This window comes from Emydura macquarii, unplaced genomic scaffold (assembly GCF_026122565.2).
Source record: "Emydura macquarii macquarii isolate MOO-44397 ecotype Brisbane River unplaced genomic scaffold, CSIRO-AGI_Emac_v2 contig_1363, whole genome shotgun sequence".
NCBI classification, from domain to species: Eukaryota; Metazoa; Chordata; order Testudines; family Chelidae; genus Emydura; species Emydura macquarii.
The window spans coordinates 10,902,022-11,190,379 of NW_027131500.1; the positions used below are offsets into that span (position 1 = coordinate 10,902,022).

General features: G+C 41.2%; 2 protein-coding genes and 2 long non-coding RNA genes across 16 annotated transcripts in view; 2 read left to right on the plus strand and 2 right to left on the minus strand.

Annotated features, from left to right (window-relative positions):
- Positions 1-21,299: 21,299 nt before the first annotated feature.
- LOC137155465 (uncharacterized) lies at positions 21,300-30,497 on the minus strand. 2 transcript variants are annotated; one of them, XR_010920480.1, is made up of 4 exons: positions 30,234-30,497; positions 25,691-25,894; positions 24,287-24,515; positions 21,300-23,055 (listed from the first exon to the last, which is right to left on the minus strand). It is a non-coding gene; the product is annotated as an uncharacterized lncRNA (long non-coding RNA). The 2 variants fall into 2 exon arrangements; XR_010920479.1 differs by lacking the exon at positions 21,300-23,055 and having other exon boundaries at positions 23,269-24,515.
- Positions 30,498-34,798: 4,301 nt separating this feature from the next.
- Positions 34,799-162,612, plus strand: NEK1 (NIMA related kinase 1). Of its 9 annotated transcripts, none has more exons than XM_067551746.1 (35): positions 34,799-34,906; positions 38,557-38,705; positions 38,797-38,893; positions 42,958-43,055; positions 44,580-44,663; positions 45,941-46,008; positions 46,139-46,225; positions 47,569-47,623; positions 49,181-49,381; positions 51,216-51,276; positions 57,422-57,579; positions 61,722-61,781; positions 62,027-62,086; positions 62,216-62,263; positions 62,389-62,463; positions 74,975-75,153; positions 75,234-75,365; positions 80,344-80,446; positions 84,256-84,339; positions 84,892-84,975; positions 86,859-86,936; positions 88,949-89,044; positions 89,429-89,602; positions 92,340-92,405; positions 92,494-92,728; positions 100,239-100,391; positions 107,047-107,235; positions 107,700-107,826; positions 108,570-108,670; positions 111,581-111,798; positions 129,636-129,790; positions 143,430-143,641; positions 146,533-146,666; positions 146,938-147,070; positions 148,535-148,671. In XM_067551746.1, the coding sequence occupies exons 2-35, from the start codon at positions 38,589-38,591 to the stop codon at positions 148,615-148,617; spliced, it is 4,005 nt and encodes a 1,334-aa protein (XP_067407847.1). In that variant the 5' UTR covers positions 34,799-34,906; positions 38,557-38,588; the 3' UTR covers positions 148,618-148,671. The 9 variants fall into 9 exon arrangements, with proteins under 9 accessions (XP_067407847.1, XP_067407849.1, XP_067407846.1 ...); XM_067551748.1 differs by lacking the exons at positions 34,799-34,906; positions 148,535-148,671 and adding exons at positions 38,252-38,447; positions 161,324-162,612; XM_067551745.1 differs by lacking the exon at positions 34,799-34,906 and adding an exon at positions 38,252-38,447.
- Positions 149,342-157,896, minus strand: LOC137155467 (uncharacterized). The gene is made up of 3 exons (XR_010920481.1): positions 157,877-157,896; positions 156,652-156,767; positions 149,342-149,355 (listed from the first exon to the last, which is right to left on the minus strand). It is a non-coding gene; the product is annotated as an uncharacterized lncRNA (long non-coding RNA).
- Positions 162,613-191,270: 28,658 nt separating the features above from the next.
- Positions 191,271-288,358, plus strand: part of SH3RF1 (SH3 domain containing ring finger 1) — a 152,873-nt gene continuing 55,785 nt past the window's right edge. For 3 of the 4 annotated variants that reach the window (XM_067551754.1, XM_067551755.1, XM_067551757.1), the window contains exons 1-2: positions 191,271-191,494; positions 193,681-194,181. In XM_067551754.1, the coding sequence (XP_067407855.1) occupies positions 193,795-194,181 (387 nt within the window). In that variant the 5' untranslated portion in view covers positions 191,271-191,494; positions 193,681-193,794. Of the gene's footprint in view, positions 191,495-193,680; positions 194,182-242,492; positions 242,612-288,358 lie in introns of those variants that run through there. The other variant, XM_067551756.1, reaches the window with a different exon arrangement.

A 288,358-nucleotide genomic window follows, 5' to 3' on the forward strand; every position in this document is an offset into this window, starting at 1 on the left:
ACAATGTAGGATCTCTTAAGCAAAGAAGAATTTTCTATTTATGGCTAATTTTCCATCATCCCTATTTCCTAGGGCTTCCTACTTCAGTCTCAAGTCTCCTGTAACCATTCCACTCTGAAGAAACATCGTTGTAACCCAAATGGGCTCCTTTTGGACTGATGCCTACCCAATATTCAGCTCTAAACAAGCACAAGTAATGACATTGGCATAAACAACACTCAATGTTAAGATACTCAGGGTTGGGAGATAAATGAAAAAGTAAGCTTCCTTAGCCACTAAGGCAGTTCAGTGTGGAGCAACTATGTTATATAGTCTACTGTAATTCTAATATCCTACCTGAGTCAGAGCTCACAGTATAAAGCCAGGTCTAACACAGATTTTAAGAGTCGTAAAACAGTGAGACCCATTTATTTAAGTAATTTCAGGGTGTGTCTACACTGCTGCAGTGGCAGGCATCGATGCAGTGGCATCGATTGAGCGGGTCTGTGTAGACCTGCTCAGTCAATGGGAGAGTGCTCTTCCGTCAACTCAATTGGTCTACTTCCCCAAAAGATGGAAAGCAGCGTCAAAGGGAGACACTCTCCCAGTCACGTAACATCATGAAGACGCCGCGCTGTGTAGACGTAAATATGTTGACGTGAGATACGCTAGTTATGTTATGTAATTAGTGTATCTCATGTTGACTCAGTGCGGCCTGAGACTTAAGTCATAAATAAGTTGCAATTAATGAAAGACTTTTATTAAGAGGTTGGAAAATAAAAATAGACACTAAGAACCGGTTCTACTGTAATATAAAAATCAATCAACATGGACTTCATTTTTAACCACACATTCATAATCAAATAGGGTGGCAAAGTTCGACATTGAGGAGTCAGCAAGTTGCAGTGGATCACCTTTTTGCACGCTATATAATATGGCAACATTGGAGAGAGATGGATATATAAGATTTGCTCATGTTTACTTCATATTCACTCAGGCTGATGTTAACTAATCTGTACTTTCTGTTTTGCCAAGGCCTATCTTGGGGAAAAATGCCTTGATATCTGTCTTCCCTGCTTTTACTCAAATGATACATACTTGCATTAGTTCCAAATCATCCAACTATCTCACTATGTCACACTATCACACAACGTAGTTACCATAGTAATCGCAGATGGTGAGCTATATTTTGATATGCTTTACATTCAACGGTTTTGCTCAAAAGGAGGGATAAGTATTTTTGTATGCCAAAGATTAATGTAGCATATAAAACTATCATAGCAAATAAACAACAAAAATATATCTGCATAGTGGCTCATTGGCACTGCCAGAGTGTAGGAGAACTGGGTTTAGAAGCAGTTTCAGAACTCCTATTTCATTCCCTGCGATGGTGAAAATGAAGCACGGAAATTAATGTGTATATCCACTCAGATATATATATATATATATATATATATATATATATGCTGCATATGCACGTGTGTGGTAGGGTACATACTGGGAAACTTTGGGATTCATGTAGAATTCACAGTAAAATGGCAAGAAAGTGAGAAGAGAAGCTGCAAAAAGGAAAACAGAAGAAAATTATAGTAGTGCTGTCTCCAGCCATCCTCAGACACTTCAGTTTTTACACTGTACATCTGGATACCTCAAGAGAACATATTCCAGATGCCAGTTAAAAAGTTGGTCTTTATATTTAAATATAAAGATTATCTGTTGAAAAAAGGATACACTAAAATTATTACAAATGTATATAATCTGTTAAAGATTTCATCTCCATAAACTGTAGTTGGTATCCATCAGACATGCCTTGTTCCATAGTAAAACTATGTTGTGTGTCCATCCTTTTCCTGATGAATATCAGAATGAAAAAACAATATCACATGTTCTAATATCAAGTTATTTTGGATGTCAAGATGTTTCACTGCTTCTTTTATGCCCCTAAAATCAAACACTGAATTATACCCTCTCACATATGACAACATCAGGGTGGCATAGCAAAAAATGAGTTATTTCCCTAGCAGCTGCATGTTTAATTGCAGGTTAGAGACCACAAGATTGTGATATTAGCATAACAATATTGATCTAATTAAACACAAAACTGTTATACAAAGAGACCAATTAATTTGTTGTTGGTCGTCTCTGAATGAACACGTGCAACAATACACACCCCATAACGCATTACTCTTGTGCTTGTGGAAATCACGCATTTATTTTCTAAGGGTACAGTATGAAGCTTGTCTTAGAGCTAGTCTACACTTAAAACTCACAGCGGCACAAATGTATCAGTACAGCTGTGCCGCTGTAAGAGTGCTTGTGTTATGCTGATGGGACAGAGCTCGCTCGCCAACATAATAAAACCACCTAAACGAGCAGAGGTAGCTATGTCAGGGCTGTCCAAAAAAGTACTTGTGCTGACAAAACTTATTGCACTTGGGGGTGTTATTTTCACACCCCAGAGCAACAAAAGTTTTTCCAGCGTGAAGTGCTTGTGTAGACAAGGCCTTAGGCAATGCAACGGCTTGCTCACTACTTGAATTGCAGAGAAGCACAGCAGCATTTTCTTCCCGCTTGGAAGGCCCCTCCTGCTTGCAACACCTTCAAACTGAGGCACAGTCTACATCTCAATATTAGACTGACCTAGCTACATTGCTCAGGGCTGTAAAAAATGTCACACCCAATGTGCCGTAGTTAGGGCAACCTAACCCCCCCACTGTAGACACATCTAAGTCAGCAGAATTCTTAGGATGACTTAGCTACCGCCTCTTGGAGATGTTGATTAACTACACTGATGGAAAACTCCTTTGTGTAGATGTAGGAAAAATCTACACTTACAGCACTACAACAGCACTGTGTCACTGTATTCTCTGTAGTGTAGACAAGGTCTTAGGTTGTAACAGCACTATCCTAAAATTAGTGGAACTAATAAGTAGTATTGTAGTATCAATGTAGCTAGTCCATGTCCTGGCCTCAGATGGATTCTGCACAGACACTGTCAGAAGGATCTGCTGTTGCCAGGTGAGCTCCCTTTGTGAAGGAAGGAGCTAAATATATGTAATTAGAGTCAGGAATCTAAGAATTTTATTTTTGTAATATATATTGGGGGGGGGGGGGTACAATGAGCTCATCATTAAGTGTTATGATGAAATATCAAACACAATGACATGGACTTGTTAGATCAGACAATGTGCGACATCTGCAGTTTTCAACACTTCACTGGAGTGTACTGAACTGTTTTCAATGCCTACCTAATAAGCTACTGAGCATTAGTTATTTAATGCATCATTATTCTGTTCCCCAGTTTATCAATAGACTTTGACCATCTGCCCTAAGAAGGGCTTTCCTATCATACTGAGCTGGAAAAAGACTGAGGCCTGCCTCTTCATCTATTGCATTTTTCCTTTTCAATTCCCTGTATCCATTGCAATAGCAGCTGCATGTGGCCCCTCAATTCGACTCACAAGAAAGGAAATAACTTCATGCCTGTTAACTGTTAACTAGCAGAAGCTCTTTTGTAACAACTAGTTCAACAGTCTACATTTTGGATTCAGCAGATGCTTTTAAGTCTCCTTTGAATTTCTTGGCTTTCTGATAGTCTCATTTAGAACGTAAGTTGTGCACAGGAACTTTTTATTTAAATGTTGTATTTCTGTTTTTGGGAAAGTTCAACACAGCTTTCATGATAAATGATAATGTGCATTTACCTTAGATCCACGGGGAAATAGCTAGTGTTTGGACTATTTTTAACTACTAATTTTTATTTTTCAGTATTGCCAACTCATGAATTTATTAAGGCAAGTTTGGCCCAGATGCAGGCAGTCTGGGGTTTACATGAATAGCTCCACTGTCACACAATTTTCAGACTTGCCAATAGGAAAAAAAACCCTCCTAAGACTGCCTTTTCCACTTTCTTACCTAATTTATGTAAGTTCTTATTTTGCCCTCTTCGCTGAGCATATTACAGTAGTACATTAAGCAACATATACCACCTATGACAGATGTTAGGCCTGTCTTCCTCCTCCCAGGGGAGAATTATGTACACAGTGCAGTGGTTTGGTTTTTTTCACGGGGAGGAGGAGCTGTTCATACACACATGCTGTCTGTTTATGTTAGAGAAGTCAGATCTGCAGTTTGGAGCAGAAGGCCATGAGGCACATGAGGGTTCTTAGTTCTTGTGGAAGCTTATTTTTGGGAAGTATAGCCAATCACAGCTGTTGCAGGAAACAAGCAGAGCTCTCCACTCCTCCTCAGAGGCTGACTGAAGTTCTTAGGTAAGGAGCAGAGGTGGGGGTGAGAGAAGACTGAGCACTCAGTACTATTTGCAGAAAGTGAGAGGGCAGAGGATGAAGCAGAAAGAGCCCAGTAGCTTGGGTTAGTTCGGTACTCCCTTCATGTGAAAAACTGGTCGGCTCCTCTCTGTTCCTGCCCTCCCAAGGCTTGTAAAGGAAGAGAAGAGGACTGTCACATTTATTGTGTATTAGATAAACCTATGGATACTCAGGGATGGAAACTGACTCCTCAAATTTAGTCCTGGTAACCAGGAGACAAAAGGGAACCAGTGTGTCAGCAGTAGATTCTAGGAGAAGGTGAGCTTATGTTTTTCTTCCCTTGAATAAATTATCACCGCTTCTTTCACTCAAAGCCATTAAGCAAAATAATTCACTATTTAGCAGAGGCTCAGATCTTGCCAGATCAGGAAAGAGACAATATAAGGGATGATAATGTGAAAAGACAGTTCAGGAAATGAACTTCACTTTACAATTCATTAGTCTTTATTTATTGATAAATAGCAAGTAAATGCAGGGGAAAGTGGGAGAGAAGGTTGGGAAGGGAAATATACTGCTTTAGAATTCATTACTGTTTATGTATTGATAAGAAGGGAATAAGGGGAAGGTGAAGGATGAGGAACTGGAATGGTGGGTGAGGTGGAAGCGGGGGAATTGGTTCACTGGGGGATAGGTAGGGATGCGAAGTGAAAGCACAGCGCAGATGAGCAACGCACATTACTGTTGTGTCTCGTTGCAAAAGCGCTTTTTCAGTGCTTCCTTGAGGCGCAGCGCTCCATGATTGACTCTCAGTGTTGCAGTGGCATCTGGCTGCTCAAAATTTGCCTCCATAACCCAACCTAATGGGAACTTCTCCGTCTTTGTCTCACAGACATTATGGAGCACACAGCAGGCAGAGATAACTATTGGGATTTTTTTCACTGAGGTGTAACCTAGTGAGCAGACTTCGCTAGCGTGCCTTTTAAACATCCAAATGCACATTCCACCACCATTCTGCACTTGCTGAGCTTATTATTAAAACACTCCTCCTCCCTGTCCAGGTGTGCATTGTAGGGCTTCATTAGCTAGGGGAGCAAGGGGTAAGCAGAATCACCCAGGATCACTATTTATTTTTTGGTCAGAGAAGGAAGTGCCCGCCTGCAGCTTTTTTTTTTTTAAAACAGACCTGAGTTCCTGAAGATTCACACATCATGCGCCTTTCCAGACCACCCCACACTGATGTCATTGAAGTGTCCCCTATGATCCACAAGGGCCTGCAACACCATTAAGAAGTATCCCTTTCAATTTATGTACTCTATGGCAAGGTGGTCCGGGGCTGAGATAGGGATGTATGTGCCATCTATCGTCCCCTGCCCCCGTTTGGAACCCCATTGCGGAAAAGCCTTCTGCTATGACCTCCATGTTTCCCAAAGTCACTACCCTTCTTAGCAGAAGTCTATTAATGGCCCGGCACTCTTGAATCACAGCTGCTCCCATGGTGGATTTACTGACTCCAAATTGATTCCCAACTGACCAGTAGCAGTCTGCCATTGCTAGCTTTCACAGAGTGATGGCCACTCTCTTCTCCGCTGTCAGAGCAGGTCTCAAGCGATAGTATTAATGTATTTCAGGGCTGTGGAGAGCTCTCCGCAAAGTTCAAAGAAGTGGCCTTTCGCATTCGAAAGTTCTACAACCTCTGCTCATCATCCCACACCTTCATAATGATGCAATACCATCAGTCACTGCTTGCTTCCCGGGACCAAAAGCCGTGCTCCACCAACTGCAGATGGTGTGTGACAGCCTGCAGCTGTCTCATTCTCAATTCTCATAGAAATGTCTCATTCTATGGCTTGTAGCAAGGCAGCCTCTGTAACATTAATTTTCAGCAGTGTGGCTCCTGTCTCGTCCCTGAAAATACTGCAGAATAAGTTGTGAGGTGTTTATGATGCTCAAAATAATGCAGAGCTGAGCAGGCTCCATTCCTCTCAGGCAATGCTGTGCGCGTGGCAGAGAGTGAACGGTTTGAAAAAATGGCACAAAAGGAGATTGTTTATTTATTTGGACTGGGACAAGAAGGGAGGGGGGTGGAGTACATTGCATCATGGGAGGATGACAGCCTTCCCAAAAGCCTCTGCAGCTAGTTGCACCGTGTGATAGCTACCCACAGTATACTGCTCTGATTGTCAACACAAGCACTGCTAGGGGGGACGCAATCCCCCGATGCAATGAGCATGGTGTGATCACACTCCCCTGACTTCTAAAATTCGGCAGGTGAAAATCTATTTAAAATAAATTAACTTCACTCCGCAGTGTAGACAGACCCTAAACATATTATGTCATAGTAATATCTAACAACCTACCTTGCAACCTCATCAAAAAGCTACATCAAGTTTGACATCTATTAATCCGTTAAATCATGCTGAGTGGCATTAATTATGCTACCATCCTTTAATTCTTCACTGATTGCATCATGTATCAGCCTGACATCAGTCCCATATAAAATAATGAAAAGGCTAAGAGGCCTAGTTATCCAGATCATTCCATTTACCGTTTTTAAATATTAGCAAATTAGCTTTTTTCCCCTAATCTTCTGGAATTCCATCAGTATTCCAAGATGTGTTTAAAATAAACACTTGAAAGAGCGTCTCTGCCAGTTTTTTTTTTTAAATACTCTTGTGTACATATTACTCAAGTCCTATTGATTTAAAAATGGTTAACATCCTCCCTAGTTATTGATGGAGTTAGTGGTAGAGTGAAAACAAGAACTAGATGCTTACCTCAAAGTCCTAATATTCAGTGTAAGGACCATGCTGCTTCTCTTCTATCACCCATCCTCAAAAGTTTTAGGATACCGTACTAGTAAAATATAGATTTTCTTGCTTTGATGCTTCAAATTATATTTTATTCAGTGGAATAATATATAGTGCAGTTATAGTCAGAAAACTGGTTATATAAATAAGTCATTCATTCATTGGAGGTTTATTTAGTGCTATATCTGCATATGTTGTCAGTAAAATAAGTTTTTAGGTTTATTTGTTGGCATTTCAGAGTCAATACAGGTATCAGAAAGTAAACTGGAATCTCTTTTCTTTTGCACATCAACAAGACTGTTAAAGCCCTGCTCCTGCAAAGACTTACACAGATGCTTAACCTTAAGCACATAAGTAGTCCTAATGATCTCAATGTGACTACTTCACATGCTTAAAACTAAGCACTTTAAGAATCTGCAGGGTCAGGATCTAAGTTTGAATTGCAGAATTTATCTACTGGTGATGATTCACCAAAAAGGATAGTAGTACAAGTAAGTAAAGATAAAGTACAACTTGACCTTCAGATTTAAGATGAGTTTCCAGGACTGGTAATCAGAAAAAAATCTTGACTTGCACATGGAGCAAGTTCAATACAGAAATCACACCCAAACATGGAACCCCACAATGCCATTTGTACAGTCATTTTTCAAATGCACTTAATTTCAGTATAATGTACTGTATTTGAATTTAAACGTTGTGCTTCTAGAGGAAGAACAATGGATTACCAACGGTTTGTTTTCAGTTTCTCCTGCTGAACCTACAGAGGTGCCAATTCCTTCCCTAACAATTTACAAAGACAAAGATTTAGGGAAATTACACTTCTACAGTTATATGGACTGAAGACAATGTCATACTGATAGCTAAGAATGCTCACTATTTTAGTCATATTAAAATATGCCCTGTTTGAAGGGGCACTGTTGTCACAAGTCAGTTTCCCACAAGCTGTTTTATCTCCACTTTCCCTTAGAATGGACCTGAACATAATTGTTATGATTTATTCAACAGTTCTACTTGAAATTCTTAAACAGGCATTACTTGTCAAATACATGATCTTGACATTCCCTGTACTAGTCTAATCAAGTAGAACATTTCAGAAAAACTGTGTCCACACACAGAAACAATTGTTTCACTGGCATTCCAAATACACTGAACCGGCTTTAAACAAATGAACATCTCTGCCTGTACCAATACAGTGCTTGTGCAGATGGGAAATGCAGATGTTGCAGCTTAACCTATACATTTGGATTTCCCAGCAAAACAACATAATGATCCCGCTCACTGCTCTCTGCATTCTGGGAGCATTGTTTTTGTAACCTTCCTACACTAGTACCATGAAGGCCCTAGTAGAGCAGAAATGGTTTTCTGGACTCTGCTCTGCCCAGTTACTCCAACCCCATCTCCTGTTCTGGGGAGGAACTTTCCTGTTCTTAACTGTCCAGTCCCTCCCATATTCTGACTATAGGCACTTCTTGGCTGGTGTTGCCACAACCATAAAAAGAGAAATACAAGACACAAACGCTTAAGTAAAATGTTGTATATTTTTCAGGTTCTAATAAATAACTTAATAAAAATATTCACACTAGTTTTCGTAAACATGCACCATCGGACCCCTCCTGAAAAGAGCTCCTAAAAACACAACAGAAAAATGGTTAACAAGCATAAAACATTAACAGCAATAATCTAATCTTCTTTCATATTGTTTGTGTAAGTAGCAATGACTACCACTTTATATCTAGGTTTGATAGCCAGCACATTGCCACAGCAGTGAGCTGGTGAATGTCCTTCAGGCCTCTGGCAAAAGAACAAAGGGGACACTCAGATAGGATGTGCTTCATCATTTGTGACTGGTGACCACTGTCGCATGCAGGTGTTTGCCTCATTTTCCTTTTAAAGAGGGTTTGTCCACATCTCCTATGAGATGTCCTGATGCAATTCAATCTGCACCAGACTGACATAAATCAAAACCCGATGGTTCCTCAGCAGGGTCAATGACGAGCTGTTCATTTGGGTGGTTGCAACACTTCATGTGGCTCTCCATTGAGCCTCAGCATCAAAGTTGAATGCAAGGGTCTTGATGCAGTTCCACAGAGGTTGTGGGATTTTAATCTTGTCTTTGGCTGGTTCTGTAAGTCATTGTGCAACAGGATCCTCATATTTGCATTAACATGGTTCAGAAAGCAAGATGTCTGATAGCTCTTCTAATCTGTGGAGGCTGGATGTGTAATAGGACTGGGAGCCAGTCGACTGGGGTCGATTTGAGCGTCCCCAACACCATGCACATGGTATTATTGAGCTCAGTATCAAGGAGTTTAGTAAGACTGCTGTGAGACCACATTTTCATACAGTATTCAGCCGCAGAGTGTACCAAAGCTGACACGTAAGATGGACCCGCCAAGCAGGAGTCAGATACAGCATCCTGACAGAAACCCAAACATCCTCCACCTTCCCCACCACTTGGGTTCCGCATGCACCTTATTAATGAGTCCCCCACTTCTTCGATATATGCCACATAAGTTTAGCCCTCCAACAAGGGTACCACTTATTTTGATGAGTAACCAAACTATGTGTCCCCTGTCTCCAGTGTACCCTAACACTCTCCAAGAGGTTTCCCGGGCAAACAATCCCCATAGAACTGGAGAGAGATGTCTCCCTCTCCAGGAGGTGATCAATTCATTCATCACCATTCACCTTGATAGTTCTTGAGTTTCAATCTGGGCCAACAGACAGATCAATACCAGGTGCACTTGGCTACTCAGAGAGGTAACAGAGACAAAAAATATAATGGATTCACACCTGGAATAGTCAGACAGGATGGGTTTCTTGAAGGAGACACATAGTATGAAAAAAACAAAAGACTAGAATGATAGTTAACTGATGAGCAAGGGCAGGTCAGACTTCAGTTTTGCTCTAAGATGATTTAAATTCTTATCCTGTACATCTTTTACTGTAACTTAAGACAGCCTTATCTTATTGTGAAGTCTAAAGCCAAGATATGACCAGATAAAAGCATTTACATTTCTTTAATCATTTTCCTCTATGCTTTTGCACCTTTTAAATAAAATAATTTGTTTTTAAAAAGAACTGTTGAGTTGGCTTGAACAATTCCCAGACATCCACCTCTGGGAAGAAAATATTCCAGGCATCCTCACACAAAAGGGCAAAATAAGGGACATCTGTGGACCCCAGCACCTACCCCAGTTTGGTCTAGAAGTAGATCGTGGGATCCACCTCAAGAAATGGAGAGTTAGAATCATAGAATATTAGAGTTGGAAGGGACCTCAGGAGGTCATCTAGTCCAACCCCCTGCTCAAAGCAGAACTAACCTCAGCTATAGTTGCAAAAGGCAAAACAGGTAACACCCCAGTGTGCAACCTAGAGATCAAGGGGAAGCAAGTGGCTCAGTATAGATTTAAAAGGTCACACCCTGCACATTAAACATACAGCTATATGTACAATATGGTTGGTTCCCAGTTGTACATTAGATATTAAATATAAAATGCTGCAAAGATATGCACCTTCTACCACGTTATTCACAGGAAATTCACCTGCTTCAATATTGAGCCTGCAATTGGGGGGAAGGGTGCCACAATGTGCAAATGAAAACCCAGTTAGAAGGAATGCACTGGTTTACACAAAACAAACTGCTTGCATTGACTCGATAAACCAATTCAGGTACCACTGGTACTAGAAATGCTCTGATATAATGCCCAACTTTGAAACAATTTAATTTAAACAATTCAATTTAAAATCAATTCCCATTTATAGCTTACTACTTTAATCAAACAATCCCCAAACCTCAGATGCTGTTTCTCATTCTATTGGCCCAATCCTGCAAGGTTTTTAGCACCCTTAACTGTTTTCAACACCCTCTGAAGTCAATGGGTGGTTAAAACAGAACCTCCCAAGATCAGGTCATATATCATTAAAACTATTTACTATTCCTTCCTTTTAGTCTCAATTTCCTGTTACTCCCTAAAAAATTCTCTTACTGCTTCTGCTTCAGACTTTCCTTCCCTCTGCTTAACACACATGCTATGTGCCATTCTGCCTTTCAATTATCATTTCCTTTTCTCAGTTTCATGATAACCTTTGGGAGTCAGTGAATGTTCCAGTACATTTGTTTAGATCAACTGGGTAAGCCACAGAACAATGACATCCAATAGTTTCTAACATAGCTGAGGAATTTTGTGTTGATGTTTCATCATATTCACCACTTCTACATTTCTCTGGTGCCACCATGTTAGCAGGACCCCAACAGAGAGATCAAGCGATCACTAATTATATTACAGATGTGCCCAGAGGCCCCATTATGATTCAGAGCCCTCTTTATTAGTCAATGTGCTAGCAAACAGCAAGACATGAAATATGTCCTGAAGAGCCCCTGGTCATTTTATTTTTGCTCTCTCACCCACTACCTCCCACCTATTCTGCTTCACAAAATTGTTTGATTACACTAACGATATGATTACATATGTGTTTAACAGATTTTTTATTCCTGGTTCAAGATCTGCCTCTCACAAAAGTTTTACTGTGCCATTACTAGTGAGACTGCTGCACTGAAATAGGTATTTTTACATTTAGCCTAGATGCCATGTTGTTGACAACTAAATACACTGAGGCCTAGGCACTTTCACATCTTTCATTTAAATAAAATTTACCCTGACACCTGCTTGCTACAGTAATTGCTTATCACTGTCAATCTCAAAGCACATTTAGGTATCAGTCACCTAACCGAACAAAACTATTTATGCAATATTCAAATGTTAATTAAACTGGGAACTTCAAGTTTTTTCAGTCACTGTGATTCTTATGGTTTAGTATCAGCTCAGTTCTGGTGTTTATATACATTAGAACACACAAAACCATACTCAGATGAATAAAACTACATAATCTGTCTTTAATTTTCCCTTCCTTTACAAATATCCAAACAAAACTTTATACCTCTTCCAAATCATCTGTCACATTCAAAGAAAGACTTATTAACTACACCATTCAACTACCCAGGACAACAGATTTGGGGATGCTTTGTAATTATTTATGACTATTGATATTGGCCTGGTTATTGGGATGTTTTCTGTATGACTATGGCTATGTCTAGACTGATGGCGGCAAGTCGACTTATCCGGATCAACTGAACGGAAGTGGAGACCTGCTAAATCGACCCGGAAATCAACGCTATTAATCCATCTCTGCCAGGTGCAGTAATACTGTCGATGGGAGGGCGTTTCTTGTCGGCGCAGCGAACTGATAACACTAAGTAGAAGTTAGTAAGTCGACAAAGTAGCTAGCGTATCTCCTGTCAACTGCCGCCAAAATTTGGCAGCAAGTGTAGACATAGTTTACATCAGTTTAATACAACAGGAGACTAAAAGCAGGCATAAGGCAAAGAATGGCTCAAGATAGCCACCACTCTGCAAATACTTGAGTATTAAAGGGACAATGCCCGGACTACTAACTTCAAAGCTTTTGCCTCCTGTCTAGGTAACCTGCAAAACTGGTTTGAACCAGGACTGGAAAAGTCCTAGAATGGAAAAGAACAAAATGCTGATCTGATGGGAGTTTCTAAAGAAGTAAGGCCTGCCTAGGTTACAATGAGGCCATGGTCAGCCTTTAGGTAAGACAGACGTGGAGGCAGACTGATTTAAAATCCTTAATCTCTTTAAAAAAATGCTTAGCAGTAGAAACAAAGCTAACAGTACTGTTGTGATAGGAAGGCAGTCTGATCACTGTACAACACTGGAAGCAAAGAACTATAAGTGTTTGAACTGAGTCAGACCTGAGGGATAAGCACAGCTGATATACAGAGTACAGGTATCCCAGGACCAGCGTGGATACCAATATATATCTCATTTTTAAAAATAAAATTATTTTGATTTAAATTCAATTTTTTAAATCCAATTATTGAGCAATCCATCCCATCATCAAGTCCCAGTTTCTGGCAGTCAGAGGTTTAGGGACACCCACAGCATGGGGTTGCATCCCTGACCATCTTGGCTAATCGCCACTGATTGACCTATCCTCCATGAACTTATCCAGTTCTTTTTTGAACCCACTTATACTTTTGTCACTTCTCTGTTTATTCCTTTTTCCAAATCATTTATGAATATGTTGAACACTACTGGTCCCAGTACAGACCCTTGGGAGACCCTGCTATTTACCTCTCCCCACTATGAAAACTGATAATTTATTCCTACCTTTTGTTTTCCATCTTTTAACTAGTTATATCCATGAGGGATCTGCCTTCTCATCCCATGACTGCTTACTTTGCAACCTTGTTGAAGGCTTTCTGAAAGTCCAAGCATGTTATATCTACTGGATCATCCTCATCCACACACTTCTTGCCCCTCTCAAAGAATTCTAGTAGACTGGTGAAGCGTGACTTCCCATTAACAAAAGCCTTGTTGCCTCTTCCCCACATATCATGTTCACCTACAAGTCTGATAATTCTGTTCTTTACTAGTTTCAAAAACTTCACTGGTACTGAAGTTAGGCATCCTGGACAATAATTGCCAAGATTCCCTCTGGAGACTTTAAAAAAAAAAAAAAAAAAAAAAAAATCAGTGTTACAGTAGCTATCATCTATTCAACTGATAGAGGCTGATGTAAGCAATAATACCACAATTAGCAGTTCTGTAATTTTATATTGGAGTTCCTTCGGAATTTTTGAGTGAATACCACCTGATCCTGGTGATTTATTACAGTTTAATTCATCAAAATGTTCCAAAACCACTTCTAGTGACACCTCAATCTGGGACAGTTCCTCAGATGTGTGGGAATCTCCGTGTCATCCTCTGCAACAAAGACTTATAGAAAGAACCCATTTATCTTCTCTGCAACAGCTTTGTCTTCCCTGAATGCTCTTTTAGCACCTCGATCATCTGGTGGCCCCACTGATTAGCAACAAATTTGTTTTAAGTATATCAGAAGCAGGAATCCTGCCAGTTATTGCATCTTTTGCTAGCTGCTTTTCAAATTTTTTTGCCCTCCCTACTTATACTTTTACACTTGACTTGCCAGAGTTTATGCTCCTTTCTATTTTCCTCAGTAGGATTTGACTTCAAATTTTTAAAAGGATGCCTTTTTGCTTCTAACTACCTCGTTTACTCTGTTTAGCCATGGTGGCATTTTTTTTGGTCCTCACTGCTTTTTTAAATTTGGGATATGCATTTAGTATGAATCTTCATTATGATGTTTTAAAATAGATTCCATGCAGTTTGCAGGTTTTCACTCTTAACTGTTTCTTTTCATTCCCCTTTAACTAGCGTCCTCCTTTTTGAGTAGTTCTCCGTTCTCCTTTCTGATGCTAAATGCTACAGTGGTAGGTTTCTTTGGTATTTTCTCCCCTTTCAGGGATGTTAAATTTAATGATGGTTGCTATTACCGAGTGGTTAAGCTATATTCACCTCTTGGACCAGATCTTGTGCTGATTTATATGGAAGTGGAGACTCGGCTAGGGGATTACCTCCTCAAAAGGGCCAAAAACCAGGGAATCCCTACCTTAGACAGGCTGTATGAAATGGTTTGGCTGAAAACGTTTTTACCGTTTGTGTTCATGTGACCTGAAAACAAGATTGGTGGATAAGCTGCCAGGAGACCATTGAAGACTGATGAATATGGGGATAGCAGGTTTGGTTCTGAGAGGAAACACAAGGGAGAATGGTACATGGATGGCACTCAGGCATAACATGTGAGTGTCTCCCACATGAGACTGGTAAAATCCATCCAGGGGAGAGGGACCTAGCTCAGCAGGAAGGAGCCCACTTCAGAGGTACCATAGGAAGAGTGGGGAGAAGTGGTGTCACATCTACCAGACCAGGTGATATCACTTGGAATTGCCCAATCCATCCAATAATGAGGTGCAGGCTACTTCTCTAGAACCACACTCAAGTTTATAGTTAACTGTGTTTCTTCCCTCCACCTGCTGAGTGAGTTACACAGCCATTTCTCCTGAGGCACACAATGTACAGGCTGCAGAGATCACTCAGACACCTATACACATTAGTATACCCTAATAGGCACAGAAACACTAGATCCCCGAAATGGGGGCAGAAGGTGGAAGTTAAAGGGAAGATATTCCAGGAAGCACTATTCTAGGCAGGATAAGAGATAAGCATCTGACACAAACTATTAAAATCAGAATAAAAGAATGAGGGACTCGGACTATGCCCATTTTTCCTGAATTTTCTAATGAGGGGTGGGAGAAGGGAAGAGCCCACAAACACCACATAGTAGGACATGTAGTTACTGATTAGTGGAGCTGTTATTTGTTTCATACCTATGCAAAGAAGAACATGGATAATTAAATATTTAGACCTGAAGAAGAGTTGTGTCTTAGCTCAAAAGATTGTCTCTTTCACCAAGAGAAGTTGGTTCAATAAAGATATTACCTCACCCACTTTGTCTTCCTAGAAAGATAACTAGATTATGCAATCAGTTTTCACTAGAAAGTCTTGTATTGCTGATTTCTGTACACAGGATCAAAGGCACCTCTCTTTTTTAGACCATTGCCATGCCTATCATTCAAAACCTACAGATGAAAGGTCAGGCAGTAGCAAAGTTTTACTGGTGATCTGAGTCAACAAATAGGGCTCTCTATAGAGTGAGATGGCCTACACTGGCCACAGGAGAATGAGAGCCCTGCTTATGCTAATATCCATTATAATAAATTCAATAGCAAAGATTCCTAGGAATGTTCAATACCTGTGTCCTCCACATAAAGGTATATAGCAGAAAGAAAGCCAAATTGACAAAGGGAAACAGGCCCTTTCTTGGAAAGTAAAAAGGTAAGTTTAAAAAAAAAAAAAAACAAGAGGGTTCACATAAATTGCACAACAGTGCTCAAATTAATATTCACTCAGATTATTGACTAACTTAATTTCAGCTCTTTATTTTGCCTCCATGCAGCCTATCTACTAACTTTTATAAATACCTCAGCACAACTGAAAACAACAAATTGGGTATTATTGATAAAAACAACTGGAAGTTAAGAGTGGCAGCTGTGATGCATACATCTCTTCCCCCTCATTCCAGCACACTGCCTCCAAAGCATACAAGGGAACTCCCTCGGAAAGAAACTTTCAGGTGAAAAGGGGGCTAAAGTAGACAGTATTTACAACACCTCTGAGATTATAAACATGAACATTTTCATTGTAATTATATTCACACACTTCAGTAAAACAGATGAATTATTGATATTTGCTGAAAATCTGGAAAATGTCAGGATTCTAAGGGTATGTCTACAGTGCAATCGGAGGGGCACTGCAATATCTGTAGACATACACAAGCTAGCTTTAATCCATCCGCAGTGAAGCCACCACAGCACGGGCTTCAGTCTGGACTGTATAAGGATCCTGGGTACATAATCACATTCCTATCTCACCCTGAAATCCACGTTGCTTTGGCTTCACTCTTATTGATTCCCATGCTAGCTTTAATCTAGCTAGTGTGGGTAGCAGTCACAACTCCAATAGCTGAGTAGACATATCCTAAAAGTTAAGATTGTTACCAGTTAAAATTAATGTTCTTAACACCACATTTGCTTGGTAACAAATGCAGTAATTGATGTTGTCAAGCAATTTCAGTTATGACCTGTAGATCTTACATCATAAATTTGTAACAGTAAACACACTGAATTTTCCATCCCCCGCCCCAAAAAAATCTAAACAGAAAATTACCAACCAGTTGTAATTGACCAATCAAGGAGATGTTTGGATTAAACAGACATCCCTTACACTCAGTTAAATGTAGAAAGGAACAGTAGAAAGAGCTGTAATAATTTAGAAGCTCACCCAAGATGGTCAGCGTCAATCAGAAAAAAATGGGACATCATACATGGAAGGGAAATAAAGCATCCTTCTTTCCTCCTACCAGCACAACCAGTTGCATTGTTACTCCAGTCAGATGAGCCAGGAACACTTACTGTTCCCCCTGGCCCTTACCAGATACCAAGAAAATGCTCCTTTAAGATCTAACTCTGCTACCTTTACTCACACTGAACACCATCAGCAATTTCAGTGCAACTGTTTGCAAAGTTAGGTGCTACTAAATGTATAAAGGGTGGCAGAATTGGGTTTGTAATTATCTCAGAGTCACAAGCACAAAGAATGTAGGACTCATCAGTCTGATTAAAACAAGTAAATGATCTGGTATACAGTGGTAATGCTGTGCTACTGTAATGTTAGGAATCATATGATTTGGAGCACAACTTTCAGTGCATGCTGCATGGTTCATTTGTTTTGCCTGACATTTGAGGAGAATTAAGGGAGGCTAGAGTATTCCCTAGTCACCCTAGTAGTGTGTTGGGGAGTTATTTGTATTCATAGTTTCTGTTTCTTGAAAGGGTGAGTTGACTGAAATCTGTATTTGATTTTATAGTTTTAAATAATTGGCAGGGCACACAGAGTTTGGGTATAGATGCTTTTTATAGTTCAAACCAACAGAAAAAAATGGTATCTTGAAAGTTCTACAGATATATGAGCCAGTGAAAAGTCTTATGTCTCAAGACGCTCAAAAGATCAAGTAGATTATGTTAATCATACATAGAGTAGCCTCATTAAAAAAAACAAACAAACCCCACACAGAGGTTATGGACAACATCCACTAAGGAAAGGACAATAGCTGTAATAATATATACCAGGGTGGACTGATTTAAATCACCAAGTGGAAAGCCGTGATTTAAATCACTGATTTTAATAAACTTTTCCATTGGTACATCAGTTATTTTCTAAATAAAAGTACACTCAGTGGTTGATATAACCATTAGAACACGTTGATTTACAACTAAATAGAAACCTTACACTAGATTTAGTACATTTTTGCTATATAGGAGAGTACATTATAAAACTACATACATCTATTTAAGCAATTTTATAACTTAATGTTTTCAGATGCTTATTAATCGTACATTTTTAGTACATTAGAAAGCATTGAATGATACATCGCTTATTAACTTTTTGCTCATTACTTGTCTCAAGCTGCATTAGAGTGGTAACTAGAATTTAATAAAACAGCAGATTTATTTATTGTTTAAAAGTTTTAAGAAATTATAGTAAGTTTAGGCCTTAACATATATTGTATTAAATTTAGATTTAATTTTAAACAGGTTTATTTTTTAAAAGAAATATAAATTATAATTTAACAATTAAAAAGTCCAATTCTTTTTTGTTGTTTTTAATAGAAAAAATAATTGATTTTTATTCACCCTGTTAAGTATTGCCACCAATAACAGGAAACTGCCTCCTGTCATTTGCATTTAATAACAAAAAGCATCAAGACAAGTTATATCAGTTTTAGACTATTTATATTCATCGTGTGGTGAAAAGGGAATACAGCTATGTTCCCCATATTATTTGACTTACATGTTGCCTGATGTATTTATAGAACAAGTTAACATTACAAAAATTTCAAACAACTTTCAGCATAGAAGAGGAGACAAAATACAATGGAGTTCTTTAAAAGTCAATTAAAAATAAATATATAAAACCATTACCCAGTTTCATTAAATTCTACTTAAAGGATAAGAGATTAATGCCTCCTGCAGAAAAAAGAATGCACAATAAGGCTGCATTTGAATACAGACACTCTAGATTGGAAAATCATTATATATGGAAGTTCAGCAATAAAACGGAAAAAGGAAAAAGAGCTGGAAGTTTACCTTTGCGGTATACTACACACAATTAAATATCCATAAAGCATGAAATACAATCTGGTATTTTTCATTTATGTTATAATCTTAAACAGAAGCTAGTACACACACCAAAATTATAGATTCCATATTCCACTGTCTTAAGATAACATTTCTCTCAGACATTAAATTTACTGAACTTGAGTTTAAAAAAAAAGAGTTAAGGCACAATAAAAAGTGAAAAAACTGTTGAATGGTACATACCAATACTGATTGGGATTTTTACCTCTTTATTGAACTTGCTTGTCCTCTTGAAATCAGTTACCATTAAATATTCATCTCTGACAGCACTTTTTATGCATTCACTCAGCAGTTAAAATACTGAAAATGGCACTAGTCTACTTATGATAACAACTGAACTCGTGCTCCAAATCATATGACTCCTAATATTACAGTAGCACAGTAGTGCCACTGTAGTTAAGGATCAGTTATATTTTGAAAATTTTCAGAAGTGCTGAAGTGACTTAGGAGCCAAAGGCCCATTTTCAAGTGACTTTGGCATTTAGGATTGTAAATCTCACTGAAAGTCAGTAGGACTTGATCTTTACACACACACAAACTGTACCACTTTTACTATACCAGTACACTTAAAGCACCACAACACCATTAACAGAATCAGCATAAGAGTGATTATACCTGTATACCAGGAAGAGGAATTAGCTGTACTGGTATAAGACAGTTATACTACAACTGCATCCACATAGAGATTATACCAACACAAAAATACATGGTTAGACCAATCCATACGTTTCTTTGGAAATTCTACCCTGTCTTACTTATTTGATATGGGAGTCAGTATCTTTGCAGAGTCAAAATAAACATGGTTAAAATTCAGCACACACATTCTCAGCTTGAAAATATTTGTAAACCAGAAAGTTTACACCTAACTTAGCTATTTAAGTCTAGCTAGCGGGAAAAAAATGTATTCTCTCATAGCACCATGAAGCTCTAACTTACAAAATTAAGTTCCTTTGAATCCCTCATGAATAAATATGCATGAAATCTCACTAATCATAAATGTGTTTCTGTTTTATGCTCTTCAAAAATAGGATATGGTAAAATCACAAAGCAACAGTTCCACTGGCAAAGCCAGATTAGAGATACACACAGGCATAATCCTATGGCCTGAAATGTATCCTAAAAGGTATACTACCAATGAAAAAAGCCCTTGGAATTTTAATACAGTGTGTAAAATCTATCTAGAAATTTGAAAACTTCTATCGGCTAGATGGAAGTCTATTCACTATCAGCTTTAAGAAACAGATAAGGTGAGTGAGGTGATATCTTTTAATAAATCAAATTCTGTTTGTTTAAGAAATGGCACAAGAGCCAACAGCACTTATCCTTTTTACTTCTTTAGTTTCATAAGTACCATTAATTATGGTGGAAAATTTTTGGAAATAAAGTTAATTGGTTAATTTGTACCCTCCTTGGCAGCTGGAAGCCTATGCAGCAGTAACAAAATAAACAATGGCTATTTAGAAACAATGTATATTTTGATAGTGACACAACATTTTTTTTTAAAGCTAAATAATCTGGTGGGAATTAAATTATAGTAAAATTTTAAACAATCATAGATTTGGAAGGGACCTCAGGAAGTCTTCTAGTCCAACATGTTAATGTAATATGCCTTTTAAAAAGTTATATTAGTGCACACCAACAACCCTACATGCAAATCCTGATGTAACAAGTAATGGCTAAATTCACCTAAGCAAAATTTATCTGCTAGATATATATATTTGTAACGCTAAAAAAATGTTTAGTGATTTTTAAAGCAACCATAGGAAATTCAGTCAGTTTTCAAAAAAGTAACCAGAGATCCTGATTTTAAACAAAACCTAGATCTTTCACTTTTTAGTGTTAATGAAGTATGAATTAAAAAATTGTAACATGCTTGACTTCTGACTGAGGCAACCTCCTGTTCAAGAGGCATTTTGCTTTCCCCACCGTAAGGCTGAACCAGGTAGATGGCAAGTATTGTCTTCAGACATCTTGTGGCTACCTAGGGGAGCTCTAAAAATTGATAAGGAGAATGTGGCAGGAGGTCCTGTGCATGATCACCCTTTAAAGAGAGAACTTCAAGGGTTGCAATCCAAGAGGTAAAATGACTATTTTAAAGAGAAAGAATGAAAGCAGCCCAAAGAGATCATGGAATGGAATTCAACGGAATGTTGTTAGAAACAACCAATTAAAAGGCTTTTGCGAGAAGACTACTTCCCCAAAGGCGATTCTTTAAAAATGTGCACAAAAAAAAATTTGTTTCTCGGGTTCTTGGATTTTTGGTATTAAAACAACCATTACAAAATTCCACTTACCCATATGCCTGTAGAATACAAGTGTTTGTTATTTTGGTAAGAGAAATAAAATACTGGGAAAATACTTGTCAATCAATCATGGGGAAAAATCTGTGCATGAATTGGCAAGTTTTCATGACAATTTTGCAAAGTTTTGTTTCACATCATATCCAGAATTTGTCTTTTTGTTTGGGGGAAAAGTGTACATCAGCCTATTCCCCAATATAGAAGAGACCTCAACTGAAAAATCTGTGGGACACAGAGTTATTAAATATTCCATTTTCACCATTTGATTTTCCGATTGTAAAAATTCAGTATGTTGACTTTCTTTTAAAAGATTATAACTAAAATAAATGCTAAGAGGCCTTCTGCAAAGCAAGCAGCAGAAGCAATAAATTTAAGAAAAAAGGACACATCAGTGAAAAAGAGGGAGACTTCTAGAAAGAAAACAGATTTGTTAGTTCATTTTCACTCACTGGTTCTGTGAAGTTAGTGGGAAACAAAAGGGAAGTCAGTTGACATTTAACATATTAAGCATTTTTTTTTCCAAACACGGATCTGCTATGAACAAGAAGCCAAAGACAAGACAATCAGACTGAAATAGCTTATTTAAAATGTGCTTTACACTTTATTGGATAATTTAAAGGATGCTTAAAATGATCTCTACTTTATTTTCACTGTTCATGCTATTTACTTTTTACATTTCTCTCAGCTTGGAGAACAAATATTTCAATGTTTCCTGTATTTTCAAAAGATTATTAATTGTTTCCATGAGAAATTATTAAAATAGTTCATGAAAACATTTCTAATGGTTTTCACTTTTAAAAAAAACCAAAATTTGGGCAAGTGAAATCCCAAAGTGCATAATTGGGGTTAAGAGTTGTGTCACCAAGAAATAAGTTTTAAACAAAGAAACTCATGTTTCTTGTATGTTTCACACAAACAGTCCAAGTGATTTCTACTTTATGGGTTACATGATATTTTAAGAAATTCTGCATGTTAGTCCACAGCAAAAGTCCATATCTTTAGAAACAGTTTAACTATATGCTATTTTTCAGATTTATAATATTTAAGCAGTGTGAAATGAATGAAACCTCAACTCCAGTGGAAAAGTTAGTAGAGCAATACTCTCTGATCCTCAGCTAGAATTACTGCATCTGTTGATTGAATACTACAATTTTGTTTTGTGCATGTAACTTCATGTCACATGTAACTTCAACAAATGTGGGAAGCTGAATAAAATAAGAGAAATCTTGTGGAATAAGGGAACACATTTAAAATTGCTTTGTTAGGCAACAGCCTCTAACATTACATTTTGGGCACAGGATAGTTTAAATTTAAGTAGACAAGGCCTAACAAAACTGTTGACATTCTGGGCATGCTGTTAAAGCCACATAGTTAATAAGGAACTTGAGGAGGGCTAAGGATAAGTGTTTGGGGCACTGAAATGAAAATGATGGCTACATTTATTGGCTGGGCTATGATATTAGCTATTTGGTGATATTTTAATTAATGGTACACTTAAATGCTGTTAGAGCACCTTGAGTTCAGGTATAACCATTGTTTGTGTTTTTTAATCAAATGTATAAATAATAAAATCCATCTTTACATCACCCCCATTTTAGACTATAACACTCAAAAGACAACAGGAGCTATAAATTAAAAAAAACAATTTTAGAAATTATATCAAAATACAAAAATATGAAATAGACAGTAATGCATAACTAACATTGAGGGAGCATATGTTCCTGACCTGAAGCATGAAACCATTTATATTTTACTTTTTTATTCAATTTTATTATTTCTTAGGGAATTGAATTACCTGTGCTGTCAGGAAATCCCATCCTGTCAGCATAGGTAGAATTTACACTCAGCTACAGCAGGATAGCAGGACAAGCCATAAATTTCAGATCGAGTCAGGTGTTCAACAGGACAACTACAAAAGACATTTCACTTGACCAGAATGGTAGAGGAGACCTTTTTGGTAGCTTCAGTATGGATGAACCTTCCAGTTTTCTAGTCTCCTAGAAAGTCAAAAAAGTATCTTATGGCTCATATAAAAAACAAAAAAACAAGCAAACAACAAAGAACAAACCCAACACCTCACTTTTTCCACACTATCACTAACATTAAAGGTCACAGTGCTTTTCCCGCTAGCATATTTCCAGCTTCCGCTCAAGTCTTCTACATGAGAGTAAAAGATTTAAGTAGTTCGCGATCAACCCAACGACACTAGATATTAGATACATTTTTATTTATGCCAACTAACCTCTCATCAGCGCTACCACTGTCTTGTCCAATCTAGAGTGTCAAAAACCAGATTAAAAATATTATCTTTCATAAAAAAATTGGAGGCAGGTTTTAACATTTGACCCAGAAAATTCTCAGCTTACATTTTGCATGTACTGCTTGTACATAAAGATGTGATACATTTAGAAAATAATATTTCAAAGGATTTGTGTCAGAATATTGTCTTTATACATGGGTTTCACAATTTAGTTCATGAAGTTAAGACGTTACATAATTTTCAAAAAATACAATAAAAACCCTTTTCAGTGACTTATATAATTAATATGTATTCAAGAAAGTAACAATTAAATTCAACGGAATGTGTAACTGTAACAAAAGGTCTGCAATCAAGAATATTAAATCTAATATAAAATATTAACTTACAGATGGATATGTACAGCCACAGAGTGTGGCAAAGAAATTTAACTTCAAAATAGATAAAAGACACACTATGCAAAACGACAGTGTCTCTCCATGCTTACAGGAATTCAGGCTGAATCACGTAATTGAGCAGTCACTGTTCACATGGGTTAAGCCCAAAATTTAAGTTACAATTTAACAAACCCCGAAAGTAAAAGGTTTCCAGTGTTATTTTTAACTACTTTTGTTTAAATGCAAATGTTCCTTAGGAGGGCCATGAACTAATACACATTACCATTTTGTTAGTGCATGAAAATCAGAAAATGAAACTGATCATGTCACTGTCCATGTAAATAAAAAAACTACATAAACAGTAAAAAGATAAATTACTAAAATTTAGAGTTTAAAAATCTAATACATTAAAACACATACAGGGATTTATATATGATTTTTATACTGTCAATATCCTTTGAAGATCTTCCTAAAAGATTTTACTCTTTTGTACACTTCAGAGCCTAGACTTACTTGCATTTAACAACAATTAAGAAGATTCTCATTAATAGGGCATTAGACTGGAAGCTTAATCAAAAGACAACAACTCCCTACCTTAATAAAAACCATAGAAGGAAGTATATAATCCACTGGATTTTACATTGGTTTAAATGCAGAATTAGAGTTTGGGATCTTGCAAACAAGATCTGGAGAACTCAATATAATCCTCAACCACTTTCTGCCACCCTCTTGGGTTGTCACTCTGATCTGATTCTCTCAGTCCCAATCCAAATCTCTTGCAGCAATCCTTGCTGGCTCTTGCTCAATTGCTCCCAGCTCTGACCTAAGAGAAAAAACAAGCCATTTAAAAATATATTTAATTCTTACTCCTGTGATCCTCTACCAACATTAATCTACTATGACACAAACAACACTTCTCTTTACAAGCAACAATGTGTAGCAGAGAACGATTCTGTGTACCGAGGCCAACAGGACAAGTAAACTAATGTCCACTGTGGATATTATGGAACTGTGGAATTAACTTTAAAAAAAAATTAAATGGCCTGAATAAAGTAATCAAAGGTAAAAGTAGGGAAATGTGGACACCTTTTAAAAAAATATTTAAATATTTCATACAGTATCCAGAACCACTGGATGAACCCATGGTAAATGATTCCATCCTCAGGGTTGTAAGTAAACAGCTTTTCATTTTAATTCTGCATTTGATCTCTCCTTTTGACCCCTATCTTATTAAAAAAGAAGCTGCTTCCCATCTGAAATTTTATATATATTTTCTCTAGATAGAAAAGAATTTATGTGGCAAAAATTAGATTAATCTGAAAACATTGGAGATACAGGATTTATAACATTTCCCAGAATACCATATTCTCAAAAATAGCTTGGTCTTGATTAACTAACTAGATTGAGTCTTTCAGTGTCTCACTAGAACACACTTTACAATCCTTTAGTCATTCTTGTGACTCTTCTCTGACTCTCACCAATTTTTCAACATCCCTCTTGAACTGTGGACACCAGAATTGGACAGTATTCCAGTAGCAGCTGCACCAGTGCCAAATACAGAGGTAATATAACCTATTATGCATAACATTCAGTATAAAGATTGAATGGGCATGGGCACCACCCTCTTGCACCCTCCAAAACAGGAGTGAGGCATGGGTGCATAAGAAGAAGCATTCACAGCATTCATCTGTAGATAAATACCATTTTGTATCTGTAGATGAAGGATTTCATCTTGCCTCTATCATAAGCACTAAGGGCTAGACCTACAAAGGGATTTAGGCTTTCCAACACTAAACATTGCAGCACCCAATGTTTCTGAGTGTAGGAAGGCTGAGTAGATTTAAAAAAATGTAATTAAGACCTTGAATCTTGGGTGGGTGGGTCTTTTCCTATCCTACCTCATTCCCAAGGCTCTGTTCTTTCCTCTTGATTCTTGAAACAGTTGCTACCCAAAAGCACTCATGTTTCTGTACTGGCCATGGATATTTTGGTACTCACACCTCTTCCACTAGGAGGGACTGGTGGTGTCTGTCTTTATCCACTACTTCTGTTCTCCAATTCAGCAGCTCCATTCATAAAAACAGTCATGCCACTTGCTGAGTCACCATTACTTTCTGGATAGTGGAAGTAAAATCAGCTAAGCTTCTTAGGCAGAAGAATCCTCACGTGCAATGCAGCCTCCCCCATATTCATGGCAATTCACTTGGCAGGATAAAAAAAACTGGAAGTCATAAGACTCAAAATGGAAAATAAAGAAATCCATGAATGCCATGTGCCCTATAACAATCTTAATTCTCTACCAATCATATAAAGAAAGGGTGCATGGCAGCTGGAGGCAGAAGAGCCCCACAGTCCACTAGGCTTCAGCTTCCTTTAAAGAAAAGCCCACAAGCTGCAGAGGCCTTGGGAGGCTGAGTGAGGAGTAAAGGCAGGCCAAGCACTAGAAAGTTCAAGGGGAAAAGATGAAGACTGGAAGGACAGATAAGGGTGGGAATTATCTTCAGACAATGTAGGCTCTAGAGAGAAATAGAGAATGGTACAGCTCACAATGTCCTGTTTCTTTCCATTCATAGAGGGCTATATTTAGTAGGCATGTATCATGCATAGCGGAATGGGATTCCAATCACCTACAAATAAATTGGAGCAATCCTCCAACACTCTCCTCTTTCAGTCCCTAGCAAGTATTAACCTGTCAGTGACCAACTGAAAGCATCACCTCCTATTAACCTGACAATTTTATCTTATTAGTGCCAGAATATATACCCAAGCCAACTATCTACATTCCTTCCCATCGTCCAGTTAGCATACATTCTCTATCATCACAGCCAAGTTCAAAGAACTTATAAAAGAAAAACACATTTACATTAAGTATCCACATCAATATATTAAAATATTTGTTTGAGAAAGAGTTCCAAAACAAGTGCTAAGATAAATATTTACTTAAAGAGTTTTCAATTTACAAATATAACTTTGTAATAATGTTTTTAAGATGGAAAGCTTGAAAGCCAGGAAGATTGTTCCACAAACAACTTTAACCCTGACCCCCCTTCTCCTTTGCTGATTCACCACAAATCTCTATTCCCAAACTTTTTCCTAATCACTAAAAACCACCTATCAGCTGAAGGCTCTCCTCTAGTTCACACAAACATGTTTCACCTCCTATCCATATGTAGTGCAGATACAATACACTCTCCCATTTACTATTCTAACTATAACAAAGAGCATACAAATTTAATTAATCCATTCTATATACAAATTAAAATTCTACTGCTTCTAGCTTCATGGGCTTGCAAGACCCTACTCTATAGGAATAGGCTTGACACGCACCATTACCTCGTTCACAATATGGAAGTTAGCTGGTACCATCACATCTGCAAAATCACCTAAATATGATGAGTAATGCAAGTAGTATTATTTGTAGTCAGATAGTGCTACAGCATCCTAACCACTGTCAACACACATGCATAGAAAGACAGTCCTAGCTCCAGTCTAAGGCCCCAATCCTGCAAATACACCAGTGGGACTACTCTCATGCTTAATTAAGCAGTATTTGCAGGATCAGAGCCTAAGACAATATATGAAGCATGGTAGACAATTACAATCATATAAATGTATATAAATTCGATTTGTGTTATTAAATTAATATACATCAGTTACAACTGACTACACCATAAGCTATTCATTATCCATTGGCCAATCTCGTGTAGGCATTGAGGGATGAGTTCAAGGATAACATTCTATGCACAGGAAGCAGCACAGGCTAAAGTACAAAAATGACTGTGGGAGAATGCCTACCTTGCTTACATTTGTGTCTATCACTGAAAGAGGAGAGGGGATGAAGGGCAACACAACAGGTCAAGGGAAGAGTTCAGAGGAACAAAGTTGTGAATGGCTTACATTGTGTGGACAGTAAATTTGAACTTGATATGGGAAAAAGGGATCAAATGGAGACAAGATCATTCAAATCCCTCCACTAGGCTTTTACAGCAATAGATAGCTGACTTGAGAATCAGATATTTTGCTATAGATATATGTCTGTTTTTTGGCAATGAAGACATAGCTGAAGATGACTCCAAGGTTATGGGCTGGGTATATCACCACCAATGCCCAATCAGTTAACAGTGAGAGAATAGGGGTATTCTGGAAAGCTTGGCAAGAAAGATAAAGGAGTTCACTTAACTGGTTACAAGTGAAAATGAAACAAAGTGTTTCTAAAGCCATTGCAATACCCATGATATGTGTCTAATCCCCATTAGGTAGAAATATATTAAACTTTATATTGTGGTCACACTTAGAGGCAAACCAGTCTGGGCCCCGTCATCCTAGGTGCTGCACAAACATAAAAATGCGCATCTTCTTACCCCAAGATCTTACAATCTAAACCATGAAACATCAGAGTTAAGGTCCACAAACAACCTTAACTGCAGCATTTTTAAGATTTCTATGTTTATAACAACGTTTTCAATTAACTGATAGCTGTAGCTTGTACGGTTTTTTTTTTTGGAGGGGGGGAGGAGAGGATACATGGGAATTTTATATTTGAAACTCTATATTTATTAATTTCCCATTATTACATGAAGATGCATTTTTTAATCTTTACAGTATAACACCAGTGACATGCCTTGAAAAGATACAATAGCCATACCATTTCTGAATTTCGAGTCTTAGCATGAATTTACCACTCACTTAAAATCACTATCTATAAGTATTCATTCATGTTGCCATAGGTTACAGGCCCTGATCCCATCATAAACATCTGGTAAAGGAGAGATAAGCATTTTTTCCAATGGAGGGGTGCCCACCAGAGCATTTCATAAGGCCTGTGGTCTCCTTCAACACAGTATACCAATGGCCGATTCATTAGTGTTTTGTCGTCATGTTTACATCATTTTAGTTTAGTTATGTTCTTTCCTGTTTTATATAATTCTGATACACATTTTATGCACTGATTTCTTTGTTTTTAAATAGACAATACTGTAAAAAGAAACAACTATCTATCTAAACTCATACAAAACAATCTGTTTGGCCCACATAAGATTATGCTTAAGTTAATGTGGCCCTCCTGTGTAATAAGGCTGGGCATCACAATGCAACTGAAAACAAAAAGTACTAATGCAATTTGAATATGGTACCTCAATATAATGACTTAGTTTCCCTGCCCAAAGTTTGCCCCATAAACTTCAGAGATCTCACAACGTGAAATGTGGGTACAGACAAAACATTTTTCAGAAGGCTCCCATCTTTTCTTTATATTATTATCTTCGATACTTTTAAATTATGTCTGAAGTTTCTTTTCTAAAACAAATTGGTACCAGAAACTTCAAAAATTGTTTTCTTGATATTTTACCTAATTAACAAATTCAGAAGAGTGACAACAACTTTACGATATGACACTGTTACTGTACTTCTGTATTGGCTACGAAAAATGAAGCTTTATGCAGTTGTATTTATCAGTGTTTAAAAATCAATCAAAATGTGGTTTTAATACAGCTCATCTGAAAATGGAAAAAAAACCAAAAAAACATTTGTTTGCTTTCCGCCATGTTCTAATATTTGGGGTTGGCTTGGTGACTTCGAACTAGTACTTTGCAAAAGAACATAAGAGACCCGATGTCAATTCCAGGTACCAATCTTTCTAACATATCTCCTCTAGTTACAGTACTTAAGGTGCCACAATGATATGCTCCAATCTTCCTTGTGCTACAGCCATCTTGCCAGGCCATGAGGTGATGTGAAGTGAGCAAACACAAGCAAATAGGATTATTCATTGGTGAAACAGGGAGCATGTGCACCAAAGGGACAAATATTGTAGTAGCCGACTATACAGTAATATTCAAGATGGTGAGTTTCTAAGGAGAAAGACCTTGCTCTATGCTTGGAGAGACACTAGCAAAGAGTTCCATTTCTGAAGCAATGATGTTAAACATCTGCAAGAGAAAAATCAGGAATTCAGCTACCTCCCTCATATGTCCTTAGGAGGCCGCCAATGTGTATGCCGTCCCCTCGTGTACTCCGAAAATACAAACACTCTCTCAGACAGAAATCGTCGTCACTGTTTTAATTACCATGGCACTGGCAGGACTACAGAGGAACACGGACCTTCGGCGTCTCCCCCACTGCACGCATGGCAGCCAAAGAACCTACCTATCTACCTCAGGATCCAGGCATTGACAGGGGCTCTGCGGAGAGGGACACATGCACAGGAGACAGGCGCAGAGGAGCCGGCTGGCCGGAGACCCGTGGGAATAGGCACAACATCATACAGGCGCCATAATCCCCCAGGCTCGGGTAACACTGATGCCTCCCTCGCCCCTAAACCCAAGAATTACCCCCCCCAGCCCAATCCGACCCCCCACTCTCCCGCCTCCCTCTGCTCCCCCACGCCTGAGCGCTGATTCCGGTCCAGACTCTCCCCATCTATCTCGCAGCCCACAGGGACTGGCCGGGGGCTGCGGGGCCCGGGCTGCACCCCCCCGACCCCGTCACGTAGCGCCGCCGCTGGCCACAGTCCCGCGCCCCTTCGCCGCCGGACCCGCTATACCTGGGCAGGTGGCGCCGCCTGCTCCCTGGGGAGGCGCTCGTTCATCCTCCTGCTCCGAGTCCGGGCCCGGGGCGAGGCAAAGCGGAGACGCCTCGGGGCGGGGTAGAGACGAGACGAGACGAGAGGGCAGGGCACCCCAGGCCGCCAGCACCAGGCCCCACCCCCGCACTACTCTGCTCGTGAGCGGGCGGCGCTTCCTCGCGACACGCACAGACGCAGTGATAAGGACAACCTGCCGCTTCCGCCCCGCCGCAGCCCACTTCCGGTGTGTAGGGCCGCTGGAATGGAGGCCCCGCCCGGCCTGCCCCTTTCCCGCCGAGCCAGGCCCCGCCCCGCCCCGCCCCGCCGGGAATAGGGCGAACCGAGGCAGCTCCTGGTAGTTCTCGCGTGGCAGCGCGCGCGCCTCTTAGGTTGCGGGCGGGGGCACGGGCAGCGCAGGGTGAGTGACCCGCCGCCCTTAGGCTGGGGCTCAGAGCGGTTGCTGCGATGTCCGGCGCGCAGGGGCCATTCACCTGGCTGCGGTGCGGCAGCAAGCTCCGCTCCTCGGCTGTGGATGGAAGTTGGGTTAGGGATAATACGAGTTATACCTGAGCTAACACTACGCGGAAGTTGAGCCGTCACAGCTATACTGCACGGGGCTATAACTTAGTTGCTCCAAAAGCACAAGCCTCTCCTGTCTTAGCTACAAGAGAATCCCTGCTCGCGGGTGCCAGCCAGCACTGGACTGACCTGACCTGCTGACGCCGACCACACTTGTGTAATTTCCACATTCTTCAATTTGCTATGAATTCTGAGCTTGTGTTGTTTTGTAGAGTGCCACGAATGCTGCTGAATTAATATTAAATAATGATGCTTTCACTGATTGGATATTTTCCTTTCTCATGTTCTCCAACTGTTGTCTCTTCCTCCTACTATATGGTTTTCCCATGGGTCTTTTCAGTTTTTAAACTTCCTATGTGATACCTAGATTCTGCAAGAGGGCTCTGCCATTGTCCTAGCGCACTCACCAGCCCCAGTTTATTGTATATTTGTTTGCCATCGAAAATGTGAGCTACATTAACTATGAGATCTGCAACTGTTTTTGAAAAATCTATAAATATTCAAGAAGTGCATTCCACATATTCATATAAATATTTGTATTTATTACAAATGTTAAACATGCCTGGCTACTGCTTAGCTTCAATGTTAACAGAACTAGACCATCCCTAACTCAGCCTTTTAGTCAAAAGAAACTGGGTAGGTGGTAGCATAAGGTATATAAATGGAGTTACCGAGGACCTGATCCTCCAAACATTTAGGCAATAGGCATGACAAAGCACCGTGGCAAAGTAGTAAAGGTAAGCACATATCTAAGTGTTTGCAGGATCAGGTCTTTACTGACTGAATGGATTTAAGACAATTGCTGGCAGTGCCTGCATGAACAGTAATTATGAGGTGCATGAGATATTCAGAGATAAGCATTGTACAAAAGTGATTCAATTACGAACAGTTCTACCATGGTATTTATTCCTTTATAATTCCCCAATTTTGATATGTTAAAACAACCAAATGATGGTTTTATATCCAGAGTCTAATATCTTCTGTCCCTTGAACAGTCAGGTGTGTTTACTTAGATCATGCTCTTATGATCATGTAGCACTGCCCTCTGCTGGGTGGAATTAGACATGCTTACATTTTTGTGGTTGTCTCAGACCTTCTCTCAACATTACAGGGGAAAAAAAAGTTCTCTGGTCCATTTTCCCTGCCAGGGTAGAGTTGTTTCTTATAGTAAGTACTACAGAAGATAATCTCTGTTACTATTATGGATACCAACAAACCAAGACAAAGTTTAATTTTTGTCTAAGCAAAACAGTTGCACTGATTTAACTAAGTAATTTTAGAAACTCCTTGTGGATGCTCTTAAGTCATTCCTTACTGAACACTTAAACTTATTTAAGTGCCCATTCAAGTGGGAGTTGCACCAATTTATCCTAAGACAGTGCAATTAACTTGTTCAGACAAGGCATCAGGGTTTGAGGTACCCAAAGATAGCTGAAGGGGATATCTGGGCTGAGTAGTAAACTCTTCCATTCTATCATATTGGTCAGCAAGTTACCACAGGTCCTCAGTCAGTCACATGCATCACTTGAGCTCATGTCTAAGAATGACCCTGCTGCTAAAAGATTTCTTTTTAGTCCAAAACTCCATTTAGAGGTCTGTGCTGGAGAAACAGAAGCCTGAGATGTTTACTCACTATGCAAAATGTAGGAAGTTTAGCTGACAAACCTTGGTGTTAATGAAAACAAAATATGCAAATATTAAAACTTTGAAATTGCTAGAGACTAAACTTGTTTATGTAACCTGGAGTCTCCTAACACTTGACAGGTATTCAACTATCTTTTCAGTAGAGAAAATAATCCAAGGGTACTTCAGTTAGCAGTATAGCAGCACAAAGACCACCTAATAAAAAAATCAGGGCCCCATTGGGAGAGCTTCTGTACAAACAATCATTGAAAAGACAGTCCCTGCACCAAACAATTTACCATCTAGATTATGACAGGACCAAAAAGGACAAACGAGGTGGGAAGAGAGGTTCAGGACTAGTGAACAGTAAAATATGCATATTTTAGCAAAAATTAGCAATAGTCATAGGTGACTATCTGGCTTGCCATTGTCAACTGGCAGCATCTTGAAGGCATCATGGCAGAGATTAAATCCTCAAGAGATAATTTCTGGAGCTGTTCCTTTCTATAAGGTTCAATACTAGGCATGTTTGGATGAGCTCTTCATCTTTTTGAGCTAGATACACTGGGCACTATGCAGTTTGCTGTGTGTCTCAGCTGAAATTTAAAAACCCAAGGTTTTCTTTGCTCAGAATGGGCATTAACAATCCCATGGCATTTTTCATAATAGTAAGGGTTTTCTCTTTTGTCAGAGGTCAAAACTTACCCATCTCCTCCAACAGAACACTTATATTGGCTCTTACCACAGACGAAGCTGCAGCTCAGTGGTGCTATATCTATTGTTTCTGATACATTTTAAGATTCTTTGAGATAAATGTAAATTATAAGTAAGTTTTACTTAGCTCATAGATAGAAGCACTGGGGGAAAGGAGTCACCTGTAGTCCCTCCATATACAGTAATATCTATGTACATGTAGATTTACTGGGGATGACTCTAAATGATGGGAAAAGGAATAATAGGACTTGCCAATATATAAAGAGGTATCAACAAGCCGGATATTTATGGAAAAGAATAGAATAAGATTTAAAAAAAAAGGGACATCATGAATATTAAAGCAGTTGTCTTTTATATGTTAACGGTGGTTAGTAGATTAAAAGTGTAAGTAACCCAAACTTTGTCCTCCTCCTAAATCATTTCTGCAGCAGACACAAAGGAATAGAATGAGCTCCATCTCAAATGTTTTTGTTATGGTCAGGTTGGGGAACCTTTGGGAGTTTTGCTGAGACTTTATTTTGACCATTGTGAGAACTGTATAGGGAAAAGAGTTACTCTGTAACCATCTGGAAAAAGACCTATCAGCGGCTTGAGATAACATCAACAACTGCCATGCTTTTTGTTTTGTAAAATATAAACTGTTAATGACAGTTTTTTGAATGTTTACTTTTTCTTTAAACATAAATAATTATTTTATTCCCATTAGCCCATTGCCATTTGCTATTTCTTCATCTGTTTTATCAACAGGTACAAAATGTTCTTTGATCTTAGGGTTAACACTCATATCTATAGTATCAGATACACATACACACATAAAATCCACAATGAATCTTACTCCGTCTAATAGATCGCTACATAAGCTTAGTATAAAATAAAACTTTATTAATACTACACGGAATACTACTCAGAAGCTCATGCGCACACATACAAGCATAACTCAGCATGCATATATGCATTAACACCCACATGCATAAGCCCATATGCAAAAACGTGTTTATATGCTAAGAGTAATAATAATATAAGGCAGCTAGCAGTTATCTGCATACATATACAAGAAGATGCATATACATGCACCAATCCCTACATTTTCAGACATCCAACACCTACGGATGCACATCCATGTCACACATGAAAATGTATGCAGAAGCAGCGAAACATGGCTGGCAACTCAGAAACAAGCATGGGGAGAGACATGGATACATATGGCCACACAGACATAGCGATATGCAGAGACATATCCATACGCCCTAATATGCATGGGTAGTCTGACGTCCATTCACAGGCACACATCCATGTATGGAAATGTATACAGACACATGCTCATTCATGAACATAGGTGAACAGACACACGGAAAGGCGTGCATGCACACACATACTCGGACGCAGTGTGCACGGGTGCGCATACGCTGCATGGACGCCGGTCACGCACGCACGCCCATTAACAGACACACACGACCAACGATGCAGCAGCACAGATGCACCGGAAAGAATCCGGAAATACCTCACTCGTCTTCCCCAGGAGCCCCGCCCCTGGACGTGCGGAACCCGCCTCTCGGCTCTTTGGTGTCACGTGCTCCGCGTTACCAGGGTGAAGAAGCCACAATCGCTGCTGCCCAGGTAGCTGGAAGGGGAGGCTCAGACAAACTCGCTAGGCCCGCATCATCCAATGGGAACCGGCGTTGGGACGCGCTCACAAATGACAGCGCGAGCGAGAGGCGGGTGTGTCTGTAGCTAGGGTGGGTTGAGCTGCACGGAGCGGGGATGGCTGCTGATAGCAGCAGCAGTAGCAGCAGCAGCCGCAGAGGGTGGTGAGTTGGGGATGGGGCCCGGCCTGGCCGTTGACAAGTCGGTGGGGGAGGGCGCAGGGAACAGCTCGTCTCCCGCTGCCGGAGAGGCCGCAGGGGATTGGTTGGCGGCAAGCGCCCGCCCGCTCGCCCGCCCGCCCGGTGGATGGGTGGGTGTCTCCGGTCTCCCCGGTGTGGCTTTGCGCGTTGCTTAGGGAGGCTGGGCTGGTGCCGCTGGGAGCCGGGGGCGGGCCCGGGCCCGCGCGGTTTATCTGTAGTCCCAGGGGAGGGAGCGGTTCTTGGCTTCTGCTACCTCGCGGGGAGGCCAAAAGGCTGCGGCTCCCTGCCCTGCCCTGCCCTGCCCTGCGCTGCGGGCGGCCCTTGGTCCGTAGGTGACCCTGTCCCGGCTCTGCGCCTGTCTCCCCGCATCGGCTGCCGGGGACGGGTGTAGCCCAAGGTCACTGGAGTTTGGTTCTGTCTCTGGGTCTTAAGCCCTCACTTGCTGCTGCTGGCCCGCGACTCGAGGACCCCGGGCCTGGTGTCGCCTGGCCCCTCCCTACTCACGTGCCGCTGCCTGTTTTCATCTCACCTCTGCCGTACGCCGTGGTGCCATCTCTGACCCCTTCGCCCACAAATAGTTTTATCCGTGAGCGGTGGGCTTCCATGATGCCTCTTGTGCACCCCAATGTCTTTCCTGCACAGGTCGGCAAAGCCATCATCCTCTGTTCAGATCTCTCCTTCAGAGGCTCATTCACCATGTCTACAAGCAACTGAGCATCTAGGACAACAAACTGTGGTCTTTGTCCGGACTGTGCTTAGTCTCAGCTTCTCCCCTCCCAAAGGCTCCTTAGTCATTGAAGGATAGTTTATATAGCTCACAGCAATAAAGCTCTAAGTATGGCTAATAGCTCCAAATTAACTTAAATAAAAACAAAGTTTATCAAACTTAGATGATGATCTACTGAAAGTAATAAATGGCAAAGCTTCATAATGCAATTGAAGATCACCTTAGTCCTAGCTGGGTTGGTAGAAAGATGCTTTGCTGCAAATAGTGTCTAAGGCTATAACTACTGCTACCACTGCGCTGCTGTAAGGTTCCCCCATGTAGCTGCTCTATGCGGATGGAAGATGCTTTTGTTGGTGAAATTAGGTTGTTCAGGGTGTTGGTTTTTTTTTTTTTAACACCTCTGACAGAAAAGTGCTAGCGTAGACAAAGCCTCTTAAAAAGAAAATTTTGAGTTTGAACTAGTTCCTCTGTCTATCATGCCTTTTTCTTTTGCTCAGCCCTAGTCGGGTCTCCTTTCTCTTAATCTTACCACACTTAATTGGTAGAGCTCCATTACCTCCCTTTGCTAACTGGCTAGTTTGTCTGACTATCTTGAGTTTGATCAAATATTCTTCCTACCCTTCTGAGTTATTTTAGCTTATCTCCTTTCTGTCTCCATTTCTTAGCCTGAGATTGTTTCAAACTGGGTTCTTTTTCTCTTTATATGTTGTATATTCTTTAGCTATCACAAGCTGAGTCATGCTTACAGAAGTCAGTAGGTTTGCATATGCAATTTGGCCTGCAGAATCTTTATTACCCGTGATGATATGGGGGAGAGAGTCACAACTGACAATTGATTGGAGCCTAAAGTTGAGTCTGCAGGCCTAGCAGTTAGTAGATTATTTCTTTACTTGTGAACTGTGCACATTTGATATAATTACCAAGAAACAATAAACACACAAAACTATGTTCTTTTTTAAAAACATAGTGCAGTTCTGAAGAGTGACAGAAAAAAATTGTGATTTGTTTGTACCAATATTTGATCGTAACTTTTGGGAAATATCATGTACTATTAGGTAGGACACACAACTTGGGAGTTTAGGTGACCTGAGTGCTGTTCCTAGCTCTGATACTAACTTGCTTTGTGACCTTGGGTTAGTTATTTAACCTCTTGACACATCATTCTTCTCACCTTTAAAAATTAGTCTAATTATAACCTTTTCAGTAAAGCATTTTGAGATCTGCAGATAAACAGTAGTAAGTACTGTTTTGATTTAAAAAAAATCATGGATTCTAATGCACCAACTTTTCACTCTGTCTTGAATACTGTTAACATACAAGTTCTAGGTGAACTTGGTGAAATACTTTAGGTGGCACTGTTATGTACTATGTGTACATTTGTTTTGTCTCAGAGATTTAGTGTTATAAGTGAGGCTTTTGGTAAAGACTTTTGTCTGTTGAAGTAAAAACAGAACTACCATTGACTTCAGTGGAGCTGGGATTTCACCCTCAGTCTTGAAATTAAAAATGTGAAGTCATTTTTTTTTTTGACGAAGCAATATATGTAAGAAACTTATGTTCAAATTTTTTCAGTACATTGATAATGATAGAAGACGCTTCTTATTGACTGTTCATTTGCACAGTAAGATAGGGCTACATAGTGAATTAGACCTGGGTCTTGTGGATTTGTGCCTTAATTTTGACCAAATTCAGTTTGCATTTACTGTGCTGTAACTAAGCGCAAGTTGTGTCCTTGCAGAGTGGACAGTAAGGGTAGTGAGACATGAGTGTGCCGTGAATGAAGCAGCACTCTATTCTGAGAACAGTGAAGATAATATTAAACAGCTAACTCGTTCATTGAACAGTGGGGATGATGATAAATATGGAACAGCTGCCTCATTTATTGCATGGCACCCAGTTTATATGCTGAACAAGGCAGCTCTCTGGAAAATTGTATAGTAATAGAGTATGTTGTAATGCATGTATGCATAGGGGCAGAGTTGAGAATATGTTGACAGTTTTGACTTTGAGTGCTTCACTTTTCCACATAAACATTCTTTTAATATATACTTGTATAACACTTTTTTTGTCTGAGTGTTGATTGAGGGAAATAGTCTTGGTCTCAAAGGATTTTACTGTCCAAATAGAAAGACAAAACAGGACAAACATGCACCAGGAGGCCGTAAGATGTGTATGTATAGCAAAGTGGTGTAGGTTTGAAAAGTGCATAAATGTCACACCTCTTCTTAAGGAGGAGAAGTGATTGAAAACTTCACACAAGTCTTCTGGAAGATTTTGATGGAAGTGAAGACAGACTAAACTTCAAGCCCAGGTGCCATTTTTTAGCTATATCGTTTGTGCCTAATTTACAAGATAGGCATTCTGGTGCTTTTAAATAAAATGTATTTAAGTATTCCCATTCTTTTCCTGAAGTAGTCTTCCGAAATAATATTGAGGAGGAGGTAAAGGAAGCTAACTGCTGTAGATCTCAATGATGCTTACCTGCTAGCTGAGCAGAAAATATAGGATTGTGTACTGACTCTACTTGGAGACTGAATGCACTCACTTTATCTGGTATTTTCTGACTGTCTATCTGCATTCCATCTAGATAAAAGAGCTGAACTGTGCATGGCAATATAGCCCCTCTTTTGGAGCATTAAAGCAGTGTGTGAGAGAAGTTGAGATTTGGATTCACTGAATTGCAGAAGACCAATGAAGTTTCTTATGGTATTGAAGAGACAAGTGAATTAGAAAGTAAATTGAAATGGATAACTTGATCTGGCAGCCACTGAACTTTATTATCCAGTTAACAGAGTCCTCTTTATTTTTTGCCCAGCCCTTGTGGAAGGATGCCTTAGAAAAAGAACCATGGAGAAGTATGTTAAGGTGCAAAAGATTGGCGAGGGATCCTTTGGAAAAGCAATTCTGGTCAAAGCTAAAGAAAATAGCAGACAGTATGTTATTAAGGAGATAAACATCTCTAAGGTGAGTGATAGTATTCATTACTGGTATGTTCTTTTTGTATTATTGCTCTCAAAAACGGCGTCTAGGTTTTTTTTTTTTTCCTTTTTTTAAGATGTCCAATAAAGAGAGAGAGGAATCAAGGAGAGAAGTTGCTGTGTTGGCAAACATGAAACATCCAAATATTGTCCTGTATCGGGAATCATTTGAAGGTAAGATTAAAAACTATAAAATGGAACCTGAACTAGTGAATATGCGGTAATATTAAAATACAAGTGATGATCTATGTATTTTTTCTAAATGATACATTATTTGAAAAATGAATCTTCCCAATATCTTTCCATCCTCTCCTTTACTTTCTATTTCAGTTCCTTCTGGCCTGTATCTTTTGTAATCCACTCTTACCCAAAAATAACCAAACCAAAACAATAACATCTAGCACACATGTTTTTCAGCTCCTTCCCTTATGTGTCTAAATATTTTTGAATGAGGTTTAATGTAAATGAAAAGTCTGTGAGTCCTACTGGGAAAGTCCAACCAGATTTTTTTCTTCAAATATGTATGTCTATCCTAAGCTTTACATGCTTGTACACAAGCTAAATTCAGATATGACTAACTGAATCTGATCAACTTCTGTTTACAAGAAATCCATCAATCCTCAGGACAGTAAGATTATCCCATACCATCACTAAAAAGCTTGAAATATAAATGGACCTTGTAGCTTGCCCTGATGGTTTTGATTGATTGGGGATGGGAATGATTTCCCAAGCCAAGGAGCCTAATGGAAGACACAATTCACTGTGCCTGCAAGTAAGGATCTACTTATCAATGGCCCAATATTCTATCTAGATCTTGGATACCTCATGTTGGGATCTGAAATTATGAACATCAACTAGCTTGGAAAGATTAAATATGCTCCAAAATAGCATATCACAGCCACAGTGAGTATCCCAAGAATAAGCAGACCAGATATGGTAGCCAAACATGCTATTGTGAAACAGTATTTGAAAGCAGCTGGGAACCTGAACATAACACACTTGCACATCTGGGGTTTCCCTATGGTTTACACAGACTAATCCGGCATTCCTTGTGATGATTTGTTGGCTTTCTATGTTCCTTTATTTTGTAACTGTAAAAGAACAATTCTATGCAATGATAACTTCATAGAAACATAGGGCTGGAAGGTACCTTGAGATGTCATCTAGTCCTGCCCCATGTGGGGCTGTTCTTAAAAACCTGCAATGATGGTAATTCCACAACTTCCTTTGGAAGTCAATTCTAGTGCTTAACTATCCTTGTAGTTAGAAAATTTTTCTTAATATTTGATCTAAATATTCTTTTCTGCAGTTTTAAGCTGATTGCTTCTTGTCCTGCCTCCAGTGCACATGGAGAACAGTTGATCACTATCTTCATTGTGACCGCCCTGGGCATATTTGAAGACTGTTCTCAGTTCCTCCTCTGTCTTCCTTTCTCAAGACTAAACATGCTCAGACATCCTGGGTCAGTTTTTCTAAACCCTTTGTCACTTTTGTTGCTGTGCTCTGGACTCTCTCCAGTGTGTGCACATCTTTCTTAAAATGTGGTGCCTGGAACTAGACACAGCGCTGCAGATAAGGCCTCATCAGTGCCAAGTAGAGTGGGACAATTTCCTTTCATTGCACGACCTTCCTGTTAACATACCTGTGATAGATCTCTGCGTACCTAGTTCTGTATCATCTTGTTACCCCTGCCTCTAGCAAGAAGGAGTTTTTGCCTGTGGTGGCTGGTGTTGGCTCGCTAACACTACCCGCCTGTCAGGCACTCAAGCACTCCTCTCCTGGTTATTTGCCTGGTTATTTGCCTGTCTTTGCCTTCAGGTTAACAAGAAATGCACCCGAGTCCCCTTGAAGCATTCCCCTGTTATATCCTGCTCGACACTGGCTGCTCACAGAAATCCCAGATCCCCTACTCCCAAAGGAACAGTTGTGCTCCAGTTTTACCTTAAATCATCATTTTGATGCAATGCACAGCACTAACTAACATTTACAATAGAACAAAATAAGGTTAACTGAAGAAAGAATAGAGGTTCCACTAGGGACAAGAGAGTGATTGTTACAATACAAAACAAAAGTATAAAAATGGGAGCTAGAGCCTACACTTATTAATAGTTACCTTTACTATATAATAGGTTATCCCCTCTCAAATTTCAGTCTGTTCCAGAGCTGTCTGCTTGATAGGATCCACAATCCAACTTTTCATGAAAGACCCCCTGCTCAGCAAGATGTCTCCTTGTGTGAATAGATTTAGTGCCTCTCCCCACTCTGTGTTATACTGAAGCAGCCTTTTGTCTTTATTCATAGGCAGGGTGATCTCGTCTTTTTATAATGTTTCTTTTTTTAACCTCCAAGTGGTTTTGATTGTTTTGCAGTTGTTTGATGGTTTTCCATTGTTATGTGGTGGGGCAGTGTTAGAAAACTGAGATGTGCATTACATCACTGTCTAACCAAGGAGAAGTGACAACTTTTTTCCTGCATGAATAGGCCATCACCAAGTAATATAACTTTCTGGTGACTACTTTTAACATTAAGGCCATAAATGCATAAACTTCACTATAATTATGTTATTCCTTAAATATTACCTGTACGCACCTCCCACCATGATTATGAACATCAGTAATTTGCCAGTTTTCAATAGTGACTTTACCCTTTATGAACAAATACCCTGTAAGTAATGCATTTGATGTATTGAGTTATCAGGTCTGAGGTGAGAGCAGTTTGCAAAGAACAGGGGACCCTTTGTCAAGGGGACTTCGTTACTGGACCCAGAATATTAGCCTTTTTCACAGTTGCATCACATTGTTGGCTCAAATTGTGATCTGCTATAATCTCAGATCCTTTTCTTCAGTCCTACTGTCTACCCAGTTATTCTCCATTTTGTAGTTGTGCATTTGACTTTTCTTAAGTGTAATACTTTGCACTTGTCTTTATTGAATCTCATTTAGAAGGGTAACTCAGGGTACACTGTTTATAAAATAACATTTCTGCAGTCTTTTATAGCAGTACTAAGAAAACAGACTGTGTATTCATCCATGAAGTAGATTACCTAATTCACAGATCACAAGACATTGTGCTATACCTTTCTAGTTGAACTACCTTGATTACACATATTGAATTGATTTGAGGGAAACTACTTATTTAAGGGATGACTCTGCAAAGTGATGGTAACTCCCATTTCCTTCCCAGATCGGACCATAAATGATTATAATAGTTCATATTGAGCCTAGCCTTCTGACAGGTGACTATACATTCAAATGAACTTTAAATAAATTGAAATGAAATCCGATATCGCTTCAACTTCTTCCACCTTGGAATGTTTTTATAATTTTTTGGCTACTTATACTGGGAAATAATTGCTAACACATATTTGTTTGACCTTTGAAGAAGTATGGTGAAACATGGTTTTGTAAAGTGAAAATTGTAAATTCTAGAATGCTTGTCCTGAACAGTATTTGATTATGTGCCTATGTCCTTGCATTACTGAAGTTTTATGGGTTTCATCTGTTTGTGGGTATGATTGTTATTTGAAATAGTGTAATGACACATTTTGGCTAAGCACTTATGAAGTGCTAGAAAACTTTGTATTTGCTTGTAATTTCTGGTCTAATAACTTCCTGCTTCATTAATCTATTTTTGGTACAGTAACTTAAATACTGCATCAGTGTCGTAATCATGACATTTTATCATAAGTCATAATTCTGTAGTTTTACAGTATATGTATTTATGTAAAGTATTGCATTAACAGGTCTCAAGCTTCTTGAAGAATTATCCCTGTAAATAAATATTGTTTTATCCATCAGTGAAGTGGAACCAGACTCTAGTATGGGTTGTGTCATTATAGTAGTAATGTAGTTTAAAATAAAAAATGGAAACTGCAAGAGGAGTTAAGATAGGCAGATGTGAAGACCTAAATTAGAACTTGGCCAAGATGTTACCTCTAAGTAAGGATAAGTGAGTGCTGGGAGAAGACACCTCTATTTGCCCAGTGGCCCCTAACACCATAGTGGGGTATTTGTTTATGTGATATTGAGGGAAGAATGCCACGTACTGAACCATCAATGCCAAAAATGGATTGACAAATAAATAATTGATAACTAAATCTGCAGTGAAGGAAATAGTCTTTGCACTTATCTGTGTCTTTGCAATGACATATATGAGGAGAAACTTCTTATTACATTTTTCAGAAAGCTTTTATCTATGCTATTTGTCATGAAACATTGAAATGTGTCTTGTTTTTACAGAAAACGGCTGTCTTTACATAGTGATGGATTACTGTGAAGGAGGGGACCTGTTTAGACGAATAAACGCTCAGAAAGGCATCTTGTTCTCAGAGGATCAGGTAGCGGGAATTTTGGGCTGTAATTTACATTATATAATTTTTTAGCACAAGAACATTTAATTGAGTAGTTTTGGATCAGCTTGGTGTGAATATGGTTATTTTTATGTAGATGAAAGCCTGACATATAGCTATAGAGTGTTAAGAAACTTCATACTAGTTGAAACATACGTGAGATTTGTTAATGGAACTACATCAACGGTGAATCACATAGTAAACCTGTTGTATTTTATTGCTCAAGATTTCCTCTTATATATCTTGATGATTTTTTTTTTTTTTTTTTTTTTACTGGTATTACGTTCAGGTAACTTGTTGGGCTTCTAATATGCATTGTATTATTTTGATGAAATCAAGGATACAAAACCAAACTTTAAGGCTTATATAATATTAAATCCATTAACTCAACAGCTCCTCTTCAAAATGGAAAATTTCAGTCTTACCTTGGAAATGTATTTTTTCATGGCACGTTTTATGAAGTAATAGTTTGGGACATTAGTCGATGAATTGTGAAGTCTCTCAGGATTTTGTCTTCATGCTAAAAATAAGCAGAAAGAGGAATGCATCATGATACATCAAGATTGTGTTAAAAATTCAGATATTCATGATTCTGTAGCTCCAGAGCTCATAATCTGCTACTATACTTGCATATTTGCACACAGTAGCTAGTCTTACAAGATATATGGAGAGATGCTTGCACATCCAGAGATGAGAATCTGGCAGTACTCTTGGCTTGCAAGGGTTGGGAATATATTGGGCTTTTGCTGACAGTATAGGGAGAGGCAGAGATGGAAAAGAAAATCACGTGGAAGAGAGAAACACATTTTAACTTCTCTTCTAAATCCTTAGTTTTAAGCATCTCTGCTAGTAGTAGGTCCTAATGTAAAGGTGAAAGTTAGACTTCGGTATTGTGCTGTAGTTCTGGTATATGTGTATTGGTAATTTGAAAAGATTAAATGCTTTACTACAGTACTATTACACACACACACACATTCACACACAAGTTACTCTGTAGGTAAACCTGGAAAAGCCATGAAATGAGAACTGTCAAATTCCTTTTGGCTTGCTTAGAGTCATTCTACTAAATTTTGCTGTTTGTCGCTTCTGAGTTAAGATGAGATCTCTTTTTTCACAGAAGTGAAAAATAGCATAATATAAAATAGATAAAAGTACAGATGCTCGTAGGGGAGTTGTAGCATTTTTATGTTTTAATTTATTAATTGACTATAAGAAGATACTTTCTATTTTTTGTTTGCCAATGAGATGCTGCTGCTGTAACTGAGTATTCCCCCTAAAAAGTAGAATTTTAAGGATGCAAGGCCATATTCTAAAAATTTTATAACAAATTGTATGTATACACACAGTTTTATCATAACTTTTAAAGATAGTAAACTGTCTATATCAGTAAAACTTGAATAAGACTAATCCTTGTCTTATTTTTAACAGACTTGAAAACTCGTATGCATGTGCATGCAAAATGGGTGTATAGATAGAAATAGGACATTAACTTTACCTTTCTTTTATGTTTAGATCATGGATTGGTTTGTACAGATTTGTTTAGCACTAAAACATGTACATGACAGAAAAATTTTGCATCGAGATATAAAGTCACAGGTATGCTGAATGGCAACTTTAAGTTGAATTATACTTGATTATACACTTTTTTTTTTTTTTTTTTTTAAGTTTAGCTTCCAACTGGGGAGGAGAATAACTCAGTCTTATATAAAACTACCAATCTCCCATTGACTTCAGTGAGTCTTGAATCGGGCCCTGTAGTCTGCTGCACAAGGTGTGCTGCACAAGTGTACATGTTACCTAGCCAACAATGCTACCTAGATGAGACACAAGCTAGCTATTAAAAATTATAGCTAGTTTGTGTTCCATCTATTTTTAAAAATACATCTGTAAAAAACTCCTGTGGTTATTCAGAACAGTTTGGCTAAATCCCTACGTACATAACGTAAAAAGAAATTTAACCATATTAAAGATCAGTTTTTGCTCTGGAATTTTATATTAAATACTGCTGACAAATTCTCAATGCACCTGCTCGATGAAGATTTTGAGTTTGGATTTTAGCTTTCAGTTAATTGTGAGAAATATTTCCAATCAAGAAAAGAAGACTGATGCTTGGGTTTTTGGTGTTCTTCTGCTCTACAAATATAACTGCAGTGGGGCATAGTTACTGCATGGCTTCTACTTGTTGTATAAATGGGACCTTAATACAGTTTCATAATTGTTAGATACATAGACTCTCCAAAATGAAGACTGAACCATCTTTAAAGTCTAGTCTACTGTGGGTTACCAAACTACCACCAACAGAGTGTGTGTACATGATTTGTTGTTCCTCCTTTCTCCCTGCCAGTTTATGCTGGTAAATACTGAAATTTTACCAGATTCCTGCTTTCTGAATGATTCAGAGCAGAATACCTGTATATTTCTAGAAGTGCCTGCATACAAGAACAAAGCAAGCAGAGGAGAGAAAGCATCACAACGATAAAATATTGGTCTTGAAAAGATTGACATTTTCTTGTGTCCTGACTTGTTTGTATTTGCAGAGTACAGTAAATAGAACTAAAATGTCTTGACTCTCTCTGGTGAGATAGTGAGGTAGATGCTTAATATTAGGCCTTCCTTGGCACTCATACTGTCCTCTTACCCCCAGATCAGGTAACATTTATACAAGCATGTCAATAGTTTTTGTTGTTGGTGTTTGTTTGTTTGTTTGTTTGTTTGTTTTTTTGTTTTTTTTAAATCTTCTACGCCAGTGGATTGCAAACCATTAGAACAGTGTAAAGTTTCAGTGTTCCCATGTGTAACTTTTTTTGTATAATTAAACACTTTTGTTCTTGCATTTCAATTCTAACTGACTTTTTTTTCCCTCCTGTATTTAGAATATATTTTTAACCAAAGATGGAACAATACAACTGGGAGATTTTGGAATAGCTAGAGTTCTTAACAGGTAACACTGATTCAGCAAAGCTCTATATTCATTAATTTGAGTAGCTTGATTAGCAAAAATGGACACTACATGACTGTAACTTACATAAGTTAGTTAATATTCATCTTTAGTTTTCCTTTTTTTATTCTAGTACTGTAGAGCTGGCTCGAACTTGCATAGGAACACCATACTATTTGTCACCTGAAATCTGTCAGAACAAACCTTACAACAATAAAAGGTACTGAAAATATTTGAATAAATATTTGACTTTTTAAATGTTGATTTATTTTCTTTACAAATTTAGAGCTGTTCTTTTCATGCAATAGTAAAGAGTTCAGTCTTGCTCTCCAACATGCTGTGCACTTTACTACATAGGTCAGAAAAATCTATTAAGAGTGAATGCGCAAGCACAATAATTGACTTGATTAAACACATGAGGATCAATACTATAGCTCACTGCTAGGTACCGGCTTGGGTCAGATGTAGTGCTATCTGGTAACATAGAAGCAACTTTCTCATGCCACCACTGTTGGAGGCAGAAGCTGGTCCCATCATCTCCAACCTAATCTAGTGTTCATTAGCCAGACAACCTCTATGTCTATCTAAAGCTGTTTAGGCAGGTGTGGTGATGGAGGCTTTTGGGAGGAGGGATATGCCTGCGATTTTCTCTCCCTCCTCTTTCTCCCCCCCACATAGAATACTCCCCGCATGAGAGCTGGGATTTAGTTCCTATCAGCTACATACAGCAGCTTCACTCCAGCCTCAGATGTAATCCGTAATGTCCCAGCCAGACTCTGCCACCCACTAGAAAGTGAGGACAGGGTTAATCAGTACTAAAACTGACTAAATAGTAACTGCTCAAATGAAATTTAAAAAAAACTCCAAGCCCCCAATAGTTGGTTGGGTTTTTTAAAATCTATTTAAATGCTTTAGAAACTTGCAAGTTGTGCAGGACATAAAATCCATGGTACTTGTATCTTTTACAAACAGATTTCTTCCACCATTCACTTATCAGATATAAATCAGATACCATGGAGATAAGTGTGGTAGTGATCCTATATAGAGAGAATCTGGAACCAAAATATCTGGTGCTATCTTCATTTGGAAGAGATGTGTAGGAAGCTAGTACATCTTGCAAAATGTAGACATGTTTAATTTCTATCCTTACTGATTTCAAAAACATACTTCTAGAGCAGTGATACTCGGACCTCAATGTTTCAGAAGCCAAATTAGCAATCAACATTACCCAGATGAGTCACAGTAGTGTGAATTTATTGTTTCATTTACTATAGTATTATATTCTATTTAGTTTATATAATTCTCACAGCAAATAAGTTAACTTAGTGCAAATTGATAACTTAATTGGTTAATAACAGTAAAAGCATCCTGATTGGTTAATAGCTTAGGTTGGTTAATAACTAAATCACACAGCGTTTTAATATCATGTGCTGCAAAGAGCTGCAGGAGACACTAAAGAGCTACTTGCGGCTTGTGAGATGTAGTCTGAGTATCATTGTTCTGTGGAATTTTTTATTTTTTAGAGATAAAAACTAATTTTTCAGGTCTGTTCTCTTTGTTTAGTGACATATGGGCTCTTGGTTGTGTTCTCTATGAAATGTGCACACTTAAACATGCAGTAAGTAGAAACTTTACAATACTTCGTAAAATATTCAGAGTAATAATTCCAAACATAGTTTTTTCATTATTTTGTCCATTGCCAAATTTCAGAATGATTAACTTGTATTTGAGCTGATGCAGGGCTTGGTATGTTTTTTCTTTTAAAATTAACTTTACTGTTCTAACCACGTCTCTCCCACATTGTTACTGATCTTTGTTGGCCAACTTCCCTTACTCTTTTTTGACTTCTGTCCTGCATATCTGTTTAGCAACACATTTTTATGCTTCTTTTCAGCAAACTGTTTTAGCTACAAAAGTAGCAAATATGACAGCAAAGGTGCATTAAGCAACATATAGAGTTCCTTTCCTAGCAGTATTAAGAACTTTACGTTTAATTAGTCAGTCAGTGGTGAATTCAGTCTGTATCTTTGGCACAGTAGCATTAATGAGCTTCCTTTGTAGCACACAGAAATGGTAAAAAGGACAGGCAAGTGTCTTCAGTTTCTAGATTTTTATTATACCTTAGAGGTTTGACAGCATCTTCTTGCAGACTATCCTTTTCCTATTAGTATATTTTGCTCTTTTCCTTCCATTCCTATCCCACCTCATCCCCTTGTTTTAGATAAATTTCAAATTAGTATGTATGATTTGTTTAAAGGTATTGTTATATTTTAAAACATCACACTTCTATCTGAAAATGTTTATCAAAAATTACTGTAAGAAAAAGATGAGAAGAAAAATATATTTTCCATTTAGCTTTTGTAGTCTCTCTCCCTGTTTTCCATGTCTAATCAATCAGTTTTCCCTGTTTGGTGGATCACTGACATGGCAGCAGTGGGAAGAAAAACATTTTTAAAAATGGGAAAATCTAATAGTAAAATGACAAAAATTGAAAAGAGGCTTCAGAGGTAGATGTGCTACTGGAAAGTATTTATATATAATTTAACTTGAAATCCAGTCTTCTGTCCCTTTTAACAGCTGATGGTCATAGTTCGCTTTCTATGGCCTACGTATAATCAATATTGTTGATTAGAGGATTAAGAGTGAATTCCAGAAAGGGGCCAGATTACTTACACCTCATGTTGAAATCTCAGCATTTCTCAGGATTTGGCTCTAAATGAACACAGACCTTTTACTATCCTTTTGCTCTTAAAGGTGGCTTTTCTATAAAAGGATTGACAACCTGGTGGTCTAAAATGAAGGAGGCTAGCAACCTGTATGGCATATTACTCCAAAACATTGTTTTGCATTACCATTAACTGTTGCCCAGCTCTGGGAACAATTTTTATTGGTTAACTGTAGGTACAGAGTCAGCAAGAAGCACAAAACACTCTTTTTTAGAATCCAAAAAAAGTCTTATTTTTCAGTGTGGTAAAGTTGTATAAAATTAATTTAGTTAGCATCAGATTACTTGATACAGAGCAAGTTTGAGATCTAAAAGACGTTCTGATAATGGCCCTTCAATATTTAAAGAGAAGTAATTTTTATTTTGATATTTATATAAAGTCCTTTGTAACTATGCCAGCATGACAGTTTCTACATATTAATATATACAAATTTCTCTCTGTAATTATAGTTTGAAGCTGGTAACATGAAGAACCTGGTACTGAAGATAATCTCTGGATCTTTTCCTCCTGTTTCTCTGCATTATTCCTATGATCTACGTAATCTGCTTTCGCAGTTATTTAAAAGGAATCCTAGGGATAGACCATCAGTCAACTCCATATTGGAGAAAATCTTTATAGCCAAACGGGTGGAAAAATTTCTTACGCCGCAGGTATGGAAATGACTTAAAATAGCTTTACAATTCTATTCCTTCTATTTATTGTGTATATTCAACCATGTGCACTTTTTATTATAAGAAGCAAATTTAGAATATGGATAAACTAGTCATGAGAACTTCCAAAAAATATTACAATACAAAGCAAACTACTTATATTTCTTTTTGAAGTTTTGTATCTGGTTTGAGGACAAATAGTTACTTCTGTATTTAACAACCAGTCACACTTACTATACCAGTAAAATGAATTACCAACAAATTTCATTTCTAGATGTTAAGTGTTGTTTCTATTCCTGAATTCCAGTAATTCAGTTTTCTTATTTAAGTGCATAATGTCCTGTGTGTTTGTACAGTTAAACTTTTGAGTTAGTCTTAGCCACATCTTCAGATAAATCAATCCATAAGGTGGAACTGACAATGAATTCAGTAACCTACTAATGCCATTTCCTTAATACTTTTTCTTAAATTTACATACCATTCCAAATTAACTGCTTCTGAGACTATTTAAGAGTGAACCAGGTGTTGTGGTGTTTTTGTTTTTTGTTTTAAAAAAAAGCATCTCAGGAATGTTTAAATGGACATAGGAGTAAGTCTGAGGAAATTGTTCACAATGACTCTGCCCCATGTGAAATTCCATGATCAGTTCTGGTGATAGTATTATATAAAATAACAATTTAAAGATGAGCAAGAATATCAGCTGGCAAACAATACTGATTTAATTTGTTTATTTTTCAAGTAAACCGAGGTTAGAGAAATGATACAAGTATACTCCATAATTAAATTGAAATTCCAAATGAACTTTAAACTTGCATTCTTACAGGAGTTGAAAATTCTCTTGGAATTTCTTTAGAGTGAATACAGGGAGTAGACTTCCAATGGGAACAAATATTGTAAATAAAGAGGTTTCTTAAAGGTCAGGTACTCACCTGTCCAGTGTTAACCCCATCCTAAAGGTTACCCTGTTTGTTCCTCTGATCTGACTTTACTTCCAGAGGCCAGCATAGGTTTGGAATTTTCAATGCTGTCTGAATAGCTATGAGTTAACTAGCAGTAACTTAGCATATGCTAAAGGCAGTATTTTCTCCTGGGTCCAGTGGGGTGACTGGGAGATGGGATTCTTCCACTGATTCATCGAGACGTGTCCAAATCAATTGAAGGAAAATCAAATTTTTAAAAAAAGTGTTTGCAAACTTATACCAGTACTAGTAATTAGTAATACCAAAAAATCTGTATGTATAAATTTTCTGTTTGTCAGTGTATTTGTGCATTTGAGCTCTTTGTGTAATCAGTTTTGTTTCCCATGTATAGTTAGTTTTTTCCCTTCTTGAAAAGAAAAGACCTGTATAAATAACAGGGAAGCAGACAAATCCCCCATAATATTTTTAAAGAAATAAATATTTAAAAAATCTGGTCCTCCTCCTATTTAGACATATTATATCTAAAACTTGAAATTATTAGAAAATAATCAGTTTAAAAATAAAGATATCCGTATCACATTAACTTTTGTGCCTTGACTCACCTATCTTTAGAATGGGTAATACGTGCTTTGCAATTCTCATGAGAGAAAACAGAAGGTTTTTAAAAATGCCTTGAGATCTTCTGAAAATACTTTAGGAGACATGATTGCAACTTCATTTTAACTTCAGTGGGATTTCTCACATGCATTTCCCCGTGTATTCCCTAAGTTTTTTTTTTTTTCTTTTTTTCTAAGGCAGCTTTATTCCTATTGTTTTCATTTATGTAAGGATAGTGAAAATTTGAAATACTTTAATCTTTTGCAGATGCATGCATAAAAATTCTAGCTGTTAAAATAACTTTGTTCTTTGTTTAGCTTATTGCAGACGAATTCAGTCACAAAATATTCCACAAGTTTGTTGCCCATGCTGCACCAGGTAAATATGCAGAAGTGCTCTGCAGTTCTCTTCAATTGCAATAGGATAAATTGTATATGGATATGGGATTTTTTTTTTGACTTGATATCAAAACAAAGATGGAAATAACTATATATTCTTTTAGGAAAGCATGTATTTGTAACCCAGAAATGATACACAATTAAACTATAAATGAGCCTCTAACATTTAAAGTTTACATTTTACTCTTGCCACATTTTTTTGAAAATTAAGCAGATTGTTAATAGTGGTCATCAGTCAAGGGATTAATCAATATTTCTGCTGCACAGGTTCTCTTCTCATTCATAAGAAATGTATAATGCCTTTCACTTGTGAATTCTGGAGGCTGTCCAGTGTTGTTGCTGGAGGCTCCAGGTCTGAGCCCTTTAATTCAGTATATCAGAGGTTCTGCCTCTAACGGCAGAACAAGTTGCTGGTTCAGTTTCTCCCAACTACTTTTGTCATACAACTTAATTTTTTGTTTTCATGCAGTAGTGACTTGACTTCAGCTTACAGTTCCCCTCCCACTCTTGCCAGAAGAGGAATATCTGCAGCATTGAGGGTCTAACCCTCTATTAGAGCACCATTTGAGTAGGCTCCCTTTGCTCCCCTCCCCCATTAGTGATGGAGAAGCACCAGTAAGCATCAAGCCAAGTCCAACAGATGCATTAGATAGCTTTCACAGACGCCTCAGAGGGCAAGCTATGCCCTGCTGCTGCAAGCAGCCAACCCTTGATTAGCCAGGGCATGAGGATTTAAAATCAAACCAGCATGCTGGGGCCTCAGATCCTCTACCCAAAGTCATGATCTCGCTGTGGGGAAGGCTTGACTAAGAGCCTGAGGATTCCCAAGGAGATGAGAACCTCTTGCAGCTTACTCAGAGGCAAGTTTTGTAAACTCTAAGACGCCAGGTCCCACAAAGATAGAAGTGAGTGTTCATTGTGAAGTAATTGATATAGTTGATGAGCAAGCACTGTAAAAATTAGAGTTAAAATATTTTTGCCTTTACCATTCCACCTGAGTTTGCTGGGGCTCTCTTCCTGTAAGAGATCACTCACAGTTATCTGTATTGGACTCATTGCCACTCTCCCACACTGCAGCATGTCTGTGCATGAAGAGAAGCCTGTTACTCCTGTGATTCCTCAACTTAAGCAACAGTGTAATAGAAATTGTGCATGTCTGGTTTTCAGACCAGGAAACCTCACTCTGAGTCCCTTTCCCTTGCAGAGTTTGAAAGGTGAGAAGGGGTTTCTCTCTCCTCTCTCTCTCTCACCCTCCCTCTTCATAGACTGGTTCCACATTAAAGCATAAGTTGCTCCTTAGGCAGTCTGTTCCCAGAACAGAGGTACATAAAGACTTCATTACCCAGACAGTTGTTCCATCATGGATTACAAGGAGGTAATCATATAGCCGTTTTGGACATTGAAAGGATTTCTAAGCAAAGCTCTGAGTGGTACTAAGTCTCTCCTAAATACTTAAATTGTGGCTATCCAGCCTGGGGGAGAAAATAGGCCTCCTTTCAGGTTCCTGGGGCCATCTAATGGGATGTTTCCCCAATCAAGGTGTTTGTCCTAGTACCCCATTTAGTTAAGTGATCCCCAGACCAGGATGAATAATATGCTACTATCCTCTTGTAAACAACCAAGGGAAATACCACACATACCACCAAAAACAAAGCACACATGAAGACCCAAAATGCATGAATCTCCCAGGACATGGAGCTAGGAGTTTACAGAGAGCTCAGTAATATTAAAAAATAAGTCTTTCTCTTCAAGCAAATATAGAGATTTTCCAATACTCTTCCTTTGAGGATATCATAAGATCTGTATGGGGATTTCTGGTTAAAACTAACTGTTAAACTAAAATGTTCTAGAAAAACATAAGGAAATTTAACAAGTTGTGGAATCCTAAGGTTGGTTCAACAGTAGTCCCACCATTGATGTAGTCACACCTTCAGAAGTGGACTTCCTTCCATATACCTTATAGACTAAGAGTGAGGACACTACATAGACATTCCTACATCTTGACTGTAGCCATTTAATCCAAAAGTGTTCCATCCTTAGTAAGGAAAACCTAGTTAGTGGCAAGCAGGTTAGTGGCAAGCTCATTGCCTAGAGGTATGATCCTTGTTTTGAGTGTAAGAGGTCTTGAGTTCATGTTCTGGTCCAATCCTTGCACCAGTATGCAAAAAATTCTTTTTTGGCAATCTTTCCTGGATCTCTGTGTGATTTGTGATGAACAATAGTTCCTAAATCAGTGGGTACAAGAAAGATATGTTTACAACTATGAATAGAAAACAATTATTCCGAAACTTGTGCATCCAAAATTACAGGGTGAGGCTGTTTGGGACAATGTTATAGAAATTAGAAGCTGGAGATGCAGAGAGGCTTAACCCTCACTTTTGAATCCCACATAGGAATCTGTTGATGACTATCAACAGTGAGGGTATTCAAGATAGGACTATTATACTAGCAGAGGGGAAAAATCTGGAGCAGATGCTCTCAAGGAAGACACATATATTCCCTCTCTCCCCTTCAAACTAACAGTCCTCAGACAAGAGGAACACCTGTGTATGAGAGTTTGATTACTGTATAAGACTTTTTTTAATCTACACCAGTGTTTCTCAATTGGGGTTCCACGGGAACACTGTTGGGGTTCCACGAGCAGCTGTTCTCCGCGCTGCCGAGAGCAGCTGTTTTCTGTGCCGCCGAAAAAGGGACGATGTCCCGGATTTGTCGGCGGAGGGTATCTAGTGCAAGTGTAATTTAAGTGAAATTTAATTGAGAAATGCTGACGTTTAGTGTTAAGAGTTTGGGGGGTTCCGCAATTATTTATGGAGTTCAAAAGGGTTCCATGGCCAAATTTAATTGAGAAACACTGATCTACACTCTGCACCCAGAGTCTTAAATGGATAGTAGCAGTCACAGCAAGTCTCAGGTTCTAAGTTCTAGCTATACTCATTTATGGGCAACATCACAATTTGTGCCCTGTCCAGAGAAACAGATCTACTTATGACTTGCCAGCTGCTGGAAAAGATTTAAAACTGCAGGTTTTTCAAAATCAAGAAGTTTTTAAGCTCACCACAGAAAATTCTTTACCCAGAGTTCAAAATATAGCTTTGACCATAATTTTAGCACCATGGTAAAGATTTGCATATATCCAAAATGTCTTCATATCAGTCATTTTCTGGCAGTGGTCATCTATAGCCAGTTGTCTTCAGCAACTAGTTTGCTGGTGTCATGCATTGGTTTCCTCCCTGAATGAAATTTCACATAATCTGCTTCCTATAAATTAGTTCTGAGGATATGGAACAGCTTAACTGGATATAATGCAGTATTAGGTGTCATTTGCAGATCACATCTAAATGTCCTGTTGTGGGCAGGTAAGTTCAAGCAATATATTAAAAACTAGGCCAGTTTTTACTATAGACCCTTGTATGCTTACAGAAGCAAGCCTTGCAAGGTGGGAGCATATTTGGCACACAAAATAACTGAAGGGTTATGGTGCCTCACTCAGAAAAAGAAAAACATCCAGCTCTCTCAAGCTCACACTTCATGAAGTACAATCTTCCAAAATCTCAAAATGTACATCCTTTTAGTTCACTTAGTGATGTGACTGGAAGAAAACATAAGGATGGCCATATAGGATCACAGCAGTAGTCCATTGAATTCATTGTTTCTGATATCAGCTGCTTCAGAGGAAGGTGCAAGAAATGCATTAGTGGACAGTTATGGAATAGTGTGCCACAGTGGAAGTTTGTTCCTGCCTCTTGTTAGAGGCTGGCTTATGCTCTGAACCATGAATATTTATATCCCTCCCAAAACCAGTGAGTTGAGCGGAGGTCAGAATTCCTCTGAGGCAATGGAAATAATGTGCCAGGCAAATGTATTGCCTTCCAAGACAATCCACATAGAAAGGTTAAATCATCCCCGACAGGTCCAGAAGACCAGCTTTTTGTACTTGATAGACAGCCAAGGAACCTCCATTGCGTCTGCAGAAAGATAAGACTTCTTGAAGCAGAGACTCCTTCATTTGCACCTGGACTACATATGGCTAACAGCCTGGCCCTTTAAAGAGAAGTGTAGTTCAGCAGGGACTCTGTGTTCTCATTCATATATTTTGGTAACGAGACAGAACTCAACCAGGAAACTTCATTCATTGAGCTGGTCTAATTTTATTTTTCATTTGAAGGGCAGCAATAAGCTCTTTGGGGTGTAGACTGTCAAATTTGTACAGCACAGTCATGGCCCTGGCCTGTTACTGTTTTTACTAAATAATAATGTTTTGGTGATCTTAGCTGCACTAGTTTCTCCAGGGTGGCCAATTGGAGTCATACAACCAAGTACCCTGACAAAGCAAGTACCAACCCTAGCAGCTTTTTATACAGGTGCCTTGGACTCCCCATCTGAGTATTAGCAGATGTCAAAATTTATCAGGCTAGCCAGATTAGATAAATCTGCACCTGGCTTTGCTAGTTACCATTATCCCAAAAGGACAGGGTTTGAAATTTGGTTCCTTTATGTATTAACAGCATTTGTCATGAGGATGAGGTGGTTGTTCTTATGGCTCCAGAAACCTTTCTGTGCAAGGTTTTTCTTTACAAAATTCTAGTTCTCCCATCATTTGGTTCCAATCTTAATTGGGAAGTTTACACAAATGGTCATTCCTAGAGCTCAAAAGATATCTCCAACATGTACACATTGTTTGTATCCTGTTCATCCTGTTCCATCCAAAATGCCAGTGGCATAAGCTTTCAAAGTTGCTGCACGCAAGATGTTAAAATACTGCACTAGTTGGCATGTCAGGCATCTGGGTGACCATTCATGGAGGGAATCAAGGCTCCTTCTACATGATTCTAGTGGTATTGTGGGAAGAGACTCTTCCAAGGAAGACTTGCAAAGTAGGTGTCCTCTCCTTTGTGAAGGTATCACTTGGTACTAAGGTGCTACTGAGTTGGTTCATAAGTAATTCCTTAAATTGTGAGACTTTTGCTTTATATGGGAAAACTTCTATTTCTCGTTATTCTATTGTAATAATTCAAATTCTGCTTTTCCTTCTCTCTCAACTATTATGAATCACATCTATTTGACAGTTGTTATGATATGAGGGGAGAAGCTGTTTACAGAATGAGAATTTTCTTGCATGATGATTTTCATTCTGTTGGTATCCTCTGTCCTCATTTTGCCCACCCTAGCAGTCTGATAAATGACAGGACTACAAGGACAGTAATTCCACAGGTGAGAAGCACTCAGTTTGTTATGAATGAGAAAAGAAATGGAAAGCAGAAAGAAATTTCTTCTTGGGCTATAAGAAATTTCAGGTTTCCTAATCTTGGGAGAGTTTAAGGGGCACTTTTGACTCTGAAGAGCTTCAAATAACATCATCTTCTCTTTTTTCTGCCAAATACAGTTTAAGAGCTGTTTTGGCTGAGTCTCTGATACAGCTCTAGTAAACCACGTGTTTGTCTGGAGAAAGAGATGATGTTATCTGGAGCTCTTCAACCTCAACTCTCTCGTGTGTGTGTGTGTGTGTGCTTAAAAAAAAAAAAAGACATACAACACATTTTTAAATCAAAGTATGTATCTCAACCAAAGCATATTTTGACTAATGGTAAAATAGTAAATCTTATAAAATATATTCCAATATTGGTATTGTATGCAAGCCCAATTATAGCAGAGAGCAATGCAAGTGATTATCCTATGGGCTTCATACAGTTGCATCTAGTTTATTAAAACACACCTTTTAAGACTATTGAAACAACTTAAATGACCGGAGGGGGAGGGAAAGACTATGCAAAGACACTGTATGCAAAGACACCACTGAGCACTTTTGTGTTCTAGTTCGTGACTTTAGGATATGTGAAATTTCTCTTGCTTGTGCCTGTGGAGTGGGATGGTAGCTTTCACTTTTTGGAGAGGAAATATCTCAACTAGGAGGAAGATGCCATTTTGATAGTTGTCTAATGAAAGTGGGGAAGGTTTGGAATGCACTTGCGCCGCTTCCTCAAATGAATGCAGTCTGAGTCTTCTGTCTTGATAACAGATCAGGTAACTTGAGACAAAGCAATGCAATGGTACCCAAAGAAGCTCACCTGTGTAATTTTAAATTATGAGACAAACAAGTCATACTTCTGTCCTTTCTTGTCTAGTAAAAAGACCCGCTCAAGGACAAATCTTTGCTTCAGCTGCACCAGCTCAGAAAATTACCAAACCTGCTGCAAAATATGGAGTGCCTTTAATGATCAAGAAATCTGGTGATGCATCTAAAAAATTTCATGAGAAGAAGCCATTAGCTAAATGCAGACAGGTGAGGGCACAGAAGTAGTAATAAAGGTACCTCTTTCCAGAAGTTTGTTTTAATTAACTAATTTGATTTTTCCTTACTTGAAGTCTTAAAATATAGTCTCCTAATATCCTATTAATGTTTCTTTTTATTACATCTTTTGTATTGACACACATCTACATAGAAAATAGTTTCATTTTCATAAACCAAATACATGCCTTGCTTTGTTTATTTCTTCAGTTTTGTAAGAAGCAATTGCTGAACTTTGGAGACTCTCAGTTGTTTGGTTTGGAATGCTACTTAAGTTGGCTGCAGCTTGTATGGCTTCAGTGACCTAGTTTTATGGCAATCAGTCTTGGGAATACGGTAACTTACAAGTAAAGTTTGCAGAGCCCATTGACTATTTAATAGTCACTATTCAAAGTATTCTCTGTCCCTCTATTTCTCCATCTGTAAAATGGGGATAATGATACTGACCTTCTTTGTATGGCACTTTGAGATCTACTGATGGAAAAGCACTATATAAAAGCTAGCTATTTATTACTTATTAGATACTTCTCTGGTTAATCCACTTGATCTTCAAATCTTTTTTTCTATTAGTAAGTTTACTTGTTCTGTATTCAACACTGTTAAACTCATTAAACATTAAACAAACTCATTAAACAGTGTGATCAGTAGATAGCATGTCTAAGCAAATTTCCTATGTTAATACATAAAACATGCCCCTTAATGCAGCGCAGTCTTCAGAGAATGCAGAAGTTGAAATAAAGTGAGGAGGAATTTACCTGTAAATAAGTAGAGTCTCTTCTAAAGCAACTGCATGTATCTGGAGGGGTGTAACAAAATCCTGGCATTAGGAATCTCGTTAGTTTGGCCTTTCAGCTGATTTTTTTTTTTTTTTTTTTTTAAAGTTCCATGTATTTTGAAGGGGGTACCACTAGACTCTGGACTAAACTAAACTATTTGAAATTTTAATTGAATTTCTGATCTTAATTTTTTAAGATCTTTTAATTTTTTTAATCTGGATTTTAAAAGAAGAGGAAGGATAAAAAAGTGTTTGGAGAAGAAAACAAGCAATAGGGTGTGGAATGGGGCTGGGATGATACAGCTGTTTAGTCTTCACACTGTCCTTGAATATGGACATTGATAGGTGCTGTTAAGTAGCTTTTCTCCAAGAGTTAACTTATTCAAGTTTCACTTTAAAATAAAACAAAAAGCAAAATATTATACTTGTGCACAAAAGTGAAGAAATTCAAAGCAATGGCACCTGCAGTAAGTATAACTGTGCCACATTGTTCCTGGTTCAATTCTTTCAGTGATTGACTCTGACCTTGTATAAGGCAAGAGGCAAAGAATGTTTTAAACATCTGCCTGCCTGAACAGGGGTGGCCAAGGAAACAAGATTATACCAAAGACTATGACCTTTTTCCAACAGACGGAGGAGCACCTAATATCTCTAAATATAATGGTCCAGTGATTCAAATGGAGGACTAGGATAACAATCCTTGAATCTAGTTGCTTCCCATTATATAACGTCACAACTCAGTAGCTCTTAATCAGTCCTGCATCAGCAGCTGTAATTCTGTGTTACTGGAAGGAGACTACAAAGAAGCTGCAGTGGGCACACTGAAGTCAGTGGGAGTTGCACATTTGCAGTTGATCTAATCAGATCCTAAAAAAATGAGGGAATAAATTAAAATATTACGAGTGTAATGCCCCCTTAGAGGCCATTGGTTTTACAAATTGACGTCTTGCAGCACGACTACCATCCTTAAACAATTTGCATGTGCCAACTAGGCAGAAAGACCCAGGAATCATGAATCTACTGGTATGATTGCTGAAGGAACTAGAACAGAAAAGCTGCTGTTTGGAAAAATCTGAAACACTTTAACTTTAAGAAACAATCCACATCAAGAATGTAGTTATTGACATGGAATCATTTTTATGGGTACCAGAACATTGATTAGTGTGCAATGCAGAACCCTCATGCTCTGCAGCTATTTCAGGGTATCGTGACCAAGGAATTTTGCTTCCAGGAGAGGCCTTTAGTAGCACTCTGGCTTCCTGACTACACACACAATTCATTGTCAACTCACCCCAATGGATGGAGTTAGATTTCTCAAAGCAGCAAAGAGAATCAAACCTTGAAAAGTATGTAAGTGCTTAATAGGAAGCCTCAGCCTAGTATTTCAGGCTGTCAGAGTAATCTTTCCACGCCATGGACCTTAATGTTCTTCTGTGTGGGGCTGGGGGGGGGGGGGAGGAGGAGGGAGTGGTTTTCATGAATAGCTATCATTTTACATATGGGGAGGATTGGAATTAGGAGCCTACCAATGAAGAGTTGAGGAAATGACAACTTCAACATTTTATATTCTGTAAGGCTTCATACCCAAAGGAAATTTCATCTTGAGTTCACAGGTACTCACCTTTTCCAAATAAAAGAAACAGATGCATACTCCTGAAACATGGTTTCACCAGATATTTTGAGAGAATATAACATTATATTCAAGGCTCTATTTTTTTTCTAGAGAACGGTAGACTGAATTCTAGATCTGTTTTATAGCGTTGTTTCTGGATTATGTACTACGCTGGGAACTGCAGAACCTTCATTTTTTTAAAATTAAAAAAAAAAAAGTTTTAGTGAACTAAATCTGAAAATGAATAATAGAATAGTAGCCTTTTATTTCATTTTTAGAAATGCTACACATTTTTTGTTTTTGATAGCTTTTAAAACATATTATACACTGACAGTGGAAGGGGAATTTAAAGGTTTTCTAGAGGTTTTTGACACCCTAGGAGGTGTTGGGGATGGTTTGGGACTGCAGAATAAAATAATTAGTTGCAGGTTTCTGCTAAAATAAGCAGCAGTGAAATAGTTAATATTTTTAAATGGTCAAACCTTGAGCTTTGAGTCAACACATTGTTGAGATGAATGTGGCAGTTCACACCTCAAGCTTTCGTCATATTGTACTTATTAGGAACACAACACTTTATTGGCTTACACTTGTCTCATGTATCTTGTCTTCTCAACCAAGAAAAATAATTTTTTGTTAAATGAAGCCTTAGATCCTGGAGCCAACTATTCAGTAAATAGCAGATTCTGCTGCAAAATATGTGATTGGGAGCTATAAGAAATAAAACTTCGTTCCCAAATTATAACACTTAGCTCTAAATGTTGTCAGAGACGCATGCATGGCTCAGGCACTGCCTGCCCTAGGGTACGTTTCACCATTTATGTTTTCCTTGATAGAAATGTTATGTATTAACCAATGAAGTCTGCAAAATGGCAACTTGGATCCAATGTGCTCATGCATAACTAAGTATTACAAACTAGACTTCTAAACACCTGCCTCCAATACCCTTTGCTGGCGGGTATTTGGAATGCTGTGCCTCAATAGTATTTTTGTATCTTCCCATTCACTGTTTGAATCACAGTAGTATTTATAGCATCAAGCCTGATAGTTGCCTCTGTGCTGTACAAACAGTGAAAGATTATCCTATTTCTGTTGTATTCTTCCTTCTCTGTATGTGAGAGAACTGTCTTCACTAATGTATTTCTTATATTGAATGACACATCTGAACTGATCCTTAATACAGTGGTATGAAGGCAAACAGACATACTCAGAGTTGTACAGGATTATACTTGGTGAATCAACTGTGGAAACTTCTCTGTGTTCATATACATGCATTCCAGTTATCAATGTTGTTACATGAGAATACATTTAATTAACTACAGTTTGAAAGATCTCTATAGTTGGAAACTTCAAGGCCAACTTGTTTTTCCTAGCGATCACCATGATTGATATCTCTAGGGGACCTTCAACCTGTTAATGAGGAGGGCATAGAGGATCAGTGGGCATTGATATTCTCAATGATATTCAGAGAAGGGAAATTAATTGGAAAGACAAAATTTAACTTTTAAAATTACTTGCACCTTTGTTTTGACTAGATAGAACTCATTGTCAAGAGCCAAATGAAGAATTACAACACTGTTACCATAGATCTAAATATCATCTTCTTTCTGAATAATAGGTGAAGCAGCATTGTCAACTATTGTTGCATTTTAAATTATTGTTCTCACTTCCTGATTTCACTTTCCTATTATTTTTGGATCTAGAAAGTAGCAAACACTGATCTATCTAATTTGCAGTTTTACCTTTATCTAGGCCCATCCAACTCCAATGAAGAAAATGAATCCAGGAGAAGAAAGGAGGAAAATGTTTGAGGTATAAAGACACCCATCTGCCTGTTTTTCCAAGCTACATCCAAAAACAAAACCAGAACAGAAAGCTTTTTAAAATGAAAAATAAAACCTCCAAACCTTTCCTCATTTCTTTCCTCCAAACACCTTCTAACTTCTTAATTTTTACCTTCCTGCGCATAACTCTGCCACTGGAATACTAACCTTCTTGACATACATTTGTTGAAAGTAGTGTTGACTGATAAATTGTAAATATATACTTATTTTCAGGAAGCTGGAAAAAAGAAAAGATTAGAATTACTTGAGAAGGAAAAACGACAAAGAGACCAGGTAGACAAAATACTTGGGCTTCTTTTCTATTTACAATGATTGTTTAATTAATAAAATGGTCCCTTGTGCAGTATGTCATAAATTACCTCGGAATATATAGTCTAATATACCAATTGTTCAAATTTTCAGATCAGTTTACTGAAGGCTGAGCAGATGAGAAGACTGGAAAAGGAAAGGGTAAGATATGTTTGATTTTTCTTTTCAACAGTAAAATTGTGGGTTTTTTTTTTTTTTTTTTTTTTTTTTTTTAAAGAAAATTGAATCCTTGAACTTGTTTTCCCTTCATTTTTTGTCTTCTCCAGATGGAACGGATAAACAGAGCCAGGGAACAAGGCTGGAGGAATGTGCTTAGTTCAGGTGGAAGTGGTGAAGTTAAGGTTGGCAGCAGCTGCTGAAATATAGCACAATCTGTTCTTTCCTTTTTGTTCATCTTTCATGGCATGTTCTTTTCTCCTAAACAAATAGAGACCTATCTACATGTGGAGCTGTCCTCAGTACTAATCTGTGGATAGTCTTAGAGGTACTGAGTAATGGCCCCCTTTACATATGCAACTTCTTGGATTTTGAGTACACATTCTGATTTCTAACATCTGTCAGATTTTTGCGTCTTCCTTCATTCTGCTAATAAGTTCAGCCTTCATACACCCTATTTGTTTCTTTCCTTCTCCCATTCCTGTCCGTGGTCCCCTTTTTTATAATGAAACCTATGTGTGGAACAACCTCCTCATTCATATCTCTCCATAAATTTTTCTGTTTAGGTATTTTTATGGACCCCAGCAATATAATGTCTGAGCCCTTCCCCTGTGAGAGATTTGTATTGTTCCTTTCTTCCTTTCGAGCCCATAGGAGAAATAGCTTAGCTAATTTATCAATAGCAAGTGTTTGTGTGAACAGCTTGCTAAGAGAAAGTTGAGGTTGAAGAGAGTTTTTGCATTAGTTCTGAAAGAGGTTAGGTCTGCTGTATTAATTATTAATTATATAGGGACTTAAAGATGCTCAATTAATTTAGTTTTTGGGGTTTGGTGTTCAGAGACTGTAGCTTGCAAATACAGTATTAAAAATTCTTAACTTTTTATGAGGTACGGGAAAGAAAGAAACAGTAAAGCATTTGAAATTTCAAGAATTAAATAGGGCTTTTATTTTAATTTTTTGATACTGGAGTATGATGTTTTCTCTCTTTTTAAGATGGTATTAAAGATGGCAAAACTAATTCTGGTGTAAAAGAAGAAGTTGGTGGAGATGAGTTGGAGCTGCTGCTGTTACTGCTTTTAAAATAAAACAAAATCCGACTTTAGGTGGTGGTTGGGAGCTGATAGAGTGGCCAATTTAGTTTATTAATTTTTTAACAGTTCTTCAGTCTTGCAAGAGTGAATTATGTAGTCTGGATCCAATGTTAGTTCTGTTTTGCATACTTGTGGGGCTCTCCTATTGGGTGATAGTTGCCTCGTTGCCTGGGAACATAACTGTTGTGGGAGGTCAGACTCACTCTCTGACTGTATGTCTCAGTGCGTAGATCTAAGCAGAAGAGTGGTATTTATGGCAACTTACATTGCTAAGCAAATGGAGGGTTGTATTTTGCACTAGTTACAGCTTTTTCAGGACAGGAGGTTTTACTGCTAGGTATGAGACAAATATATGGATCACAGTGACCACGTTTTGTGTGTGTTGGTTTTTATAGAACAACAAGAATGTGAGGAAACTGCATGGGCACAACTGGGTCACACATGTCTGTTTACTTACTATACACAAACATGCAAGTCCTAGCTATATACATGCTGCTACTCTGATTGCTGGCCTCTTTCAAAATCTAAAAAATAGTGAGCACTGCTAGAGGGCTTACAAACTATTTCAAGAAATACTATTCTTTCTTTTACACTACATATTCTCTACCCCCTTAAATGTAAAAGGACATACAGTTACAAATGAAATATCAAAACTGTTGTTAAAATATACAACATGCTACAAATTAAGTTTGAGATGTGGTTTACAGTTTCTTTCTAGATAACATCTCATGGACATCACAACAGGTTGAAAAACAGACTTTGTGGTGCAACTGACTGAGAAACATTTTCCTGCTTTGTAATGCTAAGGTCACTGTTAGTAGAAACAGGGACATGAGGCTCATTGGTACCATCACGAGTTACTGTCTATGGTTTTATTGTAGGCTTGGTACTTGCAATAGGCATCACTGGTGTAGGACATACTGAAAGCTGATTGACATGTTTGTTGGCACTTCTATCCAATAAGACAGAGGACCAGTCTGTTATGTAATCGCCCTGGGTTTCCATGAATTAGCTCAGTAGTCTCTTAATAAGACAGTTTTTCATATGAAAACTTTGCATCTGGGGTGCACAATTTGGCTTTTGTTTCTTAAGAATATCTCTTTGTAGATTGAGTTTAATAAGTCTAAGTGAAACTTCAAATGACATTCTAAAAACAGCGTTGGCATCTGATTTGTAGTGGCATACACTTTCTTTCTAGAAACCAAAAGAAGATTTGCAATCTTGTGTTGTAAACTACTTTTGTCCAGAGCCATAGCATATATCACTTGCTTGAGTATCTGGATAAATCTTTCTGCTAATCCATTTGGGGAAGGACAGGGGATGCTGTGACAACACTCTTTTTGATGAACAATTTAAAATTTGTGTGTGAACTCACTTGCATTGTCAATTTCTATTTGTTCAGCAACTTTTGCCCTTGAAAATAATAATTTTTTAACACTGCCATATGTGCACTGAATTAGATGAATTCGTATCACATACTTCAAGCCATTTAGAATGGGCATCTGCTACAGTCAAAAACATATGTACCATAATCCAGCATAGTGCAATTGGGTTCATTATCATGGAATATTTGGCCATACCTAAAAAAATTGCGAAGGGAGTATGTTTTACGCATATGCTGACAACCTTAAATTTGTGTTGCCAATTCCCCTTTTGCCAGATCCTCTTTGTGTGTTAGTGTGTGATAGCCACATGCAACACCTGGCAAGGATTTTCATTTTTACAATTCGCCGACGGCCTTCATGTAATTCTTGGAGTAAGAGTGATCTGGGCTTCCTATGGGAATAACCATACCGGTGCCACACATTAAGCAACCTTGAACTTAAATGTTCTTTTCAAGCAAAGATATCTGGGAACAGTATTGTGTGCATAAGTCTATCCTCTTTAGCTAGCACTGGATCATTGTTAGTTTTTGTGTTTTACTGTGGCATTTGTCACTGGCTAGGGTTCAATTTGTGCCTTATGGAACATATGGATTCTTTGGTTCCGCTCAGTATCCTTACCTGTACTTTCAGTAGCAAGTGTGACATGCAATCTGCATTCATATGGGGGTTGGTACCCTTGAACTCACTATAACTGTGTGAGAGCCCAAAAATATTTCCCATCTCTGTAAGGATACCACTGCCATCACTAGTGTTTCCTATTGGGAGGGGTTTAAAATTGAAATTAGTGGTTGACAGAACTGTAATTGGTTACTCAAACAGATATTGTTAAACTTAACTCCCCACTCTAAACTCAGAGCTTTTTTTAATCAATTTTGAGCATTGCTATGTTCTGAAATAGAGATCAAGAAGCAAAATCAAGAGGCCTTTCAAATATGATCTTCCATTACATGTGAAATTAATGCTCCTATTTCATATGGGAAAGCAGCACAAGCTAATTCTATAGGCAGAAATGCATTGTGTATAAGGATCCTTTCTGATTCTATAAGCTTTTTGGCCTCTCCAAAAAGCCTGGTGCATTGTATGGGCTAACACCATTTCATTCAATTGCGTAAGAGTTCATTTAGAGGATGTAACACTGCTGATGTGTTTTGGGCAAAAACCTTAGGTAATGACTGACCATCCCCCAAAAGGAACTCAAATGTGACACATTTTGTGGTTGGGGTGACTTGAGGACAGTTTTAACATGGTTGGCATAAATCACAAGAACATCATTGAGTTATATGATGACAGTAAGTAATTGAGTCTTTTCCTTGTTTGCTGTAGGACCATATTTGGACAACTTTGCAAATGCCTTTTTGGAGTTTCGCAAGGTGTGCTTCGTCATTAGCTCCTTTGACTGATATATCATCCAAGTAACAATGAGTCCCAGGAAAAACCTGTAATTCCTGGGCTATGGCTCCCAGCCCACTAGATGCTGTCTCAACCAAAAATGTGAATTGAAATAATCCTTTTAATTTTGAGGTGGTATTTATCACTGTCTTCAATTTCCATTTGTTGTAGGTAGGGTAGGACAAAGGCTTACCACCAGCAAACAATGCAAATATATGGATACTTTACTTTGAAATCATCACAGATACTGATAACCCTGTTTTTCCTCATTACTGGCACTATAGAGGTGCTCCATTAACTCATTATTCTTGGATAAAATTCTAGAGTACTGTAAGTGCCATAGTTTCACTTCTATTTTTGTCTGTATCTCAAAAGGTACTGGATGTGCTTTGCAAAATTTAGGAATTGCTCTCTTTTTTAAGCACAATTTTTGTTTTCATATGTGTTAAGGTTCTGAAACGATCCTGAGGACATCAGCTGTCTTCTCCAAAAGTTCAATTAATTTTTGATTTGTGCTGGAGTTTTGGTTGGTTGAACTTATAGGAATTCTATGCATTGCTAGTCTAGCTGAATCTCAGCCATTCTCTGCCAAATAGTGCATGATCCCTCACTTATATCATTGAGTTTCACATAGGTTACAGTATCTTTGCTGTAATAACAATAACCCAGCTGAGCAGGGTTTCCAAAAAACATTTTTTTGTTTTTCAAGTATTGCACATATACATCCTACTCCTGGGGTGTGAGCACCCCAAACATGCAATTCGGAACATTTTCACTATCTGTGTCCAGCAGGGGTTGCACATGTGCTCTTCATGCCCCTTTACTTTCCCCCACCTTCCTGCAACATAAAGTACATGGTGGCCACTTTGTTCCTTCAGACCACCTTAACCAGAACAGTTGAAATAACACTAGTGTCACTTGCTTACTTTAGCCTGAGCTGCACTTGAAAGTTAGGTTGACAGAGCTATGGTGATCTGGAGTGTGAAATTCACACCTTTGAGCACTGAAGCTATGCTGATCGGTCCCCCTGGTGTAGATGCAACTAGGCCAATGGAAGAATTAAAAAAAGAAAGAAATGTAAAAAGGCTTGAGAGGCAGCAAACTGGCTGAAACTATAGTAATGAACAAAATTACAGACACACTGATAAAAACAAGATGTTGGGGAAGAGTTAGCATAGCTTTTGTAAAGGGAAATCATGTCTCACTAATCTATTAGAATTATTTGAGAGCGTCAATAAGCATGTGGCCAAGGGTGATCATGGAGGATATGTCTAGCAATGGCTATTAGCCAAGATGATCAGGGACTCAACCCCATGCTGCAGGTATCGCTAAACCTCCAAATGCCAGAACTTGGGACTGGATAACAGGGAATGGATTACTTGAAGTAGCCTTGTTCTGTTAAAATTATAGAAGATTAGGGTTGGAAGAGATCTCAGGTGGTCATCTAGTCCAACCCCCTGCTCAAAACAGGACCAACCCCAACTAAACCGTCCCAGCCAGGAGTTTGTCAAGCTGGGACATAAATACTTCTAAGGATGGAGATTCCACCACCTCCTTAGGTAACCAGTGCTTCACCACCCTCCTAGTGAAAAAGCTTTTCCTAATATCCAACCTAGACCTTCCCCAATGCAACTTGAGACCATTGCTCCTTGTTATATCATATACTATCACTGAGAACAGCCTACCTCCATCCTCTTTGGAACCCCCCTTCAGGTAGTTGAAGGCTGCTATCAAATCCCCCCCTCTTCTCTTCTGCAGACTAAATCAACCCAGTTCCCTTAGCCTCTCCTCAAACTCATGTGCTGCAGCCCCCTAATCATTTTCGTTGCCCTCCGCTGGACTCTCTCCAATTTGTCCACATCCTTTCTGTAGTGGGGGACCCAAAACTGGACACAATACTCCAGATGTGGCTTCACAAGTGCCGAATAGAGGGGAATAATCACTTCCCTCAATCTGCTGGCAGTGCTCCTACTAATGCAGAACAATATGTTGTTACCCTTCTTCACAACAACAAGGGCACACTGACTCATATCCAGCTTCTTGTCCACTGTCCTTTTCTGCAGAACTACTGCCTAGCCAGTTGGTCCCTAGTCTGTAGCAGTGCATGGGATTCTTCCATCCTAAGTTCAGGACTCTGCACTTGTCCTTGTTGAACCTCATCAGATTTCTTTTGGCCCAATCCTCCAATTTGTGTAGGTCACTGTGTAGCCTGTCCCTACCATGCAGCATATCTACCACTCCCTCCATCTTAGTGTCTTCCATGAACTTGCTGAACATGCAATCCACCCCATCTTCCAGATAATTAATGAAGATGTTGAACAAAACTGGTCCCAGGACAGACCCCTGGAGCATTCCGCTTGTTACTGGCTGCCAACTAGACATCGGGTCATTGATCACTACCTGTTGAGCCCGATAATCTAGCCAGCTTGCTATCCAATTTATAGTCAATTCATCCAATCCATACTTCTTTAACTTGCTGGCAAGAATACTGTGGGGGACAGTATCAAAAGCTTTAGTAAAGTCAAGGTATATGTTTTTATCTTCTGAACAATTTGGCAATGGCCGCTGTTGGAAGATAGGCTATTGCACTAGATGGACCATTGGTCTGACCCACTGTGGCTGTTTTTATGTTCTGAAGGAATCAGTGAAGCCACTCTGTGTCCAAGCTTCAGTGCCACATCTACGTAGATAGTGGAAAGATAACTGTGCTAAGGCTGACACACAGGAATTAGCATCACTGGTTACGTTGGCACAGGTACATCAATCATGGTCTGTTCCTGTACCGTCTTGCTTGAAGCTTTGCTTTTGGGTGCTGTCAGTTTCATCTTCAGTAGCACTTTCAAAACAATTAGAGGAGGCTCCAGATCCCTCAGCATGGATACCCTTAACGAGAGGCTTCACAGCTCTGAAAGGATTGTTTGTGTCTTCCTTATCTTAAGATCACCCCAGAGCCTGAGTTTCCATTATTAGAGACTTGTCCTATTTCCGTGCCATCAAAATCTCTTTACTCAAATCCCTTTGAGAAAGATCTAAAACTTTCAGTATAAGTATTTGTCTCCAACAATGTGATAGTGGGACTGAGAACAGAAGCGTTATCCAGATATTCAAGTCTCCAGCTGTTGTCTTCTGACTCCAGCTCCTCCTTTGGAGGAGAGCAGGTCAGCAAAATAAAATCTGACAAGACCGTACAAATGATCCTCATTATTCTTGGTTTCCTCTGAATTCAGTGAATGTCTTAGCCATTTGGTCAATACATTTGGCCATTCTGGCCATCAATATCCACAGTATTCAGGACAAGTTTCCCCCCTATATATGGGGAATCTTCATAAATCACCTACTCCAAGTGAGTCATAGTTCTCATATTTGGCTTATGGAAACAGAAAAACATCGGAACTCTAGTGGTAAGAAAACTGTGGTTCATCAAGAAGATTCATCTGAACTTCCACATGGTTCTAAGTTTCTCACCTGATGACACTTTTATCTTCTGTACCTGGACAATTTAAAAACTTTTAAAAAAAATATTGAAATATATAACACAAGTGCTGTGAGCCCCATTGGAAACAATACAGGAGAAGGCATATAAACTGCTTTGATATTTTACAACTGACATATCTCAGTAGAGTTGTTCTTCCTATAAATCAGAGAATTTTAGATCTGGCAAAGGGCTACTCCTGCCACAATTGCAACTACTTCAGAACATGCTGCTGGTAGCTATCAAGTATTGACTGAAGACTTTGAGTGCTTTTCTACTCATCTTACTCCATCTTCACTTGTCTTTGCTACCAAAGACAAATTGAAACAAACAGGAAAGTGAACTCCCAAAGAAAGAGAACCAGTGAGACTAAATAGTCTGACAATTTTTTCTTCCAAAGCTATCTCCTTGAAGGGGAACAGTCTTGCGGATGAGGATAGATAGATGTATGAAGCTCTATTAATTGCTAAAACCTTTCAGGCTGCACTGGATGCAGCTGATGTAGATGGATGTTCAATGGCTACAGCTATTGTTATGAAACATGCATCATCATTGTTGGTATCAGGGTTGCTTGGTTAAGGAAGTTCAGTCAGTCATTGAAGATTGTCTGTTTGATGAACAAAATCTGTTCAGTGCTAAAACTGATGAGTCTCTTTATTGAAAGACTCGAGATCCATTTAGATCACTAGGTAGATATACACCTGCCTTTTTAAAAGGAAGCAATTTCTTCCTCTCTCTCTCTTTCTCTCCCTATATCTGGGGAAGGGGGGACAACACTATATATTCCTTATCTTTGTATCAATAGATCTTCTGACCAATCCAAGAAGATATTAGGATATCAAAGAAGACAATTAGTTCCACCATCCTCTTTGGTAATCTTGCAATCAGGACAGACACAGCAGCATTAGATTTGATGCAATGGTTGAGGATCTTGGCAGGAGACAGCGGAGAGAAGCGGGGGGGGGGGGGGGAGGTGATTTGATCAAAATGTTGGTCTAGGAAAATAATCTTTCTGAAGACGTTGTGAATGAATATGAGAGAGGCAAGATTGCATTGGTCAAGGACAGAGTAAAGGATGTTGCTGTAATTGAAACATGAGATTAGAGGTTAGATGAGCATTTTAGGTGTGTAGATGGATAGGAAAGGCAGAAAAAGTCAAAGATTTTGACACAGCCTGGATGAGAGAACCTAGAGAGAGTTTTGAGTCAAAGATGAAGCTCAGGTAATAGGCATGAGTGATAGGCAGGAATGTGGTGTCGCTGTCCACAGTGATTAAAAAAAGGAGTTGGTAGGAAAGGTTTGGAGGGGGAGGGGAGATTAACAGCTCTGTTTTAGGCATGTTGAGTTTGAGCTGACTCCTAGACATTCACAAGGAGATTTTGGCTTGACTGAGATTTTAGTTTGTATAGGACACAGTTCTAGAGTACAGTGAGAGATCAGTGAGTTGGCTTAGAGAGGGTATCACTATGCCTCTGTGGGTTATGGCTGAAGAGGCCAAATTCAGGACACACTGCTGAGAAATAGGGCAGACTCACCCAAAACTTGTGATTATTATATTCTTTGATTTATATCAAGCCAGTAACAAAAGTAAACTTCTTTCTCACCAAACTGGTTAACAAGAAATAAAAAATGCAGTTTCCTTAGACATTCCAGTCTTTCACCTCCCAGACACTAGACTTTATGATAAGTGGTGTGACAGGGTCAGACCAGATGGCTACCAGAGAGTGCTAGAAGGCTAATGTATCAGCCCCAGGATGAGCAAGTTCCATTTCCCCTGGTAGATGAGCAGGGGTTACTCCAGGTTAATGAATGCACCTGGAGCCAATCAGGGCTCTGCCTAGGACTTGTTAAAAGCCTTCACTTCAAAGAAAGGGTATGGGTGGTTGTGTGGGAGTGAGGTGAGCTACCAGAGGGTTTCCGCAGGCAAGATGCTATCAAGAGCCAGGAGGGTGTTGGAGAAGGAGCAGAATGCTGGTAGGAGAGAACCCGACAGGTACAAAGACTGGGGGAGGGTAAACCCTGCCCGAAGAGGGCGAAAGACCTTTCACAGGCCTGGAAGCCTGAGAGAAGAGACCCTGCCGGAAGGGGAAGATTGAACTGGACATTTGGTTTGGCACTACCACACCCAGTGGGGTTGTCAGAGATCAAGAACCTCCCCTGGCAAGGAGGGCCAGGAAGGAGGTCCTGTCCAAGCAGGGTGTGGACATTAAGTCAATGGGCACTGGGAAGTAACCCGGGGAAGCTAGCAGCTTTCCTGAAGCCCCAGCATGAGGCTGCTACTTGTAGCGTCCCTCCCACCCCACCGGCCATTCACTTGAGGGGCAAGAGCCCCAGCGAAGGGGCAAGGGCCTACGAGAACCAGAGACAGGACTGGGAGCCAGCAGGAAGCAGCCATCTTAGAGAACCTCTATTACCCACAACTACCCCTAGAAGCTGGAAGAAGACTAAGGGGTGAAGCAGTTCCCTGACCTACTGCTAGAAAAAAGCACTGGACCCACCAAGGTAGAGGAAGAGCTTTGTCACAGTGGTTATTGAAAACAAATTTAATCAAACAAAGAGTTCTTCTGTTCTCAAAAGCTCAGCCACATAGCTCAATATATCAAGTTAGGTCAATATATATCTCAGATCTTACACAGTAAACACGCTGTTGCCAATCCCTTAGTGGCTAAAATATAAAGCTTTATTTTTAAGAGAAAAGAGAGTTAAAATGGTTAATAAATCATATACATACAATCGTTACAAAGTTCTTATCAGGCTTGTAGCAGTGAGGAAATAAACTGCTAGTTTGCAAAAGTCTTTCTGGAAATTACCCAAACAGCTTGCGTGTCATCAGTCCTTGTTTAGTGTTTCCTTGATAGAAGTCCAGAATCAGGAAATGAAGACAAAATGGAAATGTTTCCAGGGTCTTTTATACCCTCTCCCATGTGGATGGAATTTTACTGTCCCAAATGGAGCCCACAGCACTGTTTGTGGAAAAGTACAGGCACAAGATGGAGTGTTCATAAGATGCTCATGATCACGTGAGCAAATTGCATGCCTGTACATGGTTTGATGGTTCACAGGAGCAGCAATTGACCATATTCTTTCTAAAATGTCCACAGGTGGGGACGAGCTTCTTCTTATGGCCCATTGTGAGATTCAGTTGCCTTTGATGGGCCATCAACATGAAGCTGTCTGGCTTCAATGTAGATTTTACCTGGTGGGTGTTACCCCAGGAACAAAGGCATTGGGATATAGGTCTATATATAGCCAGTATTTACAATTTCAGATACAGTGATGATACATGGGTATAAAAAGGATAAACCTACTTAGCAAATCATAACGTTTCCTTTAACACCTTACAAGGTATGTTTTGTACAAGATTTGTTGCAGTTGTATAACAGTGATAGCAACAATAATATACATGGTTATACATAACTAGCAGTTTATTTCCTCACTGCTACAAGCCTGATAAGAACTTTGTAATGATTGTATGTATATGATTTATTAACCATTTTAACTCTCTTTTCTCTTAAAAATAATCATACAGCATCACAGAGGGTAGCTGGCATTTGTGTTTGCAAGTAAGGTTTCCCAGAGATCAGGTGTAAAGGAGAAGAGAAGGGAATCAAGGAGATTTCTTTGTTGAACCAACAGAGAAAGTTGGGGGTTGGGGTGAGGCTCAGAAAGAAACATTAAAGGAGCAATTAGAGAAATAGGAGGAGAAGCAGGAGAGGACAGTCACGGAAACCAAGGGAGGACAAGATTTTAAGACGAACATAGTCAACTGTCAGAGGTGGCTGGAGGGTCAAAGATGAGGATGGAATATTGGTTCTAACCATTAGCTAGGAGAGCTCCATTAGAGACTTTGGCAAGCAGAGTTTCAGTTGAGTGCAAGGGATAGAAGCTGTATTTGAGAGGGTCTAGGATGGAATTGAACGAGAGGAACTCCTGACAGTGATTGTAGGCAGCATGTTATGATCTTAAAGATGAAAGGGAGAAGAAAGATGGAGCAATATTTGGTGAGGCAATTGGGGTCATGGGTGGGCTTTTTTAAGGTTGGAAAGACTAAAGCATGCTTATAGTTGAGGGAGAAAGAGCTGGAGGAGAGCAAGAAGTTGAAGAGAGTAAAAATTGGGAAGCACGTGAGGCATGAGAGAGATGGGTAGGGGTCACTCTGTCAAGTGGAGGACTTACAAGAGGAGAGCAGATGATTAACTTAAGCATCTGTGAAGGGAGAAGATGGTGAGATTTGTAGGAGGGGAAGGCAAGGCAAGCCAAACTGAGGAGCGAGGATTAGTAGCAGTATTGTCACATGGTACTGGCAGCAGTAGTTTCCTACATTTGGTTCTTGAGTACATATTTAAGTAATTTAGAAACAGTGAATTAACATTCTTTCAGTGAAATACTACTGTTTTATTGATAATTTCAATATAAATTCAGTGTAGAAATGTTATTGGTGTGATGCTTCTCATCAGGGAGACGTGCCAATGTATTGTAAATGAATTATTGAAAACTGCTGCAAGTTTTACATGACCTGTAAATGTAAAGGGGTGGAGGACAGGTGACCGTCCCACGTGTTGCCTCTAGGGATCACACTGCCTCCCCAGCCTCGGCTCTCCTTCAGGTCACTGCCATGCTGCACAGAGGCGGCGACCTGGAGCAGCCACCCTCAGCTGGTGTGGAAGGTTGGCTGCATCCTGTCCTCTCCACTGCCTGTCAATCCTCTCCACTGACTGCCTGGGCCCAACTGCTAGGGGGAGTGGCTGAACATGCTGGAAAGGTGCTGTGGGGCAGGCGCAGCGGAAGAAGGACAGAGTGTCTCTCCCTCCCCATGGCAGGCTGAGCAGAAATCTGGGGAGGCACTTGGGGGTCATGCAGGGTCATGTGTTGCCTATGCAACAAACTTTCAGAATATGCAAGAGGGTTCAACCAGTACTGAAGGTGTTAGTGAAAAACTGGATTTAAGAAAAAGGCATACGAGAAGCTAGTTTTTACCAATCTTACTTTTATAATATCATCATTGCCCCTGTTTTCCATGATTCAGTTCCTTCACTCTGATAAACTACTTAGTCTTTGGTGATGTATTTTATTGATTTTTTTTTTTTAAATGGGATTATTTCCTTTTATAATAGAGGGTCAGCGATTATTGTAATGTGATAGATATAGCACACACAATTTAACTGCTAACAGGGTAATAAATAAAATATTAATGTTACATGAGTTATAAGAGTTTAAATTTTTCTCCTAAACGGTGTTGAAACAGGTGCATTCTGTGCATATTAAACTTTCTGAAGAAATCATGATTTGTTATGATGTTTTATGACCCTGCAAAGGCTTATTAGGACAAGAATGTGAGAGTTCTTTCTTTAATTCCCAGGCACCATTTTTTGGTGGTGGAGGAGGTCTTGTGCCTTCCCCTGTGCCTGCCAGAGGACAGTATGAACACTACCATGCTATCTTTGACCAGATGCAACAGCAAAAGGAAAATATTAAAGTAGGTGAGGAGAGAGAAACCAGATGGAGAGCAGAAATACAAAGTCGGGAACTTGTTGAAAGGTACAGCTACCTTCCATTAGAGTTGCATGTGCTCTGCTTTAATGAAAGTAATGAAAGTTACTGTACATATTTATCTACAGAGGAGTTCCACCTGGAGTACGTCCAGGATTTCCTAATGGGCCTGATGGTCATCTCCATTTACCAGATGCTGATGCAATTAGAAAAAAAATCAAAAGATTGAAGGAGGTGTCTAAACAAGCCCATACAAACAGGTTGGACTGTGATAATCCATGAATCCGTCCCTATGTGTTAGATTTTTGTCCTATGTCGTGTTTAGCTTAATCCTAGACACTTTCCAAAACCATCTTTATCCGTTGAGACTGTTTTGTCTGTTCATGTGCTGGTTTCTCAGACTGCATAACCCTTATAGAAGGTGCCTTAGTTCTCACTGAAGATGGATAGTGTTATGTATCTTAACCTACTTGTAGCAGATCCTACCATTACTTCCAGTGCTAACAGGTGAAATCATTAGTAAATCTAGCTACTATATAGGTTGACTCTTTGCTTTGGTAGACTCAGGTTGCTAATGGTTGTAAATAATTAATCTGATAACTAATTACTAGCAACCCTAAGAGTGCTGTGCTTTTGGTTTAAAGACCTAAAATATAAACTACTAATGAAATGACAGCCTGGACTAACCCACAAGCTTCTTTTTCTCTTTTCATAGTCCATAGTTCCCTACTATCTTTCCTGGGATATTCCGTCCTTTTCCCAACTCCTCCTGTTACCTGACCTGTAGCTGTTTGAGTCACTAGTGTGGAAGTGTGCTTACAAAGATCACCACTAGCCTGCTTCTGCTAAGCTATCTCCAGTTCCTGTGCTTAAGGCATGTTGCTCAGGAGAAGACTTTGCCGGAGCAGGCAGGAGATGAGTAGCTTTCCAACACTGCTGACCAGAAATGGGATGATCAGTTAATACTGTATAGCTTAAAAGAGGGTATGTCATTGTATGGTAATGTTGTTGGATTGCAGAAGAGTATTTTGTCATTACTATTTAAATTGTGTGGGGTTTTTTTTCTTTCAATAAGTATAGACACTTTTTAAAGCAAAAGCCCACTCCCAAGTTGAGCTGCTTTTATGCTACCCTGCTTTTTCTCAGGTGATCTGCTTGGTATGACCTCAAAGGCCTCTATACCAGTCGGTAGTAACTGTGACTGTGCCTTTTTAGTAAGAATAGTGCTCAGGCATCGTTCATTAACCTTGTTTCCCTTGCCAAAGCAGATAGGGCAAATCCTCTCCCATATCTTTACCGAAACAGCTGCTGCAGGAAGAAAGGGCTGAAAAATGTGTTCCTCAGAACATAATTCCTCAGAGATAAAACTGAGGAGAGGCAACAGGTGGCGATGGGAGGAGTAGCAGAGGGCAAAGGTTGGGCTGGAGAAGGAGTCAGTCTTTAGATACATTTTTCAATACAATATGAGAAAATTAGTTATGTGATTGCATACCTCAAACAATCATAATACTTATGTCTAAGGAAACAAAGTTAAGATTGCATGTGCAAGCTTAACTTTCCTCTTCTCACTTTTCAGTCCTAAAATGTATAACATTAATATATTATAAAATCTTTGTTTCATGAAGTTTTACCATTTTGTGTACTAGCATATAGTCTCTGAATTCTGGAAGACAAATAAGAATATCGTTGTACTGTGACTGCATAGGTTCTTACAGATTGTCTGGCACACTATCACCACCTTGTTGACTGGAAGAAGGGTGCTATTCTGCCTCTGTTCAAGAATAATAAAGCTAAATATAGCAACTACAGAGAAAATATGCTGCTGTTGATCCCAGGGAAGGTCTTTACTTCTGTCTTTAATGTTTCAAATCAACAATGCACTTCATGGCAAAAGCTTGGAATACTCAGTGTGGCGTTAGACCTGGTTGTTCCATTGTTGACCAAGTCTTTACTTTGATGCAGCTTTTTGAGAAGATGGTTGAATTTAATTTCTGTGCAACACTTTTTTAGACTTCAGCCAGGCCTTTGATTCATTGCATTGAGCAAGTTTATGGGATCTGATGAGATGACTTGGTGTGCCTGGGAAGATAGTGTCATTGATGAAAGAGGCCCATAATGGAATGGAAATCTGCCTTTCAGTGAGTAGCAGATACATGGCATGGTTTCCTATCTCCACAAGAGTTTGGCAAGGCTGTGTTCTGTCACCATCATTGTTCAATATCTACAGTGACTGAACTTGAGGAAGTTATCGATGGCATTGAGCTGAAGAGCATTTTTGTGCACTTTGTGAAGGTGTAAAGTGGGGAGCTTTCCTGCCACACGCAGTTCCTTTTCTACCACTAGTGGTACTTGTTGGAGCTACTCCCCCCTCCCACCCCCCCCCAATACATTTTTTTCTTCAGCAATTACTTAGCAGTTTTTCAGTATTTCGTTACCTCCTTCAGGATGCCTAAGGGGAAGAAGAGACCTTTTTCCTCTCTCCTTGGTCTCTGGTGATCTTGCCAGCCATGGCTGACCACAGAAAATCCCTGGGCTTTAAGAACTGCCTATCCTGTGAAGGTGGAATTGACACCAGGTGTCTGTTCTGCCTTGATGGGCATGTTGTGGAGTGCTGTGAAATTTGTAGGTCCTTCTCAAATCAGACCCAGTGCTTGAGAGAGGCATAACAGAGGGTGATTTATCATCGAGCAGTTAATGACCCCGGACTCTAGGTGTCTAGGCTTTTTGAAGTCCAGAGGTCTTCAACCTCTGCCCTGGTGTCTGTCTAAGACTCTTGCAGGCTGGTGCCTTCCTCATCCAGAAAGCATAGAGACAGGTTGCATGTCTTCTAAGGAGAAAAGGTGAAAATCACTCTCTCCAGATCTGATTTCAAGGTCTAAAACCACCAGGCTGTAAGTCATTAAAAGTGCTTCAAAACGTTAAAAAAAAAAAAAAAAAATTTCTTGAGCATTGGAGCCTGTACAAGCAGAACGGAACTGCACATACTGGAAGATCTAGCAACTACCTCCATTGTCATTTTAGTGTCCTTGGTACCAGCCAGCAGCCATAGTACTGGACAGAAACTCTACCCTGGTACCAGCCATGCTACAGTCCATTGTGCTAATCTGCAGGCATTCGTCATCTAGTACTACTTTGCTAGGCCTGGCATTGCTATGCCTTTTAGAACTGCACCCTCCTCTGATGCCACTGAAGTTCCTGGATTCAGTAACCTTGTTGCCCCTGTCTTCGGTCTGAGTGCCCCCTGTGTCTATGGGAGGAGCACGCCCTTTTTCAGAAGGGGGTTCCTTCTGTCTTTTGACTCACAGGGAAATTGCCAACCTTCCCCAGGCAGGTAGATGTTGGGGCTCTGTGGTATCAGTTAGTTACATTGATCTTGTCCTCCTGTGTGATTCTGTGGTTGTTGCCAAAACCCAGTATTGACCAAGATTGTTTGTTGGTTGCATTTGATCAGGGCATATAGGGCATGTAGACCTCTTGGGGACCTCAGCATTATCTGGGACTGACCACCCCAGCTCACTCATGATGCAGCTCGTCACCCGTGGGCCACCGTGGATTGTCCCTGCCACACTCCTCACACCAAATTCAGGAGCATGCCACTACAGTACAGCAGGTTATTGCTGAGGAACAGACAGAACCAGTCACAACCTCATTATCATCAGCTGATGCCATGGTTTCTGACAAGTTGACCTATACCCCTGTGGACAACAAACTGTTTCAGGACCACATGCAACAGATAACAATGGCCTTGCATGTACCCACTGAAGAGGTGCAGGATGCACCCCACAAGCTCTTTGCTATTCTCAGCTCATTGGTACCAGAATGTACATTGATATTAATCAATGAGGGACTACTAGAATCTGCTAAAGCCTTTTGGCATCAGCATCCAATGGGACTGATAGACAGTACCAGATCCCAGCTACCACATATGAACAGTTCTAGTCCCACCTGATTCTGGGATCTCTGCTGGTAACGGCAGCCAGTGAAAACTTTTTCCAGGGCTTCAAGAAGTTAACCCAGAAAGACAAAGAAGCCAAGTGCCTCAATCTCGTGGGCTGTAAGTCTTACTCCACTTCGAGCTTCCAGATGAGGATCTCAAATTACAAAGCAGTTCTGGTGAAATATGGTCATGAAAACTGATGTTCCTTACAATGTTTTATTGACAGACTTTCTCAGAACTATTGGGATGATTTCCAGATCATTCTGGCAGAAGTTTATTTGGTGGCCAAAACTGCTGTGCAGTTGGCCTTGAATGCAGCGCACTCAGCTTCCGAAGCAGTCACAATGCGCTGGCCGACTTCAGAAGGCATATCTAAAGAGTTACAGATAATTGAGGACCTGCCCTATGAGCATTGTTGTCTCTTTCATGAAAAGATTGAAGATGTAATGAGATCCCTAAAAGACTCTAGAGTAGCTCTCGAGTCTCAGAATAAGGCGTTTTAAATCTCAGCCCTGTCAATATCAGCCCTTTTTCCAGTACAGAACACCCAAGCCTCAGGGATGCATACAGTGGCACTTGAGAGAGAAATCTCTTGGGGGTAGGGAGTGGCAACCTCTCTGTTACATCTCCTGGCATGGTACTGGCCAGGTAGCATATTTGACTTGGTGCTTGTTAATACAAAGTGAACAGTAGTTAACCAACTTTTGCATGGTATAGACCACATCTTAGTACAGAGATTGTCTTGTACACCGTTTCCTTTCCCAGTCAGACTTGCATGGACCCCCTCCAATTTGCAGCTGCAGAACATCCCTAGGCAACTACAACAATTGTGCTTATACATAAAAGTATTGTATCTTTGGCTGTCTTTTAATGAAGTTTAGCAGCTGGAAATAAGGAGCAGTAAATGCCAAGTGACCAGCCTGCTGTCTGCAGACTATCTTCAAGTATTCTGTGAAATGGTAGTGATCCATGCACCACAATTTGATAACCTCTCAGAAATAACTTCAGGCTTTAGTAGAAATAACTACACTAGTAAAGTTTTAAGATCCCCACTATGTGGATGGAAAATATTGTAGGCTGTAATTGCTTTTTCAGCAGTGGGGACAAACGAGGTGAGCTTCTTGGCAACTTCCTTTTGTGAAATGTCTGTCTGTGTTTGTGTTTTGGTTGGTAAAAGGAGCTATTAGATGGTGTCCTCACAGAATGTTGACTTTCTTTGTTCTCAATTATTGAGTGTGAATACATTAATTTTGAATGGGGCACTCAGAAATTTTTAATTGGCATATTTTTCAATTACTCAGGCAAAGAGGATGGGTAGCAGCAGAAAGAGCGAAACAAGTTGAAGAATTCTGGCAACGAAAGAGGGAAGCTATGCAAAACAAAGCTCGTGCTGAAGGACATATGGTATGGGATTTGGTCTTTGTTTATTTTACAGTATTGATAACTGTAAGTTAGATGAATATGTCCTTTTCAGAAGAGAGACGTGTTTTATTTTCCAACTTTTTATGTTTTGGTTTTATGATTTTATATAGTCAGATGACAAGTTTTTAAAAAGTTCTTTAACTTTTGCTGATTATCTTATAGTAAAAGTTGCATACTGATGGAGTTCTTAAAATTTTATTTTGAAGTTTGTAAATTTAAGTAGGTAAGAGCTGGAAAATAATTTTTACATTGATAGGTACATTTAAAATTAATTATGGAGAACTTTATGCATTGTTCAGCAGCTTGCAGTTAGGATAGTTTGTACACTATAATGTCTCAGCTACGTTCACTTGATTTACAATAATTTATTTGCATATTAAGTTATTTTTCAATTAAATGCATGGGAAGAATTTATACTGGATATACTTTAAACATATGTATAAACTCTCAATATCAAAGTTGAAATCAACAAATTAGTTTCAACCTTTACTGGAGGTTAAAACTTTTGAACAGTGGCACAACATGTGGATGAGTTTTATCTTTGTGTCCAGCTAGTTGTTTCAATTATAAACGTAATATTCCTTTGAAAAGTTTTTTACAATACTGCAGCTTCATGAAATAACTTTTTATTTACTTGGGACTTTTTCATTGTTCTGTTGAACTATATTTACTTTTGAATAGGCAGTGGATTTGTGTTTTCTAACATCAGTCCACACCATAAATGCAACCAAGTCAAGTTCTGTGGCCTGCGTTGTGCAAGAGGTCAGACTAGATGATCATAATGGTCCCTTCTGACCTTATAGTCTATGTTGTAGCTGAGTTCCTTTACTCAGGTATGACTGACTCTCAGAGTACTGTTTGTTGGCCACTTCTTGTTTTCAGGGCTAATTTTGCTGCCAACAACCAAATTCCTGATGTCTCTTATTTGTTTCAATTTTGATTATTACTGCACTCCCCTTTACTGATGTAAAGTAGTGATGTATCCTTAAGAGGTTTCTGTTAGTGTCTTTTGTCTTAAGGTGGCATGAATACAAATTACACCTTCCAAAACCATCACTCAGATCAACAAATGACCTTCATGCCACAAATGGTCTACATTTGTTTAGGAAAAAGCTGACCATTCAGGAATGAGTTCAGTTTTTGGTATCCATTCAGTCCTTGACCTTGGTTGCAATTAATGTAGTACAATAGAGAAGAAATAAACAAGATTGCCTAATTGTGTGAAATTTAATGATGTGAACACTGGCTTTTTAGGAGTTGGGCTATGACTCTCAAATGGCTTCACATAAGATACTAAATCCCAGATCTCAATAAATGTAGCTGACCTTGATTAACATTTAGCTAATAGTCTTAGAGGCTCAGTAACTTAATTGACAGACCCCTCAACCATCCCGTCTGTGAGCAATGTATTTCTGACCCAGACTACTAATGAATTTGCACTGCTATCTGGTATTATAAAATCCAAATCCTTGTAATACTGTGTTCTAAAAACCATATTCTGAGAGGAACTAAACTATGAAACAGTGAGGCAAGTATTATTATGTGTATAACTACATACCTATATTCTTAAAGCTTTTACTTTCAACTTTTTTCTTAGAGACACCTCTGATCGAAAACATCATGGTACTAAAGCCACCAGACATAATTTTAAGCTAATTTAAATATACACATGAAAAGCAGACTTTATGAATTTTGTAGTGACCATGAGTCTTTTTGTAAAGCCGATAGGTACCATGTGTTACCCAGCTTGGGAATTTAAATCTTCTCTCTCCTGCTCTTTTCCTCCTCCTACCCCACCCTCCCACAGCTGTGATGATATTTGGAAGACTCTCCATTCAGCTCAGCTATTGTAGTTTGAAAGGGTTAATGATTAGAAACATTACAATTTAAGGGACTCTGAACAGTCATAAATTGAGATCAAAATTCCATCTGGTCCTGGCAGCTTTCCAGTTCTTATGTAACCCAGACTTGTTTCTTGTGCTGTGCTGTACTGTGCTGTCCTCCTCTAGTGATTGGATCACACAAGTTTATAAGCCTTTGCTATAGCTTTTGAACTACTTTAAATCCAAAGGTCTCAGATCTATTCTCCCCACTCCCCCACCCCCTCCAAAAATTTATCAGGGATATCACATTACAAGAAGCGGCTTCTGTAGGCATTTGAGCTGGATGGACTTCTAAAGTTTCTTCAGCCAGTGAAAGCATGTAATTTATGCCCAGTGTGGCGCTTTATTCCTTTCTAGCGGCTGGACCACATGGAGATTTACTAGTCAGTTACTGATCTTGAGATAACAGACATGGGTTGTTTAGCTGGAGCAGTAGAGGCTTGTGCTTTTAGATCCAGGGGTCCCAGATTTGGTTCCCCCTGCTGATGACCAACCCAAGAGCATCTCATTACATGCACTTCCATTTTATTTTAAGTTTTTGTTTTGACTAATGGGACAGTATTGAGTGAACTGGCTGTCCGTAGAGCCCTGCACGAATACAAAATTGGTATCCACATCCGATCTGCAAACATGGTCTGCGGATATCTGCAGATTTCAGGATTCTAGTTGTCCATCCAAATTAGAATTACAGTTCGGGTTTTTTCAAATTTCAAGCAGAAGGAAAAGGGACTGCTTCCTCACTGTTGAAAAATGTGAACTTTTAAAGTTTAAGACAACTGCACGAATAGCTTTATTATATTCCGAAGTCCCTTGTGCTTTTAATTATTGGTTTCCTTAGTTTTTATATTGTGTGTGTTTTATTTGTTAAATTTACTATCATGAAACACTTCCTCATACAAGTGTCTGACTTTGGTGTGGTGTGAATAAAGGGTCGCTAGTCTGGGGCTTCAGTTCCTGTAGAACTGGTAATTAAATTAGAGTTTTTAACAATGGAAGCAATGTGTTCCCTGATTTGACTGTGCGGTCCAGGCAATACTGTAGTATTTGTCACATTTACCACTTCAAAACATTTACCTCTTTCACAATTGTGACTCCTTTCTGATTTAAAATAGGACTTCATATTTGCTGCAGCCAACATTCACAGTGGTAGGATTGATTAGAAAAAAAGTGTGTGTTTATTTATGCTCTTTGTGTTTTTCTTTAACAAATGTCATGAAACTGAAAATTAAATTAAATTAAACTAAACATCTTTTTCTAATCCAATTAAAAATAAATACTTGGATTTTTATTTATTTGGTATGAAAACACTTTGCAAGTGCAGGGAAAAATAAAATATGCTTCTAGTGGCCAATTTACAATGCAAATCTATTTAAAATATTTTTTTAAAAAATCTAGTAACTGCTATGATGAGTACTTAAACAGTGTATTATAAACAGTTTTAACTTTAGATATTATTAAAAATAGCTCATGGAAATGTTGTTGCTTTACATATAAAGCTAAAATAAATATAATTAGATATTCTAGGCCTAGCTGAAGAATGCATTATTATTAAGTGCCAGCTATGTGCTGCAGATCATGCAAAAGACAAGTAGAGAGCCCATCCCCAGAGAATTTATAATATAAAAAATTTAGCTAGAGAAGACTAGACACAAAGGGAGACCAGAAGAGGGAGCTAAATATATATAAAAATCTAATTTATTAGAATGCTCTGAGGCTTTCTCTTTGGTTACTCAGTGTTTTTTATTATTGTCAAAATGTTTCTTGTAAAGAAGATTTTTATCAGAGAAGTTTGTAAAAGCTGAAAGTCATCTGTTTACTATAAGAAATTTAATGCAGTTATTGTTGGTTAAAGTAGATAATGTTCTGGCCCCAGACATTCTTAAACTTAATACATTAAATGGTGAACAGGGTACACTGCAAAACCTGGCAGCTATCTATGGAGGCAGGCCCATTTCTGCAAGAGGAAGGAAATCCAGAAACAAGGAGGAAGAGGTATGCTTCCTGCATGTTTGCCACCTTCATCACAAAATAGCATCCCTCTGCCTAGTTTTCCTGCATGGTTTAATGTATAACAAAAATGCAAGGATTTCATAGATCCCCAGGAAATATTAATGTATATAGTCCTAGAGTTTGTTGCTCAATAGTCTTATAATAATAGTTGTCTACATCAGTCTTCTCTCAGAAAATATTCATTTATATTTTCTTTTAAATAAATATGCACACCCCAAACAAAAACAAACCCCCAACCTCTACCTCCATCCTATTTGTAATAAATACAATCACTTCTAGTTACCCAGATCTTATCAATCTTAACCTTAAGCCTACCAAATTTAATGTCGTGGAACACCTAGTTATGGTTTTCATTAATTTCATTAGAGGAGAAATCAATTGAATTTCTTCTAGAAATTAATAAATGCTCATTTAGCAATAACAGTAGTTTTTTTCCTTTATTTGGCCTTTTTGTGGAACCATATGAATTTACATACAAATGCAGAACTCACTCAATTTCCTTTTATTTGAAACTTTGCTTCCTTTTTCTTATAGGAATACTTGCTAAGATTAAGACAAATCCGGCTTCAAAACTTCAATGAGCGCCAGCAGATTAAAGCTAAACTTCGTGGAGAAAAGGTTAGATGAAAATAACTCTAAAGGCTTTGGGGAGATAGCAGTGAAAAGCTCTACAATGTTGCTCATGAGATTTCATTTTATGCAGGCATAACTCACTTTTTTTAAACATTCACCTTTTAGGCTGACACTTTCCATGTTTAGCCTTTATCTAAAGGTGAATCTTTTTTCATTAAGTATGAGCAGAATCCATATACCCTTTTGTGTGGAATAAGTATGAGAAACTTTCATGTTTTTAAAAACAAATGAAAAAAACTGGAACCGCAATCTCTTAAACAGGTTTGTACAAAAAACTGCTGAAGTTTGAAACAATACAGTGGATGTGCTCTTATTTTCATTCTAATCTGGCCTTGCCTTCTTGCTGTATCCTTAATTTGTATATATTTTTTTTCTTTAATCCAGTCTAAGGCATTGAAATGCTATTAACAGATTTAAAATGGAAATTGATTTGGATCAGTTTAAATTGCCAAAAAAACTCCCATGATATAGGAGTACAAGCAAGGAACTTAAAGGTGTCCCAAGGGCCAAGAGGTGCGGAGTACATCTTCAGAATTTTTAAGCTGCTCTTATGCATGTATATTTATGCAGGTCTGAAAATGTTTAATTTGCTCTTCAGTCTTTTACTAACTAGTGAATGGTAAAGCTACAAATACGAAGCCTGCCAATACCAATAAAGGACTATTTGCATTTGTTGCCTATTTAGAATTGGGTACTCTTTCCATGGAGTTTTAAAAGCTCCAAGTATTTTTAAAGGAAATGTGATGTGAAAGAACCCTGCCAATGCAGTGTAAGATTGTACTGTTAAGCACACAAGTCATGAAATATATAAGGTAAGATTGAATGCTCAGTCTGAACTCTGATCCCTTGTGTATATGCATTAGAGTATAGTCCTCACTTATGCTAATATGGGCTCTTCATCAAGTAACTGTTCATATGGTTTCTACTTCTGATGTGCTTGGGCCTCAAGCATATGAGATCTGATTCTTTTGGCCAAGAGTGTTTTTTGAGACCACAGCTGCACCCTGGATGCCCTCATGTCACTTTCCCACCTAAGGGCAAAGGAGGCCTAGTTGTCCCTAAGTTTCTTCTTCTTTTCCGTATCACTTAAACAGAACTCTTGTGGTACAATCCTATTTCTCTCCCACGCTAGTAGTATTTAGTTGTTTGTTAGCTAGCTAGTCTTTTAGCTGCCAACTGTCTCATAGTTTTTTTTTTTTCCTTTGTTAGTAGGCTTGGAGCTCACCCCCTGTTACCGGGACTCTAACTATTATAGCAGAAGCTAAATCCCTGAGGTTTAACATATACGTTTTCTGTAATGCTTGTGCGCCACTTATTGATGGGTGCTCTGGTGCTTGTTTTGCTTAGACAAAGGACATATCTTAAACTTTGCCCCATCTGTTGCCTTTTATGTTAGACTGTATTTAATATGTGTGATTGTATAACTAGAGATAGTTTTGTAATGCATATCGGCAGGGTTAAAGTTGTGCATTCATTCTTAACTTTCCGATTTCCTGAGTGCTAAGCTTTGCAACCTTAATATTGTGTTACTGCTGGAGTTTACTTAAGATTGGAGTTACTGCTCTTAATAGAAACGTGCTGAATATATTTACAACATAACTGGATTGAAGGTATTTCAAACGTAATACACTTTTAAATTTTTTTTTCTTTTGGTTGTTAAAAATTCCACCCTTTAAATTTAAAGGCTGGATTTGTTCTAGTTCAACCACAGGTTACTGACATTGATGCAGGAATTACTGAGTGAAATTCTGTGGCCTGTGTTATGTAACTAATCAGAGAAGCTGATCAGAGTGGTCCCTTCTGGCCTTCAGATCTGTAAATCTGAGCTAACAAGGACTTGCTCACTTTTAAGGACTCTTACTTTGTAGAATGAAGCTGGCAGTTCTGATGGACAAGAAGCAAATGAAGAAGCAGAATTGAGACGCAAAAAAATTGAGGCACTGAAGGTAAATGGAACAAAGAGGTTTAGAGTAAATTCTTTACAATCAACTTCTTAATATTCTCCTATCTGGGGTTGAATTAAGCTGTAGAATAGGAATACAGAAGTACAGTTTTAAAATTGTACATTTGTCATCTGCAGTAGATACACTGCATTACCATATGTGGTATTTCCCATTGTAAGGATAGAAAAAACATTAAATATTGCAGTGCATGATTCTGTATTTTAATGATAACCACTGTGTATAGGAAGAGGAGTTTTAATTTTCTTAGCAAAACTTACGTTCCCTAGAAGTATTTACTTAGAACCATTCTTCATTTAACTTCAGGCTGTTTCAGAGAAGACTGATAGACATATAAAAATAAGATAGTCTGACTTAATTTGAGTTTAAACTAATCATTTAACTTAATTCTTCCAATACAGACAATACGTTTATTTACACTTTTGTGGAAGATAAAATTGTAAATACTTTGAATTGAATTGCAATTGCAAAACTATTAAATTGATATGTTACTTTACTACTAAAGCTTATTTTTAGTCACTTACAGTATGACATGTTAATTTAAAAAAAAAAAAAAAAAAAAAAAAAAAAAAAGCTACATTCTGAGTGAAGCTGTTAGTGTTTGTTCCAAAGATAATTTGGTGTGGGCTTGATGAGGAGTGCTTTGATGTGGAAAAGAAGGAAGACTGAGTACACCGTGACTAATCAGTCTATTATTTTTGGGAGGGAAGAAATTAATTGAACATTGGAAAGAGAGACTGTAGAGCTGATATTGTATACTTTGTCTTCAGGCCTGGTATAAATGCAATCATGAATGAGGCCTGTGGTAAAGTCAGGCCAGATGTCCACAAAAGGGTATACCAGTATGTGAGCCCAAGAATGCCAAAAGCCCTTTTTCCTGCAAGTGGAGGAGAGATTACTGCAGGGCAATTAGAGACACCTGGACCCAATGAAGGGCCACTGCAGGTGTACTTAAACCCTGCCTTCCTTAAAGGGAGTGGGCAGGGGAGCAAAGGAGGAGGAAGCTGCCAGAAGGTTTGTGGCAGCTGGAGGAGAAACTTCCCATGGGCTAGGAGACAGTGCTTCTCTGCAGCCAGAAGAGCAGAGAAGGAGAAAACCCTTGGCCCCAGCCGGCAGGAGGGAGCCACAGCAAGGTACCTCCCTGGACCCTGGGGGCAAGCTGAGGGGAAGGGACAAAAGACTGGTTCAGTCTGGGGACGGAGTTACCGCAGGCCCCACTGATAGAGGAGACTGCTGCCAATAGGTGAGACCAAGGGGGGGTTGCTATGCCACAGGCCTCATGGCTTAATTTCAAAACTATGTTTCTCTAGCAAAGTTTTTAGCTTTCTGTTCTACAGCAGGTCTGCAGAGTTCAGAGCTTTTACTCTGAATTCTGCTCCACACTCTCTTATAATAATAACTATCTACATCACACTAATACTAAGCATGTGTCCAATTAAGTTGATGGAAAAAGGTGCAAGGTGAAAATAAATGTGGCTGTTCTGTTATGATTAAAGCAACTAATTTTGCTCTCTTTTGTATATGTATTATATACAGAAATGCAAAATGCTTCATTTAATGTTCATTTTAACATAGTTATAGTTTTCTGTAGAAATCATGGCCTTGAACTTGTGTATTGAAAATTTCATCTTAATGCTGCTTTAGTTCAAGGTTTTAATTTTAATTTTGTTTGCATAGAAAAAGTGTACAAGTATATTTAGAAACCCTTTAACATTAGAATCTCTTTTTAAAAAATATCTTTGGGGCAGGACGGAATGTCTTGAAAAGACTTAGAACTTATGTGGTTCACCAACTTTTATGTGGAACTATTTTGTATTACTGGGCGTTTTCTGAGTATGACATTAGTTCTCATATTTGACCTGCAAAGTAGCACATGTTCAGAATTGACGAACTGAGGATTTGGGATATTTCATTTGAAGCGATCTGCAGAATGAAGAAGTTGGAGAACTACTGCTTATGATATTGGATTGAAGTCTATTCTTTTTTCTTATGTGCAGGCCCAAGCAAATGCGCGAGCTGCAGTTCTAAAAGAGCAACTAGAGCGAAAGAGAAAGGAAGCATATGAAAGAGAGAAGAAAGCTTGGGAAGAACATGTAAGAAAAAAGAGCTTTCTTACACAGTATTGGGAGTGGTCATTCCAAATAAAACCCAGACTTGGTCTCTTAGCCAGAGTACAGTGTTAACTTTTTTTTTCTTTATATGACTAAAATATAAAGTGGTGGTCTTTCATAATAAATTAATAAAGAATCTAACACAAGCCTTTAAAGAAGGAAGGTATTTTTCACTTACATTTAGTTCCTAAAAAACAAAATTAATAATGCTAGACAATTCAAGGGAAGAAATAGTTTTCTGTCATAGGATTAAATGAAACTGGTAACCTCACTTTGGGTTTAAGTAGATTCATGATGCATTCATAACTTGTGCTATTTTTGTTGGTTTATGTTAAAATAGAATGGCTTTATTTATTTTTTACACAGTTGGCAGCCAAAGGGATAAAAAATCATATTTTGCCTTTTAATATGGCAACAGCTGAGATTAGTCCTATGCCTGGGCAACAAGAACCTGGAGGACCTCCTGCCAAAACACAGCTTCCATTGAAGCCCAGTACACCAGTTATCTCCATGACTTCAGCTTTGAAGAAAGTGGGTGTGGTAGGTATTTTGCTAAAATTAACAAAAATTGAAGACACAAATCTGTTGAACTGGTGCAAGATTTTAGAAGATTTATTAATCCAAGACTGTTTGGAGTCTATAAACATTAAGAACTCCACGTATTTTTAATGAGAACTGGATACCTTAGAAATTGATTGTGGAGGTTAACTAGATAGGTCTGTAATTTATAGCAGTATTAATTCAGAGATAATTAATTTATAATTAATATTGTACAGCTTCATTTACTATCAGTCACTAAAATCCAGGATATCACCAGGTGAGTCAATACATACATTTCCATATTGAAGTCAATGAGGCCGGTATTTTGCCCATTGTCTGGAGTCTTCCAGGGATATCATTGGGAAGCTGGGGCATCAATTCTTTTTTTCCCCCTTCTCTCTGCCTCCCCCAGACAATTTGGTGGTGGTTGCAAAACAGTTTTTGAACTTACAACTGTTTTGTATTACTTGTTTCTCAGAGCTTTAAATAGTGTACTAACTACGTCCGAGGTTTCGGATGATTGCACGTTGTGTTTTCACCGTTATTTTTGTTGTCTGATACAATAGCCAAGATTTTTGTATTGGACTCTTTTTCTGCATTCTACTGCCTTGATCCTTCACACACTTACATATGTGCTTAACTTTATTATTGTGAGAGTCCCATTTGATTTCAGTGGGACTATGCACAGGAGCAAAGTTAAGGACATATGCAAGTGTTTGCAGAATTGGGACTTTGGATAGTAGCTTTAGTGATTGGGACACACTACCCTGCAGGGTTTTGGTTTTTGTTTTGTTTTTTTCCAGACATAAAATAATAGAATTATGTAAGAATACATTTTTCCTCAGTATGGATACTTGTAGTTATCATATCACTTCTTACGTTCAACTATCCATCTTGCATTAATATATTGATTCTTTTAACTTTTCCTTTGATTTTTCCCATTTTTTTCACTTGAAACATTTAGTTGTGCATCTTTGTCTTGGATCTACTTATCCAAACAAATTTAAACTCAATCTTTCATATTTCTTTAAATTTTTCACTTTGTGCTACGTTGAAAGCTGTAACTTTTGTAGCCAATTCGAGTCCCTGATTTCCGGTTGTTTTTATAGTATGATCTCTTCCATGTTTGGGTATTGAAGATGAACAGACAGACTTCCTAAAATGAAGCTTATCTTGAATTGCTGGTGGAAGGCCTGGAACAAAGGTTTAAATAATAATTGTGGCTACATTTCAGTGATTGTGGTAGCTTAAAGTTTCATCAAACTTGTCAATGATTTGCTTTTCCACTTCAAAAGATAATTTTATTCACTGGCACATTTGTTCCTGAAAAATACCCCAAAAAACCCAAAAAAACTCAAATCACAACCCCAAAACACCCTGGTTTAATTTTCTAATGTTTGTGATAACCCTAAATCTTTTGCCCTGCTGCTTAACAACTGTTGACAAGACTTATATTTTACCTTACAAGAATTATGTTTTCATTATATCATTCAGTTGCTTATTTCCTTCCACTTCTTTCAACTTTTAAGCATGTTAGCTCAGATAAATTCATGAATGATGATTGGTAATGCTTATCACTCACTTGAAATATTAATGAACCATTGTCACATTTACTATAGCTAGAAACAATCATCTAGTGAAATCAATATTCTGAAAAATGAATTTCCCTAGTTTCTATAGAACCTTATTGTCAGCTGTGCTCCACTTACCTTTCAGGATTTTCTGTATTCTAGCAAACCATGCTCTTTAGTGGTACACAACATCACTCATTATGCTCTCCAACATCCATTGTCAGCTGATTCCATGCACTAGTGCTCACCTTTTTCTACCCACTTTTTTTTTTTTTTCCATTTAGAGAATTGTGTAACTTTCTTGTTCCTGGTAGCCATAACCTGAACTTCAATATTATCACTTGCCTTTCAATTTATTCTAAAAAGTTTTTATTTCACAGATTGAAATTGGTACTTAATGTTTCTAATACCAAAACCTTTGAAATACTTAAGCTCCTTATACATTTTTCTGAGTGTCATAAAAGTTAAAAAATACTTGATAAAAACCTCAATGTAGCCATAAATAAGGGGCCAGTATAATCTGTTTTTATATAATTATCAACGTAATGGCATCTGTACTTTTTTGAAACCATTACGGATCCATTTTTTTCTCATGATTCTAGATCTGGGTAACTATTTTTGATATATTGATTACTTTGTGCTCAATATTGAGAAGATGTTGTTTCTCATTCTTCTCTCTACTTCAATCTCACCACTCTCTAGTCACTCAATTTTTATTTGCAAAGAAAGTTTTGTGTCTTCCTATCCCTTTTCATTTTATATAGTACCTTGACTCTGTCCTTGCCCTTTTTCTGTTTTTTCAGGAGTTACTCAGTTTTAACTTCAGGCATGGATGTGAGTTTTCATAAATAATCCCCTACTTTATCTCCACTGGTTTATGTTCTGATCCTTCTTTTTCCCGTCTGCTTATACAGATTCTTAGCTTTTTAACTATTAACTTCCAGTTACTGAATGTTTCAAAGACAAAATTTGCCCTTGAAATTCTCTGTGGGAAGCTACGTAATAGAAGTATTATACAAGAATGAAAAGAGTGATAGAAGAGTTAGCAATGGAAAGAATTTTAGAAAGGTTTACTTCTTCCTTCTCCCAGTACAGACTATTAATATTCTAAATATATTTTTTGACTTGTTCTCTTTTATTAAATTTAATGCTTCCTGGATATAAAGGATGAAAATACAACTGCTGTCCAGGAAACCTCAGAGGAAACAAAAAAGACAGATCTTGCTGTGCAAGTAAGTCAAATCACATTTAGTTTTTATTCAGTTTTCCTGTTCTTTTCTCTTCAGAATTTAACTATAGTATTCTTTTGCCCTTTTACAGAATAAACGAGAAATACTAAGACGATTGAATCAAAACCTTAAAGCACAGGAAGATGTGAAAGGAATAAAGGAGCCTAAAGACACCTGTGAGATAGTTTTGGCTGAAGATAGTAAGGAACAGCAGGAAGAAGAATATCCACTTCTAATAGATCGCAAGAAATGGGAGGTGGCAGCAGCTGAGTTGGTGGTTCCTCTAGCACAGCTAACAATGGAGGAATCATTCTTGGGGACAGAGAGTAAGCAAGCTTTCTTCTTTGACTACCTGAGCAGTTCCATCACTGATATCTAAGTATCAATCTGTTGTGTATGGTATCAATTCACCAGAATGAAAGTGCTTCTAATTATAACCCTTTCATTACCTAAACAGTTACTCTGCCTCTCAGCTCACACTCTTCGAAGACTTCGTAGATGTCTGTGTTCTCTTTTGGTTAAGAATTAACATACAAGTCAGTGATTGAGGCCAACTCAATAAACTTAAAGGGGTTTAATTGTTCTGTTGTTAGAACAAATAGTTAACTGAGCTCTAGAGTTTGTATAAAGTTATGCTAACTAATTCCCATTGCAGACTATCAGTACAAGAATCCTTCTACACATTCATTTATCACACAAGAAAGAAAAATAATGAAGGCATTTAAAACTAAAAAAGTGAAATAAAACTTCAACATTAAAATTTCCCTAGAGACCTTTCCATTTTAGATGGTATTAAAACCCTTGTTAGGGAAAAGGAGAATCGTTTATCAGATGATTCGTTGTTGCTGAGATCTGAACCTGTTTCTTTTTAAGACAAGATTTACAGAATATCAAAGATACTGTAGAGATGCAGTTACTGTCTTTGTCACTTACCTTTTAGTTACTGGAAAAATATCAGGCAAAACACACTATATATTTTCTTATTAACTGCGTTTTTACATATCTGGCTAAAATATTATTTTTAGTTTGTCTCCTTAGTCACATTCTTCTTTGAAGGCAGTGAGGGATGTATTAATAGACACCTTCAGTTTATACTTCAGATTTTCAGTATTCTTCTTCGAGTACTTCCTCATGTCCATTCTCAATTTAGGTATGTGTGCTCGTCACATGCACTGGACCCAGAAAACTTTTTCCCTTAGTGGTATCCGTACAAGCTGGCTCTGGCACCCCCTGCAGCGGTGCGCACATGCGCCCACGTATAGGCACCCCGACTCCCACTCCATCTCAGTTCCTTCTTGCTGCTAGTGAAGGTGCTGGAACGTTCTTGCCTTCGCAAGTTCTTCTAGTCTCCCTACTGGTTTATTCATCGTTTTTATTATATATAGTTAATAGTTTAGTTACAGTTAGTTCTAGTTTGTTCGTGGTTAGAATCCCAGGGTCAGGGCATGCCCCGTTCACTGTGGTTTAAACCCTGCACTTCGTGTAAGAAGCCTATGCCGGGAGCAACCCTCACGGAAGTTGTCTAAAGTGTCTGGGGGAAGCCCATGTCAGTGAGAGGTATAAGATCTGTAAAAGTTTTCACCCATGAACCAAGAAAGACCAGGATATCTGTCTCAGGGACATTCTGATGGAGTCAGCTCTTAGACCGGTCTCAGAGCCTGACAGGTCGGACTCGGCACCAAGCGCAATGGCCTTGGTACACAGTGCCCCTCCGGTGCCCATTTCATCCGCCTGGCACCAACCTGTCTCACCAACCGTTTCTGAAGAAGAGGTCCAAGAAGATCTGCATAGAACAGGGATGCTCTACTGTGGAGAAGGCTAAGAGGGACCTGGCGAGGCCTGCATTGGGCTGCCAACCCTGCCCGCCTTAAAAGGGTCCCTTGCCTCAGTGAGCATCAACCCTGGCACCAGGCCCTCCACTGACTCCGGGTAGTGATAGAGGCCCTCGTCGCTTAGTGGTGCCATCAACTCCAGAGGCATTCCAAGCTATGAAGGACCTCCTGGCACTGCTGGTACCACAGATGCTGAGGGATGGCAGAGTGCCTCACCGAAATCCGGCAGCAGCGTCTGGGGGCAGTCTATTGAGGGACAGATGTGCTCATCAGTCCTCATCATTAAGGCACCACTCTTCGGTGCACAGGCAGTCCCCGGAGTCCAGGCCATGCTGTCCAGGTCAGGATACCGCTAAATCGGGCTCCCGTCACCATTCCCCAGAAGACCGGCACTGAGCGGAGCACCACTATGGAGCAGGGTGACACAGGTCACCAGACTCACGGCGTGTTTCCCCAGCACCATGACCCTGCTCACCTAGCCCATACAGGAAGCCCAAGGACAAGCCCATCATACCCAGTGTTTGGGATCCTCATGCCGCTCTCCATTGCCAGCACGTGAACAACACATCTTACACGGCACTATGAGTTATTCGGAGACAGCACCACCATGGCCGTCAGATATCAGTACCTCATCCTCGGCAGCGATGAAGTTGTCCAGACTACACAAGCCCCGGCTCCAATGCCCGGTTTCCCCACAGTACCACCAATGAGTGTGTGGCCGCAAGGCCAATGGCCTGGACCGTGGCTGTACAGTGCGGGTTTCCCGCTGCGATTCTGCAGGCCAATTCTGGTGAGAAGAACCTCAGTGCCGCAGTTCTCCATCCCTCAGAGCGCGGCGCCGCACTTGGACACGGACTCAGACCATGAAGGGTTGCATGACTCAGGCCCTGGGGGTTCCACCCCACCCAGAACAAAGGCCCTTCCCCCAGCTCAGATACCAGCCTCTTCCTAATCATTACCGGATGAGGCAGTCGTGGGACCCTCATCTGCGGTGCTGATGGATGATTTTAAGGCTCACCGGGACTTATTGAAAACGGTCACCTCCAACTTGGGCCTCAAGATAGAGGAGCTGGATGAGGCAGTTGACAAGCTGTTTGGAATTTTGGCCTCGGCAGCTCCTAGTAGAGTGGCCTTCTGAGTCCATAAGGGGTTGTTAAACTGGCCGAGGCCCTGTGGCAAATCCCGGCCTCCTTGCCCCCCATATTGAAGAGGGCAGAAAGGAAATACTATGTTCCGGCAAAGAGGTTTGAATACCTTTATAACCACCGCACACTGGGATGACTCCAAGAGACTCAACTTGTTCAGTCAAATTTATTCTACGGCTAGCCTGCAGCAACGAGTGGCAAACCAACATGCACTACTAGGTAGATACCATTTTAATATCTGGCAAAAACAAGAAGAGTCCTGTAGCAACTTAAAGACTAATACATTGCTGCGGGCATAAGCTTTCGTGGGGCTACAACCCACTTCGTCAGATGTTGGTGCTACAGGACTCGTTGTTTTTGCTGTATACAGACGAACACGGCTATCCCTCTGGAACTTAATATCTGGCAGTTGCTGAACAAGTTGGCAGACTCATTATCCCCCTCCTCCAAACAGGAGTTCGAGGCCATCTTAGAAGAGGGGATATCGGTGGCCAAGGCATCTCTGCAAGCAGCTTCCAATGTGGTGGACTCTGCAGCCAAGACAGTGGCCTCGGCAATATTAATGAGGCGGGTGTCATGGCTCTAGTCCTTGGATCTCCCATCAGAGGCCCAGAAATCTATCCAGGACCTCCCCTTCGATGGCACAGCCCTCTTTGCCGAGCAGACAGATGCCAGACTTCATGGCATGAAGGACTCGAGGGCTACTTTGCGGTCCCTCACCTCTATACACCTTCTTCCTATAGGAGGCATTTCAAGCCCCACCATGAACAGTGATCTGGGGACAACCCCCATAGAGACTTCTATAAGAGGAAAAACAAGGCTTACAAGAGGCACCAGGGCTGTTTGTTATCTGCTGGCCCTCAACAGGTTCTAGCTGCCATAACCAGGGCAGAAAGCAGGCCTTTTGAAGGTGCGCCTGAGCGTGACCTACCAGTTCTTTCCATGGATCCAATCCCCCTTTTGTTTCCTTCTCATTTAGCTCATTTCCTCCCAGCCTAGGCTGCAGTAACATCAGACAGATCAGTGCTCAGCATGGTGGCCATTGGTTATGCCCTCCCGGTTTGCCTTGCTCCTGCCTTTCCATTTTCCTTCTGTGTCCCTCTTCAGGGACCCCTCTCACGAGCAACTCCTCGAACAGGAGGTGGTAGTACTCCTGCAGGTGGGTGCAGTGGAAGAGATTCCCAGAGACTTGCGGTGTCGAGGTTTTTACTCCCGTTGCTTCTTGATCCCAAAGGCAAAGGGAGGACTGAAGCCCATTCTGGACTTAAGGCACCTGAACAAGTACCTCAGAAAGCTAAAATTTCACATGGTCTCCCTAGCCACCATCATTCCATCTCTGGATTGAGGTGACTGGTACGCTGCTCTCAATTTAAAGGATGCCTTCTTTCACATTGGTCACAGGAGGTTCCTGATATTTATGGTAGGAGACCGCCACTACCAGTTTGAGGTGTTCCCCTTTGACTTTTTTGACTGTGCCAAGAGTTTTCACCAAGTGCATGTCGGTGGTAGTGGCCTACCTCAGGAAGAGGGGGGGCCAGATCCCCTGCCCTATGCGTTAGAGGCCATGCATTTCTGGGACTTTTGCATCAGTCACAATATTCACCCGATAGTCATTCACCTCCCAGGGGTCAACAACTCTTTGGTGGACCATCTCAGCAGGTCCTTCTGCTCTCACCACAAGTGGTCCCTCCATCTGGAGATGACAGCTTGCATCCCCCAAAGCTGGGGCAATCCCTGAGTGGATCTCTTTGTCATCAGGGCCAACAGGAAGTGCCATCACTTCTGTTCCCGTCAGGGTCTCAGTGCACACTTCATCACTGATGTTTTTCTCCTCCATCGGTCAGAGGGACTCCTATACGCCTTCCCGCTGATACCAGTGATCCACAAAAGTCCTCCTGAAGATGAAGAGAGACAAGGCATAGGTCGTTCTTGTGGTATCAGTGTGGCCCAGCTAGCATTGGTTCGGGATGCTGGTAAAGCTGACTGGACCTAGGCATTGAATCCTGCCGCTGCACCCAGACCTTATGTCCCAAGATCAAGGTCACTTGTTCCAACCGGAACTGACTTCCCTCCACCTGACGGCTTGGATATTCTGTGGCTGAACCAGGAGGAGCAGGCCTGCTCAACCCAAGTTCAGCACATGCTCCTGGAGAGCAGGAAGCCATCAACCAGATCGGCCTATAGAGCTAAGTGGAAGCGCTTTATCTGCTGGGCAACTGAACGTGGCATGTCCCTGACAGAGGCTTCAATTCCCAACAATCTTGGAGTATCTGCTCCACCTGAAGCAAGAAGGATTGGCCTTCTTGTCAATTAAGGTCCATGTGGCAGCCATATTTGCTTTCCACCCATTGGTGGAGGTAGAACAGTCCTCTCACATGAAATGATGACTAGGTTCCTCACATGTCTGGGAAGGCTTTTCCTGTCGATAAGGGAGCTTTCTCCTCAATGGGACTTGAACTTGGTTCTTTCCAGACTCACCAGACTGCCCTTCGAACCTATGGCCTCATGCTCCCTTACGTACCTGTCCTGGAAGGTCACCTTCCTGATCACTATCACGTCTTCCAGGCGAGTGTTGGACATCAGGGTATTAACACTGGCACTACCCTACACGGTGTCTTACAAGGACAAGGTCCAGCTTCGGCCGCACCCTATGGTGCGTCTCCCATTTTCACCTGAATCAGGAAATTTTCCTGCCTGTTTTTTGCCCCAAACCTCACAGCTCCAGTGAATAGAGGCGTCTGCACTCTCTCTGAGGAGGGCCCTCGCTTTTTACATCAACAAGACTAAACCCTTCCGTCGCTCTACACAGCTCTTCGTGATGGTTGCGGACCAGATGAAGGGTCTGCTGGTTTCCTTGCAGTATCTTTCAAAGTGGATCATGGCCTGCATTTGGGCCTGTTACGAACAGGCTGGAGTCGCACCTCCGGTGTCCTTGACAGCCCTCTCAACGAGAGCGCAGGCATCATCTGTGGCCTTCCAAGCACATGTCCCCATACTGGACATCTGCAGGGCAGGTACCTGGTCATCGGTACATACCTTCACATCCCACTATGCCTTGACACAGCAAGCTCAGGATGATGCTGGCTTCGGTAGAGTGGTACTTCAAAGGTCACATCCATGAACTCATGCTTGTCTCCGGAGACACCACTGGTGAGCTATCTAAATTGGGAATGGACATGAGCAAGCACTAAGAAGAAAGAATGGTTACTTACCTTGTAACTGCTGGTGTTTAACATGTCTTGCTCATGTCCATTCCACATCCGCCCTCCTTCCCCTCAGTCGGAGTTCTAGCAAGAAGGAACTGAGAGGCAGGGGGAGCCGGCAGTGGCTATATGGGGTGCCAGAGCTGGCTTGTATAGGTACCACTAAAGGAAGAAATTTTCCAGCACTGGTGCATGTGGCGAGAACACACCTAAATTGGGAATGGACATGAGAAACCATCTCAAAGAACAGTTACGAGGTAAGTAACCATTCTTTCAACCCAGTGGAGCTGATAATGTCATCTGTTTAGATCAGGAAAATACTGTAGTGGTAAATTCTTGGGTCCCAGTATATGATGGAGAAGTATATTCCCTCCCATTGTGCCTTCTAAAACAAGCTACCGAGTACACCCAAAAAAACCAATCTCATCCCATTAAAACGGACCATCTGGTGGTCTCAGTACAGGCACTTATTTTCACTTTAACATCAATTAGCCTGTTGCTATAGCATTTTTTGACTTTACTCCTTGAAGTTCCCTAATTATAGATTTCATTTTATATAATTTATTTGACTCTAATCATTTTTATAAAACAGTTGTATACTAGTCACTATGGCCTCTTTGTTAACTTTTAGCCCTGCCCCTTTGGACAGGCTAAAATTCTAACCCAGAGTTTCCATCTCCCCAGAATTAAACTATCATTTTTCTAATTGATGTATACCATCTCGAAAGGGCTAGAAGATATAATAGAAGAGGTTTTTCAACTTAGATTTATTACTTTTATTTTAGTTTTTTATATTGTATCCTTTCTCAGGTTAAGCTTAATAGAATTTCTGATATTATTGATCAAGCCTAATATTCTTAAATTCTTTCTTCTCCATGTCTGGTGGTCTTTAAAATGGGAATTCCCTTTCTCCATAGCAACTGGAGGAAGACCTACACTTCAGGCTTTAAGCTCAAGTGCAGGACTGCTGTTCACAAAGAATATTGCAGAATATTCTGCTTCTAACCATGCATAAAATGGGAGGCTCAAAGTCTCCCTTTGCAGCAGAACCTTTTGAAGGATTTTTTTTTTAATTGAACTGTTTTATCTAATTTTCTTTGTTGGCTTGGGTGCTTTTCTCCTAAAAATTATTTTCAAATATCTATATGTTTGGGGAGTTTGAGAGCTTCTGAGACAGCTCCTTCTTTTGCTCCCCCTATTCCTTCCTTCAGAAATGGCAGACAGATAGCAAAGTGAACTAAAAGAGTAAGAAATATTCCTATTGTCCCTTCCTTCCCTAAAGGCAGGTTCTTTGGGGCAGAGATGAAGTTCTTGGTATGAAGTCCAGGTCTGCACAAGCCATTTCAAAAGGCTGTGGAAAACTCCCCTCTCTATATGGCTTACCCTCAGTGCCTCAGCTAATAACAAACAAGCAAAAAGTCTTCTCCTTTTTCTAACTAAAACATTTTGGTGGGTCTGCTGTTATGAGTAAGTGGAAATTACAGGGGAAACTTCTGAAGCTAGTAACCAGAGTGAAATTCTTCAGACTTTCAGATTTAAGCAGGAATCTATCTTTCTCTTGTATTCTAAGAAAAAAGCAAGGCTCAGTTGTTTCTTGATTGTATAGGATTTTGTACAAAGATGATAAACATATTTGTTCTTCATGATTCCCAACAGGGCAGACTGTGGGGGAGGTAATTAAACTAGATGTTGGTGAGCCCCAGAGGAAAGTTTGGGGTAAAAGCCCGACTGATTCAGTGCTGAAGGTACTGGAAGAAGCGGAGTTACAGCTTCAAACTGAATTACTGGAAGAAATAACTATCACCAATGGTAAGCAGGAATTGGGGGTTATCTGACCTGCAGGATTAAAAATGACCTTGCATAGGGCTTATGAGAATAATACTAAAGGGTAGGGCAGACCGACCGAGTCTCCAGTTCGTTCTCTATGCCATATAGTCTGGATCAGAACTTTGTGTCCTCCTCTCTGATGCACTTCTAAAAGATACTTGTAAATAGTTTTAGCAATTTTTATAGCAGTTTTACCAGCTTTATTTTCTTCTTAGTTTTAATAGTAACAGTTTTAGCAATTTTTATTTTAGATAAACTTCAGGGTTCTGATCCCTTCCTCCCCACCTCATACCCTTGTACGAGTACTGGACTATGCCCAGAACTTTGTGCTTCAAACACTGTGCCTTTTGCCCATGATCCTTCTCAGTCAGTGATGTCTACCAATGCTGTCTCTACTGCCTGGTAGAAGCTCACATTTGCGGTCAGGTGCAGTATTTGCTAGTCCTTTCCCAGCTGCACCAGAGAAGGCCAGGAACTTCATCTCCGGGAACATTTCATGGAACTTGCCATGAGACCACACTCTGACCTAGTACTCCCATAAGCATGGGACTAAGTCTTTCTCCAAATCAAAGAAGATGGATGCTCCTCTCTCCAGCAGCTTGGCCCTTAGGGACAGGATACGTTCCAACTTGCGCAGGCATTAGAAAAGGACACACAAACAATTGCATCCAGTGTTCCAGGCAGTACTGATGGTTCACTGGCATCTCTGGCACCCCATAAGACACGGGACTCTCCAGTACCAGTGCTGGGGTCTTTTCTGGTAAGGATGTCTGGAAAAGAGAGTGCCTCTCATACACCAAGGAGATCCAGACCCATGGCTGCACCTCAGGACGTCTTCAATTTGCCTTATCTGAAGTCTTCCCCTCTATCTGGCCCCTTCACTTCTAGAGAGATCATATCACCACTTTGGGATGTGGCTATGACACAAGGTCCTTCACCTTCCGCACCTGTGCTCTACACTCTTCCATTGGCTCCAACTGTACTGCTATTAGAACCAGTGTTTCTCTTTTGACGAGTTGGAGCTAGGAGAAGAACCACTCTTACCATTCCACTCCATTGCGGATACCAATACATCCATGGCAACAACTGCCTCCTCAGCACTCCAGAGCCACTGGTATCCCATGCTATGGAGACATACAAAACTTCTGGCAGATCTGGCCTATTGGCCATATTGGGAAACTTGGGCACCATGTCCCTCCCTTGGAACCAGCCCAATCTGTGAGAAATCAATCACCTGCTTCCTCGTTGAAGGATCCTTCCACCAGGCCCATGCATCTGTTGGAGGAGGAAGAGCTTTATAGCCTGGTCCCAGTGATTCCACCAAAACCAGCAAAATTCCCTTCCTCTTCACTAGACAAGGCAGTGACTGCATCATCCTTCTTTCCCCACCAGAGGCTTCAGACAATTCCAGGATCTTTTGTGGAGAGTTGAGGGGAACTCCAAATTCTATTAGAAGAGATCCAAGACTCCCAGCATAAGCTTCTGGATGTTCTTCGCATCTCAGGACCGGCAAGAATAGTGTTACTGATTAACGAAGCTATACTGGAGCCAGCCAGGACAGTGTGGCACACCCCTGTCATGTGCATGACTGCCCCTAAAGGAGCAAAGAAGCACTATTATGTTCTGACCAAAGGATTTGAATTCCTTTTCTTTCATCCAGCTCCAAATTCCTTAGTAGTCCAGGCTGCTGCAGGCAGGGCTAAGCAGCAACACGTTTGATCTACACCTGTTCATAAGGAAATGAAATGTGTAGATCTTCTAGGGTGAAAAGTCTTTTCTTCCTCCAGTTTACAATTCAGGATTGCGAATTATCAGGCATTACTGGCCGAGTATGACTTCCTGAATTACAGTAAATTTGAGGAATTTGCTGATAACCTCCCACAACAAGATCGGGCTCTTTTTTAGGCTATTGTTGACGAAGGGAAGCTTATGGATAGAACTACCTTCCAATCTGCAGTAGACACAGTGAATACCTCCTCCAGGCCCGTAGCTATGGCTATAGTCTTGTATGGAGAGTCTTGGCTCCATTTTCGTTTTTGTAGTGTGGTTCGGAAGACCATTGAGGACCTCCCTTTCGATGGAGCCCATCTTTTTAACCAGAAGACAGACAAATCATATATGCTAAAGGTCTCCAAGGCTACTTTTCACTTGTTGGGCATCAACACTCCGGTCCCCAAATGAAAATTACACTGCCGGTCATCCACCCAGCACTACAGGTCTCCTCATTTCTATCCACAGAGACCTTATGAAGCCCCACAAAAACCTCAGAAGACGTAGAGGTCTTGTTTCCCTGGGCCCCCTTGCAGGCTTCAGCATCCCAGACCCAACCTCAAACAAAGAGGTATTTTTGATGCAAGCCTGAGACTTTCCACTCACTGAGCCTACCACCTCATGACCCTCCTACTCTCCTTGGAGGTAATTTAGCACTCTTTTTCCACTTTTGGAGTGTGATAACAGACAAATGGGTGTTGAATGTCATCTGCTGTGGCTATACAAACGAGTTTGTAACTCTACCTCCTCCAAAATTCCCCTCCCCTTTCCCTTTGGGGGACCAATCTCACTACAATATACTCCTACAAGAGGTATACTTCTTATTGCAATGGGGAGCAATAGAACATGTTCCTCCCAAATATCAAGGAACAGGGTTCTACTCAACTTACATTCTGATACCCAAGAAGAAAGGCAGGTGGAGATCAATCCTCAATTTACGGTGCCTCAGTCACTTCAAATGCAAACTCAAGTTTCACATGGTCACACTGACAGTGATAATGCCACATGAGAAAGGCATGTGGTTTGCAGCTTTCAATATGAAGGATCCTTACTTCCAGGTAGATATTCATCCCTCCCACAGATATTTCTTAAGATTGACAGTGGGCACCAGCCATTTCCAATACAGGGTGCTCCCTTTCACAATAGCTGCCACTTCCTGAGTCTTCACTAAAGTATTTTCCATAGTAGCGGCTCATATCAGGCTTTATGGCCTCCTCATGTTTCCATATCTTAATGACAGGCCCCTAGCTGCCATATCCAGCCATGTAGCTCATGTGTCAATCTCTGTTACTCAGCCTCCTTTCTTCCTCAGGAGTCAGTGTCAACCCTGAAAAATCTATTCTCAACCTCACACAATCTCCACTCTTCATCAGGGCTACTATAAGCTCAGTCACTGCACAAGCTTTCTTGCCCATGGACAGATTTCAGTCAGTGAGCAGTATCATATGCTTTATTATGAGCAATTCTTATGTACCGACCAGGACTTGCCTGTCCCTCCTTGGCCACATGGCTTCGTGTACCTACATGAGTCCCTTCTCATGACTCCATCTCTGCTTCCTTCAGACATGGCTCCAATCTGTTTTACTCACTACATCACTACTTTATGGATTTCATGCTGATAGTCACTGCCAAGATAGTATCATGGCTCCGGTGGTGGACAGACCCACATCACATACATGTGGGAGTTCCTTTTCTTCTCTTCTCCACAAATAAGACAGTCATCACAGATACGTTCCTGGTAGGCTGGGCAGCTCATGTGGATGACCACATGACACAAGGAACGTGGATACACTGAGAACCCAAGATGCACATAAATGTCCTGGAACTATGAGCTGGAAGAATGGCATGCAGATTCTTTCTTCTATTCATTTGCTCCCATCATGGTGGACAACGCCACCACTGTTTTCAATATTTTCTATAACTGACCAGAAGGAATGAGATCAGCCACTCTGACTGTCTCTGCGCATAATTGATCACCAGATCCTTCTGTCCCCAGCCTATCTTCCTGGGATGCTGAATGTACTTGTGGACTCACCCAGCAGACATTTTGCGATTGACCTTGAGTGGTAACGTCACAATTCAGTGGTACATGACCTCTTCACATGATGGGGGACTCTTACTAGAGACCCGTTTGTTTCACAGACAAACAGCAAATCTACCACGTACTGCTTCAAGGGATCCCTCGGCCATTGCTGCCAGGGTGATGTGCTTCTACTCTCCTGGTCAGACCAGCTCAATTGCACCTTCCCTGCACTACCACTCCTTGAGTGAATAAGATTTAACAAGACAGTGATGGTCATTCTGGTTGCCCTCTATTGATACAGACAATTACGGTTTCCCAATCTCCTCTGGGTGTCATCCCATCCGCTAATTCCTATCTTGAAGTTCCCTGATCTGCTGACCCAGTACAACAGCGAGATCAGGCATCCGAATCCATGTGTTCCACCTCAAGCCATGATATTTGGATGGGCATCTGTTTTAGAATGGTCATGCTCTTTGGCTGTACAGGACATTTTCTCCAGCATCAGGAAGGACTCCACTAGGCAATGTTACTGAACCAAGTAGAGATGCTTCTCATCTTGGGCACAATAGAAAGGAGTTTTACCAGAAACAACGGGAATTCCCCTCATCCTAGACTACATTGTGTCCTTAAAGTCATCAGCCTTGCCTTCAGCTGTTTGAGAATCCACTTGGCAGCGATTAGCACATTCCACCTTCCAGTGGAGGGTTACTCTGTGTTTACACACTTGCTAACTGCTAGATTTTGGAAAGGCCTCCTCAAAACCTTCCCACCCTTCCATGCGATCATGCTTCAATGGGACCTTAATCAGGTTCTCTCCGTTTTAATGAAGCCCCCCTTTGAACCATTATCATCGTGTTCCAAGTCCTTCTTTTTCATGAAAGTTGCCTTCTTTGTTGCTATCACTTTTGCAAGAAGGCTCGGTGAACTCGGAGCTGTGATGGTGGACCCGCCATTCACCGTATTCCGCAAGGATAAGGTCTCCCTACGTCTACACCCAAATTTTAACCAAAGATGGTTTCTCAATTTCACAGCAATCAATCCATTCATTTACCTGTATTCATTTTCCTGTCCTCCTTCCTCCTCTGCTTCGGGTCTGTCAGATTTGCAGTGGAAAAGAAACAGGAGACACGGTTGGTTCACGCCATCCTTTATTGCCTCAGACAGAAGCACAAGGCAAGCCAGTGTACATGTGCGGGCCATGGACACTACTTTCAAATTATACAACTCTGGGCGCATGGTGCACATGTGTAACCCTTGGTGGAATACAAATAAGGACCACACATCTCTAAGAACTTCCAGTTACAGGTAAGTAACTGCCTCTTTTATTTTTCAGGTAGGGGCTTAATTAACAAGCGAGTAAGTTCACTATTCAGCAGAAGTCTTTTCCGCAACTATTGCTCAATACAGACCACCTGCTTTTGTGCTGAGTTACCCCTTCCTAGCAATAGAAATTTATTCTGTCCCTGTTTGTTCCTTCCTATTCCATCTTCTGCCTCATTCCCAGTTGCATGTATTGTGTTAAATACAAAGAAATAAAATTAAATGTGGCAAAGAAACAGGATGGTAAAAAGGAGTGTGAAAGGGTGGGAACTTAATTTTGTCAATTTTGTTAAGTCAATTTGAAGTTGCCTCAAAATGATATTAGAATAGCTGGACCTGTGGGTTTTTTGTTATTTAAATGAATCACCTCCATTGGACAAATAAGGTACTGTTTTAGCATTATGACCTTGTCTGTGTTAATAATGCAAGATTAGAAGTCTGACAAAGTGGAATAGTTTTCCAGCCAAGGACAAAAAAATAGGAGTCAATCTTGGCACACTTGTGTTTTAGTCATAGGTGAGGAGCTCAATACATTTATCTATCACTCCTGGTCACGTCTAAAGTTGCTATCTCTGATAGGATTAATATCTTTCTCCTGTGTTCTTGAGCCTCTTGCTTTTTATTTTTATTTTACTCCAGTGCTTCTGGTGTTAGATGCCAGATGCTGATGGTTTTTTAACATCTAACATAGTTTCTTTCCTTGTGATTCTTCACTAAGACAATAGACTATGCTGTCCCAGCAGAGAGAGACAAATCAGTGTTGCTGCACTGGGATTTTCAATTCTAAATATAATCCCATGTTCTAAAATGAACTGAGTGTGTCTAACTTTTTGGAATGGTAAATTGGTGTACTGAGGTAGTAAAAGTTTACTAAACCTTAAGAATTAGGATTTGACAACAATTAACTGTCCTTTTGTAGTAGTGCTGGGTAAATCATTAAATACCAGTAGTAATTCTTGCCTAACTAAGCTAGCAGAAAGTTCATTCAACTTAATATCTAAAGCACATAAATCATATCATGTTACATAAAAATAATTTGCAATAATGTCCGTTTTTTGTGTCTTTTGTGATCTCTTTTCATCCTTTCAGGGATATGTGAATTGTATGTATGTTGCCAGGCTTTGTACTCTTACAGTTCCCTTGATTAGGTAAAAAGATTTTTGGCAAAACTTGTGATACAGCAAAATAGTATTTTATATTAGTCCTAAGCATACAGATTTAAAAGATGCAAGACATTTATTCCATTTATGGGCAAATATGGTGTTTTGATTTCCCTGCAATTATGAAAATCGTCATAAATAAATAAATCTATTGCTATTTTTAAAGGATAGTAGATTCACCTTTCCTCTTTATGATTTTTTTACAAGGTTTGTAAACATGGTGGTTTCCTCACTCTTAGTATGGATAGTTCCCTATGTTTAAAAGGCTTATCAGCGCTACAGTTTATACTTTGTTACTTTATACCAAAATAGATAATTCACTTTTTAAAATTGTACAATAAATTTGTATTATTTGATACTATAGAAGTTACTGAAGAAAGTTCTCAACCCTTAACAATGAAAGAGAACAATGAAGTAGAAATTGCTTCTCATTTTGGAGAGAAATCTTCAGCTCCAGTTGTTGGTATCAGAGACTCTGAAAGGACAATACCAGAGGAGCCACAAACCTTCGATGCTACTACCCAAGTGCTTTCCAGGCCTGTTGTGTTGGATGGTATGATTTTTCATTAATTCTTAATATAAACATTGTCTTCATCAGTAAGGAATTAAAAATAATATAACTGATTATTCCTTTTTTAAATATAACAATTGCCAGAAGTTTGATGTATACATTAGTACATTACCCTTCTAGTATATTAAATGCCAAAATTCCGCATGCAATGTTAAATTGAGAAACTATGGATAGAATTAAGGAAATGCAGAATTTTGTCTGGAGGTTATTCCCATATTCCCAGTTGTGGATTGGGCACTCTGGCACTGCAGAGCTTTGGGAACCTACTGGAAAGCAGTGCCGTTTGGGGTTACAAAAATCCCTCTTGTTAAAGCCCCAAAGTCACTGAACTTCCAAAGATGTAAATGTAACCTTTTAAGATACAACTTTTTCTGAGGTTTTTTTCTTTTGTTTGAGTGGCTGTCTGTGATGCTCTACAGTTGTGATCATGCTTTGATTTACTTTAGAGCTGGATGATTTGGAAGAAGAATTGTTGGAAGAAACTGAGGAAAATAAAAAGTACAAAAGTGACCAACTTCCCATCACTGTTAATGATGTGTGGGTTAAAGAAAGAGAGGCAACAGTGGAGAATGAGTGAGTAACAATTTTCAGTTTTTTTCCCCCCTGGGCACTGTATCTAGAGCCATTCAAAACAATATCTAGGTTTTGATGGACTAGTGCTTTAGTTATTTCACTTGGTTAAAATGTTGTTGTACTTAGCTTTAGCTCTGATGTTTCTGATTGTCTTGTTAACTTGGGGTATATCTACATGGGGGTTAAAAAACCCATGACTGGCCCAGATCAGCTGTGGCCCTGGGGCTGAAAAATTGCTGTGTAGACGTTCGGGCTCTGAGAGCCTGGGAGCATGGAGGTTTCCAGAACTTGCGTCCAAACATCTACACAGCAATTTTTAGAGTATGTCTTCACTCACGGCGGCATATTCAGTGCTGCAGGATTGATTCTTCAGGATCAATTGAGTGGAAGTGGAGACCCGCTCAATCGATCCGGAAGTCAACTGAATAAATGCACCCCCACACAAAGATGAACACTGTGTTGATGGGAGGGCATTTCCCGTCAGCGCAGCATAGTGGGGACACCACGCTAATTAGAATTTAGGAAGTCGAAGGGAGATACGCACACTACTCTACGTAATCTCCTGTCGACTGCTGCCATATTTCACCGCAAATGTAGACCAGGCCTTTGCCCCAAAAGCCTGAAACAGCTGACTGCCAGCTGCCACCATGTCATGGGGCTTTTATTTTTGTGTAGACATACTCTTGATGGCTGGCTGATTTTCTCTGTAGATTGACTGCATTAATGGTGATTTTATATGGTAGGCCACAGGAAGATATTACCTGTCTGAAAAATGATGATGATGAAGCAGCTTTGGAGAAGGAAATGCCACATAATGAACAACCACATGATGAAGCTCCTATAGGTCAGTGAGCAGACTACTACATTTAATTTATTTTTAATTAATAGCATTGGTTATATATGGGTATATCTTTTAAACCCAAAAGATCAATCTGTTCTGTCTTATTGCCCCACTCTTTCATTCTGTAATTCTAGAAAGTTCCTAAAGGGATTCTGCTGATAGATTAAGAGAGCCAAATCTTGGACCTCTCAATCAACAAACTTTTTCTGCCCAAAAAAGTGGCATTGTTTTTCTTTTGAGAAAGTACTTGCCTAATTTGATCACTGTACATTAGAAATTAGTAAAAGCACTGTTGACCTGAAGTTAGAAATATATATATTTATCTCTAGCTTGGTTAACTACTGATAATTTTGGGTATTACTGGCTGATTATAACCTTCCTTCTCTGTAGTTGCTAGAAGAATTTCTTCTACAAGAGTTCACCGGTGGTCTGTGGAGTACTTCCGGGTGATCCACAGAGTTATTTCTGTTGGTGAAGTGGCTGTCAGTCTGAGAATGATAGCACTGTTAACGGTAGTACAGTCCAGAACTCTTTTAGGGTTTGCATTGTCTTTGTCCAACTAGTTTGGAAAATCTTACGCACTTTTCTGTCTCTTTTTGGCATTTGCTGCAAGTCAACTTCATTACATGTTTTCTTTGGTGTAAATCATATTTGCAGATCACACAAAAATTGGAATGGTAACAAATAAACAGGACAAAAGAGTCCAAATGCAAATTTGGAGAAAGAAAGTAGAGCAGGAGGGATGTATAGACAACTAGGGGATATTCAATACCATGAAATGTAAAGACTCAATACAAAGAAGAAACAAATTTCATAGATACCAAAAGGGCGAAAGGGGAATGTAAGCAATCTGCTATACCTATAGCATTAGAGCAGATTTTTATAGCTGGTCTTCTTAATTGTCCTAATATTTTTTTCCTATAAGCAAACAAAAGAGATGCCACAGGGAAAATGATCACTTTACAGCCTTTCGCTGAAGCAGTTGTTCACATTTTGAAAAATTTTGAGAGAAACTGCGGTACCTGATTCATACATACAAACCTATCCATTGGTTGAACTGAACACAAAGGGTATTATGAAATTCAGAGGTCTGCAGTGTAGTAGAATTTTTTTACAGACATTTACAGCTACTTCTGATATATTCAGTTAAAAATCCCACGGATTTAGGAGTCCACTTCCATTGACTTCAATAAGAGTTCAGCGTAAGCTAGAATTGAGATTCCAAGATTGGGCCTTTTAAGAATTAGAGTTAATTTGTCTTTTTTTTTTTTTTTTTTTTTTTTTTGGCTAATGCCTCAATCAAATGAAGTTTGACCTTGTGCAATCAATTCATCCATGCTTCTCTGAGGTGGATTCCGATATATCCCCACCATGACAGCAGAGGCAGCTGTACCACAGGTTAATTTTCCTCCATGGGAGGGCACTCCATAATTCCCTGCTCTGGGCATCCATCAAGGGAGAACAGGTTGAATTTGCAGACAAGGCTTCACAAGTCACATTATCAGAGGCTGTATCACTTTGATGCTTTAAGCACACCCTCCCCACCTGGTTAATGCCATCCATTCTTGAGGCATGACTATCTGGATCTGGATTTCTAGTGTTAAGGTGGTGTGTATGTATCTTGTTCCGCTGTGCTTTGACATTCTGCTAAAGGGAGAATCCTCTGCCCTGGGTTACTCCAGCAGAAACTGGTGAACTTTTGGGGAGAATGGAGATCTCTGTTGTATTCAAAACTATAAAACAAACTCAAAACAAGTCTCTTTAGGATTTTTAATGAGGTAGTTAACGTAGATTTGAAAATATTTTGTTTATATTTCCTCAACTAGTAAGCTCCTTAGGAAAGTGGCCTGGGTTTTTAGTGTTTTCTATGAAGCACCATGCACACTTAAGGCACTATAAAATAAGAAATAGTCATAATTAAAAAAAATCTTTGTGGATCCAGGATAGAGGAAGTTTCAAGGAAATTCTTTGTCCCTATGAAATTTAGGGCTGCAACTTATATGGTGCATGCACCCACACAATATTGTATTTTAATCGCTAGTTCAAAATGCCCCATAATGAGTCTTTGCCTTTACAATATATTGCATGGAAGACTAGAACAGGACAAAGAAGAAATAAAACTGTCAGAGTGAGTGGACTGTGCTGCAGTAGTTAAGATTATTAAACAAATATATTCCCACCATCCACATATTATAGGGATCATTGAGTAACCCTGACATAAAATGGATATTTCAGAACATGTACAGTATTTTACATGGTGGTTTATATACTTAGATTTATATTGCAAGAAAATACTGTCAACTAATTATCCTACATTTCATCAGACTATGTCTTTGACTTTTTGTGCTTTTGGTTTTTAACATAAAATGTAGAAGATTTTATATTGTAATTTACAAATGAAGTGTGGTTGATCAAAACTTTCTTGCAGTAACTCCCTATAGGAGCTTCTCTGTAATAAACTATAAGCAGTATACTCTACACAAATGTACCTTACACTAATGAAAATGAACCACTGTGCTGTAAGATACAGCTAACCAGTGTGAAACCAATTAAAAACATGGCAGCAGAATCAGTAGACTAAGTCGGTTGGCCAGACACACACAGTTTTAGAAGTTGAATATTGATTGATAAAATTTTCATACTGCAACTTAATATTTTCAGTCTGTTTTTAAAGACCTTGATAAATAAAGGAGAGGAGAAACTGGACTTGAATTTCCTAGCATAAACATTTTTGACCATTCATATTAAAAACCATTATTCAAGCAAGTGAATCTAAAACTCAGAGATTAGCTGATATAGCTCTGTTTTCTGATATAATTAAACTATCCTGATTAAACTTTTTTGCCATTTGCTTAAGGGCTTGGAGTTTTTATATACATGGATTTGTAAGATTATTTTTTCTCATCACCCCAGATACTTGTTTCAGTGACTCTATGCAACCTGAACCCTTTTTCCAGAAGTTGGCACAGCCACAAGCCATACCAACAGCCTCACCGGTTCTATCAGCTCAGTCTTCACTGGAAGAACCTTTTCCACCTCGTTCACGCTCTGTATCTCCAGCAAAAAGTAAAGGCAAAAGTTCATTGTTGATTGGGCTTTCTACTGGGCTGTTTGATGCAAACAATCCAAAGGCAAGTATACAGTAATGTTAAGATTTAGTTAAATAAAAGGTATATTTCCCAGAACTTTTCTACACTAGAAAGTTTTGCTGGGGGAAAAATTCTGCCATTTTGCAGCTACAGACATAGCTATTTCAGAAGAGAGCATTCATATTTGACTACCTTAGCTGATGTAATCTGACTTCGCAGCACCAGATTGCAACATCTGAATATGTGTGTTACTATGGATAGGCATCATAGTGTCCTCCACACCACTGTCCAGTACATCACCTTTTGGGAAAATTTTTCAGTGTATTTTTTTCAGGAAATTGCGGGAGGTAAGGACCAAGTTCCCTCTTGTCCATCCCATGATCTACTTATTCATGTAGATTTTCAGTCTCTCAGCTATGTCGCTCTGAGAAGCTGACCAGGTCACTGGACCGCTCTTTTGTATTTGTGGAACCACACCTACTGCCACAGCAGTTGGCTGTGTAGCTGGGATATTGAGACTACTGAGGAGGAGTGGATTATATAGACAGTGAAACTGGTGAGCTACTGCAGGTATTACTTACCAGCTGCACATGGCGGAGGAGTGGTTGTGGCCCTGTGAAACAAGCACTGAGTGGTGGGATCGAATCATGATGCAAACTGGGAATGACCAGTAGTGGCTGCAGAACTTTTGGAAGTGGAAGGCCAGGTTCTTGGAGTTGTGTACCAAGCCTCATCGCAGCCCTGCAGTGCAGACGCACCAAAATGGGAGCTTCTGACAGTGGAGAAATAGGTGGCAGTCACTCTCTGGAAGCTTGTACCCTTGGATTGCTGTTGGTCAGTGAGAAATCAGTATGGTGTTGGAAAACCTATGATAGGAGTGGTTGTTGTCTGGGTGTGCAAGGCCATTTAAGTGTGTCCTGCTGCACAAGATTATGACTCTGGTCAATGTGCAGGAAATAATACATTGATGCCCTGAATCTGTGCCCTGCCTTCCCACCCACACTCTTGTTTCTAAGTAATGAAAGAGAGAGGGATATTTTTCCATGGTGTTGCAAGTGTTGGTGAATCGCCGTGGATGTTGTACTTGCATAAGGTTGGGTGGTCAGGGGAGCTACATGAAGCTCAAACCTTTAGGAATACATGTCACAGATGTCTAGAGGGAGAGCTCAATTACTGTTGAGAGGATCCAAATGCTAAATTCCCATATGCTTTAAAATTCCAGAGTCTGAACAGTGTCCAGGTACTGCTCCTGGCTTGTGGTGTCTAGGAACACTATTGGGATGCAGTTTTCTGTCCATCACCTTGTGATGATGACCTGCTTCCCCTCTGGTGGACAGCTGACACATATGTACTGTACTTAGTGACTCTATCTGCTACACTTGCTGCTACTGTCCAGTATTCACTCCTTGTCTGATAGTTAAAAGGTTTTAGCCTTTTCTCCCCAGGGACTGGAAACCCAGAGGTACACTCTAGCATGTGGTAATTATTACATAATGTCGCTTCAAGAAGCAGCATTCAGGCATCTGAATAACTTAATAGTACATATCAGGCTCAGGCTTAGGGTTAGTAAAAATAAATTCTTATTTATTACACTAAGAACAAACATAATCTAACATGGAACTGGAAGTATTAAAAAATAGTTTTATACACAAAAACTGTTCATCTTATCCTGTCTATGCAAGTCTATCTTGAGCATTTTATTTATTTACAAATATACATATGTAATGTGCCAGGACTTGTCCATGTCACCTGTCAGCACCGGGCCTTGCTGCTGAGTTACTGGGTTGACTTTGGAAGTCCTTTACCTTCTCTGAAGAATGTCTCCCCTTCGAAGCCCACCATGATCTGCCTATATGGGAAGTGTCTGGAGCTAGGGACACCAAGCTGAGCTCTCTGGGTTTCCTTTGTTCTTTGAGTAATGTCCCTGTGGGTGCTCCATTTTAGGTGTCGATGTGTCCCAGCACCATCAAAAGAAGATTTTTTCGCAGCCATTTCTGTCCAGGTCACATATGCGCAGTGGCTGTCTCATGGCACCGTTGGCACCTCAATCACTGCACGCGTGACCCAACCTCCTCAGTTCCTTCTCAACTGTCTCTGGCCTGAGATGGAGCTCCTCAGTGCTACCACTGACAGAATCAGAAAAACATTTTTTTTAGTTACAGAGAGAGTTTACCAATAGTGGTTTATTCAGAATAAGTTAGTTTTAGAGTAGCTTAAGTCTCAGTAAAGAAAAAAAAATTGTTTTAATTTTTGTTAAAGAGTTTTTCTAGATAGTTTCCCTTCTACAAAGGAGAAATTATTCAAGTTCCCCAGGCTTTAAAAGATGTGGATTCTGTCAAGACATGATTCCCCATCTCAGATGTCCTTCCCTGAGGGACCTGACACAAACACTGGCCAAGTCGCACAGAAGTGCATACACTGCACAAACTTAAATGCAAGAGAGCTAGGTGAGATAGAGACCTCCACCTCAAGCTCATTTTGATAGGATTCAGGGATCTTTCTATCTCCGAACTGGGACAGAAAACCACTGGAGAGTCCAGCAAAAAAAAAAAAAAAAAAAAAAAAAAAAGAGACAAGGCTTAGTTCTCCATAAAATTGAGGAAAAGAGCCCTGCCCCCTGCCAGATAAAGATGCACCTAAAAAGAAGCAGTCTCTGGACAAGTTGCTACCCTTGGTGCCAACTGCCTCACGGGTGAGCACTTTCGATGCTCTGAGTTCTTCCAGTACTGGCTGTACTGGGACCTCAGCTCAGTCCCAACAGAACTGAGATGCAAGTCCAACTCTGCCTCCATGGCTCTGGCAAAAATGATACCAAGACCCACCATAGGCACCTATGCCTCCACCATCGGCTCTTTTCCTCAATTTTATGGAGAACTGTCACCCCGTGGTGAATTGAGATCAACACCACTATCACCCAAGCCTGAACCATGTGTTGCAGACCCAGTAGAGGAAACCGATGAAGAGACACAGCAAGACATGATACCGCTGTACAATTCTTCTTTGTCACCTGACAAAGCCAGAATGACACACAGTGGATTACTTCAGGCAATTCCAGGAACTTTTTAAAAGGGTGGCACAAAGCCAAGAGATATCTTTGGAAGAAGTCTCAGAACCAACACAAGCTCCTCGAAATACTACAGATGACCTCCATCACAAAGATAGTGTTGCCAGTAAATGAGGTCATGTGGCCACTGTTCTACTAACCTATAAAAGGGAGGATAGAAGGGAGACAGAAAATACTAAGGGCATGGAATTTTTATTTATCCACCCTTCTCCAAACTCTGTGGTGATCAATGCCGCAAACCAAAAGAGCAAACAGACTTATTACAAATCTACACCACAGGATAAAGAATGCAAGGGACTTGATTTGTTTGGCCTCAAGGTTTATTAGTCTGCAGCTTGCAGTTTAGGATAGCTAACTACAACACGCTTCTGGCAAGATAGGACTATGATGATTACAGCAAACCAAGCAGCTTCGCTAATGACCTACCAGAAGAAAAACAGGAACAATTCAAGCCAGATATAACCGAGGGACAGCTAGTAGCTCGAATATTGCTACAAGCATCCCTTGATGTTGCAGACAAAGCAGCGCGAACAACAGCAACAGCTGTCGTCATGCGCAGGGGATCCTGGCTGCAGTCATCGGACATCGGACCTGCAAGCAAATGTGGAGGATTTACCATTTGACGGGGAAAACTATTTTCCAGGAAAACTGACGAGGTGCTTCACTCCATGAAGGATTCCAGAGCAACTTTGGGAACCTTTAGCATATGCACACCTGCTTTCAAGCATAAAAGATATCAGCCATACCAGTGCAGGGGATCCTCAGTTGATAGATACAAACAAAGGCAGAGACCTCCCAAGGAGGACACCAATTCAGACCCAGACATCGTCCTCACAACCACCTTGCAAAACAGTCATTTTGAGGTCTTGGACTAGGGTCTGAGACACCTTCCCACCATTTCAGCGCCAACGACCATAAACCTGTGAATTTTTGGACACCAATTACGCCCTTTTTACAATGCCTGGGTGTTGATCACTATAGACAGGCACTAAAGATCATTCAAACAGGCTGCTCCATCCCCTTTATATCCATACCACCCACCCAATCTCCCTTCCCGTCCCTCTTCAGGGACCCCTCTCACAAGCACCTCCTGCAACAAGAGATACACTGTCTCAGTTTGGTGCAGTAGAATTTGTCCTACCATAGTACAAGGGAAGGGTTTCTACACCTACTATTTCTTAACAGAAAAAAGTGGAGGTTGGAGGCCCTTTCTGGATCTCAGAAAGCTCAACAGATTCGTTCCAGTCCAAAAGTTCAAGATGGTCACGATAGCCACAGTAATCCCAGTGCAGGAACAGGGGGATTGGTTCTCAGCCCTCAACTGGCAAGATGTATATTTCCCTATAGCAATTCATCCAGCACATAGGCAATTCCTTAGTATTCTGTTCCCACTGTTAATCAATACAGGGCACTACCATTCGGCCTCTCTACTGCGCTGCGGGTTTACTCCAAAACCTTCACAGTCATGGCAGTGCAGTTATGCAGGCAGGGGATAATAATATTCCCATATCTCGACAACTGCCTGTTGAGAAGCCCTACATGATTAGAGGCCTTACACAATACCCAGAGGACCATCCATCTTTTTCTAAGTCTAGGATTGCAAATAAACTAGCAGGAATCAACCATAATGCTGGTACAACAACTGGAATTCATAGGGGCACACCTCAACTCCATAGCGACCAAAGCATTGTTACCAGTATACAGAATCCACACAGTAACAAATCTCATATCAGTATCTATACTCAGCCCATATGTCATAACACGTACCCTCCTTCAGCTGTTGGGACATATGGTGGCCACTATGTTTGTAGTTCAACATGCGTGATTACACATGCGCTGCCTACAAGGATAGCTGCATACCGAACAAACACAGCCTCAATAGACTCCTGATATTACACATAACGTGCTGCCACCCCTCCTCCCCCCTCCCCTGGGCGTGCCCCCAGTCAACTACTCTCTAACCTGGTAGACAAAACCAGAAAACATCTGCAATGGAATACCATTCCAACGGGAATAATCACCAGTGATAATCACAGCTGATGCCTTACTAATTGGGTGGGGTGCCCGTATGCAACACCACACCATCCAAGGGCAATGGTCTCCTACAGATGCTCATCTGCACTTCAGTCTAGTTGAGTTACAGACAGTTTGCAATGCATGCTTACACTTTCTTCCAGTGATAGTAAACAGGATAGTGCTAACGGTCATCATTGCTTGCATGTTCTACATAAATTGGCAGGGTGGTGCCTGGTTTCACTCACTCTGTAGAGAAGCCATAAGGCTGTGGAACTGGTGCATAGGGCACAACATAAACATCTCTGCTTCATACCTCCTTGGCTGTCTAAACCCAACAGCAGACATGTTGAGCAAAAAAATTTTCCAACAGCAAGAATGGGAATTAAATGATACAGTGCTACAGTCTATATTCCAACAATAGCGAACTCTATCAATAGGTTGACAACAGCAAGGAACTGAAAATGCCCACATTTTTGTTCCAGAACGGGGTTAGGACCCCAATCCTTAGGAGACGCCTTCCTCCTCAAATGGGAGGGAACACTACTATATGCGTTTCCACCAATCCCATTACTATCACTAGTACACAAGATACACCATATAGGGGCCTCAGTCATACTGATTGCGCCAGCATGGTCCAGACAACCATCTTACCCCTACCTGATGAGTGTGTCAATCTGCACCCCACAACAGCTGCTTCTTCAGAGGGGCTTTGTCACAAGACAAGGGCAGGACTCCCCATCTCAATCTGGACAGGCTTCACCTGACAGCTCGGTTCCTACGTGGTTCCACCAACAGAAACAGAGCTGTTAAAAACAGGTTAAACAGGTATTAGTCAACAGCAGGAAGCCATCCATGTGTAAAACCTACACTCAAAAATGGAAGAAGTTCTGTACATGGTGCCAATCAAAATACACTCATGCACTTTCAACACTTCTTCTGCTAGTTCTGGACTACACATTAGAACTAAAAACCTCAGGACTTTCCATGAGTTCTAGTAAGGTACACCTTGCAGCTGGCAACACGTTTCATCACTACATCAAAGGGCTGTTACTATTTTGCATCCCATTACCAAACATTTCCTTACTGGGTTACAGAATACATACCTGGAAGTCCCATGACCCCACACGAACATGGGTTTTAATCATGGTATTAAAAGCTCTCACAGGACCCCTGTTCGAGCCTTTAGCAACCTGCTCACTCTTACACCTGTCAATGAAAGTAGCATCCTTAGTCGCGATCACCTCTGCTAGAAGCATAGGCAAAATAGGAGTCCTCATGGCGCTCTCTCCATACACCATATTTTTTAGGGATAAAATCATACTAAGACCTCCCCCTAAACTTCTGCTGAATGTAACATCGGCCTTTCATATAAACCAACCGATCCATCTCCCCCCATTCTACCCCAAACCCTATGGAATGAACAGGAGGCCAGGTGGCACACGTTAGATGTTAGAAGAGCGATGGCATTCTCTTCGGGGAGAACCAAACCATTCTGTAAATTCCCGAGGGTATTCATCTCTATCACAGAATGATCCAAGGGATCCCCAATATCCACTCAAGATTCTACAAATGGATCTCTAGCTGTGTCCACCTATGCTACAAGCATAGCAAAATAAAATCCACATTAGTGATTAGAACCCACTCCACTAGGGCGATGGCAACGTCAGTCACCTTCCTGAACAATGTACCACTTACGGACATCTGTAGAGCTGTGACCTGGGCTTCTGAACGTACATTCATAAGACATTATACAATTACATAAAGCTCGGGCACTGACACACTGCTAGGTTTTACAGTTTTAACATCAGTTACTTGAACCACCCACAGGACAGCACTCGAAGAAGAAAAGGTTACTCACCCTGTGTAGTAACAGATTCTTCAAGGTGTGTCCCCCTGTGGGTGCTCCACTATTCCTCCTCCCTCCCCCTCTACTTTGGAGTTTGTAGCGAGAACTCTACAGTGGAGAAGAAACTGAGGGGGTCGAGTCGTGTGCGCAGTGGTTGAGGCACCAATGGCGCCGAGAGACAGTCACTGTGCATGTAGGACCTGGACAGGCAGTGCTGGGAAAAATCTCCGATTGACAGCACTGGGATGCACCGACACCTAAAGTGGAGCACTCACAGGGATACACATCTCGAATAACCTCAGTTACTGCACAGGGTGAGTAACCTTCTCTTTTCTTCAGTTAACCCACTTCTCCTGTAAATCTGACCAGACTTCTTGTCTGGCCCTCCGACTCCTGGTTCTCTGTGACTGTCCTGTCACAATTCCCAGATCTCCATCTCTTGAGATGCACTGTCCAGTTGTCACCCTGACCAACCTGTCCAGAGTCTCCAGTCTCAGCAGTTCCTTCACACACCCCCTTCTGCTGAGACCTCATGGCCCAACTAAGTAGCTGACTTCTTAGACTTCACCATAGTTTGCTTCCCTTAGACACCCCTTCACAGAACTCCAGTTCTTATTGACACCCTGGATTCATAGATTAACTCTTTAGGAGCACGTGGTAGGTTTAGCATATAACATGCATACATACACAATCTGTATATAGGATTTTAAGACACCATTGCTCTTTACTTGAGAGAAAGCACAAGAAAATACAGATAATCTAGAAAACAACAAAACTTCTGAATATATGTCCTCTCACTCTAGCTTGCCTTTTCCCTGGGGAGCCATCTGAGTTCAGGTAGGCAGGGTTCTTCCCTACCTGATCAGGCTCCTGCAGCAGCGTCCCTCAGGTTGAGCTGCTGAAAATGGTTAAAGACCCTCAAGTAGAGCAGCTCCTTCTCTTTCATATCTTCCAGTCTCCCATGTTAGGTGACTTCCTGGTCTGCCCCCTCAGATGATCAATCCTTACCAGGTGACGTCTCCACTGACAAACTGTTCTTCTAGGTGGGAGCTAGCCTGTTGTGTAGAATGTTTGTTTGTATTTGACTAGAGGACTGTCCTGATTTAACAACCTTCTATTGTCAGCCCTGTATCACTGCCATTTGGAATGACGATGTGGGTGAGGGAATATCTTTTATAGGACCAACTTATGTTGGTGAGAGAGAGAGAGACAAGCTTTCAAATTGCACAGAGCTCTTCAGATCTGGAAAAAATACTCGAGCGTCACAGCTAAAATGCAAGGCAGAGCACATTGTTTAGCATAAGTAGTTAGCACATATTTTAAGGGAACATGCAAGGTGGAGTAGCCTGTTCACACCTCTGCAGTCATAGGACAAAAAATAGGGGGGGTCAGTGGGTTATAGATTATTGTAATAAACCATAAATCCAGTGTCTCTGATCATTCCATGATATTTGGTGTCTAGCAGAGTTATGAATTTCAACTCCCAGGCTCATCTTTTGAAAGTATTCAGGTTTCCTTTGAGGAAGAGGGCTGAGAGGTCAGATATAGAGTGATTGCTTTGTGAAAAGTATTCACCCACATATAAGGTGTTTTTGACTTTGCATGTGTGAGTTCATTCGAGAGCGTAGTGATTGTCTGGTTTCATCCACATATTTAGAGCACTGGATGAGGTATACCATGTGTTGTGATATGTGGTATGTGTAGGATCTAGGGTCTTGAAAGGTGTGTTGGTCATTGTAGCAGTGGAGATGTGGCTGCAGGTTTTGCATCTGTTTTTCTGTCATGGTCGGGTGCTGCTTTGACTTGGTGTACCCTGTTCTGTGGGGAGCTTGCTTCTGATGAGCTTGGCAAGGTTTGGGGGATTGTTTGAAGGCCAGATGTGGGGGTTCAGGAAAGATTTTTTTCAGGATGTAATCCCCACCGAGTATGGGTTGTAGCTGTTGTTTGATAGCCTGTATGGGCTGTAGCGTGGGGTGACAGGTGACACCTAAGGGTGTGTGATTGGAGGGTGTTTTATTTCTGTAGTGAACCAGGTTCTCTCGGGGTATTTGGGTGGCCTGTTCCATGATGCGATCTTCATCTCTGGTGGAGTCCTTGTTTGGCAAAAGCGGTTTTGAGTATTGAGGTGTATATCCTGGACATTCTCCTCTGAGCATATTTGGTGACATCTGAGTGCCTGGCTGTAGATAACTGATTTCTTGCAGGAGTGAAGGGGGGTGGTTACTGGATCTATGAAGGTAGGTGTGATCATCCGTGGGTTTCTTTTATATGGTTTTCTGTAGGGTTCCATTGATGAAGCTTATTGTGGTGTCCAGGAAGTTGATGCTAGTGTCGGGGTGTCCCAGAGAGAGTTTAATGGATAGTTGTTGGTTGTCGAAGTTGTGATGGAAATCTATGGAGTTTAAGCAGTCCTGTCCAGAGGATGAAAATATCATTTGTTTTGTGGTGCATTTGTCCAGAAATTCTTTAAGGTGGTCCATGATGAGGTTACCCATGACTGTTACCTGTGGTACGAAGTGTTTGTTCTTGAATGTAAAATTATTATGGATAAGGATGAGATAGAGGAGTCTGACAAAGTGTTTGGAGTCGATATCTGAGGGTTGTCCATTGTCTAGAGTGGTCCACTAGAATATGTATTTAGCATAAGTAGTTAGCAATCTATTCCACCTTGCATTTAACTGTGACACTTGGGGTACCTTTCCCAGACCTAAAGAAGAGCTTAGTGGCTCGAAAACTTTTCTCACCAACAGAAGTTGGTTCAATAAAAGATATTACCTCACCCACCTTGTGTCTCTCATATCCTCGGACCAATACGGCTACAAATGCAGTGCATACCCTTTGGAATGTCAGCTCAACGTGGAGGTAAAAGGACAATGGAAAAGGCCAAGAGCTGCACATTTGAATGAATTTGGCAGCTTGATGAAGATATATACATGGAGTTCACAATCTGACCCACAATCCATAAATTGTACAGACAGATTCCCCAGAACGTCACAACAGTACTTGTTGATAAACTGCAAACAAGAACGTTTTTTCCACAGGCAGAGGTGATCCTGGCAGATACGTAGTTCATGGTGGTGCCAAAGGCCCAGAAAAGGCAGCTATTCAAAAAGGCTTATAGTTGCCGGGGCCGTATGCTGTTGGCTTCTTCACAGCAGTGGCCTCCTCTCCCCCCGGGGAAGTGTGGGAAGGTGTTCTACTCTGGCTGGAAAAACAAGGCTGCTCTGCCAAGAAATATTTGGGAAAAGATCGAATAAAACTTGCTTGAAATCTTCAGTGAAATTTGTCCAGGAAGGCCAAAAAATTGTACAGGCCAGGATACCAGCAACTTTGCAAGCCATGGAGGGTTGTGATTGCTAGGTGTACAACAGACCTGACCTGACCAGACCAAGCCAAACCCCCTCTCAGCTAACTACATGCTGTTTCTGTCTTTTTCCACGGCATGCAAGTGATGATTTAAACCTGTATCCAGTCAGTTAGAATGCATGTTTTGCAAATCTGAATGCATGTTTTGCAAAACTGAATACCCAGTTATTGGTTTGCTGGCAAGTACTATTTTCTGTTTTCATTGTATGTATTTGATTTTATTTGTAAGCAGGTGAGCATTGTCCACATATGTACTTTGAATGCTCAGGTATTGGTCTATGTACAACTTACAGTTGCTGAAATTTTTTTCCTGTTTGCAGTGAGTTTAATTTCATTTGATTACGCTGACTGTGAAAGAATGTACTTCGAGATCATCAGGACTATTTGCAAGAGTATTTATTTGGGGATGCTTTTTCGTTGCTTTTTCCTGTTTTCAATCTGTTGGTTTCGCCTAGTACTGCCAGTTCATGCTCTTAAAATAAACCAGTTACTTTAAAACATAATTCCTTTGTTACCTGCCTGCATGTTAGTCAGCCCCCATTTGGGGGGGAATGTTGGGTGCCCAAGAAAAAGTGATTGGTTGGTTTGTTTTTTAAAGAGCTGCATAAATGGGAGTAATAAATGCTGCTTTCCTGAGTCCTCTTCCTCAATGATGAGTTTTCTGTCTGGATGTCAGAGGTCCTGGCTCTTAGTTGACAGTATATTGTCCACATCCCCTGTGCATCATTCACTGTACCTTCCTCAGTGAGCTCCTTGCCATTCTGAAGTTCTGGGGAGCCTCCCTCTGGAGTTCGAGTGTCTGTCCGTAACAGGAATCTCTGCTCAGCATGGCATTGAGCTCCACATAATAGCAGCAACAGACTTTTTGTTGCCCTTTGTCTCCTGGTAAGCCTGCTGCAGCTCCTTCTCATTTGTATAACAGCATGTACATCTTTATTCTTGTGGGAATTCAGCAGCTGTGACTGCACATCTACTTCTCCCTGGAGGCCAAGGAAATCTAGGACCTCTTTCCTGGACCTGGTGGTAGCTCACGACTTAGCTGGAGTTTTACCTGGAGCCATACTTAAATGCTTGCAAAGATGGGGTAGCAGAAAAAGAGTGTTTCCAAAACACAATGGATATTTTTAAATGGATGGGGTGGAGGGTATGCTTCTAGTCATTATGACTCCAGGGTGGCAGGCTTATTCAATCAGGGTGCTCGCTGCTGTGGAAACAGTTGCACTGAGGACTTGTTTCTAGAGTAATGTGTCTACAGCATCCACACAGGCATTGTGTTGATAGAACAATACTGGTAGAGGCAGGTCTGCCAATTGGGGGGAGGTGGAACATAGGGGTATTTGCCCAGGGGCCTGGAGATTTTAAAAGGAGCCCAGGCCATGGGTGGTGGGGTGAAAGCTTTCCCTCAGGGAGGCTAGCTCCCCGTCCCATCTCTTCTGCCCATTGCCCCCGCCCGGAGTCCACCTCCGCTTCATCCTAAATCCTGCCCCGTTCACCATCATTTCTCTACCCACCAGCCCATCTCTCCACTTGGCTCTCCTCCTCTCTTCCACACCTCCTTTCGCTGCTTGACCTCCCTGCAGCCGCATGCCCTCTCCCCACTCAGCTCCCCACCATTGCTCACCACATGCGTCCCTCTTCTCCTCCCCTAGTGCTGCTCAGTGCATTCCTCCTCATCTGGGGGAGGGGGTAGTGTGGAAGAGAGGAGGGGTACTGAGTGATGGGTGGGGTGAGGGACACAAAGAGGGCTGTGTCTCGGGCAGACTGTGTGGGGGGCCACAGGCAAAAGGGACAGGGCTGTTCTGCCATGGGGTTGGGAATTCCTGTCAACGGGCCTGGGTAGAGGGTTTTGTCACTTGGGGGAACTGCTTTAACTTCACCAGCCAGAGTATAGGGTTTTATCAGGAGGATTCGAAATAGTTGATATGTTGCAGGGCTGTGTTCTTAGAGTGCTTGCTCATGTCGATTCTGTTGTAGGTGTGTGCTTGCCCTCATGCACGGTTACCGGAATGTTTTTCCCCTTAGCAGTACCCTTAGGGCCGGCTTTGGTGCCCCCTGTGCCCATGTCACGGTACATAAGGTGCCATCAGCCCTATGCCCCCTCAGTTCCTTCTTTCCGCCACTGACAGTTACTGGAACTGCGTTCATTGCTTGCTTAATCCTCAAGTGCCTCTTAGCGTTTTAGTTTTAAGTGTTCTTAAGTAGTTGTTAAGTAGAAATAGTTTAGTGTATTATAGATAAGTAGTTGTAAATAGTTTAGTTTAGATTTAGTCCCATTAGAGACCTCTGCCCAGCAGCAGAACATGTCCCGATCTCCAGGCTTCAAGCCCTGTAAGACTCATGGCAAGCCCTTCCCACTTAGCGACCCTCACAATAGTTATTTGACGTGCTTCAGGAAATTGCATCGGAAGGACAAGTGCCGTATCTGCAAGGCGTTCAGGCCAGCGATTCAGAAGGAGCAGGAAATTCATCTAAAGACCCTACTGATGGAGGCTGCCTTAAGACCAGCCTCGGAGCCGTCCCACTCATTCTCGGTGCCAAGTACCATGTTGATGCAGAGTGCCCCTCTGGCACCAGAGCTTCCACGGCACCGATCTTCTGCTTTGCCATCAACGAAAAAGTAGAAGAAACAGCACCCAGAGAGGGGTCGCTCCCCCACACCTAAGAAGGCTAAGGAAGCGGAGTTGAGTGCAGGGCCTTAGCCATCAGGCCGAGCAGACTCCTCAGGGGCAGAGGTTGCTGCCTAGAACCCTCAGTCCCCCAAGGGAGCCGCCTCCAACTCCGGAGAGTGAAAAAGGCCCTTCGCAGCCGTCGTGGTGCCGTTGACTCTGGAGGCATTTCAAGCAGCAAGAGACTTAATGGTGCTGCCTTTGCCTCTGACCCCTTTGCCCTGGATGGGGCAGGAGAAGACAGCATTGGTGTTGAAAGGGAAGCCCCTCAATGACTGCCCAGCTCTCCGGAGCCTTGCAATGCCTCTCCACGAGCCAGATCACTGAGGAGATGGTCCCCTCCATCCAGGCACTGATCTCCAAGGATTCGTTCCCCGTCACTGGTCAGATCACTGGAGAGAGAATGCCGTCAGCGGGGGCATTGTGTCATCGTCTCAGCAACGTTCCTGGTCACCGGCACAGACTCAGCTGGGCAGCGCCGGTCTTGCTCAAGGTCCAGTAGACGATTGCCACCGAGGAGTCAGCACCAGTTGTGTTCCCCGGTGCCGTCAAGTTCGCTCATGCGCTCATGACGCAGAACCCAGTCACCGGTCCCAAGACGCTCCCCCAGAGATGATCAGCGCCATCACTGATCTTCAGTACTGAGGTACTCGCCTGTGGTGCGGCACTGCTCCCACTCCTCCTCCCAACGGAGGGCTTCTGTGGCTTGGCACTGGTCTGGGGAACGCCACTGCCGGTCACAGTATCCTGCTCCCCATCATGGGGGTGGCAGTTGCCGGAGCACCAGAAGTCTCGGGAGGCTAGATACTGATACCGCTCTCCTTGGCACCACTCGGCAGGAAAGTGGTCAGGACTGGGCCGTTATTGGTCGTCAGGGAGCGAGTCCGATTCCGTAGGGGAGGATAAAACATCAGCACCCTACCCTAGCCAGCCACATTGACCTGGGGGTCAGGACCAGGGTCCCTACCTGGCTGCTCCAGGATGGCCTCAAGGACAGTGGCTGACTCAATGGCCCTTTTGGAATTTATGGGGGTTCCCTGTGGCCACAGGACCTTATTCCCTCCAATCCTCAGGGAAACAGTCTGCGGCCTCGACACCTCTGGCCAAGAGTCACAGCTCGGTCTCTGATGCAGAGTCAGACCCGCTGGAGAGGATATCTATTGCAGTCTCCCAACAGCCAAGGGGGATGCCACCACTCAAACTTTTGGGGTCATGCCCCCCCCCATCTGGTACACACCATCCCAGCCGCAATCAGTAGCTGGGACCAGGATTGGGGCCAAAGCCACGGTTGAGGACTGGGAGCTGGGGCCAGAGCTGTGGCTGGGGACAGGGTGAGGGCTAGAGCTGCAGCCGGGAGTTGGGCCTGGAGTGAGAGATGGGAGTGGAGTGGGGATGGGTGGCGCTTCCTCCCCATCTCGTGGGGGTTGGCCCAGGCCCTGCTGTGCCCCCCAAAGGTTCCTCCACCTCCCTAGGGGGACACACCCCACACTTGGGGGACCTCTGCTCTAGGGGCATGCTCTGCTCCCTAGGCCTGTATACGCCCCCAACCTCTGGAAAGCATTTCAGGCCCCAGCAGCCTCCATGGTTTTCTGGGCCACCCAGGTACAAAACCTATAGGAGAAAAGGCAATGGCTACAAATACCATCTATCCTTGCCTTCTACTTCAGCTTCCCCATTAGGCTCAAGTCAGTACCCCGGTGAGAACAGGCAGTCCTTTGAAGATACTTCTGAGAACAAATTACCAGTCTCAGATCAGGATCCATCCCCCCCCTTTTTTTCTGGACTGCCATCGCCCTTCTATCCTGCATGGTCTTCCATAACATTAGACTATTGGATACACCCTTCAGTGATGTACACCCTTCAGTTTGTATCTATTCCTCTGTCCCACCCACAAACCTGCCCATCTTCCGGGATCCTTCTCATGAGCAGCTTCTCATCCAGGAAGTGCAAGCCCTCCTACAGGTGAGGACTGTAGAGGAAGTCCCTAAAGACTTGAGAGGGAAGGGGTTCTACTTCCGATACTTCCTAATCCCAAAAGCCAAAGGCTCAGGTCCAGCACAACATTGGCATAGTATGAGCTATCTTTCGGGTGTTGGGTCTGTTGTTAAATGAACCAGAGTATAGAGGTGTAGAGAGTAGAATTTATCGGGGAAATACTCAACTCTTCTCAGGCCAGAGTCTACTTACTGGAGGCCAGGTTCTGAACTATTTCAGATCTGGTCGCTCAAGTGTCAGCTCACCTGCTTACGACCACCCGGGTGTGCCTCCAGTTGCTAGGATACATGGCAGCATGTACCTATGTGGTGCAGTACGTGCGGCTACACTTCAGATCCCTACAGATATGGCTGGCATCAGTCTACTCCCTGAACAGACACCATATGGACTCAGTACTCACGATTCCATCGCCAGTTTTAGCTTCTCTGACTTTGTGGTCAGACCTGTGTTCTGTGATGTAAAGTATACCTTTCATGGCCCTGTATCCAACAGTGACCTTGGCATCAGATGTGTCAGACCTGGGGTGGGGAGCCCAATCACCAGTCTCAGGACCCAGGGTCTTTACTCCCAGGAAGAACTTTCCCTGTGCATAAGCATCAGGGAACTCGGGGCGATTCACCTGACCTGCAAGGTGTTTCTCTCTCAGCTCTCAGACAAGGTCATGTAGATCTTGACAGACAACATCACCTTGATGTTTTACATCAGCAAGCAAGGGGGGGGAGCTCAATCCTCAGACACAGGACTGTGTCAAGAGGCCCTCCAACTGTGAGATTTCGATGTGAAGCACGCCATTCACTTAGAGGCCTCATACTTCCCAGGAAACTGGAATGTGTTGGTGGATCACCTCAGCAAGTCCTTTTCCTTTTGCCATAAGTGGTCTCTTCACCTGGCAGTTGTAAGAGTTAACTTCCGGAGGTGAGGGACTCCCAGGTAGACCTGTTCGCCATCAGGCAGAACAGGAAATGCCATTGTTTCTGTTCAATGCAAGGGCTCAGTAAGGGCTCTCTTTCCAATGCTTTCCTGCTATCGTGGACAGATGATCTGCTGTACACCTGCCCACCGATCCCCTTAGTTTACAAGATCCTCCTAAAGATGAAGAGGGACAAGGTGACAATTGTCATGATAGTCCTGGTGTGGCCCCGTGAGCATTAGTTTGGCATGCTGCTTGAATTTGCAGTGGCAGGCCCATAGCACTTCGATTGCACCTGGAGTTTATTTCACAAGACCATGGTCAGTTGCTTCACCTGACTCTTACCTCACCTCCCTATACCTGACGGCATGGTTGCTGCATGTTCAGTTCCAGCAAGTCTTGTTAGATAGCAGAAAACCTTCTGCGAGGGCTACCTACTTGGTTAAGTGGAAACTTTTGCTTGTTGGGCCACTGAAAGGAATCTTTCTCCAGCTTAGTCTTCCCTGTAGTTCATCTTAGATGATCTGTTCTACTTAAAACATCAAGGTTTGGCTCTATCATCAGTCAAGGTTCATTTGGCAGCCATCTCGACCTTCCACCCTCCGGTACAGGGCAGCTTAGTCTTCTCCCACAAGAAGATGGGCAGATTCCTCAAGAGCTTGGGAAGACTCTACCTGCAAGTTCGTGACCCAATTGCCTCATAGGACTTGAACCTGGTTCTGTCAAAGCTTTGGTCTCCCTTTGAGCAGTTGGCATCCTGCTCCTTACTGCTTTTCTCTTGGAAGGTCGGCTCTTGGTGGCAATCACTTCAACTGGAAGGGTCTCAGAGATCAAGCTCTGAGGTCAGAACCCCTTTATATATGGTGTTTCTCAAGGACGAGGTTCGACTGCACCCCCACCCAGCCTTCCTACCAAAGGCAGTGTCACAATTCCATAACAATCAGGACATTTTCCTGCCAGTCTTTTTCCCAGAGCAGGCAAAGGTTCCACCTCTGGCCATCATGACTGCTAATTCCATGAGAGCCCAGTCTTCATCAGCAGAGTTTTTCACGCAGATACCAATCCAGGATATCTGCAGGGCTGCAGTATGATTGTCCATACCTTCACGCCCCACTACACTATCACCCAACAGGTCCGTGACGGTGCCAGTTTCGGGAGAGCAGTGTTGCAATCAAGACGTCCATGAACTCTGAACCCACCACTGGGGGTACTGCTTGTGAATCACCTAAAATTGAATGGATGAAAGATGTGTTGGTCCTGTCCATTCCATGACCCAAGCTCCTTACCCCTCTGCCAAAGTTACTGGCAAGAAAGGAATTGAGAGGGTGAGGGGCCAGTGGCGATCCTTTTACCGGCACATATGCATGCGACCCCAGAGAGTGCTAGAGCCTGCCCTTTGGATACCACTAAGGGAAAAATATCCAGCGACTGTGCATGTGGCATGCACACACCTAACATGGAATGGACACGAACAACACATCTCGAAGAACAACAATTACGAAAGATTAGTAACCGTTTTTTAAGTTTTCCATTTTAATTCTCCAAGGTGGTTTTAATAACTTAGTTGAGAAATTTATTTTGTAGAGTTGGTTTTATGCTAATAGTGATCTGATAATGACCTTTTTAGGAAATATCTGTACCTGACCTAATGTATGTGTTTGTCCAATGTAATTCATTTTTACCTCAGTACAGTTACCCTCCTTTTTTAAAAAAGATAAATAGCAAGAGAATGAACAGTTTTATGTAAAATAAAAATATGAATCAGTTTGTGTGTTCTGAGTTTCATCAGACCTTCTCAACATTTAAAGTAAAAGGAACACTTCCCGTTTTAGTGGAAAGGCAAAACTTGCGTTCTCATATGTTGCAAATTTAATTTACTAATTGTGTAGAGTTTTTCTATATTTTATGTAGGGTATCAAAACAATTATTCATACTTTGATTTGATCTTTAATTTCCAGTTCTGTTTCTTGTTTGTTACTGAATATCCTAATGTGAAGTCTTTTATGATCTTTTCAGATGTTGAGAACATGTTCACTCCCAGATCTTTCCAAGTTGTACAGAACACTAGTTGACGTTCCCAGTGTAGCAGACGTACAACATCAAGACAATCTTGAAATAGATGATATGGAAGATGATCAAGTCAAAGAAGGGCATTCTGATTCTGAAGACATGTGAGCATAAAATTTTTACAAAGTATTGCAAAAAATATGGAGAGATAAGGACCTCTTCAGTTAACCAAAAGACACTAGAAAATAACTGTTAAAATAGAAGTATAGGTGGGTGAGGTAATATCTTTTCTTCGAGTGCTTGCTCATGTAGATTCCACATTAGGGTTTGTGCATGCATCTGTGCATGGCTATTGGAGATTTTTTGCCTTAGTGGTATCCATAGGGCCAACTCTGCCACCCTCTGGAGCCCCGTGCTCATGCACTGGTATATGAGGCGCCACCAGCCCTGAACCCCCCTCAGTTCCTTCTTTCCACCCAGGACGGTTGTTGGAATGGCTTTCTGTCTTGCGTTCACAAGTGCCTAGTAGTTCTTTTCATAGATAGTTAATAGTTCTTGTAAATAGGGGAAGAGAGAGAGAGTGATCCTTTCAGGGATGTTCACCCAGGGATGGGACATGCTCCGGTCCCTGTGTTCAAACCGTGTTCTGTTTGCCATAAACCCTTCCCACTCAGTGATCCTCATAAGTTGTTTAAAGTGTTTAGGGAAAAACACATGGGGGATAAGTGCAAGATTTGCAAAGTCTTCAGGCTAAGAAAGACAGGGACATTCTCCTGAAAGCCCTGTTAATGGAGGCGGCACTCAGACCGGCCTCAGAACCCACCCGCTCAGACTCGGCGCCAAGTACTTCAGCAGTCAGTGCAGAGTGCCTGGTTGGCAGAGAGCCCTCCTCAACTCTAAGAAGTTAGGGTCGGGCAAAGGATCTGCATTGAGTCAATTGCCTGCTGCAGAGTGGCTAGAGCCAGCCTTTCTTCCCAGGGCTGTTTGAGGGAGCCCCACCTGCGTCCTGGGAGTGGAAGGGGGCCCCTCCACCTAACGGTGCCATCGACGCCGAGGCCTTTCAAGCAGTCAGGGACTTGATGGCTTTTCCAGTGCCTCTCACTTTGCTGGCCTTACCCTCGGCACCAGAGCCAGTAAAGGCCCCCCATCTCTGGGGGTAAACCCTCAATGGGGCCACCACAGTGGTCAGTTGACCAGCGCTGTTCCCCATCTCCGCACTGGTCCACAACACATTGGCCAAGATTTCTGGTGCCACAATGAAGGTCTCTGCCGTCTTGAGCCTGGAACTGCGCTCTCAGTCTCCGAGCTGGATGACACATTTACCAGCTACATATCGTCGGTCTCCCCGGTACCAGTCATTGCCCTCGCAGCACCAGTCACTGGTAGCATGACGATGATCGCCGGACCCCTGGCACTGATCCCTGGCACCACATGGCCTCACGCCTCGTCACACACTGCCATCTTAGCACCACTCCCTTCCAACACGGTACCGCTTGGGAATCCTGTCGCTGATCACCATCTCCCCAGCACCTCTCCCCAGTTATGCACTACAGCTGACAGGAGGAGCCATGGTCAGCTCCACCATGATCCCCGAGGGAGAAACTGTCCTCTTTGTAGTCAGAGGGAGAGTCAAGTCACCAGCCTCAGAAACACAGATCGATGGGCATACCACTTTTCAGTTCTGGCCTGGCAGTGGGGGCCTGGCCTCAAGGACAATGGCCTGTCCAGTGGCCGTACTGGAACCCATGGGGGATCCTGGTGCCACCAGGATCCTACTCACTCCAGTCTTCCCCAGCCGGGTCCAGAAAATAATCAGTAGCACTGACCCACCTGGTGCAGGACCTGGACAATAGTGGTACCAAACCACAGGACCCAGAGGTAGAGACTCCTCTTCTTGAAGAGGAGGAGGCACCACTCCCTCCCTCAGCATTACCATTGTTGTCCACATCCCTGGACAGGGTGGTGGCCGGCCTGGCTCTTCCAATACCACCAGATGATTTTTCAGGCCCATCAAGAACTCCTTAAAAAGATTGTGTCCAACCTGTGCTTGGAGGCTGAGACACTCATAGAGCCTACAGACAGCCTCTTTGACATCCTGGCAGTCACAGCACTGGCTGAAGTCACATTGCCAGTACACAAAGAGGTGCTGGAGTTTGTCAAAGCTATTTGGTAGACCCCATCCTCCTTGCTGCCACTATCTAAAAGGGCCGAGAAGAAATATTATGTTCTGGCCAGAGGATATGAATACCCGTTCTCCCACCCATCCCCTGGATCCCAGGTGACGGCTGTGGTGAATGAGTGGGACATTCAGGGACAGGCAAGTTTGATGCCTAAGAACAAGGACACTAAGAAGTTGGACTTGTTTGGCAGAAAGATTTATTCCACAGCCAGTCTTTGACTCAGAATCTCCAATCAGCAGGTTCTGCTGGGGAGATACAATTATAACGTTTGGGACTCCATAGCCAAATTCAAGGATTCTCTGCCACAGGACACCAGGCAGGCATTTGTGTGTATCTTGGAGGAGGGCAAGACAGTGGCTAGAGCCTCTCTCCAAACTGTGCTGCTGATTCTGCAGCCAGGTCAATAGCCTCAGTAGTACCCATGCAGCGGTGTTCCTGGCCGCAATCTTCGGGATTGTATCAGAAGGTACAGCAATCTATGCAGGATCTCCCATTTGAGGGGAACGCCCTATTTTCAGGGCAGACTGATATCAGACTTCATGGCCTGAAAGACTCCACAGCCACTTTACAATCCCTTGGCCTGTATACACTGCAGACATCTAGGAGACAGCTCCGGCCACCACAGTCACCACCTAGATATTTGGATCAGCTGCGGCAAGGAACCTATAAGAGAAGGGACAGAGATAAGGGGTTTAAGCATCACTGTCCCACTTCTTCCTACTCTGCCATCCAGTCGGGCCCTGCCACGCCATCAGGGTGGCCTGCAGCAGGTGTTTTGAGCCCAAGGACAGTGTCTAGGTCTGGTCTTAGGATCCATCCCCCTCTTTTATTCTTGAACCGATTGTTCCCCTTCCTTTCTGTATGGGCCCAAATTACATCGGACTGTTAGGTCCTCAACACCATATCAGATAGTTACATCCTGCAGTTTTCTTCAGTCGTCGTCGTCGTCGTCCCCCCCCCCCCCCCCAAATCCCTCTTCAGGGACCCTGCTTATGAGCAACTTCTCATTTAAGAGATGGAAACCTTCCTACAGGTAGGGGCTATGGAGGAAGTTCCTCAAGACATGAGAAGGAAAGGGTTTTACTCCCGATGCTTTCTTATACCGAAGGCCAAAGAAGGTCTCGGACCCATCCTGGACCTGCATCGCCTCAACAGGTATCTCAAGAAGTTGAAGTTCCACATGGTCTCCCTAGCCTCCATCATCCCTTCTCTGGATCCATGGGACTGGTATGCCGATGTTGACTTAAAGGACGCATATTTCCATTTTCCAAGGCCACAGGAGATTTCTCTGGTTTGTGGTTGGCCAACAACAGTACTAATTGATGGCGCTTCCCTTTGGCCTCTCTTCCACCCCATGATTTTCACAAAACGTATGGCTTACCAGAGGCGTCAAGGGGTGCAAATTTACCCATATCTTGACAAATGGCTCATCAAGGGCAAGTCACAGTCTCAGGTCCAGCACAGCCTCAGTCTCATGAGATCCACCTGTCAAAATCTGGGCCTGCTCATGAAGGAGCAAAAATTAACTCTGTCCCCTGTTCAATGGATAGAGTTCATAGGAGTGCTCCACACAGGCCAACGCCTTTTTTCCAGAGTCCCAGTTCCAAGTCACATTGGATCTCATTAGAGACGTTCAGTCTTACATGATCATGACGGCTCGGTCATGCTTCAGACTGCTGGGACACATGGCAGCTTGCACATACATGATCCAGCATGCTCATCTATGTCTTCGACCCCTAGTCATGGGTAGAGTCATTCTACATTCCCAGCAGGCACAGTCTGGCCCTTGTGGTCACAGTTCCACTGCACACCTGGTCATCCCTAACTTGGTGGACGAACCCTCACCTTTCTTGCCCCGCCCCCTCCCCTCAGTGAAGCTGGTCTCTGTTGCTTCCGATTTGGGATGGGGAGCTCGCTTCAACAACCTCAGGGACTCTGGATGCAGGGAGATTGCTCCCTCCACATAAATGTCAGGGAGCTCTGGGCGGTACACCTGGCTTGTCAGGTGTTCCTTCCCTGCCTGGCTGGCCAAGTAGTCCAGATTCTGATGGGCAATACCGTCGCAATGTTTTACATCAACAAGCAAGACTGTGCTTGGTCATCACCCTTGTGCCAAGAGGCTATCTGCTTATGGGACTTCTGCATGCAGAATGCCATCCACATTGTAGCTTCACATCACTCAGGCACCAGGAATGCACCAACAGAACTCCTTAGCAGATCCTTTTGGTCTCGTCACGAGTGGTCACTGCCCCCAGAGGTTAACAGGACTTTCCAAAGGTGTGGGACTCCCCAAGTGGGATCCGTTCATGTCCAGACAGAACAGAAAGTGACACAAGTTCTGCTCCGTCCGCGGCCTTGCCAGAGACTCTCCATCCAATGCCTTCCTGCTCTCCTGGGCGGGATGCTGCTTTTATGCCTTTTCCCCGGTTCCACTGTTGCACAGGATCCCGTTGAAGATGAAGCGGAACAAGGTGATCATGATACTGATAGCCCCAGCATGGCCACAACAGCATTGGTTCGGCTCCCTGTTGGAACTGTCAACAGCAATTCTGCTAGCACTGCCACTTCGGCCAGACCTTCTGTCCCAGGACCATGCCTATTTGTTGCATCTGGACCTGACAGCGTGGCTGCTGCATGGCTGAATGCAGAGGAGCAGGTTTGCTCAGCACAAGTTCAGGAGGTTCTCATGGGCAGCAGAAAGCCTTCTACCAGACCAACATACCTGGCCAAGTGGAAGAAGATTTCCTGTTGGGCCCGGACTGGAACCTTTCTCCTCACCAAAGCTCAGTTCAGTCCGTACTGGATTGCCTATTACAACTCAAGCATCAAGGCCTAGCTCTTTGGTCACTTAAGGGTCACTTGGTAGCTATTTCGGCTTTCCATCCTCCAGTCCCGAGTAGATCAGGTTTCTCCCATGATATGATGATCAGGTTCTTAAAAGGCCTTGAGACTTTTATACAAGTCAGATATCCTATTCTTTGTTGAAACCTGAATCTAGTCCTTTCAAGGTTCCCTACCTCCCCCTTTGAGCCATTAGCATCCTGCTCTCTGCTTCTCCTCTCTTGGAAGGTTTCCTTCCTGGTGGCGATCACCTCAGCACAAAGAGTTTCCGAGATCAGAGCTCTCACCTTGGAACCACCTTACACAGTGTTTTAAAAAGACGAAAATCCAGATGCAACCCTACCCAGCTTTCTTACCAAAGGTGGTGTCACAGTTCCACAATAACCAGGATATATTCCTGCCTTTGTTCTTCCTCAAACCACACAGATCCAGTGAGGAGTGTAGGTTGCACACTCTAGAAGTTAGACGGGCCTTGGCCTTCTACATCGAAAGGATTAAAACCTTTCGAAGGTCAATGCAGCTTTTCATCACAGTGGCAAAAAGGATTAAAGGTCTCCTGGTCTCCTTCCAGAGAATCTCCTTGTGGATAACTGCTTGCATCAAGTTATGTTAACAGCAAGCAAAAGTGTCTGCGCCAGTGATTGTAACAGCTCACTTAACCAGGGCGCAAGCCACATTGGCAGCCTTCCTGGCTCAGATGTCGATCCAAGACCTCTGCAGAGCTGCTACAGGGTCTTCATTTCATACTTTCACATCGCATTATACTATCACCTAACAGGCCTGGGATGACACCAGCTTTCGTAGAGCAGTCCTTGAAGCAGCACATCCATGATCTCTGAGCCCACCTCCCAGGGATACTGCTTGTGAGTCACCTAACATGGAATTGACATGAGCAAGCACTCGAAGAGGAAAAACCGGTTACTAACCTTTTATAGATGTGTTGCGCATGTCCATTCTATGACTTTGCCCTCCATCCCCACTGTCAGAATTGACAGCAAGAAGGAACTGAGGGGCACTGGGCCGGTGGCACCTCTCATACCACTGCGTGAGCGCAGGGCTCCAGAGGGCGCCAGAGCGACCCCTACAGATACCACTTAGGCAAAAATTCTCTGACAGCCATGCAGGAGGGCACGTTATACCCTGATATGGAATGTACACGAGCAACACATCTCGAAGAGCAACAGTTATGAAAGGTTAGTAACCGTTTTTTATTGGATCAACTTTTGTTGGTCAGAGAACCAAGCTTCTGAGCTACACAGAGCTCTTCCTCAGGTCTGGAAACGTTACTTTGAGTGTCACAGCTAAATACAAGGTTGAACAAATAGTTTAGCATAAGTAGTTAACATATATTCTAATGGACCATTCAAAGACCACTTCACCTTGAATGGTCCCTTAACATAAGCAGTTAGCTCATATTCTCTCTCTCATCCAGGTTCTCATCATCTTGTGTTTTGATTATTGTAACATCGTTTAGTGTGACTTGAATAAATGCAATCTTGCTGCACTCATGTGCATCCAGAATAGTGCTGCAAAGATTGTTATCCTTCCCCATTGCTTCTACTCTTTCACACCTTCTCTTTGCATCAGTCCCTTGGCTCTCCCCCTTCTCTGTTGCATATGAACGTAAGACTGGCCATACTGCATCAGGTCAGTGGTCCATCTAGCCCAATGTTGTGTCTTCCGACTGTGGCCACTGCTAGATGCTTTGGAGGGAATGAACAGAACAGGGCAATCATTGAGTGATCCATCCCCTGTTGCCAGTCCCAGCTTCTGGTAGTCAGAGGCTTAGGGACGGAATACTCACAACATGGAGTTGTCCCTAGCCATCTTGGCTAATAGCCATTGATGGAGTTACCTTTCATGAACTTAACTAATTGTTTCTGAACCCAGTTACAGTTTTGGCCTTCACAACGTTTCCAGGCAACGAGTTCCACAGGTTGACTCTGTGTTCTGGGAAGTACTTCTTTTTGTTTGTTTTTAAACCTGCTGCCTATTAATTTAATTGAGTGACCCCCTGTGAAGGGATAAATAGCACTTGTTTGAGTGGAGTCCCTGTGGGTGCTGTGCTTTAGGTGATGTGCCTCTGCTCCTCTAGTCAGATAATTTTGACAGTAGTATCTGGCTGGGCCGCACGTGCACTCTCCCTGTCTCTTGCTTGCAGCAACAGTTAATTAGTACTGTGTGGCCTCCTCTCCTTTCAGTTCCTTCTCAATCACCCTTGGTCAGAATCAGAGCTCTGGCAGTGTCTTCATTGATTTACCTCAGAAGTGATTGTTACAGCCTTTTGTAGATAATAGATTACTGTTATTTGTATGGCTAGATTAGTTAACTAAGACTTTCTACCCATTTAAAAAAATAAAAAGTTTTCTTTCTTCCCTTTGAAATGCCAAGTTCTCCTGGATTTAAATGTTGCCTCTTTCGCTGTGAGGCAATTCCCATTTCTGATGGCCATTCACAATGCATCAGGTGCTTGAGAGAGACCATGTACCACAAAAGTGCACCCATTGCGTTAGCCTGAAGTCCCGTACAAGAAAAACAAGTGACCTCAAACTTAAACTTATTCTCATGGAGAAGTCCCTTCAGCCTGCCTCAGACCCAGGACCACAACCTGGTGACCAACCACCAAAGATGCCTTCTGACAGATTCCTCTCCTCAGTCTCATGGAACTGTTTAAAAGGATAGTTGACACACTACAAATCCCTCTTGAAGAGGTTACGAAATCAGCATAAGCTGTTGGACATACTCCATACATCGATATCCTCCAAAATTGCCTTGCCCATAAACAAGGCCATTCTGGAACCTGCCACAACCATCTGGCAAAACCCTGTCACAATCCCACCTATGAGTAAGAGGGCGAACAAAAAAATTACGTCCCTTTGAAGGGGTTAGAATTTTTATTTTCCCAACCCCAACCAAACTCTTGTGTTGGATGTGGTTAACGAAAGAGGCAGGAAACGTTATTCCAGGACTACACCTTATGATAAGGAATGGAAAAAAGCTGCATCCACTTGGCCACAAGGCCTACTCATCAGTGACGTTACAGTTTAGATTGTCAATTATGAAGCTCTTGTAGCAAAATGTGACCACATGACATATTTGAAGTTAGAAGACTTTATTGACCTACCAGAGGAAAAGAGAGAGCAATTTACATCACTCATTATTGAAGGCCATCTTATAGCTCAAACAGCCCTTCAGGCATCACTGGATTCTGCTGACACAGCGGCAAGGACCATCGCAACTGCCATAGTAATGCACTGGGCCTCCTGGCTGCACCTGTCCAGGTTTTCAAGGGAGGTGCAATCTAAAGTAGAGGACCTTCCTTTCAAGGGTCTAAAGCTGTTAGCCAGTAAGACTGACAAGTCACTTCACTCCTTAATGGACTCGAGAGCCAATCTTAGCTCTCTAGGCATCTATACAACTTCAACAAAATGCAAACAAGGCAAGTATTACACATCACAACATCCTAGACAAGCTCTGTGTACACACAACCAGAGACAGTATGATCCTCCAAGATATAGGCAAAGACCACCAAAGCAAATATCAAACTCTTCGCAGCTCTCCGTCTTTCAGCAACCAACCTCTAAACACCAAATTTGAAGATTTGGTCAAGGGTTTGACAGACCATTGTTGCTAAGGCCATGCTTCACGAACCATCCTTTCACAGACTGCCTACTACCATTCTATCCGGTCTGACATACTATCACTTCAGACAAATGGGTACTGGAGATGATCAAGAATAACTATTCTATTCAGTTCCTCTCCATCCCCATTACCCACCCTCTCTTCCTGTCCCTCTTCAGGAACCCCTCTCACTAATCATTCCTTAGACAGGAAATGGAACACCTCCCGCAGTTAGATGCGGTGGAACCAGTGCTGGTACACCATAGAGGGGAGGGCTCCTATTCCCTTTATTACTTAACACAGAAGAAGTCTGGGGGATGGAGACTCATTCTCGATCTCAGGAAACTAAACAAATTAATCAAAACACAGCGTTTCAGGATGGTTACTTTAGCAGCAGTAATTCCTGCACTGGAATGGGGGGAATTGGTTTGCAGCCCTCAACCTACAAGATGCATATTTTCATATCATTATCTCACTAATCAGACATACTTCCACAAATGGAGGAGATTCCACATGTGGTGCCTAAACAAACAAATCGATGCCACCAATTCTACCCTGCCCGTAGTACTGGAATATATACTTTATCTTAAGAAATCGGGCCTCACGATGAGTTCATTATGAGTATACCTGGCAGCAATTACAACGGAGTTTGTCTTTGCTCAACCAACTACTAAAAGATTCCTACAGGGAGTTCGTAAACTCTACCCAGAGCCCCAACTCCCCTGTGGGACCTCACAGTAGTGCTTCAATCTCTGACGAGTGCACTATTCAAACTGCCGGATTACATGCTCACTACTACACATTTACATGAAAGTAGCCTTTCTAGTAGCCATCACGTCTGCGAGGCATGTCAGAGAAATAGGGGCCCTGGTGGCAGACCTACTATATATGATTTTTCTCAAGAACAGAGTTTCTCTGAGACCCCATCCCAAATTCTTGCATAAAGGCCCTTCATTCCAATTTAACTAAGCCATCCATCTTCCCACATTCTTCCCTAAACCTCATAAGAACAGGCAGGAGGTGACATTGTACACCCTGGACATCAAGAAGGGCATTAGCCTTTTATCTAGAACGGACCAAAACATTTAGGAAAACTCCTAAGCTGTTTCTCTCCTCCATGGAACTTTCCAAGAGCAAACCCATCTCTAAGCAGAAACTTTCCAAATGGATTTCAGGCTGCATTCAACTCTGCTACTGTCAACAGTAGCAACAACCCCTTCCACGGCTCAGAACGCACTCTACAAGAGCAGTAGCCATATCAGTAGCCTTCTTTAACGATGTGCCTATTACTAACATGTAAAGCAGCCAGTTGGACATCCTCCTACACATTCATACAACACCACGTCACTGACCAGGACTCAACCTCTGACACTTGACTGGCACACCATCTTATCATCCATTCAGACCTAACTCCGAAGCCCCTCCTTTTCCCTGAAGGGTACTACTCTTCAGTCACCTAAAGTGGAGCACAGGGATACCATTCGATGAACCTCAGTTACTGCCCAAGGTGAGTAATCCTCTGTTCTTCAAGATGTGGGTCCCTGTGGGTGCTCCACTACTCTCCCTCCTCTACTTCAGAGTTCTAATTAGCAGTAGAGAAAAAAGTGGGGAGGGGGGGCGGCTGCACAGCATTAATTAACTGCTGCCGCAGGCGCGAGATGGGAAGAGCGCATGGGCAGCCCAGCCAAATACTGCTGTCAAAATTCTCCAATTGGAGACGCAGGTGCATGCAATCATCTAGGGACCCACATCTTGAAGAATCTCACTTACTACACAAGGTGAGAAACCCTCTCTTCTTTATTCACTTTCTCAGCATCATATCATGTTTTTATATACCTCTATAATATCCCCCTTTAGTCATCTCTTTTCCAAGATGAACAGTTCCAGTTTTTTACTCTCTCCTGCTGTTCCATACCTCAAATAATTTTGTTGCCCTTTTCTGTACCTTTCCAGTTCTAGTATATCTTTTTTGAGATGGGTGGACCAAAACTGCACAAAGTATTCAAGGTGTGGGCATACCATGGATTATGGCATATTTTCTGTTTTATCTATCCCTTTCCTAATGGTTCCTAACATTCTGTTAGCTTTTTTCCCACTCCTGCTGCACATTGACCAGATGTTTTCAGAGAACTACAACAATGACTCCAAGATCTTTCTTGAGTGGTAACAGTTAATTTAGACCCCATCATTCTGTATAGTTGGGATTATGTTTTCCAATATGCATTACTTTGCATGTCTATTTTTTTAGTCACCCAGTTTTGTGAGATCCTTTTGTAATTCTTCACAGTCTGCTTTGGATTTAACTAAGTAATTTAGTATCATCTGCAAATTTTGTCACTTCACTATTTAATCCTTCTCCCAGATCATTTATGAATATGCTGAACAGCACTAGTCCTAGTCCAGGTTCTTGGGGGCCCTGCTATTTACCTTTCTCCACTATGAAAACTGACCATTTATTCCTACCCTTTGTTTCCTTTCTCATAACCAATTACTGATCCATGAGAGGACCTTCTTTCTTATCCCATGACTGCTTATTTTTCTTGATAGCCTATCGTGAGGGACCTTGTCAAGGACTACCAGAAAGTCCAAGTACCTTGTAGCCACTGGATCACTCTTGTCCACATGTTTAACACAGTCAAAGAATTCTGATAGATTGTTGAGGCATGATTTCCCTTTACAAAAGTCGTGTTGACGGTTTCCCAACAATCATATTCAGCTATTTGTCTGATAATTCTGTTCTTTATAATAGTTTCAACCAATTTGCCTGGTACTAAAGTTAGGCTTACTGGCCTGTAATTGCCAGGGTCGCTTCTGGAGTCTAACTTAAAAATCAGCATTACATTAGGTATCTTTCAGTCATCTGGTACAGAGGCTGATTTAAGTGATATTGAGTAGTTTTGCAATATCGTATTTGAGTTCCTTCAAAACTCTTGCATGAAAAACATCTGGTCCTGATGACTTTTATTACTGTTTAATTTATGTATTTGTTCCAAAACCACCTCTATCAACCCCTCAATTTGCAACAGTTCTTCAAATTTGTCACCCAGAAAGATATGGGATGCTCCCTCACATCCTGTGCAGTGAAGACTGATGCAAAGAACTCATTTAGCTTCTCCGCAATGGCCTTCTTATTCTTGTGCTCCTTTAATGGCCCCACTGATAGTTTTTGTAAGGACATCAGAAGCAGGAAGCCTGCCAAACAAACAGCCAGTTTTTTAATTTTTTTTTTTTTTGCTAGTTATTCAAATTCTTTTTTGGCTTGTCTAATTATACTTTTACATTTGACTTACCAGAGTTTGTTTGTTTTCCATTTTTCTCAATAGGACTTGACTTCCAATTGTTGAGGATGTCTTTTTGTCTTTAACTGCCTGATTAGTTATACAGGGTTTGTCTTCACTTAGAAAGCCTTTCACAGTCTATCTCCACTCTGCCTATTCTTTTTCTTTCACTATCAAGATGTTGACTCTTGCCTCTGATTGACTCACTTTGTTAAATTTTCAAATAAGCACCTTTATGCTTTCTCGTATGCTGCCCTTCATGCTTGGATGTAAATGTCTGTGAAGTTACCCATAATTCCTCCTTTGCCGTGGTTCCTACCAAAAACTTAACACTTTAGGCTGCTGGTGTGCTGAGACCACTGCCTATCATGCTGACCAGTATTGTCTATTTCTTTGTACTCCCCCGTTTGTCTCCGTCTGTTGTCTGTCTTATACTTGGATTGTAAACTGTTTGGGGGTAGGGACTATCTTTTTTTGTTCTGGTTTTGTAGAGTAAAATTGTAAAGTAAAATTGTAGAGTAAAATTGTTTCAATTAAACTTAAGTTTGAACAGAAATGAACGTGGCAAAGAATAAAGTACCACCAGAGGCTGAAGACTTGTGGAGAAATATTTTGCTAAGTCTCTTAAAATCTAAAAATAGCTCAGTAAGTTAATGTCATCAGCTACTGCTAAATTTAAATACTCTTATATATATATATATATATATATTACAGTATAAATGTGTTCTTGAAAGACTGAGGTGTTTTGTACTCCTATTATATAGATATAAAAAACAGAGGTTATCCTGTTCCTGCTTATCAAGCACCTTACCATCTTGGCTAATCATGTTTCACAAATTAAGTTGTTCTACTATAGTGAAGGTTCACTCAGGATAAGTGTAACTCTGTATTCTGGCTTTTTCCTCAGTGAGAGACAGTTGGTTTGCACTTCTATTTCTGAAAATGTCAGAGGCTTGTCCACAGGCCAGTTTCTCACTCTAGAGTCTAGAGAATATACAGCAATCCTGTTTTATCCATTGCTATCTTAATTTGGGAGCAACGGTGACTGAAAACTTCCCCCTCCCCTCTCTTCTCTTGCTTAGTGGAACAAAACTTAAGGGCTTTATTCATGAGGCAAAACTAACGCTTAGCTGTTTCCCTCTCTCCCCCATACACTTGATTGTGATGGGGCAGGCCAAATGGAGCAAGCCAAAGACTAGCAGTGCTACATCTGCAAGATGATCCTCTCAGGTGTCACAGAATGGGAGTTCTGCCAAAAAAAAGTCCCAGTCCCATGTTCTCTCTAAGGGCAGGCTCTTGCTATTCATTGTATTCAAGCTATAAAGGAGAAAGAGCACATCAGTCTAAATGAATGCAAGATGTTTTCTTTAAGCAAAAATGGGAATGTATCATTTGCTAATGTCATAGTCTGACTGCTACACAAGTACATTGTTTGGAGTGACCTTTCTACGTAAGGCCATGTCTACACTAGCACTTATATCAGCAAAACTTTTGTCGCTCAGGCATGTACAAAAAACACACCCCTGAGTGACATAAGTTTTGCCGGCATAAGCGCTCATGTGCACAGCGCTATATCGGCGGGAGACGCTCTCCCATCAACATAGCTACCACCACTTGTTGAGCAAGTTTTAATTATGTTAACAGGAGAGCTCTCTCCTATCAGCATAACACGGCTACATGAGCACTCTTCCAGTGGCACAGCTTTTTCGGTACAGCTTTGCTGCTGTAAGCTTGTAAGTGTAGACATGCTCTAAGATGAGGAGGGGAGATATTGCCCCCTTTCCAAGAATATGCCTAAAAATTTTGGTTCAGATTTAGAAGAACTTTGAGAACTGTCTGGAGGGTGTTACCTTTATATATTGTGTATATTTCTCTTATCCCAGTATGTTTGGTGAGGCAGATACAGACTTGCAGGAGCTTCAGGCTTCGATGGAACAGTTACTTAGAGAGCAGCCTAGTGAGGAATTCAGTGAAGAGGAGGAGTCTACCTTAAAGGCACATACTGCAGCACGCGTAATAAATGGTACAGAGTTGGATGATGAGGATGACAACAACCACAGCAGTGAAAGTGTACTTAATGAAGAATGGCAGTCAGGTATCAACTCTGGTTATCTGTAATTTCTCTTTCTGATGTTAGTGATACAAATACAGAATTCAGTAACAATTCTATAAAGGGTTTTGGTGTACAGTCTGTATAAAAGACATTTTGCAATCAAATGAAGCTTAATTCTGTATAATTTGGAAAATTCTAATTCTAATTAAATCTTATTTAGGGTCACAGTATATAACCAGTGCTGAAGGGAAATATTCGTTCTTCAGTGGACAATGATTACCAATGAGTATGAAGTAACTTTGTTACTTACAACTGTTATCTTCAGGAAAATCCAAGACTATATACTGGTGCATGTCGTCTTTTTCCACCTACAGTGCATGATCCTGTCACATAGGTGTGACTGGAATAGCAGCTGGTGTGACTGGAGTAAATGAGAAACTGCATTAGGATTAAGCTTATTTAACACACACACAGAAGGGATGTGAAGATTTTCAATTTTGCCATTGCTAGAAATACCTATTAATGTAGTGGAACTGAAAATATGATTTAGTTAGTTTCAGAAAATCCCATTACCTTGCTGCTTTTAGGGTGTGATGTTAGCAGCACAAAATGCTGTACTAAAGTCTTAGTCTTACATTTAGGTTCTAAAATTCTAATTAAATGAAGAGTATTTTAGTACTGGTTAAAAAAGGCAAATATGAAAATTTAGAAAGTGGTCAGGATAAAAGAAGGAATTTTAGTGAGTTCTACCTGGTGTGGGAATATAGTATAATTGTGTAAGTGTAAAACCAGTAACTATATATTCAAGAAATGAGGTGGTATAGATATCCCCATCATTCTTGGATTGATGTAGGCTACTTCTGTAGAGTATTTCTCAACAAACCAAAGATATATAGATGTCTAGTAGTATAATACTTCAATTCATAATGGTACCTTTTTATGAGCTCTCAAAGGTTTTTATAGGAATTAAATAAGCCTCACAAACTTCTTCTTTTCCCCTCCTGCTTCCCACTTGTCCCTTTAGATATCCCCATTTTACAGTTAACAGTGTTGCTCACCCTTGAATTTTTATCAGAAGTCTTACACTATTGTTGTTTTCTTAATGCCCCAGCTTCTGGAGTCATGTTATTTCATGATGATCCTAGCTTTCATTTTTAATAAAAAAAGTTTTTTAGACCTTAACTGAGAAAAGCTTGAAAATACAACCCCTACAGGCTCAAAATCCAGATGACAAATAAAAAGAACCTATAATCAATGTAGTACTTTAAAGATGTCATGATTTGAAGTAAACTCATGATTTTTGAACACTTGGGGTTGACAATACTGGAGCTTGGCACAGTCATGGAGAGCGTTAGTGGTAGAACAGGCAATTAGAATGTGGGACTGGAAATAGAGATTTCTGGATTTTAACTACTAGACAATGCTACCTACTTTGCAAAATTTGGTAATGTAAGCTTTATGCCAGTACTTCTGGGTTTCTATTGGCAATTTTAAAAAGTGTGGAGTAATAGATATGTGCTCCCTTCACTAAATTAGAAACACATCTCCTCTCCAGGTACATGTCCCATGTTGTACAGATCTGAGCTGTTGTCAGAAGTTAACCCAGGGTTTGTGTGCATGTGCATTGTTTTAGGGGAGACTTACAAAGGACAGTTAGGCATCCATCTTTGAAAATCATCCCTTAATGATAAAGATAGTATATGTTTTGTCAAAATCAGTGGATGGGTACACTGTATTAAGTTATATAAAAATGCTGCTTACCATGTGCAGAACAATGCAGAAACTGAAGTTAAAGACACTTATTCTGTTCCTATGTTTAAAAAGGTCTGTGAATTGTTGGTTTCTAACCAGGTAGCATGTGGTTTTCTGTAAAAGAGGTATCCTTTTGGTGTCCTTAATGTAAAACAATACCTCAATAAATACAAGTGAGCTCCAAGCCTTAATAGCTCATCTCACAAATTCTCTTAGGTCGTCTCAACTCAGAAAATAAATTGTGTTTTTAAAATGTGTTTGCTAACAGGATTTTAATAAGAATGTCTACCTTGTGCAGGCCAGACAAATAATACTTTAGAAAAACATTTTGGCTGGTTGTGGTTAGTCCTTAGCTCCCACCTGTGTTGACCAAAACCAGCTAATATGTTTATTAACATGACTTGCCTTGTCTTCACTATATGCGAAGTCTAGCTGTTTTTCTTCCTTAGACCCCAAGGCTCTTGTGGGCTAGTTTTGCCACTGAAGCAGAATGTGCAGTGGGAACATGGGAGTTACCTACATTAGGACTGGGTCTTCCCAAAAGTCACCTAGATTTTATTGTGGTTGTAGAATGATGTATCTTAGCACAGAAGGAAGCTAAACAGATCATTCTTTATATTTAAATCTTTATCTGCTGATAGAAGATTAAATGCCAGAGCAAGGATTCATTTTGTAGGCTTCTGCAACCTGCCATGGAGTTTTAGACCCATCTTTGAGACTTGTGGAGTGATTACATGGAACTTTACCCAGCAATTCTGTTTCAGTGCCAAGATTAAATCAGATGCCTGTTTTGGGACAGCTGTTTTATTCATTTATGTGAACTGTTACTACTGGTTAATCTACAGAGTGGGGGGTGTGGAGAAGACACTTAGGTTACATTCCAGCATCAGGGACACTCCGACTGTATTGGTTCCATAGAGCCACATTCACACACCTTCTTTCCTTACAGTTTCTTCAGCTCATCCAAAGGAGCAAGGATCTGTTACAGCTTTTAATTAGTGTCTCAGTGTAGCTGTGAATGTGTGGTAGCATGTGGCACACTTTTGAGGTGAACTGCCTTCAGTTTGGTTAAGAGATCTGTGTTGACTTCAAAAGTTCAGGTACATGGAAGTAATATATTCAGAACTCAAATAGGATTAAACTTTTTGAATTGTTTCTCCTGTTGTATTTTCTTTTTCTAGACAACAGTGATGGAGATATTGCCAGTGAATGTGAAGCATTTGATAGTGTCTTCAGCCATTTGGAAGAGTTGAGATATAACCTGGAGCGGGAAATAGGCTTTGATAAATTCATTGAAGTTTATGATAAAATAAAGGTTTGTGGAGTGCTCTAAGTGGAAAAATAGATCAATCTACCTTGAGTTGGTCATTGTTGCAGTATCAAAATTGTGTTGGATGATTAGAATTTATGAACATTCCTCTAACTCTGTATTCTGTTTAGCATACTAATGTTAATACAGAAAATTTAATTGTGACCTAAAATGTTAAAATTGTGTTAATCCATGATTCTTTTTATAAATTTTGTAAATTTTCACTTTGTTCATTTAAAATTTTAAATTGGACTATTTCCATTGCCTTCTCTCATAGGCAATACATGAAGATGAAGATGAGAATATTGATATTTGTTCAACAATAGTTCAGAATATTCTGGGAAATGAATATAAACATCTGTATGCCAAGATTCTTCATTTAGTGATGGCAGATGGAGCCTATCAGGAAGGTAATCTACTTAACACTTTTACTGCAGTTGCATGCTATTTCTATGTTATAGTCTCTTACCTGGACAAAGTCATTTGTAATAGTCTCTGACATTAATAATGTATTTTCTAAAACAAACAGTCTAATTCATTGTTACATTAATTACTTGGATTAAAAACTACCAGTTTTTGCAAAGGATGCTGAAAAAAAATAATACTTAATGAATTGTAGTTCAGGAAATTCCAGTAGTTGCATGTGTGTATTCCACTCAAGTGTGTGTGCATCATAGCCAGAGAGTTTTCTGCAGAAGTACTGTCAGGACGGCACATGTATCTGTGTCTCCACAGGGCCACTCCCAAGGCTGTATAAGGTGGTGCTGCCCTGGCCCCCATCAGTTTCTTCTCACTACCTTTGGCCCGAGTGGGAGCTCGCTATGCGGTTTACCTCACATATTTTTTTTCTACATAGAAAGCTAACTGGGCTTAACTACCTTATCTGTAAATAGGTAGGTAGCAGTACCTGTTACATTTTTTATTTTAATTTTACTTTTAAAGTTCATTTTTAATAGTTAGTTTTGGTGCAGCGCACTAGTGGCATGCAGCACTCACTGGGCTTTAAGCACTACCCATTCCGTGGGGTGTCTATCCCAAATAATGACCCCCTACAGACTGCCTTTTGTGCCTCAGCAAGGGGTGCAGTTTCTGCTGGGGTTTTTTTTCTATAAAAGAAAGCAGGTTCCCAGAGCCCTGCGACTCAAAGACCACCCAATAGGACCCATCAATGAGGTCTTCCTTAGCCTTGGGCCGTAGAGTGAGCACCCTGCCATTCACATGCAGTCTGCAAATGTGGCTGTGGTTATTGCTTACACAGCCCTGGACTTGGATTCTTCTCCATGGAGAAAGAGAAGTCTGTCTTTCTCCCAGAAATCTTCAGGTACTCCAGGGCCATCAACCAGTACCACAGCAGGAGGCTGTCAGTTCTGTGCCATCAAATCCAATATCAACAGATGCTGTTTTGGCACAGACAACAGTACAAACAACCCCATTGCTTGTGAGGCAGCAAAGGATTTGCCAGACTGTCTTTGGTGCAGGCGTCCTTTTGGGATTACCTGTGATTGTGGGTCCTTCTGTCTCCTCAACTCTCCTGTAGAAACTTAGTGGTACAGATGCCAGCACCAGCTAAGAAGCATAGTAAGGGCTCAGCACCTTCTCTGCTACCCTCTTCATTAGCAGTGCACAGAGTTGGCACTGATATGGTCTTCGGCTCCATTTTCAGTCTGATTCTGTCTTGGGATTGACAGCTTTAGTACCAGAACTGTTGTCAGCTTGCAAATCAAACCTATCTAATACCATGGCACCAACTACAAGGTCTCTACCAGCACTGATTCACAAAGCTGGTTTCCCAGTTCTTTAGTGCCCCACTCCATGCTTTATATGCTCCCTCAGTGACTATTTTGGAATCTGTGAGGTGTTTCCTGCTCCCCTAGGTCTCCATCAATGGTCCAGTCTAGGGGAAGATTGCCAGAGTGTACAGCAAAGCAGCTTCCAGAGCTACCTATGTTGGAAGTAAAAAAATACAGTGTTCCTCCAGAGCAGTCAGTGCTGCAGGAGGAACTGTTGCCCGATGAACCAATTTTTACCACAGGAGGATGATCCATCCACTCTGTTTTAACCTTTTTTCCTCTGTGAACTCCATGATCCCAGACTCTTCTTTTCTGGATCCAGATGATTTTAAGTCTTACCAGGAACTTCTAAGAAGAATGGCAGTGGCTTTGGTTATAAAAGTTGAGCTTGTACAAGAGATCACTTACAAGCTTTTAGACATTCTCCAGGCTGCTACCCCAGAAAGAGTAGCCCTCCCTATTAAGGCTTTTGCCAGTGCTGTAAAAGCCTCATTATTGCATATAGCAGCTTCCTTAGTTCCTACAACTAAGAGCATTAGCAAACATAATCCTGTACCTATGCAAGGCTTCATTATTATCATCCCACCCTGAACTCTTTAGTAGTGACAGCCACCAATGAAAGATCACATATGAGGAGATTTAAATCAGCTCCCAAAGAAAGAGCCCAAAAGATTTGATTGGTTGGGGAAAACAGTTTATTCCATCTTTTCTGTCCCGATGCACATAGCAAACCAGCAGGTGCGGTTAGCTAAATATGACTTAATAAACTGGGATGCATTGTCTGAATTTACTGATCCTCCCTGAAAATACAAGGGAGGAATTTAGGGTTTTCCTGGTAGAAGGTCATTTGATGGCCAAAATGTTGCTTCAGTCTGCGCTTGATGTATTAGATGCTTCTAGGATGTCTGCAGTAAGAATGAGGAGAACTTTGTCGTTACCAAATTCGGGTATAGCCTGGGATACCTAGCAAACTATAGAGGACTTCCCCTATTTTTCCAACAAAACTGATGTAACTTTACATTCCAAGACTTTTCTGCTACTCATAGCTCATTGGGAATCTATATCCTAGATCCCTGCAAAAACTTGATTATAGGCAGCCTTTCTGTGCACCAAGGCAGCATGATTTTTCAAGGAGGAAGCACAAGTCACAGAGAAGGAGGCCTCCAATTCCAAATCAGTCAGCTGTGGGGATGCAGCCCGTTTGACTTTTTTCCTTTGAGGACAGCAACCTACCTGCCATATCATCCCCATTTGCAGACAGATTGTCCCACTGCCTTCGTGATTAGGATGCCAGAACAATGGACAAGTGGGTCCTAAGCACTGTGAGAATGGGATATTCCAACTCTTTTCCCACCAAACTACCTGTTCCTTTTCAGGGACCCATTTCATGAGTCAGTGCTCCTTGAAGATGTTCAGACTGCTCACTCTAGGGGGCCACAGAAGAAGTTCCCCTTCTATCTTCGAGTGATTGCTCATATGCATTCCAATGTAGGTGTGTGCGCGCCCCGTGCACAGATTCCCGGAACTTTTTCCCTAGCAAGCCCCGCATGGCCAGCTCAGGCGCCCCCTGGAGTGCCGCGCTCATATCGCGGTATAAAGGGCGCTGCTGGCTCCGCGGGTCCCCAGTTCCTTCTTTCCGCCTGTGACGGTTGCTGGAACTATCGCCTCTTGCTGCATGCAAGTAGCTCATTCCCTAGTTATTTACTGGTTTCAAGTTTGTTGTTATAGTTGTTATATCGTTAGTTTAGTTGAAGTTGTAGTGTTAAGTTAGAACCCCGGACGGGGTTCCTTCTACGGGAGTCATGCCGGGCTCCACTGGCTTTAAGAACTGTGTCTTGTGCACTAAAGCCTTTCCTATCAGTGACCCGCATGACCGCTGTCTCCGGTGCCTTGGAGAAGAACACCGTCGAGACAAGTGCAGAATATGCAAGTCCTTTAAGCCTCGCGCCCAAAAGGAGAGGGACGCAAGGCTAAAGGCAATCCTCATGGAGTCGGCGCTCCGTCCAGCTTCTGAGCCGTCCCGGTCTCTGTCGGCACCGAGTGTGTCGTCGGTGCGGAGCGCCCCCCCCACCGGCACCGCTTTTGGCACCGCAGTGGGTCTCGAAGGGGCCGAAGAAGTCGGCACGGCCCCTGGCCGCACCGGAGATCTCCCCCCGGCACTCGCAGGGCGGCGGGAGTACGGAGACGCCCCAGCCAAGGGCCGTGGAGTCTACTCCGGCACCGGGGTCTCCGCGCGAGTTGCCTCCCCCGACTCCTGGGGGTGGGGGAGTGCACCCGCAAGGGCCGTCGACGCCGGAGGCGTTTACTGCGGCATGAGCCCTCATGGCCATGCCTATGCCTCCGTCCCCCCTCGGCTGAGGGAGAAGGGACCAGCGTCTCGAGGCAAACCCGCGCTGGGTGGTCTCGGTGGTTGGAGACGTTCCCAATCCAAGTCTCCTTCCAGACGGTCACGGAGGGTGGAGAGCGTCGGCTCCCCTCCGAGCTCCGACTCTAGGTCGTCGAGCGACTCGGCACCGCGGCACCGTGGGCGGTCCCGAGTCCATCGCCGGAGCCGTGGGTCCAGCTCCAACGTCAGCAGGGACCGGAATTCGGGCTCACACTCTTCGGTGCGGAGCCCGTCCCGGCACCGCTCCAGGTCGCCGTCGGTCGTCTCGAAAGGTCCAGAGACTCCGATGGCCCCGGCACCGATGGGCCAGGCACCGATGGGCCAGGCACCGACATCGGGGCGACTGGACTCCCCTCAGCGTCACCATCGTCGGCACCGCTCTCGGTCCCGAGGGGGTAAGCGGCATCGCAAGTCCTCTCGCCGCAGGGGCAGGTCTGGTACATTGTCATCGTCGTCCCCGACCTCCTCGTATCGCCGGCACCGCAGACGTCGGCACTGGTCCTCGTCGTCCTCGTCGGACCGCTCCACGCGCCGGCGACATAAGCGACGCACGGGGGGCTCCAGCGACAAGAAGGCGGTGCGGCTGCATCAGCCTTCCCTGCAGGCCTCCGGGTGGACCCAGGGGCCTTGGCAGTGGCCGTATTGGGGACCTTGGAATGCCCCTATGCCCCAGGGCTCGGTGTCACTACAATCGGTGGTGGCCCCCCCCAGTACCCCCGGCCCCTAAGGCTCAAGAGCAGGGTTCGGAGGATTCGGACCCAGGGGAGGGACCCTCCACTGCACCCCTACCTTTCTCTTCCTCATCATCGCCTGATGAGGCAGCAGCCAGGGACCGTAAGGGGCCCCTGTTTGATTTCAGGGCCCATCAAGACCTCCTAAAGAGGGCTGCTGAGAACTTGGGCATGGAGTTTAAGCTCATGTCCGAGGAGGAGGACCCCCTCTTTGGGCCCTCGAGCTCTGTGGGACCCTCACGGGCGACCTTGCCAGTACATGACAATGTCATGAAGATCGCAAGGAAACTCTGGCAGACCCCCTCCTCCCTGCCCTCCACTTCCAAGGGGGTGGAACGGAAATATTATGTCCCCAAGGAACCATTTGAGTTCCTCTACAACCACCGCGCGCCAAGCTCCCTGGTGGTCGATGCGGCCAACCAGAGGGACCGTCAGGGGAACCAGGGTAGCACTCCTAAGGATAAGGAGGGCCGTAAGCTGGACTTATTTGGGAGGAAGATCTACTCTACTGCGGCGCTGCAGTTTAGAGTAGCGAACCACCAGGCCCTCTTTGGGAAATACAATAAGAACCTGTGGGCCTCAATGCAGAGGTTTGCCTCCCAGCTGCCCCCTGACCAGGAGGCAGATTTCTCCACTATCCTCCAGGAGGGGGCCGTGGTGGCTACCGCTGCGCTACAATCGGCTAGCGACGCGGCGGACACCGCCAGTAGGGCAATGGCCTCGGCGGTCGTGATGCGCCGCTGTTCGTGGCTTCAGGCTTCTGGCCTCACCCAAGAGGTTCAGCAGGCCATTCAGGACTTGCCGTTTGATGGCCTGGGTCTGTTTTCGGAGAAGACAGACGACAAACTCCACGCACTCAAGGACTCTCGGGCCACCCTGAAGTCACTTGGGTTGTATACCCCCCAGGCCTCCAGAGAGCAGTCCAGACCTCAGGCCCAGAGGCAACCACCACCCCTGCCCAGGCCGGCTCCTCGACCCACCCAGCAGAGGAGGGGTCGTGGCGCTACCGCGGTCCCAGCAGAGGAGGCCGCCAGGGGTCCTCTGCGGGGGCCAGCAGGGGCCTGCAAAAGGGGGTAATTCTAATAAACGTTTTTGACCCAGAGCAGGAGGGTGGTACTCTTCCTTCTATCTGGGATCTTGGCCGGCCGTTTGCGGATAGGCTTCGCCCTTTCCTTATAGAATGGGAAGCCATTACTACGGACCGGTGGGTCCTGGAGGTGATTGCCAAGGGGTACACCCTCCAGCTCACAGCCTCCCCCCCCCCCCCAACACCCCTCCGAGGCTGTCCCCCATTGGGGATCCGGCCTCGGTCCAACTCCTAGTGCAGGAGATCGAGTCACTCCTCGTGCTGGGGGCGGTGGAGGGAAGTCCCAGTGTCCGAGGAGGGCCGGGGATTTCATTCTAAATATTTCTTAATCCCCAAGGCGAAGGGAGGCCTTAGGCCCATTCTGGACCTACGTCGCCTAAATAAGTATATTAGGCATGTTAAGTTTCGTATGGTCCCCCTCGCCTCAATTATTCCGGTCCTTGACCCAGGGGATTGGTATGCCGCCCTTGCCTTGAAGGATGCATACTTCCACATCTCAATATTACCGGCCCATAGGCGGTTTTTGAGATTTGTGGTAGCGGGACGCCATTATCAGTTTCGGTCCCTACCCTTTGGGCTCTCCTCAGCACCTAGGGTGTTTACTAAATGTATGGCCGTGGTGGTGGCCCACCTGCGCCGTAGAGGTGTTCAAATCTTCCCCTACTTGGATGACTGGTTGATCAGGGGGAAGTCGAGTTCACATGTGCGACATAGTCTGCTCCTCACACACGAATTGTGTACTAGACTGGGGTTGCTTATTAATGAGCAAAAGTCCACACTTACTCCGGTGCAATGTATAGAGTTTATTGGAGCCAGGCTGGATGCAGTACAAGCCAGAGCCTTCTTCCTCCCTCAAGCGAGGTTTGAGGCGATGGCAGCCATCATATCTGATCTTCACCTGTCCCCCATGACGACAGCCAGGCACTGCCTGCAGCTGTTGGGACATATGGCGGCTTCTACATATGTAGTAAGACTGGCACAATTGAAGCTTAGACCTCTCCAGACGTGGTTAGCTTCGGTGTACGTACCGCATAGGCATTCTCTAACTAGAATGGTCCTGGTTCCCCCACAGGTGCTGTCGTCCCTTGATTGGTGGAGGGACCCGAGGGAAGTGATAATGGGCGTCCCCTTCAGAGAGTTTACCCCATCTGTGACGCTCATCACAGACGCATCCGATCGGGGATAGGGAGCCCACATTTCTCACGACCAGGGCACCCAGGGGCTTTGGTCACCGGAGGAGAGAGCTCTGCACATCAACGTACATGAGCTCAGAGCGGTCCGATTGGCCTGCAAGGCCTTCCTCCAATTCCTGAGGGGCAGGGTAGTCCAAGTCCTCACGGACAATACGGCAGCCATGTTCTATGTGAACAGGCAGGGAGGGGCACGCTCCTCGGCACTCTGCCAGGAAGCTATTCGCCTCTGGGACTTCGCGGTGAGACACGGGTTTCATTTATCTGCCTCTCACCTCCCGGGGGTACGAAACAGCGAGGCGGACCGCCTCAGCAGATCTTTTTCTCCCCGCCACGAATGGTCCTTACACCAGGGCGTAGTGGCTTTCATCTTCCAACGGTGGGGTACTCCCCGTCTGGACCTGTTCGCTACAGCGGAGAACAGGAAATGCCCAAGGTTTTGCTCGCTCAGGGGTCGCGAGCCGGGCTCTCTGTCCGATGCCTTTTTGGTTCCCTGGACAGGGGATTTAATGTATGCATTCCCCCCCGTCCTGCTCCTGCCCCAAGTTCTCCTCAAGATGAAGAGGGACAGGGCGAACATCATCCTGATTGCCCCAGCGTGGCCGAGACAGCACTGGTACAGCATGCTGCTCGACCTCTCCATCACCGAACTGATTCCGCTACCCAGACGGTGCGACCTGATCTCCCAGGACCATGGGAGATTGTTACACCCCGACCTGGACTCCCTCCACCTCACCGCCTGGAGACTCTGTGGCTGACGGAGGGAGAGAGAGCCTGTTCCATGCAAGTTCAACAGGTCCTCCTGGGCAGCAGGAAGCCGTCCACGCAACTAACATATAAAGCTAAGTGGCGGAGGTTTTCGGGGTGGGCAGAAGAGAGAGGGCTACACCCAAGCCTATCCCCTATACAGGCTATCTTGGAGTATTTGCTGCAGCTTAAACTGCAGGGCCTGGCTTTGGCCTCCCTCAAGGTACACCTAGCGGCCATCTCAGCCTTCCACCAACCCATGGAGGGCCGCTCCCTATTCTCTCACCCCATGTTGGTGAGGTTCCTTAAAGGGGTGGAGAGGACTTTCCCTCAGGTGCGGGACCCGGTGCCACCCTGGGACCTCAACTTAGTCCTCAACGGGCTGATGGGCCACCCCTTCGAGCCCTTAGCTACATGCTCACTTCTCCTTTTATCATGGAAGGTAGCCTTCCTGGTGGCTATCACCTCGGCCAGAAGGGTCTCCAAACTGAGGGCGTTAACCTCGGAGCCCCCCTACACGGTTTTTTATAAGGATAAGGTCCGGCTGAGGCCTCACCCGGCTTTTATGCCTAAGGTGGTGTCTCAGTTCCACTGTAACCAGGACATTTTCCTTCCTGTGTTCTTTCCAAAACCCCATGGATCGGAGGAGGAAAGGAGAGGACATTCGCTGGATGTCAGGCGAGCCTTGGCCTTCTATCTCGAGAGGACCAAGCCTTTCCGGAAGTCGACACAGCTCTTCGTAGCTGTGGCGGATAGGATGAAGGGCTCACCTGTCTCCACCCAGCGCATCTCCAAGTGGATTACTGCCTGCATTAAAGCATGCTATGAGCAGGCAGGGGTACCCCTCCCAGGTGCGGTAAGAGCACACTCCACTAGGGCCCAGGACTCTTCCGCAGCCTTTCTGGAGCAGGTTCCCCTGCAGGACATCTGCAGGGCAGCGACCTGGTCGTCAGTCCATACGTTCACGTCGCATTACGCCATCGTGGAACAAGCGAGGGAGGATGCAGGGTTCGGCAGAGCCGTGCTGTCAAGAGCAGGTCACCAATAACTCCTACCCTCCTCCAAGGTACGGCTACGCAATCACCTACATTGGAATGCATATGAGCAATCACTCGAAGATAGAAAACAAGGTTACTTACCAGTAACTGTTGTTCTTCAAGATGTGTTGCTCATATCCATTCCAAACCCACCCCCGTCCCCACTGTCGGACTTGGCAGAAAGAAGGGACTGGGGACCCGCGGAGCCAGCAGCGCCCTTTATACCGCGATATGAGCGCGGCACTCCAGGGGGCGCCTGAGCTGGCCATGCGGGGCTTGCTAGGGAAAAAAGTTCCGGGAATCTGTGCACGGGGCGCGCGCACACCTACATTGGAATGGATATGAGCAACACATCTCGAAGAACAACAGTTACTGGTAAGTAACCTTGTTTTCAACACAGGGGAAAGGGGTTTTATTCTCAATATTTTCTGATCCCCACGTCCAAGGAGAGGGGGACCAAGCCCATACTGGATCTTTGAAATCTCAACAAATTCATCAAGTCCTTAAGATTTTGCATAGTTTGCCTAGGTCCCTAGTTTCCCATTGACTGGTTTGCTGCCCTTGATCTTCAGGATGCCTACTTCAATGTGACAGTACTGCCAAATCACAGGAAGTTTCTAAGATACATTGTAGTAGACCAGCATTATCAGTACTTTCAGTTGTCCTGTTGTCATCACCATGTGTATTCACTAAGTGCATGGTGGTTGTGGCAGCCTACTTGAGGAGGAAGGGATTTCACATCTTCCCTTACATAGACAATTGGTTAGTGTGAGGCAGATCCAAACATCAAGTTCTCTACCATTTCCAGTTTGTCATCTATCTCTTTGATTGTCTAGGACTCATGTTGAAAAAAGGGAATTCCACATTACTCCTGACACAGAAAATCAAGTTCTTTGGGGCCATATTCAATTCTGTGTATTTGATGCATTTTCTCCCACAAATCAGATTTCAGACCATTTACATCCTACCACCACAGGCTGAGTATATTTAAAGCCACTAGGCCACATGGCCTCTTGTACTTACGTGATCCTGCATGCAAAACTTTGTCTGTGCATCCTTCAAGGCTGGCTGAGGTTAGCCTATCAATCGAATACCCTCTAGACAAATTGATCTGGGTTCCTCCTGCAATCCTACATTCCCTAAAATGGTGGATAGATCAGAATACATATATGGGGGTGTACCTTTTTCTTGCCCCTTCTGGACCAAGACTGTCATTACCACTGACTCTCTCATAGGATGGGGTTCACACCTAGGGATATTGTGAACCCACACATTAAGGGTAAAGTGAGGAACTGCTCCTCAACATTGGGATCTCAACGTTGTATTAGTGGCTCTGAAAGGTCCTCAGTTTGGCCCTTTAGGAACCTGCTCTTGGCCTCACCTGTGTCAAAAGACCTACTTTCTCATCACCATTATGTCAGCCAGAATGGGGCATCCTCAGGCTCTGATGGCAGGACTGTCTATATATGCTGTTCTTTAAAGATAAAGTAACTGTGAGGCTTGTAAATCCTACTCTTCGGCCACACTGCAGTTTCAAGTTATAAACCACCAGGCGTTTATGTTGAAATATGATAATTTAAACAACAAAAATTCTCTTATTCAAAACCTTCCAAAGGAGCATCAGGAGCAATTTTAGGCTATCATACAGGAAGATCAATTTTTGGCAAAAACGTTATTACAGACAGGCCTCCTTAGATGCAGCCTATACTGCAACATAATCCATATCCATTGCGATTGTGATGCAATGAGAATATTGGCGGCAGCTGTCAAGCTGTCCTTTTGACAGCCATCAACTATTTGCTCAGTCTGCCACTAACTTCCTTCACACTCTGAAAGACTCAAGGGCCATGCTCAAATCCCTTGATCTATTCACTTGTCAACAAAAGAAGGGTTAGCAGATCTCAGACTTCACAGAGGTCTCTTCTAGATCATTTTTGTAACTTCTGTAGGCTACTCATTAAGAAACTAGATATTCGAAGAAGCCAGCTTCTGCCATAGCTATTTCGTCCCACCATTCAGGTCTTCCAAGCACCAGTTTTGATGGCTTGGGCAGAAGTCTCAACTGTTCAGTTGACAGGTCTTACTGTTATACTATCCTACCCTCAATCCCACTTTAGATACCATTCAATTTCAAGCTGCATAGGAGATCATAACATCGGACAAATAGGTGTTGGAAACCATATCATCTGGTTACACCATTCATTTCAATTCCGTCCTTTCCCCACAACCCCTGTTCCTTTTCAGATACCTATCTCAGATGAATTGCTGACACAACAGATTGCCTCTCTTCTGTGTTTAGGGGCCATAGAACCAGTTCCTGTGCAGCACAAGGGAACAGAATTCTACTCAAAGTACATTCTGGTTCCAAAAAGGAACAGAGAATGGAGGCCAGTGCTAGACCTCTGACATCTGAACAATTTATGTGAAACAGAAAAAATTCAGGATCATGACCTTTGTAGCCATAATTTCCTCTAACTTGTAAAGGTTGGTTTATGACTCTTGGCCTACAAAAACACATTTTCATGTGGCAATCCAACCTTCTTACAAGAGGTTTCTTCAATTCCTTTTCAATTATGACAAAAACTGGGTGATTCTTTTTTGGTCTCTCTTGGGCCTCAAGGATAGGTTACGGCAGTCATAGCCATGCACCTTCATAGTGTAGGCATAATCGTCTTCTCTTATCTAGATTATTAGTTGATGATTAGTTGATAGATCTTATCAGGGAATATATCGGCAGTACAGGCAATATAGTCCCTATTATGCAGGCTAGGCCTTCAGCTCAATCTCGAGAAGTCCATTTTGACATCCCTTCAGCATCTAAATGTTATTGAAGGTTTTCTGCATGCACTGGCAGACTGGGCTTATTTCTCTTCTGACAGGTTTCTCACCCTAAAGAATCTCATCTCAAGAATTCAGTGCATTCCCCAACTGTTGGTAAGAAACTGTCTTCAACTGCTTCGGGCACATGGTAGCTTGCATTTTTGTATTTCAGCATGCCAGGTTATGTCTTCGATGTCTCTACTGATGGTTTTGGATGGCATACAGACTGAACAAGCACAGCCTGGACAAGCTTGTGACTGTTCCCCAGTGGGTTCTGCAGTCACTCAACTGATAAGAAGACCCTGTCAATATCAATGCAGGAGTCCCATTTATCCAAAAGCCCCCTACTGTCATGATAACATCAGACGCATGACTCTTGGGATAGGGGGGCACAGCTGGGACTCCAGAATTCCAGGCAAATGGTCACTGCAAGAAAAGCTCTTCCACATCAACCTTCTGCAGTTGAGAGCAGTTAGAAATGTTTGTTTTCTCTTTCTCCCTCTAATCAGAGCCAAGTCAATTAAGACAATGACAGACAACATGGTCTGCATGTATTATATCTATTGTCAGGAAGGCTCACATTTCCCCTCTGCACCAAAGTGATGAAACTCTGGAATTGGTGTGTAGCTAAACATATAGTCATCTCAGCTTCTGACCTCCTCAGAATACAAAACATAATGGCAGATGACCTCAGCAGACATTTTTCCATAAATTACAAATGGGAGCTGTATGCCTTGAGTCCTCAACAGACTATTCTTAGCTTGGGGATTCCCAGAGGTTGATCTTTTTGCCTCAGCAGCCAATATGAAGTGCAACACATTCTGTTCCAGGGGAGGTTTTGATCGTTAATCTCTTGGAGATGCCAGTCTCATTTCATGGACAGGGAGCCCTTTTTATGGATATCCACCGTTGCCATTGCATCTATATGTTCTCAACAAGATCAAGCAAGACTAAGCCAGAGACATTTGGTTGCTCCATCTTGGCCAAGACAGGTTTGATATCCCTATTCCATCCAACTTGGTTCTTGTCTATCTGTTGTCTCAGGATGCTGTTCGGATGCTTCACCCCAATTTGAAGGTTCTGCAGCTCCAAACATGGGTCCTAAGTGGTTCTCAGGGTTAGAGATTTCCTGTTCATCAGAAGTGCAACAGATGATATTAAATAGTAAAAAGGAATCTACAAGACATACTTATCTCCAGAAATGGGAACGTTATCTTTGGTGTAATCATTGACAGCTTTCACCTGCCTTTTCTTCTCTTTCCAGAGTCGTTTGATTAGCTGTTGGAACTGAAAAGATCCGAATTTTTTGTGAGTTCCATCATGGTTCACTTTTCACTCTCCAGTAGAAAGGTTTTTGATCTTCACCCATCCTACCACGGTGAGATTTCTAGTGAATCGTATCCCACCAACCAGAGATCCTGTTCTAATCTGGGATTTGGGCCTTGTTCTTAATTGCCTCATGAAACACTCCTTCAGGTTACTAGCTATGTGTTCCTTGTCACATCTATCTGTGAAGACAGCATTCTTGGTGGTCATCACCTGGCCCTTATGGTCAGGGAGCTGGGGAGCACTAATGGTAGTCCCTCTATTCACAGTGTTCTCTACTAAATGGTGTTACATTGATCCCCATCTAAAATTTTTATCTAAGGTTTCTTCTTAATTTCATATTAATCAGACCACTCATCTTCAAGTTATTTTCCCAAAGCCACATCAGACTTGACAGGAAACTACTTTCCATACTCTAGATGTGAGGAAGCTGTTAGCCTTTTACCTGGATAGAACCAGACTCTTTAGAAAATCTCCGAGGCTTTTTGTGTTGATTGGAAACAGTTCTCAACAATCCCCAGTCTCCATGCAAAGACTCTCAAGATGGATCTGTCGTTATATTACCTGGTATGAATTGGCTGATGATCAACCTTCCCCCTAGAATGATAGCTCATTCTACAAGATGACATTCTACATCTATAGTTTCTCAGATATGTTCAAGTTGATGAAATCTGCAGGGCTGAAACCTGGATGTGTGCACATACTTTCGCTCCAACCATTATGGTTTTGGTTAATGCTTCTAGCTCAGACACTGCAGTAGGCAATGCAGTTCTCTCTTCAGTACTACTCTTCCTCAAAGCTCCCTCCTCCTTAGGAAGGTACTGCACAGGAGTCACCAGAAGTGGAGCACCCATAGGGATGCTATTTGAAGGAGAGGTTACTCACCTTGTGCAGTAACTGGAGTTCTTTGACATGTGTCCCCCTATTAGTGCTCCACTACTTCCCCCTTCCCCTTTGCTTCAGGGCATCCTTTGTGAGGCTTTGTGGTAGAGAAAGAACTGAGGGTGGTTTTGCCACGCACCCCTTTATATTCTCGGTGCTCGGGCATGAGGATGTGAAGGGCACATGCATTAGCCGAATGGATACTGCTACCAAAAGTCTCGGATCAAAAGTGCAAGGCCATGTGCACACTTGAAGTGGAGCACCCATATGGACATATATATCTAGAAGAACTTCAGTTACTACATGGTGAGTAACTTCTCCTTTCTTAGTGGTGAAAGGATTTCACTGTGATTGTATGTATCTTATATATTATACATATACAACATACATTTGTATATGATTAAGTTGAGCAGGCCAATTATAGTGAAATTTATAAAGAAATTTACTAATCCAGTAAAGATGTAATATTATTCTTCACTTTGAGCTTGTATACATAGTGCTTTCAATTCTGTTTTGAAGTCAGTTAACAGATTTTTAAAAAGTTTTTCCATTTCTATCTTGTTTTGTAATAGAATTTTTATGGTATATGGTTGGTTGCTTACTTAACTATTTACCTTATTAAGTTTAACTAACTCTACTAAATTTGTCTTTTTTCCCCTGTCTACAGATAATGATGAATAATCCTGCCTCAGGAAATTCCTTAATGCTGTATGTAGGTATTTTGATTCTGCAAAGCAGAATTGCAAGTTGCAGTAGAAAAATGTAACAATAACCGAATAAAGGGCAGAAAAGTGGGAGACGTAAGAAAAGCATGCTGATTGCATGAAGAAGATGGAAAAACATGCCTATTTTTCAGATGAGACGTTTATGTATTCCCTTTGATACGTTCCCTCACTTTTAAAGTTACCTGTTGCAGAAATTACACTTTATCTTAAAAATTTTAACCAAAGTAGAGGGAGGATGGCTCAGAAGATGTTGTTTTTGTTTTTTAAATCAAGCAAGAGATTGATCATGTAAAAGAGGCCTTGCCATATTAACTGTTGGCTGTTAGGTGTAAGCAGTTAAAAGGATTGATTACCCATGTTTTGACAATACCTGCTTCTTGCTCTTCACTTACAATCTTTAGTAACAGGGATAAACACAGGTTAGTTTTAGTGTATTTCATTTTTCAGTTGACCAGTTAGACTATATTTAAATAATCACATTGTGTCAATGGCCCAAGTTTGAGTACCTCACATTTTTTAGAATAAAACTGGTAGCATGTTGAAGTTTCAACTGGTCACTTTTTAGCCAGTGTCACTTAATTTGCAAAAACGATTAAGATAGTTCAAGACAAACTGGTCTTTGTCACATCATTGAAAAAGTTAAATTTTTTTCAAAGGGGTAATGGAATTCATTTGGAACTGGAGAGTTTCTGCCATTATCTTTCTATTAGAGACATTAATACTTTGAATTTTGCCACCTTCTCTAACTTTAAAGCTGTGCAGAATTTAAGGCTGTTCTTCCCCCCCATCCCCCTTGCTGCTGTTACTGTGATAGCTCTAGTAGCCACACAGGGAAAAACAAAATGGGATAGCCTTAAATGCTGTTACTCTTGTCATTTTGACACTGATGTTTTGTCGTGTGCTCTCCCAGGAAAATATATATTTAGATTTTTCTCTGGCTCTGTTCCTCTGTCATAGAGAGCACCCTATTGGCAAAATAAAGTGTTGTATTTTCCCCAGAGACCGTGGCTGGAAAGTGTTACTAGTCTGTGTGAACAACAGGTCAAGTATTACAGATCAAATGAAACTTATAATTTTCACTTGCTCTGTTGGAAAGAGAGAGATTTTCAACCCATGAGTAATAGCAATCTCAGTTGGAAAAATTTAAAAGTTAAATATTTTAGCACTAAGTGGAAATTAGTATGTATATTATTTCTAATCTGCATAAATAAATGATTTTTGTATAACTTTATTTTTATGGTATTATTACTATTAAAAATTCCTTTCTTGCCCATTGCGGGGGGTGGTGTGGGGGAAGCAATGTTAAATTATTTTTGCTTCTGTGGGGTTTTTTTGTTTGTTTCTTTACATGTTTTAGAACAAGAGTATCAAATTAATTTGAGAAAGAGGGCCTAAATCTATTGTTCTCTGGCCTGAGTTATAAATTTAGGAATCCACAATGGGATTCTCACTGATGGCATTGGGAGATTTGTACAAAGATCAGAGGTAAATGTCCCTGATATGTTACCTAAACTTTCAGTCATTTTCTATATGTTCAGTAACTTAGTATTGTCTTATTCAGTAGGAAAATTGAGTTTACCTTTAGGAGCTGTGTTCTTCCTGCGTTGCTTCCGTTCTTTCCCCATCCTTTCTCTTTCTCCTCCTCTTCACTACGTCTCCTTCTTTATACCTTCTGCATTTCATTTTTCTGCAACAACTCTGTTCTTCCCTCCAAACTTTACTTTCTTCCTCTTCCCCATTTTACCTGCTGAAATGATCAGCCTGTGAAGTAGTTTAGCCTGACAGTTCAAGTGCTTTTAGAGATAACACTACAAAGAGATTAATTGGGAATGCGGGAAATCACATCTTTTAGATTAATTGTTTCAAGCTATCTGCAGATTCAGGTGCACACCACTACACTGGTTGTAGATCACATTTTCAAAGTTATCTTTGCAATTGTGTAGAAACAAGATTTAAAAAAAAAAATGTATAGCTGTCAAGTGATTAATGCAAAACAAATTAACTAGATTATAAAAGTCTTGATTAATTGTAGTTTTAATCACACTATTAAATGATAATAAGATACCAAATTAAATCTATTTAATTTATGAATATTTGTGGGTGTTTTTCTAGATTTTCAAATATATTGATTTCAATTACAACACAGAATACAAAGTGTACAGTACTCACTTTATATTTTTATTACAAATATTTGCACTGTAAAAAAGGTAAACAAAATAAATAGTACTTTTCAGTTCACCTCATACAAGTGTACTGTAGTGCAATTACTTTATCGTGAAAGTACAATTTACAAATGAATTTTCTTTACATAACTGCACTCAAAAACAAAACAATGTAAAACTTTAGAGCCTACAAGATCACCCAGTCCTACTTCTTATTCAGACAATCGCTAAGACAAACAAGTTTGTTTACATTTATGGGAGATGATAATGTCTGCTTCTTATTTACGTCACCTGAAAGTGAGAACAGGCATTCGCATGACACTGTTGTAGCTGGTGTTGCAAGGGATGCAAACATTTGTATGTCCCTTCATGCTTTGACCAGCATTCCAGAGGACATGCTTCCATGCTGAATTTAAATAGGCATTCTATTATTGTTTAACAATGCAATTAAAACTGTTATTAATCACAACTATTTTTTTAATCTTGAGATTAATTGCGATTATTTTTTAAAAATTGTGTGACAGTCCCAGTCCTTAAATAAAATAATAATCCCAGATTCTGCAGAATCAGAATATGCCATGCAAACCACAAGTATACATTAAATTGGCTGTTGGATGCTTTTGTTCTAAAATCTTGAACTTCCACACAATTCCTGTGATGAAATCCTGCCCGAGTGAAGTCAACAGGAATTTAAATTTGCTTTAAATATGCTTTACTTCTAACACCCTATCTACACAAGGCATGGCTTGCTTCCTGTAAAAGTAGGAAGTAAGTTTGGCCATACTGAGGGGACCACATGCTTTTAAGATGATGTACTGTTTTCCAATTAACTGTTTGAAAAATATGCATGAATTCTGCAGAAACTTGAAAAAGAGAATAATCTTAAGGTTTTCCAACCAATTCTGAGTTGCCCTAAATCCTTCAAGAGCTAATTTAAGGTTTCATGACACAGCAAATAAAAATATTATTGAATTGTGGAAAAATTAATCATTCCACATTTTTAAAAATATTAATTTCTAAATGTACACTATAACAGCATCAAGACCAGTGTCTGCAGATTTATCAGTCTCTGTAGATAATGATTTTTTTTCAAGTCAATTGTTGAAATACTTGGTTTGCAATTAACATAAAACTCTAGCCAATTATAAGAGGAGATTGTCCATAGCATATGTAGTATTTTGAATGCAAGTTTATGGAAATTCATTTAAAGAAACACTGTTTAGGCTCAGAACTTAATATGTCTTAAAATGATTTAAATAAAAAGATAATGTACGTTCTGAGAACCTAATTCTGCAATGACCTATAGTAGAAAAATATTTAAAATTAGCCTACGCTGGTTCTGTGCACTCAAAATTCCTGTTTACTGCAAAATGAGTTTTGAGCTTCTTCCTTCAATTTCTTTACTCCTTCCCCCCTCAATAGGCCAAACTGAGCAAACTGAAAGCCCAGAGGGGCTCCGTATGCAAAGAAAGTCTTAAGAGTTGCATAAAGATAGTTCTGCCGTGACTGCTACCAGCGTGAGGAACACCAGTCTACCAGGCAAAGGCATTCTAATTCAGGACACAGCGTCAGAGCCTCTGATCCCTGCCACACCAACAGATTCCATCAGCGATATCTCCCTCAGGATGGGTTAGTCCCCTTCTTGAATCAACTCTCAGGATTCAGTAAACCAGATTGTCTTCTCCAAAAAAGGCATTTCAGGGGTAAATCCAAAAACCTGCCCACACCTCAAAAGGGAAAAGTCTGAGGATCCCATGACAGGTATGTAATAATAATTCAGGAAAGAATTTGGCATATTTCTTCCTCTCTTTCTTCAGAGGGGAAGGTGTGGGACTCTTAAGGATCTCCCCTTGCACTTTCTGTCCAATTATGTTTTAATTTAAGAGCATTCAGAGCCCCTTACATGGATTAAGTTTCAAAAGATATTAGATAAAAGTAGCTAGTGACCCAAAGCGTTGGGGATGACACCACTTTCTCCCCAAATGACCAACTCTCTACCTCCAAAAATTCCAAAAAATATCCCCACCAAACTTGCTCTAGATGCTCATCTCTTACAAAACTCTAGCTCCTCCACCAAAGAAAAGGAATTATTGGTTTTGGATCATTTTAAATTCAAGTTAAGAGGCAGGAGAGGGATTCCTTCCCACCCCAGGACTAAATCCCAACTGATCTAATGCAGGACAATATCACAGAACATCTGTAAAGTTGCCATCTGAGGATATTTTTTAATATATTTTTGATACTTTTTTTATATTAAGGGCTACAGGCTTGACCTTTATCCCTCTGCAAAATCATCTTTATCATGTTTTTGGATGGGGGTTCAGAATGGGAGATTTTTACCTGGTTTCTCTCAAAACATGATCTCTGCCTCATTCTGTTCCACCCAAAGCAAGTCCTCCAGTTGTTTATGCAATTGCCTCTTCAGGAACCATGTATGTAGCTAATAGTGAAATGAGATGTAGACATCAATCATTTATATTTAACCTCTTAGTAAAAATGTTGTTTTCCATACACCTATGACCTAATTGTACCATAGCCCCATGGATAACTTTAAACTGACTTCACTAATGATAGGAAGAGAGGCACAGCCGTAGACTCTTAGAAGAGTGAAAAGGAAATAATCAAGTTACAAATTCTCCATTTCTACCTTTTAAGAAAATACTACTGTAATGGAATTTAAAAACAAAACGAAAAAAAATCCTGATTTCATAATCACATGGTGCATAAAGAATTGTTACATTCATAATTGTGATGCTATAAACCAAAAAGGGATGCTTTACTTCTTCTGTATGAGGTTGGACAAAACCTGTGGGAGTCTGAACAGTATTATTTTGTACATTTTACAGTTTTATAATGTCTATCAGCCCAAATAATCTTAATTTACAACCTCTTTACAAACTATACATGGGCGGTACCACTACATCGAACGGTTGTCTCCAAGTGTTGTGCTTTAACATTGTTCAATAGCCTGGGAGGTGAAAATTTGGGCCAACGACTTTGAGAAATCGCTGCCCCCCCTCACCCCCCCCCAAAAAAAAAAAAAAAAAAAAAAGGTAATATCTTCATTGCCTATGCAGAGGAGTTAGAACCTATGTCATAAAACCTTATCTAAAAGACTTCCACATTCAGTGAACTGCAGGAAATTCCTTTATCACTAAAGAATGAGAGGGCTGATTCTTTCCTGTTAAGATTTCACCGAGTGTTTCCAAAAAGCCTAGGTATTTCAAACCAGAGGTTGAGATCATTATGCTAGTCTCTCTAATTTTTGAAATAATGTGAATTAAAAGATGATTTGTTCCATTTATACAAACATATGCACTGTCTTCCTTCTGTGACTCAATAGAAAACAATTACAATGACAATTTAGGGAGAAAAAAAATCTTTGGGTAGTTAACTCAGTTGTCCGTCTCTACAGTGAAATCTGCAGTATCCTTTCCCTGTAAGTAGGTCTTGCTGTTGAACATACACGCAGGTAGAAAATGCAAGTTCATTGCTTTTGCAGTGGCTTGCACAGGCGCTACTATTAGAAATAAGATATTGTTGGATCTTACACCAGGTTGTCCGAAGTATGTTCTAATAGCTATGCTTTTCTGTCTACAACAAGCACTATATTTTTTCCAAATAAAACTGGGTGATATCTCTTAACTCCACACACTCTCTAGTTTCGGATATCTAAGCTTCTTCCTGTACAGTGACTCCAAGATCCTGCCTTTTTTATTCATACCTAAAAACTTGTCCAGGGTATCATCTTTCACTTTGACTTCTACAGCTGCATCATCTCTAGCTTTCCTAACACCGACTTTGTCCCCAATTCAGGTCCTTTTAAAACATTGCTGCTAAAATATCTTCCTGGTGTATTTTGTTACCTTTTTTGAGGCCTTCCACTGGGTCCCCCTTTCACTACCTCAAATTCAAGTTTCTTGTTTTCACCATTCAAGCTCTTCGTAACTCTTCTCCTCCCTACTTATCTTCTTTTATACCTTTAGATTTTTCTGCCTTCTCTGCTTTGCCAGTACTTGATAGAATGATTTTCCACTTCTCCCACAAGTAACCTAGCACTTTCTCCCATGCTACCTGTTGTGTGGGAACACACTCATCAAACTAGTTTGTAAAGCCACTATTCTGTCATAATGCTAAACTTGAATCCTTATTTGTATGATGCTCTGTCAGTTTGTTTTGAAATTAATACTGTTGCATGCAGCCACCCATTCTTACTCTCATTTTGCAATTTGGTTGTATTCTGTGTTTGCTGACACACAGAATCAGGTAGTGCAGGGAAAATTTGTCCATGGTTTAATTTTGCATTTCCCTCTAGATTAATAGAGAACAAATGCTCTCCTAGCCCTGAACTCTGCAGCTCCTCACCTTATGATTTCCTGTGATGAGGTCTTACCGTTAATGAATCCTCCAAAGCCATTCCTAAAATCAACATGGATTTATTTAGGGGGGAGTTTATAAAATTTTTAAGCATTTCTGAAACTATACGAAATGCTTTAGTGAGATCGACTACATGGTTTCATTGTTTCTAGTGCCTTTCTGAAATCAAACGTTCTGCATGTACCTTAAGTGGGAGGGGTTAAGGCCACTCAGCAGCATTTGTTAACAATATAACTTTAGTTAATTATTGCAAATCTGAACTTTGAAGTATAATGCACACTAACTTCAGAATAATTGCTGATCACCAACCTCTTTTTATATAATGAAAAAACTATTTGTAGATGGCCTAGCATCTCCTACTACTCTCATATGGGTTATTCCCCTCCTTCCTGCAGTTTCCTGTGATGATTCAAAGCTGCAGCTCAGCCTGTTAGCCATGCTTTCTTCTCCTGCTACCTGCCAGATCTTCTACCTTTGCAGTAGCAAAGTCAAGTGGTGGTTTACTTTGTTCCTGCCTTCCTCTTTTAGATGTTATTTTTAACCTTTTTGGGGGCAGTTAGTATTTTGCTTGTGTTCAGGCTTCTTTGCCTCCTGCTGGTCAGGGATCTGATCAGCATGGTGCTAACAGACACCTGAACTCTCTGCTGCCTCACCTCCCTGCCAAGCTCCTCACCCCCTTTTAGGCATGACAGCACTGGGAAAAATCCAAAAGGTGCTCTGTGTATGAAGCAGCATATTCAAGGTCAGCAGACACTATTTAAAAAAAACTCAAAAAACCCAAGCTGTACCCAGTTCTCCCTATCTCTGCTAGGGCACAGGGCTCTGAGTCGGACAGGCAGGCTGGTAGCCCCTACACCCTCCTCCCGCCAACTAGCCACAATTTCATTGAAGAAAAACCTGACAAGGAGAGACAGAGCAGTACAAGGCAGGGGGCCAAGGACAAGGACTGTGTCACCCAGGTGACCCTGGCATCAGTCCTGATGCAACAAAGGACCATAAAGATAAGCCCCTTTCCAAGATGCTAGTCTCCCTGGAAGTCTTAATGTGGCTCCTGGGCTGCCTGAGGCGAGAAGCAAAGCTACACAGTTCCCCTTACTTGCACGAGGAATGGGGGAATTCTCATGATACTGTGGCTCAAATCCTACAAAGCCAGAGAGTCTGGATCCCAAAAGAGCAAAAGCAAATGCATCCTTCACAAGGCAGTGATTACTATTGTCAATGAACAAGTGGGGTGAAAATCAGGGATTAAACCCCTTCACTTTTGCCGTCTGTCCCTGAGTTACAAGGGTTTATTTCCTACAGAGTGTCTCTCACAGTACTTTGTACCATGCTCATCACCACCCCCACCTTGCAGCACGTCTGCACATGCGGATAAGCCTGTGCCACTACAGCCTAATGAAAATTGAGCCTGTCAGGCTTGCAGCCCAAGAACCCTTGTCCCTTGCTCTGCCAGGGAAAGGCGGTAAAATTTGAGGCAGAAGCAGCAGAATGGAAATCGTGCCTTTTGATGATTATCCATAAACTCTTGGTCTGCCCCTAAACATCATGGAACTATGGGATGCTGCCAGGAGATCATGTAAATATGTATGAACAAGGGAAGAGGAAAGTGGGGGGGAGAGGGGAATACTACTTCTTTAAACTGTCTAAATAATTAAAGCAGAACCTAAAATGTTCATACAGGGATGGGGGTAAGACCACTTAATCATAATTGCTCAATTGAACTTGTCATGATTTCCAAGAACCAAAAACCACATCTAGTAAATGAAATAATTTTAATAAAATTACTATAATTTTGATCAACTAGATTATTTAGCTGTAGGTGATTTGTGGCTTAAACATCAGCTTAAATCATGTTTCATGATAATTAATTAACCATTCTTGCTTTTAGACCCCTCCTCTCATGTTAGAAATGCATTTTCTTGGGTTTTTTTTTTTTTTTTTTTTTTAAAGGATAATATTGAAACACTCGGACTAGTATAGATAGTTACTGTAGGCTTCCTTCATAAAAGCTTAACGGTTAGCAGATAGTGTCAGAAGTCAAGACTAAAACAAAGGAATCTTCTGCAGTTGAGGGAGTTATATTCCCAAAGCAGAAGTGTCTAAAATATTTAGTGATTAGCGAGGACACAAAGCATCCTACTTAACTGTTCCTCAGATACTTTTAAACACATTCATTCACATACTAAATAATGTGCCTCCAAGGCATTTTAAATAAATCCAACTACATTGATGTCATTTCCTGCTAAACTAGCTATGCCCTTATGGTTGGGGTCCAGGTTAAAGGCCAATTATTCATTTCCAGTACATTCTTAAAAGTAGCATAGTTGAACATTCATGGGAACAAAATGCTAACAAAAACTAAAACTTGCTTGTCTCTGTTAAACAGCTGGGTTACAGAAAAGGAAGTTAAAATACTGTCTGTGAATTGTATCATGATATTCAACACTCCAGCAGAAGTTTTCATATGTGCCACTACACAGCAGTAGCTGTAGTTCCCACGAAACAGTACCCATGGAGTCAATCGATACAGACCATGCCCTGTGATCAGGTACAACCTTATATAATTATGAACTACACCATATGACAGGAGGCAGGGGAAAAAAGCAGTCTTTTCCCAGCCCCCCTGTTTTGTCACTTTACATCTCTGTTATTGCACTGATAAGTGCCAGTCTCCACCTCCACTGCCCCAAAGTATTTAATCAACACAAAGCTGGGCAATGGGCTGAACACTGGACAGGAAAGCAAAGATGCTTTTTGCAACAGAAAAATATGCACCTAATCCATCCAGGTGTGCAAAAATAGCACACAAGTTAACATTTATTTAACACTGTCACAGCGTCCGGAACAGGTCGCAGCTGAGAGTGCCAATCTCAGGTCAGACTGTCAGAAAACAGGGCAGACGCACCCAAACTGGAGGCATATTCTATAATTAGATTTAACCAAACCAGCAACAAATGCGTGCTCCTGGATCACTACACTAGCTTACTATGGAGCCACAGCCAATCCCCTTAGGCACAGCGGCCAATATTACCATTCAGACAAACTGGACTTAAAACTGGACAGGATGCAAAGTTATTAAAAGCAGAAATCATCACAAATTTGGCTACTCCCAGCCCCAAAGGGCCAGTCACTTACCTCTGGTCAAGGTATACTTCAGATCTCACCAAAGACAATGCTGAAGCCAATTCCTTAGTAAACTAAACTAAAGCTTTATTAGTTAAGAAAAAGAAATAAGTTATTCAGAAGTTAAAGCAGCTAAAATACATTACAAATGAATCAAAACTGATAAGTCCAACATGGCAGCAGAGTAATTTGCTGGTTTCTAATTGCCTCTCAGAGTTACTTAAAATGGCTGTACGGATCTCGGTCCAATTGCCCAGAATTCCACTCTGTCAGAATTCATCAGTCCAGAGATGCAGGATCATTCCCTTGGATTGGTGTTTATAGATCCTGCTCACAAAAGCAAGCTGACAAGCATCTTGACCCTGGTGGGTGCTTCCTTTGATTAGGAAATGCAGACTGGCACTGTGAACCCCACTGAATAAAATAAAGGCTCTTGCTTTGATTTGAGCAACCTTCTTCACTCACATTTCCAAGGTTCAAATCATGAATATGTAAACAATGTGATAGCCAGAAACAATTCTTCATTAGTTTTCATGTAGTTTTACACCTCAAGTAAATTCACATCTAAACACTAACACATTTCAGCTTAAGGCTAATTAAGTACAGGATAGCAATCATAGGAAACAGATAGGTGAAACAATAACAGTATCATTTCACTAGCTTTCATGCATTTAAAGCAAATGTAATTACTGGGCCCATGCCAAGTAAATGTAATGTGATAACATTCCCTTTGTTCTATTCTAACAAGTGAATTGATTTGAGCACAATATGACCTTCTAGCATTTCTTTGATATACAAACACCAGTGAATTGTCCTGTTGCTCTGGTTTGAGCAGGTCTGTCTGTGTCAGAGAGCTGATAACCTGTTTAGACAGCAACGCAAACACATACAACTTTCTATACACTAAACCTGAAAATAGTACAATTTGTAGGTAATGGGTCCATTTCTTGCTCTATCACACACTCATTGTTATGGTAGTTCGCACTGCTCAGTAAACCTCTTTGTCATAATGTTTACTCATTTGTATAATGGTATAATAACTGTTTGTATGATGGAGTTTAGAATCTGAAAAGTACCAAAATCCTTTTTGAAAATGAGATTTAGGCTTCTACATCAGTTGGATGTTGTGATGCTAAACACAGCAACACCTAAATAGCACTTAAAAATCTGGGTTTTAGTCTTTGTGTCTCAGTTCTCCATCTATAAATGGGGATAATAATATTCCCTACTGCACATGAAATGTATTTATATGCACTGACAACTGTGATGCACTTAGCTATGATAGTAATATAAATACCTTAAGATAAGATATAGTCATTTGTTATTTTTCCTCTAAAGAATAAGATGCTGTAAGCATGTGTTCCTAATGTAAACCATATTCAAATGACACACACATCCTACAATCACCTTTTCTGAATTAGTTTCAAAATTCTCCTCCTATTTCTCAAGTCTGAGTTTGCTGTATCCTATCTTTTTGGTCTATATTTAGCTGCTGAAAAGAATAGATAGCAAAACAAAAAATACCATAATGCCTCTATATAAATCTATGGTACACCCACATCTTGAATACTGCATGCAGATCTGGTTACTCCATCTTAAAAAGATGTATTGGAATTGTGCAGAGAAGGGCAACAAAATAGATTAGGGGTATGGAACTGCTTCTGTATGAGGAGAGATTAAAAAGACTGGACTCCTCGGTTGGAAAAGAAACGACTAAAAGGGATATGGCAGAGGTCTATAACATTTTGATTGGTGTGGAGAAAGTGAATAAGGAAATGTTATTTACTCCTTCACATAACACAAGAACTAGGTGTCACTCAATGAAATTAATAGCCAGCAGGTTTAAAACAAACAAAAGGAAGTACTACTTCACACACGCACAGTCAATCTGTGGAACTCTGCAAGGGGATGTTATGAAAGCCAAAACTATAACAGGATTCAAAAAAGAACTAGATAAGTTAATGGAGGATAGACCTATCAATGGCTATTAGCCGGGATGGGCAGTGATACAACACCATGCTTTGAGTGTCCCTAGCTTCTGTTTGCTTGAAGCTGGGAGTGGACGACGGGCTGGATCACTTGATGATTACCTGTTCTGTTCATTCCCTCTGAAGCATCTGGTATTGACCACTGTTACAAGACAGAATACTGGGCTAGATGGACCATATAGGTCTGATCCAGCATTGCCGTTCTTATGTTCCCCTCAGACTTGGCTATTTCTCTATCTCCTCCCTGCAACATTCCTGCAATTACTTGGCTTGCAGAGCATGTTCAGGAAGCATCAGAATCACAAACTACTGTGTATATATTGTGGTGTCTGAAGTTGGTGACTGAAGAAAGTAGAGCAGCCATTGCCTCTACTGCTGTGCTTTGAACTTTGTAATATCAACTTCATTAGTTCACTAATAATAGAGTTAATTTCTTTATCCAGCCACAGGGTGGCAGCATAAACTTGAAAACTACTGGAGGGAACACCACAACAGAAAATATCAAGAATACATTACTTAAACTTCTTGAAGCAGGAACCCCACTGAGGTATATAGTTTATCTATGAGCAGTGCCATTCATCCCTATGACACTGAGTATCAATGTTAGATACTAACATGCTACAGTTATGTTATGCTACTCTGATGTTCATTTAAAATATATATGTTATAATTTTGGAATGGATATAAACCCTCATGTTTCAGGGTTTATGCCAATCTTTGACTACTAACTGGAGGACAAATTATCCCACATCCACCTACTGAAGGGTTTCTTGTACTTTCCCTTGAAGTGCCTGTTCACTGTTGGAGACTAAATACTGGACTAGATGCACCTTGGATCTGATCCAGTGTGGCAATTCCTATGCTCCTATAATTTTACACATATATTTTTATCATGATACCATATTCTGAAGACTACATGAAAACTCACTTAAATCACCAAAAAAAATGCAATCTCCATTTGAGAGCAAGCCTGCAACCTGATAACTGCACCAATAATACTACACAACTATTTTAAGACAAGGACAGAAGAATTCAGCCGTACAACAAGAGTATTTAGTCAGATTCAGTGTAATTGCTCAAATTTTAAATTTACATGGGACACTATGTCTAACTCCACCCCTGTTCTTGAAAGAGTGTAATGGAATCTTTAATTTCACCCCAAATGGCTAGGGCATCAATTTGTGTCATGAAAAATATGGCATCTGTAGCAGAAAGGTTGTCCCCAACATCATGGTGAGTCATTAAGTTCAACAATGACAGAAAAAGATCCACATTCTCAACTGAATCACCAGTATGACTTTGTCCGGTATCTTTGGGTACATCTACATGGCAAAAAAAAAAAAAAAAAAAAAAAAAAAAAAAAACCTGTGGCAGTGAGTCTTAGAGCCTGGATCAACTAACTTAGGCTCACACTGCTGGGCTAAAAATTGCACTGTAGACATTCAAGCTCTGGCAGGAGCCAGGGCTCTGAAACTCAGCAAGAGCAGAGGGTGTCAAAGCCAGGCTGCAGCTCAAGCCAGAATATCTATACTGCTATTTTTAGCCCGGTAGTATAAGTTCTGTGAGCCTGAATCAGTTGACTATGTCTCTTGATACTCACTGCCGTGGGTTTTATTGGCTGCGTAGACGTACCCTTAGCAATCTCTCATCAAGGTCCTAATTGAGCAAGATTTTCCCTTAGCTTGTAAGATACAAAGAGACAAAGACTGATTTACACTGGATGCTACCTCATCATTTCTTAAAATCTCTCCTGCTTCAACCTGCTCAAAGTGCCTTCCACTCTTTTCATCTCAGCTTAAAGCTCTCCTTATTTGTCTTTTTTTAACTTTATTGATGATTGAATTTTTATGTTTTGCAGAACAAAGAGATTTTTCATATAACAATGATAGACTTTTAAAAGTATTCTATAATAATTTTTTGTATAATAAATATGCTATATAGATAAAAGCTTAGCATAAAGTGTAATTAGCTATTATTCATAGATTATGTGCTTATTTTTGCTATTTTTCATGTATTTTGAGATGGAGCAGCTTGCAGAATTGTAAATATTACTCTGAAAAGTATGAAGAGTTGCTTCCTGTAATTTAAAATTCATGTTTCTAATGCCGCATTTTACAAACACATCTCTAAGTCAAAATATGTTTTGCAGTTCAATCGAACTGATGACTGTTAATTCAAATAGCATCACTTTAAACAGTTGGCTTATGAAAGGGAATCTTTAAGCTTTAGCTTCAATTGTTGAGCAAATGTTTCTATCATTAAATGACTCCAATAAACATAATGTAAAGTTGTTTGTGATAATAGGATCATATAGGGTTAGAAGGGACTGCAGGGGTCATCTAGTCTCTTCATAACATAAATTTCAGAGGTGCTTGAGGCCAACAATGTGGATGCTGAATTTGTTAATTTTTATAGACTTTATTCCCAAAGTCGTTTTAAGTAAAATAAGTTTTGTCTTAAACAGAAACATTTAGTTTAGGTTAATTCATTAACTACATCAAACACCTAGTCAGCTTTACAGTTTAAAACACACAAGCCAGATGCTTGGTTGCTTTCTGGTCTTCTTGCACTATCTTACTATCAAAGAAGGCCAGAAAGCAACCAGATTGTCCAGTGGAGGATTCCACCAGTCTGGAGGAACAATCAGCTGGCACAGAACAGGTGTAGCTATTCCCCACTCAGCCCAAAAGTAGGCAGTTTGTCACGTGTGAGGCTGGAGAGTGATGTGCTTCAGCTATGATCAGCTGACATATGCTTGCTCAGGGATTATAGCCAGTTTGAGGAAATTAAAGTGGGTCCCATGCTGCTCTAAACTACATTGGGGCTCAGGTTGGTGCTGATGTGCCCTGAGAAGAAGGGTGCCATACGATGGTCCTGACAGGCCCTCATCTCTGCAGCGTCTAGCAGAAATTCCAAGACATAATCTCTTCTCTGTGGGAGGGGACAAAGGGAGGTGCACTTTAATATATGATAGAAGTTGATTCCTGGTTTGAAATTTCAAGCAAAATGTCTTCAGCTCTATCTTCATCTTAATGTATTGTGAAATCTCATGCTGGCTTTGTTTAGGGATGGGTATTCCTTCCCCACATCTCCCATCAATGAGCAAGAAGTTACATTGTAGTTTGGTTCATTATAGTTAGCACTTGTTTTATTTAAGTGGATGTGTTAACAATTTATAGAATTGATATTATAGTAAACAGCAGCCTGGGAAACAAGTAATGTGGAAAAGGCAATGATTGAAATGGTAAAGAAGAGAAGGCTGAGAAAACTTGTAGAGTCTCTTAATAACTAGCTAGACCCTTTTTAATGTAAATCCTTCCTAATTTGTCTGCTGCTAAACAGAATCTCGATTTGTGTAAATCAGAGTAGCTCCTGGCCTGTTGTTATATCTATGAATTCTGTTTTGTATGTATATTTGAGTCATAGCAACTACTGATAAAGATGTCAAAGACAGTAAGAGCTGACGTGGTTTGTTTGCTGTATTACTTTATTATAGCATGCTTGTTTAATTAGCATAGTTCCTTTCTAACATTTGGTTTTTGTAAACATTCAGTTGATGTTATTGAAAGCCATTAACAACATCTTAAAAAGAAGGGGAGAGGAGAAGGGACTCTGCTTGCTACAAGAATCCTATGTTCTCCTGCAAGTGCTTGTTCATGTCAATTCCAAGCAGGTGTATGTGCGCTGCATGCACAGTTCGCTGGAAAGTTTTCCCTCAGTAGTACCCGTACGGTTGGCTGTAGTGACCCCTGGAGTTGCACCTTCATGGCGCCCTCTGAGGGGCCCTGCTGACCCTCCGCCTCTTCAGTTCCTTCTTACCACCCATGATGATCACTGGGGTTGCTTAGCAAATGCTTTCCCTCTTGCATCTGTTGTTAAATACCTGTAAATAGTTAGTAGTAGATAGTTGATTGTTAGTATAGTGTAGCGTAAGTACTCCCACTTATTGGGTAGTTTATCTCCCCTTTCCTCCCGGGAATGGGGTATGCCTGGATTCAAGTATTGTGAGTCCTGCCAGAAACCTATGCCAAAGGATGACCCACATTCATCCTGCCTTAGGTGCCTGGGAGAGTCACATCAGTGGGATTGGTGCAAAATCTGCAGAGGCTTCCGTCTCAGGACCTAGAAGGATCGCAGTCAGAGACTGAAGTTTCTTTTAATGAAGGCTGCCCTTCGACCCATGGAAAAGAGCCCGATGGAGCGGAGACTGTGCACCTCAACTTCAGTGGGCAGTGCTCCGGCTTCTGTGAAGGAACTGGTACAGAGAAAGGACTCGACACCAAAGGAGTCTCGGCACTGGCATAGTTGCCCAGCACCAAAGGGCACGGCATGCGCAGAGCAGTGGCACCGCTCCCATTCCCCAGTGCCACAGAAGAAGAGCAGGAAGACGGGTAGAGGGCGTTCTCCAATGCCAAATTCGTTGTTTGTGGAAGCTAGTAAAATGCGACCTGTGCCGGGCCACTTGAGCCCTGAGCCCACTGCCTTGGAACCGTTGACTCTGGGCTCGAGGGAGGTCTCACTGAGTCAGAGTCATTGGACTCCCACAGAGGGAGAGACAAGAGGAAGACCTGCAGCTCTCCTCCATACCGGACACATTTGAGGCTGCAAGGGAAGGCTGCTCATTGAAGAGACGGCTCTGCCACCTCCATCTTGCCATAGCCAGGACCATGACCCAGCACCGAAAAGACCTACGATGCCGTCCAGGGGCAAGCCTGCCATGTTGGCGAGGTTGCAGTATCCCTGGCACCGCTCATCAGCGCCGACTGGCACCGCATCCCTGTGGTTGCTGAGGTGCGAGCATTTCTCCTCTGAATCAGAGGCTGAATCCTATGCCTCACGGGGAGCCAGCACCGCAGCAGGTGCCAGAGAGGAGAGGTTATGCACCTCTTCACAATGGCTTGGGTCCTGCATTGGCAGATGCCTTCTCAGTGGCCTCTTTGGACTCCAGGAGCATACCACTAGGCCCAGGGGTCCGTCTTAGTGAGATCTCATTCTCTTGATCTCACATCAGATGTGAGAAACCATCCCTCCCACTCAGCGGGGAGTGTTCCACTTCGACCCTGGCAACAACAAGTGGTTGGTGCCATGTGACCCTTCAGGAGCGCAGGATCCAGGGGATTGGTAAGTCGCACTCGGCTTGAATGATGCGTACTTCCACTTGGCCATCTTCCCAGGCCACAGGAGGTTTCTTCGTTTTGTTGTCAACCAATTACATTGCCAGTTCATGGTTTTGCCCTTCGGACTATCAGCAGCTCCTCATGTTTTCCCAAAATGCATAACAGTGGTAGCAGCATTCCTGAGGAGGAGGGGCGTGCAAGTGTTTCCTTACCTCGACAACTGGTTGATCAAAGGACATATCAGGGCTCAGGTGGAGTCAGACATGAAACTGAAAAGGACCACTTTCAATACGTTGGGCCTTATTCTTAATGAACAGAAGTCGATCCTCTCCCCCACCAGCGGGATAGAATTCATAGGAGCTGTACTCGACTCAGACCAAGCCTGAGCATCCCTCCCAGAGGCTTGCTTTCAGACCCTTCAGAGCCTCATAGAGCACCTTCAACACTACCCAGACACCACAGCTTATAACTGTTTGAAGCTGTTGGGGCACATGGCAGCATGCATCTACATTGCGCAGCATGTGAGGCTGCACCTCAGGCCTCTGCAAGCTTGGTTAGCTATAATTTATCACCCAGCTTGTCACAGTATAGACAAGATAGTCTCCCCACCCTCCTCAGTGTTAGAATCCCTGAACTGGTGGTGCAACATGAGCAATGTATGTGCAGGAGTCCCCTTTTCGGCCTTCCAACCATCAGTATGACTGACGCTTCAGCATTGGGATGGGAACCCACTTGGGGAACCTAAGGACACAAGGCCTTTGGTGCCAGTTGGAACTTTTACTTCACATTAATGTGAGAGAGTTGAGAGCAGTCCGTCTGGCCTGTCAGGCCTTCCAAGTTCACCCAGAGGGCAAGGTAGAATCAGTCTTAACAGACAATACGACAGCAATGTTTTATATAAACAGACAGGGTGGAGCACTCTCCTTTCCCCTGTGCCGGGAAGCCCTCTAGCTCTGGGACTTCTGCATCGCTCATTTGATACATCTGAAAGCGTCATACCTTTCTGGAGCTCAAAACGCCTTGGCCAACAATCTCAGCAGATCCTTTCTCAGTTATGAGTGGTCCATTCAGCCCGACGTGTTGAGCAGCATCTTCCAGTTGTGCAGTGTTCCCTGAGTGGATTTATTTGCTATGAAGCTCAATGGGAAGTGTCTTCAGTTCTGCTCTTTTCAGAATCTCAGCTGTGGGTCAATTGCAGATGCCTTCTTCATCCCGTGGACAGGGCAACTGTTCTGTGCCTTTCCACCTACCCCACTCATTCACAGGGTCTCACTGAAGATTAAACAAGACAAGTTGGTGGTGATTCTAATAGCCCCAGCCTGGCCTCGACAGCACTGCTACACCATACTGCTCAACCTCTCAGTGGATTCTCCGATTGCACTCATGCACCCAGACCTGATCACCAGGAGCACGGAACCTTTCATCATCCCAACCTGGATTCTCTTCACCTCCTGGCATGGAAGCTCCATAGCTGAACTCAGGGGAACTGTCATGCTCAGAGCCTTTCAGAGAGATTCTCCTAAGCAGCAGGAAATCTTCCACGAGGGCCACTTATCTTGCTAAGTGGAAGAGGTTTTTTATTTTAGCCACCAGAAGGGATATTCAGCCTGAGTTGGCGGCAATCCCCTTAATCCTCAACTACTTGTTGTATTTAAAACAGCAAGGCCTCACGGGGTCATCGATTAAGGTACACCTGGTGGCAATTTCAGCTTTCCACCCCAGTGAGGCAGGTCACTCGATATTTGCTAACTCCCTGGTGGGACATTTTCTGAAGGACTTAGACAGACTGTACCCTCCCACTTGGCAACCGGCTCCTCAAAGGGACCTCAACCTTGTCCTCTCGTGGCTGACAGATCCACCATTTGAGCCTCTGGTGATGTGCTCGCTGCTATACTTATCTTGGAAGGTGGTCTTTCTGGTCATTACGTCGGTTAGAAGAGTTTCTGAGCTCAAGGCGCTTACGTCAGAACTGCCTTATACTATTTTCTTTAAGGACAAGGTCTAACTCCGTCCCCACCCAGTATTTTTATTTAAGGTGGTTTTGCAGTTCCATGCAAACCAGGATATCTTCCTCCTGGTCTTCTGTCTGAAACTTCATTATAACAGTTGAGAACACAGGCTGCATTCACCTGATGTTAGGCATGCCTTGGCTTTTTACATTGAAAGAACCAAACCATTCAGGAAGATGACACAACTCTTCATGGTAGTGGTGGCAACGATGAAGGTGCTTCCTGTTTCCTTCCAAAGAACTTCCTCATGAATCACCTTGTGCCTCAGGACCTGCTATGACTTGGCGAAAGTATTGGCCCTGAAGCTAACATTCCATTCTACCACAGCACAAGCCGCCTCCACAGCTTTTCTGGCCCACATACCAATTCAGGACATCTGTAGAACAGCAACTTGGTCTACTGTCCACATCTTCACTGCCTACTACACAATTACCCAGCAGGTGAGGGATGATGCTGCATTTGGCAGGGCAGTGCTTCAGTCCGTAGGCCTCTAAGCTCCAACCCCCACCTCCTACAATCTGGCTGGGGAGTCATCTACTTGGAATTGACATGAGCAAGCACTCGAAGAAGAAAAATGGTTACTAACCTTTCTGTAAATGTTGTTCTTCAAGATGTGTTGTTCCTGTCTATTCCGAGACCCACCTGCCTTACCCATCTGTCGAAGCCAACTGACAAAAAAGGAATTGGAGAAGCGGAGGGTTGGCAGGACCCTATATAGAGCACCATAAAGGGTGACTCCAGGGGGCACTAGAGCCGCCTATGGGTACTACTGAGGGAAAACTTTCCAGTGAACTGTGCACACAGCGCGTGCACACCTACTTGGAATGGACACGAGCAACACATCTCAAAAAGCAACAGTTACAGAAATGTTAATAAATATTTTTTCCATTGAATCAAAAATGGCTGACCGTTAGTCTGCATTGTTTTAGTGTCTTGCCCACCTGACCGTGCTAGCTAGAAAGGAAACTGAAACTACACAAATTCAGACTGGAAATAAGGCATACATTTTGAATAGTGAAAGTAATAAACCATTGGAACTATTTACCAAGGGTCATGGTGGACTCTCCATCACTGGCCATTTTTTAAATCAAGATAGGTTTTTTTTCTCAAAGGTATTTTCTAGGAATTATTTTGGGGAAAGTCTATGGCCTGGATTATACAGGAGGTCAGACTGGATGATCACAACGGCCTCATCTGGCCTTAGAATCTATTAAAACAACAGGTGAAAAGAAATTATCTTGAAATTAAAGCTTCTCAATAAAATATGTTCGTTGGACTTACACTGAACAGAAATTCTTTTCCGCCTTCTCATTTGGAAGCAACTTTATACTTACTGGTTTCCAAATGCCTGCATATTAGTAGAGCATTTACACTTTGACACCCATTAGATATTAGCAACCACATATTTCAGTTTACAAAATGATGTTTCCACATCAGTGTGGTGATGTGATTCCTGCCTATAACAAGATTTTTGTTGCAGTTTTTCTTTATTTTTTCCCAATTACATTTTTTGTCACGCTTAGTGATGTTATGCTTGATACCCAGTCATGGACAAGTGTTCTGAATGAGCTAGTTCTACAGTGGCTGGATTTCCTCATCATCCCAGATGGTCACAAGTGCCTGCATATTTGCTTCTGTCCAGCTGGCCTCACGTTCAAGATACTTGAGATGATGATGATGGGAAAATGACACAAAACAGATCTATAATGTGTGCAGCCCTATTTGTACAGAAAGTGGCTTCTGGCAAACTTGACCTCTGTCAAGCAGCTAACTAGTGCACTGTGGAATGGTAGGGAAGGACTATTTCTACCATTGATACTAATATCTATCTACACTGGCCATGCACTGGTGGAGAATTAGCACAGTGAAGAACCACAAAGTGAATGGTTTTACTCAAAGGAAATATAATTCAAATAAAGTATGACTGCCTGTGCACCATTAGGGGAATGTTTGTGTGTTAAAGGCCAAATAGCAGTTAGTGTGGTAAATTCCTCTAGCATAGACAAGGCCTTAATGTATTTTCTTAAAAAATTACTATGAGAGTCAGATGACCGGTACCTGCTGATGGGGGACAGGCAGAGTGAAGGCAGTGGCTTCAGCAGATATTACAGAGCATTCTCAGACCAAGCCAAGCAGCAACTCAAGGGAGCGCGGGGCAAGTGACCTTGCATGACTCCCCCCACGTGTCACCTCTGATGGGAGTTTATTATAACTTTCAGTTGTTGGCAAATGTATTCTGGCTTAGAGGCAGTTGAACACTCAAGTCTTCTATATTAGTGCTACGATCATTTTTAAAAAATCCCAGTAAAGTAGCATCAGTCATGGAAAAGCCTCTGGACTGCTGTGTTTTACCAAAGGGTGATTTTTCACACTAATTGCTATCTGAAATATGAAAAAATAAAGAAAAATCTCTTTCTACAGTCACTCATTTTAATGAAGAGTGTTGTCTTAGATATTCTGACCAACTCTGGTATTTTCAGGTAAAGTTTAGAAGGCTGGTCATGTGGCTAAGACAGAGTACTGGGATGAAGGAGATCCCATTTCTGCAGACTTCCTGTGTGGTTGCTGCCAAATCATCTACTGCCTGATTATTTAAATATATATATATATATATATCCCATTTCTTAGCATATGTGCAATGTGCCTCAGGTGGTACATGACCAGGATTCATCACCAAATTTGGTCCGCTGGTTGGATTATTAGCATCCCCAGCTTGGGCCAGGTACTGACAGGGAATGCCATGTGAACGCTGATCCCACTGATGCTCATCACCTTTGAATATTAGGCTATTAAACTCTGATTGCCTCTCCTCCCCGTTGATAAAATGGGGGAAATGCTCGTGTGTTGTTGGAAAGCTTTGCACATCTGTGTTTGTAAAGTACTTTCTGATCTTTGGACAGAAGACATTGCAAAAATGCAAACTATTTTTTATATGAAAAAGGATCTCAGATTTCAAATTTACTAGGAAAATATGTTTGAGCCTCAGTTTTTTAGTTGGAGAATAGATCTTCTAATGTATACACTTTCTTGACTCAAGTTTTACTGCTCATTGGGCACAGAATTAGTCAAATAGCAAAAAAGAAAAAGGAAAATTAAATGAAACAGCAGGGAAGCTAACTCTCTATCTCTCACCCCCATCCCTTATTGTGTCACTTTCAGGTTCTCTTGCTCTCCTTTCTAATGCAAGTTAGAAAAACAGTGACTGGTGCAGCTCTAGTCAGCTGAAGAAAAACATTAAAAGCAGCATGCATAGAGGCCAGGGTTTCAACCTCTTTCCCTTGCTCGCTCAGGAAAACATCAATGACCTCTTGACACGTCCCATGGGAAGCACATACTGTGCTTTAAAATATTTTTAAATTGACATGAGCATTTGCCAAATAAATACAGAAAACTATATTAAAATAGCATTGTTTCTGTCTTGAACATACAAAAGTCATGAAAAGTCTGAGTTAAGGCTCCCACAGCACTCATAACACACTAAACCCTTTCTGGACAGTCATTGCAGCAGCATACATGAATCTGTATCAAAGGATTTATAATACATGCCCTCGGAACACTTCATAGCCCAGCAAAAACATTTTGGAAATGAAAAATAAAAGCACCCAAAGTAAGTTATGGCCTGCCCCTTTATTATTGTCACAGGAGACCTGGTGTTTTGGCTATAACCTTGTTCAATGTTATGTAACTCTATAGTCAAAACAGGGGTTTGCCTATTTAAATCTCTTGTGAAAATAAGAAATTAAAGTACTAAAAGTAAATTATAGCCTGGAAGTTTACTCTTGTTTTGTCTTCTTTTTGCTCCGATGGCTTATTACTGAGTGAGTTTGTATGTTAACAAAATATTCTACGTTTATTTGTGAGAACCTGCCACAGTTTCTACTTGTATTTTCCTACTGGTTTGAAGGAGCATCCAGTATTGTGGAATTCTCATTTAATTATTTTTTTCATTTGTTAAATTTACATGCCCTTTCCATGCTCTGGGGAGCCTTATCTAATTTAATTATCACAATATCTATCTTAATATATTCCTCAATCTGGTCCAACAGTCAATTAAATTTACAAATATGTCCAAACAGACATAATAATACAATAAAATAAAACTCCCTCCACAGGAGGCAAAATGATGTGAGCTACATGGGGTTTTTCTCTGACTGAAGAGTTCCTTTGAAATCTTGACACTGAATTTCCTAGCTGCTTTGATTTTAAGTCAGTCATTATTTCCTTAATAAATAAAGGAAGTTTAAAAAATTACTAAAAATGTAAAGACAACAGTTGATTCTTTTTAAACTAACAAAAATAGTGGCAGTGAACAGAACAAAAAAGAAATTAATAGCAGTTGGAGATAAATATTTGTATCTATTTTTAAAAAGCAGAATTAGCCCAATGTGTCCATGACCACCTGTCCGCTTACTTGTATTCTGTATCCCTTTTCCCTACCCTCTGTCTTCATAGAGTTTTAAGGTCTTCAGGGCACAGACTGTGTTGCCCTATACACCCAATCAGCTCATCACAGAATACGAAAGTAAACTATCCATAAGGAAGGAGGGCTTACCTTGTGCAGTAACTGGAGTTCCTTGAGATGTGTGTTCTTCTAGGTGCTTCACTTGAGGTGTGCATGCACCTTTGATCAGAGGTTTTCAGCAGGTGAACTCATTTCACCCATGCATGCACCCACCCTCACTATCATCATGCCCTGCACTGAGGGTATACAGGGCTGCAATGGAAGAACTGCCTTCAGTTCCTTTTCTATGGTATAGTCCGATGGAGACAAGACTCCAAAGCAGAGAGGAAGAAGGGTGGGTAGTGGAATACGCATAGAGCGACAGATCTTGAAGAGCTCCAGTTACTGCGCAAAGTGAATAACCCCTTCTTCTTCTTTGAGTAGTTTCCCTATCAGTGCTCCGCTTTTGGTGACTCCTGATCAGTATCCTCTGAAGGAGATGGATCTAGAACTTTTTGCCGAACTGATGGTAGCATCTGCTCTAGAGGCATGTACTAAGGCATAGTGCCTCAAGAAGGTGTGAACTGAAGCCTATGTGGCATCTTTGCAGATTTCAGGAGGGCAACAGATGTGGACTGAGATTCTGGTAAAATGGGCTGTGACCCTAGAAGGGAATGGCAGATTAACAGCTGCATAGCAGGAGAGGATGTAGCCAAAAACCCAATTAAAAAGTCTCTGGGTGGACACAGGTGTCTCTTTAACTCTGCCTGCGATAGACATAAATAGCCTGGAGAAACTAAAAAAGGTGTAATTCTGTCCCAATAATATTTTAGCACTTTCCTAATATTTAAGGTGTGAAGGGCAGCATCCTCCCTAGTCTGATGAAGTTTAGGGTAGAAAACTATCAGATGAATTCTGATATGAAAGTCCAAGACAACTCTGTGTAAGAACCGCAGGTGTGATTCAAGGGATACCCTATCGTTGAAGACAACTATGGAAAGTGGATCATCCCTCAAAGTCTTTAAGTCACCAACTCTTTAAGCAGAGGTAATTGCCACTAAAAAGGCAATTTTCATGGAAAGGTTTGAAAGGGTACAAGTAGTTAGTGCTCAAAGTAAGGTTTCATCAGAGAATTAAGAATTAAGTTCAAGTCCCAAGTTGGGGTGCATTCTCTGACATTTGGGAAGAGGTTCAATGATCATTTGATGAATCTAGAAGTTGCAGGGTGAACAAATACCAAGAAACTTTCTACAGGAGAATGAAGTGCTGTGAAGGCTAGTAGGTGAACTTTAGTGGAGCTCAAAGAGAGACCTCCTTGTTCAGAGTGAAAAGGTATTTTAGAACCTCTAAGACAGGCAATGGTGACTGCACCAGAGGTAAAATCTTTTCCATTTCTGAAGTTAAGTTTTCCTGGTAAGTTTCCTTCTACTGTTCAACAGGTTTTCTTGAACTCTCTGGAACAAGAGAGTCCTAACCCTGAGAGCCATCTAGGTACCAAGCCCTGAGTCATAGTGTGTTTAGGTGGGGGTGACAAACATTCCCTGAATCCAGAGAGAAGAAACTGAGCATCAGCAGATTGATGGCTGGCTGGAAGAAGAGGTGAAGTAGGTAAGCAAACTATACCTTTCTAAGATACGTTGATGTGATCAAAATTACCAAAGCTTCATCCTGTCTAATTTTGATTAGAACGCTGAGGATTAGCAGCGTTGGAGGAAAGGCATCAAGGAGACTTGTTAATCAAGATAGGAAAAAGGCATCCCCCAGGGTATGGTGACCAAGACATCCCCTTGACAAGAATTTTGCACATTTCCGGTTGATAGCAGGGGTGAGAAGCTCTGTGTTTGGAAAACACCAGGTAAGCAATATCTGTCTGAGAATGGATCTGTCAAGTACCCACTTGTGACTTGAGTGAAGTGACTGCTGAGGTCATTGGCTATAGTGTTTTGGAGGCTGAGCAAATAAACTGTCAATAAGAATTCAATGGGCTATGCACCAGTTCCATAACCTGGCTGCATTTGGCAGAGGAAGGGGATCTCACTTAAACTTTTCAATTTATACATTACATACTGTTGTCTTTTATTATGCAGGGCAGGTTGACTTTCCATCATGGGAGGGAATATGGTGGCAAGCGTATCTCATGGCTCTGAACTCCAGAAGGTTGATATGTAGGGCAGATTCCTGGTGGACCATCTGTCCTGGATAACATTGTCCTGTTGATGTGCTCCCTATCCTAGGAGAGATGCGCCTGAAACTACTGTGATCATGGGAGTGGGATAGTTGAAAAGAATTCCTGAGCACACCTTCTCTGGATTCTTCCACCAGTCAAGAGACACTAGCACATGGCTGGGAGCAGAGAGTAATTTGTTCAGACTATCTTTTTTGGGAGTATAAACTGTCCGGAGCCAGGCTTGGAAGCAGTATATGTAAAAGTGGGCATGTAATGTCATGAAGGTACATGCTGCCACATGCATGAGCAGCTGCAGGCACCATCTGGCAGTGATTTGTGGGCTCACTTGGACTTGTGCAATTAACTGTGTTAGAATGAGAAAACTGTCCTCTCACAGGTAGGCTCTTGATGTCGTGACATAATGAATGGTGTCTCTATAAATTATCCACTGCAGAAGTAAGAGGGAGGACTTTGTAGTTTTGAATTTGAATTTCTGCACCTTAATGAAGATATTCAGCATTCTGAGATCTGGAATTGGCCTCCCCCCACACATCTTTTTGGCAACCAGAAAGTACTTGGAGTAAAATCTGCTTCCTCTGAACTGTTGTACTGATTTAGATATAATATATGGATCAAATGTGTTAACATAACCCAGTCACTGTCCAACATTAAATAGTGTTAAATAAGGTTTGGGGTTTAGAACCAGAGACTTTAGCCTGCTCAGTATCATGGCAAACACCCCATTAAACATCTTTTTAACCTTTTATTAAAGGTAAAGGAAGGAAGGAAAATATATAAAATATTTGAAATAGAAAGTATAAACTAAGGCTTTCATTTTAACAACATCCCTTGTTCCATTTCCTTTTAGCCGGAGAAAGCTTTTTACAAGAAACTATCCCCCCACCCTCACTGATTGACGGTGTCTTAGATGGTATCAAAGATGGTAAAAACTGTCCTTTTGGGGAAGAGAGAAGAAACTAGCTGAGATAGGCTGTTGTTGATATTAAAGTCTGATCCCATTTCATCTCAGGTGCTGGCTGATGTCATCTGGGTCCCTCTCTTTGGCCCTGTTTGATCAGGACATCTTTTAGGATAAGGATGACAAAGGCCCAATGTGCCAGGAAACAGTGGGGTGGCAGTCATGATGGTGAAACCCACTCTAGTACCCAGTCTTTCCCCAAGGACTCTTTCTTTAAATTCCCACAAAGAGAATGGTGAGCAGAATATTCTATCCCTTCATTATTTTGTCCACAATTAGGCCTAATTTCTGATACATCAAATTTGGTTCTCTGATTGCTGGTTCTACACTAGTTTTCCAAGCATTGTCTTAACACAGTCCTTGAATTGTATCAGTAGGCCTTTTTGTCAGGACAAATTCAGTTTGTCTCCTTTTCATACCCTTTCCCATCAATATTTGTTACTGTAGGTCTTATGAACTTTCATTTACTTTTTACTGTTGAGCTCACAATCGTGGTAAATTTGTAGGCCCAATTATTACAACAGTACTGAGTGGGAACTGGTTCCACAGCTTTTAAGCAGAGGGAAAGAATCTCATGTCTCAGGGACTGAAAGAAGAAAAGGGACACTAATGTGTTTAAGCAGTTGGATTTGTCTTGATTTTTTGAGAGAGTTCTGGAGAGAGACAGAGGCCTAAGATAGCTACATCATGGAACAGGGTGGTGGTGCCTTATGTGAGGTTTCTGTGAATGGGAATTGGCTGGGTGTCGTTTATTACCATCTCTGTTTAAGGAAACAAGACTTGTGTACACTTTGTAAATATACAAATTGCATTAAGAAGGTACATGATGTTTCATCACTGATTTCTGTTCCAAATGTAAAATTCACCTGCCATCCTCCAAAATCTGCTACCACTCAGAGGCAGCAATACTAATAACTATGTAATCCCCTTACAGTCACTCATCCACATCTCACATCCACATAATCAAGGGCTCCCAAAGCAGAGTTGTTACAGAATAAGCAGCCTCTTCATTTATCAGAGTAGAAAGGACATAAAGAAAGGAGAGTTGCTGACTGCTTGGGACAGAAAGTGGGAATTATATAAAATGTATAACGTATCAGTACAATCTGTTCTCATCTATACTTGGTAGCAACCTGGAGTACTTCTATTGACTCCAGCAAGTCTAGTTGTGCAATTTGTCCAACAGAGGGCAGTAGTATACATACTAACCAGTTCATTACATATATTTGTTTGAAAATTGGCTCTTGCATAACTCCTGCTCATGAATTATTGTATTATCTTTACATATGGCAGCTCTTCCATGTGAGGTTCTTTATAGCTTTACCTAATATAGCAAGATGTATTAATATTTTAGATACTTTACTTAGAATGTGATTGGAGCAACTCTCTGATACAAAAACATACATCTGAGATTCTCCTTTCTGCTTCTTTGAACTTCCACCTCACTTCACTGCACCCCTTCCTGAACATCAATGCCCTTACTGCAAAAAGACACATCCTACAAAACTGTGTTTGCAAAACTGCAACTATGTTGCCTATAAATGATTAAATGCTAAGAAGGCTCAATAAGATGGCACTATTCCACACTGTACCTTGAAGAGACCCTTTTGAGAAAGTTAGGATTGATAAATCTGATTGTAGGATGGATTTCATTATAGCAGACATAATAGGAGCTAATATTTTAATCTGTTGGTGATCCCTTTTTTGTAATGGTGGTGGGACAGGAAGATGAAACAGTGGCAAGACAGAATATTCCTAACTGTGTTGTGTTTATTTTACTCTTTCATATTATTAATTATTATTTCTTGTTTTTATTACAGCAGTACCTCGGAGCCCCAGTTATGGACTGTTTGCTCCAGTTTGACAAACGAACAATTGAAAACATGTTCTTTTTAATGAATTATATACATTTACATGGTGTTTAGCACTTATTACAAAATCAATTAAAGATTTGTGTGCTGTTTAGTATTAGTGAGTGTATTCAGAAATATTACAGTAATCATTGTTTTCTGTCATTTGAGTATTGGGTAGCTAAATATTTTATTGTGCAAAAGGCAATTTAAAAATATCCTAAGAATTGTAGGATGTGCTTTGTGTGTGTGTGTGTGGGGCGGGGAATACTGTGCAACTGACTTGCAAAAATACATTTACATAATGTTAAGGGTGCACCAGAACCAATAATAAAACATAAAGATTTATTGCTCAAACCTAGGCACAATGGTCCCTCTGTGATGGGTTCCTTATTGTCACAATTTTCATGTTCTTTCAAAATTTCTTCTGAAAAGAGGTTCCTTGTTTTGGTTAAAAAAAATATCACTGCTTTGCTGTTCTCATCTTTGTTTCCTTTTTTTCCCCCTTATAGTTAATTGGTTAGAAATATTTTAAAGGAAAGCTGCCTGCAAGAGAACCACTTAGCATCCTGAATCCCCAAGGTGTTTTAGAGAGTGAGTTGTGTGTTGGGGAAAACACGCATTATGGAGAGGCCTTCTCGGATTACTTAATTGAATAACACTAATAAAAAAATGAAATTTTCTTTTTCCTTCCTGCTAAACTCTTTGTGATCCACTTGTCTTTATTATCCAAACTCACGCAGAGAGATAAAGAGGAGACAGGATCTTGTTTCAGGGGCCCGTGCCATAAACCTTCGCTCGGGCTGGAACGCCTGCCACTGACTTCCTATCTCATCTTAGTTTCCCAGGTATCACTCCACACTCCTCCGATTCCTATCAGCAGTGCTGCCCGAGTCCTAAATATCCGCCCATTTAACAACTCCATCATAGGTAGAAGAAGGTCTGAAGGCAGCAGGGCACGGCCCAGGGCAGCTTTCACAGCGCTGCTTAAGGTTAGGTAGCTGGTGCAACCTGTAGCACTGGCCATTTCTAACGCACGAGCAGGCTGCCTGCCACATACTGCCCCCGGCTGTTTCACTGGTTGGGGGTTTGTCCCGTGAGTCCCTTTGCTATTGTCATGGTCTGACTGAGTGGCAGGTTCGTACCCACCCTAACAGTCTCTCGCTCTATCTTTTTTCCTCCCCTTCTACTAGGCTCAGGCTGACCGCTCTCCTCACTGCGTTAGCGGGAAAAGGCTTCTCCTTACTCAGAACCTGAGGCCGTGGCTGCCTCCCGCTGCGACGCGGGAGGGGAAAGTGCCTCCCTTCGGGCAGGGGAGGCTCAGCCCCTCTCCGGGGTTGCACTGTTGGACTGAGCCTCGCCCACCTTCCCCTGCCCGCGTTCGCTGCCGGGCCGGGACGTGTGGGGGGAGCCTGAGCGGGGCGGGTGTTACCTGCGCGGCGCAAGGCCGGGGGCGCTCGCTCGCAGGGCTCTGCACCGCCGGCTTCCCCGGGCAGCACCTGGCGTGGCGGGAGCGGGGCTGCGCCGGGCTGAGGGGCTGGCGCTCAGCTGCGCTGGGCTAAGGCGGGCTGGGGCCGCGCTAAGCGCTGGGGGCTGTGAGGCGGGGGTCTGGACTCTCCTTCCCCGCTCGTTGCCCCCCAAGCCCAGGGTGCCAGGCGGAGTCGGCTCTGCCAGCGGGCCGGGCCGGGCCGGGCCGGGCGGGGCGAGCTGCGGAGCCGCCCCCTCCAGCCCCGAGTCCGGCTCTCTCCGCGGGGCGTTGCGGTGCCGCCCCCCGCGTCAGCCCCGCTCGGGGAGGGGGTGAGGAGGCTCCTTGGTGCCGCGTCGGGAGAGAGACGAGCGGGGAGAGCGCGGCGGCGGCGGCTCCTCCCGGGAACAAAGAGGAGAGCGCGGCGGCCAGATGGTGAGTGACGGCGCCTCTGACCCGCTCCCTGAGGCGGGAGGGTCCGGATCGCAGGGGCCCGGCCCGGCGCGGGGCGCAGCCAACCCTAGTTCCCCACAGGGCCGGGCCCCCGTGAGGGGGCGGAGAGGGCCCTACGGAGCCCCTAGGTGGTGTGACAGCCTCTCCCTCTGGGACAGCGCCCCCAGGGACCGTCACCCCCCTCCCCAGACTGGAGGACGGTGCCGCACCACCGCCCACCCCCGCGGGTCCGTGTCACCCCCTCTCCAGACAGGTATGGTGCTGCTACTCCCAGAGACCCTGCCATGTCCCCTCCAGACAGGGAGACTGTCCCCCCCAGGATACAATACCTCACCCGTCACACCCACATATCCCAGACAGGGATATGGAGCCACACACATGCACCCCCAGACATAGATACAATGCCCCCCCCCCAAGGAAGGTGTCAGCAACCCCCTCCCCAGACCATCACACCCCCAGAGACAGGAGGCAAAGCCCCCCCCCTCAATTCTCAGGCAATGATATAGTGCCCCCCCACAAGTTTGTCCTCCCTCCCCAGAAAGAATGTCACTTGCCAAGAGCGTTCCCCTCCCCCACGGTGTGTCATTTCTGCTCCCCACTGCATGTCCTCCTCTTTACATGGAACAGAGGTACACATGCACTAATATATGCCAAACATATATTGTGCATGCCGTGTATGTATGTATATGTAATAAAATGTATTTTATCTCTGGAAATATCTAAGTAGCTGACTAACATTTTAATAACAAAATCCAGAGAATGAGATTATGAATGCTGTATGTGCAGATTTATGTCATACGTCCTGCACGTCTTATATGAAAAGTGAATATATGCCAGTTTCTCCGTGTCTGAAATGAATTTTGAATATAAATTTTAACTCTGTTTCTGAGACAGATTGTGTGTCTGTTTTTTGTGTCTCTTTCTCTCTCTCTCTAGCCTCACAGTGAACTCTAGAGAAGCCCCATGTACCTAATAAAAACCTATATTATGTGTCTAGTAGTATTACACCAAACAGCTGTGTTTCTTAGCTTCAGGTACTAGAAGCTTTGTGTGACCAGCTAGTCACTCAAAACGTCTGGGGTAGTGGTGGGGAGGAGAGGGAGAGAGAGAGAATGTAAATCTCTATGTATACATATTATGTGTGCATGTGATGGTGAAGGATTATGTGCTAAATAAGTGATTTTCTTGCCTGTTGAGTGTCCTTGGTGTGACTTCCCAGCAGTTTACTGTATAAATTAAACTGGATGCATGCTGCCTTTGCTCCTGTTACTGGATACATTGCATTCATGCTCTACTACTAGTATTCCAGCAGTTAATCTACTATCAAATGATTTTAGTAATAGTGCTGGTATTACATCCAAGAAGTGCCACAAAACTGTTATCTATAATCTTTTCAACTTCTTCAGTAAATTTTAAAAGCTTGTGTATTAGTGTCAGTTTTCAAGACTGAGATGTAATAAATAAATAAATAAATAAATAAATCTTGCTCTTCTTTTGCTTCTCAAAAACTTCACAAATTAGATTTTTTAAGATCATTCTAGACTAACATCTGATCCTGCTAGCTACTCTCTGATGGTAGACCCTTTAGTCCTGTAGAACAGCTTGCAGGCTTGGGTCTTATTTTTATTCTCTTTTCTTTGTTATATGTTATGGAGAGGGCTGACCTGTCTAATATTAAACAAATTGTTTAAGTTATAAGTTTGTCTATTAATTATGTAATCTCTCCTACAAGGACAAATTTCTCAAACTCTAAAATGGTTTAAGAAAACTGAAGGTAGTTAGCAATTAAAAGGAGACAGAACTGCAGTTTAAAAACCTTAATTGTTACTGTTGATCACCATGCTTGAGCTAAGTAGCTCACTAAATGCAGATAAGATTGCCATTATGATGTCCAAAGATAATTCTGTGTTGTTGCCTTTTGTAAATTGCTTAGATTTATAGAAAACCTTTAGCTGTAATACTTTGAAGTATTATTAAACATTTATCAACAAACTAAATATATGTAGGGATTTGTCTTGGATTAGACTGGAGATTTTTTAGTTTTTGATGTTGCTTTGTGCAGGAATCTTTTCAGTGGAAATACTTTTGTGGACTCTTCTTAAAAGAGCTAATTATTTTTTCCAGATTTTTAATGCTTTGTTCTTTTTTTTTGTTTGTTTTCTAAACAGTTTCAGAGCAAAGTCTGAAAATCTGAAGAGGCATGGATGTAACATGATTCCCTTTAAGTATTCAGAACAGATATGAATTTTGCAAAAAAAAATTTGGCGGTAAATTAGATAAAAATGGATGAATCGGCTTTGTTGGATCTGTTGGAGTGTCCTGTTTGCTTAGAACGTCTTGATGCTTCTGCAAAAGTCTTGCCTTGCCAACACACATTTTGCAAACGTTGTTTGCTAGGCATTGTGAGCTCTCGAAATGAGCTTCGTTGCCCAGAATGTAGGACTTTAGTTGACTGCAGTGTTGATGAACTTCCCAGTAATATTCTGCTGGTTAGACTACTGGATGGCATCAAGCAAAGGCCCTGGAAACCTGGCACTGGTGGTGGGACTAGTTGCACAAATGCATTAAGGGCCCAAAGCAGCACTGTTGCTAGTTGTGGCTCAAAAGACCCACAGAGCTCTCAAAGTGGACAGCAGCAAAGAATACAAGCACGGAGTCCCCCTGTTAGAGTAAGTATCCCTTATAAGTGATAAGCCATACTTACAGGTAGCAATTTGGTTTTGATCTGTTGCAATCACAGCTCTTTCCAGATTGGTTCAAAACAGTTGAATAATAACATTTGCTTCATGGGGGAAAAAAGGGTAATCAAATGTCTCATCTGCAAAAGCAAAATAGTAACTGTTCATTCCTGACTATGATTTAAATCAATTTTTCTGTGTAACAAAAACTAAGCTACTGTTGCTAGCACATTTCCAGGGAAAACATCAATATTTGTCACTTTCTTATACTATATCCTTGACTTCAGTCTTCACATATTTTATAATGCTAGTTACTGACTGCTGGTGAAAATGTTTGTAGCCAAAAGGTAGGATGCATTTATCTGTTTAAAATTCTTAATTGTTCAGTTTAAAATAGTTGAGGGGGAAGAATATCAGCACATGACCTTAATATTCCCATTGACACTAAGGAGGAAGTTAAATAACTTGAAGAAGACAGTTGGTATGAAATGATTGTTTATAATGAACAATCATTTAGTCTTGCTAAAAATATTTAAAATTGTTTGTCATTGTTAACTCTAACTCCAGAAATTGATTTTATTCTAGATTTTTCTGGCTTATATTGATTTTTCTGTATGAACAAATATTACAATCAGATTTCCATAAATTTCACATAATGGATGTTAAGCACCTAGGTGGAAATTCTTGCTTAATTGAAGTCGATGTGGATTTTGTCATTGACTTTAGTGGACCTAGGATTTCACTTTTATTTAAGAACCCTAGAATTGGTGGTGGTTGATAATTTAGCTCTATTATTTCACTTTATTTTTAAAAGGGCATATTTTCTAAGTATCTTTCATAAATTTTTCTATCATGTAATGGGTTGGTTACTTCCTTTTTGATTTTTTTGATTTTTTTATTTTTGATTAGTAACATAAGGATCATTTTCATGCAAGTTTTCTGTTTAGTTTTCAGTATAGTAGATGGATTAACTAAACTTAAATTATTTGGAAGTGTTGTATTCTCAGTGTCTGAATACATGGAAAAGTCTCTTGATTATTGTATTTAATATCTCCCTGTGATGTTGATATTTGAACTTGTTCTGTATTTATGAAATCCATGCACTGAGAATTGAGCTTATTGGCTTCTTCTCTGCTTCTGTTTCTTTTTGGCATTCATTCAGCTTGTAGAATGTTTCATGCCTTATAATCAAAACTTCAGTAGCTTGATTTATGATTTCTTCTAGAACCAATAATTGAGTAGATCATTTTAGGAGATGACTGATCCAGCTCTGTTTTATCTAATGACTGAGCAGATTAGCTTCTTTTAAAAGGTTTTGCAGCACATTTAATGAAACTTGTATATGCAGAGCTTCTGGGTATGAACTGAAATTGGCTTAATGATTTAAGTGCTTTACCTGTATGAAGAATGCAATGTATTTTGAGAAATGGCCTGATGAAGTTGGAGAAAGGGATGCAAGTATTAATTTTAGAGGGCTATTCTTTACCTCAGGTAAATCATCTACATATTTAGTTTTCTTGCTGCTGAGGAATCAATGATTTGCACTGGATAGTTTAAATCAATGGTTCTCAATCTTTCTAGACCTCTGTACCCCTTTCAGGATGCTGATTTGTCTTGTGTACCCTGAGTTTCACCTCACTTAAAAACCATTTGCTTACAATCAGACATAAAAATATAGAAGTGTCACAGCACACTATTACTGAAAAATTGCTTACTTTCTCATTTTTACCATATACTTATAAAATAAATTGTGACCCCCAGGGTGAGAAACACTGATATAGTGTATATAGAGTAGTATAAACAAGTCATTGACTGTATGAGATTTTAGTTTGTATTGACTTCGCTAGTACTTTTCATGTTGCCTGTTGTAAAACTAGGCCAATATCTAGATGAGTTGATGTACCTCCTAGAAGACCTCTGTGTACCCCCAAGGGTATATGTACCCCTGGTTGATGACCACTGGCTAAAATAATTACTGCTTACCTGAATTACTGGCATTTCTGAGAAGTCACTTATGTACACCTCTAAAGTTAAACTGTGCTGAGAATATAAAAGGTGTGGATTCTTCGACCAAGTTTATAATTTGACCTTCTTTATATTCTAATAGTCACACTATGGTTTTCTTTAGAAATGTGAAAAAGTAATTTGTTATGTCATTTTCTGTAAAGTGTCTGATGACTTGTATTGAGTATGTCAGTAATAAGTACACATATTGATGGGGTAAAAAAACAAAGATGGTATAACAATTTTTATGCATAAAAACTGAACTTTGTAAAGAAACAATAGCAGTCACAAAAAGACCTTCAATCTCTCCCACAACCCCAAAGCAATTTCACATTACCTCCAGTAGCTACCAAAAACTTCAATTGCAAATATACAAAATACCAGTATAATTTCTTTACATGTAATCCTTTAGACCTTTCTAAATCCAACCATTTTTTAAAAAGTAGTAATTTTTATAAAGTAAGAGATTTATAGTTCATCAATGTGCTATGAGCTTATTCAAATGTTCTTCATAACTTCTCAAAGGTTTATGGGAAAATTAATATTGAACATTCCCTTCTTTTGAATTCTTTAGGTTTAAATATACTACAATATCCTGATGTTGTGCAACATTTGTGTTTCCACATGTTGTGCAAAGCAGAAAGTGATAACATATGGAATGTTGCATCAGTTTATTAGTTATGTTATACCATGTGCCGTTAGAATTGTGACCATGTGGTTCCCTCATGCAGTTAACTGACATTGAATGAATATTAACAGCAGACTTGAACATTTACAATATGCTACACACATCTTTTTCCAGAGATCTAGGGTTGCCTGCTTGACATAATATACACATTCCTGTTTTATCTTTGGTTTTGGGATGAGGGAGGGGAAGGGTGACCCACAACCATTCACCCATTCCAGCCTGTTGAGACTCTCTCCCTCTCTCTCTCTCTCTCTTTTTTTTTTTTTAATGGAGGGGAGGAATATCAAAATCAGGTGCTTGCTGTGTGAAGGGAGCAGTTACCTAGTTTCTTTATTGAAAGTATAAGAGGAAGAGAGTTTAGAAAATCTATCAACAAAAAATCGGAAATGGCAATTTATGTAGCTACAATGTTAAACTGAATGCAGAAGTTGTTACAATAACTGTAAAAATAGGGGTGGCTGCACTGCAAATGAATTAGAAGGTTTCTTTACTGGACATTGGGTGTAGAAAATTCTTTCTAGATGAGTGGCAGAATCAGTAGATTTCTTGAGCTCTGAAATTTTACAAAAGCAGAAGCAACAAGTGAACGTTGCTGTTACATTAAATGAAATGAATGTAGGTGAGGGTTGTCAAGTCAAAAACATTCTGCTTATACCCTAAGGAAATATTAAGCTAATAAATGCCCTTTTAGAAGATGCTTAATTTTCCAGAAAAGGTTAATACATCATGCACTGTTGCATGATTTTCTGAACTGAGTGTGTGGGGGTATGATGGGGTAGGGGCAAAGTTGCAGTGTGTCACATGTTACAGTTAAAGGGAAGCTGAGACAGTTACATGTAAACATGCAGAAATGAAAATTACAAAATGTTTGATAAGGTTTTGTAGACCAATGTATGCAGACTTTTTTTTTTCTTTTTTCCTCACATGCTCTTAAAATGTATTAATTCCTGTTTTTACTCTTAAAGTTGATTGTTAGGTATTTATAAATTCTGAAATTAAGCAAGGTAACATTTTAACTATTTCTATATAACTATTTTTCATCATGTTACATTTGATTAAACTTCAGTGACAGTGGTATCTCTAGCAGGCAAATGAATTGTCTCTTGTGTTGTCACTGTGTGTTTCTAAATAACCAAGCAAAGAGAGGAGAGGACAAATGAGGTTTGTGCTATGCCAGTGGACTGGCATTCAGAACTTTTAGGTTCAGTTCCTTGGTCTGCTACAGATTTCCTTTATAACCTTGCATACGAACTCAAGTCTATTTGTGCCTCTGTTTCTCATCTATAAATAGGAATGATAATACTTCCTTAGTCTGTCTCTCAGTTGAGTTTGTATGCTCTGTGGGGCAGGAATTGCACATTAGTTTCCAAATTGGGGCCACTAGGTGCTTCTTTAGTAAACACAGTTCCCACTTTCAAAATTCAGATTGAATTTCAGTGTAATTTACAGATTGCTACAGATAGATGTTCACAGTACATTTCCTGTGCCAAGGATTGTCCTGTGGCTTGTGTTAAATTGTTGGAGGGATTTCACATTGGTTTTGGACAATTAATAGTAAATTAGATAAATATCTCAGCAAGGGGGAGGCAGACATTTTTTTTAATCTTTAGAAACTACTACTCTATTTTTTGCCTTGAGAAATTTGTGTCTGACTGCAATACGAGTGTGATTATATTATTGTGTTTTGAAAATGAATAAAGAACAAATATATACTATGAATTCTACTGCTAATACAGAAAAGTTTTATTCATATACTTTGACTCGATGGCACACTTCAACTGCATGCTAGTCTTAATTAGTACTTTCTTGATGAAACAGCTGAATAATTACTGTTACCTAATCATTTAGAAGACAGTTATCTTTTAAAGTAATTTTTTACCATAACTTCATGATACAGGTTATTTTGTTTGGAAATAACATAATGTGTATGTGACATTCAGAAACATTACATCTCCTTTTTTGCTGATACAGTAGAACCTCAGAGTTATGAACTTCAGAGTTACAAACTGCACGATCAACCAGAAACCTCATTTGGAACAAACAAAAAAACCTCAAATACAGTACAGTACCGTGTTAAACGTAAACCACTAAAAATAATAAAGGGACGTTTAAAAAAAGGTTTTAAAGATAAGGAAACTCCCTGAGATTGTTTCATTTACATTAAGATGATTAAAAGCAACATTTTTCTTCTGCATAATAAAGTTTCAAAGTTATATTAAGCCAATGTTTAGTTGTAAACCTTTGAAAGAACAACCATAACGTTTTGTTCAGAGTTACAAACATTTCAGAATTATAAACAACCTCCATTCCTGAGGTGTTCTTAACTCTGAAGTTCTGCTGCAGCTTTTGTTTGGTACCTGTTGTTCCTAAATATGTATAGCCATAGGAGCAGCGGCAGAAGCAGCCAAATCAAGAGTTGCCGCACTGGAGGTGAGGGAGTAAAATGGAGCCTACTCAATGCCATCTCTCCTACTGGACCCAGAATTGTGCAAGGGAGACCCCCCCCAATACACACACTGGCAGCTGGGTGGTACCTCAACCCCTAATTGCATGGAAAAAAAACTTGGAAAAAAACTAGAGAGAGAGAAACAATCCAGAAACTACAGCCCTTTGAGTAGCTGCAGAAGCAGCCAAAGCAGAGACATTCAAATAACTTTCTACAATTTTGACTGAACTTTCTCTGCCCTGTGCTGATTGCCTGTTTGCTCCAACTCTCTCTTTACCTCAGCTTTACTCCTAGCTTGCCCCTTCTTATACTTTTCATCCCTGCCCTGTCCCCCTCATTCCCTTCCTTTTAATGTCCCCTCTGCCTTCGCTTTTCTTTTCATTTAGGTTTATCTGCTCGTAACTAAACCCACCCAAATAAATAATTAAATAATTTTGATAAAATCACAGAAATAACATAACAGTTGATGCCATCACATTGTTCAGTCTCTTATATGTTATATTCCTTTTCTCTATCTTATGTATCATGTCTATTCAGACAGTAAACTCTTTGGAATAGGTACTCTTTGCTATTTTAGGTACAGATCCTAGTACAATGGGGACCCATTCTTGGTTGGTCCTTATGCACTATCCTAAACATGATCAATAATTAGTAAAATAAGCAGAATATATTTTTGTTTCTGTATGTTTCAGTAGATGGATATGAAAGCCTCCCAGTAAAATTAATAGGGTAGTGTCAACAGGTATATGGATGAAGAGTGCTGTATAAGAGTTTACGTTGTTTAATATTTTGTCTATTGCATATTTTGTTTCTTCATCCTGTTCAAAACTTTCTTTTTTGTAATGCCTGACTTTCTCTTGAAGGGGAAACCTATCCTGTGTGACAAGATGTGAATGTCTCAAAATAGTTAGTGGTTCATTTTTCTTATGAGGTTTCTAGGAGCTTTGGAATTATCTAATCCATTTATCAGAATATACTAAACTCTAGAGGAAAAACATCTAAGATAGTAGACTGTAGAAAATAAAATGGCCACTCACCCATATACCCCAAGCAACTTGTGACTGAAGCACTCATGGTTTTCTATTATCAGAAGCTAAATTAGTGTGGAAATGTATGTTCATACTTTTAGCAGTACCAAAGTAAACCAATTCTTGTTGAAGTCACAGGTTCTCAGCCTTACAGCTGCAAAAAATAGACATTTGTATAGTCTGAAAATTACAATAGCATACATCTTGCAAAAGCTTCCAAAATGGCCATTAGACTTTTTTCACATGATGCACTGGTAATGTTGTTCGGAAAGGTGCTCCGACTATATCTAATCAACTGAAAGGTTGAATACTTTAAAAATATGTAAACGGCTATATTTTAATATAACAACTCTTACTTGTCTTGCGATTGTCTGCTCTTTGCACCTTAAAAATGCTCATGATTCTTCAGAGAGTTCACATACAACAAATCACATTCATTACTCATGCAGATATGCAAAATTATAGTTTTATAATCTCCTCTACAGAAATTTATTTGTTATGCATATATACATTTTGATAAATGTATAATTTGATAAAATGTATAATACATAATTTGATAAATTTCATAATTTGAAGGATATTTAGAAATAAATAGATCTGTCGTTCTCTCTGAAGGAAAGAAAATCTGTCACCTAGATTTTTAATCAGCTGCTAAAATAAAAATAAGCCAATCCTAAAACAGTAAAAATTTCCACTGGGCTGCATATACCTGAACCATTCAAGAGCAGTGAAGCAGTTTTCTCTACAGATGGTGTTCTTTTGTAAGATAAACCACCTTTGTTCCATGTCACTGACTCATTTCTTACAGGTGAGGTCACTCTGCTCTGGGTATGTTGTTCCTTTTTAGAAAAGGGAAATGGATGCTGCACCATTCACATTCTATTTCTCACAGTCCCGAAAAGAGGTTTAAAATGTACATTAAAACCTTTTTCAATAATTAAAGCCTTTTTTTGCAGGCTCTGTGAACCATAAATTAACAAAAATGCTCTGTTTTAGGACCAAAAAAACTTCACTACTACAAGATTTTCAAATTGTTTAAATAAGGGAAAGGAGACTGGTCTTCTTGTTGAGCATAGATGTAAGAGTATCAATATTGAATAATTGGAAACAATAGCTCCCAGTTATTCCTCACCGATATGCTAATTTGGTTGTTAAAGTACGCATACTATAGGATACATAGTCCTATTTATATCTGGTTTAGAAAAACTGAGAAATTGCGATACTTGTTTTAGATTTTTTTTGATCAAGGAAGTCTGAGGATAAAGGGTATCTAAAGAATATTAGATGAGTGTCTAGCTTGGCATAAGTAGGGCATAGCTGTTCTAGAAGCTTATTTTAAATAAACACAGTAAAGACAAAGGTACTGGGATATGGTAATATGGTTTTGAAGTAGATACAGCTTTTATACTAGATCTTTAAGTTAGCATATAATAAAATCAGCTTCATCTGGTGGGCAACTCTGTCTCTCTCTCAAAATTTAAGTAATAAGTCCATAATATTGCATGCTTTCTTTTTCTTTTTCTTTTCTTTCCATACACTAACAATCAGGCACCTCCTATGGATCTACTGTTACTGGAGTGTTGATAGGTCTTCAGAGGAGTCTCTGAACCCCTATCCTTAATAGCACAGTTAAGCCATTTTAAAAACCGGTTTAACTTAAAACAAGTTTTAAATGCATAACCTTATTAAGTTAACAAGTGTTCACTCAGGCCACCACATTCTACAATGTTGTGCTACAGGAAAAGGTGTTGACTTTGCAGGCAGTCTTCTGGTAGTCTCTACGGTGATCTTTTTCTTAAAATGTATTGTTTTACCAGTGATGGCAGTGGTGGGATTATTGGTGGTACAGACAAGGTGTCTGTTTTTGTACTATTCTAGTGTTTAGCCCATTTAGAGGGAGTCTAGGTGACATAATGAGTAAAAATGCTGGCAGCTACTGATACCTTTTCCATGCTAGAGCTCCTGCCCGGAGCTACTTCTCGTGGTGCTGGAATAGGGGAAAATGTTAATGAAAAGGTCAGTTTAGATAAGAGGTTACAGTTAGTACCTGACGAATGACTCAGCATGTTGTTAAGGATTATTGTGCTACTGAAAGATGAAAGACATGACACCTAGGATGTATAGTCCAATCTGTAGTTTTAAAGTTAACTTTTATTTAGTATGCCATGGTCTGAGAGTGTTCAGCTCCAGATCAGCTCCAGTAGTGAGGTTTTCATTAGGATGAAGACCTTGAGGAGCACATAAAAAACAATTCAGTGCTTCTATTAGAAGTTTTATTTAACAAGACCAACAAGTTAATATTAACTATAATTTATTAACAAGACAAACAAAATGATATACACTGCAATATAGCAAAGGAGAGAGAGAGAGAGAGAATACGGAATGTGCAGTACTTGCATTATTGACATCATCCCTTGGGGAAACTCTGAAGTATCAGGGTGATGAAATGTCAAATGTTAGTAGGTGGTCATCATCCTGTGTCTCTCAGCACACAGGCAGGATAACATCATTTATAATATGTTATACTGATGCCCCCTGTACCTTATACATATTCATGAGGTTTTCAGCCCCTTTCTCCTTATCTGAACTTCCACACTCCACTTCTGTTGAGATTCCCCAATTTCTGTTGGTTAATTAAGCATTTACATCAATTAATTGCCATGGTATGTATGTGGTTAATATATATGTATATATGTTTGGTTATATTTATTCTCTAAACTTATCCTAAAATACAAATAATCTTTATTTGTGGTTTCATATGTCATACCAATCAACTTTTCTATGAGTGGGCTTATCTTGTGACTTGGTGTCACTTGCCTTTTAGTTTCTTGTACAATATCAAGCTACTAATATCAAGCTAAGCCTTAGTTATACCAAGCAACCTATCATACTTGCTTTAGGCCTGCTATTAGTCACTTCTATCACTTTTCTTACTCTAATCTATCTACCTACCTACCTAGTCATTCTTTTAGTGATCATAATTGGTCAGATCTGTAACCTTACACACATACATACATACATATATGTATGTGTGTATGTTTATGTGCAAGGCTACAGACCTGACCAATTGTGCTCACTAAAGGGGCACACTCAGATCAGATTTTGTTCAAAATGTAGGTTCTGTAGAAATAAGATTCTGCAGACCCTAATAGTGAAAACATTGTTCGAAATAAGGAATGGAGTCTACTAGCCATTCACTACTAGCCTGTTCTAGCTGGTAAAAAGCATTTCTTGTGCATGTTGCAATGTGGGAGCTTAGTGTCAGCAAGAAATCTAAGAGTACTCAGAAAACTGTAGACTGAATTGACCAATTGTGGGTGTGTATCTTCAGCCAGACATTCAGTTAAATTTGTGTTTATGCATTAGATTACCCAGAAATAATGTGTAGTTATAGGAGAGAAGGGGACCAAGGACAGATTCTTGTAGAACCTCCACAGAAAGTTGGGGGCAGGCTTTGCGGAAGATCCTGTGAAGGACATGCTGAAGGAGTAGTTATAGAGAGGGAAGAGGAGAACCAGAAGACAGAGTCATGGAAACCAGGGGAAGAAAAGATTTCAAGAAGAGAAGAGCATCTTTGAAAGTTTCGAACATGGCTGATTGGTCAAGGAGAAAGAGGATGGAGAACTGGTTTGGAGCTTTGGCTAGAAGAGGTCATTAGAGACTTAGGCAAAAATGGTTTCAAGGCAGTACAAGGGGAAGAATCTGGATAGGAGAAGGTCTAGGTTGGAATTGGAGAAGAACTCCAGAAAGACGTTGTAGACAACAAGATCATTGAGCTTAGAGATGAAAGGGAGAAAGGAAATGGGTGGTAGCTGAAGAGGCAAATGGGGTCAAGGATGGTATTATTAATGTGGGAGAGATGAAAACATGCCTCTATCCATAGGAGCATGAGAGGTTAAGAAGAAGAATAAGGGAGGAGATTAGTGTAGGCATGAGAGAGATCAGGAGACAGCATGGGACTACTGGGGCAATTGAAAGGGTTAGAATAGGAGAGCAATCAAACTTCAGCATCTGTGACAAGGGAGGAGAAGGAGAGAGTTGTAGGAGGGAAAGGGGTAGGTCACATTATATTTTGGTAATTTTCTCAGCAGAAATTGGTGGACTCCTGTGCAGGCAGTATGGGGGAGCATCACAGGAGTGAAGTAAAAGGTGGCAAAAATATAGCCAGGAATGTGGGGATGGGATTCAGTTGAGTTGGAGAAGTAGTGTTATTTAGCTAGCTATACGGCAAAACTGAAGTAGGAGCGAATTAATTTATAGTGGAGGAAGTCAGCCTGGTCATGGATTTCCACAAGAAATGCTCCTTCAGAGTGAAAGCAGGAATGGAGGAAGCCAATCTGGGGGTGAGCAACGGCTAAGTGTTGGCAGAGTGGACCTTCTGATGGGAAAGAAGGGCAAAAGAATTAAGGGCACAGAAGAGTGAAGCATGAAGAAAATCAACAACCATATCAGTGAAAGAAAAGGAGGAGAGGGCTGACATAGACTGAGAGCAAATCAATGCTGATGGATTGGCAGTCATGGAAAGGCAGAACTGCAAGAGTGGTGGGGGGATGATGATCAATGCTGAAAATGACCTGTTACAATTGGAGACAGAGAACTGCGCAACAGAGAAATCAGAGAAAGAGAGAAGTGCTTGGGGAAGACTGTCAAACGAACAGTCCTTGTCGTGATTGGAAGTGTTGAACCAGGGCTGCAGGTCAAGTGAAGAGGTGAGGGCAAGGAAGCTGGCAGCTGAGGGGCCAGATAGGTCATCAACCTGGAAGCTCAGGTCACTGAGGATTAGTGTAGAAGACTGCAAGGCGAAGAAGAGATCCAGAAATTGAAATCTCAGGAAAAGGCTGAAGGAGCAGAGTTGGGTGGGTGGTAGATTAAAATAAGATGGGTTAACCCTAGTTAATTTATACTCAAATGACAATCCAGATTCCATCTATAGATTTAATTATGTGCAGTATTCTTCCTGATTTAAAATACTGTATAGTTTTCTGTGTAATTTTAAACATCTGCAGCATTTCACTTCAGAGGTAAGTGGAGGTGTATAAGGATTAATTCATTTAATTCTCTAAAGTAGTTTGAAATTCTTGGCTGAAAAGTGTTAAAAAATGTAAAGTATTATAAATAATCTTTTCTATAACTCCTACAGCAGCCATACAGGTTATGTTCCAGTTAGATTTCCTCTAAGAAGCACCTGAAACATGTAATGCATAGAATGAAGAGACAATACAATGTAGTTTTCTAGGCACCTTGACATTGCTTACATTAACCTGGATTTTATTATTATGGAAAGGATCCTCAAAAAGGTGAGAAAATTGTGCATTAAATGATGACCTGATTTAGTGACATTTTCTAGCAGCCTGCTTCCACATTCTCTTGAATCGATTTTTCTTTCTGCCAGGTCACTTTGCATGATGATCTGCAGTGGCCATACAAAGATGGAAATATTCCTTATGGTTTACTGGAGTGGGTCTCACAATTTTAAAGAACATACTTTTGAATCTAGTCCTACATGAAAATTAAATGGAGATTGTGTCCTAGATTCTATAAGCATGGTTCCAGGAGAATTTTCACAACATATACAGTTTTGCCCTCTGCTGCTCAACTTTCTATGAAATACTAATTGGGAGAGCTGTCTTTCTAGGATTACATTTCCCAGGAATGTGGTTTGTGTTCAGTGAGATACAACTCCATACATGTTTACAATAAATGGAAATATTTTCATTAGAACCACTTGACTGACTAGTACAATTGGAAGAGAGAGTCTTTGGCATTTGTACATAGAATTGTACATCTCACTGAATTTAGGATTACGTAACGGTCTCAAAATAGCTGAAAATTTCACATGAAAATTAAAGCTTTCAAAAGGTCCAGGGAGGTCTATTAACACAAATTGCACGTTGATCAACATTTTGTATTCTATAACATGCATGCTCCTGTTATCTGTCTTTCACTTCTGCTGTATATACCTGTTTTTAAGCAATGTTTTTCTTTTTTCATACTGTCATCTCTGCACCCAGAAAGAAGAACCCTAGTGGTTGCAAACTTATTTTTATTATGGCTCGTGGTATATATCTCTTTTATTTAATGAAGTAAATAAACCTTCTCTCTCATTTTTATGCATAACGTATGATTAAAGCTGATTATTTTTACAGCAAAAATGAAGAAATCACAGCTCAATGATTGCATCATGGTGCACGCCCCTCAGCAACTGCAAAAAAGAGAGGGGGTGGGAGTTAATTTTAGCTGGGTAGAGGAAAAAACAGTTATCATGCACATTTTTTTCTTATACAAACCAGTATTTTTTATTTAAATTATTAAAACATTAAATATTTTGTCCTATGTATTTAAATAGGAAACATCCATAATTCACCTAGGATATTGATAAAACTCTTACAAAAAACCCTAGGCCTTGTTTTGATGAGGCATGCTGAACTCTTCATAACAATATTTAGTAGTAACACTTAGGAAGACAGCGCTTTGTCTGCTGCACTTGGTTCACATTTTCAAGATTCTTTTCCAGGATAGGAGCTGGAAAAAAGTGAAAGATAAAACCTCCACTTTAGACTATTGGGCAGCCAGGAAATGGCAAAAATCATGGAATCTTTGACAACTAACCCACCTAACATATAAATTTGGGATACATTTTTCAAAAGTTCGTAAATGATTTAGGATTCTAAATCCTATTTTCAAAGTGACTTCTTATTGAAAGTCAAGTGTAACTTAAGCTCCTAAGTGCCTATATTACTTTGAAAATTGAACTTTGGTTCTGATGTTACTTATGCACATTTGAAAAATGTTTCCTGTATCTGAATTTATGTCTGAATTTATGGACCTCCAGAGCATGCTACAAGATTCCTTTATTTCTTTGAGATAGTGGTGAAAGATCAGGGTCTGTAGAGGACAGGTGGTCAGGGTAGCTTACTATCCTCTAGGATGCATTTTTTTTTTTATGGACTGGCAGTGTTCTTGTGGATTAGTTGTTGTTTTGTTTTTTATCTGTAGTTTGTGTGCTATATATACATGTGGGTAGAAATTAGGATCCTCACTATAAACCTTAGTTCCTCCTGTGCCACTAACATACATCAGGCATTGATTACAGTTGCTTGTTAGTTGTGGTACTTTTTCCCACGTGATGCCAGTGCATTCCATCTCCTTTGTCATCGACTTGCCTTCATCACTTTCTCTTTCCTTCCTCGGATATCCAATTCAGTGCTTGTTTAACATACCTGCCATCCAGTGTACATGTCCTAACCACCTGAGCTTTTCTTCTTGATGGTATTTTCTAACATGTTGCGTTCTGTCAGCTCATTTATTCTTGCATTTGTTATTTTCTTTCCATGAAATATGTAGCATCTCCCTCAGCCATCTGTGATGGGGAACTTCCAATCTCTTTTTGTTTGTCACTGTCATCAGCCAAGTCTCCGCTCCATATAGTAGCGGGCTCAGTACAATTGCAAAGTATAATCTGTCCTTTAGTTCGGTATGGAGACCTCTATTTGATCAGACGTTGTTCATCCTTTCAAAACTGATGTTTGCTTTTTGTAATCTCATATGAATATTTTTCTTGCAGCTACTTTCAAATGTCATCATGCTTGCCAGATAGCAGAACTATTCTAGCTGTACAATTTCTTTTCCATCTTTGTACACCTTTTCTCCAGTTTCCTACTTTCATAATCTTGGTTTTCTCTGCATTTACTTTCAATCCAGTTTTTGCTGCTTTCCTGTTCTACCTCTGAAATGAGGGCAATCATTCCATTCCAAAGTCAAGGTCATGTAACTTGTCTCTCCTAGCCATTTTATGCCATCCATGATGCCTTTTTGTGTGTGCTTCATCACTCAATCTATTGCTAATGCAAAGAGGATTGATGATAACATGCATCCTTGTCTAACTCCAGTCACAATTTTGAATTACTCACCCAGGCCTGTAGCTGATCTTACTGTGCATCTACTTCCATCATATAAACTCTTTATTATGGAGATCAGCTTGTCTGGTATCCCATGGCTTCTAGCAATATTCCATAGTCTCTCTGTGGGTACTATCAAACACTTTCTTAAAATTGAGAAAGTTGATTAAGATGGGTTTTTACCAAACAATAAAACCCCAGAGTTAATATCTGTTCACAACATTATGTACCTAGATGGAACTGGTTTGTTCTGGTAATATTTTGTCCGTTACCTTATTCGTTCCATTCTGCATAACGGTACCAATACTTTGCCCAGGATTGATAGCAGTACAATACTTCTCCAGTTAATGCACTAAGATCACTCTTTTTTGGCAATGCCACAATGATGCCATCTTTCCAGTCCCGTGGCATTTGTTTTTTCACCCATATTTTGTTACAGAATTTTGTTAGCTGCTCATTCAGAATTTCACCTCCTGCTTTTAGTATGTTTGCTTGAATTCTGTCAACCCCAGTACATTTCCCCTGTTTGAGGTTTTTGATGGCTTCTTTAATTTTGTCAGGTATTACTGGTCCCCCCATACTTCTAACTTAGCATTGGCATTTCTCTAGAACCTGCACATGATCATTGGCTCTGGATAGTTTAATAAGGAATGGAAATGTTCTTTCCATTGTCTGGCTTAATCTTCATGCGTGTTCAACATCTGTCCATGAGAGTTCCTGTTGGGTATCTTATTCTTATTCTTTTTGTGAGGTTATCCACTATTCTATAGTGAGGACTATTCTATTGTGAGGTTGTCGTTCTTTTTGTGAGGTCATCCACTACACTATAGAACTGCTTGAAATCTCCCCTCTGTGCTACTTCTTCTGATTCTGCTGCCTTCTCCTGATCCAGACATTTCTATCTTGCTGCATCTAAGTCTTACACTGTTCCATTTTTGCATTTGGAGCTTTCCACTCATCAGTTGCAGTCCATGTTCCAGATATATCCATGAATCTTTCTTCCACTCTCTTCAGTGGTCCACTACTTGCTCTGCTGTCTCAAATAACATTGACCATCTTTCTTTCAGCTTGGTCCTGTAAAACACTGGAATGGTTGCTAAGCGCAATCTGAAAACCGGTTTGCATTTCTTTATGCTTGAACTTCTCTATTGCTATAACACTCTTTTTGTCTGATATCATCTTTTTGAGTTTAAGTTGTAACATGGCCACTGAGCCAATATCTGCTCCTCTACTGATCTGACATTCCTCAAAGAAGATGTCTATCTTTTAGCTATACACACATTATCTATCTGGTTGACAATCACATTGCCTGGTGATCGCCATGTGAATTTGTAAACCTCTTGTGCTACAAGAGATGGCCTCTCATTTTTAGGATGCTTGTGCCACAGAATTTCAAGAGCAGTTTGGATGCCTTTCATTGCTGTTCCCATGACTCTCTTTCCCAGCCAGAAGAATTGTTGCTGATTTGTCCATTGAAGTCACTTATCATCCACTTGATGTTGTGGTTGGGCATATCATCCAATACTTGCTACGCCTGCTTGTAGAATGTATGCTTTTCATTGTCACATGCTGCATTTGTTGATGCATATAGTTGGATTATTGTAACACTTGATTAATCTTGTTTGAAGCCTGGATGATGGTGTCTTCTTCACTGGCTCTTAAGCCAACAGGGTCTTTGCCGTGTGATATTATCCAGCATAATTCCTATACCTCTCTTGTGCATTTCTCCTCCTGATTATAAGATTGTAGCACCATCAGACACCATCTTGCCACTCCCTGCTCATCTTGTCTCACTGATGCCAAGTAGATTTAGATGGTATTTTTTCATTTCTTATGTGGTCTGTGCCAACTTTCCTGTACTATACAAATTACATATATTCCACATGCCTGTTCTTGTTACAAGTTTGGTCATCAGGACTCGATGTCTTGAGGTCCTTTTGGTTTTCACTGAGATCTGTCATATTTAGTTTTGAGCCCCATTTGCAGCTATTGTCCTAATTTTGGTTTAACTGAACTGTTTCTGTTGCCGTAAGGTTTAACCTGAGTGGGTTGCAAACCCAACTGCAGAACCCTTCTCTTTTATCCAGGCTTGGAACCACTACTGCTGCTTACAGTGACAGAGCTGGAATAGGCAACTCTAAATTAAAACAGAGAGAGTCCTGTGGTACCTTTAAGACTAATAAATTTATTTGGGCATAAGCTTTCGTGGGCAGAAACCCACTTCATCAGAATCTCGCTGTTTTTGCTAAAAACAGACTAACACGGCTACCCTTCTGGAACTCTAAATTAAAAAAGGAGAAACAAAAATAATTTTAGCACCGCTTTTACACTTTTATTAGGAGAGAAAATTTAAATTTGTGGCACTCTAATGCTCAATTCTTTGAATTAATCCACACAGGAAGACCTGATTTTGCATTGGTATGGAGCACCACTGATTTTAGTGTGGCTGTATGTAGGATCAGTCTGGAGGATTGGGGCCTAAGTTTGTTTATATGCATAAATATTAGTGGCTCAAACAGGGCTAATAATAAAATTGATGATATAATTGTTGTAAAATATTTTTACATAGCACTATTTTTGTGGCCGTCTTTGACATTGAAAAACGTTGGCTAAAAAGAAAATTTGGAAGTAAGCCTGCCTTTGATCATTTTAGCCATAGACATGGAGGACCAAATAGTAGAAACCATGCTTTTAAAACAAATCCTAATGAATTGTTTTGAAAATGTATTGATTCTTTTTGGGGAAGCAGTTAGATGTCTAATCACGTTGAAAAAGCAGCTTCATGCTTAACCAGATGATTATGCCCCTTGGGCCTCCATATTTGCTGCAATCTCATTTAGAAATGCCATAGATTCTTTCCCTTTAAACATTACTGTAAATGTTACCGGGTGCAGTTGGGTACAAAAAGAAATTGGGTGCCATTTGCTGAAAATGTGGACCCTGGTATTGGATTCTTACTGTCCACAAATCTAGAATGTTAGTAGATGCTGGTAAGAATTATTATTTAAGTTAAGCTGAAGGCAAACTGGCTCTACTAATTTTCCAGCATTTTTAAGAATAAATGTGTTTGTTTAAAAATACTAGCTCATTGTTCTTTCCCCATTTCCAATTTTGCAAGAGAGGTGTAGACAGATGAATGCTAGAGTCAAGGTTATGAAACTATTGGTAAAATATTTATTTCTCCTTTAGTGAAAACCTATGGTATTACAAGAATGACAGGCCATCAAATGACAGAGTTCAAGGAGTTTAAATGGAAGTGTCATCACTAGGATTGTGATACAGTAGTTTTAGATGCACTCTTAGCCATTGCTGTTAAAGTTGTGGGTTCAGCTGCTGCCGAAGTCCTGGTTTCCTTTTCAGCTACAACAGCTGATTTTTATACACGTAAATTAATATGGATATTTTAGTAGCAGTACTAAATTAATGAACTTGAAAATGAAAGTATACTGAATTTTATTTAAAACATAATTTGACTAATTTTTCTATTCAGCATATTAGATTTTACTGGACGCAATCCATCCAAGTGGTCTTATATAAATACTCATTGCATTTATATTTATCCAGGTCTTGTGGCATTAGAAGTAGAATTACAGTTTTGCAGTTCACTGTCAAAGTATTCTGTGGAAGTTATGATACTGTTAAGCCAAAGGTGTTAATGGCTGTCAGGGATCACAGACCTGGTTAAAGTCTATAGGTGTACTAAGCACCCTTCATTCAGGGTAAATAAAGGACAATTAATTGTCCCTTTTTGTAATGACAGCTTTAACAATAGAAGCCAAAGCCCAAGTCACTGGCAAACATGGCAGGAGCCTGAGCAGAAGCAGAAGCTAAGCCATATGGACTGAGGGGTTTCTCTTGGGAGGCTCATTGAAAATGCAGGGCATTTATTAGTTGCACCTGTGTCCACGTGTCAGCAGCAGAAAGAGAGAGAAAAGTGACAGCAGACAGTGGAAAAAGAAGTTGTGAGCATAGCCCTGAGAGGGAACAGAAACAGAGGTCCTTATAGCAAGGATTTGCTGGCAAAAGAGGCTTGGAAACTATGAGCAAGGAAACTGTCTCCTCTTGTTTGTTCTGTCTGTGTTCAGGGAAGCAGAATTTGTATACATTCTTTGTAAATAAACAGTATTGCACCAAAGAATATACCTAACTTGTATAAACAATTCCTCCTTGTAATAGAAACAACCTGGTAAGGCCCCAAATATTGGGTAACTCCTTACACCAAGGAAGAACAATACTCTGGGTTGTACTGAGACCTATATCTATGCATTTTTTTTCTTTTCTTTGAATTAAGTGCTTTCAAAAGGTGTCAGAAGTATGCCGATAAAATTAGAAGTCCAAATTTGAGAGAAGTGGCAATGTAAGCTTATCCACATCAAACAATATGCTTCAATCTTGTCTTGGAAGAACCATCTTTGGAAGGTAGTTCAGTCTCCGTCCAATTCAGTACTTATTCTTTCTGCTGAGAAGGGAACCAGTTGTAATGGTGGTTTAATCATATAGATAACTGCCCACTAGGAACTGTACAAAGACTACAAACTTGCTAGTTAGGTTCACCAAACAGCTATCATATAGTAGGAAGATGGTAATTTTGGTCATTACCAGAAATAGTTCAGCTTTACAAGAGTGAGACAGATAATCTTATTTTAAATACCCATAGGCCATCTGTTTCCTTGTATCTTGTACAACTTGATTCAAGCTGTAGACTTTGCCTCTTCTGTACATCTTGATAATTTAGTACAGGTTTTAAAACATTACTTTTCTTAAACATTCTTCATGGCAATAATCATCATTAAATGTATTACTTTTTCTTTACAGAAAGAAAACATGAATATTTTAATATACAATCCTATCAAACCTGAGTTATGCTCTTAGGACAGAATTATCTGGCCTTGCCTACATGAGAAAGTTGAACTAATTTAAAACCTGTTCTGAACTGAGTTAAGATAAACTGAAATAATCCAGTCTTAAAGCAAACTAAGAATTCCTACACAGAAGATTTACACCAGTTTAACTAAGTTAACGTAAAATAACACCTTTAATTAAACCTGTGCCACTTTCTCATGTAAACAAGCCTTCAAATATTTACTCTGATACAGGTATCCCATATTATGATCTTTATAGATAAATTGCAAAGTAATGTGCTTGTATCTTAATTGATCTGAGGATCATTTCAGATCAGTGATAAGTGCAAGTCAGATGTTCAGGAAAGAGACATATGCTGTAGACAATTTATGGTATACATGACATAAAAATTTCCTTGGCCTGGAATGAGGCATATGAAAAGTACTCAGCAAAGAATGGTATAGTATTCTTGGTGGGGGTATGTGAATTGATGTGATCTGCTTAATTCATGCAATGCTATCTCATTGTGATGGGGTGTATGAACCCCACACTGGGGTTAAAGGCCAATACTAGGCTTAGGTAGTGCTGCCCCTACAGAGAATGTTCCTGATGGATAGCAAGCTTAAAAGCATGTAACTCACCTCAGAAGGGGAAGGCTAGGGAGGAAGACAGACCTACTGTAAGGGTTCCTGAATAAGGGTACTGAAGAAGCCTCTTTGTGAGGAGGAAGACTACTTGCTGAGCCCAGTTGGGGCTGAAGGTTTATTTGTCTTTTGTTTCTCTTTTGTTGTCATATATTGGACTTGGAGTTGTGAGGGAAGATTAATGGTAGGAAGTGACCCAGGAGGTAACTCCAAGGGTGCCGGACACTGTTGGCTCTCGTAGGGCCCTGGGTTGGAGCCCTGGCGAGTGGGAGTGCCTGGGCTCTCCACCAATTGCCCTTGTTGCAGAGGATCATGAGCCTCATTTCCACCCAACTCCCCCTCTAGTAAGTAGTGGGCAACAATATTGAAAAATCCTGAGGTAGAGCTAAGCCCCATACTAGTGTTAGGAATTGGACTGAATGCTCTTCCTGCTGGGAGGTATGCTTGGAACCTGGGTGCATTACCCACTAGGTCACCGGGCCTCTGAGGAGACTACTACACTTGTACATCATTCCATCCCAGTTGTACGTTTTATTAGACAGGCTGTACACGCTAATTTATTGTAGTTTTTTATAAAGTTACTGTTACAAGGGGATTTTTTTCTGTTCCTCCCTGTGATCTCATATATTTGCACTTGTCTTAAACCAAGGGGAAAAAACGCTTGAAGTTATGGCTTCAGGTATGTTGATTCCAGTTATAAAATAAACATAGAAAAGCCTTCAGGGATGGCATCGTGAAATGGTTAGATATTTTATAGTGAATTCTTGTATCCACAAAAATGTTTTGTGAAATACCAGATAGGGTAGGAGGACATCATCTGTTGAGTTCTTATTTGTGAAGAGCTTTCTGCAAAACTATCAGAAAGGTTGTACATAATCAACCAAGCTAATTTTTTATGGAGGTGTTTCCAGTTTTTTAAAAATTAAATCATTGGGTATATGTGACATCCCCCAGAGTACAAGATGGACCATGGTGTGTTTTACATGGCTCTGCTAGTGAAAAGCAGCCCCTCCAGGCTCTGCTCACACAGCATGTAAAGGCACACCCAGCAAAATTACATGAATGCTCTCCTAGCCACTCATGAACAGATACAGGGTGACACCCACATATCTCTCGGTCCCAGCCTTGCACCCCAGAAATATGTGTTTTACACTGCTCAAGACCTCCTTGATCAGAGTAAGCTCATTAATTAGTTCTTCATTTCATCAAAGGAAATGATCATGCCACTGACTTTGTCAACCTAAGTAGAAATTCCCCAGATTCGAACCAAAACACCAAAAAATGTTTAGATAAAACATGAGAACAAGTTTATTAACTAGAGAAAGATGATTTTAAGTGATTATAAGTGATAAAGGAATAAAAAATAAAATAAAATGATGAAATGGCAATCTAATTCCTAAACTTTGCCAGGGCTACTAGTTCTAAAAGCAAAACAGGCTGTCTCACCATAAGCTACAATACATTTCCAGTCTCCTTTCACCCAGGATCATCCTTCCCACAGTTCAATGATACTTCTCTTTGTCTTCCAAACAACCTTGCTTCCATGAAGATTAGGGAGGAAAGGTAATTGGGAAGCCATTGTCTCCTATTTTATACTTTCCTCCTGTCCTTGAGACAGAGATGCAGAAAATCAGTCTGTGTTGTACATGAGATTTGAAGCATCTTTCAGGTAAATTGTAAAGTTTTTGCCCACACCTTCTTTGTATGTGACATTTGAAATGTCTTTGGGGATGACATGCAAGGCCTTTGTTTACAGTCCTTTTGTTATCTTTAAGGACCTAGTCTGTGGGCGTTTGCTAGATTCACAACATGTTTCAGTAACAAATATTTAGCAAAATCTCATAACTCTATGCAGTTATGTAAACATGGTCAATGTTAACAGGACAATGATGTTCAGTAGATCATGAGTTTTCAAATAATACCTCACAAATGATACCTTGTTTATACTTTGTACAAAATATAGCATAACCAAACAAAAGTGGGTGAACATGGGGTATAGATGGGAAACAGGGTGTAACTTGGAGTACAGTGTGTCACAGTACCTATCCTGGAGAACACACATGGAAAACTCAAGTCTGGTGATGAATGTAACAAAGAAAATGGTGAAGACAATAATGATGGCTAAATGGGAAGGGGAGAGTGTGTGCACACGCAAATCTCTGTAAACCAGTGTCATGATCTGTTTTTTTGGTAAAGGTTCATATTCAGTGTAAGCATACTATTCGATACTTAGTAAGTGAAGATATCTGATATTTTTACTTAAAAATAAAGAGATGCATGAGAGAATACAAAATCTTTGTACATTATGGTTCTGGATACTTAAAATGTTTGAAATTTGGTTCATGTTTGTAATGGAGTTTTTAATGGAAAAGTTTCAGTCTGTGCTGCTGTATGTAATGTGGTATTCTAGAATTAAAAATAGCAGCAATATATTTAAAAATCAATTTTTTCTTTTAATATGTTTTAAAAGATAAATCTGTTAAAACCCTGACATATTTGGCTGGTTGCTGTTTTCTTGCTTTGTTTTTTTCTGTAACTTGAGTTCCAGTTATTTTTAGGAAAACACTATCATTCTAAAGTCTCAGTGACTTAGTTTTACAAATATCATCTTTTGGGATGAACATTTTTTTCTGGTGGATTTTTTGTTGTTGAAGTTTGAAGATAATTCATAGATTCCAAAGCCAGAAGGGACCACTGTGTGATCATCTAGTTTGACCTCCTGTATAATACAGGCCAGAGAACTCTCCCACCCCCCAATTTCTTAGAATATATCATTTAGTAAAGCATCCAATCTTGATTTTAAAATTGTCAGTGATGGAGAATCCACTATGACCAATGGTAAATTATTCTAGTCATTTAGTTGTTTTATCAGCACATGAATAAATAATGACTTTTCATTATCTAAAGCACTTACAGAAAAATATTTTCTTTTGAGCTCAGTAACTTTGGAATTAAAACTTCAGGCTTGCCATATTCATAACCCTGGATCTTTTACTAAATTTGAAAAAAAAAGTTTATTTAAAAAATGATGGAGTGAAAATTAATATGGTGGCTATATTATCCTCTTAGCAATTATAATTGCACTCAGATTATAATTGCTTACATGCACAGGAGTAGAGTATGTGTATCTATATAGCCACACTTATCTCTTGATCTTTCCTACATCCTGGCAAGATTTTCCTACTGCCATTTTCTCCAACTCAAATTTCTACTCTTCCTGCTTCAAAGATGTCATATGAAGGAACCCAATGTCAAATATGTCCTGTCAGCTGGGTGCCAGAAATAGAATATTCAATTTTGAGCCCTCTAGACTGCAGGTCACTGAGAAGACAAACAGTTTGAACTGCACACTAGAACTTACATTGAAATGTAGTGGCCATGCGCTGTCAAATGCTGTTTTTTGATTATTTAAAACAAAATAAAACAAAAGTCCCCAACACTAAAGGAAATTACAGAATTAAAGCTACACAAATGCAGTGTTGTTGTTGAGAGATCAAGGTCAAAAATCAGAATTAAGGTTCTATATGTACTGTAATTGTTCTTCTACAAATAACTCCTTGTGTGTGCTGCTTGTTTTTTTAATAACATCTTCTATTTTCTAAAAAGCTGAGGGTGACATTTATGTTTTCTTAGCCACCAGGGTTTCTAAATGGCTTTGTTGCAGTTTGCTTTGTAAGTGACAACAATTTTATTGCCATATTTAAGTGTTTGGATATTTGAGTTGTAAATGATAAGTAGAGAACACACACAAAAAAGGCTAAGGGTTGACTAAAACTCCCTAGGATGTTATCTATTCTAGAATAATTAGTATAGTTATTACAGCAATTGCCAACAAGGCTGTATTTACTCTGATAATTCTCCCACCATTGGCGTATCCCATTGGTGCTAGCAATGTTGGAAGCAGAGCACTGTTGTAGGCTAGCCACTGGCATTTTTACAACCGTGTTATCTATTGCTGATCAGAGCAATTCCAGATGACACAGTGATAAAAAATATTGGCATCTGGTCCATACTAATGCTCCCTCCATTACTAGTGCTGGTGGAATTGTGTTATTCATGGCTGTTGCTACAATACAGGTCTGAAATAGCTAACATTTTGTGACCTTCCAGGCACACTGCAGAATACATCTGTTTGAGAGGGTTTTTGGAGAAAGCTGAGGGTGTACTTCTGAGATGATGAGGAGGTAGAAAGGTGTTTTTGTAGGTGGCTGGCTGGTTGAGTTCCTGTTGAATTAATCGTTTACTGTTGCTGAGATTTAATTGTATTAATGAAGTACTAGCGCACCTAGACGCTTGGATAGATATGTTTTTAATGTATTTATTTGGATTTAATTTTTTTTTCTAGTGCAGTTACACATTAGGATGCTTTCCCTTGTTTTCATAGCTAACAGCTTACATTCCCTGTCAGAACTTCCATTTATAAGGCAACTGCAGCAAGTTTTCAGACCTCCATCAACTTGCTGTGTGCGGTTGCATGGAACACAGAATGTTGGTTTTAGTCATGGGGCTTCTTTTGTCCTTGTCCATAGTGTTTATCAGAAGCAAACAATAGTTGGGCAGTGGACAACCCAAACATCTATCAAGATTTTCTCCTGTATAATGATATGTCACAAGAGTGGGATGGGGATTGGAAATGTAAAAACGTAATTGACGATTATGATGAAAATATCCACAAACTATATAAAGACTACAAAGACGTGTGTGTGTGTGTGTGTGTGTGTGTGTGTGTGTGTGTGTGTGTGTGTGTGTGTGTGTGTGTGTGTGTGTGTACACAAACACACAAGATGTCCAGGGAAAATGAAAATAAAAAAAATACAATTTTTGTAATGAACTGTCATTTTCCTTTGACACATCATAATACAATTCTAGTTCCATAGCATCTGTAAAGAATAGATGTCATTCAGTTTCTTGGACAGAACAGCAGTTTACTCAATGAAAGGGAAAGACGTAATAGTTAAGAGTCATTTCAGAGAATGGCTTTTAAAAAAAATCTGAAACAAGGACAACAGTAATGTGGAAAAAATGGTACATCAACTATTTTCCTAAAAGATGCCCTCAGTTAAAAAAATATACCTCAGTGTCAGCTTTTATCTTATAGAACATTTTTAAAATTTCCCAATTCTTTTTCTAAAAAGGTTAAAAATCCATTGTGTTTGACTATTTAGAATAAACATTTATAATTTTGCTTTAATTGGATTGGTACATGTCAGATATTGGATTGCCTTTCCTACTGCATTTTGTACATAAATATAGCTAACAATGCATCACAGAATGGGGCTCAGGAAATCACAGAAAAATTCCAAGGACTTTTTGTAATAATGCAAGGAGCATTCATTTTGAATACAGAACTATATCCAAGGTTTACTAGGCTCTTTTTCTAAATGAAATAATGTAAGACTAATTGAATAGCAAAAGACCATACTGCTTGTAAATATCATCAGGTTGTATTGTTTCTAAAGAATGTGGTAATCTTACTCTGTCAGGTAATCTAAAATGTTGCTGAGATAAAATGAAGGAGCTGTTAATGAATAAACAGTAGTCCACTTGAGGGTATGTGTAATGATACATTTAATTTTAAAACTGAACACACCTACCTTTGTTAAACTTCAGTGTGTGTTCAGTGTGATTTGTTCAGGAATTCTTGATTAGGGAAAGAGACCTAAATGTAGATGTTTACTTTCCAAAACAAAAAACTTCTAGCAACTACATTATAGTAGAAAGAAGAAGAAAGTAATCTTGTGGAAGTGTGTATATATACCAAGAATCACTGGTTGAGACAAGCCCAATTTCATGCAACTTTTCTCTGAATCCTCATGAGGCTGGTATTTAATTAATTGTTAGTTTTAAAGGCAATATCATAATTATGGGTTTTGGGTTTTTTTATTTATTACAAGTGTTTTAACCTGAAACTCTGAATATAAAAATTGATCCTGCTGATGACATTCATCATACAAGATATTGTTCACTTAAGATGGATTTAAGGTCATAAAAGAGCAAGTTTTTGGTGAGCTTGGACAGAGCAAAGCAGCCCGTAATTAGAATTAGCTCTTCATGACCTTCTTTAGATTTGAGCACTGTATTGCAGTTCTATAGTAATCAAACCACTTATGTGCTAAGAAGATCTTTTGTGATGGGGAGATTAAATCTTCTTTTGTTGTGTGTAAAAAGATATTTTCCGCTTTCTGCTTTTAAAACCACCTGGAATGTCTTTCATGAGCACAGTGTTTCAAAGAGCAAGTTATAAAATTAATCATTACACTTTTTGCATGAGGATATTTAATATATTAATCCCGATTTTACAGATGAAAACTAGTAAATTTGGTTAGCTGGTTGGGGAAACAAAAAAGGGAGTAGGCGCCAATATTCTGACTGAATGATAAGAATTGCTCCTGGCACTTTTACTACATCAAGTGTATTCTTCTGGGCAAATAACTTGGATCTTCTAGATACCATTGCTTGAATTCAGCACTAGATAACTTCTAATTTTATTCTTTAAAATAAATTGAGGAGTCCTCTCATATAGAAATAACATATTAAAATAAAAGGGGTGCAGTGAGAAAGAAGCAATTATCTACATTTCCTTACAGTGTTCAGTTACAATGAATTTGGAAATTATTTGGACAGCACTGTCACAAGTATTGGCCTTTCATGGGAGTCAGGGACTAACCTACCTGTGATAGGCTTTGGTGGGGAGAATGAGCCAACCCAAATCCACCTGGGAGTAGTTAATTTTCTGGGTGGCAGTTAATTAGCTTAATGGAGACCTGAGCCTTAGAAGAGGACTGAGATAGATCAATCTGGCAGTTAGAACCACAGGCAGTAGGCTCTAAACCAGAGTTGGTAGGGGAACCAGCCTGGGGGCCAGTGTCCTAGCCCAGAGAGGAGAAAGAGACTCTTAAAGGTAGCCCAGAAAGGGGCTGCGAGTAGGGCCTGGAGGGTGGGATGAACACCAGTCTCAAAGGGTAGAGAAACCTTTTGTGTGGTAGGATTTGTATTTCTTGTTTTGTGACTTAGACGGAGGGTTAAGGCACTTCTTCAAAACTGACGTGTCTGGTGAACAAAGGAGACCCATCTTGGGGAGGGAAACTGAAGCAGGGAGTGCCTGCAGAGCAACACTATGCCAGCAGGGGATGCTGTGGGCAGCCAATCATTACAACAAGCATATTTTTACTGTCTGATTAAAAAAAACTCCAGTGTCTGATAATTCAAAACGGAAGTTTAAATATTTGCTGGTAGACAGATGTTCTTCAGGAGGATGGTTACTTAAGCTCTTCACAAGTGATGTAAAGGAGAACTACTTCATAAAACAGAATTTCCAATGTCCTTGCATAAAATGAAACATAGGATACTTCAGGATTCTAAACTGATGTGGAAATCTAGGACTCATGATAATAGTTATCCCATTTTCCTGCATACCTAAACTCATGGTAAATTAATGTAGCTGTCCATCCGCTCCTTTTTAAGATGAGGTCCATAAGCAGCAAGTGTGAAATGGTGTCACCAATGGACTTTCTGTTATGCCCAGGGTTGTATACATTCAGAAAAAATTATTAGGATGTTGGCAGAAGGGCTTATGTGGTATATTTGGATGTAATAGCTGTCACGCTGACTGGATTGGGGGTAGAGGGGGACATTTATTATATTATTTAACATCAGCATGTCAAAATCATAATAATTCATATAAGATATGCCATGTCAGGTACTGTTAAAAAGGCTATAATGTGCTAAGTAAGATGATGATGATTATGTTCATGTGTTATATGTGTAATGGAAGTTATGGATATGATTGATATATCTGTATTTCAAATTGTGCTGTGTCTGGGCAACACCCCACACAGGATGGCTGCAGCACTAGCCTGCTTAATGGCCATTAAAAAAATTCACAGGTACAATGGGCCCTGGGGGAGAAGCCAGGGTTATACCTGATGAGTCACCAGTCACTCATGTGACCCTGGACTCCATCTTATTCCTGTAAATTTCCACAAGCAGCATGGCAAAGGCCAAAGGACGTAAAAGGCAGCTGCACCACATCCATTTGTCTTCAGTCTACCTCTGGATCAACTCCTCTACAACTGATCTGAAGCTGTGAAACAGAGGACTGAGACCCATCCAGGTACTGGATGTATACCAGAGGGACTATACAAGCCTGCAAACTCCACAATTCTATTAGAAACCTGATATATATGGACTTTCAAATCAATTGTATGTGTCTGATTGCTTTAATCCTTTAACACTTCTCTTATAGTTTGTTTCTTTCTTTTTTTAATAATATAATAAACCTTTAGGTTTTTTTTATAATAAACCTTTAGTTTTAGTCACCAAAGGATTGGCTGGCAGCGTGATATTTTGGGTAAGATCCAAACTTATATCGATCTGGTACTATGGCTGACCCTTTGGGGTCAGTAGAAACCTTTTTGGTAAAGAGCATAGAGTTTTAAATAACTGATCTCTTTACTGGAACTAGTGGCCTATTGGGAGCCAGAGACTGAAATGCAGTGAAGGGGGCTGTGTATATTTTTATTTTGGCTTTTTGATAATCAGTGTGGGGAATCAGAAGCACTGTTTGTGGCTGGTTGGGAAGTCTGACTTCAGTGTCACCCACCAGTGTTGGGAGAATCTGCTCTCCTTTTACAGCCTGCCCTGACCTTGGCATTTTCAGGTGGCTACCCTAGGCATGGATGGGTCATAATAGCAACCCTTAGTGTCTCTAGTCTTGTTTACACTAGGAAGTTGAGATATTGCTGACATTTGTTTTCAATAATAGGTGCCCTTGAACTGACACTGAAAATCTTTTTAAGTGTTGAACAAACTGCAGAGAACAGTTTTCAATATGGTTTCAGAAACATGAGTGATTCTGGGATCCCTTGTCAGATGGTTCATTTTTCTGGTGGAGAAAGTGTTTATTTCTTAGCCAACTTCTCCCAAAAAATTTAGGGATAGCAGTGTTCAGGTAGAAGGCAAAATTATCTGCTATACTGCATTTAGCACCTGCTGCTAGTTGATTTTTTGACATGACAGTGATCTCAGTAGGAAACACATATATTGCCCTCCTGGTATGAATGTAAAGGTCTTTTATTGGTTAATATGTGGATTAAAAAGTTAAATTGTAGTCTCAAATGACATAGATCCTCTGGCTCCTCACTCCTATCTGGATTTGCAGGAGTACTGTTAGTGTTTCACCCTCATATTCTTAAAAAGTTACATGTGATGTTACAACTTGATAAGAAAGGTTAGAAAAATGTGGATGAAATAGGGAGGTAATTAAGTATTAAGATTGAATGCCAAGATAAATATTCCATGTTCTGTGGAAGTTTGCTCTGAAAATTTTAGTAGGTTTAAGACCATTTTCTGTACAAAACTGAGAAGGTGTGAAAGGATAATACTTTCCCCTGCCATTTTCTTCTTGAACTTCATTTGTTTCATATGAGATGTAATATGGCTGGGATTAATTTGAGTCAATGGGTGAAAGAGATTTCTGCAAAAATAATCTGAGCCAGCAGGATCAAAGAGTGAAAAGAAGTCTTAAAAACACAAGGCTGAATATTTTGTGGCAGAGATGTGGCTAGTAGTATATGAAAAGTGAGGAAGAAAGTTCTTGCTGGAATTAGATGATCTCTCTCAATCACACAGTCCAATCTCTTGGTGTCTGTCACAGTTCAGGATGGAGCTGCACTTGTGATCTATCCTAGTCTCTTCAGGCTCACTCTTTCCAAGTGGCAGGCCTATATCTGCACTTCTCCCAGAGTGAAATTTGGTGGCTCACCCATTTTAAACTGGATAACTAGGCTGGCTACATCCACTGCTACTCCCACCATGGTTATAGAATCTGTGCCTTAGACCCCTTTGCAGTCCACTCAAGTGCACCCGTCAAGTGACAATTTTCACTGTTTTCACTCTTCTCTAGGTGGTACCCTTCAGTTCCATCACTGTTAGACTGGATCCTGGGGTGGCAGCATCTCTGTTTCCAGCCATAACTCCACAGGCTCAACAATATTTGTCACATTCAAGCAAATTCCCAGGGAGCCTGAACAAATATATTGTTTAACCATCCAAAGGAACATAGCCATCAGAGGAGAGGGTTAAATCTACCAAAGTCTGTATGCCTCAGAACTTGTCTAAACATTTTCTTGCAGTTTTAAGAAAGCTCCATTAAACCCAGATACCTCCACATCTAGATGGGGAGACATAGCCCTCTGCTAAGGGCTTTCAGCCCTGATTAAGTCTCTCTTCCTCACCCACCCACCAAGCAGCTGCTGACAGTTCGTACCCCATCCATTTCTAGGGGAAGAGTTTTTAACTGTTGAATGTCCTTTTGATCTTAGGCCTCAGTCTTCGCAAGCTAGCTGTGTAACTTTGCCTGGCACCTGGAAATAGCATCTTCCTAATTAAATTGTTTACCCAAGGGTTTCTTATCTCTGGCCATTGTTTCGTTTCATGCTTGATCCTACTAAAAACGCCTTTTGATTTACCTCCATGTAGTCAGACAGAATAATATCAAGCAAGTAAACTGAGGTACCTATGCTATTCATAAAAATCTACAGATATCTCCTACATTATCTACAATGTAATTCATAAAAAGTTGGTATGTTAAATAAGTGAGATATTTTAATAAGCCTTTTTTGGACTTAAGAAAACTGGATTCTGTTCATGGCTGTGCAAAAAACTTCTTGTGTGACCTTTGGCAAATAACTTAAACTCTCTGTGTCTCAATTCCACCTCTGTAAAATGGGGCTACACTTGCCTGCCATACATGGGTGTTGCAAGGATAAGTTTGTTAATATTTGTGAGGTGCACTGATTTTACAGTTATGAGCACCACAGAAAGAAGTTTAAATAAAATAAAGAGCCAAACTTCATTGCGGTGCAAACTATCTGAACCTTAAACTCACTCTTTAGGTCACTTGTTCACCACTAATTTTGAGGCTACGGTTCCTGAGACAGATGTTTGACTAACATGTTTAGGCATGGGAAACTTTGTGTCTCTTCTGTAACATAAACTTTCCAATAGTATGAACAAATATGTTAGGTAGTTGTGGCAAGGCGCTGTGGCCTTCCTTGGAGCCTGAGGACCAGCTGCAACACCTCTGCTGGGCAGATCAAGGCACTGCAGGCCGAATACAAGAGAGAAAAGGGGTGGAGCCAGGACAGGAGAGGCCAGTGTAAAAGGCCGGCCTAGCAGCTCAGTCAGGGGGAAGCTGCTGCAGGAGGCAGATGTGTCTCCCCAGAGGCTGCGGTCCAGGCCTGACCCAGGCCCTGCGGATATTTGGAGCAATTGCTCTGCTGACTAGAGCCTCCAAAACCTGCCCGGATTGCCAGGCCCGAGTGGCTGGGAGCAGCTACCCGAGGCCGCTGGGTGGGAGGAACTCCCTGAGGCCAGCCCTGATGTGGAGGACTCACAGGAGTGGACCGAACCGTGTGGACGGGAGGAACCTCTGGGACCCTGTGACCTGGAGGAGCTGCCCTCCATTGACGACCGGGAGGAGTTTCTGGACCTGCCACTGGTCGACGGTAAGGGACTTGTGGGACTGCTGCTCGCCTTCTACCCCAGAGAGACTGGGAAGGAGACTGCTTCCTGCAGGTACCTGGGGACAGGGTGGGAGGAAGTAGCCCAGGGACAGCCGACTAAAGAGTGGCTGAGTGCGTGGTCAGACCAGTCAGTGTGTTGTGGCTGGATCCCTGTTGACTCAGTGGCAAAATGCTTTGCCACTGATAGGGCCCTGGGCTGGGACGTAGGGGAGTCAGGTGGGCCTGCGTCCCCTTCCCCTCTTCCCTAACCACCCCAGGAGTGCTTGGCTTCTCTGACCACCCGGAGGATACCAAGCTGTACCAGCCCCACCTGCCAATAAGACCAGGGGCTTTAGACCATTTTGCCTGCCCCTTCTGCTTGAGGGCTGGGGGCAATTGACTTTACCAGCCTTGCCCGGCTTGTGGGCCAGAGGCTGTAGACTACTTTGCTCGCCCTGCCTATTGGAAAACCGGGAGCTATAAACTGCTTTGCCTGCCCCACCCTGTTGGAAGGCTGGGGGCACCAGACTGCGTAACAGCCCCATCTGTTGGAAGGCCGGGGCCTACAAACTGCTTGGGCCTGCCCCGCCCCGCATGAGGGCCGGGGGCTACAGCCTACCTTCGCCTGCCCCACCTTGCCTGAGGGCCGGGGGCACCAGACTGCTTAACAGCCCACCTGTTGGAAGGCCAGGGGCTATAGACTGCTTCGCCTGCCCTGCCCTGCCCCGCCTGAGGGCCAGGGGCAATAGACTGCTTGACCACCCTGCCTGTTAGAAGGTCGGGGCTACTGACCACTTATCAGCCCTGCCCTATGGGAGGGCCAGAGGGCTACAGACTGTGGAGGAAGCCCGCCCCACCGGGGGTCGAGTTTAAAGTCTGGTAACTGGCTCTGCTTAGTCCCCTAGACTAAGGCGCTGTGGCCTTCCTCGGAGCCTGGGCCCGAGGAAGGGTCGCAATGCCCCCGCTGGACTGTGTCACCAGCCTGTAGTAGACCTCAATAATGTGGATTTGCTATGTGCTCTTTTTATGTCTTGCTTACTATACTATGTGATCTTAGGCCTTGTACAGAGTGTTGTTAAATACTTATTAAATGAACAGTCCATGATCATTTTATGGTTATGCACTGTCTTTCTGAGAGAGCACACCAATATTATTTAGGGTATAGCTACACTGCAAGCCCTACAGCAGGACACCTGCAATGCTTAAGCTATGCCACTATAATGTAGACACTTGCTACAAAGGGGGAAGGAGTTTTTCCTTTTTTGTAGTAAATCCTAAATCCTCCTTGAGAGGAGTTAGCTAGGTTGACAGAAGAATTCTTCTGTCAATTTAGGTGCGTCTACAGCTGGGGATAGGTTGACCTAACTACATAGTACAGGGTATAAAATTTTTCACAGCTGTGAGTGATGTAGGTAGGCCAATCTACATTTTAGGTATAGACCAGCCCCTAGATTGTAGGCTCAGCCCCTTTTTTGTTCTCTTTGTCAGGGCCTAGCACAAAAGAGTTCTGGTACAAGACTAGGACTACAATAATACAAATAAGTAATAATATTAAAATCAGAGCTGTTCTGACCCCATTGCATATGGTGACAAATTGTAGCATAGTTTCAGTGGAGGACAAGGTTAGATTACTCATCTGCATTAAATCACTGTACTTTTCTTCCTCACAGAATTTCCTTTAATACAGCAAATGTTTGCTGCTCAGGGATGGTTGTATTCTTCTTTGAGTGCTTGCTTATGTCAATTCCATTCTAGGTGTGTGCGTGCTCCTGTGCATGGCTACTGGAAATTTTTTCCCCTTAGCAGTAGCCGTAGGGCCGGCTCCGGTGCCCCCTGGAACCCTGCACGTATGCCGCGGTGTATGAGGTGCCACCGGTCTTTCGCCCCCTCAGTTCCTTCTTTTCGCCACTGACGGTTGCTGGAACCTTGCTTTGCTTGCAATCACAAGTACTTCAATTCCCCTCTTCTACTGTAGTTACTAATTAGGTTAATTAAGTAGTTCTTTGTTAATTAAATGCTGTTATTAGTAGTTAGTTAGTGTTACGTGTTAGTCCTGTTAGGGACTTTGACTTGGGAGCGGGGCATGCCCTGCTGTCTGGGCTTCAAGTCCTGCACAGTTTGTGGCAAGCCCTTCCTGCTCAGTGACCCCCACGAGAGCTGTCTGAAGTGTTTGGGGGAGTCACATCGAAAGGACAAATGTAAAATTTGCAAGGGCTTCAGGCTGAAGACTCAGAAAGAAAGGGAGATCTGCCTGAAAGCCCTTCTTATGGAGGTGGCGTTGAGACCGGCCCCGGAGCCGCCACGTTCAGCCTCGGGGCCAAGCACATCGTCAGTGCAGAGCGCCCTGCTAGCACTGGAAGCATTGCGGCACCCACCTTCTTATCCTCCACAAAAGAGGCAGAAGAAGCAGCGCCTGGACAGAGATCGCTCCCCTGCACCGAGGAAGAGCAGAGATGCAGGGTCGACCAAGGGCACCTTCCAGCTGGCTGCGCCGGGGCATTCGGCGCAGGACTCGCCGTTTAGGACTCCGAGCCCTCCGAGAGAGCCACCCCGGATGCTAGGGAGCGGAAGGAGATCCCTCCAGCTCACACTGCTGTCAACGCTGGAGGCGCTCCAGGCAGTGAGGGTTATGATTACTCTCCTCCTGCTGCCCACTCCTAAGCCTGTCCTGATGCTGGGGAGAGACAAGGTGCCAGTTTCAAGGGAGAAGCCTGCGATGGGACCCCCTCACTGGCTGCACTGGCCACCTGAGTCCCAGAGGGCAGGTTGCCAAGGAGAAGGTCCCTGCTGTGGAGACACAGATCCCCGAGATTCTGATCCCTGTCACCGGCACCGGGTCGAGCCAACAGCTGTGTGGCACCATACATGTTGGTCTCTGGAAAGGGAGAGCGGCAGATCCAGATTGCTGGCACGGAGGGACTCTGTGTGCCGATCCCGGTCTCTGATGCTGAGGTCCCCGCGAGAGCAGAGCCATTCCACCTCCCCGGCAGCAAATGTCTCCCCTGCGACAGCCAGGTGCAAAAGCCGGTCACCGTCGGCGCCGGGTTCACCTGCACGTGGCTGGCACCACCGCAGTTCCCTGGCACTGGGGCGCTCTTTGACCTCCTGGTGGGAATCTCTGTGGTACTGCGCAGCGCATTCCCAGCGCCGATCCTCAAGGTTGTGTTCTTCGATGCCCCGCACCAGCCGCCATGCTGCAAACACCGTTATCGCTGCCACCAACCTCCAAAAAGGCAGAGAAGAAATAATACATCCCTGCAAAATGGTTTGAGTATCTCTTCACACACGCATCACTGGGCTCTTTGGTAGTGGCAACTGCAAATGAGAGGACAGGCAGGGCCAGCCCAGCCCCACAACAAAGAATAAAGACTACAAAAAGCTGGATTTATTCGGCGAAAAGATTTATTCTATGGCCAGCCTGCAATTTAGAACTGCTAACCAGCAAGCACTGTTAGGGAAATATAATTATAATCTCTTGGACTGCCTGAAGTGCTTTGGTGAGGCACTATTCCAGGACCAGGCATTGGATCTAATCGCTCCTGGAGGAAGATAGATCAGTGGCAGGGTGGCTATGCAGGCAGCCTCGGATGCAGCTGATTCGGTGGCAAGAGTTATGTGTTTGGCCATGACCATGTGGCGCTGTTCGTGGCTGCAGTCCTCTGGTCTGTCCCAAGAAATGCAGCAATCCTCCAGGACCTGCCGTTCAGTGGGTCTGCACTCTTTTCGGACCAGACGGATGCTAAGCTGCATGGTCTGAAGGACTCTAGGGCCACCTTATGTTCTTTGGGTCTCTACATACCTCAGGTCTCAAGACGGCAGTTCTGCTCTCAGCAACAGCAGCAGCAGCCCAGATACCAAGCCCCGCATTTTGGTGCCTATGGGAGGAGGGACAGAGATAGGAGCTTGAGGAGGCGCAGATCAACCTCCTCCTCAGGCCAGCAGCAGGGCCCCTTGGGGCACTCCGGCTGGCAGCGCCAGCCATTTTGATGGTGCACCTGAGGATGGCCTACCAGCTTCCAATCAGGATCCTCCCTCCCTGCAGTTTATGAATTGTCTCGTGCCCTTCCTTCCTGAGTGGGTCCATATTACATAAGGCTGCTGGGTCCTTGGTATTGTCGAAAGGGGCTATACCCTGCAGTTTTCTCCCTCCCATTTCACCTCTCTTCCCCATCCCTCTTCAGGGATCCCTGTCATGAGCAACTTCTCGGGCAGGAGGTGGAGAGCCTCCTCAGATTGAGGGCAGTAGAGGAAGTTCCACCAGATAGGAGGGGGAAAGGTTTTTACTCTGGTACTTCCTCATTTCCAAGGCGAAAGGGAGCCTCAGATAAGTTGAACAAATTCCTCAGAAGGCTCAAATTCTTCATGGTCTTCCTAACCTCCATCATTCCCTTCCTGGAGACTGGTATGCCGCCCTCGACCTGAAGGACGCATATTTTCATATTGCAATTTTTACTGGCCACAGGTGGTTTCTCCAATTTTTTTGTGGGCCGTTCCCATTTCCAGTTTATGGCCCTTCCATTTGGCCTTTCTTCACAAAGTGTGTGGCAGTTGTAGCCGCACACCTCAGGCAACAAGGAATGCAAATATACCCATATCTGGATGACTGGCTAATCAAGGGCAGGTCCTGGTCCTAGGTCTACCCAGGTCCAGGCCAACCTCAACCTAGCGAGAGCTGCCTGTCAGCGCCTAGGACTGATGGTGAATGACACCCCGATAGAGCTGCCTCACTGGCACAATCTCCTCTCCCAGGACCAGGGTTGGTTACTATATCCAGACCTGAAATCTCTGCAACTGACGGCGTGGGGTCTACATGGTTGAACCTGGAGGAAAAAAGCCTGTTCGTCTCAAGTGTGGTTTGTTCTAATGGGTAGCAGGAAACCTTCCACTAGAATATTATATCTAGCTAAGTGGACACGGCTCACCTGCTCTGCATGTCCCGGGGTGTCTTGGCCTAGCAGGTCTCGATCCAAACGATTTTAGACTACCTGTTACACCTTAAGCTGCAGGGTCTAGCTTTTGCCTCGCTGAGGGTGCATCTGGTGGCTATTTCCAGTTTTCACCTCTCGCCCCTCCCCCCCCGATCCATGGGAAGTTGGTGTTTTCCCATGATATGGTAGTCAGGTTCATGAAGGGCATAGAGAGGCTCTACCCTTAAGTTAGGGATCCACTTCTTCCCTGGGATCTAAATTTGGCGCTCGCTAACGCCCCGTTCAAGCCTTTAGCCACTATCCCTTGTTATTGCTATCCTGGAAGGTGGCCTTTCTGGTAGCGATCATTTCGGCTAGAAGGGTATCTGAGATTAGGGTGCTTACCTTGGAACTGCCATATACGGTTTTTTATAAGGATAAGGTCTGGTTGTGGCTGTCACCTGGCATTCTTGCCCAAAGTGGTGTCCCAATTTCATTTTAATCAGGACATTTTCCTACCTGTTTTCTTTCCAAAACTCCATGCCTTGGACGAGGAACGTTGTTGGCATATGCTTGATGTACAGAGGGCCCTAGCATTCTACATAGAGTAGACAAAGTCATTCCGTAAGTCCACGCAACTCTTCGTTGCAGTGACTGACAGGATGAAAGGCTCACTTGTTTCAGCGCAGAGAATCTCCTCGTGGATAATCTCCTGTATTAGGTTCTGCTACGAGCAGGCAAAGGTTCTTCTCCCGGGGGCAGTTACAGCTCATTCTACCAGGGCGCAGGCTTCATTGGTGGCTTTTCTGGTTCAGGTGCCTATTCACGACATAGCAGGCTGCTACCTGGTCCACGGTGCCCACCTTTGCCTCCCATTACACCATCGTTCAGCAAGCTAGAGATGACGCCAGCTTCGGCAAGACAGTGCTGCAGACATTCACCGATGAACTCCGATCCCACCTCCAAGGTATTGCTTGGGAGTCACCTAGAATGGAATCGACATGAGCAAGCACTCGAAGAAGAAAAGATGATTACTTACCTTGTAACTGTTGTTCTTCAAGATGTGTTGCTAATGTCCATTCCATTACCTGTTCCCACTGTCAGAGTTGACGGCAAGAAGGAACTGAGGGGGCCTGGGGCCGGCGATGTCTCATATACCGTGGCATGTGCATGGGGCGCCAGAGCCAGCCCTATGGATACTGCTAAGGGGAAAAAATTTCCAGTAACTGTGCAAGGGAGTGCACATACACCTAGAATGGAATGGATATGAGCAACACATCTTGAAGAACAGCAGTTACAAGATAAGTAACCGCCTTTTATGATGCAGAAATATTTGTATAAAATGGATAATCCAAAATTCTGAAAAGCAGAAGAATACTTTAATGAGTTTGCATTTGCCACATAAGGCCTGACCCCATTGGGCATTGTGTCATGTCCATAATTTTAAAGTGGTGAAACAGGATGGAATCACAAGAAAGTTAGCTTAAATCAAATACATGGAAATAGTTATTTCACTCTAATCATGGTGCATTTTGCATAAACCTTGTAAGATGCTGTAGAATGCGTTCTTGCCGATGTAGTTGTTCTTACTATCAGTAAGTACTATCAGTAATAGTGACGACAGTGAAACTGAAAATAACATGTTTTCACAGTTATGATTCACCTCTGTTATTCTCTTTGAGACAAATACTAGGTTGCATTGGAAAGTTACTTTTCTTAAGTGTGTGAATGTGCATGCAGGTACTGTATTAATACAATAATATTTTTATCCATAAAGACCTTATAGTATAGAAAGCATAGATTACAAAAAATTTGTTCCAAATCTGATTTTTTTTCAACAATAGGCAATTTTCTTCCATGACTTGATTATGTATGTCTGCCTCCCTTTCAAGCACCACACATTCTGGTCAGGTTTTGTTGGTATCAGTGGAGACACAATGAAGACTTCTATTTTGCACAGTCTTATCTTAATGTTTTTCACTATTTTGAGGAAGGTGAGGAGAAGAGTAGATCCATCCCCATCTCTCCATAATAAACTATTGCTGTAAGGAAGCCCAAAGGAATGTTTTGATTAAATGGAGTTTTTTTTATTTCTGTAATAGCTTACAAAATAGCATGTCATCAGAGAAATATGGTCATTCAGAAGCTACAGTGAAATTAGACAGTTTTTCAGTCCATTTATCAAAATGATTGCAGTTTTGTTTTTAAGGCAGGTGAAATGAGAAATAGTGAGCAAAATTCATCTGTATCCAGAGTACTTTAACAGCATTAATACCAAACTGCTGGCTATTACACTACCTCCACAAGAGAGTTTGAAACTTAAAGAATTGATTTTGGGCTAAAAATATCTCTGGTTTTCTATCAACTCCTATTTCTTAGTCAGGCAGTCCCCTTCCTCCAAACTCTTTTTTTATGGTTTGCCATCCCTCACTTTTGTTTCTTTTTTTAATAATTGCTTATAAAATAATATCTTTGGGGAGAAAGGAAAAGCCAACATATTACATATTCCTTGGAGAAAGTCATTAAATACAACAGGATCTGTTTAACAGTAACTCAACTTGCAACCCCTTTTCAAGATGAATCTAAAAGCATAATCTCAATTAAATTTCAATTGGCTCAAGGTCTTTGAACAACCTCAAGGTCACTTCCTAACCCAGATTGTACACATGAAACCTAGCCTGCCAACATGGAGTATTCTAGATCAACTGTTGAGTCCTTGTAGCCTGAAAAGGAACAGTAGAAACATACATAACATAAGAGAAAATAAGCTAAAAATTAAAAAAAAACAAAGCCTCTGGTATAAATAGGATGCACTTAGAAATGTTATTCTTTTCTACTTCAGTTAAATTTATTTGAGAGGAAGGTCTTGTGGTTATGACTGGAACTTGGGTCTGGGTTCAGTTACCAGCTCTGCCACAGACTCCCTGTGTCACCTCAGGCAAATCACTTAATTTCCCTTTATCTTAATTCTCCATCTGTAAAAAAGGGATTATACCTCCTTCTCCCTTTTACTACCATGCTCCCTTGTTCATCTTATCTATTTTGAATGTGAGCTCTTTTGGGCAGGGATTCTCTTTTAATATAAATATGAACAGCATGTAGTATGTGGATAGGGGAGAAGTGGCAGATGTAGTATATCTTGACTTTAGGAAGGCTTTTGATACTGTCTGACATGACCTTCTCATAAACAAACTAGGGAGCCTAGATGGAGTTACTATAACTGATACATAACTGATTGGAAAACCATTTGCAGAGAGGAGTTATCAGTGGTTCACAGTCAAGTTAGAAAGGCATATTGAATGGGGTTCCACAGGGATCAGTTCTGGGTCCAGTTCTGTTCAGTATGTTCATCAATTATTTAGATAATGGCATAGAGAGTACACTTAAAATGTTGCGGATGATACCAAGATAGAGGGGTTGCAAGTACTTTGGAGGACAGGATTAAAATTCAAAATGATCTGGACAAACTGGGGAAATGGTCTGAAGTAAATAGGATGAAATTCAATAAAGACAAATGCAAAGAACTTCACTGAGGAAGGAACAATCAATTGCACACATACAAAATGGGAAATGACTGACTAGGAAGGAGTACTGCATAAAGGGACCTGGGGTCACAGTGGATCACTAGATAAATATAAGCCAACAGTATAATGCTGTTGCAAAAAAAGCTAACATCATTCTGGGATGTATTAGCAGGAGTGTTGTAAGCAAGACATGAGAAGAAATTATTTCGCTCTACTCTCCACTGATAAGGACACAGAGGGAGTATTGTGTCCAGTTCTGGGTGCCACATTTCAGGAAAGATTTGGACAAATTGGAGAAAGTCTAGAGGAGAGCAACAAAAAAAAACAAGGTCTAGAAAACATGACCAATGAGGAAAGATTGAAAAAATCTTTTTGCTTAGTCAGGTTTGCTTAGTCTAGAAAAGAGAAGACTGAGCAAAGACATAAAAGTTTTCCAGTACATAAAAGGTTGTTACAGGGAGGAGGGTAAAAAATTGAGGATAGGACAAGAAGCAGTAGACTAAAATTGCAGCAAGGGAGGTTTAGGTTGGACATTAGGAAAAACTTCCTAACTGTCAAGGTAGTTAAGCACTGGTGCAAATTGGGAGGTTGTGGAATCTCTGTCATTTGAGTTTTTTTTAAGAACAGGTTTGATAAACACCTGTCAGTAATTGTCTAGTTATTATGTAGACCTACCTTGAATGCAGGGAACTAGGCTAGATGAGGTCTCTTCCAGTCCTACACTTATATGATTTTATGATGACATCTCCAGTTGCTACTGTAATACAAATGATGTATTTAGATTTAGGTAAAGAAAAACAGATTCCATAAAGGTTATAGTATCCTAGAAAAGGTTTACTGAATTCATTTATGTTTCACTTATTAACTGTGAAATGTGCTTCACAGGGTGAAAGTTTAACCAGGAAATCAATAAAGTGAATAAAATACTGGAAACAAGTCGTAAAAGTAGTCCACTTGTATATGAAGCAGGTAAATTATACTGTTAAAACTTGTGTAACAACAGATCAGTAAATTGGGTTTAGCTATAAAACATAAAACTTAAGTGACTGATTATACGGAAGAGAATTCAACAAGTGAATCATGGAAGTACCAGCAACTCCAGTTCCGGCCCCAGGGCATCTGTTTAATCTGATGCCGATGCGGGTGATACCGGGACTGGCTGTTCCCACACCAGCGAAGTACCAAGTGGCTCCAGACCTCCTCTGCTTTTCTCTTGATCCAAGTCTTTGCCAGGGCTACAGCATGTATAGCCCCATTGGATGGATGAGCTGCTGTATTTTTGGGTCCATTGGAACTGCATCTCAGTGTTCTCCTTCCGCAGTGTGTGGAAGCAAGGCTGGTGCGGGGATCGGTGCAAGGGATTGTCACAACACTGTTGCATTCAGCATTGTTGATGTTACTGTGGCGATTCTCACAACCCTCCATTTTGGCACCATCAGCTATTTTGGTGCCTCCACTGACTTCAGAGTCAACAGAGCATACTCAATACCAGTGGTACTGTTTCCACCATTGGTGCCAGTCCCTTCTTTATTTGGGTGACGGATGAGTCAGACTGACTCACCCTTAGAGCTGGCTGCACCATTATCCCCAGAAACCCAAGGCTTCATGGAGTCGAGGTGGGGATCTTTCTCCTCCTGCTCTTCTTCATCCGACCAACATTAGGGGCCATTTATGGAGCACCATGGGTACCAGGATTGGCACTTGTCTTACAGTTGGGACAGGGGCTCCTGTCCCAGTGCCTACTGGCCACTAATGCCCTATCCTTACGCCTAGTGGTCTCAATGGAATCTGTGAGATGCCCCTCTGTCACGGAAATCACAACCCTCAGCTCCCATTAAAGCAGATCACCAAGCAGATCAGTGGTGGGGACTGTGTATCCACCGCAGGGTCAGGCAGTAATGAGATTTCCCTAGGCACTGCAGAGCCTATAGAGCTGCCTTTTCCAGCTCCACCAGTCCAGGAGTGGGAGCCAGCTCCTCAGCCCTTCCTATTAATGATGCGCTCCTAGAGCTTGTGAAAATTCTTTGGAGCACACCAGCTTTGGTGCCATTTACTGTGAAGCTCATGGAGAAATGCTATTTTGTCCTGGTGCAGGTTTTGAGAGGTTTTACTACCATCTGGCTCAAAATTCCCCGGTCATAACTCCAGTGAATGATAGAGCCCAGTAGGGCAGGTTTAAGTCCACTCCTAAGGACAAGGAATTGAAAAGAATGGACTTAATGGGAAAGAAGATTTACACCTCCTCCTTGCAAATGCAGATTGCGAACCAGCAGGCATTGCTTGTCCAGATACGACTTTGTAAATTGGACAGCTATGTTTAAGTTTGCAGACCAGCTACCTGAAACCGCTAGAGAGGAATTTTGGTTGTTCATCACTGAGGCCTACTTAGTGGCCAAGACATAGTTGCAGTCTGCCTTGAGCATCACGGACACTTCGACCGGAGTTATGGCTCTGCAGTGACCATGAAAAGGGTTTCCTGGCTGCAAAATTCGGGCATTGCTTCCAACATGAACAAGTTATAGAAGATCTATCCATCATCAGCCAGGTGCTGTTTTTGGACAAAACACTGTACTCCTTCAAGGATTCTAACACCATCCTTCATTTCTTGGGCGTGTATACGTTGGCAGTGCAGAGGGCCAATAGCAGCAACAATACCATCTGCAAGCATCTTTGGGCAGTCTTTTCCTCCCCCGAGATAGCAGGAATACCCCACCATTCCTCCATGTCCCTCTTCAGAGACCTCTCTCATGAGATACTGCTCTTTGAGCAGATCTGCTTGTTAATGGTTTTGGGAGCTGTGGGGGAAGTTGCTCCACAGCACCGCAGCTAGGAGTTTTATTCCCAGTACTTCTTGGTTCCCAAATACAAACGAAGGGTAAGACCTATTCTCAACCTCTGCAACCTCAACAAATATATCAGATATGTAAGGTTCCTAATGGTCACCCTATAAATGATTCTCCTTACATTGACTCAGAATGACTGGACCTTCAGGATGCTTATTTCCATGTGGTGATTTTTCTGAACCACTGAAGATTTCTCTGGTTTGTTGTGGCGAGCTGTCATTTTCAGTACATAGTCCTTCCTTTCAGTCTGTCTTCGCCCCCCAGGTCTTTACCAAATGTGTGGTTGTGATGACGGCGTACCACAGGAAGAAAGGAATCCATATCTTCCTGTATCTGGTGACTGACTACTTAAGGGGCAGGTCCAGAGAAGTAATCCTTTCTCACATACACATTACGCTGTGCTTATTCAATTTACCTGGGTCTCATCCTAAACACCGGAAGTTTAACATTGGTCCCTATTCAGAAAATCAAGTTCATTGGGGCCCTAATAGACCCTGTGAGTTCAAGAGCGTTTTTGCTGACCGACCATTTCCAGACAATTTGTTGCCTTTGTCTCGGTCTGCAGTCTCAACCTTCCATGACAGTTTGCATGTGTCTGAAGCTCTTGGGCCAGATGTCTTCATGCACACAGGTGGTTTAATTTGAAAAGTTGCGCCTTCAGATTTGGCTCAGGTCAGTTTACCATTCAACTGTTCACCCCTTGGACAGATTGGTCCTCCTCCCTCCACTGATCCTGAACTCCTTGCACTGGTGGATGGAACAGGGGAATATATGTCGAGGCATTCCCTTCACCCAGCCCTTACCAACCAGGACTGTTGTCACTGACACCTCTCTGATAGGTTGGGGAGTGCATCTGGCATCACTGAAGGTTCAGGGTCTGTGGTTGGAGCAGGAAGCTTCACTGCATATCAGTGTCCTGGAGCTTCAGGCCATCTACAATGCCTGTCACATTTTCCTAGACTGCATCAAGTGTTCAGTGGTTCATATACTTACCAAGAATACCACCACGATGTGTTATATGAACAGACAAGGGGGAACACACTCCAGTGTCCTCTCCCAAGACGCAACCAGGCTGTGGCAGTTCTGTATTGAAGAGAGTATCGCTCCGATAGCTGATCTCTTCCCTGAAGTCCAGAATCATCTCATGCATCATCTCACCAGGAATTCTTCCCTGAATCACGAATGTGCTGAAGTCCAGTGTTCTGCAAGTGTTGTGGCTTGGGGCTCTCACTACGAGGGACAACAGGAAAAGGAGCTCAGTCCATGGGTTCACTGATGGATGCCTTCCACCTCAGCTGGCAGTCGACTCTCCTATATGCTTTCTCTGTGATCCTGATTGTTCTATAGATCATCCTCAAGCTGAAAGTGGAATGGGTCAATGTTATCCTCATTGTCACTGGCATGGCTGAGGCAGTGCTGGTTTTGTGGCCTTCTTGTGCTTTTGATTCAGCCACCCATATACCTTCCTCTCCAACCTACTTTCACAGAATCATGGTCGCACCTTGCATCCCTCACTCAGCTCCTGGCATCTCATGGCATGACTGCTCCATGGTTGAATGAGGAGGAAGAGCGATGTTTGGAGGCTGTTTGACAGTCCTATTCAGTAGTAGAAAATCCTCTATTAGTATGGCCTGTAACATTTTTCAGTGTGGTCATTGGCCCATGGAGTTCAGCCAATGCTAGTCTGTATTAAAAAATCATGGAGTATTTGCTGCATCTTCAGTCATTAGGCCTTGTGCTTAGCTCATTGAGGGTGCATCTAGTCGTGATCTCAGCTTTTATGCACCTGTTCATGGAAGACTGGTATTTTCCAATGCCATGGTGGTGAGATCCTTTGTCTCCATCTGCCAGTATGGGACCCGGTTCCCTTGTGGGATCTTAACACAAGTCCTTTGTGGGACATTACCTTAGTGGCACTGATGGAGCATCCATTTGAGCCCGTTTGTCCTGTCCCTTTCCTCCCCAATGTAAAAAACTGCATTCCTAGTGGTAATAACATCTGAGAGGAGACTGAATTGCAGGCTTTGATGGCAGGGCAATTCTCCAAAGACAAAGTGACATTGCGGCCATACCCGAAATTAGTGTCTAAAGTGATCTCTCGACCTCATTTAAACCAGGTGGTATATTTGTCTGTGTTTTTTCCTAAAATGCATTCCTCTCTGGAGGAGCAGTGTCTTCATGCATTAGAAGTCAGACAATGTCTGCCCTTTTATCTTGACAGAACTAAACCCTTCCGGTCTTTGCCTCATCTGTTTGTGTCATATGCAGACCATATGAAGGGACTGGCAGTCTCCTCACAGATGATCTCTAAGTGGATAACTTCCTGCATGCAGACTGCATACAAAATAGCTGCAGCTGTGCCCTCTCAATGAATGAAAGCTTATTTTTCGATAGCGCAAGTTATGTCAATAGTGTTCTTAAATAGTGTCTCAATATTGGATATTTTCAGGGTTGTCGATACATACTTTTACAAATCACTATGCTATTACTGCAGCAGCCAGAGCAGACACAGACTTTGGGAAGACAGTCCTACACTGCTTGTTTAAATAGATGCCGAACCCCGCCTCCTGCGGGTACTGCTTTTGAGTCACCTAAGTGGAATACACAGCTGCATCTACTTGAAGAAGAAGAAACAGTTACTTACAGTGATGCAGATGTGTATTCCAAACCCACCCTCTGTCTCCTTTGCATCGGAGTCTTGTCTCTGGGCATTCAGTATGAAGGAACTGAGGGAGGTCAGGGTTGTGCCACTTTATTTAGCCAAGGAAGAGGTTATGGCCACAAGGTGCAAGCAGCACCCCTCTACAGGTACTGCTATGCCAAGTTCTCTAGCTCTGGTGCACTAAGCGTGCATGCATCTAAGTGGAATACACATCTGTATCACATCTCGAAGAACCACAGTTATAGTAAGTAACCATTTTTACTATTGTTTGAAAAATAATCTGATCGCGTACTTATTAAATTATGGGACAGAGGCAAGTTTGTGTACGCAGCCGTAACTTCATTTTCTGAGTTTTGATTATTTAGCTATACAACCGTAACATTTTCTTCATATAATTTTGGATGGCATTTCTTACGTTGTGCAGTATTTTTAAGATAAAGAAAAAAATAGTAAAATCCCAAATTTGGACATATTTGGCAAGCACCACTTTAAAACCATCTCATGTACTTCACAAGGTCTTCAGGATGAAGCCCCTATGTATTTCACCAAGTCTTTAGGAGAGAATAATTTGCCGGCAAATCTTAAGAGCTGTTCATTTTTACTTTACAAGAAGAGCTGGCAATTCCTTTCCCTTGTTGACTGTGTGCCTTTTGTTAGTATTTATCTAAGTTAGCTGTGTGTACATTCAGAGTGGCCTTCCTCAGCTGAGTATTTTATGAGCTTAGTGAGAGTTCTTTTCAGAACATACTGTGTGTGCTGAGTGTGATTTTTTTCAGTGACTCATGACTAAATTAAATCAAACTTAATTCCCCAGAATACTCTAAGACACTTCCCTTCAGTGAGGATTATTACAGTGATTGACTCCAGTTGTTTAGATACTAAAGTGTTTTTAAAACACAATAAAGATTTATTTTTATAATAAGGAAGGTATTTCTTTTCCACACTTAATGCCATCCAAAGTGTGTTTGCTCTGACAAAAAAACAAACAAAACCCCCACCATACCCCACAAACCAAAACCAAAGCAAATTAACAAAATAAAACCTTTATGTTGAGAGGATGACTGGAAAAAATCCAGGCAGAAGGTGAAAGCACAGAGAATGTGGAGTTAAATGTGGAAATGCGTGTACTCTAGAATAGCAGCAGTCAGGACAATGCATCAAGTGCACTGTCATCTTCAGTTGTGAAAATTCCACTTTTGTATAAACTTTTCAAAGCACCTACATGCACCTGTCTCAATTTGGATGCCTCTTAAAATTTCTTATTATACCTTGAATACAATTTTGATCAACAGTCTATTTAATGTAGAATTCAATGCTGCATTTTTATGATTGGAGATAGAAACAGTAGTTGTGGGAATTTTCTGGTTTAGTTGCTATGGAAACCAGGTCTTGAAAGTGGTTCCAAATCCGTGACAGCATTATGAAAGAACAGCAGGTTGATTGTCTAGCATGTTTTGTCTTAGAAACCCATTTTGTCTTAGAAACCCAGATGTGATGTTTTGAGATGCTGTTTTGAGTTCTGACCACAAAGACTGTCAAGAAAGGCCAAACACAGGAAATGTCCTCCCCTTTCTCTGGTTTTAATCATATGAGAGTGCTAAAATTTATAAAGCTTTGGGTAATCTGACTTGAGGTCTATTTGTTAGCATTTCCCGTAATCTTATTAGGAATTATGGCTATTTAGATAGGGAAAAAAGCAACGCTTTGAGTTGTCAAAGGCAAATTTTGCTACAGAAAATGTAAACTGTGAGCTTCAGCATCTAATTAGCAACCCTGATTTTGTTTAAATTCAGGTTGTATTTAAACTTTCCTGCAATACGAGGTGCAATCCCCCCCCCCCCCCCCCAATAAAACCACCCATCCCCTCTCCAAAATATAAAAACCATTTCTTGTCTGAAATCAGTGGTTTTTTTTTTTTTTAATTTAATGAACTTCAGCAGTCAGAAAATTAATAACTCCCTATCAGTTAAAATCATAAAGTAAATCGAGAGTGAAGGGCTTTTAAGCATTTAATAAATATACATTTTGCAATGTATGGCCCTCCTAATACTATCTGGTAACCCACCTGCTTACTTGTCTGCAATTTGTTCACTCGTTATCAGGAACCGTTAGCAGACAGGTCTGAAGTTAGTTAATTTTTTCCAGATTAAATTTTAAACCTTTAACCATAGTAGAATTTTATGGAATGACCCAATACATTATATTTATTCATGTGCCCAGCACAACAGTCTTCCTCCAAAAAGGTGACCAACTTCAGTATGTGAATAAAGTACACTGGAGTCAGTTCCATAATCCAATTTCTTCATAAGTAGAAATGTTGTGTTTTAGTTGTATTGTTTGTTTGTTCTTTTGTATTTCAGTAGTACCCAAACACCCTGTATTGCTAGAAATAATTATGGTAGGCATGGTCCTTGCCCTGAATAGCTTATTGATAATAAAAACCCATGTTAATTGCTTACAGATTTTGGAATCTAATAAATTAAGAGGGAAGGTAGTGAGAGCAAATACTAGTGATCACAACTCCTAATTATTTGTTTGGTGTGAGTTTCTAAATTATAGAATGACAAACAGTGGGTTGCTGCTTGGGATTGTGCAATCCCTCTCCATCTTTAATTTTGTGAAAAATAAATACCAGAGGAAAGAAATTATTTTCTGGATGAGGAGGTGAAACAGAAATTTAGTTCTAGTAATTCATTTCTGGCAGAAAACAGCCATAGCATATAATCGGTAACAGAGCTTGTGAATTGTAATGTTATTCAAAAGAAGTGCACTTTTTCTTGATCTTCATGCCTGGAGGATTAAAGCTTTATTCTGTCTAGCCAGTAAGACTTTAGTTAGTTTGTTAGTTGCAAGGGGAGATGCAACCCACACATAGTTCACACTTGATTAGCTCACAGATAAGTGTCTAGGGTAAAACTTTAAATTTTAATATAAAATGTATGATGTAAAACCTGTTGCTATGATTTAAAGATATTTTAATGTGCTTGTTAGTCTCAAAAACCAAATAATGGCTTCAAAGAGAATGGATTATATTTAATATCATAGTACTAAAATGCTGCAACAGTTTTCCAGGAGAAAGACTTGGAGAATAACAGTTACTCTTTTTGCGGACACTTCAGCTGCAGAGAAGATGCATATATGTCTGTTAGGCCATCCATTGTTTCTACTCTAAAGTGATTTTGGCTTTAAATTATTTTAACTAAAAAGTTAAATCTAAAGTCATCTCAAGTTCTTGAGTAGTCCCTCCTTCCCCAAACAAAGTAGTTACAATGCTTATGTGCTTTTTTAGCTTTCTCTCTTGTTTTATTGCAGTCTGATGGAGATGAGAAAATGTGAGAACGTAGATGAAATTGCTTCCCTGAATAATCAACAGGAAGACATAAGAGAAGAGTGATTCTTTTTAAATGGAAAAAAGATAAATGTTAAGAAAAGTAGGATTAATACCACTATGCAAAGTGTTAAACGATTATCTGAGTTCATCTTTGTCTTTATTTTTTTAAAAACCAAAAACTTTATGATCTGATCAGAAAATACACTGGTATTCTCAACAGCAATAACCTGCTAGCAAGGTTGAGACAACTAGTTGAGTAGTCAAAGCCTGCTATGATTAGCACTTTGCCTATTACACAAGATTGAAGTAAGCAGGAAAAAAAAAAGGACAAAGAAAAAGCAAAACACAACTGTCAACCTATCATATTCCCTTAAAATGTTTTTGAAGAGTCCAAAAAGAAGGACACTGGTTTTCTGCACTAGAAAGCTTTGAACAATATGGAAATAATTTCACTAGATAAGATAAGTGTGTGTGTGTGAAAACCCAGACAAAATAATAGTAATGTTTAATGTTCTGGCTGACAATTTTCAGCAGTGAAACATGAAATAACAGGCCTTTGGAGGCATGGAAATAGGAGGGAAAGGAATACAAAGAATTTACTTGCTAGCATGAAACAGTGGGGGAGGTATCTAGTGAACTAAAGGAAGTAGGGAAGAAATATTGTTCCCTCAAGGGACACTGCTTCACAAGTACCGGGTGTGCCGGCCGCCTCCGGGAGTCGATGATGGGTCCCAGATTGGGCTCAGAGCCCTGAGGGGCGATGCTGCCACCGACCTCAATTCCGGGGAAGATGAGTTGCCCAGCGCAGGTCTTGTCTCATCCCCTGCTCCCCTCTTGCCTCTCTTGTGTGTCGGGGAGCGCCCTCTCCTGGTGTGCTGGTTTTTGTGCCTCTTTGTCAGCACGAACAATGGTGAGTGGTGCTGGGAAGGGGGACTCCACACAGACGGTGATCAGTGCTGAATCGGAGCAGCGCAGCTCAGAGGCAGGTCTAAGTGCTGCATCCATTAGCAGAGGCTTCAAGCAACTGTCCCTGCCTTTTTTCTTTTTTTTTTGCACAGCCTGAATCCCCTGCAGATTTTGCATTTGTTGCAGACGTGAACTTTCCCAAGGCGCTTTAGGCAGCTTAAATGGAGATCAGTCACAGGCAGGAATTTATTGCAAGTCACCCACAGTTTGAAGCCTAGGAATTGAGGCATGCCCCGTCCCTGGGACAACATCTCAGGTGCGACTGCTATCTAGAGACTACTAACTCTAGAACTACAACTATATTATAACTAACAATTATGTACAACTATATAAACTAGAACACTGTGAAAACCACTGGAGAAGGCTTGCAAATGCAAGAAAGTCATTCCAGCAACCGTCACGGGCAGTAAGAAGGAGCTGAGCGGATGGCTGTCTGGTGGCGCCCCTAATACCGGCGCATATGCGTGTGACCCCAAAGGGCACCAGAGCCACCAGATACCACTGAGGGAAAAATCTCCTGCACCAGTGCACGTGGTGCGCACATACCTAATATGGAAGGGACATGAGCAACACATCTCGAAGAACAAGTTATGAAAGCTTAGTAACCGGTTTTTCCCTCAAGGGACACCGCTTCACAAAAACAAAGGCACTCTTGATTGTCCCTTCAATTTCTCCTGATCCATATCCTCTAGAAACATGTTTTTCCTGTAGTGATTTTTAAATTCCATCTTGGTTGACCGATCTTATACTTATATTCTCTTGACAGCATGCAACATCCAACAATCTGGACAGCATTGTCTGGCTAGCAGTATATTTTGTGCAGCTTTGATGCTTTTGTCATAACAATTTGTATTTATTTTTTTAGTAGGTAGGGGGATGCCAAATGTTTATTTTTAAATACTTCAATGCACAAACATATTTTTAAAGAGTTCAGATTCAGTATGTTTCCATGTTATGCTTTATATATAAAATTCCAGGAACTTTAAATCTTTTAAATTATGAATATTGCACTTTGAAATACTATGTTAATCTTGATATTTTTAAATTTTCTTATTAATCTCTTAACTACTCTTGGACTGGTGATCATGGCCAAGGAATAAGGTACTGTGTAGGTCTCCAGATCAAACACTGAAGCACTCACTCTTCTTGTATCCACAAGACACCCCGTTCACGCCTACTAAAGTGGCTTAACTTTAACCTCTTTTTTTTTTTTTTTTTTTTTTTAAACTGTTCTGCCCGCATGGCTTTAACAGATTATTCCCCCATTCCCATCCCCCAACATTAATAGTGGATGTTCAGTGTGTAGTAGCTGATTGTGTTGGAAAAGGGTAGTTTGGTAAAAGGCTGTGTAAAGAGTTGTGCACATAAGTGTAGCTAAAATGGGTCATAGAAATCTGGCATCCACTCGGGATAGAATTAAGGTTGCAGAGTGTTGACTACGGTGTGCAGTTGAAAGTCAATGAGACTTAGGTGCTTTTAAAGTAAAATTTTCAAAGAAACTGGAGATTAAGTATCTGTCTCATATGCCTGGCTACTCTAGAGAATTATTAAGGAATGCCCATCACTGCTAACATGACTCATCTACATTAGTGTTAGGAACATTGGGATCCCTGATGGTAGGAGCTCTCTGACTATGGAAGCTGTTTTCAGCACTGTCCTGATAAAACTTACTTGTTCTTCAGACTCAGTGGAGCTGAAGAACTAGTGTTCGCAATGGTGGAAATATATTGTGACTATTTCTTTGTGTAGACAAGGCTTAAGTGTTTAAACAAACTGATAAACACCCATTTTATTGGGAAACTATGTAGTATTTCACATATTCTTCCCCTCCTTACAAAAACCATAATTAAATGTTAATGGAGATAGGAAAAATAGGAAATGTTTTCTCTTACTGTTAAAAATAATTTTATATTTTAGTGTGTTATATTCTTTTATTTTTAAACTGGGCTTATTAAATCACTAGTTCAATTCACTTTGTATATTTGTTGTAGGTTTGTGGTCAAATTGTTTTAGGCTGAGTTGGAGTAAGAAATCAACAAAGTAAGGCATTTAAAGTCAATGAATATTTGGGCTTGACTATTCTCTGACAGTAATTATTTCCTTTGCTTTTTGAGAAATAGTATTTTCTTTTTTTAAAAAATAGAACAAAAGTGGCAGAAGAAAATAAGGCAATAACAAGTTGAAATATGTTACAAAAGGAGGAATGACATTCCTAAGGGAAACAAAGTAGGAGAGAGGGGAAAGGTCATTTAAACTCTGGACAGTAGCAGCTATTGTTTTGGAGAAAAATGAAGGCCAGCAAACCAGCATAATCTTTGAGTGCTTGCTCATGTCCATTCCCAATTTAAGTGTGTGTGCGTGCCACATACACCAGTGCCGGAAAACATTTTCCCCTAGTGGTACCCATACAAGCCGGCTCTTGCGCCCTCTGCAGTGACATGCACATGTGCCTGCATATAGGCGCTGCTGGCTCTCCCTTCCTCTTAGTTCTTTCTTGCCACCAGTGACAGTGCTGGAATGTCTCTTGCCTTCGCAAGTTTTCTTCGTTAAACTTAGTGGTTTATTTATTGATTTAGTGTATATAGTTACTTGTTTGGTTACAGTTAGCTCTTGTTTTTAGTTGTTAGAATCCCAGGGTCGGGGCATGCCCTGTTCCTCGTGGTTTAAACCCTGTGCTTCATGTAAAAAGCCTTTGCCGAGGAGTGATCCTCATCAAAGTTGTCTAAAGTGTCTGGGGGAAGCGCATGTCCATGAGAGGTGTAAGATCTGTAAAAGTTTTCTCCTGTGGACTAAGAAAAACCAGGATATCCATCTCAGGGCCATTGTGATGGAGTCAGTTCTTAGACTGGTTTTGGAGTCTGGCAGGTTGGACTCTGCACTGAGCATGACGGCCTCAATGCGCAGTGCCCCTCCGGTGCCCTCTTCCTCCACTTGGCACCGATCTCCCTCCCCGTTTCTGAAAAAGAGATCGAAGAAGATCTGCGAAGAACAGGGATGCTTTCGGATGGAGAAGGCTAAGGGGGAACTGGCGAGACCTGCATCGGGCTGCCAGCCTTCCCCACCTCAGAAGGGTCCCTTACGTCTGCGAGCGTTGACCTGTCACCAGGTAGTGGTAGAGGTCCTCATCGCCTAATGGTGCTGTCGACTCTGGAGGCCTTCCAAGTGATGAGGGACCTCCTGGTGCTGCTGGTACTGCAAATGCCAAAGGATGGCAGGGCACCACACCGAGATTTGGCACAGATCTGCTTGATAATCTCCATCACCGAGGCACTGTTCTCTGGTGCACAGATGGTCCCTGGAGTCGAGGCCACACTCTCCGAGTCAGGACACCACCAGATCGGGCTCCCACCCCCATTCTCCAGAGGACCAGCACCGAGCGGAGCACTGTTATGCAGCCAAGGAGCAACACAGGTTGCCGACCACCTGTGGGCTTCCCCAGCACCGTGACCCCGCTCACCTAGCCCAAACAGGAAGCCAAGGACAAGAGCCGGTCCTGTCACACCCATCATTCTGGCTCCTCATGCTGCTCACCGGTGCCAGTGCATCAACAATGCAGTTCGCATGGCACCACAAGGTATTCGGAGATGACACCACCCTGGCCATCAGATAGCAGCACTTCATCCTCAGACAGCAAGGAAGTTGTCCAGGCTAAACAAGCTACTCCTCCAGTGCCCAATTTCCCCACGGTGCTGCCCATGGGGGTGTGGCCAGAAGGTCAATGGCCTGGACCATGGCCTACTGGTGTGGGTTTCCCTCTGGGATTCTGCAGGCCAGTTCTGTGAGAGGAATGTCTGTACTGCGGTCTGCATACCTCAGAGCGCGGCGCCACACCTGTACATGGACTCGGGCCACCAAATTTTGTGCACCTCGGACCCCGTGGCTTCTACCCCGCCCAGAGCAGAGTCCCCTCCTCTAGCTCAGATACCAGCCTCTTCCTTGCTGTCACCAGACGAGGCGGTCATGAAACCCTCATCTGCAGTGCCAATGGACGATTTTAAGGTGCACCAGGACTTACTGAAAAGGGTCGCCTCCAACTTGGGCCTAAAAATAGAGGAGCTGGACAAGCTGGTCAACGAACCATTTGGAATCTTGGTCTTGGTGTCTCTTAGTAGAGTGGCCTTCCCAGTCCGTGAGGGGGTTGTTAAACTGGCCAAGGCCCTGTGGCAAACCTCAACCTCCCTGCCCCACATATCTAAGGGCAGAAAGAAAATATTATGTACCAGCAAAGGGGTTTGAATATCTCTATACCCACCCCGTTCCAGGATCCCAGGTGATCATAGCTGCCAACAAAAGGGACAGACGGGGGAAAGTCAGCTTGACCCCTAAACACAAAGATGCCAAGAGACTCAAATTGTTTGGTCAAAAAATTTATTCCACAGCCAGCCTGCAGCTATGAGTAGTGAACCAACAGGTGCTGCTTGGTAGATACCACTTTAATATCTGGCAGTGGCTGGATAAGTTGGTGGAGTCATTGTCTCCCTCCTCCAAACAGGAGTTTGAGGCCATCTTAAAAGAGGGGAGTTCAGTAGCCAAGGCATCTCTGCAAACAGCAAACAGCAGATTCTGCAGCCAGGACAATGGCCTTGGTGATATCGATGAGGTGGGCGTCATGGCTACAATATTCGGGTCTCCCATCAGAGGTCCAGCAGTCTATTCAGGACCCACCTTTTAATGGCATGGCCCTCTTTGCCGAGCAGGTGGACTCCAGGCTGCATGGCATGAAGGACTCGAGGGCTACTTTAAGGTTCCTTGGCCTTTATACACCTTCTTCTTCTAGGAGGCACTTCAAGCCCCAGCATGATCAGCGGTCTGGGGATCACCCCTACAGAGACTCCTATAGGAAGAAGAACAAAGGTTACAAAAGGCACAAGGGCCATTTGTCATCTGCCACCATCGACCGAGCTCTAGCCACCATAACCATGGTGGAAAGCAGGCCTTTTGAAGGTGCGCCCGAGAGCGACCTACCAGTTCTACCCATGATCCAACCCCCCTTCTGTTTTCTTGTCGTTTAGCCTGTTTCCTCCCAGCCTGGACTACTGTAACGTCGGATGGATGGGTGCACATTCACTAGGCGAGTGTTGGAGATCAGGGCATTAACATCAGAACCACCTTACACGGTGTTTAATAAGAATTTTTGCCTAAGTTGGTCTCCCATTTTCACCTAAATCAGGAGATTTTCCTACCTGTCTTTTGCCCCAAACTGCACAGCTCCAGTGAAAAGAGGCATCTGTACTCTCTCGATGTGAGAAGAGTCCTGGCGTTTTACATTGACAGAACTAAACCCTTCCATTGTTCTACACAGCTCTTTGTGGACAGGATGAAGGGTCTACTGATTTCCTGGCAGCATATTTCAAAATGGATCACGGCTTGCATCTGAGCCTGTTATGAGCAGGCTGGAGTCGCACCTCTGGTGTTCTTGATAGCTCTTTCAATGAGAGCACAGGCATCATCTGCGGCCTTCCAAGCGCATGACCCCATACTGGACGTCTGCAAGGCAGCTACCTGGTCATTGGTACTTACCTTTGCGTCCCAGTATGCCTTGACGCAGCAAGCTCGGGACGATGCTGGCTTCGATAGAGCGGTGCTTCAAGTGTCACATCCATGAACTCCTGCCCGCCTCCAGAGACACTCTGGTGAGTCATCTAAATTGGGAAAGGACGTGAGCAAGCACTCAAAGAAGAAAGAATGGTTACCTTGTAACTGTTGCTCTTCAAGATGTTTTGCTCATGTCCATTCCACACCCAACCTCCTTCCCCTCAGTTGGTGTTCCAGCAAGAAGGAACTGAGAGGGAAGGGGAGTCGCCAGCGCCTACGTGCAGGTGCATGTGTGTGCCGCTGCAGGGGGCACTAGAGCCAGTTGTACAGGTACCACTGGGGAAAAGTTTTCCATTACTGGTGCATGTGGTGCGTGCACATCCATAAATTGGGAATGGACATGAGCAACACATCTCGAAGAACAAAAGTTACAAGGTAAGTAACCATTCTTTTTCTTCTAAAGAGCCTAGATTCCTGTAACAAGTAAATCTAGATGAAACAAAACAAAAACCAACCCCATTAAAATTCTAAATGAGCTTAATAGATATTCATGTTAATAACTATTTGTTAAATCTACAGAACCTGAGAAATTTATACATGAAGTTTGTAATCTAACCATGTTGGACCTATATATTACAGTTCGCATAGTACATTAACTACCCACTGTTCTGAGGGCTAACAGTGAAGAACATAATTTCTCCAGATCAATCACTGGAGCACTCATTCTTCTCGTGTCCACAAGACACCAAATACACACCTAGCGAAGTAGCCCTTTCTAGATAATTCGTTTTCTAGTTTTCCAGTCAAACTGCTAATAGAATGTTGCATGTCAGGATTTAAGTAAGTACTGCTATTTGTGCCTGTAGTAGTGAATGTTCTGTCTAGATTCTGATATTGTGGGACAAGTCTTAAAGTTTAACTTTATTTTGATATTTTTTTGTACGTTCAGAAATGTAAAGTGGGCAAGAAGTTGGAGAGTTCAATACAATCTTTAGAATTTATATCTACCTAATAAACCATAGTGCTGTTTGTGAACCGTGGTCTGTTGTACAAGAAAAATGTTCAGAAGCCTTTATTTAAAAACAAAACAATGAATGGTATGTATTTCCTTGTCCCCTTCCTGCCATTTTTAAAACAGGTGATATGAGGGCATAAATTATAGTTTGTTTGAGGTAATATGTAATAAGGATAATTTTAATTAATGGCATGAGGACACCATTTTTTGTTGCTGGTTTTTTTCAAAAAAGCATATATAAGCACCCTCAGGAATTAAATGAACAAAAACTATTGAACTATAGTTTTTATTTAAACCAGTACTCGGGATTCTCCTAAACTACTTTATATAGCATTGCCTGTGACATAAAAATGGAAGTGTGTGTGTGTGTGTGTGTGTGTGTGTGTGTGTGTATATATTGAGTATTTTAAAACCATAGATTATGATTTAAAGTAGTAGTTTTCAAATGGTGGTAAATTATGCATTTACTATCACATTAGGTGTTTTATCAAAGCACTTATCAGTTTTTCTTAGATTTGAAGGCAGAAATCTGACTGTTTTCAAGTAACAGGCACATTTGCTTCTGTGAGTTATACATCTGGTGGTAATTTTGATTTCTAATTCATAGATTCTTCGAAATGCTAATATGTAAACAGTATGCATAAATAGCTAGGATGACAGGCATTAACTTTCCCAATTTTACAGTTGCTAGCATCAGGAATACTGTACTCCTCAGTGTTTGTTAGACTTCAAAACAGTCTTTCAAAATTTGAAGATACTGGATCTGAATGGTCAATTTAGTGGGGCCATGTCCTTTTATGATGTTTTAAATGTGTTTAATTTTTGTTATTATGATCATTGTGGGCTTTCAACACAAGAAAATAAATTTGCAAAACAGAATTTTTCAATCTTATTTATTTATTTACAAATATAGCTGTATGAGTGAAGCTGGGAGCCTTCCTACAAGCCAGTGTCTTGTAATCCAAGTAATGTTTCACACTAAAATATGGCTGTTTCTCTGCAAAAGCAAGGGTAAAGTTTCTAAAAGAGTTTAAGGCCCATTTCCAAAAGTGATTTAAGCTCTTACGTTCTATTGACTTTCAGTGAAATTTAGGTTCTGTACCTAAGTCACATTTAAAAATGGGATTTTAGCTCCTAAAATCACTTAAGTTCTAGGAATTTTTATCTCTAATTTCATATATAGGCAACTGTATTAAATGGCCTGATTTTTTTTTTTTTTTTAAAAAAAGGGGCTTTACATCTGCACTTCCTTTCATCACTTTTATTGAGGTACTGAAAATATGGAGTCAGAACCTCCCTCTTCAGAATTCTGGTCAGGGTTAAAGTTATATCTAATATAATGATGAACATATTTTTATTTTGTGTGTGTGTTTCAAAATATTCTTTCCTTTTTTTAATGAAGTAGATCTAATTAGTAGTAAATCAAAACATTTCAGCAGCCATTCTGGAAAACTCAAACATATTAAAGAAGCAACAGCTTTCAAAACAGGAATGACAGCTTACAAAAAGCAAGCTGGAATGATAATATCTTGCAGCAGCCAGCAGTTATAATAAGTGGAACTGGTAGCACCATGTATTATTTAGGCTGCCTCCTGGTTTCCATTATAAAACGCTTTTCACTTGCCTATAATTGTACCAAACTTTAACCATAAACGTCAGCCAAAACAGCTAAGCTATTCCTGAGAATGAGGCTAAGAAAAGTAGATTGTTTTGCCTATGTAAAAAAAAAAAAGAAAAAGTCTATTGACCTTTTCTTTGAAATGCTCTAGCACCCCTGTCAGAGCACAGGGATTTGAAATTTGGTATGGTATTGGCATGTCTATGAGGGAAGTGACTTTTGCTATCCCTATAAAAATCCACCCAAATTTGGCCAAGTTATACGTTTTTGAAAAACTGTAGTTCGGATATGCTTAATAGAGACGTCTTATATTTTAGCAGCTAATTTCCCAAAGAGTCTGTCTGGGCTCTAGCCCAGCGCTGAGCAGAACTTTTACTGCAATTGCAGCTTTGGGTTGTTATGGACTATGCCAGCTCCAGATCTGGCACTGGAATTTAGAGCAGAGAGACTGTCATCTTATTTTATTTTATTTTTGTATTAGCATACCTCCTAAGAGCTCTAGTCATGGACTAAGACCCCACTAGCTGCTCTACAACCACAGAACGGAAGATTGTTTGGAAGCTGCTTAATTTCAGTAGAGGATGTCAGAGCAGGTAGTGTGGATAAGGATCCTGGGTAGGGGGAGACTGGAACTGGCTGGGCAAGGAGACTAGATCTGGGACTGCGACTGCATTAGCAAGGAAGTGAACCAGATGTGGGAAAACTAAGATCTGATACAGGACCTCAGTGGGGAGACTGGCAGTTTGCATGGGTGAGACTAGGACTTGCTGGGCAAAGAGACTGGGATGAGAAGCCTCAGGGGTGGAGATTGGGACTTGGCTAGATGAAGAGAAATGGGACTGTGGTGAGGAGACACGGGTAAGGGAGTGACAGGACTAGGACAAGGACAGGTTGGAAGGGGAAGGTAAAAGGGATCACACTTGTGGGGAATGGGCAGTGTCTGCCCACTAACCCACACTCCTCTCTAGAGCCTGGAATGTAACCCAAGATTCCTGAATCTCACGATTCCTCTGTTGTCAGCAACTATTTTGGAGACCCCCCAGACAAAGCTGATCCACATAGAAAATGCCAATCTACTACTACTATTTGTTACTCCATTTGCTCTAGTGGCAGTGGTCCATGCGGTGGATCTAAACATTCCAACTCTGCTTATGACCATGTGGCTTTCAGTATGACGCCACAAGATGGAATTTCTGTTTTTTCAGTTTGCATTTTAAAAAAACTAAGATATTACACACACACGTAAAAAATATATTAAAAGAATAATATTAAAGTGAACAAATCAAGAACACTCAGAAGTTAGGAAATGCCAGATTTAACATTGCCCGTGCAACTTAATTCGTCCCCCATATGAGTATGCCTCATAATACAGCCTTTAATACATGACCACATATTATTTTTTTCATAGAAGCCCTCGCTCTAGAGATCAGGCTTATGTAGTGAAAGTGACTGTTTTATCAAGGACTCTGCTTCATTTGTTGAAGAAGTTGGAAGGTGTGTAGTGAATGAGACAGGATTGCATAAAGAAAAAGGATAGTTAAGGCATTTGAATGCTGCACTGGAGAATTGTATCTTATCCCTGCCTCTGTCATGAACTTCCTATGTGAGGCTGGGCTGTAAATCAGGTACTAGGTGTCTCAAATTGGGCACTCAAACTTAGTGGATACTTTTGACCTTTCTCTCTCTGTGTCTTAGTTCTCTGTCAGTAAAATGGAGATAATATCTATCCACTCATCTTGCAGGTTTGTGTAAATAAATTCATTGATATTTTTGAAGCGCTCTGATAGTAAACAGATGAACATCATAGAGAAAAGCCCATGAAGAAATGATTAATTCTTTCTTCAGAGCAGGGTTTGAATAAGGTGCAGTAAATGAGGCCTGGGGCCACATATAGAACAACTAGAAGAAAATAAAATATTCATAGATTCATAAATTATAAGGCTAGAAGGAAACGCTGTTCTTGTAGTCTGACCACCTGTATAACACAGGCGGTAGAAGTTCCCTGCATTAATTCTCGTTTGAACTAAAGCGTTGATTTTAGAAAAACATCCAGTTTTAATTTAAACATCTCCAGTGATGGAGACTTCACCACAACACTGGCTAATTGTTCCACAGGTTGGTTAATTACCCGTACTGTTAAAACTCTGCACCTTGTTTCCAGTTTGCATTTGTCTAGTTTCAGCTTCCAGCCATTGAATCTTCTTGTACTTTTATCTGCTAGATTGAAAAGCCAATTATCAAGTTTTTGTTCTCCATGTAGGTACTTACAAACTGTGGTCAAGTCACCTCACAATCTTCTCTTTGTTAAGTTAAATAGATTGAGCTATTTGAGTCTCTCGCTATAAGGCATGTTTTCCAGGCCTTCAATCATTTTTGTGACTCTTCTCTGAACCCTCTCCAATTTTTCGACATTCTTGATTGCAGACATCAGAATGGACACGGTATTCCAGTAGCAGTCACACTACTACCAAATCTCCCTACTTTTCCTCAGTATTGCTTTGTTTATACATCCCAGGATCTCATAAGCCCTTTTGAATTGAATAACTGCTAGTTAAATGAGCCAGTCCATTCTGTGCAGGCAGGGTCCTATGGAAAAAATAGTATGTGATTATGTAGTTAAAAAATTTATCACAATGCATATGGACAAAGAGGCTGAATAAAGGTTGCACAAACAAGCTTAATTCTGGCATTTCCTAATTTAAGTGCTTGACTTCGCAACCTTAATAATGTTCTTTTAACATCATCTTATGTCAGGGAAAGACCTGGACTTGAAAGAAGGAAGTGAAAAACAGTTGTGAGTTTTGTTATATTTAAATTTGTCTTGCTAGTAAAGTTGCAGGTTAGCTTTTCTGAATTTTTTTCCTTCCTTTCCTATTGGGTTCTGCACTTCAGATCCCAAAGCAACATCAATAGGTGAAGAACCAACACGACTATAGTACCTGCTTTCTCCCCTCCGCAGACAAAGGAGCTTCTGATGCTATTATTCAGCTGCTGTATCTGAATGTTATGAGATTACATTAGGGGCTTCCTTCTTGATTATTTTTTTCCTTTTTATAAAGGGTCATCAAGTATAAAGAACAGTCATGTCAGTTGTCTGGCTTATAGAGATCCAGAAACTTGTCAGCCCAACTAATTTTACTTAGTAAAACAAATTACTGTGTGATCTGTGATTCTGCAGCCAAATTTCTGATCTGTGATTAGTATACTGGCTTGATAACTCAAGTTGGAGAGAACTGTTGATAATTTTTAAATTTTTTGTTATAATGCATCTTGTCACCAGCCCTTCTCCTGGGTGTGTGTATATATATATATTCTCTATCCTCGTTCCATCCCCCAACTCTCCCCAAATCAGGTCTTCAGTAATCCTGTCAGATTTTTAAATTTCCCTGATCACCTCCATGGTTTGTTCAGGTGCTCTATTATGATCACTATCTGATAGGCATTTCTGTCAGTGCAGCTCTTTAATCAACCTGAAGGGTTGCTGTTGATTGACATAAAGTATCTCTCTACCCCCAGGGCAGGTTGCTGTCTCTCTACAGCATCCTATCCCTCATTGCTAAGAGCAAGAAACTAGGACAGAGAGATCTGGTTTTGGCTAGCATTTGGAAGGGATCAATTTATAAACTGAATATATTCATTTCTAACAGTTATTTTATAAGGATAATTATGTGCTAAAATCATCAAAAATTTGATTTGTCATTCACTTTAAATGAAATTAATATATTGGACATGGAATATTGGTTGTTATGGTTATATTTGCCTTTTCAAGATAATTTCATTTCCCTAATTAAGATTAAATCCACCAAGTCATGTGGAAGTAGAAGTGATTTCCAGAGATTGAAATAAACTATAATTTAGAACAAATACTATAAATTAATAAGGATCAGATAATATTTTTAAAGGGCCAATAATCAGGTGGACCCATCCAGAATGATCTTTGCCTCTTGTTGGAATAAATTAACTGCTGAACATATACATCTCCTCCTAAAGAATCTGTTTAGTAGACAGTGTAGAAAATGCCAGCATTTGAGGATTAAATTAGCATTTTTAGACGCCTAAGTATTTTCCTATTGCCCATCAGTAAACTAAGTCAGAAAGGGGTATAAAGAGAGATTAGAAGATGTTAGTACTATTAGAAGATGTTAGTACTAATTATGCCAGTAATTAAAGAGGAAACTGAGAGAAGATGATGTTGGAAACCACTAGTATAATCTGTAGTCATCTTGACTATGAAAGGTGTAACTGTTTACAGAAAAGAAATGAGAGGTACTGAATTATGTGAGATCCTCATGACTATAGATGCAAATATTTATATAGCAGATTAGTTTTCTTGGAGTTCAACATATATCCAGTAACTACAGAAGAGAAAATTCTTCTTATCGAAATAATTTGTCTTTGTAGAACTTTTTATTTAAAAAAAAAAAGACATAAAAATAAATCCTTTTATTCTTCACTTCAAAGGACCAAATTCTGTTTTTAAATGGCCAGGTTGAGGCTTGGAAGCAAAACTAGCTATACGACTATATACATATGAATAAATAATAAGTAGAAAATTAGATTAAAGGCAACATGTTGATTTCTTTGGCTGTGGTAAGATAAAACTTAACAGTTCTGCTTTCTTTTTTTCTTAGCCCAAATATGTCAAAATGATATATTTAATCTTATTTTTTATTTAAAGTGCATTTTATTAGTGTAATTTCAAAGGATTAGAGATTAGAAAATGTATTGTCACCCATTAATTAGTGCAATATCATTTCTGCCACTATAATGAATGGTCTCTCAGCATTTCAATTTTGAATTCTTGCTTTTATTTACAGGTTTAATTGGCTGTAAAAATGTTGTTTGAGGCCAAAATGTATAATTTAAGATCTAATCTGGCAGCCACTTTGTTTATACAATATGAAATTTTAAAACATGCTCTTTTAATAAAAAAGTGCAAAAAAATTCTAGGCTAATTTAAAACAAGTAGTTCAGTACATTCTGTCTCTATAACTAAACAACCTTTTTAAAAATGAAAATGGAAACTTGATCATTAAGTTAGCCACAGACCCCATCTTTTTCCCACTGAAGTCAGTGGATTTTTGGCAACTAGCCTCGGTGGAAGAAGCAGGTTTGGGTCCCACATAGTGGTTGGGTTTTTTGCATGTTTTGTTCTTTTTTTTGGTTTGGTGATGTGTGTGGGCTATTTTTAAAGGAGGATCTTGAAGGCAAGGAAGTAATCAAATTTCAAAAGAATTTTATGTATGTGGATTTTCTACACACATTCTCTACCTTTTCTGACATAATAGTATGTGACAGTTTAGAAAAGGCCATTATAGTCTGTCTGGTGTTTTTAGCAAGTGGACTTGCTACATGGACTCTGTAACCACTCTGACCTAATAGAATGTAACAGCTCAGAAGAACAGTCTCAGGTAAATGAGCCGAAAACCTAAAAGCCTCTAGATACACTTGTAGAAAACGTGATAGGCTAGAGTGGTTATAGTGTATTTTTTCCATAAAGGACCTGATGAACACAATATATGCTAGTGCATCAAGAATCCTTGTACTCTTTAAGGGCCTGATTCTATGAAATACTGAATGCCTCAACCCCTATTGAATACTGAAGGACCCTCATCACCTTGCAGGTCTAATATCTATCTAGATCTGTCTTACAACCTGAGGAAGCTCTCAGATCAACTGTACTCTGTAATGAGGAGTAGCTACACATCAGGTCTCAAAGCTGAGATGTTTATTGAATTATCTGTGTGGGAAACAGCTATAATTTTTTTAAATGGGAAAAACATCTCACTCTTGCAGAATTCAGGCAGCAAAAAAAAAAATTGCCTTTGGCAAATACCACGGATTGGAAGCTTTCATCCCCAAAATGGGATTTTTTTTTCTTGAAAGTCATACTCAAACAGCGGGATTGTCATCCAAACTATTTAGAAACGTTAACTATTAGTGTGTTTGAACACTAATAATAACACTTACAAACTAAAGAAATTGAATACTTTTGAAACACTTTCTATAGGTTACTTTTAAATTTATTACTATCATAGCTTTACTATGTTAATATAAAATTAATATTCTGATTTAAAAAGCCAAAAACAAGGAAATTCTGAGCTAATGTAGAGAATTTAGATTAAGCTGCATTTTATTATGATTGATGTTTTTCTTCTATGCAGTAGTGTTAGTTAAGGTTCGTGTCAGGTCTTTCCATTACTAAATGGATGAGTTTTATGTGATTAGGTATGCTGGTAGTCTGTCGACATTAGCTGCTGATGGTTTTAGTACATATATTTGACTAATTGCAAACAACTGTTATAAAAGTTGATTGAATTATCTGGAAGAATATTTTTGGAATTGTGTTCAGTTTATACATTTATACAGAGGCACTTGAAGCTTGTATTGGCTGTAAACAGAATTATGGGAACAAAAATATACTTCATCCTACACATCTGGAAAAGCTTTTATTCTAACTGGTTACTGCTCTGTTCAAAAAAGCAATTTAAACCCAAGTTATTTTTACTAGCACAAGACAGTTTAATTGCATCCTCAAAATTTTCTCTCTCCATTATGGCGGAGGGGAGGGTGAACTGTACTACTGTATCTGAGTTGTTAAAATGTCAGCGTGCCTAAATAATTCCATTGAAAAAGTCAGCTACAAGTGATATGTTGATAAACTATTTCCTTTGTGACATAGACACCAAAAAAACTAGGCAAGAAAAGAGCATGTGTTTAACAATCCCAGATGAAAGCTTGAAGCACATAAAAATATGGATGCAAGAGGCATTGAAGAAATTATCTTGCCCTGTCTGGCCTCTTCTGCGCAAAGCTGGTCTTTTAGTATTCATTTGTGGAAATTTAAACTAAGTTTAATTTGTTAAATTAGCTGAAAAACTTCAGGAAACTCAAATTCTAAGACTAACTTTCAGGCACATTTTTTATTTCTTTCAAGTAATTTGGTGTATTTGTACTATTAAAGCTGCAATTTATGGATGATTAATGAGAAGTACAGAACTATATGCATAGGTGGTTTGAGAAGGAAGAATGCTGTATTTTTGTAGTTTAGATTTGTATTTATAGTATAAAGGCAAGGTACGTACACTAGTGTCTGACTAGGATTGAGACAGGTTACCAGGAACGTGTCTTGATAGTATACCAATAACAACTTCATAGTTTTTGAGGTCCCTGAAGAAACTGTGAAGTGGATGCACTCTTTAGAAACAATTTTAGTCTCATCCTACATATACAGGTATAATCTTAATTCTTGCTGTAGTTTACAGACAAGTGAAATATTGATTCTAGAACCTGTGTTAATAACTGAATATATAACAAATGGGGAAAAAGGGGGAAATATAATAATCTAAATAAATTAGAAGTTATGAGGGGTAGAAAATTGATGAGGAAAACTTAAGACATCAGGGGAAAATCCATGGCCAGCAGGGCTAAGGACAATAAGAAGGAGTTTAAGTATTTAGGAATAAAAGAAATCTTAGCAATGGCATAGACCTGTTACTAGATGGAGACAGTAAAATTGTTAATAATATAATAATAATGATGAAGTGTTCTGTGTTTGGAAGGAATCAGAATAATGCACTTACTACTTAGTAGATGAGAATGATGGAATACTTTCTCAGTCCAGTAGTAACCAAGGAGGATGCTAACCCACATATATTTAGGGATAAATATTTTTAAATCAGGAGGCCCAAATAATTTTCACCCAAGATTTCTAAAGGAGCTGTCTGAGGAGATCTCTAGCCCACTGATGTTCATTTTTAATAAATCTTGGAATACTGTGGAAAATCTAGAAAATTGAAGGAGAGCATATGTGTGGTTCTGCTATTCGAAAAGGAGAAGCAGGGTGTCCCACATAACTATTAGTCAGTTAGCCTGACATTGTTCTTGGGCAAAATAAAGGGAAAGCTGATATGGGATTCAATTAATAAAGAATTAAAGAATAAGAATAAAATTAATGCCAGACAGTATGGTTTTATGGAAAACAGATCTTGTCAAACAAACCTGACTTCATTCTTTGATGAGTTTACAAGTTTGATTGATAAAGGTTACTCCGTAGATAATACTACCTAGGCTTTTGTTAAGCATTTGACCTAGTACCCCATGACTAATTATTAGCACTGTAAACTATCAATATAGTACACAATGAATTGATCTCAAAAAGTAAGAAAGTAGTTATCAGTGGGGAATCATTTGATGAATATGTTTCTGGTAGGTTTCTGCAGGGATGGATGCTAAGTCTGATGCTATTCAACATGTTCTGCGGTGTCCTGGAAGAAAATATAATATAACTGCTGATAAAATTTGCATATGATACAAAGATTAGCAGAATGGTAAATAATGGTAAGGACAGGGCAGTCATACAGAGGAAGCTGAGTCCTTTCAAACAGAAAGTGTTTGAATATAGCCGGCATATAGGGACAAGAAATGCAGACCATGCCAACAGAATGGGGGACAGTACCCTGGAAAGGAGTGACCCTCAAAAGGAGTTAGGGGTCTGAGTGGACAAACAACTGAACATGAGTTTTCATTGTGGTGGTGTGGCAAAAAGTGCTAATGTGATTTTGGATATATAAACGGAGGAGTTGTGAGTAGGAGTAGGGAGTTAATATAACCTCAGTATATGACACTGGGGAGACTGATGCAGGAATACTGCATTTAGATCTGGTTGTTCACATTTTAAACGAGTTATTGAAAAACTGGTCGGTGACTGGCTGAAATGTAGTGGCTTGTCATATACAGACTAGATGATCTAATAGTCCTTTCTTGCCTTAAACTCTATAAAATTAAAACAGACCGTAGTTATGAATAAATGGATTATATCCCCTCCCAATATAGTGCAGCTGTGTAAATACCTTTGTCAGTATGCTAATTAAACAGGATGTTTTTTATCCCTGGAATGTTAATGGGCAAAGTCACACCTTTGACTTCAAAGGTGCTCAGAGTAAAACAAGGAGGGGAGAGACGGCAAGAGGGGAAAATGAGCTCCTGACTCTAGAGCTGGGCTTCTGAGAGGCTGCAGGGTTGATGAGAGATGGCAAAAGCACCTGAGGGACTTACATCTAAGAATGCAGATGCTAATCTAAGTGCATACTTGCTTAAAGTACTGATTTATAAATTTGTTTTATTTACATAAAACTGTTACCCAGTTCATCTTAACTATTTTTATTTTAATATAATTTTCTTTTTCTAATAAACCTTTTTTAATTAGTCTTTTTGATCTTTTAAGATTTTGAGGAAATTCACATAGCCAACTCCGAAGTAAATAAGATACCTTGGTCTGAGGAGAGGTACTAAAATGGGGTGTGGAGATTAAGCCCATTCAGGAGTTCTGGTCACAGGCATGGTCCAATAGGTACTCTCAAATGAGGTACAGTTAATGTCTGTGCTGGAATTGGCACAATATATGGGTAAATCTTAAAACTGATTTAGGGGAGTCTAAGATAGCACTACTCAATTTTGTTTTTTAGGAAGATCCCAATAACTTTGGTCAAATCAGTAGCTCAGAGAGAGGGATAAAAAGCTTTCAGCTATTAGTCCTTAACCCTTTTTAGTTTCAGAGCAATGGTCTCTCATAGTCATACATCACAGTGAGGTAGAATTAAATACTCTTTTTTCCAAAATTAGAAATAAGTGCTTCAGACAAGTGGATTTCTCAGACAAATTCTCCAGGTCTATGTACTCTGTCCACTCACTATTAATATCGGAAAGGCAATTAATAATCTGCTTCCTAGAAAATTCAAAGGCATGAGGAGCGAATGCTATCATTTGTCAATGAGAATTTATAGACACTTATGAAGGGTAGTGAGAAAAATTAAAGGTGCACAAAACCTCTTTGGGCATCTTCCTTCCAATGCAGGGTCTGATGGTTTCCTTCAAAAAAATGTTCTAGTACTTAATCCATTCTAGTGATAAGTCATTTTATTCAAGGAATTTCATTATTGGGAGAGGACAGGTTTTAGAGCAAATCTGTCTGAATACAATGGTGGTAACTTTTCTTAAAGTTTCAGAATTTGCTTACTGTAGTGAGAACCATTTTACTGCTTCACAGAAAGTGTTGAGAGCACTGGGGGTATTCAATTTTTGAGCCTTCTGGAGCTCATGTAAAATGAAATATCTGACCTACAAGACATTTTAATTAGCCATCATGTGGATGGGAAAGGTGTGTGCTTAACTAACAATTTCTTAGATGTTACATATTCTTTGTAATATTGAAACTTCACAATTACATTTTTTCTTAAAATCATGTCAGATTATCAATACATTTTGAGATTAATGCACTTTCCAGCTCATGCAAGGATGTAAATCAGCAGAGTGTAAAGACTTACTAATGAAGCCATATAAGCACAATTGTATTGAATATGCTCTGTGGGTGTTGAAATATTAACATTTTTAGGACCATACCTTTTAGAAAAGCTAATGAACTCACTATATATATCCTTCCAGCAAGGAAAGTGTGCAGGGGAGAGGGAGAATAGCTCTTTGTATGGCCCATGGAATTCTTCCCCCTCCTCAAAAAACAAAAACAGAGAACAACACCCTTACAAGTTAGAAATAGCTTATGGCACAAAGGCCATAACTTTATTAAACAAACAACAAGAATGTAAACAAATAAAAGTAGAGAATAGGTTTTGCAGAAAATTGTGGCTGTAGATGTTCCACCTTATCATGATGATCTATATTTTCTTTTGATTGGCAGACACCCAGATCAAAAGAGCTATCCAAATGATGATGCTGTCTGGCCACTCAGGCAGTGACATGCAGTTTGAACCACAAGCCATGTTCCATTCCCATAGAGAGAAACTCCAGGCCATCTCTGCTAGTGAGTCTTCCAAATCCCCACTCTACAAAGAATCACACAATGCTGGGAGATACATACCTCTCCCTACCTTCTGTCCAAACTCAAACAGCCAATTAAATTTCCATTTTCCAAAGACAGCATCCACCACAAGATCCTGCCAGGAGCTGTTTGGTTGGCATCCCACCACACAGCCTTCTGCTATTACTGGAACCAAATCATATGAGTAAGTAAAATACCATAACCAATGTAGATAAATGCCCATCATTCAAATGGAACAAAGCTGGGCAATCAAATGTAAAATTTGGATGCTCCAGAATGTCTCCCTTGTAGTTGACAGTGTACTTCCTGACTCCTCAGTCAATACCTCTCCTAGATCTATCTGTCTCCAGTATTGAGGAGGGTCCCTTCTAAATCCCACTGCAAGTTCATCTTAGATCAAACCATCATGGCAACAGGAATGTATAACCAAAGTATGTTCAATGATGTGTCATCTTAAAAGGGCATTTAGTGCTAAAGGAGTGCTTCTGGAAGGGTAGAAAGATTCTCTTTTGTTTGTCTCTTTGTTTCATAGTTACGCAGAAGCTGTAAATAATCTTTTCCAAGAAAAACAGACTGTTGATTAAATCATTTCATCATAGTGCGCTTAACCAGAATCTACAGCACTCCAGTGCCATTTTTTAGGTTATCAACTTTTTTCCTGTTGTATGAGCAAGTACAAGAAAAATATCTGTAGATCTGACTTTGTGAACAAGTTTATACAAATTAAATGTGATGTCATATTTTTAACTACGTATTGCAACAGGAAGAATGACACTTTTGGTTGAACTAGATCAGACTACAAATGTCTCATTTGTACCTTGGTCACAGCCAAGCAGAAAATAGTTGACCCCTTCAGCCTTATTTATGTACACAGTATGAGAATAAAAACATATTACATATTTCTTGAATAGAGTGCACAGATTGATAAATATAATTTTGGAGCTTCTGAATACAAGAGTAACCTGTATTTCAGATGTAATTTATTTTTTGAAGAGTACACTAAACTCTCTGATCGCCAGCACAGGGTGGGGGAAGAAGGAAAACCCTTAGGAGAACTCGTCTGACAAAATGCTAGACATGGCAATAATTGGTCATTTAAAGAAAAAAAAAGAATTCTGCATTATGCAGAGAGAGAACTTGAGTTTGTGTAAAGGAGGAAGCACTTGTCCATATGATGCTGAAAGACTGAAATACCATATTATAATTAATGTCTACTATTTTGAGACTGTTTAAGTGTAGTATAAGGCTGTCTGTCTAATCAAAAAAGAAAATGCCAGATGAAATTATCTGTAAACAGAGAAGTTTAATCTGTGTTAGAACTGCATACTAATTGTTTGTTTTTTTTAAAAAAAATCCTCTTCTTTCATGAGTACTACAAACATAGCTGGTGAAAAACTATTTATTTAAGTAGTTAAAATAGCTTCTAGTTTTGGTGGCAGAGTAGTTCTGGTCTGTTTACATAATTAGCCAGTTACAAAAATGTCAGCAATTGAAATGAACTTTAGGATCAGTATGCAGTGCAAACTGAGCAGGCTGTCTCAGGAACTAAGATTTGGTATTTTTTCTATGGAAGGAACAAGCCCTTTTCTTGAATGTAAGCTTCCTTTTTCACATCACTTTTTACCCTTGTTCAAATGTGACACTGAAAAACTTGTTTTGAAAGAAGTAAAATTTGAAGGAAGTAGGAAAAGTTTAATCACACCTTTGTTCAGATGTGTTCTGCGGTACCTACTTCTGCTTTATCTATCCACTGTGCACATCTCCCTTGTTCAGTTCTGTGCTATAACATTACAAGGATGAAAAAAAATTAAGTGACATGACTGAAGTATTTAAACTAAGCATTATGGTAAAATATAAGCATGATGATCCAGTTGAGATTATTGGACAGACCAGAGATAGGCAACACATTTAAGAAGAATATAAGGGCCAGATTCAGCCAGCCTTAATGAGTTTGGGTGTTACTTTACTCTACTGATAGGTCCTTGAAATCAATGGAACTATTCATGGAGTAAAGTACTAATCAACATAAGATGGACAGGATCTGGTTCTAAGAAAGTATTACTCTACTGAGAGAATGGTGAACAGATGCACTTTACTACCAGTTGAGGTAGTGGAGAGTTGTAATACTAATTTATTATTATCAAGATTACTATTTGGATTTCAATAAAATAATGGGATATTAATCAGGTTTTTTTAACTTGGAAATATTTTGACAGTCCTTCCTGGAGGTCAAGAAAGCATTTTTTTTTTTTTTTTTTGCTGATCATTCAAACTTGTGATTTTTTTTGGTCATGTTTTTGCCTTGCACAAAGCTAAAAACTTTTCCTTTTTAAAGCTGATTATTAAAATGGCTTCATTTTGAAAGTGTTACAGGATAGTGATGGCTGAGTCATCATTACATCCTTACAGACATGAGGAGCTCATGACATGCTTTGAGCCCTATACTGTTAAGTAGTTGTGTTCTCACACATTAATATCCCCACACTCAAATATACACTTTTGAGTAATGCAAGGAAGATTTATTAGAATGACTGAAATGTAGTATACTGTTTCAATATACAGCAGTAGAGCTGAGTCTTCATTAGCACTTTCCCACAGAAGGCTTATCTTAGCCTGGAAATGGTGTAATGGCTTTACAGCCTGGCTGATCTACATGTAAGATGCAAATTCCAACTTCTGTGCACAAGGAAAAAAATGCCAGTATAACAGTCCTCTGTGTTCACGTAAACTTTTGTTATAATGAAGAGCGCATAGGAATATATATTTTAGGGAAAATATGTAATTCAGTTAGGATTAATTGCCTTTTCTCAGAAGACCAACCAGCTGCTTCAAGTAGAATACCATAAAATGTGTTCAAACAAAATTTTACTTCAAGTATTCTCTCACTTTGAAGCATAGGGAGTTCAAAGAACAAGAAATAATAAATAGAAATGGAGCTTGTCATTTATTCTGTGCACGTAGAGTATGTACATTTACATATACAGTAATGACAGCTAAAATTAGCACCCTTTCTTCTCCACAATAGGCAAATGGGTTCTTTTAGCTCTGTGCATTACTTTAACATTAACTTTGCTCCAAGAGGAATCCAAGGGAGTGAAAAAAATCCCACCCCACACCCATGTCTCCATGCAGCTGTCCGGTGTGGAAACTCAGGGATTCCCTGAACTATCACCACTGACGTCCTGTTACTCCCAGCCTCATACAAGGGTCCCAGGAAAAGAAGACCTGCTCCTGTCATGTCCCAAACTTGAATCAGTAAGAGCTTTCCTTCTATGTTTCTAGTTAACACTCTCTTAATCTGGCAGCCTGGCAAAGAATTTACATATTCCTCCCACCCCCCAAAAATCAGTGCACATGAGTGATGTTTGTCACAGTTAAGGGTAACTGCACCTGTATTTTCCCCTCAGTGATCCAGCAATGGCACCCGCTGTCAGGTTTCGAGCTCCCCAGCTGCTGTCTCTCCTGGGTGGAGAAACGCATCTCTCTCTCTTCTGACCAAAGTATCTCCAGGCTGAACAGTTCGCTGCCTTCACTGTGTATTTCCCAGCAAAGATAGTCTGCCTAAACAGACCTGCTTGCTTTCTCTTCAGAGACTGATAATCGAGTGATTGTTAAAGATATAAGTTACCACGCAGCACTTCCTATGAAAGTCTCCTTTATTCTTAAGGTAAAAAGCATGACAGAGAAAACATATAAAAAACAATAAAAGAACTTATACATATTCTAATAAATTTACCAGTCATCACTCCTCCCTAGGGGTTTCTTTATGTTTACAAGTTCATCAAAGCTTCAGCTTTGAACATGCAAACGGTCTTAAGAGGCCTCACTAGGCCATGTCCTTCCTATCCTCCCCTAAGGATTGTGGCTGTCCATACCCCTGTCCATTGGCTGGATCAGGAAGAAGGCCCTGAATCAACCTAACCTCAGGGTTTTTGTCCGAAATCTTGTCTTTGTGGGTCTCCGAACAATCCAGTATGAATGATATATGCATATCTCCCCTTGCGGGCTCAAAGGCTGATAACTGAGGAAGTTCTTTAGCGTTCCCCCATCCCTACTAGAGAAGGTACATACAATTCCACAATAATGTATACACAATTACATTTTTAATATACTGTACTCCACAGGTGTAAACCTTAATGCAGTAAGGTTTAACTTGACTCAATAGCTTATCTTAGTTTCCGATGGGTTATTCGGTATATTTCAGGGTCTGGTCAGTCTGTCATAATATTGTTATATTAGTGCATGAGACAGAAAGTGCAACTGGTCATTAATAAAATAGTGAAAACGACTCTGCCCACAGTAAAGAAATGAAGGAAACTTTTCCTCTTTAAGTTATTGAAAGCTCAGGAGTTATTTTTAACAAAATTAGGTTTTAAAAAACAAATTCAGACGAGTACAATAAGATTTTTTTTTCAAGTTGAAAGGGTCCCTTTAATTTTAGTTGTTGTAGCTTTTTGAAGGTAATAAATTTACTCTCAAAGACAATGGAAAATAAAATATATAATGCTTAAGCTACTGTGGATAAAATTTTGTCCGGTCATCCTTGATAATGTTCCTTGGAATATTGCAATCTTCTCTTCTGTAGGCCTCTCTGCCTCCCCTCTTGCCCCATTCTCAGCAGCAGCAAGTTAGAGAGACTAAAGAGACCTTTCATCACACAACTCAGACCAATTCACTCTCTTGTTCAAAGCCCTCCACAGGCTTCCTCTTACTTTTTGCATCGTGTTCAAATTTTGGATTGTTTTCTTTAAAGCTCTGTGAGAGTTTGCTCTTGGTTGTATCACCTCTCATTTCTTCCTTCTCCCTCTTCTTTTATCTTGAATCTACCTAAGCTTCCCTACTCACATCCTTTGAGTCCTTCTGCTGCTCTTATCTTTGCCCTTTTTCCATACATTTCTTTACATCTGGAACTTCCTCTGTCTTCTTTTGTGTATCAACCAAACTCCAGCTCTTCCAAATCACTCTTTATAAAATGTATTTTTCATGAAGCTTATCAGTGGTAATCTGACAATGAAAAATATGCTGCAGAAACACTATCTTCTTTCCCATCAGTCATCCCTCTTTAAGCCACAGACCCCATGGTCCCTGGTGTACCTTGGCAAAATAGACAAGACAGCACTATACCCCACTCACCCTCCTAGTATAGACCGAATGAAATAATATCCATAAACAGAGCACAAGTTTATCAGCCTATTTGCCCTATAAATTGAAAAGCAGCCTCAATGGTTACTATCTGCATTGGGGGGCCTTATTATAACCTTCATCATAGTGAAGAAAAAATATTCAACAGGACATTCACAAAACACCATACTGCTGTAATATATATATGCAGCAGCGCAGACTTAAATTTCAAGTGACAGCCGGTGAGAATCTCTGCAACATATGTGGTGACTGGATCGCATCAACTAGGGAACCCTCAATGGAGCAAGGAGCTATCATATAGGGACAGATAAGTTCCCCTTTATTTCCTCTGTCTATTTAAATGCATTTGCTCTTTTTTAAATACCAAAAAGGCTTACAATATAAGGAGGGAATACAAGGAAACTTGTAAAACCCTTATAGCATGGTTCCATGCTCCAGCAGGAGTCCTGTGATTAATGAGATATAATCATGGTGTCATGGTGCATGAGAAGATGTCATACTGGAGCCATGGCAAGAAACAAGTGTGAATGTATAGGCGTCATACTCTCTGCACCTGTCTTAGACTGGCTAGTAGGTGCAGTCAGTGCAGTGTTCATGTTCAAGAAAGTGACATTTCACTTTTCCAAGTCCCATTTAAAACTGCCTGTCTGAAACCCGATCTTTGTATCAGGGAGCAAAGCTTTTTTGTTTGTTTTTAATATGAAAAGAATTATTTTAAGTCTTCCTAATGCAACTTACACTCTTAGCAAAGACGTTTCACAGAAGACACTGAACAGTTGACTCATTTATTGAACACTGACATTGGGCTGTATATTCAGCAGACGGCACTGCCTCTACCTCAAGAGTTTGCATTTGAAAGCAGACAAAAGAGCAGAAGGGTTTATCACAAAGAAATGCATAAGATTTAAGGGGCACAGCAATATTACTTCCAGGGCTTTGTGTGAAAACTAACATTCAAGATATAGTTATATCTGGATTTTAGGGAAAGAGTGGCTTGCATCCCACATGTTCATTAGTTGTTTAGCTGTTTGTAAGCTAGCATGGATGGTTTTGGCAGGGAGACCAAGTGACAGAAATACATATTAGAGTAACTGAAAGCTGTGGCAGTAGTAGAAGGGTCTTCACACCAAAGATCAAGGGTATGTGTTCTCTTTAGTTTGTGTGTCAACTGAAGTAAAAAATGTACAAATAAATAAAAAGAGCATGGGATGGACAGGAAAAAGTGGTTTTGGGAAACAATACAACAACCATTATTTCAAAATCTTTGTACACTTCCTATGGTCAGGTTTTTAAAGTTTGCAATCCTAGTACGGAGCTAAAAGTTGTCCAAAAAAATTGAATGATGTTTAGATCCATATACAGCAGCATTTATCATCCTCAGAAAATTAGTGATGATGCATTTAACCCCCTTTCCAAATCTTTGTGGTGGAAAGAACGGTTAGTAGCACTTGTAGGTTTATTGCAGTGTACCTGCATTTCTTTGAAAATGTTTGTATATGCAAAATAAAAAAATAGCATCTTGTCATTGGTGATACCTTGGATGTTGGAATGATCCAATAGTTACATAAATCAGGTCCAGTGACACACTGAAATTAACACATACCAAGTGATTCGCTAGACAATTCATTATGACTATTGATTTAGATGTATTCATTTTATGTATAATAACAATTATCTGAGCTTCTATCTACAGCTATTTCCATCTCCAAATTCAAATCTTTCTTGGATCTACTTCTTTCAGAAATTGTTTCTTGCCCTTTTCATTGTGAAGATAGATCACAGTGAGCAGGCTAAATGAAAAACCGGTGCAGCCCTGTCTTTCTGGGTTGTGCAAGCAGCACAATAGCTTTGCTCATAGCTTTAGTAAGTTTCCATCCAAGTATCTCAAAGTCCTTTGTGAACATTAATGAATTAGGCTCCACACCTCTCCTGAGACATAAGTTAGTATTATTTCCATTTTTCAGATGTGGATTCCCATTTTATAGATGGGGAAAGAAAGATAGATGAGACTTTCAAAAGCACTCAACTTTGGCCTAAACATTGCTCCAATAGATGTCAGTGGGAATTTTACCTCTGATTCTTTTTGATGCAAAGTTAGACCAATGCTGAGAATTTTTGAAAAACCCAGAGAGGCTAGGTGACGTTCATGAGGTCACACAGATGGCCAGTGACAGTGTAAGGCCCCGCAAGTCTGGACTTTAGGCCTGCAGAGCTAGTAAGTTCCAACCTGCCACTCAGTGACCTCCCAACTCTTGTTAGATTAGGAGCCGGACTATGACAGAGGACCCAGTCCTGGGAATTGATTGGCAGAATGCTGAATTGTTCACATGAACAGGAAGTTGTTCATTCAATTGGATTCTCCCTGCTTAGGACTGTGTCCTCTGCAATAACTGCTCATACTGCCTGCTGCTGATCTGGTAACCTGACCCTGCCTGTCTCCTGACATGGTTTTGATCTCTGGCCTGCCTTGGACTCTGACCTCCTGGTATCTGATCCAGCCTGACTCCAGACTCCTGTTCCGACTACTAGGTCAGACAACTCATGTCCCAGTTATGACCGACACCGATCATCCATGCAAGGTAAATGGCAAGTGGAACTCTTGTACAAGAATGAGTGAACTACCATGGCAAAGGGGTGTTGACAGATCAGCTCTAGTGTCACTCCCCACGCTACAGGAGTGAGATTCCTCTCCGGAATACTAGCAGAACTTTGAGTTGGTGCAGCTTGTTGTTTTCAGTCTGAGAAAAGGGCATCAACTAATTGGAGATGTTTCCGGTTGGCTTCATCTGTTGCTGCTCTCCAAGCAGATGTAACAGTAAAGGTTTTGCAGAGCTATATATTCTATCACATACAGACTGGAGGTTCGTATATAGTTCAGACAGCCATTAATGATACCCGTGCCTGAATCCAACATGGTGTCAACAAGCTGTGTGTGGTGGCTGGGCCCCCAAACCACAGAGAAGTATCAACTGGCGCAAACACCAGGGCCAGTACAGATATACAAAGGGCCGAAGTGTCTGATACCCAGGAGGTTTCCTGATAGTTTTCATATCAAGGCAGTATAGGAAGAGATCTTCATTTTCAGGTGTTCCAGGTGAGGCGGAATGTCAGACTATGGTTAAGTTTTACTTCCAAGTATGTGATAACTGGACAGAATGGCAGTGGTCATTGGACACTAGTAGAGATGAGTTGATTGGCAAGACAATTGTTTATATGGCAAATAGTTGCCACTGTCTTGGTGTCTTTGAGAATTAGTCTCCATTGCTGGAAGTAAGTAGTCAACGCATTCATGTCTTGGCTGAGATTCCCTTCAATCCTGTGGAAGTTGTTTCCAGTGTCAGTTGTACGGATGTTATCAGTATACACATCCTTTTTGGCCTGCATTTTTGCCAGGTGAATATATTGAACAAAAGAGGAGCCAAAACTGACCCTTGTGGACGGCCTTTGTAGAGACCTTTAAGGCAACCAGTTTTTCTCCCTGACTTGCAGTATGAAACTTAGCCTGCTAATCATTTCTTGGGTAAACTGGATCATTAGCCTACAAGGAATAACTTGCAGCAGCTTGGCAGTCAGTCCAACATGCCACACAGTGTCATAGGCTGCCATCAGATCAGTAAGGACTGTGCCAACTTTCTTTACTGATTCTTTCTGAAATACGCTGTTGTTCAGAAACACTCCCTCCATTCTTTCAAATGCATCTTGTATGTCTTGAGTCAGACAAGGTACCTGATCTTGGGTGCATCCTCCCCTCCTGAATCCAGCCTGAATGTGAGGCAGCTGAGGTTCAACTACCTCATTAATTGACATCAGGATTAGTCTTTCCCTCAATTTAAAGGTAACATACAACAGAGAAATTGGTCAGTAACTCTGGGTCTGTCATTGGTTTCCTTGGCTTGAGAACAACTACAAGCTTTGATTTGTTGCAGACTTTTGTGATGCTGTAATCCTGTGTACAATGATTCAGGATTCAAAGCAGTCAGCTTTTGGGGACTGGTCGAAAGTGAGAGATTAACTCATTGTAGCTCTTACCTAGACCAGGAGCCTTGTTATGCTTCAGCTGATGTACAGCCAGGTCAAGCTCTTGGTCAATGAAAGGAACCATCAGTTTCATGTCTACATTTGAAGGCTGCCATCTCTCAGCAACCACCATTTTAATTGCATGGTTGAAAGCTTTGTTTGGATTAGGAGTTCTGTCACTGGCCACTGTGACATCCCCAGAGTACAGTATGGACAGTTGAACTGCTCTGTCCCTTTAACTCTCCATCCCAGGGTGCCTTTTACACTGCTTTGCTAGTGAAAAGCAGCCTCTCCAGGCTGTGCTCTCACACAGCCATTAGCATGTAAAGTTATTCCTAGCTAAGTTACATGAATGCTCTCCCAGACACTTATAAACTACATATAGGGCAACACCAGCAAATTCTTAGCCCCAGCCTTGCACCCCAGAAATGTACATCTTGCACTGTCCAGCGTGCTATTGAACAATGCAAGCTCATTAAAAGTCCATCATGTCATCAAAGAAAATGATTATGCACCAGCCTTTGTTAACCTGAATAGAGATTCCCCAAACACTTCAACAAAAACACACTGGTTTAGATGAAACAATAAGACAAGTTTGTTAACTAAAGAAAAATAGATTTTAAGTGATTATAAGTAATAAGGCATATAAGTCAGAATTGGTTACAAAAGAAATAAAAAGGTAAAACCGCAATCTAATTCCTAAATTTTATTAAGGCTAATAGTTCAAAAAGCAAAATAGGTTGTCTCACCCAAAATTTTCAACAATCTATACTGGCAGGAGAAACCTTCAGGCCAGGACCGCTCTCCCCAGTTCAATGATGCACCTTTGTCTTTCAAACAGTTTTGTTGCCATGAGTAGAGATGGGGGAGGAGAGGTAGTCTGGAGCCTTTTTACCCCCTTCTTATTGGACCCTTTTTATTGGAAAAGTCTTTGCACTTCCATGGCGTACATGAGCTGCCAACCGTTCTTCAGGTGAATTGTAAATTTCTTCTTTACAGCTCCTCTTCTGGTGAATCTCCAATTAAACAGGTAATGGCCTTTTAGCACCTAGCTGGCATGCCAGTGTGCCTTTGTCTTTGAGCAAATGGTCTGAGGGCATTACCGAGAACAACCATATATTTCAGTAACAATTATAAGTAAAATCTCATAGCTCCATATACAGTGTTGATACACGCACATTTTAACAGGACAATGATGGAGTTTTCAAATGATACCTCACAAGGCATGCTTTGTACAAAATATATCATAATCATATAAAAGTGCTTAACATGGGGTACAGCATGTCACAGCCACCAGCTGGGATGCAATGAAGTTTGATGTGACTGGGTATTCCCTCTTGCCCACAGTAGAATCTCTCCTCAGTCTCTTAGTAGTTTGCCAGGCTTTGTGACTCGACTGCATGAAATTCACTTTGGAAACAGTTTCTTTCCATTGCTCTTCCTTGTTTTGATCTACAAGGTGAAAAAGATCTCTACTTTTATCAGAAACCTGTTTGTTCTTGGTGAATTTAAATTCCTTATATAATTTGGTTGCATCAGATGACTATTCAGAAATGAATTATTGACAAAACTCCCAAGGAATAGATGTCTTTGCAGCAGCCAGAGTTCTATCACAGAAATCTTGATAGATGACACTGATGTTTTTTTGAAATATCTGACACCAAGTGTTTACCCACAAAAGACTCCAACTCAGACTGGAACAGATCCCCACTTTGTTTTCTTAACACTGTGATTTCTGGAGGCCACTTGTAGTTGGAATTTGCTTATACATTGTAATCAACGCTGGGATCAGGCACTTTACTCCATTTGACCACCAGAACGTGTTGTCTGATTGTAGAAAAGGCAAGGTCAGGAGAGTAAACTACAGTCAATTTGTTGCTGTGGAAAGTAGGCGGCTTCTTAGGAATGTATAGAAGCTGCAGATTGACCCTCAACATCCAGTTCTTTAGCCTTACTCCATACACATCATCAGAGTATCCTCAGTGAGAATGATGTGAGTTAGAATTACCACAGTATCCTAAAGGTCCTGAGAAAGTGGGTAAGACCTGAATTCACCAATTGGAAGATGGAGATTTCTAGATGTTGCTAAGAGTAAGGTCCTTCACTTTTATAGCCTGTCATTTGATGACATCGTTTGGATCTAATGATGAGACTGGAATTGCTATTATACCTTCCCTGACATAGGATGCCATCCCTTAAATTGGAGATGAAACATTACAGCAAAGCCAGGAATTGATAGTTGGGTGTCAGTGATAGTGTTTCCTGAAGCAAGATGACGTGTGCTTCATGTTCTCCAGCAAACTGGAGGAGGATGTCCCTCTAACCTGCCGAGATTTCCTCATTGAGATGCAGCACCTTGAGAGCTAATCTAAGTGCTAGGGCTTGTGATGCTGGCCCTGAAAGGGACCGTATTGGAGGACAACTCCTCCGGCTTATATCTGTGTTTGGCTTTCACTTTTTATGGTGAGAACTTAAGCTCCAATTTTGCATGATCATACTGCTTTCTTTCTATATATGCATACCTGCCATGACATATAGGTTCTTTGTCAGAATACACCATTTTCTGGTTTTAGGAGCAATAGATCTTGCTGAAAGCACTACCTTGACAAAGACCCTGGTGAAAGAGTTTAAAAGAAACAGAATTGTGTAAGTCTGCCAAAGAAGAATAGTTACTACATAAAGGGATGATGTGTAAAGAGGTTAGTAGATGAGTGCTACTGTACTTTTCTAAGAGGCGGTATCATTAGTGTGGCAAGAAAATACAATTAACAGCTGTTTTACTGGCATCAAATGCCAAGCAATCGAATCAAACTGCATCGGTACCGTAAGGTCTTTCTGTTATGAAGTTTTTATTTTTAGACTATACTGTTAGGCTCAAGTTATGAATTTCAGTGTAAAGACTTCCAAAGCAAATATATTTTGCTCTTGAAAAGTTACTGTGTATAAGGATCTTAGCTCCACCCAATATACTCTTTAGGGTTGCTTTTATATTCTTGTAAATGGTTGTATTTCAGAGAAAAATAATGTTGTAATAAGGGATTCAGGGAGATTTTCAAAGCAACAAATTAGAGTTAGACATCTAACTCCCATAGGCTTTCTCACTGAAACATCAGTTGGAGTTAGGCACCTAACTCCCCTTTTTGCCTTTGAAAATTTCCCACTCAGTCCTTACTATGTGTAAAATGTGATTTTTGGGTACAGTGGTCTTTTTCTTTTAAAGGGCTAATCAAATTTCTGGACAGTGACCATAGTAATTATATTTGGTAGAAATGAACATAATGAAATAAAATATTACAAGATATATGTAACTTATTTTCTTTCTACTCCCTCCACCCTTCCCCCTCAACCTTTCTGCTTTGTATGGTGTTGGTTGTGAGGCTGATTTTAGTGGAAAGTGTCCAAAATTTTCTGTGCCTCTCAAGACTGCAGAATCCTTTTATAATGGAGAATTCAGGCTTTCTGGTGGGCTAACCAGTGAGACTGGCCTTCTGTGGCCTTCTCCCGCCGACATAGCTACCGTCTCATGTAGATCTGGAATTATTATGCTGACAGGAGATCTTTCTCCCTTTAGCATAAAGCATCTGCATTAGCAGTGCTACAGTGGCACAGCTGCATCGGTACAGCTGTGGTGCTCTGGCACTTCGAGTGTAGACTAGCCCTTAGAGTTGGTGGAATAATTGTCAAATGCAATGGTATACAGGGACACAAGCATAGAGAAATGTTACAATTTACCCTGAAGAATAAAGGTTAACTGGTCTCAGAGAAACCCAGCAGACCCATACAGAAATTTTAACCAGCTGTCACTGAGACACTTTCTTAACTGAACTGGGTAATAATAAACATTTTGCCTGATTTTTCAAATATACCGATCACCTTCAGTTCTTATTAATTAGAGCTGCAGGTGCTCAGCTCCTTTGAAAATTGGCCAGTAGGGTTAGTTTTTTTTGTTTATTTCTTTGCTGCCTCATACTTTTTTCTAAAGTAGGCTCCCCAGAAATGAGTGACTGCTGTGCAGCATTTGAGAATTTAAATAGCCATACTGGTCTGAGTTTTGATGAGATTAAACTAGAATCAAACCAAGTCTCACCTGATTTGCAGCAGTTTTTTCAGTACAACAAGTAGTCTCCAATTTCTAGTCAATTTCTTCTGTGCTTGCTAATGGAGTCACTTCTGTTAAATACAATAACTGTAATCCAAGTAGTGTCCTAAAGAAATTTGAACTCATTAAGACTGCTACACTTTTCACTAGAACTGATTTTTAAAAAGGGGGCGGGGGGAGATCACAAATCTTTTATGTATATTCCCCACTCTTTGTCAAAATTATATTTGGGCAGAAATTTTATGACTAGCTGTACCCAGAACAATGCACATTTCTCATTTAACCCTAGAAATAATTTTAATTTTGATGAGTGAATTTATATCCTTCCCATCTTTTTAAACTGTCAGATGAAAAAAGTCCCATTCTCAGCTAGTGTTAATCATCATAGCTTCACGGAAGTTAGTAGAGCTACCGGAAGTTACGTCAGATGAAGGTCTAGACCTAAATATATTTATCTCTATAAAACAGATGTCTCTTTATCCCTCTACCAAGAAATCTGTACTCTCACTCCCTGCTTGTGGATTTCTAATGACCCCCACGGTCATCCAGAAAGATTCTAATACTGCAGATAAATACATAAAGTTGATTTAGGCAAGAATTTAGTGCTAGCTTGAAGCAAATATTGCCCTAGTTAAGCAATATTTCTTTGAATTATTTTCTACGTATGTAAAATTAAAAGTAGAAAGCCAACTTTCATATCAGTGGGTTGCTGGAATCAGTTGCATCCTATAATTCTAAAGAAGGAATGGAGTGTAACCCCAAGAGCACATCAATACTAGCTGGCAGATGGCACACGGCTCTGTAACCTTACCAAGCCTGACACATTGACTACACCTAACACATTGCTTGTCATAGTATATTTCTGTGAAGAGTGCCATGTATAGTATGAAAATGAAAGCTGGTGACACACCAGTCAGTAATATCATTGCGTGATGTATGTAGAGATGGAGTGTAAAGAGTTATGTATGTGTGCTGGAAGTACATTCCTAAAATATGTTTTGGGGAACAGACTTGATAAACAGGTTTGTCCTAGAGTAGACAAAGGAATGTTGATTTGCCTGTTTCTCTCTAGCATCCCCATGCTCAATGTATATTGTAGACATAGGCAATGAGTAGTTCATTTCCATTAGTTATCAGGAAAATGAGGAAACAGCATAGCACAGCATACCAGAGGATACCCTACAGTCTGAACCCCAGAGGTTATCTTGAGTCTTGAGACAAAGACAATGAACTTTGGGGAATACGAGGAGAAGCAAAAGGGCATCCTTTTATCCGTCATTGAAGAAACAAAGAAGTGAGAGAGCTTTTTGATTTGTGAAAGGTGGGATCCCCTATTATGTGGGTTGGTGACACTGAGAATTATCTTTAGATAAGAAACGTATCTTAGACAAGGATTGTAACCCTGTTGAGTTAAGTTTTAGTCACTAGAAAGCATGTTTATATTTTTATTTTATTTGGAACCATTTTCTGTTTCTATTATTTCAGCTTAGTATCTCTTCTTTATTAATAAATTTACTCTTGTTTTATTATAAATTCATATCAGTGCTGTTATATTAAAGTGAGATGTGCTTCCATAGCTGAGCCATCAGGCTGGTGTGTATTTTGTTTCTTTAGGGTCAGCAGACTGAGAATGTCTGCTAGTGTGCAGTGATAGGGACTAGAATACTGCAGAGGAATACTCTTCTTGGGTGTTCAAAAACCTGACCACCTAGAGTTACCTGCAAGGCAAAGAAAGCGCTGGCAGCATCATGAGGGGCTTGTTGGGTTGCCTGCAAACTGGAATGTCAAGGAACCGACACACAGTTTAGCAACAGCAAACCTTGCTGAGGCAGAAGGGTAACAAGGTGACTTACAGTTCTGGACACCTCGAGCAAGCATCACATAGAGAACCTTGCTCTGTGGGTTGTTGTGTTCTGTAAGTTTGAATACAATACATCAAGTTGACAGCAGCGCGTGTATTGTTTAGAATAGTAAGAAGCTTTCAGAAAAGGCAATACATTTGCATATTTTGTTATTTCTTTCCTCTGAGGCATTAGGGATGGCCATGGCTGCAGATGGGACATTACACAGGGAGGGCCAGGACTCTGAGGTGATACAGAGCATTGTCTCTCAGTTGTTTGGCTGGCTGGTTCTTGCTCACGTGCTCTGGGTCTAACTGATTACAATATGTGGAGTCAGGAAAGAATTTTCCTCTAGATGATATTGGCAGCGGCCTTGGGGTATTTTTGCCTTCCTCTGATTTGTGTGGGTACAGGTCACTTGCCAGTGTCAGATGGGTATATCTCATTTATTCATTTCCCTGCCATTATGGGAACCTTGGGCTCTGGTGCATCTCAGTCCCTCCTATTCTCTGCCTATGGCACATAATAGTCTAACTTTATTAACACTCTATTTTTACAATGTTTTCATATCTCTGTCTGGCAGAATACTTGAGTTAAATACAGTTACAGGAAGACCAGTAATGGAGACAGAGAAACTGAGGGATAAATTCAGGAGATCTGGTGGGTTTTAAGCTGATATTTGAAATGAGATGCTAGAATTGGTGAGGTAAAGAGATACATGATAGCTGTTCCAAAGAGCTACAGCTACAAAAGAGAAGTTTCTTGCATGCAGAGTGAATAGCCTGATAAAGGGCAGAGTGGAGGCCAGACAAGTGCAAGGAATCTGGAGCAAGAGATGAGGTGTTAAAGGAAATGTATGGAGAGACTTAACTATAAGGATTGAAACATTGAACCAGATCATAAAATTGGCAGCCAGTGAAGTTGTCTAAGGTTGTGGGTAAAGTGGTCAAATTTTGTACATGTGAAAAGCAAACCACAATATTCTGTACATGATGCTGAATTAATTGTTGGATTTTGAGGTGGTCATAGAGAGAGGAGATGCAATAGTCACAGAGAAGGGTACCTTATGTCAGTCAGTCATCAGAGGTGTTGATTGATTAATAGTGTACAGGACTAAGTTGCTGAGATGGTGATAGGCACACTTGCATATATAGGAAACAGGGAAGGTCAAAGTCAATCAATCTAAGATTACAGAGAGAGGAGGCCAGTGGAAGATCTGAGTCAAGAACAGCAGTAGATAAAAGAGACTGGTGTGATACGGATGTTCAAGAAAGGACTACTGTTTTTCAGGCATTTTTTTGAAGGAGCGAGAGAAAAGGATTTACCTGAGCAAGACAGTGTGGATAGGAGGGAGTCCCTAAGGTCTGGTCTATGCTAGAAAAGGTTTGCTGGCATAGCTGTACTGGTGTAGCAATATTGGCTAGCCCTTCTAATGTAGACGCAGCTTATACCAGCAAAATAGTGCTTTAAAACTAGTTCTATGTTGTTACAACTGCAAAATCCTTACAGTAGGGATTTTGACTATATAGAAATGTCATAAAAAATCACACCTCTAATTGACATTACTATACCGACAAAGTTTCTAGAGTATAGCTTGTTTTAAGCTTATGAAAGAGACATACAGTTGCCTATTTTTAATTTTAAAATGGTAGCTAAATGTAAAGATAGAGATCAGATGACTAAGGAAAGATGGGGTAAATATAAAAGTGGAAAATATGTGAACTTGTAGGTTCTGAGGTTGGAGGGGGAGCCTCTGCCAGGGAGGTTTTACTATTCTAGCTTTTAACTTAAACACGCTCTCTTTCTGTAAAGCAAGTAGCATATGATAGGAGATTTTTTATGATTTTGTAAAGTTGCTGTTTGTATTTGTTATGTATTGGCTTACTTTTTTTCCTTTTCTTTAAGGGCTTGAGTACATGTAATGTACATTTTACAGTTTTGGTTAAAAACACTTAAAATAGTTTGTATAATATAAACTATACGGTTAAAAATTCAGATAATGTTATTTTAAAAAAACTAGGCAATAACAATAAGAAACCTGTATCACGTACTGTATCTTTTAAAAAAAAATGTAAATGCATTTAAGACTGTTTTCATTGTTGTTCCTGGTAAGGGTAAGTGGCAGCTGCAAACCTATGGGTAGACTGCAGAGATTTTTCTTCTTAAGCCCTCCTTTCATGTTTAGCCAAGTGAAAGACACAGAGTGAAATGTAAACTCTGGCTCAGCGGTCTTCAGAGCTCTGTAGCCTGATGAACAACCTCTGAGAGTTTAGAGGGAAGGCAGCAATTGGGAAAGGTTATTAAAGGCAAAGGCCAAAAAGGCCTCCGCCGTGACTTGGCTTTCAGATCATCCAGTTGAGAGGAATGTGGAGATAGTGCCCTGGTGGGCCATTGATATATTGCACTCAAAGGAATAGTGCTGTGCAATCAAAACCAATTGTTCTGACTTTATCCTTCAGATGTTACAGAAGGAAAAGGCATTTGCTTTATTACTCTTCCGAGTCATTTAACCATTTATCCTTAATCACTGGCTGTCTGAGTGAGAATAAGAACTTAGTTCATTGAACTTTGCTCTTTTGTGAAATTATTGAGTAGAATCCATTTTATCTAATGTGGGAAACCTCCTTTTGAGAAGCTTGACATACGAACTGGCCACTAAATCTTTGAGTTTCATTGAAAAGGAGCATCATACAAAAACATAGCCAGATGCTTAGAAGTTTGGTTGCAGGTTAGTTTGCATTAGCTTTCATGATACACTAGTATATTATGAATAGTTTCAATATTCTGAGGTATCAACTACATAATGTTAAATTAATGAGTCAATTGCAATTACCAAGACATGATTTCAGCACAACCACTATTGGGGGGTGGGGAGAAGGGCAGGCAGAAGGGAAGAGGCAGGAGAGGAGTATTTGCCACTTGAATTTTAGAAAAAACTCTTCAGTGATTAGTAGTAGTGGGAAAACTAATACTTGGGTCAGACCACCTGCATGCAAAAATATACATGAAATTTAATATAGTAAATTAATTTGTCATAGATTAACTTTTCTTTTTGCAATTTTGATGTGTTCAGATTTCTTGAAAGATCTATTAAAGAATGCTTTTTTTCTGAGTTCCTAAATATTGCATCTCAGTGCATTTATTGGGATGTATTTTGGACACGGCAGTGTGGTGATGATTTTTTTTTTTGTGTTTCTGTTAAATTGTAATATGGTGGTTGTGATGATTTGGGGGAGTCTGTCCATGTACAATTTATGAATTCTGGTTGATGTTATGAAGTTCTTTGTTAGGGAATGCCTCCGTTAAATGACAATATTCCCTCTTTGCACAGTGTGCCAAGGGATAGCTCTCAAGGTGAGGTAATTTTACATTAACCATCCAAGGAATACTGACAGAGTGATTGCCTATGTTAAGAGTTTCTCAGTAAGGGCAGGAAAACTGATGTAAAGAAATGGGAGGGAGCTGAGAACAAAAGCTAAATATGTACTTCCACCCTTCATGTTCACGTACATAAGGTGAGAACAGGTCCAAAGCTCTAATAGACAGAAGCTATTCTGTGCTTCTAACTGGGTTTTGCAGTGTGCGTTTCTAAGTTTTACTCAGCTTTGTTCTGAAATTCCTTAGGTATAGTAGTGGAAAACATATGTTGCACACCTAATAGTTAATTTTGCAATAATGTGTTTTTGTATAAATAGTCTGATTGTTCATATTTCCTACATTTTTTGTCCTTGTGTAAAATGTAAAATGTTATAATCTATAATTATTGTTGCTATTCTGTTTCAAGACAGTTCATTATGCTTCTTCAATGGATATTAGAAGTACATTTGTTAATCATTAAAAGTTGCAGGCTATGTCAGAAGAGAAGAGCAGGAGTTGAGGTGACAGAAGTCTGATAGCGTTTGAAAAATCATACTTAAAGAGTAGTTATCATTGGTTCACTTTCAAACTAGGAGAATATATCTAGTGGGGTTCCACAGGGGTCTGTCCTTGTTCTAGTAGTAGTCAATATTTTAATTAATAGAGTGGAAAGTATGCTTCTTCTTCAAGTGCTTGCTCATGTCCATTCCACTATAGGTGAATGCATGCCTCCGTGCACAGTTCCCGGAACTTTTTTCCCCTTAGCAGATCCTGTAGGGCTGGCTCCGGTGCCCCCTGGAGCCCCGCAAACATGCTGCGGTATATGAGGCACTGCTGGCCCTACGCCCCCTCAGTTCCTTCTTTCCACCCGTGACGGTTGCTAGAACTAGCCTTGCTCTCAGCAAGTACTATTCCCCTTCTTTGATCTTGTTTGTTATTTTAAGTAGTTTAGTTAGTTAAGTAGTTAAGTGTTATGTGTAGTTAAATAAGGCAAGTCCCTGCAGGGACTTAGAGCGGCCATGCCGTGCTCCTGTTGCCGGGATTCAAGCCATGTGCCTCCTGCGGGAAGGCCTTCCTGCTCAGTGACCCCCACGACTGCTGCCTTAAGTGCTTGGGGGAGGCACACAGGAAAGAAAAGTGCAAGATCTGCAGGGCTTTTAAACCGAGGACTCAGAAGGACTGAGAAATCTGGTTAAAAGCCCTGCTGATGGAGGCAGCACTCCGCCAGGCGTCTGAGCTGGCCCACTTCACCTTGGCACCGAGCATGATCTCGGTGCAGAGTGCACCGCCAGCACGGGCCTCGACTCGGCACCACGCAACATCGCCGGCACCAGCCTCGACTCGGCACTGTGCAACATCGCCAGCACCAAGGAGGAAGAAGGCGCACGAGGAGCACGGACACTCCCCTGTACTGTAGGTATGGGCAGGGTCGAGCATGGAGATGCATCAGACGCAGCCCTGGTGCCTGCATCTCCAGTCAGGGAGTCTTCCCCAACTCCTGGGAGTGGGAGAGTTCCCCTGCCGATGCCGTCGACACCGGAGGCTTTTCAGATGGCAAGAGCCTTGTTGGCCTTGCCTACACTATCTTGCCTCTGCCGAGGGAGAAGGAGCCGAGGTCATGGGGGAAACCCGCGTGGCGGGGGAGATCCCCGGTATGGGGAGGAAGATCTCCCACCGGACGGCCACCGGGGGGTAGAGCAGAGACTCTCCAGGTCAGTGTTGTCGAGCTGGCCTGCTTCAACTCAGGACGCAGAGTCTCTCTCAAGGCGCCGATGTCAATCCCCAGCACAGGAGACAGCGCAGACCAGGAGGCAGCACTGGTCGAGGTCTGCCAGGCGGCGCTCGGACATCTCCCGTCCCAGTTCCCTGGCACCGAGGAATTCACCCATGCCCACATGGCGCAGAACCCGTCGCCATCGGAGAACCTGGCACCACGCAGTCCACGACGCGGAACCCGGTTGCCGGAGTCCAGCTCGGCACTGTGGAGCTCGGAGCGGTGCTGACCTCGGTCACCGAAAGAGTCTGCAGGGCCACATGGCAAGCAGTACCGGAAGTCATCGGTACCGAGATGACACTCCAGGACCTCTAGCTCTTCGGAGTGCACCTCCGTTCGTCTGCACCGTTCACGGTGATGGAGGCAGTCCTCATCATCCTCCAGGTTGGAGGCATCGAGAGGACGGTCCCCGGCACGGAAGGACGGCCAAGACCGAGGATGTGCACGGCACCACCAGCCCAGTGACTAGAGGTCTCCCGGGGGGACAGCCGTCGGGAGAGCCAATGCCTCCACAAAGCATCAGGGCCTGTGGCGCAGTCAACCCCGGGTTGGCCCCAGGGTCAATGGCCGCAGCAATGGCCTTATTGGGTCCCATGGGGTATCCAGATGGGGCTGAGGCCCCAATCCATCCTGTCATCAGGGGTGCAGTCCATGCCTCCAGCACAGGAGAGGGCCCATAGACACCACTCCTCGGACAGGAAGTCGAACCCCATGGAGGGACCCTCAACGGGTGCAACCCTTCGCCAGGAGGGAGCGCACCCACAGGACGCACCTCAGCAGTCCTCTTCCTCCTCACCAGACGAGGCAGTCTCCCGGGACCACTTGGCGCCATTGGAGGATTTCAGGGCGCACCAGGAGCTACTCAGGAGGGTGGCCTCCAACTTTAGGCTGGAGGTGGAAGAGTTAGAAGAGGCCAAAGATAGCCTCTTTAGCATGCTGGCGGCGACTGCCCCAGCGAGAGTGGCCCTCCCAGTCCACAAAAGAGTCCTTAAAATTGTAAAGGTCCTGTGGCAAACCCCTTCCTCGGTCGCCCCTACGTCAAAGGTGGCCGAGAGAAAGTATTATGTCCCGACCAAATGGTTTGAGTATCTGTTCACTCACCCTGCCCCAGGAATCCTGGTGGTAGATGCGGCTAATCAGTGTGACAGGCAAGGTCAGCCAGGGTCCACTCACAAGAACAAAGACAACAAAAAGCTGGATTTGTTTGGAAGAAAGGTTTACTGCACGGCAAGCCTGCAGTTCAGGTTTGCCAACCATCAGGCCCTCCTGGGTAGATATAATTTCAACTTGTGGGACTCCCTCAGACGTTTCGCTGAGGTCCTGCCCCAGTACCAGGCTGCTGACTTTAACACCATCGTGGAGGAAGGAACCATGGTAGCTAGGGCAGTGCTCCGGATTTCCTGGGATGCTGCTGACTTGGCAGACAGGGCCATAGCCTCCGCCATCTGCATGAGAAGGTGCTTGTGGCTGCAATCCTTGGATTTGTCCCAAGAGGTGCAGCAATCGATTCAGGACCTCCCCTTTGATGGGTCAGCCGTATTCTCCGACCAGACCAATGCGAAGGATTCCAGGGCCATGTTTTGCTCCGTGGGCCTGTACACGCCCCAGGCTTCCAGGCGTCAGTCACGGCTCCCGGCACAGCAGCAGCCAAGGCCTCTGCCCAGGCTTTTTCAACCCTATAGGAATAGGGACAGGAATAGGGGGTTTAGAAGGAGAAATCAGCCCCCCAGCTTGTCCTCAGCCCCCAAGCAGGGGCCCCCCAGGAGGTTGGGCAACCGGAGGAGACAGTTTTGATGGTGCACCTGAGGGTGGCGCTCTCCTGAATCCACCCTGCCCCTTCCTAAACAGGTTAAGGCCCTTCTATCCTGAATGGGCAAAGGTCACTTTGGACCGTTGGGTCCTTGGGATAGTCTCAGGGGGCTATGCCCTACAGTTTACATCTACCCCCCCAACAACCCTCCCCCTCCATCCCTCTTCAGGGACCCCTCTCGTGAGCAACTCCTCTTGCAGGAAGTGGACACCTTCCTCAACATAGGAGCAGTGGAAATGGTCCCGCAAGGCGGAAGGGATTCTATTTGAGGTACTTCCTCATCCCCAAGGCGAAGCGGGGTCTGAGACGCAAATTAGACCTGCGTCATCTAAACAAATATGTCAAAAGACTCAGGTTTCACATGATCTCCCTAGCCTGCATAATCCCTTCCCTGGATCCAGGAGACTGGTATACCGCCCTCGACCTCAGGGATGCATACTTTCATGTGTTTATCTTCCCACTGCCACAGGCATTTTCTCCGTTTCATGGTGTCTGGCTCCCACTACCAGTTCACAGCCCTGCCCTTTGGCCTGTCTTTGGCTCCAAGGGTGTTCACCAAGTGCATGGCGGTAGTGGCTGCCCACCTGAGACGAAAGGGTGTGCAAATTTTTCCGTACCTGGACGATTGGCTGATCAGGGGCAGATCCATGTCCCAAGTGCACGAGAGCGTGACCCTCACTTGCTCCACATACAGCAGGCTGGGACTGCTCATAAACGAGCAGATGTTCACACTAACCCCAGTGCAATGCATAGAATTCATTGGGGCCATCCTAGACGCTTCCCAGGCCAGCGCCTTCCTGGCTCAACCACGTTTCAAGGCGATGGTCTCTATCATCTCCCAGCTGCACCGATGCCCCACGACAACAGCCAGGCACTGCCTACAGCTGTTAGGCCACATGGCGGCCTATATGTACATAGTGAGACTAGTTCACCTGAGGCTCAGACCACTCTAGGCATGGTTGGCCTCAGTATATGTGCTGAGCAGACACCCATTGCACCGAGTGGTCACAGTTCCCTCACCCGTCCTAGCCTCCCTAAACTGGTGGTGGACTCCCAGGGCAGTGATGAAGGGTGTCCCGTTCAGGGAGCTGGTTCCATTGGTCACCCTAATTTCTGACACTTCGGATGTAGGATGGAGAGCCCACATCAGCGCCAACTTAGGCACTCAGGGGCTCTGGTCGGGGGAGGAGAGGCTCCTGCACATCAACGTGAAGATGCTGAGGGTCATTTGCCTAGCATGCAAGGTATTCCTCCAATTCCTGACAGGCAGAATGGTGCAGGTGCTGACGAATAACACCGCAGCCATGTTTTACGTAAAAAGGCAGGGGGGGCGCGCTCCTTGGCCCTCTGCAAGGAAGCTACCTGTCTGTGGGACCTTGCCATGAGGCATGATTTCCACTTAACTGCCTCTCACCTCCCTGGAGTAAGGAACGACGAGGCGGATCACCTCAGCAGGTCGTTTCTACCCCACCACGACTGGTCATTGCACCTAGAGGTGGTGGCTATGATCTTCCAGAAGTGGGATGTTCCCCAACTGGACCTATTTGTGTCGACCTGGAACATGAAGTGCCCAAGGTTCTGCTTGCTCCGGGGTCACAAAACTGGGTTGATTTCCGACGCTTCTTTATCGACTGGATGGGGACCCTCATGTACCTGCTCCCACCCATTCCACTCTTGCCCAAGGTCCTGCTGAAAATAAAGAGGGACAGGAGGGCGGACGTTATATTCATCGCTCCAGCCTGGCTGAGACAGCACTGGTTCAGCATGCTGCTGGAACTTTCGATTGCCCCTGGATCGATCCCCTGGAACTCCTGAAGCGACACGACCTTCTCTTCCAGGACCATGGTCACCTGTTGAACCCGGACCTGGACTCCCTGCACCTCACGGCCTGGAGGCTCTGTGGCTGATGGAGGGAGAGAGAGCCTGCTCGATGCAGGTCCAACAACTCCTGTTTGGTAGTAGGAAACCTTCCACACAGGTCGTGTACCGGGCTAAGTGGAAATGGTTTACCTTGTGGGCGGAGTCCTGGGGCATCCCGCCCAGCCTTTCACTTGTACAGGCGATCCTGGTGTACCTGCTTCAGCTAAAGCTCTAGTGTCTGGCGCTGGCCTCACTGAAGGTTCACCTGGCGGCCATTTCGGCCTTCCATCAGTCACTGGAGGAGAGATCCCTGTTCTCCCATCCCATGTCGGTCAGGTTCCTCAAGAGGGTGGAGAGGCTTTATCCACAGGTCTGTGACCCGGTGCTTCCCTGGGATCTCAACTTTGTCCTCTCGAGACTTATGGGGCCTCCCCTTTTAACCCATGGCTTCATGCCCTCTGCTCATGCTTTCATGGAAGGTAGCCTTCCTGGTGGCCATTACCTCAGCTAGGAGGGTCTCCGAGATTAGGGCCTTGACCTCAGAGCCCCCTTATACAGTATTCTGTAAGGATAAGGTGCAGTTGAGGCTGCATCCAGCCTTCCTACCCAAGGTGGTTTCCCAATTTCATTGTAATCAAGTTATTTTTCTCCCCATGTTTTTTCCCAAACCTCACGGTTCGGAGGAGGAGAGGAGATGGCATTCGCTGGATCTGAGACGAGCCCTGCCTTCTATGTCAAGCGTAGAAAGCTATTCCGGAAATCGATGCAGCTCTTCTTCGCAGTGGCTGACCAGATGAAAGACTCACCTGTGTCCGCCCAGCGCATCTCCTCGTGGATTACATCTTGCATCAAGTTCTTCTACAAGCAGGCAAGGGTGCCGCTTATTCAGGAACCATCACAGTGCACTCAACCAGAGCTCAAGCCTCGTCTACAGCCTTCCTGGAGAAAGTGGCCCTGCAGGACATCTGCAAAGCTGCCACCTGGTCATTGGTGCATACCTTCACTTCCCACTACGCCATCGTTCAGCAGGCGAGAGAGGATGCGGGATTCGGCAGAGCTGTGCTGAGGGCAGCTTACCGGTAACTCCTACCCACCTCCAAGGTATTGCTTGTTAGTCATCTATAGTACAATGGGTATGAGCAAGCACTCGAAGAAGAAAACAAGGTTACTTACCAGTAACTGATGTTCTTCGAGATGTGTTGTTCATGTCCATTCCACAACCCTCCTCCCGTCCCCGCTGCCGGATTTGGCAGAAAGACGGGACTGAGGGGGCATAGGACTGGCAGTGCCTCAGATACCGCGGCATGTTTGTGGGGCTCCAGGGGGCACAGGAGCCGGCCCTACAGGATCTGCTAAAGGGAAAAAAGTTCCAGGAACAGAGGCGTGCACTCACCTATAGTGGAATGGACATGAGCAACACGTCTCGAAGAACATCAGTTACTGATAAGTAACCTTGTTTTATAAAATTTCCAGACGACAGCAAGCTGGGAGGAGTTGCAAGCACTTTGGAGGACAGGATTAGAATTAAAAATGATCTTGATAAATTGGAGAACCTGTCTGAAATTCATTAAAGACAAGTGCAAAGTGCTACACTTAGGAAGGAAAAATCAAATGTGCAACTACAAAATGGGGAATAACTGGCTAAGCAGTAGTACTGCAAAAAAGTATCTGAGGGTATACTGAATCACAAATTGAGTATGAGTCAACAATGTGAAAAAAGCTAATATAATTCTGGGGCAAATTAACATGATTGCCATATATAAGACATGGGAAAATAATTGTTCCATACTCTGAGCATTGGTGAGGCCTCAACTAGAATACTGTGTCCAGTTTTGGGCTCCACACTCTAAATAGGATGTGGACAAGTTGGAAAGGGTCCAGAGGAGAGCAACAACAATGGAAAAGTTGGAAAAAACCTGACCTATAAGGAAAGATTAAAAAAAAAAAAAAACTGGGCATGTTTAACCTTGAGAAAA

Coding starts and splice junctions, on each gene's coding strand:
- NEK1 (XM_067551746.1), top strand. CDS start 38,589: ATGGAGAAGTATGTTAAGGTGCAAAAGATTGGCGAGGGATCCTTTGGA. Junction 146,667..146,937: donor AAGTTTATGATAAAATAAAG/GTTTGTGGAGTG, acceptor CTTCTCTCATAG/GCAATACATGAAGATGAAGA. Junction 147,071..148,534: donor AGATGGAGCCTATCAGGAAG/GTAATCTACTTA, acceptor CTGCTCCCCTAG/GTCTCCATCAATGGTCCAGT.